The sequence below is a fragment of the Lepidochelys olivacea genome, assembly GCF_965140295.1.
Source record: "Lepidochelys olivacea isolate rLepOli2 genome assembly, chromosome: 13".
NCBI classification, from domain to species: domain Eukaryota; kingdom Metazoa; phylum Chordata; order Testudines; family Cheloniidae; genus Lepidochelys; species Lepidochelys olivacea.
In genome coordinates, this window is record NC_140423.1 from 31,693,385 (window position 1) to 31,924,189 (window position 230,805).

General features: G+C 45.9%; 3 protein-coding genes across 10 annotated transcripts; 1 reads left to right on the top strand and 2 right to left on the bottom strand.

Moving 5' to 3' along the window:
• Window positions 1-974: 974 nt before the first annotated feature.
• MMP24 (matrix metallopeptidase 24) lies at window positions 975-163,597 on the top strand. 8 transcript variants are annotated; one of them, XM_084645636.1, is made up of 11 exons: window positions 975-1,287; window positions 5,734-5,882; window positions 60,046-60,162; window positions 65,284-65,588; window positions 110,006-110,167; window positions 138,651-138,865; window positions 142,571-142,709; window positions 159,677-159,943; window positions 160,908-160,984; window positions 162,314-162,344; window positions 162,438-163,593. In XM_084645636.1, exons 1-11 carry the CDS (start codon window positions 1,198-1,200, stop codon window positions 162,773-162,775), a joined length of 1,890 nt encoding a protein of 629 aa, XP_084501762.1. In that variant the 5' UTR covers window positions 975-1,197; the 3' UTR covers window positions 162,776-163,593. The 8 variants fall into 8 exon arrangements, with proteins under 8 accessions (XP_084501762.1, XP_084501765.1, XP_084501768.1 ...); XM_084645638.1 differs by lacking the exon at window positions 975-1,287 and adding an exon at window positions 1,691-2,055 and having other exon boundaries at window positions 162,438-163,595; XM_084645639.1 differs by lacking the exon at window positions 110,006-110,167 and having other exon boundaries at window positions 162,438-163,594.
• Window positions 163,598-172,208: 8,611 nt separating this feature from the next.
• EIF6 (eukaryotic translation initiation factor 6) lies at window positions 172,209-185,678 on the bottom strand. The gene is made up of 6 exons (XM_084645175.1): window positions 185,519-185,678; window positions 182,853-182,938; window positions 180,665-180,840; window positions 176,734-176,910; window positions 174,874-175,055; window positions 172,209-172,564 (listed from the first exon to the last, which is right to left on the bottom strand). Exons 1-6 carry the CDS (start codon window positions 185,623-185,625, stop codon window positions 172,555-172,557), a joined length of 738 nt encoding a protein of 245 aa, XP_084501301.1. The 5' UTR covers window positions 185,626-185,678; the 3' UTR covers window positions 172,209-172,554.
• A 675-nt stretch (window positions 185,679-186,353) lies between these two features.
• Window positions 186,354-221,647, bottom strand: FAM83C (family with sequence similarity 83 member C; the record flags this gene model as incomplete). Its single annotated transcript, XM_084645405.1, has 4 exons — window positions 186,354-189,620; window positions 198,292-198,416; window positions 204,578-204,745; window positions 221,096-221,647. The coding sequence occupies 4 exons, from the start codon at window positions 221,645-221,647 to the stop codon at window positions 188,651-188,653; spliced, it is 1,815 nt and encodes a 604-aa protein (XP_084501531.1). The 3' UTR covers window positions 186,354-188,650.
• Window positions 221,648-230,805: the final 9,158 nt, after the last annotated feature.

Here is a 230,805-nt window from a genome sequence, read left to right on the forward strand (position 1 = left end):
AGAAGGGACCGATGCCTGACGGTGCAGGGGGAACTAAAGCTGTCCGTGTCCTGGGAAGTGCTTGGCACCGTACAAAGGCCAGGCCCCAGGGATGGCTGGGGCTGGGGAGAGGGGTGCTCCCAACCCCTAGCTCGTGCTTGGAGGGAGCAGGACTGGGGAGTGCTGTGTGCAGTTCGCCTGGGGGTTGTTTGGGGAAACTGTTTGCTTGTTCTCTGCATACTGGGGGCGTAGCTGGGCCATGGCCCCTGAGTAAGCACGGTGCCTTGCTAAGGCCGCTGGGCGCTCAGCCTTGGAGCTCTGATCAGCCCGTCTGTCTGACATCTCCCTGAGGCGACGTCTCCACGGCGCACCGCGTGTAGTGTACATGGAGCCCCACTGCAGTGAAAAGCACACCACAGCCCCCCAAGGGGGAGCTTACACACAGAGTTGCCAACTTCGTACTCCCACAAAATGGAACACCCGTGCCCCGCCCCCTCGGCCAGGCCCCGCCCACTGGCGCCCTTCCCCCCTCTCCGTCGCTCCCTCTCCCCACCCTCGCTCGTTCTCAGGGGGTTGGGGGGGGAAGGGCTCCAGGCTGAGGCAGCGAGTTGGGATACGGGAGGGAGGGGTCTGGGATGGGGCCAGGGATGAGGGGTTTAGGATAGGGGAGGGGGCTCCGGTCTGGGGAGTGGAGCTGATGGGTTTGGGGTATGCGAGGGGGCTCCGGGCTGAGGCAGGGGGCTGGGGTGGGGGAGGGGGTATGAGCGCTGGGCTGGGGCCAGAAATGAGGGGTTGGGTGGGGTGGTGGGGGCGGGGCAGGTGTTACGGGCGGTGGGGTGGGAGGGGGCGAGGCGGAGAGCGTGTTACGGGCAGTGGGGAGGGGTGGTGGGGGCGGGGCGGGTGTTAGGGGTGGTGGGGTCGGTAGTGGGGAGGGGACGGGGCGAGGCTAACTGGCAGTGGGAAGGGGGCGGGGCGAGGGTAACGGCTGTCGGGGGAATGGGCGGGGTGAGCGGCACGCTTTGTCCGTGTCCCCGCCCGGCGCCGGGCCCCGCGCGCACGCCACCCGTCCGTCATCCTCGCGCTGGTCGCGGAGGGGGCGAGGCGGCCCGGTCCCGCCCCGCCCGGAGCTAGCGCGCAGGCGCAGAGCAGCGCGGCCGGCGGGCCCGGCAGGTGCGGTGGCCCGTCGGCGCGGCCCGAGCCGTGACGGCCCCTGCTGCCATGGAGGGCCGCTGGGGCCTCGCCAGGGCCTGCTGCTCCCTGCTGGCCGCGCTCTGCGCCCTGCGCTGGGCCGACGCCAGCAGCGGCCGGGTAGGTGCTGACCGAGCGGGCCTGAGGCCATCGAGCGGGGTGAGGGAGAGGGGTCCGGGGCTCCCCCTCGCCGGTCAGGGGAGAGTGAGCCCGGGGGGAGCCGGGGCCCGCCGTCCCTCGGCGGGGAGGGGAGTTAGCTCTGGCGGGGCGTGGGGGCGCCGGCGCCGTCTGGGGCGCAGGCTGAGGGTGTTGCGATGATGCCGGTAGGCGCTAGGTGGTGGGGGCCGATCCCAGGGGGACTGGCTGGGTGGTTCTGTTCCCGGGGGTCCGGGAACTGGGGTGGCCAATGGGCTCTCTCAGCATTTTTGAATCTGCCCTGGAAAAGTTGGTGTTTCCTTCATGGGAAGAAATTGAGAGAGAATTAATGGAAAAGGATGATTCCCCCCCCCCCCCCCCCGTGTGATTTACTTTGTGCGGGTAGTTGCTTGAAGGTATTTTAGGACAGGATGTGAGGAATTGGGGTTAATTTCTCAGCTGGTTAAGTACTTTAGGTTAGTACTGCTTTGATCGTAAAAAAATATTTCTATTTCTATGTTTTTGTACGTATGGGAGTATAGGAGAATGTATTTTACAGCAGTGGTTCTCAACCAGGGAGGGGTACGTGTATTGCTGGGGGTACACAGAAGTCTTCCAGGAGGTACATCAAGTCCTCTAGATAGCTGCCTAGTTTTATAATAGGTATATGAAAAGCACTAGCAAACTCAGTACAAAGTAGAATGTCGGACAGACCATGACTTGTTTATACTGCTCTATGCTATATACTGAAATGTAAGTACATTATTTATATTCCAGTTGACTTATTTTATGATTATATGGTAAAAAGGAGAAAGTAATCAATTTTTCAGTAACAGTGTGCTGTGACACTTTTATATTTTTGTCTGATTTTATAAGCAAGTAGTTTCTTAGTGAGGTGAAACTTGAGGGTATGCAAGACAAATCCAACTTGTGAAAGGGGTACAGTGGTCTGGAAAGCTTGAGAGTCACTGTTTCAGAGAATAGCTAGAGAGGCAAGGTAGGTGAAGTAATCTCTTTTGTTGCAGCAACATTGCATAGAACAGAGGATATGTTTTTTTCAAAATGTTTTGCTAATGAGAGGCCTAGCACTCATAGTTGAAGTTCGTAGCTCCTGACACTTACTTTGCGCTCTTTTGAATGTCCGATTGCTTATTTAGGGGACTAAGTGGAAGAATAGCTTTTTTGCACTTTTTCCCATTCTGGTGTGAGGAAGAACTTCTTCATAAAATATCCACAAGGTCACATATTATCCTCCTTTAATTCTGTCCTTAAAGCTTTTCTTTGCTTGGAAAACTACAGAAAAGTCAAGAAAAAACTGCTGTGCTCAAACAGCTGCTTATAATGTTGATTGTACTTGTCTTATTTTCTTGTATATGCCTCCTTTGTTTGTATCGACCTATGATCATTCATCTTATATTCATTTTATGTAGCTCTCTGGGGTAGGGACTCTCTCTTCAGTTAGCTGTTTGTGCAGTGCCCAGTATAATAAATACAGGATCGCTAGTGTTGCCACAACATAAGTAGTAAATAATAATAATAAAACCACCCTAATTTCTCACTACTCCATTGATTTACAGGCATGTCCCTTTCTGTCAATTATTGGATGTTTCTCCTCTCTGTTTTCATTGAAGCCATTAGGTTTTTCCCTCAGTTACAGACTAGGAGCTTTTTCTTCCCTGCCACCCTTATGGTCTGTGACTGCATTCTCCCTGATTGTCTCCTACATCATCTTTATCCACCAGTGTTTGCTGTAGTCGGTGGGCACTCTTTATGGTTTGGGGGAGACTTGGAAATGATGCATCACAGCAGCTCTCTTTGGCTTTTAATGGGACCATACAAGTTTGGTGTACTTGTAATAGCATTGCAGGTCAGTGTACAGAGACGGGTGCTGAAGTAGAAATCTGTGTCCTGTGTGCTTTTTGAAATCATGCTGTAAACCTGTATAGAACTGAACATAATATGATGGGAATTGGGCAAGAACCTTTCCTGTGTTTCGGGGCTTGGTCATTCTGTGATGTGGAAAAGATGGATATCCCCACACTGTACTTTGTTGGGTGGAGGGGGAATGCATATATGGGGCTGGAGCCTGCAGCAGCAGGGAGTAGAGCAGGGTCTCCTGCGTTGAGATGGAGACTGATGTTGGGGTAGGTTGTAGGGTTATAAAATAACACCCGTTGAGGGATGTGGAATGGTGCGTATGCCTCCGTATTTGTATGGGGAGAATGAGGCAGTATAGGATGGGAGAACTGCATGCTGCTACACTGTTGAAAGGGGTTGGTGTGGAATGCGAGAGGTCTGCTGGGTATTGAGCACAGGATATGGGAAACAAGGGTTCCTGGTTGGCACAGGCTGGAGGAGACAAGGGATGCCACGACAGGGGGTGTGTGGTTGGTGTGGTTTTTTTTTAAGGCTGGGAGAGCGTGAGACCATAGACCATGTCATAGATGGTACAGCAAGGTGTGATTCCCTTCATTGTGAAAAGTTGAAGGGGGTTCTTGGGACATGGTTGCCAGTAGTTCAAGGCTTTAGGGAAGCTTGGGGAGTGTTATATCAGGGTGGGTAGAGAGTTCAGGATGAAGTTGCTTGTCCGACTTGGGTTGCGGGAATATAATATTATGTAGGTTGGCACAATGTAAGCTGGTGGCATTTGGGAGCTGTATAGTCTGGGGAATATTTAGGGACTCCTTACTGGGGTGGTTCAGGAAGGACTGGATCTCTGCAGAGGAGATTGGGGCAAGGGCGTTCTTGCATCATCAGGGTAAGGTCACTGTGGGGTAGGGTAAGCTGGGGGCCTTTAAGTAATGGGGTTGGGTTGGTGAGCTTTATTTCAGAGAGAGACAGGATGAAGAGATGGGGGACCACAGGCGATGACTTATTGTTTCCCATGGGTGCTCCACCCAAAGTCCTGTCCCCACTCCACCCCTTCCTGTGAGGCCCACTGCTTGTTGCTCTGCTGTCCCCTGAGCACCTCCCACCAGTTGCTGAACAGCTGTTCGGCGGTACCGCTAAACAGTTGTGGCTGGTGGGTGCTGAGAACTCCCTATTTTTTTTTTCCATGGGTGCTTGATTCCTGGAGTACCTATGGAGTTGGCACCTATGCTGGTGACTTTCAGAAATTCAGTCTGTGCGGTAAAGATAGTTGGGAAGTACCTTTCTTACAGGAGACAGGTGAGGTGTCTACTCGCTGATAGGTTGGACAAATTTGCCCTCTGCTTTTTATGGCCTCTAGGAAGCAGTGAATAGCCATACTGTAGTGCACTGTAGCCATGCCCCAACACTGGGGCTAGGAGCAGTGCAGGGCGTAGAGCCCTTATCCCTTCTCTGCACCAACTGGAAAGTCCTCTGTACATAGAACATTCTCAGTACAGAGAATGTTTCTGTTGCATGACAGATCCTTAGTATAAGTGAGAGTTGGGGGCCTTTAAAAGCTTAAAATCCTCCTTTAGTTTTAGTTGGAATAGAAAATATTTTGTCATTAGGAGATATATCAACTTTATTCCAAAGACAGAACAGAAATATTTATTTAACACTTGTCTTTTCTGCGTCATTGTCCGCTTTGCCATCTGTACCATTGTCAGGACTCCTTTTGTTCCTGATGTGTTTAAAACAAAATTCTCCTTTATCCTGTTGGCCATGGACATGTCATTTAAATCTTTAGCAGGTCTTATCAATTTCCTACATTTCTTAACTTGTATTTTATATTCATATTTGCCTCCCCTTTTTTTCCATTTGTTATCTGTCTGCAGCTTTCATATTCTGTCTTAGCCCAAGATGGTTTTTAACTGAAGTAAAAAAAAAAAAAAAAAATCATGATGGAGAAACTGTGACTCTAAGAACATCTAAAGTGTTCTTAAACAACTCCCCATTTTTGTTCACACTTTTCTATTTAATTTTTTTCTCTGTCAATTTTGTTAATTACTTTTAGCTTTGAGAAACTGGTCCATGTAAAGTACAGTGTCACTTAAATGCTCTAGAAAATTTTATCTTAAATCTAGTCATTGAAGTGTCAAGTGGGATGTTACTCCTGCTTAAAGTGCAAATCACAAAGCATCTTTAGTTAAGGAGTTGCTACCAATGTCTCCATAGTAAGCAAGACATGCTAACAAGTCATTTGTGTGCTAACTGGCTAAATTTGCAACAAATATTATTCATAATGAATAATTCACCATCACTAATGGAAAGTTTGCATAGTGCCTACCCTCAAAATAGTTGATTTTAACCGGTGCAATTAACCCATTACTCTCGGACACAAATTCACTACGTCAGTCAAGACAAAAAAAATGAAGAGGAAAAGAGGCAATACATTTCTACAATTCAGTGGTCACATAAAAATGTTTCCAGTTTAAAATGTTTAAAGGAACAATTTTTTATATATAAACTTCAAAACTGACTACATTATAATTAATGCTTTCTACTTCTCATGTTTTTCAGAGTTGGCTAAAAGCATACGGCTATTTGCTTCCCTCTGAAAGCCGAATGTCTGCCCTGCACTCAGGAAAAGCTATGCAGTCTGCAGTTGCCACTATGCAACAATTTTATGGGATCCCAGTAACAGGAGTGTTGGATCAGACAACTATTGAGTAAGATTTACAAAGGTTATTTTGTGTTTATATTCTAGACACATCTTAATATAACATTCTCTGTGCCAAAATCCTCTGTGATTAAATAGTTATACGTGACAGATGTTTGCTTGAAATGGGATTCCCAGGGGAATCTAGAATTTTTCTGTTGCAAACAGTTCTGTTTGTAAGTAGAGAAAATATCTATCCCCTGTACTAAAATCCTTTAAGTCCCAAGGAGGAATGGGAAGGTAGAAACCAACTGCAGGGTGTGTTTTGCAGGGTTGTGCTTTTTCTCTTGTTAGAGGCCTTTGTCCTGAATTAGTAGGTTTTTACTTTAGGGAAATGTATTGTTGGAGTTCTCTTGGAGCTCAGAGAAGTCAGTGTTAGCTGCTTTGAGACTCCAGTTTTGAGTCAGGTGGAGTGTTCTGATTCACTTATGGTCTATACTGAGATTTGCCGCAGTTTGGGAGTTGAATCTATACAGAAGCCTGCTCCAGCCTCATGGGCTTACACTCACTCCAAGTTCTAATTTAGCTCAAGTTAAAGGAGCTTATTCCAGTTTGCAGAGTTGGGAGACTGAGGGCCAGAATCAGGTGCTTTTCTGTCCTTGTAGGAGAGTTTACACAGGGGTATTTCCTATGAATCTGTTATGGGAAGTCATGTAATTTACTTAACTTTCTGTGGGATCTTAATGTAAAAAATACACTTTTCTAGACTTGTAACAGAATCCTGAGTGTCTTATGCTTTTTCTGCCTCCTCCCCCCCCCCCCCCCCTTTCACTGCACTTAATCTATGCCATAGCTCACATGTAATGAACGCTGTCTGACAAAAATAAGCCTGTCCCTTTCCAGCAGGCTTTGGAAACCACTCTCTATCTCTGTGGGAGGCAGCCATCTTACAATTACCTCCTCTCTTATTATTGTTCACTGCCAAGCTCCAGTCTAGCTGAGAGTCCTTCCTCCATGACTGGTATATAGGCCTATGCAAACTACTTTAGAAGGGCTCACAGCATGAGTGGGAGAAAACAGAATCTCCTAAACAGGAGAAAACAAACCCTTGCAAACTAAGGTGTAGATGTGGAGGGTGGGTTTTGAGATAACAACCTGAGGATAGGTTTCAGAATAGCGGCCCTGTTAGTTTGTATTCGCAAAAAGAAAAGGAGTACTTGTGGCACCTTAGAGACTAACAAATTTATTTGAGCATAAGCTTTTGTGAGCTACAGCTCACTTCGTTGGATGCATTCAGTGGAAAATACAGTGAGATTTTATATACACAGAGAACATGAAACAATGAGTGTTACCATACACACTGTAACCAGAGTGATCAGTTAAGGTGAGCTATTACCAGGAGGAGAGTGTGGGGGGGGGTGGGGGGAGAGGGACCTTTTGTAGTGATAATCAAGGTGGGCCATTTCCAGCAGTTGACAAGAACATTAGGGGGGGAAATAAACAAGGGGAAATAGTTTATACTGCTCAAAATTGTGCATCAAAGTACTGTGTGTAGATCTGTACTGCTTTGTTGAGATGTTGTTCGGCAAACAAGAATCAGGACTATTTTTTTTTGGGAGGGGGGGGTCCCCTGCTCCTCTCCTTGTAGGTCTGTCAACTCAACAGTGACTGACTGTGTTAACGCACAGAATTTTTACCAGTCTAGGGACTAAAATAAAGAGTTTCTATGCTATCAAAAGGCTTATAACATTAAACAAGGAAAATTGTATAATTCATAACTTTGTGCAGATACAATTTTAAATTTTGAGCTGTCGAGTGTGTAACAATATATAGGAAGCCTTAAGAGACAGAACTTGTTCTCTTTACATAGGCGTTTCAGGAAGGGGTATAAGAGTAACACAGGAAGCAAGAATGGGATTGGGGTGCCACAGAGCTGAAGCATGACTATGATGTCTAGAGATCCCAGTAAAAGTTCAAGGCCCTGTTGTGCTGCATGCTGTACAGACAACTATGCAAATTACATCTTCTGTCACCTTCACATCAGACTTCACCAGGAGGCATTCCCTGTCTCCATAGCAACTGGAGTCAGACCAGATCTTTGCTCTATGCGGGAGTTTAGGGCCGCCCTCCAGGAAGAACTCGCCAGAATTGTCTGCCTCTAGACTCTCTCAGACTGCAGACTCTAAGGGCTCCCTTTGGAGCAGAACTTTTCACAAGATTTGAAAAATATTTTAAACTAAATATCTCCCCGGACCTGCCTGCATTGCCGACTATAAGGATGTGAATTGCAGGGCCCACTAAAATCTTGTGTTGTAACTGCCCAATGTAGTCCCTGCTAGCATGAATTGAAAGTACTTAATTTGTGTTAATGTAGTCAGTCCCCCTGAATCATGGAGGAAGGCAAGGATCACACACACCTTCCTCCCCAAAAGCAGCTAGGAGAAAGAAATCCCTGCTCCTAGCCAGCAAGTAGGCAAGGGTCATGCAGAGACATGTTATTAGCCAGGATGAGCAGGAATGGTGTCCCTAGTGTCTGTTTGCCAGAAGCTGGGAATGGGCAACAGGGGATGGATCACTTGATTATCACCTCTTCTGTTCATTCCCTCCGAAGCACCTGGCATTGGGCACTGTTGGCAGACAGGATACTGGGCTAGATGAATCTTCGGTCTGATCCAATATGGCCATTATGTTCTTATGTTGTTCCCGTCAGTGCCAGGTCATCCTGCAGGTCTTCGGAAAGTAGTGTGTCATTTGTTTCCAATAGCAACAGCCCTGGGCCCCTCCTCATTCTGTGCAGTCAGTCTCCACGCAGCAGGGAGAAGATTCAGAGTGATTCACATTCCCTTCCTCAAGGAAGGCTTCGTTTTCCTTTTCTGGCTTCCAAGAGGCCCACAGAAGGTTATAAAATGGCTGCTCTTTTCTTTATATGCAGGGTACAAGTCTGTCCTTTCGGTCTCTCTGGTAATGCTCCCATGGTGTTGCCAGTTCTCATGATTTTATTGAGAATCTTGCAACTTTTGGCGTATTTCTTGAAGTTCAAGCTGCTAGAATCAAGATATTGCCTGAGAATCTCAGCTTTAATTTAAAATAATTATCTAGTCTTTATAATTGTGGAGAAAAGCTTGGGAACATAAAGCAAGTGCCACCTTAAGGCTCAGAAACCAGAAAGCAAAGAAGAACCTCAAACTTCTTGTTAAGCCAACCTCATGATTTTTGGGGCATCACTCATTTTTAAACACTTGAGGTTAGCAAAACTGTTCCAGCCCTCATAAGGTCTCTCCCCATCCCACAATCCTCCACCTCAGTGATAGGTAAAGGAGAATTATTGTTGACAGAGATAGTACAAATCTTAGTTCTCTTGTAAAATCAAACTCTTCTATTGCCTTCAAAGCTCCCCTTGAAGTCTTAAAATCTACTGCAATACTCCTCTCTTGAAGAGCACCTTAAAGTTGAGGCTTTGAACAAGATACTTCAGATTATCAACTAAGGCTATGTCTACACTACAGACCTTACAGCGGCACAGCTGTATCGCTGCAGCTGTGCCGCTGTATGGTCTCCAGTGTAACCGCTAACCACCCTGTGCTGGCAGGAGTGAGCTCTCCTGCTGGCATAATTAAACCACCCCCAACAAGAGGCTGTAGCTATATTGGTGAGAGAATGTCTCCTGTTGACACAAGTGCTTTTGTTGGTGAAATTTTTGTTGGTCAAGAGTGTGTTTTTCACACCCATGACTGACAAAAGTGCTAGTGTAGACATAGCCTAAGTGTTTTTTTTTTGTTTTTTTTTTTCTCTCCAAGAGTTAAGTGTAAATGGGGATCTAACTTTGCAGGCTAGATCACTTTGGGAGAGAGGCATATTGGTTCGGTGACATTGCAGTTAGTCTCAAACTAACCAAGCTGTCATGGCCAAATATGATTTCATTAATTGTGGGGAAACTCCTTGCATTTGTGGAACACTTACCAGAAACACAAAAGGAGCAGTTTCAGGCCATTGCCAGAGAGGGTCAGTTAGTAGCCAGAATGGCACTATAGACTGCATTGGATGCAGCCGATACAACGGCCTGCTCAGTCTCCACAGCTGTGGTCATGAGGTGGGCTTCTTGCTTACACCTTTCCGGGTTGCCCAAAGAGCTGTAGATGACGGTGGAAGATCTACTGTTCGAAGAGCCCAAGCTCTTTGTGGGGAAGACAAACTCTTCTCTCCACACCTTAAAGGCCACATTATGCTTCCTGGGAATCTACATTGCAGGACAAAAGAGAAGATACAGCTCATAGCCACAGCACAGGTCACAACCTCCTCAATACCCACCGTCTCAGTGCTTTTATGAGCCGCAGCGTAAGAGGCCCAGGGTTCAAAAGTGGAAGCAGTCAGTGTCTCAATCCGTGACCTCTCAGACCACCTCTTTTAAGAACTTTTGACAAATTGGTCGAGGGCCCAAACTACTATATCTTGCAACATCGGCTGCTATCTATACACCTCTCGTGCCCCTTCGGAAGTCATCTGGCCCTCTTTCACAGCAGTTGGGAGAATATCACCTCTGACAGATGGGTCTTGGAGATTATTTCAAAGGGTTATAGCATTCAGTTCACGTCCCTCCCCCATTCCCACCCTTCTTCCCCTTTTCTATTTAGGGACCCTTCTCACGAGAACCTACTTCACCAGGAAGTAGATAATCTATTATGTCTAGGGGCCATAGAACCAGTCCCGGACCAACTCAGAGGCAAAGGGTTTTACTTCTATTATTTCCTGATCCCCATGGCGAAGAGAGGTTGGATGCCCATTCTTGATCTAAGGGCATTAAACAAATACATGGAGGCGCAGAAGGTCAAGATGATCATGCTAGCAGCCATTATTCAAGCTCTAGAGCAAGGAGATTGGTTTTCAGCCTTTGACCTAGAAGTTGCCTACTTCCACATATTGATATGACTGTTGCACAGGAAATTCTTTCAAGCAGGACATTTATCAGTCCAGGGTACTCCCATTTGGCCTCTCATCTGCACCCAGCATATTCTTCAAGGTTCTCTCCATTGTAGCGGTGCACCTGTGAACATCAGGAATTATCTACCCATACTGAGACAATTGCCTCCTCAGGGCTCCCTCGTTCAAGGAGACTGTATGAGCCATCCAGACTGCCATGCGCACGTTTGCACAGCTGGGCCTATATCTCAACTTACAGAAATCAACACTGATGTCAATACAGCAACTAGCGTTTATCGGCGCTGACTTTGACATAGTACAAACCAGATCTTTCCTCCCACTGCACAGACTCGCCACCTTTCCGAGTCTCAGAGAGACATTTCAGGCCAGCCCTCAAACGTTGGCCAGCAACTGCCTGCAGCTGCTAGGTTATATGGCAGCATGCATCTTCATCACCCCAAATGCCCAGATATTCATAAGGTGTCTTCAGATGTGGCTCAGTTCTGTCTGTTACCCAAACAGGGGCACACTAACCAAACTATCACTGCCTTCCATGGTATAGCACTCCCTGGACTGGTGAAGAGTCCCATTCAACATTCAAGAAGGCATTCCATTTGTGCAACTGTTACCGATAATGATTCTAACGACATATGCCTCCCTAATAGGCTGGGGAGCTCACCTACACGACTGCCAGGTTCAAGGCAAGTGGTCTTCCACAGAAGCAACCCTCCATATCAGTCTTTTGGAGCTAAGGGCAGTCAGGAATGCCTGTCCACACTTTCTGCCATTCATCAAAAACACCCACACAAAGGTCATGATGGACAATAAGACCTGTATGTTTTACATAAATCTCTGGGGACAGGGCCAGATCTCCCTCCCTCTGCAGGAAGCACTCAAACTTTGGAATTGTGGTGTATCCATCACAACATGCTCATCTCAGCCGTCTGTTTACCAGGGATACAGAACATGACAGCCCACAGTCTGTTGGAATTTTTCTCATGACCAGGAATGGGAACTGAACTTCAAGGTTCTTCGAGACGTATTCGCCCTTTGGGGAACCCCGACTACTCTTCGCTACTTACTGGAACAAGAATGTCCTCGTTAGTGCTCCAAGGCTGACCTGCGGAAACAGTCGCTGGGAGACACCCTCATCCTCCCATGGGATTGGGACCTCTTGTATGCCTTTCCCCTGTTTCCTCTTCTATCCAAGGTCCTGTTGAAAATTTGGAGAGGCAAGAGTTATTCTGATTTCCCCCTCTTGGCCGAGACAAGTCTGGTTCCCTTACCTGACACAGATGGCAATATGTCCTCTGGTTCCTCTTCGGCCCATTCCTCAGCTGCTCTCTCAAATGACAGGTTGATCCTTTACCCCAGCCTGCAGGTCCTCCGCCCCCACGCTTGGGTCCTCTTTGGTTCCAAGACTTTCACCTCACAAGAGCATTCTACCTTTAAGACATGTTGCTCCACAGCTGAAAGTCTGCCGCTTGACATACTTACCCACAAAAATGGAAAATATTCCAAGTTTGGTGTCATTCTAAGCACGTAGACCTAGCCTCATCCTCCTTCCCACTCTCTGTTTTTACACTACATTTCAGACCTCAAGAGGTCAAAATTCTAAGCTCCCTTAAGGTAGATCTCACAGCCATAATGACTTTCCACCATCAAGTAGACGGATACTTTGTTTGCTCACCAGCTGATGTGTAGATTCCTTAAGGAGATGAGAATCTCTTCCCACACGTGAGACTACCTGCTCCACCCTGGGATCTTAACCCAGTTCTCAGAGCCTTGACTAGGTCTTCCTGTGAGCCAGTGGCAATTTACTCTGTCATACACCTGTCCATGAAGACAGCATTGCTAATTGCCATCACCTCAGCTAGGCGCATAGGAGAAATAGTGGCCCTAATGGCACACCTACCATACACAGTCTTTTCTAAAGACAAAGTAACTCTGAGGCCGTATCCCATGTTTTTCCCTAAAGTTGCCACCACTTTCTATATGAAATCAACAGAGCCATCTTCCTGTTTTTTGTGTGTTTTTTCTGCTCTCTCCCCCTACAGGGACATGCATCTCGAAGAACCAATGTTACTGCACAAGGTCCGTAACTTCCTCTTCTGTTTGACAAGGCCTGTTTTCTATAAAACCATGTTGACTGCCATGAATTAAATGATAGGAATATAATTTAAAATTGAATCTCATATCAGCTTTTCCATTAGTTTTCCTGGTGTTGATGTCGGGCTAACTAGTCTGTAGTTACCTAAGTCATCCTATTTGTCCTTTTTGAACATTGGCACGATATTAGCACTTTTCTGGTCTTCTGGAATTCCACTGGGTATTCCAAGATTTATTATAAATTAATACCAGTGGGCCAGTGATCTCCTCAGACAACATTTAGGATTCGTAGGTGCAAATTATTTGGGCCTGCTGATTTTAATTTTTTTTATAACTACTAGGTGTGGCCTAACATCCTTTGTTACTAGGGGCCTGGAAAGTATCATAGAATCATAGTATATCAGGGTTGGAAGGGACCTCAGGAGGACATCTAGTCCAACCCCCTGCTCAAAGCAGGACCGATCCACAATTAAATCATCCCAGCCAGGGCTTTGTCAAGCCTGACCTTGACAGAAGAAGGAGTAATGGTCTCAAGTTGCAGTGGGGGAGGTTTAGGTTGAATATTAGGAAAAACTTTTTCACTAGGAGGGTGGTGAAACACTGGAATGCGTTACCTAGGGAGGTGGTGGAATCTCCTTCCTTTGAGGTTTTTAAGGACAGGCTTGATAAAACCCTGGCTGGGATGATTTAGTTGGGGATTGGTCCTACTTTGAGCAGGGGGTTGGACTAGATGACCTCCTGAGATCCCTTCCAACCCTGATGTTCTGTGAAAGCTGACAAAGGAACCCTATGGCTCTGAAAGTCTCTTTATTACAATGACCACATAGGTTTCTGCTTGGAGCAGGATTTTCTATTTCCTGGAGGACTGGGTTGCTTCAACCACAGACCAGTGCACCAGGGACATAGTGAGTCCCATGAGTTACGGGCTCCACCTTATCTGTTTTTCATCCACTGTCTCTTGTTGAATGACTGCATAAAGCACATTCTAATCTAGAACAAGATTTCTCACCTCCTGGTTATGGGAGTAATATGGAGCATTCCCTGAGATTTTTAGAGTTATACTTAATCTTTATTTCTCAAAAGTGTACAAAGGGAATCCATACCATTCTAGATCTCAAAAGGCTCAACAAGTGGATGAAGAACATGAAATTCCATATGGAGACCATAACTTCTATAGTGTCATCCCTGTCCCAGGGGGATTTTCTGACTTTAATGGATCTGGCAGATGCACACCTCCATGTTCCAGTCAGACTGTCATCACAGGTTCTTAAGATTTGTCTAGGCAGGAAGCAGCATCAATATTGGCTCTTCCATTTGCCTTGTTCTCAGTCCCATGGGTTTTCACAAAGATGGTGGTGGTAATCATAGCCAGACTCGGGTAACTGGATCCACCTGTGCACCTTCGTGGATGACACCTTAATCAGAGCTCTATCCCTTGCAACAGCACACAGAACTGGTCTCTGATTTTGGACTCTTACGGGTATATGGCTTTATTGTCAATATCAAGAAAAGCTCTTTGATTTCTTCCACCAAAATAATCCACTTGGGGATGGACAGAGACACCTCATTAGCAAGGATTTATCAATCTCTAGGAAGGTTCCAGAAGATTCAGTATCTCCTCTTTCTGTTTCGGAGCTGCAAGAGGACATCATAGCACTGAGCCTTCAGCTATTAAGCCTCCTAGTAACATGCAGACAGATCGCTCCATGGATGCAATTACACATCGGGTGCTTTCTAAGCTACGTCCTAGAAGCATGGGACAGCTCCCCAGAATGCAGGAAAGATCAAGTAAAGATTCTGTCACAGGTGACTAACTCCTGAAATGGCAAATGTGTGGTCATATGCTTTCCAGATCCCTTGGTCCTCACAACCGATGCCAGCCCTGGAGGGCTGCGGAGCACACCTGGGGCAGAATCTGGAAGAAAGGACACATAGCATAAACCTCTCAGAAATAAAAGCTGTCAAGCTGGCGCTATGGTGATTTCAGTCCAGCCTAGAGGAAAGCCACATCCTGATTCAGTCAGACAACACGACCATGATCGCATAAGTGAACAACCAAGGGGGGAACAAGAAGCCAAGAACTTCATCTTGAAGCAATAGAAATTATGCAGTGGGCAGAGCATTCTCCCCTTTCCCTCAAGGCAGTTCAAATAAAGGGAGACCTGAACCAGAAGATGGCCCAGCTCAGCAGGATCAAGGTGAACAACTGAGTGTGCCTGAATCAAGAAGGCTTTGAGATAATTGTCTGTCTGATTGTTTGTCCTGCTCTCAACCGACCTATTTGCAAACAGCATGAGCGCATCCCCAGGTCTATGAGAACAGATGCCCTATTGCACCGATGGCTGCAGGGCCTCTGTGCTTTTCCTCCCTACCCATTATTAGGGAAGGCGTTCCAGATGATAAAACGAGAGCAGGCGACAGTTATACTGGTAACCCCACGTTGGCCATGGAGACCCTGGTTTTCAGATCTAACACAGCTGAGATTGCGGTCACCACTACAGCTCCCAAAGAGACAAGACTTCCTCTCCCAGGGTCCTCTCTTTCATCTGGACCTGATCAAGTTACACCTAGTCGCCTGGTTATTGAAAGGGAAGCACTAGTATTGTTGGGCTTTTCCTCGAGAGTCGTCAGGAGATTCTTTCTTCTAGAAAAGCATCAACTTAGAAAGCATACTTTTTCTTGACCAAATTGTGGGGATAGTGCCAGGACCACAAGACAAATCCAAGATAACCTGAATTCCTGTATATCTTGGATTTTCTCCAAGAAGGTTTTGGCGAAGGTCTCTAACCCAGCACCACGGCATGTCAGGTGTCTGCTCTTAGTAGTATGATGGTCTCTGGCAGAGAACGCCCAGGTAGACAGATTTCTTAGACAGAAAGGAAGGATGGTGTCATAGTTAGAGCAGTTGCATGCCACCCTGGAGAATTGGAGTCTGCCCCTGCCCCTACCACAAAGTTTGAGATATGCTGGGTAAGGCACTTCAGCCAAACTTCTGATAGGTGGCACTAATCACATGTTTCACTTCTTTTGCAAGTCCAACTTGAGACACCTGGCATCTTTTTTGCAGAAATGCTGAGCACTCACAACTGTAACTGAAGTCAAAGAACAGTGTGCTGAATATTGAAAGTGCTATGAAATGCTAAGATCTCTAGAAAAATAATCAGGCCATGGGCATCTCAAATTGGGCACCTAGATTTAGCAGACACTTGACATGTCTGTGCCTCAGTTTCTCATCTGTAAAATGGGGATAATACTATCTGAGCTCACAAGATCATTTTGAAGATAAATTCCTTAATGTTTGAAACACTTAGAGGCTACAGTGATTAGTGCTGTAGAAAAGACCTTGAGACTATTAAAAATTCTATTTCAGATCTGTAAAGCGTGGATAATGGTACTGAGCTTTGTAGAGTTGTTTGAAATCCACTGGTGAAAAGTGTTAGGTGGTATTATTCAAATCAGGGTTTGAATGGCATGTGGTAAACAAGGATTTGAATGATGAAGCTAAATATTGACTAGAATCATAGGGTTAGAAGGGACCACAAGGGTCATCTAGTCTAGCCCCTTGCCAAGACACAGGATTTATTGTCAGGTTTCAGAGTAGTAGCCGTGTTCGTCTGTATCCGCAAAAAGAAAAGGAGTACTTGTGGCACCTTGAAGACTAACAAATTTATTTGAGCATAAGCTTTCGTGAGCTACAGCTCATACAGACTAACATGGCTGTCACTCTGAATCTTGTTACAGTGTGTATGGTAACACCCATTGTTTCATGTTCTCTGCGTATATAAATCTCCCCACTGTATTTTCCACTGAATGCATCCGATGAGGTGAGCTGTAGCTCACAAAAGCTTATGCTCAAATAAATTTGTTAGTCTCTAAGGTGCCACAGGTACTCCTTTTCTTTTTGAGGATTTATTATGTCTGTATCTAAGACAGATGGTTATCCAGCCTCTTTGAAAAACCTCCAGTGAAGGAGCTTCCTCACTTCCCTGGGCAGTTTGTTCCATTGTCCTACTGTTCTTACAGTTAAGAAGATTTTCCTGAGATGCTTCCCATTCAGTGAGTGCTGTCTGTCCTGTGCACTGAATGAGAAAAGGGTTCTAGGGGGAAAAAAGAAGTAGGGGATCATGTATTTAGGCTATCAAAATATATATAAAGATGTCAGTTTATGGTCTGTGCGTTCTTAATTCTGACACTTCATAATCAGAGGGATTGACTCTGCAGCATTAATGTTCTTTTAGTGTAGCTTGTGTATGTAATAGTTTGCAGATAAGGTACCATTAAATGGAACTCAACAATATGTAACCATAATTCCTGGGTTTTTAAGGATCAATAAAACTTTGTGGTGTGCAGTACAAATGCCTACCTTTGTGTAGCTCTCCATCAGCTCTTAACACACAGCCTTCATAAGCCTTTCCTGGAAACAGCATCCAGTCCCCAGGGTACTGCCTGGAGCTAGAGCTCCCCCGATTCTGAACATGCTATTAGAGGTTTTATAAAGGTGGAAAAGCAGTTCAATAGAGGGTTTTTTTTAGTAAATAAAGGTTGCCATGTCCCCTGTGTCCTCACCCTCCCTCCCTGTTTAAGTAGACTTATTTATTGACAATGACACTTTTGTAGTGCACTAACTCCTGAAATATGTCTGAAGTTGACCTTGGTCTGATCTAACAGCTGATGGGGGGCAGTCAATGCTATAAATTTAACAGTCCATCAAAGCACCAAAAAAGTCATGAGTCTGAAAATAGTGTGAACTGCTTATTTTAGGCAGGATTGTGTATCAGAAACCCCTTGAACAAATGACCCACAAAGTTGCATTTATTTGATCGCTCTTTCGTTTTTCAGGAAAGGGGCAAGGAGAATGAATCATGATTACATAATGTAACTGCTTGTACTAGTCTTTCATCTTCTGTTATTTAATTAGTGCTGTGTTCCTTGACAATACTTGTAAAGTAAAATTGGAGTCTGCATGTGAATCTTAGAAAGCTTGGAATATCAACTCTTCAGCTACAAATTGTGATCTCCGGGCATAATTTCCGAAAGGAATCCTTGCTGATTGCCAGTAGCGAGTCAGTAACAGACACAACACACATTCTCTGACTCCTACCCTTGTTAGCTCTCAAATTCACAGTACCTGTATTGCTCAGATTCAGCCACTTTGTTACTCTGACTGCAGTCTGTCTGAAAAGTCCCTGACTTTGTAAGGGAGTTCCTATCTTGCTGTATGTGCACATTTCACTCTTTTATAGATTAATAGATTCCAAGGCCAGAAGGGACCATTGTGATCATCTAGTCTGACCTCCCCTATAACACAGGCCAGAAAACTTCCCCAAAATAATTCCTGTTCGAAATAGAGAAAGATCCAGTGTTGATTTAAAAATGACCAGTGATGGAGACTCCACCACTTTGGTAAATTGTTCCAATGGCTAATTACCCTCATTGTTTAAAAAAAGTGTGCCATATTTTCAGTCTGAATTCTGAACACTTTGCTATCTATAGGGGTAGCTGTCCTTATCCCTTGTGAAATATAAGATAAAGTGCTTGTATAACATCACCTTAAACATAGATAAGAATAGAAGATGGCTTCTAACAGAACCAAATTGCACCAAAAAATTGCCCCAGACTGAAAATATGGCACACTTTTTTTTACAATTGCCATACAAAAAGAAAAGGAGTTCTTGCGGCACCTGAGAGACTAACAAATTTATTTGAGCATAAGCTTTCTTGAGCTACAGCTCACTTCATTGGATGCATACAGTGGGGAAATTTTATATACACAGAGAACATGAAACTAGGGGTGTTACCATACACACTGTAACGAGTGATCAGGAAAGGTGAGCTATTACCAGCAGGAGAGCGGGGAGGGGGGACCTTTTATAGTGATAATCAAGGTGGGCCATTTCCAGCAGTTGACAAGAACAGTAGGGGGGGAAATAGTTTTACTTTGTGTAATGACCCATCCACTCCCAGTCTTTATTCAAGCCTAAGTTAATTGTATCCAGTTTGCAAATTAATTCCAATTCAGCAGTCTCTAGTTGGAGTCTGTTTTTGAAGTTTTTTTGTTGAAGAATTGCCACTTTTAGGTCTGTAATGGAGTGACCAGAGAGATTGAAGTGTTCTCCGACTGGTTTTTGACTGTTATAATTCTTGACGTCTGATTTGTATCCATTTATTCTTTTACGTAGAGACTGTACAGTTTGGCCAATGTACATGGCAGGGGGGCATTGCTGGCACTTGATGGCATATGTCACATTGGTAGGTGTGCAGGTGAACGAGCCCCTGATAGTGTGGCTGATGTGATTAGGCTCTAGGATGGTGTCCCCTGAATAGATATGTGGACACAGTTGGCAACGGGCTTTGTTGCAAGGATAGGTTCCTGGGTTAATGTTTTTGTTGTGTGATGTGTGGTTGCTGGTGAGTATTTGCTTCAGGTTGGGGGGCTGTCTATAAGTAAGGATTGGCCTGTCTCTCAAGGTCTGTGAGAGTGATGGGTTGTCCTTTAGGATAGGTTGTAGATTCTTGATGATGCATTGGAGCGGTTTCAATTGAGGGCTGAAGGTGACGGTGGTGTTGTTTTTCTTTGTTGGGCCTGTCCTGTAGTAGATGACTTCTGGGTACTCTTCTGGCTCTGTCAATCTGTTTCTTCACTTCAGCAAGTGGGTATTGTAGTTGTAAGAATGCTTGACAGAGACCTTGTAGGTGTTTGTCTCTGTCTGAGGGGTTGGAGCAAATGCGTTTGGATTTCTAGGACTCCTGCTGTTGACTCATTTAGTGGTTAACAGTCCATATGTAAAGTTAGTATAAAGACTCTGGAGTAACTGCTGAAATTATTTTATATTACAAGACTTATTTAGAAGTTAATTTGGATGTGTTAAGTTGGATGTGTTGGTTTTACTGTTCCATTTTTAGTATTTGTATTTTGATTGAAGCTGCCTGCTTTAAGATAGGGTGGGGCACCTTATTGTAAAGTGTGTTTGAGGCTTAGAGGAATTTACGGGAGACTGCTTGCGTGTGCAGAGGAGAGACCCAGCCTGTGAGTGCTCCAAATTGGCCAGAACTTGATTTTAAAGACAGACTTTTCCAGAAAGCAGTCTCACTTTCCAAGGTGTAATTAACATTACACAGCAAGGGAGATTTAGATTAGATATTAGGAAAACTTTCTAACTATAAGGGTAGTTAAGCTCTGGAATAGACTTCCAAGGGAGGTTGTGGAGTCCCCATCATTGGAAGTTTTTAAAAACAAGTTGGACAACACCTGTCAGGGATGGTCTAGTTTTACTTGTTCCTGCCACAGCACAGTGGGTTGGACTTGATGACTTCTCAAGGTCCCTTCCAGTCTTAAATTTCTGTGACTTCTTTTCTGCTGCAAGTTCCTTCCTCCTTGCCCTTTCTTCTGTCTCCTCCATTGTCTGTCATTGACTATTTTAACCCTCTCCTGCATTGCAAGGTCTGTCCAATCAACCCCAAGTCTGACTCATCCACTAGTTATTTGAATAAACATGATGGTTTCTCTGTTACCTTGTCCTTGCTCTCCCTATTTGTTTGCTGCAGGTTTGTGTTGTCTTTTATTCTGTGCTAAGAAGATGTAAACACTTTAGGGCAGGAACATGTATACCACTTAGCACAATCGGAGCCTGTTGTAGGGTCACATCCTGGAGCTTTGCAGTGTAGATGCAGTGCCCCCCCACCCTCCCTTCGGGAGCAGAGAGTCTGCTATAAATTTCTCTCAATCCCATGGGCCAATTTCCTTTGTCTTTTTAATCCCAAGAATCTCAATTGACTTCACTGAAAACAGAAGCAAGCCCCCTGAGTGTACTGCAGCAGCACGGTGAGTCAGCATTTAGCCTTCCATTGTCTTCTAACCACTGAGCTGCGGAGAGCCTTCTGTGTTTGCAATGGAGACTGAGCAGAACAAGCCTTTTGCAAAGTGTGCTGCTTGCTGTTCACAGGAGCAAAGCCAGATTTTGGTAAATCTCTGGTGTGAGGCCAGAAGAACAATGGACTTCAATAAGAGTACCAGGAACGATCTCACACACCAGCGAATAGTGAAGAAGCTGGCAAATTTATCAGACTAGTGCAGGGCGTGCATTAACCATCTTAAGAGTGAACACAGGAAAACCAGGGACCAGAACTGCACCTTGGGCAAGTTGCCGATGTTGTGCCCATTTTGAGGCATTTGACCAAGTGCTGGGCTCTGCACCGCGCATGCAGCCAGTGGTGGTATATAAGACCTAATCAGCTGAGATGGCACCTTGCTGGCCCCAGAATCCGGCATGGGGAGTGATAGGAGCCAGCAGCAGGTGCGGAGTGAGGCCGGCAAAGTGACTCTGTTACTGAAACCAGTTTACAGGAGGCTCTTCTGCAGGACATTGTGGGGCCATACTTAGTGGAGCTGTTTGATGTCCCCCTTCCTTCCACCAAGGATCAGCCCACCGCAGAGCCTGTAGCAGATACAGATGGACAGAAGCCGGCCTGGAGTCTGGTAAGTTTCTGACTCCATTATAGTGTTTATTAATATAGGAAGGAGGGATTTCTGTTACATGAACCAATTGGCTAGCAACGTGTATCCTCTAATGGCGAATTCTCTGAGTGGCATGGCTCTCTCCACCTCCCATCCCCCTGCGCGCAAAACCACATGGAGTTCAAAATGATGACTGGGAAATGCAAACAGTAAAAATGAGTTGAAAGTGAATTTTTACTGGAAAGGTACAGATTTTTGCTATGGCGTTCCTGTGTCTTTAAAATAACCTTACACTGTAAGTAGGTTGCTCTGTAAACACTCAGTTGTGTAATGAGCTGCCTGGAAACAGTGAACGGTGGGAGAGGGCAGGGCAGAAATGTGTTCCATTCACAAATCTAGTCCATTTCAGGTAAAGGTAGTACATGCGGTCCATAGATGACAAAAGCATTTGTCCCAAATTCCAGTGAGGTATGAAAATGTATCTAGGAATGTGCCGGAGTGGGGGAGGAAGTGTAAGGGGGATACCCACTGAGTTCTGTGTGTTTGCATGCAATCTTAACTGGCTAAGCCAGGTGCAAGATAACACAGCATCCTGTTTCCCTCATGAATTCTGACCCACTCCCAGGTACTGATAGATGCACACTTTTCCTGAAGCAGGAACTCTAGGTAGTCACCTTTTGTGGAAGGACATAGTTTTCCAGGACCAACTTGGTAGTTGACCAGGCCAGTCCACTCAGAGCTATGCTGTTTAGTCACTATACATTCAAATACTTTGGCTGCATACAATGCATGTTTCCCACTTGCAGCTTGAAATAACATCTCCCTTAACCATTCTTGTGGTGCCTGATTGGCAATGTTCTCCAAAATGTGGAAGGCCGGAAATGATAAAAAAAAAGTTTTTTCTTAGCAAGGCCACTCTCAGCCTCCCTGCCCCTTGTCCTCCTCCTCCTCCTCCCCCACCCAAGTAGTTCTTGTGTTTTTAGAAAGCAAAAAAAGCTTGAATTTTTAATTTGTCTCTGCACTTCTTTCACTGAGATTGACCAGGCTGTGTCCAGGGAGTGTCTGTGCTCTGAAGCATCCCTTTCACAATGTATTGAAGTTCAGTTTGGAAAAGCAACATTTTATGTCCTTGAAATTCCATAAGGATTTTTTCTGTGCTCCTGCACTGAACTATTTGAGACAATAACCCTCTCTTTCTTATCCTGTTCCAGACTCTTCAACCTCTACTGCGTGTAGTACCTCCACAGCTTGTCCACAGTTCAGTAGAAGCCTGGCCTAATGTACCTTCCCAGACTGTTCCAAGATACGTTTCCGTGATGAACTTACGGTTGGATTTCTGGACAGGGCTGACAAACAGGTCCATTGTCAAAAACAGAGACTTATGGCTAGAGAAGAGGCATGCTGAGAGGAAAGGCTGAGGCTGGCTGCACAGATTGAGGCAAGGGTTTCAGCGTAGGAATAGGCACTAGGTTTGCAATTCCTGGAACAGGAACGGGGGCTAAGGAAGGAAGACAAGTCAGCAGAGAGAATTGTTTGAGCTGCTGATATTGGTGATGGCTGCAGGAGTACCGGCTCCTGCTGTATCACCCACACCACAACCTAAGTCCCCAGAAACAGCCTGGAAAACTCCATGGCTGGTTGGCCCATGCAGTCGGGCTGCATGAGTGGCTGGGCCAGTCATCTTAGCCTCATGCAGTCCTCTGTCTTGACCACCTACCCTGTGGATGTCTCCACCCTCTCCCTTGGTATCAAGTATGTGGCATATGAGGAAAGGAGAATGGGAGGCCAGGAGACATGCAACAGTGGGGGGATTCTGTATTGTACATGGTTTCACTGTTGTTCATATACTTTTTTTTTTAAACGATTCTGTGTCTGGTGTTGGTGTGGTAATGGCAGCTGGCCTGCCTGGTAAGGGGTGAATGTTGTACTTTTATAATACATATGTATAAATAAAGCATTTTATGTAATCAAGAAAGGTTATTGCTATAACTGCATCACATCATAAAATGTATATTTAAAATAAAGGTAAACACATGACCTGGGACAATTAGGAATTAGTAAGCACTATTCCTCTGTACAGTTAGGTACATCAGAAGCCTCCTCCACCACTTTACCCAAGTCAACGTCCCAACATCAAATTGGTTGGCAAGTGACCTGTAACAGTCTGGGGTAGCCAGCTGCCAGATGGTTATAGCAACCTGCTTCTGGTCTGGCAAGAGTACTCTCATGCATGTCTTTACACTGGAGGGTAGGGGCAAGCTGCGCACAAAACTGCAGAAATGTTTTTTCCATGTGAAAGTTCTGGACCCGCTGCTGGTTGTCCTAAGTCTGCATGATGATGTGATCCCCACCAGTCTGTGCTTGTGGTCCTATGCCAAAAGTGCCAGTCTATGTAGGGGGCTCCAGTGGCTATACTGAGTGTCGTGAGTAGTGTCAGCTTGTTCAAGTCTGCCATGCCTGGGTACTCCTACTTCATAAGCTCTGTCAGGTGACTTTGGTGGGTCAGCAAATGCCATCGAAATGTCCACCAGCACCTCTGGAAGCTATGTCCATTTCCTGATACAATAGTGAAAGCTCAAGCAAGAGACATTCTTCGAAAGGCACCTCCTCCATGTTGCTGGCTCTGGTAGCTGGGAGTGCACAGACCAAAATGACCACTCAGCAGGCTGCGTTGGCAGGCTGTTAAAACTTCCTCTTAACATGCATAGTGGGCAAGTTTTTCCACAGTGCACCATAGTTAAAGGGCCAGAGTGGCCATGTTTTGGGAGGACACTAGGGAGTCTGGGATATGGCTGGTTTGACTCAGGTCTGTGTGCTACAGTGTGGATGCCAGAGCCCCAGGTTCAAGCATGGTTTAGAAAATTCTGATGTAGGGTTGACAGTCAGTAGATGCTCAAGCCCTGGGTTCTGTAACCCAGGGTCAGCTAACTTGAGTCCCACTAATTCTGGGCTTATATAGCAATGTAGACATACCTGTAGTGACCTCATATGGAGAATAAAAGACTATTTTGTCTTTCAGCCAGATATTACTGAAATGTGATGGGCTGAGTCACATGATGAAAATCAATGGTTATATCTTATTTAGGGAGCATTGAGTGGGCAAAAAGGTGACACTCTGTGTGAAAGATGGCAATACCTATTTCTGAGTCGCAGTCAGCTCAGAAGAAAATGATCCTGAATGCTCATGGATCAGTGTCATAACAGATAAAGCACTAGATGGGGATATTAGTTGGTGTCTGCTACAGACCACCAAATCACATTAGGGATTAGGATAACCAGCTCCTTATGCATCTGTCTATAATGTGGCACCTTAGAGACTAACCAATTTATTTGAGCATAAGCTTTCGTGAGCTACAGCTCACTTCATCGGATGCATACTGTGGAAAGTACAGAAGATCTTTTTATACACACAGACCATGAAAAAATGGGTGTTTATCACTTCAAAAGGTTTTCTCTCCCCCCACCCCACTCTCCTGCTGGTAATAAAGTGGGGTGGGGGGAGAGAGAACCTTTTGTAGTGGTAAATGCCATTTTTTTCATGGTTTGTGTGTATAAAAAGATCTTCTGTACTTTCCACAGTATGCATCCGATGAAGTGAGCTGTAGCTCACGAAAGCTTATGCTCAAATAAATTGGTTAGTCTCTAAGGTGCCACAAGTACTCCTTTTTTTTTTGCCAATACAGACTAACACGGCTGTTACTCTGAAACCTGTCAATAATGTGTATGAAAAAAAATCTGTGATCATGTGGGTCTTTAAGGTGGGGGGACATGTGTTGAAGGTCTCATGCTGCCAGTACTAAAACATCCTTAGAGTTTTTAAATATTATAGATGAACATTTCCCAATTCAAAAAGTGTTTTATACAACATGAGGAAATTCAGTATTGGAGTTGGCCTTGTCAGACAGAGAGGAATTGATTACAGAACTGTAAATTGATGGTGGTTTGGGTACAGGTGGTCAAGACTTGATCACATTTATAATGTGCAAACAGAATAAATCCCTAATCAGTAATGCATGTACTTGGTGCTTTAAGAGGGCCAGTTTCACAAAGCTCAAAAGAATTCTGGGCAAAATCAGCTGGGAGGAAGAATTTAATCAGAAAAATGTGAGTGGTAATTGAGAACTGTTTAAGAGACCTAAAAAGCCATAATCAAGGAAGAGGGCTATACTGGTTTAAAAAAAAACACTAACTTGGTTTACAGGGGAAGTGAAGTCAGCAATGAAAAAATACAATGGAAGAAAGGGAAAGTTGTTGATAATGAATGTAAACCAGAAGCTTGGAATTGTAGAAAATAGATATGGGAACCCAAGGGACACAGAAATCTGTGGCTAGCAGAGTTGAGGACAATAGTACATTTTTGAAGTCTGTTAGGAACAAAAGGAATCCTAATGATGGGGTTGGTCCATTATGGAAATAGTAGAATTATCAGAAATAATAATGTAGGAAAGATAGACTTATTCAAAGGGTATTGGTTTTGTATCTGGGGAAAAAAACAAATGATGTGGTTATATAATATGATGGTGACACTCTTTCTGTTCTAGTAGTACCTTGAGAGGATGTTAAACAGCCGCTACTGAAGTCAGACATCTTAAAATCAGCAGGTCTGGATAACTTGTGTCAAAGAGTTTTAAAAGACCTGACTGAGGCACTCACTGGATTGTTAATGCTAGTCTTCAATAAGTCTTGGGACACTGGGGAAGTTCCAGAAGATTGGAAGAAAGCTAATGTTAGGCCAGTAATTAAAAAAGGGTAAATAGGATGACCCTGGTAATTGTAGACCTGCCAGTCTGGCATTGGTGCCAGGAAAGATAATGGAGAGGTTGATATGGGACTTGATTAATAATTAAAGGAGGATGATATTAATGCAGATCAACAAATGGAAAATAGATCCTGTTGAACTAGATTTTATTTTTTTGGTGAGATTACAAGTTTGGTTGATAAGAGTAAGTGTTGTCATATACTTAGACTTCTGTAAGGCATTTGATTTGGTACCGCATGACATTTTGATTAAAAAACCAGAATGATACAATATTAATACAGCACACATTAAATGGATTAAAATCTGTCCGGTCTCAAAATGTAATTGTAAACTGGAAGTCATCATTGAACAGGTGTGTTTCTAGGGGGGTCCCGCAGGGTTTGGCTCTTGACCCTACCCTATTTAACATTTTTATCGGTGACCTGGAAGAAAACAAAATAATCACTGACAGTTTGTAGATGACCAAAAAAAAAAAAAAGTGCTGACATGGCAAATAATGAAGGGGACAATTCACTAATACAGAGTGATCTGAATCATTTGATAAGCTGAGTGCAAGCAAACAATATGCATTTGAATACAGCCTAATGTAAAGGTATACATCTAGAAACAAAGAACGTAGGACACACTTACAGGATGAGATCTATATCCTGAGAAGCAGGGACTCAAAGATTTGGGGGTTGGGGTGGCCAAAAAGGCTATTGTGATCCTGTGATGCATAAACAAGGGACTCTCAAGTAGGAGTAGAGAGGTTATTTTACCTCTGTATTTGGCACTGGTGTGACTGCTGCTAGAATACGGTGTCCTGTTATGGGATCTACAATTGAAGAAGGATGTTGATAAATTGAAGAGAGTTTAAGGAAGAGCAGTGAGGATGAATAAAGGATTAGAAAGCATGCCTTATAGTGATAGACTCAAGGAGCTCAATTTATTTAAAAAGAGAGAAGGTTAAGGTGTGATGCAATCCCAATCTATGAGTAACTGCATGCGGAACAAATATTTAATAATGACAGTGGGCTCTTCAAGCTAGCAGGTGAAGGTATAACACACTCCAGTGGAAGTTGAAGCTAGATACATTCAGAAAGCAAATAAAGCATATTTTTTTTAACAGTGAGGGTAATTAACCATTGGAACAATTTATCAAGGGTTGTGGTCAATGTTCCCTCTAATTTTTTTTTAATCCATGTTCAGAATGAGTTTTGTTATGTGCACTGTATCGAGGTAATGTGCAGCTGTGTGCCACCAGTAGAAGCCAAAAACTTAGGTATATATTTTTAAGAAGTTACCATAGGGATAATTACTCCAGCCAGGACAGGTTACACATTTTAGAACTCACTACTCTAATTAAATTTAAGCATAAGAAATAAACATTATAAAATGCATAGACCAGTCAAAAAACTAAAAACAACACACTTTGAAAGAAGTAACAACACTAATACAAATATATGTTGGGAGGTGAGTGTGAAAGACTGTGTGTGTGTGTGTGTGTGTGTGTGTGTGTGAGAGAGAGACAGACACACAGTGTGTGTGTGTGAAAGACAGTGTGTGTGTGTGTGAGAGAGAGAGAGATATGTTAAGTAGATCAGCACTCAGTCTGTAGCCTGCTTGTTCAGACACAGCTGCAGCCACCAGCAAGCTCCCTCCGTCCCACTCCTGAACCCTATCATGTCATAAGTTAGAGTCTCCTTAGGGACATTGTCCCAGGGACAGGGCATGCCCTGGGTTTCAAACCATGTTTCACTTGCTGTAAGCTGATGCTGGTCAGCAACCCCCACCACAAGCTGCCTCAAGTGTTGGAGAAGCACACATAAAGGACAAGCGTAGAATTTGTAAAAACTTTAAACCAAGAACTCAAAAGGACAAGGATATCTGTCTAAACGCCCTGCTAATGGAGGTGGCTCTTAGACTGTCTTCAGAGCCTTCCTGCTCAGATTGTGTACCAACATAGATGTGCTCGGTGCCCAGTGCTCCACCGGCACTGAGCTTACCACTGCACCACTCACTCTCATTGGTTCTGAGGAAGTGCCATAAGAAACAATAGGAGCACTCCCCAGCTCCAAGCAAGGACAAGATGGGGATGGTAGGCAAAGGATCCATGCTGGGCAACCTGCCCATTCTGGAGTGACAAAGGGCAGCTGCTGCCTCAAGAGCTTCTAGTCCAACCAGGGATCCCCCTCCAACTCTGGGGAGCAGTAGGGGGCCTATGCACCTAGTGGTACCTTCAACACCAGAGCTGTTTCAGGTGGCTAGGGACTTTATGGCTCTGCTGGTACCGCCTACAGTCAGCAGAGACAGCAAAGGCTTCTCTTTCCAAAGGGAAGCCTGCTATGGGCCCACCACAGTGAGTGCTCAGGTGCCACCGATCCGTGGAGGCATAGCACCAGTCTGTCACTTTGTGGCCCCATTCCCCGCTACGCTTCCATGATCTCAGACCCTGCGGCCCAGATTGCCAGATCCATGCTTGCATTCCCCGGCTTTGCGGTGTGAGTTGCTGACTGTGAGGCTCTGGTCCCCTTGGCACTGACCACTGTCATCTAGACATCGGTTGTTCATGCCTCTGCACAGGTCACTGTCTCGAAGGTCGCTGATGCCCCGGTCTCTAGCAAGTGAGAATCCATCCCCCAGCCCTGGTAGCACCACTCAGCGGGAGTGCCAGATGTTGCACTGGGGGGCCTCAGTGGGTGCCTGGCCACAAGGTCAGTGCCCAGTCCACTGGCCGTATTAGAACCCCTGGGCTCTCCCCATGATTCTGGGGCCATACTCTCAAAGCTCTTCTGTGGGCCCCTCCAAGAAGCAGTCCGTGGTACTGTCAGGCACCAGGATGGAACCCAGATTCGGACTCTGATGCTGGTACTGAGCAGCAGAAGTCAGTTACAAGGGAGGCTTCTCCAGAGGCAGAGTGTCCCAGCCCCATCCCCCAGTTGTGCCATTCTCCTCCTTGCCCCCTGATCAGACAGATGCGGGCCCCTCTCACCTGCTCCCTCCTGATGACTTTCAGCCCCACCAGGAACTTCTTAAAAGGGTGACCTCAAATTTGGGCTTGGAGGCTGAGGAGCTCGCAGAGCAGGCGGACAGCCTTTTTGACATCCGAGCAGCCGCAGCACCCGCTAGCATGGCAGTACCGGTACATGAAGGGGGCGTGTAAGGTGGTCAAAGCCCTGTGGCAGATCCTGTCCTCTTTGCCACCAACTTCAAAGGAGGGTGGAAAAGAAGTATTATGTACTTGCCAAGGGTTGTGAATACTTACATTTCCACCACCCCCGAGCTCTCTCATAGTCTCTGCCATGAACGAGCGGGACAGGCAGGGACAGGTGAGCACCATACCTAAAAACAAGGATGCTAAGAAACTGGACCTCTCTGGGAGGAAAATTTATTTGACTGCCAACCTCCAGCGTAGAATATCTAACCGGTAGGCACTGCTGGGTAAATATAATTACATCTGGGACTCGTTGGGGAAATTTAGGGACTGCCTGCCACAAGACCTCAGACAGGAGTTCAGGTCTATTCTGAACAGTAGTCAGGCCCTCTCTCCAGACAGCATTGGATGCAGGCGGACTCGGTGGCCAGGTCCATGGCTTCCGCTGTCTCGATGAGATTGAGCTTGTGGCTGCAGTCCTCTGGATGTCCCTGGAAGTACAGCAGTCAATCCAGGACCTATCATTTGAGGGTAATGCTCTAATTTCCGAGCAAATGGATGCCAGGCTGCATAGTCTAAAAGATTCCCAGGCCATGCTCTGTTCCTTGGGGCGGTACACACTGACAGCCTCCAGAAAGCCTTTCTGGCCTCCTATACCACCGAAGTTCTCAGGTCCCCTGAGGCAGATCTCCTACAGGAGAAGGGACAGAGACAAACGTCATCCCCCCACACCATTCTCCTCGATCACCCAGTCGGGGCCTGTGTGACACTCAGGCACTCTGTGGCAGACATTTTGAGGGTGCACCTGAGGGCGATGCACTGGACTCACACCTGGATCCAGCCCCCCCCCCCCTTTATTTTTAAACTGATTGTCCCTGTGCCTTGCTGCATGGGCCCAAATCATCTCAGACCATTGGATGCTCAACCCCATAACATCTGGGTACACTCTGCAGTTTTCCTAATCCCAAAGGCCAAAGGGGGCCTTAGACCCATTCTAGACCTGCATCACCTCAACAAATATCTCAAGAAGTTGAAGTTCCACATGGTCTTCCTGGCCGCCATCATTCCCTCTCTGGATCCAGGAGACTGGTATGCCACCCTCAATTTAAAGGATGCTTATTTCCAGATTTACATTTTCCATGGGCACAGAAGATTTCTCCGATTTGTAGAAGGCCAAGGCCAATGCCACTACCAGTTCATAGCTCTACCGTTCGGCCTCTCAGCTGCTCCGAGGGTCTTCACAAAGTTCATGGCTGTATTGGCTGCTTACCTGAGACGTTGAGGGGTGCGGATTTAACCGTACCTCAATGACTGGCTGGTCAGAGGCAGGTCACAAGCCTAGGTGCAGTGCAGCCTCAACTTGGTGAGGTCCACCTGTCAGGATTTGGGCATGCTTATAAATGAGCAGAAGTAAACTCTGATCGCAGTTTACTGGATAGAGTTTATAGGAGCTGTGCTTGATTCTACTCAAGCCAGGGCCTTCGTGCCAGAGTCCTGGTTCCGAGCCATGTCGGACTGCATTATCCACGTGAGAGCCTATCTGCTCACAACTGCCCGGGTGTGCCTCAAGCTGCTTGGCCATATGGCAGCATGTACTTACGTGGTCCCACATATGCGACCTGTATCTCAGACTCTTGTAGTCGTGGCTGGCTTCGATCTATGCCCCAGACAGACACGATTTGGACCTGGTGGTCACGGTTCCATCACACATCTTGTCATCCCTAATGTGGTGAATGGAGCTCCGATTGGTGTTGGAGTGAATTCCCTTTGCGGCCCCATGTCCTTCAGTGACATTGGTCTTCGACGCATTGGATCTGGGGTAGGGAGCCCACCTCAGTGACATCAGCAGGCAAGGTCTGGTTGCAGGAAGATCACTCCATGCATATAAACATCAGGGAGTTCAAGGCGATACATCTGGCCTGCCAAACTTTTCTTCTGTTTCTGGAAGGCAAGGTTATCCAAATCCTGATGGACAGTACCACGGCAATGTTGTATTAGGTTGGATATTAGGAAAACTTTTTCACTAGGAGGGCGGTGAAGCACTGGAATGGGTTACCTAGAGAGGTGGTGGAATCTCCTTCTTTTGAAGTTTTTAATATCAGGCTTGACAAAGCCCTGGCTGGGATGTTTTAGTTGGGGATTGGTCCTACTTTGAGCAGGGGGTTGGATTGGATGACCTCCTGAGGTCCCTTCCAATCCTGATATTCTATGATTCTATGCTTCTATGAATGTTCTGTAATCAACAAGTAGGGCGGAGCCTGCTCGTCAGACCTGTGCCAAAAGGCTCTCCGATTGTGGGACTCTACGTCCAGCATGCTATTCATCTACTGGCCTCACATCTGTTGGGGACCAAAAACGTGTTAGCAGATCTCAGCTGGTCTCTCTCATCTCTCCACCCAGAGGTGCTTAGCTGCATCTTCCAGAGATGGGGGGCTCCCTGTCCGATGCCTTCTTGTTTCCATGGTCAGGAACACTGATGTACGCCTTCCCTCCGATACCACGGCTGCACAGGACCCTCTTGAAGATCAAGCGGGACAGGGCGAAGGTTATCCTGATAGCGCTGGCGTGGCCATGCCATGACTGATTCGTCACACTGTTAGAGCTTTCGATAACAGCGCCGCTAGAGCGCCCGCTCCAACTGGATTTGCTGTCCTGAACCATGGCCGTCTGCTACACCTGAATCTAGCATCTCTGCACCTGACAGCATGGCTGCTACATGGCTGAATGCAGAGAAGTAAGCATGCTCAGATCAAGTCCAGCAGGTCCTGATGGGTAGCAGAAAGCCCTCCACCAGGGTGACCTACCTGGCCAAATGGAAACTTTTTTCATGTTGAGCCTGGACCAGAATCTGTCTCCTGGCCAGACCTCACCACAATCCATCCTAGACTAACTGTTGCATCTCAAACACCAAGGTCTGGCACTCTTGTCAGTCAAGGTCCACTTGGCGGTCATCTCGGCCTTCCATCCTCTGGTTCAGGGCAGATATGTCTTTTCCCATGATATGACAATCAGATTTCTGAAAGGTTTTATTCTTAAATTTGTGATCCTATCCCACCTTGGGACTTGAATTTGGTACTTTTAAAGCTCACAGGCCCCCCTTTGAGCAGTTAGCTTCATATTCTCTGCTGCTCCTCTCATGGAAGGTCTCCTTCCTGGTTGCAATCACTTCGGCCAGCAGTCTCCGAGATTAGAGTGCTCATATCAGAACCACCCTATATGGTATTCTACAAGGATAAGGTCCAGCTGCAGACCCACCCAGCCTTCTTGCTGAAGGTGGTGTCACAGTTCCACAATAATCAGGATATATTCCTGCCGGTGTTCTTTTCAAAGCCTCCCAAATCCAGCGAGGAATGCATATTGCATACGCTGCATGTTAGAAGGGTCATCTACCTCGAGAGAACCAAGTCCTTCTGTAAGTCTGCGCAGCTCTTCGTTACCGTAGCAGACAGGATGAAAGGCCTGCCGGTTTCCTCCCAGAGAATCTCCTCTTGGATAACCACATGCATTAAGTTTTCTTATGAGCAAGCAGGGGTGTCACCACCAGCTATCATGACCACCCATTCCACCAGAACACAAGCTTCATCAGCAGCTTTCCTCACTCAGGTACCGATACAGGACATCTGCAGAGCCGTGACTTGGTCTTCAGTCTACACCTTTGAGTCCCAGTACGTCATTACCCAGCAGGCCTGGGATGATGCCAGCTTTGGTAGAGCAGTGTTGCAACCCACATGACCGTGAACTCGGAGCCCATCTCCAGGGTCACCTAGCATGGAATCAACATGAGCAAGCACTTGAAGAAAAAACGGTCACCTACCTTTCGTAAATGTTGTTCTTTGAGATGTGTTGCTCATGTCCATTCCATGACCCACTCTCCGGGTGTTGGAGTTGACGGTGAGAAGGAACTGAGAGGGTGCAGGGCCGGTGGCATCTCATATACCAGCACGAGTGCGGAACTCCAGAGGATGCCAGAGCCGGCTCTATGGATACCACTAAAGTAAAAAGAAAAGGAGTACTTGTGGCACCTTAGAGACTAACCAATTTATTTGAGCATAAGCTTTCGTGAGCTACCGAAAGCTTATGCTCAAATAAATTGGTTAGTCTCTAAGGTGCCACAAGTACTCCTTTTCTTTTTGCAAATACAGAGTAACATGGCTGCTACACTAAAGGAAAAAGTTTCCGGTAGCCGTGCATGTGGGTGCACACACACTTAGCGTGGAATGGACATGAGCAACACATCTCAAAGAACAATAGTTACGAAAGGTAGGTAACCATTTTTTTCCTAAATGATATGCTGTTGGAATTATTTTGGGGAAGTTGCATGTCCTAGATTATGCAGGAGGCCAGTCTAGATTATCATAATGGCCCCTTCTGTCCTTGGAATCCATGAACCTATGAATCCCATCTTTGTAGGGAATGTTCCACCTCAGCTGTCCCCAAAAGTCCCAGCTGCCCTAGGCATTAGGCACTCCTTCCACTTTAGCTGTCAGCAGCTGCAACCAGCAGGCAGAGAAGAGAGCCTGCTTGCCCAAGTCTACACAGAGAGAAAGAGTGCCAGATTCCACTATCCAGAGGGAGAGGCTTGACTGCCAGCCTCACCTGCTATGCCTGTCTTGCACTGGAAATCAGGGGTAGCCAGGTTCCTGCTTCATCCAGAGTATGATTTATCTGCTTGCCTTACAGTAGGAGGGCACAGCTGTAAGTTCTGTCTATACTGCAAATAGATAGCTAGGAAAGGGCTGAGGAGTGAATTGAGACCTATCCTGCATCCACAGACAGGAGAAAGCTCTCACTTGAAGGCATATGTTAATACTACCAGGCACCCAAATGGGGTCAGACCTGCATCAGTTATTGGATTACTAATTGAGAATTTTCCTCTCTCCAGTCAGCCCTATGGAGCTCCCATGCCAGGGAATATGCATGCACCAAGCACCCAGACAACTAGGAAACAATTGCTTTCTCTGAAACTATAAATCAGCATTTGTCTGACTAGGGTAGAGTGACTGAAGGCGTCTACGGCAGACCCCACTGAAAATGCCAAGGTCAGGGCAGGCTGCAAAGAGGAGAGCAGATTCTCCCAAAATTGGTGGTTAACACTACAGTTAGATTCACCAACCAGTCACAAAACTGTGCTCCTGATCCCCCCCACTGGTTATCAAGAAGCTAGAAAAAGGAATTCACACAGCCCCCTTTATTGCATTCCAGTCTCTGGCTTCCAGTCAGTGAATAGAACCAGTAAACTGAGAAGTTACTTAAAACTCTATTCACTATACAGAATGTTCTTCTGATCCTTAAAGGACCTGCCACATTACCAGATCAAATTTTTTTTATTAAAGCTGATGTTAAAATTATCTAATACACAGGTTAAGGAAAGAGTGTTTATACATCTGGGTATAATGTTTAAATTATCCAAAAGTATAAAGTTTGGTTTAAAAGTCAAAATACACATAATACATAATCTGCAATATCCCAAATTAAGGTTAATAAATTTAATGATACAATTCAGATATTAGCATCCAAATATTTGGGTACATCACTCAAAAGGTTATATTACGAATAGCTTGTGGAAAGCAAATGTAGTAATGAGTGTAGATTGTCCCTGACTAATTGGGAATTTAGGATAGGTTGTCTCTCAGTAAATACAATCCATCAGAGAATTATTTAAATTACTTTCACGACTTTGCTTCTCAGTGGCACTCCAGCTCATCGCTCCCGATATCACTGGTGTCCAGTGATGTGTTCTAAATAGATGTCCCTTGATACCTGATGGTGTCCGATGCCGAGCATAGCACTGACCTATTCCGCATTCCCGCAAAATACCATACTGCCAGCCAATCCTTTAGTATCTAAAACTAAAGGTTTTATTATAAAAGAAAAGAAAGTGCAGAGAGTTGTTAAATGGTCAAAGCAATTAGATATGTACATATGACTTTAGAGTCCATATATCAGGTTCTTAGCAGCAATGGTGAGCTTGCTAGCTTGTAAAGTCCCTCTTGAACACATCCAAACCTTGGATGGGTCCATCAGTCCTTTGTTCAAAGCTTCAGTTTGTAGAAAAGTTACTCCAAAGGTGAGAAGCAGGATTGAAGATGAAATGGAGGTGATGCAGCTGCCTTTAATATCCTTTGCCATGTGGCTTGTGCATCCTTTGTCCCAAAACACAAGCTCATAGCACATGGACATGGAAAAGTATTTGGAGTCCCCTGTCCACAGGCATGTCCCTACATGTCCTGCTGACTCACAGGCATAGCCCCTGGCTTCTCTCAATTGGTTTATTATACAGCTGATTGCCCTTGATGGGCCGTCAAGCAGGCTGGATAGCGCTTATGCTAATCTGTCTGGGGATGCCACCCAGATATACAAGACAAATTTGAGATCCAGATCATAGAATATCAGGGTTGGAAGGGACCTCAGGAGGTCAGCTAGTCCAACCCCCTGCTGAAAGCAGGGCCAATCCCCAATTTTTGCCCCAGATCCCTAAATGGCCCCCTCAAGGATTGAACTCTCAATCCTGGGTTTAGCAGGCCAATGCTCAAACCACTGAGCTATCTCCCTTCCTCCTCTTCCCCCTGTCTGTTATATAATGATTTATTGTTCTTTAGTATACCTTTCACGTCTGCTTAAGCAGATTTATTTTATACATTGAAATAGCTTTTTTTTTTCTGGCTAAGGAATTGTGGCTTTTTGGGCCTCTTCACGTTGTATGTAACTTCATTAATTCTCTCCACTACCTCATAGGGTCCATTCCAAATATTTTGCATAAGCACCATATCTCCAATTTCAAATGCTCTTTCCTCAGTATGCTTGTCATACCAAACCTTCTGAGCTTCCTGACTTCTCTTAAGATTCTGCCATCATGCCTTGCAAGCTTTCTTTAAACTGACAGTCTATCACTGACTGTTTTGTCACCTCAATATTTCCCTCCCAAGAATCATGAATGATATCTAGGTGTCCCTTGATCTGCCTCCCATAAAGGAGCTCAAAGGGAACAAACCCTGTAGATTCTTGGGGTATACTTCTGTACGCACACAACAAATATGGCAATAAGATGTCCCAGTCATTCTGGTATCTGTCCACATACATTTTTAGCATAGCCGTCAACATTCCATTAAACCTTTCTACCAAACCATTGGTCTCTGGATGGTAAAGGGCAGTTTTTAGGTGCTTTACTCCACACAGCTCCCATAGCTGCTTAAAGACAATCAACATAAAATTGGCACCACTGTCTAACAACATTTCCGTGGGAAAACCTACTTTGCTAAAAATAGTAAACAGACTTGTGGCCACTGTCTATGTCTCAACATTAGACAAAAGCTACAGCCTCAGGGTATCTGGGGGAAAAATCCACTAACACCAGAATATATTTCTTCCCATTCCTGGAAGGTTCAGGGAATGGTCCCACAATATCCACAGACACTGACAAATGCCTCCCCAATAATGGGTAATGGCTGGACGGGTACCTTTTTAGGACCCTTAAAACTCTTGAGTTTCTGACACAAATCACAATGGGCAATACTTCTGCGATACTCCCTCACTGTTTCGAACATGGAAGGCCAATAGAAATTTTGCTTCAGCCTGTCACACGATTTTTCTATGCCCAGATGTCCTGCAAAGGGACCATCATGAGCCAACTTTAATAAATCACTTCTATATCCCTCAGGTATCTCAAGCTGTTTGCAGATCATACAATGAAGCCGTTTTTCCCTGTAGGAGGTTCTGTGTATAGCAAGTCATCTTGCATGAAAAATCTGCCCATTCCTTCTCCTGCTGGGGCTTGGTTCTGAGCATCAGTTCTGGCCCTCTCTTATGAAGCATCATCTTGTTGGACCCAAATAAACTTCTTAGGAGTTTCACCTAAATTCAGAGCCACATCAGACACAGCTGAAAGAGATCCTCTTTCTGTTCACAAATTTCTTGACTATTGTTAGTTAGGTTATCCATATCAGAGCCATATTTTCTTTGTGGCCTGGTTAGGACATTAACATTACTAGTCACAACTACAATGTAATTTCCGATCAAAACATCTGCAGGGAGAAGTTCCTTTACTTCCACTATCATGTTACCCCTAAAATCTTTCCAGTCTAAGTGGATGTTTGTTGAGGGCACCTTTGCCCGTCCTCAGGAATGGAGGTTGTCTGTAACTCTGAAATGTTCGTAACTCTGAACAAAGCACAGTTTGGGCTCCAGCAGCTGACTCTCCAGGCCAGGCTCCAGCAGCATCTCTCTCCTCAGCACTGGCAGCTTCTTTGCAGGCAGCTTCTTTTCCAGGTTTGTCCCCATCCCAGGCAGGGTGGTGATGGTGAAAACTGTGCGTCCCCCTCCTGGCTAGGGTATGTGTGAAAACAGCGTGTCCCCCTCCCGCCTGGGGGGCAGCGGGGAAGGGTGAAAATGGTGCAGACCCCAGCGCTGCCCTGGCTGCCTTGGACTGGCAGCGCCAGCATCTTCACCTCCTAGCTGTAAGTGGCTGCCCCGCTGGTGGGGTGGGGACAGGCAGCCTAGATATGCCTACCTTTAACATGTTATACATGCAGAGTACAGAATTTGTTTTTTTGTGGGGGGAAGGATCTCTGCTGCTCGTGATTGGTTACTTCCGGTTCCACATGTAACCGGTCAGTCCGCAACGCTGGTGTTCGTATCTTTGAGGTCCAACGGTACTCAGAAAGTGCCACCTGGCCCTTGCTTCGATCTGGCAAATAATCCTCTTCCCGGACTAATTCCTTTTTAACTAAGGTAATGTCCAAGGTGGAATCTCTCCATCTAGTACACACAATCCTGTTGACCCTTGCACTCTTTATGAATTCCTCATTACCCCTCCATGTCTCAGCCCTAATATAATTAGTGAAGGTATAGTCATCCCTCCCATCATGGATTACTAAAGTGGTAGCATTAACACCTGCAGTGTTCATATTTGGACTCAAAGTGGCAGTCAGCGGTACGGCTATGGGTACCCGCATGGCCCCACAGTATGCCAACATTTTTATGGCTGACTTAGAACAACGCTTCCTCAGCCACCGTCCCCTAATGCCCCTACTCTACTTGCGCAATATTGATGACATCTTCATCATCTGGACCCATGGAAAAGAAGCCCTTGAGGAATTCCACCATGATTTCAACAATTTCCATCCCACCATCAACTTCAGCCTGGACCAGTCCACACAAGAGATCCACTTCCTGGACACTATGGTGCTAACAAGCGATGGTCACATAAACACCACCCTATACTGGAAACCTACTGACTGCTATTCCTACCTACATGCCTCCAGCTTTCATCCAGACCACACCACACGATCCATTGTCTACAGCCAAGCTCTACGATACAACTGCATTTGCTCCAACCCCTCAGACAGAGACAAACACCTACAAGATCTCTATCAAGCATTCTTACAACTACAATAACCACCTCCTGAAGTGAAGAAACAGATTGACAGAGCCAGAAGAGTACCCAGAAGTCACTACTACAGGACAGGTCCAACAAAGAAAACAACAGAACGCCACTAGCCGTCACCTTCAGCCCCCAACTAAAACCTCTCCAACGCATCATCAAGGATCTACAACCTATCTTGAAGGACAACCCATCACTCTCACAGATCTTGGGAGACAGGCTAGTCCTTGCTTACAGACAGCCCCCCAACCTGAAGCGAATACTTACCAGCAACCACATACCACACAACAGAACCACTAACCCAAGAACCTATCCTTGCAACAAAGCCCATTGCCAACTGTGTCCACATATCTATTCAGGGGACACCATCCTAGGGCCTAATCACATCAGCCACACTATCAGAGGCTCGTTCACCTGCACACCTACCAATGTGATCTATGCCATCATGTGCCAGCAATGCCCCTCTGCCATGTACATTGGGGAAACTGGACAGTCTCTACGTAAAAGAATAAATGGACACAAATCAGATGTCAAGAATTATAACATTCAAAAACCAGTCGGAGAACACTTCAATCTCTCTGGTCACTCAATTAGAGACTTAAAAGTGGCAATTCTTCAACAAAAAAACTTCAAAAACAGACTCCAACGAGAGACTGCTGAATTGGAATTAATTTGCAAACTGGATACAATTAACTTAGGCTTGAATAAAGACTGGGAGTGGATTGGTCATTACACAAAATAAAACTATTTCCCCTTGTTTATCCCCCCCTCCCTCCACCGTTCCTCACACATTCTTTTCAACTGCTGGAAATGGCCCACCTTGATTATCACTACAAAAGGCCCCTCCCCCCACTCTCCTGCTGGTAATAGCTCGCCTTAAGTGATCACTCTGGTTACAGTGTGTATGGTAACACCCATGTTTCATATTCTCTATGTATATAAATCTCCCTGCTGTATTTTCCACTGAATGCATCCGATGTAGTGAGCTGTAGCTCACGAAAGCTTATGCTCAAATAAATTGGTTAGTCTCTAAGGTGCCACAAGTACTCCTTTTCTTTTAGCATTTATATGGTTACTCTCTATACTTAAAGTAACTGCATTCAAATTGACTGTGGGTTGGGGCATTGCTGGTTTTGGGGTGTTTTTGTCCCTACGGTTTGGACAATGGCTTTATATGGCCAACAGTTCCACACAGGTGGCATTTAACTGGTTTTCCTCTAGGGTGAGAGATTTTAGATTCTGGGTTTGTATAAGATTTCCCAGCAAAGTTGGGGCTAGTCTTATTCTTGACCCCATCCTCCCTCTTAAACTGTGATGAATAGGAATTGTTTTTTCCTTGAGGCTTATGCCTTTCACGGTTTCTATTCTCTACAAAAGCATCAGCAATTTCTGCAGCTTTCAAAATGGTATCGGGTTTTTATCACACGCTGCTCTGATATGATCAGGAGCTATTTCAGCTAGCTGTTCCATAGCAAATAAATCAATCATTTTATCAAAACTATCATAAGGTTTTGCCCCCTTAATCCCCTTTTTCATATATCCAAGCAATCTCAACATAGGTAACATCAGATAGCTTAGCATTTCTAAATATCAGCCTATAAGACCCAGGAGTAACTTTTCAATACAGTTTCTTTAAACTTTACGTAATTCAAAGCACGATATAACTCCATTTAATTAAATACCTCTCTTGCTTTTCCAGTCAATCTGGTGAGGATACAGTGCTTACTTTATATTTATTTTTGATTACAAATATTTGCACTGTAAAAAACAAAATAGTATTTTTCAATTCACCTAATACAAGTAGAGTCGTGCAATCTCTTTATCATGAAAGTTGAACTTACAAATGTAGAATTATGTACAAAAAATAACTGCATTCAAAAATAAAACAATGTAAAACTTTAGAGCCTACAAGTCCACTCAGTTGTACTTCAGCGAATCGCTCAGACACACAAGTTTGGTTACAATTTGCAGGAGATAATGCTGCCTGCTTTTTTGTTTTTTTTACAGTGTCACCTGAAAGTGAGAACAGGCGTTTGCATGGCACTGTTGTAGCCGGCGTCGCAAGATATTTACATGCCAGATGCGCTAAAGATTCTTATGTCCCTTCATGCTTCAACCACCATTCCAGGGGCCATGTGTCCATGCTGTTGACGGGTTCTGCTCGATAACGATCCAAAGCAGAGTGGACTGACACATGTTCATGTTCATCATCTGAGTCAGATGCCACCAGTAGAAGATTAATTTTCTTTTTTTGGTGGTTTGGGTTCTGTCGTTTCTGCATCTGAGTGTTGCTCTTTTAAGACTTCTGAAAGTATGCTCCACACTTCGTCCTTCTCAAATTTTGGACAGCACTTCAGTTTCTTAAACCTTGGGTCGAGTGCTATAGCTATTTTACAAATCTCACATTGGTACCTTCTTTGTGTTTTGTCAAATCTGCTGTAAAAAAGTGTTCTTAAAATGAACATGTGCTGTAACATGAAATATATGGCAGAATGTGGGTAAAACAGAATAGGAGACATACAATTCTCCCCCAAGGAGTTTCAGTCACAAATTTAATTAACGCATTATTTTTTTAACGAGCATCATCAGCATGGAAGCATGTCCTCTGGAATAGTAGCCAAAGCATGAAGGGGCATATGAATGTTTAGCACATCTGGCATGTAAATTCCGTGCAACACCAGTTACAAAAGTGCTATGCCAATGCCTGTTCTCACTTTCAGGTCACATTGTAAATAAGAATGCTTCTTGCTTATCTCCCATAAATGTAAACAAACTTGGCTGAACAAAAAGTAGGATTGAGTGGATATGTAGGCTTTAAGTTTTACATTGTTTTGTTTTTGAGTGCAGTTATGTAACAAAAAAAATCTGCATTTGTAAGTTACACTTTCACGATAAAGAGATTGCACTACAGTACTTGTATGAGGTGAATTAAAAATACTGTTTCTTTTATCATTTTTACAGTGCAAATATTTATAATAAAAATATAAAGAGAGCACTGTACACTTTGTATTCTGTGTTGTAATTGAAATCAATATATTTGAAAATGTAGAAAACATCCAAAAATATTTAAATAAATTTCAGTTGATATTCTGTTGTTTAACAGTGTGTTTAATCGCGATTAATTTTCTTAATTGCAGTTAATTTTTTTTTAGTTAATTGCATGAGTTAACTGCGATTAATCGACAGCCCTACTTTTTTGCAGTGTTTCCTCTTTTTTCTTATATATAGTTCATCCTAATACTATAACAGTCTTCCAAAAAAACTAGAAAACCGGTCAGAATTTTTTCATTGAAATCAAATTGTGAGGGGAAAATGGTTCAATTAATGCGAAATGTTTCACAGAAACACTTTAATATCTTGAAAATTTCTTCTCTTTTCAAGGGGAAAAAATAAAACTATTTTAATGGTTTTACTCTGTCTCCTCCAACAGCTCTTTTTCAGTGGGGGGATAAAAGTTTAAAAATTGAGAGTTTTTCCCCCACCAAAATGACAGGTATTGAATTGTATTGTTTAAAATGTATTATTTCATGGACATTTTCTAACTATGGGTATTTTGTTCTATTTTGGAAGGAAAGGATTTGCCGTAAAACAGGTACACTTTTTGTAGCATTTGTTAAAGGTATAACTACTACTTCAGGGTTGCCTCTTCAAAATCCCATTTGTAAGATAGGTCTCCTGAACTTTCTGCAGACTTGCTATGTGCTACACAGCTTATGTAAACAGTGTAGTTGTAGCTGTATCAGTCCCAGGATTTAGAGAGACAAGGTGGGTGAGGTAACATCTTCTATCGGACCAACTTCTGTTGGTGAGAGAGAGAGAGCTCTGGGTGGCTCAAAAGCTTGGGTCTCTCTCACCAAAAGAAGTTGAGCCAATAAAAGATACTAGCTCACCCACCTTGTCTACACATCTTATGTGATACTCGCACATTTTGTAGGTCTGTCAGATATTCTCAGTAAAGTGATAAACAGTTTTTTGAGGAGCACTCAATATGCTGTAGCCAAGGTAAGGTGCACTGGGCTACTAACGGAGCCCATGACTTCTAATCTCAATTCTTCATGTTTCTGCACACTTCACAGTCCTTATTAGCTTAAGGCAGCAGTTCTCAACCTGGGGATTGGAAGGATACTCCAGGGGTTCCGGAAGTCATGTCCAGGGTTGCCGGCCCTGCTGATCAACTCCTCCCCGTCCCTCTCAGTGCCTCCTGCACACTGCGGAACAGCTCTTCAACACTGTGAAGTAGGTGCTGGGAGGGGAAGGAGCGGGGATGGGGTGCACTTGGAGGAGGGAGTGGAAAGAGGTAGGGAAAAGGAGGGGCAAGGGTGGAGTGAGGGTAAGAAGAGGTGGGGCCTTGGGGGAAGGGGTGGAGTGGGCGCGGGGCCTGGAGAAAATTAGAAGCTGGCTTCGGGGTTTGCAAAAATTTTAAAATCAAAATGGGGGTCCTCAGGTTGCTTAAGTTTGATAACCACTGGCCTAAGGCACATATCCCTACCTTACCAATTTTACCGGTAGACTAACTGAGGTCAACTGTGTAAACCTCACATCAGGTAGTGCTGGGAATAGAACTCAGGTTTCTAACATAACAGACCCAAGTCTCATTGACTCTGCTGCACTGCTTTTAAAAGGAAGTGGGCCATATAATCTATCTTAGAATCATAGAATATCAGGGTTGGAAGGGACCTCAGGAGGTCATCTAGTCCAACCCCCTGCTCAAAGCAGGACTAATCCCCAATTTTTGCCCCAGATCGATAAATGGCCCCCTCAAAGATTGAACTCAGAACCCTGGGTTTAGCAGGCCAATGCTCAAACCACTGAGCTATCCTTCCCCACTTTAAAACAGTGTGGCTCTCTGTCAGTTTCTAGTGTTTAGACCACAGCTTGATGTTTATGATTCTCTTGCTGTCTCTATGCTGATGGGAATGGACTTTTAGCTCAAGAAGTACAGGCTTGTGCTTTGAGATTCCAGGTTCATTCCCTGTAGATGAACCAAGCTCAGTGGTTTGAGCATTGGCCTGCTAAACCCAGGGTTGTGCGTTCAATTCTTGAGGGGGCCATTTAGGGATTTGGGGCAAAAATTGGGGACTGGTCCTGCTTTGAGCAGGGGGTTGGACTAGATGACCTCCAGAGGTCCCTTCCAACCCTGATATTCTATGACCTACAAGCAGGGTGTGTGCGTTACTTGACTATGCTGTGTCTAGCCATGTTATGCTTCTAAAATCAGAAATAGAAGTCAGGCCACCAAAAAGCACCATGACTGTGATGAATGAAGGTTGTGTGAGCTCTGAAACAGGCCACAAGGAATACCCAGACATCAACCCCTAAAACCCACTGTCCAACCATGAGAAATATTGTATGTGAAATAACTGAATTCCCCGAGATGCCTTTTAGCTCTGCATCTTCATCTTTGAATCTGAAAGCACCAAATAAACAGAGGAGTTCTGCCTCCCCTCTTCTACAAACAAAATGGTGCCTGAGCCTGATGGAACCCAACTGATGACTGTGGTACAACAGGTAGCTGCAGTCTGTGGATGAGGGGAAAGCGGTGGACGTGTTGTTGTTGTTCCTTGACTTTAGCAAAGCTTTTGACACGGTCTCCCACAGTATTCTTGCCAGCAAGTTAAAATAGTATGGGCTGGATGAATGCACTATAAAGGTGGCTAGAAAGTTGGCTAGATTGTCAGGCTCAACGGGTAGTGATAAATGGCTCCATGTCTAGTTGGCAGCTGGTATCAAGCGGAGTGCCCCAAGGGTCGGTCCTGGGGCTGGTTTTGTTCAATATCTTCATAAATGATCTGGAGGATGGTGTGGATTGCACCCTCAGCAAGTCTGCAGATGACACTAAACTGGGAGGAGAGGTAGATACGCTGGAGGGTAGGGATAGGATACAGAGGGCCCTAGACAAATTAGAGGATTGGGCCAAAATAAATCTGATGAGGTTCAACAAGGACAAGTGCAGAGTCCTGCACTTAGGATGGAAGAATCCAATGCACTGCTACAGACTAGGGACCGAATGGCTCAGCAGCAGTTCTGCAGAAAAGGACCTAGGGGTTACAATGGATGAGAAGCTGGATATGAGTCAACAGTGTGCCCTTGTTGTCAAGAAGGCCAATGGCATTTTGGGCTGTATAAGTAGGGGCATAGCGAGCAGATCGAGGGACGTGATCGTTCCCCTCTATTCAACATTGGTGAGGCCTCATCTGGAGTACTGTGTCCAGTTTTGGGCCCCACACTACAAGAAGGATGTGGAAAAATTGGAAGGAGTCCAGCGGAGGGCAACAAAAATGATTAGTGGACTGGAACACATGAGTTATGAGGAGAGGCTGAGGGAACTGGGATTGTTTAGTCTACGGAAGAGAAGAATGAGGGGGGATTTGATAGCTGCTTTCAACTACCTGAGAGGGGGTTCCAAAGAGGATGGCTCTAGACTGTTCTCAGTGGTAGCAGGTGACAGAACAAGGAGTAATGGTCTCAAGTTGCAGTGGGGGAGGTTTAGGTTGGATATTAGGAAAACTTTTTCACTAGGAGGGTGGTGAAACACTGGAATGCGTTAGGGATTGGTCCTGCTTTTGAGCAGGGGGTTGGACTAGATGACCTCCTGAGGTCCCTTCCAACCCTGATATTCTATGATTCTATGATACAGTTTCCACCCTCAGACCACCATGACTGAGATTCAGAGTGCACTGCAAGACAGATGCGTGAATTAGACACAGAACTTCTGAAGTGGAAGAGAACAAAGAGAACACAACCTGTGATTTGAAGAACTGCAATGATATCAAGAGTATTAAGACTAAGCTAATTGATCTAGAAAGCCTCTCACAACAGTTTAAGATCAGGCTGAGGGTGTCCCTGAAGAAACAGAGAAACGCAAATTTACTGAATTTGTCCCTAAACTGCTAAGTTGTTGGATCTGCTGGTAGATTTTTGTTTTGATATAGAAGGGCACACTGGGCCCTTGCCCCTAAGCCATCTGCAGGAGGTTGGGCTAGAGCATTGATTGTGATGTTCCTGAAGTTTACCACTCAGTAGCTTATATTGCAGAAATCCAGAGGAAAAATAGGAAGGGGGAGAACCAAGCAATTAAAATACTGTTCTTTCAAGATCATGCTCATGATGTGGTTGCAATGAGGGCAGCTTTTAACAAAGCAAAACAATTGGCAAGGAAGTTGGACTTGAGGTAAATATGCAGCAATGCTCCATATTAAGAATGGCAAGAAAAATATGGCAAGAATCTGCAAACTCCTCCCTCACAAGAGGAGACATCTGTGGAATGATCTGAGTATGTGGAATTTATGTATTGGTCTCTGAGATCTGATATGGCTCCTCTAAATGACTTGATGGGCAAAAATAGACATTGATATGTTAATTTTATCCCCCCCCCTTATATTGGGCTTGAAGGGTTAAACGGTTATCATCAATTAACTTCCTATTGCCTTAAAAAATGGGAAATTAGCATTGATGTAAAATTAGTCATTTGATTAGTAATTATTTTTTTATCATTACTTTATCAGATGGTGTTTTCTTATGGATTAATGTGTCAAGGTTCTAGGTGATAGGTGGTTACTTTAGTTGTAATGTTTGGGGCCTCAGAGAACCTCAAAGTTTCATCCAATTTGGCCATTCCTGCCCTCCCCACCCTCTGGTGTCAAGTGTATATTTTTGAACTGTTTTAAACAGATTTATCATCATTTTGATTGTATGGTACGAATGTGTATTTCTCCAAAATCCTTTTCCATTTTGTTTTATCACTTATTTAATTCCTCTTTCAGCTCCTCTCCCATTACTCTCCTGTCCTGGAAACTTCCAGGACGTGATACCCTACAGCTAGACTATATAACTTTTGTTACTTAGATACACAAGGATTGTATGCTGCTCAGGAAAACTTCCAATTTCTAATTTATTCACAAAGTGACTTTATATTTTATCTGTTATATTTTGACACTGTTGGCTCTGATAATTGAATGCGACTCCTGGAATATAAAGGGTTTTAATAACCTTATTGTAAGAAAAAATATATACTTGATGCTTAGAAAAGAGAATATTGGCCCTGCTATGATCCAGGAAACACATTTCTTAGAATCATAGACAATTAGGGTTGGAAGAGATCTCAGAAGGTCATCTAATCCAGCTCTGTGCTCAAAGCAGGACCAACCCCAACTATGTCGTCCCAGGCAGGGCTTTGTCAAGTCGGACCTTAAAAACCTCTAAGGATGGAGATTCCACCACTTCCTTAGGTAACTCATTCCAGTGCTTCACTACCCTCCTAGTGAAATAGTTTTTCCTACTATCCAACCTAGACCTCCCCCACTGCAACTTGAGACTGTTGCTCCTTGTTCTGTCATCACTGAGAACAGCCTAGCTCCATCTTCTTTGGAACCCCCGTTCAGGTAGTTGAAGGCTGCTATCAAATCCCCCCTCACTCTTCTCTTCTGCAGACTAAATAAGCCCAATTCCCTCAGCTGCTCCTTGTAAGTCATGTGCCCCAGCCCCCTAATAATTTTTGCTGCCCTCCGCTGGGCTCTCTAATTTGTCCACATCCTTTCTGTAGTGGGAAGCCCAAAACTGGATGCAATACTCAAGGTGTGGCCTCACCAGTTCCGAATAGAGGGGAATAATCACTTCCCTTGATCTGCTGGCAATGCTCCTACTAATGCAGCCCAATATGCCGTTAGCCTTCTTGGCAACAAGGGCACGCGGTTGACTCAGCCAGCTTCTCATCTACAGTAATCCCCAGGTCCTTTTCTGCAGAACTGCCGCTTAGCCAGTTGGTCCCCAATCTGTAGCACTGCATGGGATTCTTCCGTCCTAAAGTGCAGGACTCTGCACTTGTCCTTCTTGAACCTCATCAGATTTCTTTTAGCCCAATCCTCCAATTTGTCTAGGTCACTCTGGACCCTATCCCTACCCTCCAGCATATCTACCTCTCCCTCCAGCTTAGGGTCATCTGTGACCTTGCTGAGGGTGCAATCCATCCCATCATTCAGATCATTAATGAAGGTGTTGAACAAAACCGGCCCCAGGACCGACCCCTGAGGCACTCTGCTTGGTACCGGCTGCCAGCTAGACATGGAGCCATTGATCATTACCCGGTGAGCCCGACGATCTAGCTAGCTTTCTGTCCACCTTATAGTCCATTCATCTAATCCATACTTTTTTAACTTGCTGGCAAGAATACTGTGGGAGACCATATCAAAAGCTTTGCTAAAGTCAAGATATATCAAATCCACTGCTTTCTCCATATCCACAGAGCCAGTTATCTCATCATAGAAGGCAATCAGTTTGGTCAGGCATGGCTTGCCCTTGGTGAATCCATGTTGACTGTTTCTGATCACCTTCCTCTCCTCCAGGTGCTAAGACTAAGCTAATTTGACAGAACTTGAAGCTTGTAAACTGAATAGAGATTGGGTAGGCCTCCCAGTTTCTAGTTGCTTTAATTCTGAAGTCAGGGGATGTTGTTATACTAATTCATAAAAAGTTGAAAGCTAATATTTGGAACAATGTCAATGTTAGAGGCAAAAAGGCATCCTGTAAATATTAAGAACATAAGAATGGCCATACTGAGTCAAACCAGTGGTCCATCTAGCCCAGAATCCTGTCTTCTGACAGTGGCCAATGCCAGATGCTTCAGAGGGAATGAACAAAACAGGACATTTATCAAGTAGTCCATCCCCTGTCATCCAGTCCCACCCTCTGATAATCTGAGGTTTACGGACACCCAGAGCATGGGTTTGTATCACTGACCATCTTGGCTAATAGCCATTAATAGACCTATCCTCTATTAACTAATCTAATTAGTTTTTGTACCCAGTTACACTTTTGGCTGTTACAACATCCCCATGCACATTGAGTTACACAGGTTGAGTGTTTGTTGTGTGAAGAAGTACTTCCTTTTGTGTGTTTTAAACCTGCTGCCTATTAATTTTATTGGGTGACGTGTGGTTCTTGAAAGTCAAATCCTACTGAGAAAAATAGGAAGGAGCATAAACTCTGGCAAGTCAAGTGTAAAAGTATAATTAAGCAGTCCAAAAAAGAATTTGAACAGCAAATAGCAAAAGACACAAAAATTAACAACAATTTTTTAAAGTACATCAGAATCAGGAAGCCTGCCAAAAAATCAGTGAGGCCGCTGGACAATGAAGGTGCTAAAGGAGCACTCAGTGAAGACAAGGCTGTTGAAGAGTAGCTGCATAAATTTTTTGCATCAGCCTTCACTGGGGAGAATGTGATGGAGATTCCCACACCTGAACCATTCCTTTTTGGTGACAAATCTAAGACACTTTCCCAGATTGAGGTGTTAATAGAGGAGCTTTTGGAACAAATGGTAAGTCACCAGGACCAAATGGTATTCTCCTAAGAGTTCTGAAGGAGCTCAGATATGCAATTGCAGAACTACTAACTGTGGTATGTAACCTATTAATTAAATCAACCTCTGTACCAGATGACTGGAGGATAGCTAGTTGTAGCAAGGCGATGACTCACCAATGTGGTGCCTCCTGCTGGTAGTCTTGGGAATTAGCTCTTTCCAGCCTTCAGAGCGCCCTCTGCAGGCCAGTGTCTCGCCTGCCGCTGGCCCGGTGTCCCTCCTGGTCCCTGGTGCCCTTTACCCCAGGGTTCTGCCCCAGCAGTAACCCACAATCTCTGTCTCCGCACCCAGGGGGAACCCCCAATCCTCTATCCCCCCCTTGCCTCAGTGGCTACTGCCAGTCACCATCTAGCCCCCACTCACTGGGGCAGATTGCAGTCTGTAAACCACTCATCATTGGCAAGGGGGGTTGGACCAGCTACCTCTGCCTATTCCCAGGCTACCCCTCTGTAGCCCCAGTACCTTTCCTGACCTTTAACAAGGCCTGCAGCCTGAGGGTTTTCCAGGCTGGAGCTCCCCAGCTCCTCTAGCTACCCTGCTGAGATCCCAGGCAGCCAGGTCCTTCTCTCTCTACAGCGAGAGAGAGACTCCTCCCAGCTCCTGGCTCACTGGCCTTTTTCAGGGCCAGCTGTGGCTGCCTTCCCAATCAGCCTAGCCTTTTCTCACAGCTCCAGCCCTCTCCCAGAGCAGGCTTTAACCCTTTCAGTGCCAGAGCGGGGTGGCTACCCTGCTACACTAGCATAATGCCAAGTTTTTAAAAAAAGGCTCCACAAGTGATGCTGGCAGTTACAGGCTGGGAAGCCTAACTTCAGTACCAGGCAAATTGGTTGAAACTCTAGTAAAGAACAGAATTATCGGACGTGTAGATGAACACAATATGTTGGGGAAGAGTCAACACAGCTTTTGTAAGGGGCATTCATGCTTAATCAGTCCATTAGTATTCTTTGAAGGTGTGATCCAGTTGATATAGTGTACTTGGACTTTCAGAAAGCCCTTGACAAGGTCCCACACCAAAGGCTCTTAAGCAAAGTAAGCTGTCATGGGATAAGAGAGAAGGTCCTCTCATGGATCAATAACTGGTTAAGAGACAGGAAACAAAGGGTAGGAGTAAATGGTCAGTTTTCACAATAGAAATAGGTAAATAGTGAGAACCTCCAAGGATCTGTACTGGGACATGTACTGTTCAACATATACGTAATGATTTGGAAAAAGGGGTGAACAGTGAGATGGCAAAGGTGCAAATGATACAAAATTACTCAAGATAGTTAAGTCCAAAGCTGACTGCAAAGAGTTACTGTGGGAACTCACAAAACTAAATTAATTGGCAACAAAATGGCAGATGAAAGTCACTGTTGATAAGTGCTAAGTAACTCACATTGGAAAAAATAATCCCAACTACACATATATAATTATGGATTCTAAATTAGCTGTTTCCACTCAAGAAGGAGATCTTAGAGTCATCATGGATAGTTCTCTGAAAACATCTGCTCAATGTGCAGCTCAGACAAAAAAGCTAACAGAATGTTAGGAAACATTAGGAAAGGGATAGATAAGAAGACAGCAAGGATCATAATGCTACTATATAAATCTGTGGTACACCCAAACCTTGAATATTGTGTGCACTTCTGGTCACCCCATCTGAAAAAAGATATATTGGAATTGGAAAAGGTACAGAGAAGGGCAACAAAAATGATTGGGGTATGGAACAGCTTCTATGTGAGAAGAGATTAAAAAGACTGGGACTATTCATCTTATAAAAGAGACAGCTAAGGGGCAATGTGATAGAGGTCTAAAATCATGACTTGTGTGGAGAAAGTGAATAGGAAAGTGTTATTTACCCCTTCACATGACACAAGAACCAGGGGTTCCCAATGAGTTTAATAGGCAGCTGATTTAAAACAAAGATTAGAGTACTTCTTCACAGAACACACAGTCAACCTGTGGAACTTGTTGCAAGGGGATTGTCAAGGTTCCTTCCCCACTCTGAACTCTAGGATACAGATCTGGGAACCTGCATGAAAGACCCCCTACATTATTCTTACCAGCTTAGGTTAAAAACTTCCCCAAGGTACAAACTTTGCCTTGTCCTTGAACTGTATGCTGCCACCACCAAGCGTTTTAAACAAAGAACAGGGAAAGAGCCCACTTGGAGACGTCTTCCCGCAAAATATCCCCCCAAGCCCTACACCCCCTTTCCTGGGGAAGGCTTGATAAGAATCCTCACCAATTTTTACACGTGAACACAGACCCAAACCCTTGGATTTTAAGAAGAATGAAAAATCAATCATGTTCTTAAAAGAAGAATTTTAATTAAAGAAAAGGTAAAAGAATCACCTCTGTAAAATCAGGATGGTAAATACCTTACAGGGTAATCAGATTCAAAACATAGAGAATCCCTCTATGCAAAACCTTAAGTTACAAAAAGACACAAAAACAGGAATATAAATTCCATCCAGCACAGCTTATTTTACCAGCCATTAAACAAAAGGAAACCTAACACATGTTCTAGCTAGATTACTTACTAACTTAACAGGAGTTGTAAGGCTGCATTCCTGATCTGTTCCCGGCAAAAGCATCACACAGACAGATGAACCCTTTGTTCCCTCCCACTCCAGATTTGAAAGTATCTTGTTCCTCCATTGATCATTTTGGGTCAGGTGCCAGTGAGATTATCTTAGCTTTTACAGGTGAGAGGGTTTTGCCTCTGGCCAGGAGGGATTTTATAGCACTGTATACAGAAAGGTGGTTACCCTTCCCTTTATTTTTATGACAGGGATGTTGTCAGTGTCAAACCTATAACTGACTTTTAAAAAGAGTTAGGTAAGTTCATGGAGGAGAGGCCCATCTTGGCTGTTAGCCAAGATGGTCAGGGACACAGCCCCATGCTCTGGGTGACCCTAAACATCTGACTACCAGAAGCTTGGACTGGATAACAGAGATGGTTCACTGAATAATTTCCTTGTTGGCCTTTGTTCCCTCTGAAATATATGGTACTGGCCACTGCCAGAAGAGAGAGATAGACAGACCCTTGGTCTGACCCAGTGTGGCCATTCGTGTGTTCTTATGTGTCTGCTGTTAAAAGACATTCATCCCCCACTGGGTTGATGGTCTTAGAATTATTGACTTCTCTGCCCAGTATCATACAGGCTACAGGTTCCTCAGGTACTCGTGGAGCCAGGAAACCCCATAGCTCTTCTAAGAGCAAGGGAACTTTGCTACTGTCTGGGTATGTCAAAGAGAGCAAGGAGAGATATTCCTTGGGACCCATAGCATTGGACACAACCCTAGCTCCGGTACCCCTTGACAGGTTCCTCAGTACCACATAAATTGAAGTGTCCACCTCCCTGGAGGAGTGATCCAAACCTTCAGTACCGTCTGCTTCAAGAGTGACCATCACATCAATACCCATACTCCTTCAGTACCTCAAGAATGTAGGTACTTGAGGACTTAATTGCAGGTACTTGATGGACTTAACTGGAGTCCCCACTGATCATGGGCTCCATCCTCACCATCTCTGCTGGATAATTGTAGGCAAATTTGTTCAACAAGATTAAAAAATGAATCCCTACACTGTTGAAAGACTCAAAGTCAAATCTACACTCCCTGGAAATTTACACCCCGACCCTGAGGAGAAAGCACCAGAGGCAGGTGTGTAAGCCAAGGCCACCCCCCTTTACAGACATTCTACCATCTTTATCCAGCTGAGCCCCCATGTAAATGACCGAGGATTCAGAGGCCTCGATTTTCAGGACCTTCTGCTTCCATGACCTCTACCCATTCCCAGCCACCCATGAAGGGACTTTTGACGCTTTGGTCGAGATCAGCCCACAAGTATTGATGCCATCCACCTGTAACCTCCCATATCTTTGGGGGCTGCCTCTCACTTTTTGCCTACAATTTGGACTCTATCATGACAGACAGTTAGAAATTATCCATCAAGGATAATCTATAGCGTTTTGCTCCCTCCCTCGCCACAAATCCTCTTCCCGGTCCCCCTTCAGGGACCACTCTCAGGAGGTGATTCTTCAACAGGAAGCAGACCCCCTCCTCCTACAAGAGGCAATAGAATGAGTGACAATTCAGTAGCAAGGGAGAGAGAGTTCTATTTCCCTTATTTCTTAGCCCCCCAAAAAGAGGGAGGGTGGAGATCCATTCTGGATCTTTGATAACTAAAAATCTGTATTCGAAAGTCAAAATTCAGGATGGTTGCACTAACATTAGTAATTCCCTCCCTATAGGAGGGGATCTGGTTTGTGTCTCTTGATATGAAGGATTCTTATTTCCATATAGATATTCATCCGTACCACAGAAAGTTCCTTTGGTTTCCAGTGGATCAGGGACATTTCCAGTTCAGAGTCCTTCCCTTTGGACTAGCAACATCACCCAGAGTATTCACAAAGGTCGTCTCGGTGGTGGCAGCCCAAATGAGATGTCAGGGGTTACACAATTTTCCCATATGTTGATGATTGGTTCCTAGTAGGTTGCTCCAGCCAAGAGGTCAGGTCAGCAACTTTGTTTCTGCTCCATCTTCTAGCAGAGCTGGGTATCTGCATAAAAAAAGAAAAGTCTTTTTTAACATCCACCCACACAGACAGTAAACTTTACCAGAGTGACACTGGACTCCAGTGCAGCAAGTGTTCTTCCCCCTGGAAAGATTTCAGCTAATGAGCAATCTGATAGCACAGATTACTCACAGAAGAAGGACTATGGTCAGGATATGCCTTTACCCTTCTAGGTCACATGGCCTTATGCACTTATGTGACCCCATTCACAGTCTTCATCTGCGCTGCCTACAGGCCTGGCTGTAGTCGGTCTACTCCTCAGACAAGGATCACATTAACACCAGTGATACTATTCCCACCAGGGTCATCACCTCTCTTATCTGGTGGTTGAACCCACATCACGTCCCCTTCGTCACTTCTTCCCCCAGTGCCACCATTGTAACAGGTGAATCCCTTGTGGGTTGGGGTACTGACCTGAACCATCACACTGTACCTGGACGCCATGTGAGGCCAGACTGCACATCAATCTACTGGGTCTGCCTGGCATGCAGGGCTTCTCTCCTGCACATCAGACGCACCTTAGGGTTCTACTTGCAGAAAACCAAATCTGCCTGTTGTTAGATGTTCGGCTGCGTGTGTGTGTTCTCCCTGTGTGCTACCCCTGCTCTGCGCAGACAGCCAGCACAGCAGATCTCTGTTAAGGTCTGTTAAGGTATGAAAGCACCAGGCCAGGTTTATTGTGAACAAATCACGGTAACAGCACCTGGCAGACTTTATGAGGATATTAAGACATGTATGCCCGTGACAATGGATGCAGCTCAGTGAATGGCAGGACTTTTCATCCCCCTCCTTTGCTGGACCAAGACACTCTTTCAGAGATACCTCTTTATACCCTGATACAAACAAGTTGCTGCCCCTCTGACATAGTTAGGTACTGCCCCTTGACGTGGCTAGTTATTACCCATCTCCTTGTACATGTTGATTTGACTAGAAAAAGATTATTTATTACTGTCATCCTGACCTTATCTTTTAGGAGGGGTGTCGTGGGTCATGTACTCCCTGTCCCCCTGACCCCTTTTGGGGTGGGACATGGGTTATTAGAGGCCCGTGGGCAAGTCTGCGCGACCCCTCTGGGTATTGGAGTAACGTGGCCTAACAGCCAAAGTCAGTCCACCTGTTCTCTCCATCAGGGCTGTGTGGCCTAGCAGCCAGAGTGAGTAGAGCGGCTCTCGCAATCAGGGCTATGCGACCTAGTGGTCGGAGTCAGTAGAGTGGTGAGGCAGGCTGTCACCCCAGGGTGGGCGGTGGCCAGGATAGGGGAACCCGGACCCTCCCTCTCCACTGAGTCCCAACCCAGGGCTCTGTCAGTGGCGGGGTTGCCTGCCACCAGCTCTTCGGGGATCTGGCTCCAACACGCAGAGCTAGTCTCCAGGTCTCCAACCACCTCCCTGCAAACCTCCCTGGGTTACTTCCTACCCGTTTCTCTGCAGCTTGTGGTCTCATGGTTCCCCGGTGTCTCCTCCCTCTTTGGCGTCTGGAGCCTTGGGGTCGTAGGTCACTGCCATCTGTCTGCCCTCCATGTCGTGAAGTTTTGGCAGTCCTTTAACAGGAGTCCGCAACACACCTTCTTCCCCTCCGGCAGTCAGCCACAAATGAACTGAGCTGCTCCCTTTTATACCTGGCCTCCAGCCGGAACATGCCCAGCAAGGTCGAGGGAGCGTGGCCTCCTTGGCCCAAAGAGAGGAATTAACCCCTGCAGTCCCAGTGCGGAGCATGCACGCCCTGTCACAAGGGGTCAGTGTGTTCCTGTTTTTCTTGGGGAATGTTTTTGTACCATCCCTGATATCAGGATGTTCTGGTACCACTCTTCTGGAATGTGTTTGCGTGAATACTTTCTGCCTAGCTCTTCTTAGGAATGTGTGTTTCTGCCATATTCTGTGAACTTACAAACAGGCAAAGCCTGAATTCTGCTCACCGCCTGACTTTTGCTAACTTTGCTTTATATCAGCGAAGCTTGCCCACTACTTTAACTCAGGCCTTATTCCAGGCCTCTAACACAAGGGCTCATATTTCAGGCTCTCTTCCTACTACATCCCCCAACTTTTTGTCTTTTTATGGGGAGGATGTTTACCCATTGTTTCAGAAAAGCATAATGCATGGACTAAATATGACCCAGTGGGTTTAAATATTGTTATTTGGCCACCTTACTTTTTTAATTACACATTTATGCCCCATTTGTTTTTTAGCTTACACATTTTTTGTACGACTGATGGACAGATTTTATTTTTTAATTGTTATTCGTTTTTTATAGTGGACCTGGGAATGTTAGGCCCGGGACCATGACTGAGGCGTGGGGTGTAGAGTTGTGCTGTGATAACTTTTGTGTGGCATAAGGAGGCCTTTTTATTTAGTTGGCGATTGATGAGATGGGCTTTGGTTAGGATTATAAATGTATCGCGTTTATACCTTATAGAATAGTATAGGTATATATACTAATATGTATGAGGGATTATATAATTATTTCCTTAAATAGTTAAATACCAAATATATGCCCTATATAATTTGTGATAAATAATGATATATGAATAATGTTGATAGTTGGTATGCATTCATAGATGTAAATGCATATATAATAATATGCATATGTGTATATGTTTGTACCTTAAATATTTTATAGGATGCATTTGGTTTAACATACTTCAGAGTATTTAGGTATACAAGTATTTAATAGCCCTTACAAGCTATATTAGTACAAACAATTACATTTAAAACGTTGATAAGCACTTGATTATTTTTATAATGATTATTTATTACTATGGCAGTGTTGATAGCTAGTTTGTTTTTTTGAGTTGGTGTAATTTAGCTTTTTTGGTTTGATGTTACATGTAGCAACACATTTTTATTAGTGCAATTACTGTTATGGCTTGTATTTTTATTACTATTACACTAAGTGTTTGGACTATTGGGTGTGGAGTAACATTTTTTGGGATTGCTTACCAAGGTGTTTTCACCGTTTTTTGCACACTTTCTACTTCTTTTATTTGTTGTTGGATAAGATGAGCTATTTTTGTTTTTTGCCATTAAATTATGTATGTTTAATTGTAGTTGCTTTACTGGGGGAAACAATTTAATTAATAAATATTGTAGGTTGCCAGGAGGAATAATAATTTTAATGGCAGAGCTGACCAGTTGGCCAAAAGGCATGGGTTCTGATTTGGATTGTGCTAGTGACTTGCACGCAAAATTCTGTATTGATTTCAGGACAAATGTTTTCATATATAGAAAAATTTCAGAGCACATACCACATTTTGTATTTTTACTACCTTATTGACGAACTCATTTTGTACCAATCAGGCGCAGCCTCTTATTGTGTTGTTGCTATTAATTGTAGCATAGGATTTACACAGCTATCCATTACGTTTTGTACAACAAGCCTGATTAATTTTTAAGCCAGTTTTAGTTACTAGGCGCACAGTGGGATAGTGCTGTACATAAGTATCATTTACCTAAGTTTCCACACTGTTGGTATAGTACACTCTGACTGGATTTTGCATTCACCTTGGGATGGCCATTAATGATGTGAAGGCTTTTACTGTTGTTATGATCCAAACTTGAAACCTTATCAAATTTAGCAAATTGTAAAAACACTGGCGCAATATTATTTACTCCTTGCTCCTGTATTTGTTTTAAAATGGCTGTGTGGTCCCGTATTCATGGCCCATCTTGTAATTTTAATTGTAATAAGCTTTGCTTGATGATTTCAATTACTTTATTCCCATAGGCCACATAGGCAACTGTCAGTGAAACATAATTCTTTTCCATGCTGTTAATAATTGACAGGATAGTAGAATTTAGGTGGCTGAACCCTTGAGGAATTGAACATATGTTGTCAATGGTAATTGCATGTTGATTCAGCAATAGGCTGCTTATGCAATGCAGTTTATTCAGTTAATTCATTTCTTCTCTGAAAGTGTTTTTTATAAACTAAGCAATCTGTATAAGTAAACGTGCAATCTTTTCTTTTTAAAATATATCAACTTTGGGTCAACATAAGTAAGGCGGTGTCAGCACTCACACTGCATTGTCTTAAGTACATCAGATGTGGCTCTATGCTGCTGGTGGAGGTGATGTTACTATGTCTACATAAGAGGGGGGCTTACAAGTGGTGGGAGACCAATTTAATTGTAGACACATGCACAACTAGGTTGATGTAACCTGCCTTGCACCATAGCACTAACTATGTAGTATAGACCAGGCCTTAGTGTTTGTCCAGGTGTGGCCCCAGGTACAAGACGAGGCAGCTGGCTGGAAATGTAGGACAGAATACCTCACTACCTATATCTGGCTTGCATCAGCTATTTTCCTATGGACTGATCTCAGGGACAAGGTATACAGCTTTTCCCATGGGACTTCATTTATAAAGCATTAAAGGACGCTAATATAATTAATGACAATTCAAAAGCGTTTATGGAAATGGATCCTGTCAAACAAACTTGCTATCTTTTTTTGATGAGATTACAAGTGTGTTTGATAAAGGTAACAATGTTGACGTAAAATACTTAGACTTCTGTAAGTCTAAGTTTGACTTCGTACCACGCAATGTTTTGATTAAAAAACTAGAATGATATAAAATTAACATGGCACATATTAAACTGATTCAAATCTGGCTAACTGATGATCTCAAAATGTAACTGTAAATTGTAAATCATCGAACGGATGTGTTCCCAATGAGGTCCTTCAGGGATCTAATCTTGTCCCTTCATATTTAACATTTTGACAATGACCTGGAAGAAAGCATAAAATCATCACGGATAAACTTCACAGTTGTCACAAAAACTGGGGGAGTGGTAAATAATGCAGTGGACAGATCATTAATAGAGAGCAATCTGGGTCACTTAGTAAATTGGGAGCAAGCAAACAGTATATATTTTAATACAGCTAAATATTAATGTATACATGTAGGAATAAAAAATGTAGGCCATATTTATAGGATGGGGGACTCTGAAAAAGATTTGGGTGTTGTGGTGGATAGTCAGCTGAACATGAGTTCCCAGTTCCATGCTGTGCCAAACGGACTAATGCATTCTTTGGATGCATAAATGGGAATTTCAAGGATGTGGAGAGAAGTTATTTTAACTCTGTATTTGGCACTGGTGCGACTGCTGCTGGAATACTGTGTCCAGTTCTGGGATCCACCATTCAAGAAGGATGTTGAAAAGTTGGAGAGGGTTCAGAGAAGAACCACAAGAATGATTGAAGAATTAGAAAACATGCTTTTATAGGATAGACTCAATCTATTTAGCTTAACAAAGAGAAGGTTAAGGAGTGACTTGATTACAGTCTATACATACCTACATGGGAAACAAATATTTAATAATCTGCTCTTCAATCTAACACAGGTATAACACTATTGCATACCTGGAAACTGTAGCTAGACAAATTCAGACTGGAAATAAGGCATACATTTTTAACAATGAGAATAGTTAACCAATTTACTAAGGGTCATGTGAATTCTCTGTCACTGACCATTTTTAAATCAAGACTGGACGTTCTTCTAAAAGCGCTGCTCTATGAATTATTTTGTGGACGTTCTATGGCCTGTGTTATTCGGGAGGTCAGACTAGATGATCACAATGTTCTCTTTTGGTCCTTGAATCTATGAATCTGTGATTCAGTCTGTGGACTTTGCAAGAATTGGTGGATACCCTCAGCTCTTCTAAACAACTATTTGAGGGTATGTCTATGCTTCTTCTGGGAGCAAGCCTTCTAGACTGTGTGGACAGACTCATGTATAGGGATCATGCTACTGTGCGAAAAATAGCTGTGTAGATGTTGCGGAAGCTTGAGACACCAAGCTCCAACTCAAGTCGCAGCCTCAAAGCAATGTCTACATTGATATTTTTAGCATGCTAGTGAAAGTCCCACTAAGGAAGTCTGTGGACCGAGGCTGAGAGGCTTGGCCACAGATGCAGTGCAGACATACCCTCAGGGATATAGGTATGCCTTTCTGTCACTGGGGAGGGGGAAAGAAAGAGAGAGAGAGTGTGTGTCTGTGTTGTGTGTGTGTGACTAAAATACTGAACTATCAGTCCTCAGCTTCTGTTGAACGAGGTCCAATGGGAATAACTTCCAGCGTAGGCTTTTCACCCTGAACATTCTTGACTACTCCCATTGGTGGACTTACATCAGTAACTTTCAGCCTCACCCTCTCACTCACATCCTATTTCCCTTCTTTTTTCCCCCTTCTGTCTCCTTCTGCTTCTAGGAATCTTTTCCTGTCTCTTTTCAAAATCCATTTGCCATCTGACTTCCCAGAACTAACTCTTATCTCTTTTCCATTTTCCTGCAATACACTGATTTACTTAGCGTGGATAAGAGTTTTTAACGAGACTTTTTTTGTCTTTTGGGGAAAGGTGCAAATGGCCTTGATTTATCTTAAAACATTCTGTTTAGTACACTCCTTATATTTTGCAGGACAAGGTCATTCTCCTTTTTCTTGTAAACCTTGGTTCAGACTAAACCGAGAGCCAAACCAATTTTAACGAACAGTAAAAATCACATCTAACTTGTTTCCCAGATTTAACACCTTTTCACCTGTGGGTTATTTTGGACTTTTTTTTAGATGGATGAAGAAGCCTCGATGTGGGGTTCCTGATCATCCCCATATAAGCCATAGCCGAAGGAATAAGCGATATGCGTTAACTGGACAAAAATGGAGGCAGAAGCATATAACATACAGGTATATTCTAATTTTTCTAAGGTGAAGATTAGTTTGATGTAGATTTTATATTGAACTGTGAAAATACATATGGCCTGCTGAACTTTAGAAAAACATGGAAAGTATTTTTTTTCAAAAGTGCCTAAGTGACTTAGGAGTCTAAATCCCATTTTCAAAATTGTAGGCGTTTAGGACCAGATTTTCAAAGGTATTTAGGTCCCATTAGTTAGGTGCCAAACCTGCTTAAATTCTTTTGGACATCTCAGTAAGTGCCTATCAGAATCTTTAGGTGCCTTTGTAAATCTGGCCCTTGTCTTAAATGACATAATCAAAAGTACTACCTAACAATTATTTGTTCCCTACCTGCTTTTTGATTATGTCATTTAAACCCTGAATGCGTTTTAGTGACAGTTTTCCAGAGGTCATACTGAATATTACAAATGGATGTCTTTTCTTTTTGTTCTGTAAAGCACTCAAAAATGTTTTGCCACTATAAAATAATAAACAAATTTCTTATTTTTATATATCTAATATTCCAAGTATGTATCAAGTCCAGAGTCACAATGGACTCTGCCAGGAATTTTCTGCAAACATTTTATGACATTTGTATTAAAACTAAGTGAAGTATTGAAATAATTGGATTTAGCTGAAAGGAGTTTCAGTCTAACTTTTACTTTTTACAGGCTACACAAACTTAGTGAAAACATTTCTAAAATTATCTATATTGGGTAACTTCATGATAATGGAACTATAGAAAAATATCTAGTAATTGTTAATGGTGAATTATCATCCAAAGGAGATGCTTCTAATCAAGTCCTGCAGGCATCTGTTCTTGGCATGAAACTTGTTGCTGGTAAAGTTTGCAGATGGCAGAAAAATTGGTGGAATGGTAAATAATGATAAAGACAGATCAGACAGAGTATTTTAATACAGTCAGATGCAAGGTCCTCTATCTAGGAACAAAGAATATAAGTCACACTTACAGGATGCAGAGTGGTAGCTGTGTTAGTCTGTATCAGCAAAAAGAATGAGGAGTACTTGTGGCACTTTGGAGACTAACCAATTTATTTGAGCATAAGCTTTCATGGACTAAAGCCCACTTCATCAGATGCATGCAGTGGAAAATACAGTAGGAAGATATATATATACACACACAGAGAACATGAAAAAATGGGGGTTCCCATACCAACTCTTAAGGATGGGGAACTATATCCTGGAAAGCAGTGACTTGGAAAAGGACTTAGGAATCATGGTAGAAACCAATTGAACATGAGGTCCCAGTGAAATGCTGTAGCTAAGGCCTGGTCTACACTGGGGAGGATCGATCTAAGTTACGCAACTTCAGCTATGTGTATCTACTTCAGTGTCTTCACTGTGGTAGGTCGATTGCTAATGCTCCCCTGTCGACTCCGCCTGCTAATGGGATTCTTGGATGTGTAAGCAGGGGAGTGTCAAGTAGTAGTAGGGAGGGCATATTGCTATTGTATGCAGCATTAGTGAGAGCGTTCCTGGAATACAGTGTCCATTGGATCCAGGATTTGGAGTGAAGATTAAGAGCTAGTCATGTTGAGTTTGAGCTGATGGCTAGACATCCACGAGGAGATGTTGGAGAGACAGGCTGAGATTTTAATTTTTGGACCGAAGGAGGAATGAAGATGTAGATTTTTAATCCCTGAGCACAGACATGCTTGTTGAATTTGTATTTACTGATGAGATTACCCAGAGATAAGGTGTAGTAGGAGAAGAGAAGAGGACCAAGGAAAGAGCCATGAAGAGCCTTCACAGAAAGCTGGAGGGAGGATGAGGAGGATCCCCTGAATGATGCACTGAAGGAGTGATTAGAGTGGTAAGAGGAGAACAGCAGAGGGTGGAGTCATAGAAACCAAGGGAGGACAAGATTTCCAGAAGAAAAGCATGGGCAACTGTATGAAAGGCAGCTGACAGGTCAAGTAGAATGAGGATGTAGCACTGATTTTGAGTTTTGGCCAGGAAGAGGTCATTAGAGACTTTGGCAAGAGTGGTTCTTCTTCGAGTGCTTGCTCGTGTCCATTCCATTGTAGGTGTGTGTGCTTGCCACATGCACCAGTGCCGGAAATTTTTCCCTCAGTGGTATCCACAGGAGACTGGCTCTGGTGCCCTCTGGAGTGGCGCCCATATGGTGCGGTATAAGGGGCGCCGCTGGCTCCCACCACCCTCGGTTCCTTCCTACCACCAGTGATGGTGCTGGAACATCTCTTGCTTTGGCAAGCCTTCTCGTTCTGAATCCGTTGAGACGAACTTTTCTCTGTAAATAGTTAAAAGTTGTTAGTAGTTTCCCTTAGTGTAGTTAGTTAGTTAGTTAGTTAGTCCTGGACAGGACTCAGCGTAGGGATGGGGCATGCCCTGATCCCGAGGCTTCAAACCCTGTGATTGCTGCAAAAAACCGATGCCCATCGGCAATCCTCATAGTAGCTGTCTGAGGTGCCTGGGCGAGACCCATATCAGTGACAAGTGTCAGATCTGCAAGGGGTTGAAACCTCGGACAAAGAAGGAGCGAGACATACATCTCCGGGTGCTCCTTATGGAATCTGCACTAGCACCAACACCGGAGCCATCCGGATCGGACTCTACTCCTAGTATCGCGGCATTGGTCTGGAGCACTCTGCCGGTGCCGTCTTCGGACCGACGCTGATTCCCGCTCCCCAGCACCAGCCAGGAAGCAAAGAATGGCCGGGAGGGGACAATCTCTGACATCCTGTAAAGGGAAGGAGGGGGCCAGAGGGGAGCAAGGACCCATGAAGGGCAGCTCCTCACCTCCGTATGGGAGTCGAGCTCCAGCTCAGGTCGAGTGGGTTAGCCCATCCTGAGACGTGCCTGCCACCCCGGAGAGCGACGCGGTCCTCCAGCACCTGGACATGCCATCGACGTCCGAGGCCCTGCAGGCGACACAGGATATCTTAGTGTGCCATGGGACCTTTCCAGCAGTCGCCATCTGTGTGGCATCGCTCTCCTCCTCAGTGAGTGTCCTGCCAGTGCTTGCCCGCGCAGAACTGCCAGGCCTCAGACATAGGGAGGCTGGGCTGAAGGAGCCTTCACTGGTCTTTGGACTTGGGGCACCGCTCGCAGGGCTTGAGACGCAGATCGCCGGTGACTTGGCGCAGGCCCTTGGAGGTGTGCCCATCCCTGTAGCCCCGATACCAGGACTGACCTAGCCACTCCTCGAGTGTGTGGCACTGCTCCAGGGACACAAGCCAGTGGTCCCAAGAGCCTTGTTATTGGTCGCTCCCCACCTTGATGGCCAACTCGCTCCTGCTCCTGCTCAATGGACTGGCATCGCTTAAGGCACAGGGACTCATCACACTCGGACAGATCCCTGTTGCAGCACCGGGATCAGCACCGTCACAACCAGGACGAACGATTGGTACCATCCTGGTCTCCCAGACACGATCCCTCTTCTCTGGACTCCAGTACCGAACAGGAGTCCACATCAGCAGGCATGGCCCTGCACTGGGGATACCCACTCTAAAGGCGGCACCGCCCACTGCATCATGCTCTAGGGCCAGTGGCTGGCCCCCGGTACCCTTGGGGGTTCCCACAGCCCTCACAAGGGCTCACGTCGGCCTCGGGGGCCTCAGCTAAACCATCAGCCACGGTCTCCCACCCACCCCAGACTTTATAACCCTACCTTAGGGGAGTCAATCAGTATGCATTTATTTCATAGATAAGCTAACTCAAAAGCTGCACAGCTCAAGCTAAGTTGGGCCCAGAGTACGAGTCTCTAAAATTACCTTATCAGATTTGTTCTGCTGCCTTGCAGAATGAGAGTGAAAAATCATGTGGTAAGCTGTAATGTCTGGATCCATTGTTCTAACCACTGGAGCACAGCCTGCTCCCAGAGTCAGGAATAGAACTCATTGGGAAACGGTATATTATGCCCCCTTTAGGGACTTGCTCATATAAAGGATAACAGTGTGCTTCTGCTTCTCGTTATTCCTATAGCTTGAGTGGCTGAGGCCTTTTCTATAGCTCTGAAAGTCTTGGGTTCAGACTTTGCTGCTGTCCCATGGGGGAAGAAAACATAGTGTATGATCGTGTCAGTAAAGACTGCAACTTAATCCACATGCCAAGGGGCTGAACAGGTTATACAAGTGTACATAATACTGGCATTTTCAGAGTAATCAAAGCTTTATTTGACAGCCTTGATAGTATCTTGAGAATTTTTTGTATATTATACATATATATGACCCCCATCTTAAATTAGCATTTATTTAAGGGGTAGATGCCTCGAGACATTGAGCTACAGAGCCTTGCATAGGTAGGTCACCATTTTGAATGCAGCCTCTCCCAGGGGAGTTGTTCACCACTGCACTTGGTGCTAGTTGGCAGACTCAGCAGAGAAGCCATGGAGACTTAACTGCCCCTGTGCCTCTGAGAAGCAGGCCTGGCGGTACAGTATCTGGAAAGCTTGCACTGTTGTTGCCCTGCACGCAAACTGAGGACTACATTTTCCAGGGTTCACAAGCTGGCACCTTTTGCCAGCACTAAATCCGGAGCATTTTTAAAAATGAAGTTTGGGATTATATACAAGTTATTTGTAAATAAACAAATTAGTTCATGAAATATTTTTCATAAAATGTCACACATGGAATTGCACAAAATTTGGCAGCTGTGTCACACTGGTGAGTTTTTACTCACTCAAGGAGTCTCATGGGTTTCATTTGAACTACTATGAGTAAAGGAGATCAGTCAGGCTCAGTAATATAGTCATGGGTATGCTGCTTAGAAAGAATTTAAGGGCCAGTTTCTTATACACTTGCCTACATTTTTGCAGGTTAATAGCAGACACATAAATTTACCTGCAATAATTTGCACTTTCAAATTATACATCTAAGTCCCTAATTTGTGAATGTAATCAGGCATTCAGGGCCTGACGCAACATCCACTGAAGTCAAGGAGGGATTCCCGTTAGCTTCAGTGGGCTTTGGATGCGGGCTAAAACTGACCTAAACTGCAGGTGCAGATAGTTGCAGGCACAGTTATTTGCCTGCAGAAATGGAGACCCTATTCAGTTTTACCTATGTGCAAGAATTGCTAGCTGTTGTAATAGGAAGACTTGAATAGGATGTGTGCCTTTAATCAATCCTTCTCTTCTCATTTACACAGTGTTCACAACCACACCCCCAAGGTTGGAGAGCTTGATACAAGGAGAGCCATTCGTCAGGCATTTGATGTTTGGCAGAGAGTGACGCCACTAACCTTTGAAGAGGTCCCTTATCATGAAGTTAAAAGTGACAGGAAGGAAGCAGATATTATGATATTTTTTGCTTCTGGTTTCCATGGAGACAGTTCTCCATTTGATGGAGAAGGTGGATTCCTAGCCCATGCTTACTTTCCTGGACCAGGAATAGGAGGAGATACTCACTTCGATTCAGATGAGCCGTGGACTTTGGGAAATTCTAATCATGATGGTAAGATTGCAGGTCAAATGTATAAAACAAGAACAAGCTGAATGTAAACTCAACAATAGGCTTTTAGTGGGGGAAATGGCAGGTTAGTGGAGCCCTCTTTTTCCAGAGATTGGCCCCAGTTAAAAAGAAATGCACTCCCTCTTAAATGCACAAGTCCCTGATGTGTGTGCACATATTAGAGGTTTATGCACCTTCTCACCTATATGCACATGAATGAATGTATTTAGGAGTGAGCAAAAATGTGTGTATACTTAGCTGTGCAGGTCTTTGAAGATTTGGGCCACTATCTCTGCAGAGATGATTGTCCCTTAGGGGAGGAAGGTGGTATGAGTGCTGAAGAAAGAGAGGCAAAGTTGGCATCCCTATCCCAAGCCGACTGAGATGCTGAGTGTGCTCAGCAAAGACAGTGATGCAGTTGCTCAGCAGGGAGTTCAGAGGTAAGAAAGCAGAAAAAGGTTTCAGTTGTAAGTTTCATAATTTTTTACTTAATTTCTAATTTCCCAAATATTATTTTGGCCTGAAATTTCCCATGTTGAGTTTCAGGCCAGAAGAGAGGGTTTGTTGGCTAGTTTAAAGATGCTTGTTGGGAATAAGGAAAACTGTCTTTTGAGTATTAAACAGTGAAGACATTTTGTGTGCTTTTGGGTTTTATCTTCCCTTCCAATAACCCCAAACACTTGCTTTTTTTATTTTCAGACCTTTTCTTCAGTGGGAGCATGGGTCTTTCACAAGTTGAAAAAGAGTGTTAAGCTATTTTAACTGAACGCTAAATGATACATAAGACTCCAATTACAGATCCATGTGCATGGAGAAGATCATGGATTCAGAACAATTCCTAGAAAAAAATGCATTGTCAAGATAAAGTTATGCTTGTAAATAAAGATTAGTTAATTTTAAACACTATTAGAACATTGTAGCTTAAAGGAAACATGTTTAATACTAGGAATTTGGAGTTCTGTGAAGGGTCATCACCATAGTATCAAAGTGCCTGAGTTAAGGTGTAATGCCCCCTCAGTGCAGGCTCTGTTCACCTTTGAAGGGTAGTCTGTTCCTCCCTTATTGTGTCACTCAGTTGGTATTCCCCCTCACTGTAGGCTCTCTCTTTCAGTATGTTTTCTTCATAAGTGCTGTTGCCAGAGTTTGAAGCAGTTTCACTTTGGTAGGGGCTTTCTCCCCATGTGGCTGAATGTTATCCCTTTCATTGAAAGAACAGGAGTACTTGTGGCACCTTAGAGACTAACAAATTTATTAGAGCATAAGCTTTCCTGGGCTACAGCCCACTTCATCAGATGCATAGAATGGAACATTCATTGTAGATGATGTCCTTCAGCTGGGGTATTACTACCCTTTGCTTCTAGATTTGTTTCCTAAAGCGTGTTCTTTGTAATTAGTGTTGTCTCCATCCTGATGGCAGGGTTGGCTGTTCATTTTGGAACTGAAATAGACTCACCAAAAAAACAACAACCCCACCAGCAGTAGGTCAGTAACAAAGCTCTCTTTCTATATTGTGCTTTTCTACATAAAAAAGGAAAGATTTTAGAATAGCTGCTGCCAATTTTATAATTTTTGAAACTCTTAAGACAGACAGATAAAGTGGGCTACTCAATAAAAAGCAGAGCTACATAGACTATTAATATCTAAGACATTCTACCCCTGATGGGAATGTTTTTTAACACAACTCTATAGAAAACTCAGGCAAACTATCTGAAACTTACCGTGAAGCATTGGTGTTTGCAAAACTGTTATTCACTGAATGACATCAGCAGTGCAGGGCACTGAAATTGGCATTGTAGGTCCTGCTTAAATGCTCACCAAAATATTTCTGGCATGTGAGACTATTCTCTGTATATGATATTAGCAAAAAGAACGAGGAGTACTTGTGGCACCTTAGAGACTAATACATTTATTTGAGCATAAGCTTTTGTGGGCTAAAACCCACTTCGTCGGATGCATTCAGTGGAAAATACAGTAGGAAGATATAGATATACACAGAGAACATGAAAAAATGGGTGTTGCCACACACGCTATAATGAGAGTGATCAATTAAGGTGAGCTATTATCGGCAGGAGAAAAAAACCTTATCCTGCTGATAATAACTCACCTTAATTGATCACTCTCGTTATAGTGTATATGGCAACACCCATTTTTTCACGTTCTCTGTCTATTGTGACAGGGTCGGGCCAGATGGCTATAGGAGAGTAATAGAAGGCAGATATATTAGCCCCAGGCTAAGTAGGTCCCCTTTCCCTGGGTAAGGTAGCAGGGAAGGTTCCAGAACAATCAGGAACCTTCTGGAGACAATTAAGACAGACAGGCTGATTAGAACACCTGCAGCCAATCAAGAAGCTGCTAGAATCAATTAAGAAAGGCTAATCAGGGCACCTGGGTTTTAAAAAGGAGCTCACTTCAGTTTGTGGTGTGCGTGTGAGGAGCTGGGAGCAAGAGGCACTAGGAGCTGAGAGTGAGAACGCGGACTGTTGGAGTACTGAGGTGTACAAGCATTATCAGACACCAGGAGGAAGGTCCTATGGTGAGGATAAAGAAGGTGTTGGGAGGAGGCCATGAGGGAGTAGCCCAGGGAGTTGTAGCTGTCACACAGCTGTTCCAGGAGGCACTCTAGACAGCTGCATTCCACAGGGCCCTGGGCTGGAACCCGGAGTAGAGGGCAGGCCCGGGTTCCCCCCAAATCCTCCCAACTCCTGGTCAGACACAGGAGGAGTCGACCTGGACTGTGGGTTCAGAAAAACGGCCAAACTGAGAGCTGCCGTGAAGCTCCAAGGCAAGCAAATCCGCCAATAAGCACAAGACCCAGCAAGGTAGAGCAGGAACTTTGTCACAGTATATATATATCTTCCTACTGTATTTTCCACTGCATGCATCCGATGAAGTGGGTTTTAGCCCATGAAAGCTTATGCTCAAATAAATTTGTTAGTCTCTAAGGTGCCACAAGTACTCCTCTTTATTTTTGCTGATACAAACTAACACGGCTGCCACTCTGAAACCTGTGTATGATATTGATTCTTTCTTAACACTGACTACAGGAGGAACCCATTTAGTCCATGCAGTATTGTTAAGCTAGTGCCCATGAGCCTGGTTTAACAACTGTCTTTGGCTGGCGTACCTGTAGTTTTTTTGCTTTTCACCTGTCTCACCCTCAACAGTTTTAACAAGTTGACAGTAACATGCAATTGTTGTCCAACCAGAAGAAATGTGGGGGACTCTTCAGTAAGAGTAGGAGTACTTGTGGCACCTTAGAGACTTACCAATTTATTTGAGCATAAGCTTTCGTGAGCTACAGCTCACTTCATCGGATGCATAAAGTGGAAAGTACAGTGAGGAGATTTTATATATACACAGTCCATGAAAAAATACACATTGTAAGGAGAGTGATCACTTAAGATGAGCTATTACCAGCAGGAGAGTGGGGTGGGGGGAGAGAAAACCTTTTGAAGTGATAATCAAGGTGGGCCATTTCCAGCACATTTCCAGGAGTTAACAAGAACGTCTGAGGAACAGTGGGGTTCTTGGGGGGCTGGGGGAGGAATAAACAAGGGGAAATAGTTTTACTTAATATAATGACTCAACCACTCCCAGTCTCTATTCAAGCCTAAGTTAATTGTATCCAATTTGCAAATTAATTCCAATTCAGCAGTCTCTCACTGCAGTCTGTTTTCAAAGTCTTTTTGGTGAAGGATAGTCACTTTGAGATCAGAAATTGAGTGACCAGAGAGATTGAAGTGTTCTCCGACTGGTTTATGAATGTTATAATTCTTGATATCTGATTTGTGTCCATTTATTCTTCTACGTAGAGACTGTCCAGTTTCCCCAATGTACATGGCAGAGGGGCATTGCTGGCACATGATAGCATATATCACATTGGTAGATGTGCAGGTGAACGAGCCTCTGATAGTGTGGCTGATGTGATTAGGCCCTATGATGGTGTCTCCTGAATAGATATGTGGACACAGTTGGCAACGGGCTTTGTTGCAAGGATAGGTTCCTGGGTTAGTGTTTTTGTTGTGTGGTGTGTGGTTGCCGGTGAGTATTTGCTTCAGGTTGGGGGCTGTCTGTAGGGAAGGACTGGCCTGTCTCCCAAGATTTGTGAGAGTGTTGGGTCGTCCTTCAGGATAGGTTGTAGATCCTTGATAATGCGTTGGAGAGGTTTTAGTTGAGGGCTGAAGGTGATGGCTAGTGGCGTTCTGTTATTTTCTTTGTTGGGCCTGTCCTGTAGTAGGTGACTTCTGGGTACTCTTCTGGCTCTGTCAATCTGTTTCTTCACTTCAGCAGGTGGGTATTGTAGCTGTAAGAATGCTTGATAGAGATCTTGTAAGTGTTTGTACATCTCATCTTAAGTGATCACTCTCCTTACAATGTGTATTTTTTCATGGTCTGTGTGTATATAAAATCTCCTCACTGTACTTTCCACTTTATGCATCCGATGAAGTGAGCTGTAGCTCACGAAAGCTTATGCTCAAATAAATTTGTTAGTCTCTAAGGTGCCACAAGTACTCCTTTTCTTTTTGCGGATACAGACTAACACGGCTGCTACTCTGAAACCTTTCAGTAAGAGTGCAAACTGTGTTTCAAATTCAGTAAAGAAAGAATTAGTCATTTCTGAATAGATGACATTCCATGTGAAGAACACAAGACTTCTTTGGTTTTTCTCACAGGACACAAAAACTGTGGTCCATTTGAATTAATTAGCTAGCTAAACGTTTAATACAGTTTCTGGATAGTTCACATGTTAGGTGTAGGGGCTGTCAGACAGATTCCAGTTTCTGGCCACTATGGCTAAGCATTTATGTCCATTCAGAACATGAGTCCCTCAAAAGAGCCAGTAAAAATCCACATAGAAATGCTTCCATGTTTTCTCAGACCATGACTGTGAATATTGGGGTGCCCTATATATTCTTTACCCTCTGACATGACAATCAAGCCTTCTTCTCAGTAGTATGAGCCAACCTAGGCCATCAAAAGTGACTGATTATTTTCCTTCATAGTCACCATTCCATATTGTGTAACATGAGGCTTTAGAGTTATAAAACCGGAGGGAAATATACATTGTTCATATTGTTATTTTATCATGTGTTTAACTTGGTGTCAGCCCTTCCCATTCACACTGAAAAGTGACAATATAATTAAGAATTGTATTTGGCAAGTTAAAAAGACTGAAGTGAAGAGGCACACAGTAGAAAATCCCTAACACCAGGGTGGGTTAGCATTTTCCAGTGTTAAGCTGTTTTATGGGCTGCTGTTTTTCCTTATTTTGATGGCAACATACTACAACCAGAGTGCATTGCGCTCAAACCAAAATATAGTTGTTTAATCATATTTAGCTTACATTTTTATTATTGATTGTTTCCGTATTATTAGTGTTAGTGTTGCAGTTATAGGACTACTGCCCTCTGTCCCCTTTCTGATTACTCTTGAGTTAATCCAGTTCAAGCCTTGAGGTGGAATCTCACGATTTTCTTTGAGTAGTGTCCCTGTGGGTGCACCACTGTAGGTGTGCTTGCGTCCTTACGCTGCTGATCAGAGAACTTCGCTAGCAGTGTCCATGAGGCCCGGCTAGCTAGTGTGTGCTGGCTAACCCCGTTCAGTTACTTCTCAACTGCCCCTGGCTAGAGACAGAACTAGTCACGGTCCTTTAAGACCGTCGTTTTCGCTTTTTGCATTTCTATAGTTAGTCTCCTTGTACTTAGTTGTAGTTTCGGCTCCTTTCTTATCAACTGGCACAGCTGTGAGACCACATGCCAGGCTTCACATGTGAAACCTTGAGATGTGCTTCAGCTCAGTTTACAGACCAGAGACAGATTGGACAAATCCCTGTCACTATCCACCAGGGTCAAAAACTCCTTAGACTGGTGGAAGGACCCAGTCAATGTTTGCAAAGGGATCCCCTTCTCGCACCCTCCCGCCATCATTGCTTCTCACCACTGACTCATCACTCATAGGGTGGGGCGCACATCTTAACAGTCTCATGGCACAAGGCAGGTGGTCATCCATGGAGATATCCCTTTACATCAACCTCCTCAAGCAAAGGGTGGTCAGGAAAGCCTGCGCCCATTTCCTCCTGCTGATCAAAGGCTAAGAGATAACATAGCCTGTATGTACTACATCAATCGACAAGGGGGAGCCAGGTTGCCTTCCCTCTGTGCAGAGGTGATGAGATTGTGGAACTGGTGTATCTCCCATGATGTCACACTGTCTGTGGGTTAACTTCCAGGCACACAAAGTTTGATAACGGACAGCCTCAGTCACAAATTCACACACAATCATGAGTGAAAGATAGACCCGGCAGTACTTCACGACCTATTCAGGCAATGGGGGACACCGACCACAGACCTGTTAGCCAGTCACCTGAACAAGAAATGTCAATGCTACTGCTCCAGAGCAGGGATAGGACAACACTCCCTGGGCAGCGCTCTCCTGGGACAGGGACCGTCTCTATGCCTTTCCTCCCTTTCTCCTACTTTGATGGTCCTATTGAAAATAAAAAGAGAAGGAGCACACATCATACTGATTGCTGCCATTTGGCCGAGACAGACCTAGTACCCTTCCCTGTCACAGCTTGTGACATGCCCCCCAATCTCTCTCCAATCCAATCCTCTTCTTGCAGAACATTAATGATCTGGATGATGGGATGGATTGCACCTTCAGCAAATCCGCGGATGACACGAAGCTGGGGGGAGAGTTAGATACACTGGAGGGTAGGGATAAGGTCCAGAGTGACCGAGACAAATTGGAGGATTGGGCTAAAAGAAATCTGATGAGGTTCAACAAGGACAAGTGCAGAGTCCTGCACGTAGGATGGAAGAATCCAGTGCACTGCTACAGACTGAGGACCGACTGGCTAAGCAGCAGTTCCGCAGAAAAGGACCTGGGGATTACAGTGGACGAGAAGCTGGATATGAGTCAACAGTGTGTCCTTGTTGCCAAGAAGGCTAATGGCATATTGGGCTGCATTAGTAAGAGCATTGCCAGCAGATCGAGGGAAGTGATTATTCCCTCTATTCGGCATTGGTGAGGCCACATCTGGAGTATTGTGTCCTGTTTTGGGCCCCCCACTACAGAAAAGATGTGGACAAATTGGAGAGAGTCCAGCGGAGGGCAACGAAAATGATTAGGGGGCTGGGGCACATGACTTATGAGGAGAGACTGAGGGAACTGGGCTTATTTAGTCTGCAGAAGAGAAGAGTGAGGGGGGATTTGATAGCAGCCTTCAACTACCTGAAGGGGGTTTCCAAAGAGGATGGAGCTTGGCTGTTCTCAGTGATGGCAGAAGACAGAACAAGGAGCAATGGTCTCAAGTTGCAGTGGTGGAGGTCTAGGTTGGATATTAGGAAAAACTGTTTCATTAGGAGGGTGGTGAAGCACTGGAATGGGTTACTTATGGAAGTGGTGGAATCTCCATCCTTAAAGGTTTTTAAGGCCTGGCTTGACAAAGCCCTGGCTAGGATGATTTAGTTGGGTTTGGTATATTTGAGCAGGGGGTTGGTTGAGCAGGTTAGATGACCTCCTGAGGTCTCTTCCAACCCTAATCTTCTATGATTCTATGGCAGGTTTTCATACCAGTGCAGGTTTCACATGCTTCTCCCAAAAGCATGCTATTTGCTGTATTCACACTAGAGGTTAACCAGAACCCTGGTGGGCTCCTCTGGTCAGCTAGCAGCATGGTGGGACAGCATCTTCTAAGACTGTTTGGCTGATCTGAGCTATGCAGAACTGATCTGAGCAATCCAATCTTCTTCTGCACCCTAACTGCAAAGTGAACTGGTCAGAGCCTGCCTTATAGCAAAACCTGTGCTTTAACCCATACCCCCAGCTGTGCAAATAAGCAAAGGTTCTAAACACAGGCATAAGGGTTTTGTATGAGGGTGGTTGGGCTGTTGGGGCTAAAACACAGGTTAGAGCCACCTTAAGTCTGCAGTGTAGACACACTCTTAGCACTATGGGCGTTTCTAAGTTACAGGAGCCACCCTAGGCCATCTTATGGGCCACTGTGCTTCCCAGAAAATCCATAGTGCATTCCTACCCTGACATGCCTGCGTAGCCCCCAGACCAGCTCCAGTGCTGGGACTTGTGAGGGGGTCCTTGGGAGGCAGCCACACAGCCTTCTTGCACTGTACCTTTGCCAAAAGAATCCTCCCTTGTTTTGGAGAGCCCCTTTTCGTCGCTCTAGCCCCTTAAACTGAAGTAATGGAGATGGAGTGCAGGAGAGGAGTTTCTCTATTATGCTGTAGCTCTTTGTTGAAGGCAAATTGTGATCCAAAGGAAATCATTGGGAGTTTTAAGGACTGCATTGTTAAATTTTCAGTACCTTTAGTTAAGATTTTTTGCTGATAAATATTTGAATAAATCATAATTGATCTGATTTTAAGGAAACAAAAAATCTATATTCAGATGTGGTCACATAGAGGGAATACTTTCTGGACTCGCTAAACCAAGAAAAATATTACATATCCCCAAAAGGGGGGGGATGGGATAGCTCAGTGGTTTGAGCATTGGCCTGCTAAACCCAGGGTTGTGAGCTCAATCCTTGAGGGGGCCATTTAGGGATCGGGGGCAAAAATTGGGGATTGGTCCTGCTTTGAGCAGGGGGTTGGACTAGATGACCTCCTGAGGTCCCTTCCAACCCTGATATTCTATGATTCTAAAAGGGTGGGTTTTTTGTTTGTTTGTTTTAAATCACACTATTCTTCTTTGAATATGTGTCAGTGTGGATCATCAGTTGGATGAGCAGTACCAACAGACAATGTGTCAGTGTGGTGAATCTTCGATTAAACAGGTAACGGCGTTTTAGCACCTAGCTGGCTGAGAAATTGGTTTATGGATGTAACCCAGAATAATAGCATATTTCGGTAACAGTCATACAGTAAAATCCCATAGTTTTACGCACAGTGTTGTTACACACATTTCAACAGGATAATAATATTCAGTTGATTGAGTTTTCAAATGATACCTCACAAGGCATATTTCATACAAAATATATCATAGCCATATAAAAATGGTGAACATGGGGTACAGGGAGTCACAGGTACTTTTTAAATTTGCCTTCCTTTTCTGTTCAGGATTTCCCAAACAGTCATATCCTCCCTCGTGAAATAGTCCAGGACACTGTTTCTTGAAATATAATGGAGCAAATACTTAAGCAAATAATTTGCAAACATCTAGAAGCTGATAAGGTGATAAGTAACAGCATGGATTTGTCAAGAACAAATCATGTCAAACCAATCTGATAGCTTTCTTTGAGAGGGTAACAAGCTTTGTGGATGGGGGAAGTGGTAGACGTTGTATATCTTGACTTTAGTAAAACTTTTGATAGTGTCTCACATGACCTTCTCATAAACAAACTAGAGAAATGCAACCTAGATGGAGCTAGTATCACATGGGTGCATAACTTCTTGGAAAACCATTCCCAGAGAGTAGTTAACAGTGGTTCACAGTCATGCTGGAAGGGATAACAAGTGGGTTCCCGCATGGATCAGTTCTGTTCAATATCTTCATCAGTGATTTAGATAATGGCATGGAGCGTACGCTTATAAAGTTTGCAGACGATACCAAGCTGGGAGAGGTTGCAAGTGCTTTGGAGGATATGATTAAAATTCAAAATGATCTGGACAAACTGGAGAAATGGTCTGAAGTAAATAGGATGAAATTCTATAAGGACAAATGCAAAGTACTCCACTTAGGAAGGAACAATCAATTGCACACATACAAAATGGGAAATGACTGCCTAGCAAGGAGTACTGCGAAAAGGGATCTGAGGGTCATAGTGAACCACAGGCTACATATGAGTCAACAGTGTTACACTGTTGCAAAAAAGTGAATATCATTCTGGGATGTATTAGCAGGAGTGTTGTAAGCAAAACACGAGAAGTAATTCTTCTGCTCTACTCCATCCTGATTAGGCCTCAGCTGGAGTATTGTGTCCAGTTCTGGTTGCCACATTTCAGGAAAGATGTGGACAAATTGGAGAAAGTCCAGAGAGGAGCAACAAGAATGATTAAAGTTCTCAAAAACATGACCTGTGAGGGAAGATTGAAAAAACTGGGTTTGTTTAGTCTGGAAAAGAGAAGTCTGAGAGGGGACATGATCGGTGTTCCGTCTAATTTTTTTGCATCCATGTGCGGAATGAATTTTGTTATGTGCACCAATATGGAGGTGATGTTTGACGGGGGTGGGGCCGAGGGGTTCTGAGTGTGGGACCGGGCTCAGGGCTGGGGCAGAGGATTGGGGTGTCAGGGGGGTGAAGGCTCTGGCTGGGGGTGCTTGCTTAGGTGGGGCTGGGGATGAGGGGATTGGGGTGCGGGAGGGGGCTCAGGGCTAGGGAAGAGGATTTGGATGTGGGCGGATGAGGGCTTTTGCTGGAGGTGTGGGCTCAGGTGGGGCTGGGGATGAGAGGTTTGGGGTGTGTAAGGGGGCTCAGGGCTGGGGCAGTGGGTTGGGTGCGGGGGGTGAGGGCTCCAGCTTGGGGTGCGGGCTCTGGGGTGGGACCAGGGATGAGGGGTTTTGGGTGCAGGCTGCCTCAGGGGATGTATTAGCAGGCGTGTTGTAAGCAACACATGAGAAGTGTCCCTTCCATGGCAGCTCTGGCTGGGCTGGACTGGGTCCGGCCAGGCCACGGGAGAGGCTCCTCTCCCGAGCTGCGGAAGTTCTGGCGGGGCTGGGCAAGGGGAGGGGCTCCTCTCCTTGGCAGCTCCGGCAGGGCTGGGCTGGGCCGGGGAAGGAGTGCCTCTGCCCACCTATGCAGCCCTTGATAGCCTGCTGCATGGCCGCACAGCTTAGAGGGAACTTAGGACACGATAACAGTTTTCAAGTACATAAAAGGTTGTTACAAGTAGAATAGAGAAAAAAAATATTCTTAACCACTGAGGACAGGACAAAAAGCAATGGGCTTAAATTGCAGCAATGGAGATTTAGGTTGGACATTAGGAAAAACTTCCTAACTGTCAGGGTGGTTAAGTACTGGAATAAATTGTCTAGGTAGGTTGTGGAATCTCCATCATTGGAGATTTTTAAGAGCAGGTTAGACAAACACCTGTCAGGGATGGTCTAGATAATACTTAGTCCTGCCATGAGTGCAGGGGACTGGACTAGATGACCTCTCAAGATCCCTTCCAGTCCTACGATTCTGTGATTCTTCTCACGAAGGCCCTGCCTTGACTAGAGTTTGTTGTCATGTTGTAACTCAGTTGTGCCCTCTAGTACATAAAAAACTCCAAAAGGACTAGAGAATGTGCTTCAAATCTTGCTGTGTAGCCTATGGCCCCCACTAGACTTCAGCTCAGTTGTCACTGTAGGCATAGACTATACTAAACAAGCGAGATCAGTCCTCTGCTGACTGTTCCATGCTGCCCTCTCTGGCTAGGTAATTAAACTCTACTGCCGTGGGGTCAACCCGGTCAGAAGTCACCTAACAATTTAAAATTCCCAGTGCAAATGAATGCTCCTGTTTGTGACCAACTTCTAATGGTGAACATCTTTCTTTAGGGAACCCATTCATGCTTCCTGATATTTATACCTAGAGACCCCAGGTGAGGCGCTGCCAGCACATTTCCTCCTGCCCAGCCCAAGATGTCAGTGCTCTGGTTAGCTTGAAACCGAGGCATATGCAATATGGGAGCCCCATGACTCACGACAGGAATTATCAGGTCTACAATAGGATTTTGGGGCAACTCACACAGCTGGTAATTCAGCGGATAGGGGACCAGTGCCATGAAAAATTATGGCTATGAAGGTGGCCTCCCGGAAGGTCAAGGACAGTAGCAAAAGGTCTAGGTGGGCACATAGACACATTCCTTTTCTGAGAAATTGGAGAGAATTATGACAAACCCAGACTGTGTGGTGGATACAGGTAGAGGCACCTGGCAGGGCTCTGAGAAGGGAGGAGATGGCTTATCTGCAGATCCAGCCCTCTGATTCCAGGGAGATTCAAACCCAGCCCTCTGAGCTCCAAGAGACCTACGATTCGTAGATTCCAAGGTCAGAAGGGGCCATTTTGAACATCTAGTCTGACGTTCTGGCATCTGAATAACTCCTTCCTGAGTCTCATGACCTGTCTGGAAAAACAAAGGCCAACCCACATGAGATTACAGAGATCAAGGAGGCGACACTGGAAGAGATGCCATTGCAGCCGGGTAAGGGATTGGTTTTTTTATTTACTTGGTCTGTGGGTAAAAACCTTTGTGGTGTTACGGAGGCTGCCATTGCTGTTGTTTACAGGCCTGTACATGTGGGAAGTACCCAGCTCTTCCAAACGTCCCTTTTTCCTCTGTCTTGGAAAGCTGGGGGCAAGGGTAATTCAGAAGTTAACTGCATACGTGCAAGTTACCAAGGTTTAACCAGGAGAAGACTTTATTCCTGTAATATGAGCAGCTAACAACTCCAGCTGTATGGGTACTGTCACACGAGCAGCAGACAGCCTAGCATTTTTCAAACTTGTAAAAGCAGCAAATCAAAGCATGCAATTTCATGAAAGTAGTCAGTAAAAGTCATTTTCACCTTACACGCTGCTAAACTGATAATGCATGGCAGTGCACTTGTATCATATGCATCTTGGGTAAGAAGTAAAGGAAAACTTGTGGTTTCAAAAGTGTTTAAAAGTGGCCTGTAGCTAAACCAATTCATTTGCACATAACAGAGCACGCAGTTATGTGAGCAGCCCTTCATTCAGGCCAAGGTGGACACACTGATATTGGCCGTGGAAAGTATCAAAAATATTCGACTATCATAAGCTGTTGATTTTAGAGCTAATTTTTTACTCATTCTTATGGGTCAATATCTGAGGGTGTTTAATGCAGCCAATATTCTAATCAGTTTTTAATAATTTTCAGCCTTCCTTACCTGATAGCAGAAATGCCCTCTCCACCTATCAGTCAACTTGCCTGTACCCCAGTTCTGCTGCATAGTCAGTGGGCTTTTGGTTCTAGTATCTGTAGCAAGTCAATATTACCCAGAGTTGTGACTTCCTGAAATTTATAGGAATTAGGGCTGTCAAGCGATTTAAAATATTCATCGCGATTAATCACTCTGTTAATAATAGAATACCATTTAAATATTTTTGGATGTTTTCTACATTTTCAAATGTATTGATTTCAATTACAACACAGAATACAAAGTGTACAGTGCTCACTTCATATTTATTTTTGATTACAAATATTTGTACTCTAAAAACCAAAATAAATAGTATTTTTCAATTCATGTCATACAAGTACTGTAATGCAATCTACCTTATCATTAAGGTTGAACTTACAAATGTAGAATTGTGTACAAAAAAATAACTGCACTCAAAAACAAAACAATGTAAAACATTAGAGCCTGCAAGTCCACTCAGTCCTACTTCTTGTTCAGCCAACTGCTCAGACAAAAAAGTTTGTTTACAATTGCAGGCGATAATGCTGCCCACTTCTTGTTTACAATATCACCTGAAAGAGAGAACAGGCATTTGCATGGCACTGTTGTAGCCAGCGTCGCAAGAATTTTATATGCCAGATGCGCTAAAGATTCATATGTCCCTTCATCTTCAACCACCATTCCAGAGAACATGCGTCCACGCTGATGACGGGTTCTGCCTGATAATGATCCAAAGCAGAGCAGACCAATGCATGTTCATTTTCATCATCTGAGTCAGATGCCATCAGCAGAAGGTTGATTTTCTTTTTTGATGTTTTGGGTTCTGTAGTTTCCAAATCGGATTGTTGCTCTTTTAAGACTTCTGAAAGCATGCTCCACAACCTCATCCCTCTCGGATTTTGGAAGGCACTTCAGATTCTTAAACCCTGAGTCGAGTGCTGTAGCTATCTTTAGAAATCTCACATTGGTACCTTTTTTGTGTTTTGTCAAATCTGCAGTGAAAGTGTTCTTAAAACAAACAACATTGTGCTGGGTCATCATTTAAGACTGCTATAATATAAAATATGTGGCAGAATGCCAGTAAAACAGAGCAGGAGACATACCATTCTCCCCCAAGGAGTTAATTCAAAATTTACTTAATGAATTATTTTTTTTAACGAGCGTCATCAGCCTGGAAGCATGTCCTCTGGAATGGTGGCCAAAGCATGAAGGGACATATGAATGTTTAGCATAACTGGCACGAAAATACCTTGTAATGCAGGCTACAAAATTGCCTGTTCTCACTTTCAGGTGACATTGTAAATAAAAATCTGGCATCATTATCTCCTGTAAATGTAAACAAACTTGTTTGTCTTAGCGACTGGCTGAACAAGAAGTAGGACTGAGTGGACTTGTAGGCTCTAAAGTTTTATATTGTTTTGTTTCTGAGTGTAGTTTGGTAACAAAAAAATCTACATTTGTAAGTTGCACTTTCACGATAAAAAGATTGCACTACACTACTTGTATGAGGTGAATTGAAAAATACTATTTATTTTGTTTATCATTTTTACAGTGGAAATATTTGTAGTAAAAATAGTAATATAAAGTGAGCACTGTACACTTTGTATTCTGTGTTGTAATTGAAATCAATATATTTGAAAATGTAGAAAAAAATCTAAAAATATTTAATACAGTTCAATTGGTATTCTATTATTTAACAGCGATTAAAACTGTAATTAATCGCGATTATTTTTGTTGAGTTAATCGTGTGAGGTAACTGCAATTAATTGACAGCCCTAATAGGAATTATCAGTACCTTAGATCCTGTCTGTGCAGGTGACAACATTGTTCTCTTGGCCCTCTTTGATGATTAATAATATCTGAATGTGAAGTATCACTTTCAAAAAGTTCAGCTTTCAAGTATTATTAGTCATTTATGAGAGAAAGTGTTACCATGGTGTATGATGCTTTTCTTGCTGCACATAGGAGAAAGTTGGACTGTGGATCTGTGTGCAAAGGTTCCCATAATTTATAGCCATGGATACTAACAGAACACTTAATTTTTTATCCTCCTACAGGCCCTTCCACTTTCACCGCTGCTGGGCTGGAAGACCCATGACAGCAATGGAGAGGCCACACAACTCTGACGCAAGGAAGGGAGGACGTGCATCAGGACCTACAGATTGACACTAGCCAGAGATCTGACCACTCGTTCAGATATCAGTCTACACAGGAAGAGGAAGACCAACACTATGACTGTCAGACTAGTGCTGAGTTATCTGCAACATGACAAAGAGATGGAAAAGGAAGGCAGGGAATTCCAGAGATAAATGTTTGAGAGATTTTTTGAGGTGACTGGAGAGAGATTCTCAAGCAAGTCTGCTGTCCCAGTCTATGTCCTGTGCAAGCTATGCCTGCTCCGTCATGTCTACACTACCACATAGTCCAGAATTTGGAGAACTCTACTGCTTGGGGAGAGAAAGAAGCAACTGTTACCCTATATACTACACTTCTGTGCAGAGGAAAGGGGGAAAAAACACCATGCAACTGAGATGGATTTCCATTACCTTTAAAGAATCTGGTGTTCCTTCTGGGTGAAAAAGAATGCATTTATAATTGAGGGGATATGCAGTGTTTATTCTAAGTTGTTCTATAAGCTAATGCATTTGGAGTACACTGGTAGTACTGCACTGTTTGGTTATGTGAGTTTAAAAGAGTTTAAGTGGATGACTTCGAAAAGTTCTGTACAGTTCCATGGTTTCATAACCTTCTCTGTGTTGTGCTGTTTTGCTCTAAAGTTTTTGTAATAAAGTTTATGTTCAAACCAGAACTCAGTGTGATACTTACCCTTGTAATACATTGATAGTAAGGCAAATAATTCAATTAAAAATCCCCTGTTGATTCCTCATGTAAGTTAAGCATGGCAGCATAGAGGACATCTCTTACATGGTGGGCAGAAGTGTTCTCAGCTTGAATTTGTAGAGATCTAGCTTCTGACTTCTGAAAGACAGAGATTAGTGGTTCCACTTCAGCAATCAAGTCTGAAAATTTTACTTTTGTTTATATTATTATTATTACAAAAATTTAAAAGCCGGAAGGGACCATTATGATCATCTAGCCTGATCTCCTGCATGACACAGGCTAGGGAATTTCACCCATAGATTCCTGCATCAAGTCCAGTAACTTGTAATTGAGATAGATCAGATTTTTTAGAAAGGTATCCTGAGTTAGACTCCAAGTAACAGAGAATCCACTACAATTCTAGGCAAGTTGTTTCAATGGTTAGTTACTCTCCCTGTTAAAATGCGTGCCTTATTTCTAGGTGGGGTTTATGTAGCTTCATCTTCCAATCATAGCAATCACATTCTCCACAGAACAGACACTCTGAGTAAGCAGTCATCTCCAATGGCCTTTCGGCCTTCCAAAGGCACTCTCCAGTACCATCCTACGTCTGCTGAGGGTAAAGCTAAACCTTCTTCTCCCAGGCAGCCTTACATCTGAGTTGGGCCCTCAAAAGCCAGTGATCATGCTGGGTCCCCCAGAATGGCCATATGCCCATAAGCTCCATTAATGTCCATATTACTTTGTGAGAACAGGGTCCTGGATTGTTCAAACTGGAAGTGTGGACCTCCTGAGCACCCTCACATCATGCGCTTTGCCAGTGCATTCTGTGCGTAAGTACATCAGTCTCCCACAGTAGTCAACCAAAGCCTGTGTCACAGAGTAGTAGCCCGCAAAGCTGATGTACTCCCCTGTGCCCAGGGGAGAGCATAATATGGGGATGTGAGTGAGTTCCGGGACCCCTGATAATGACATCCCTTGTGAATTTCAGGGATTTTGCTCAGAACTCCAGGCTGAAATGCAGCACAGATGGCCTCACAAACCTCCACCATCAGGGAGCCCACGGGTGAATCTTCTGAGCCTGAGTGGGTTCCCAACAACCTGTAAAATAAGTGATAGCTTCCAAAGTGCAATTGCCACACACTTATCAATAGGTATTGGTGTTCTGGTGCTCCTGACAGATTTCATGAAGCATGGTTTTCCTCATCCACCGCTGATTATCCCACATCTGAGGAAAATCGTAGTCCCACCCCACTGTACCTATGGGTCTTCACCAATGAGTGCTTCATCTGTTAAGAACTCACCCATCCATTCTCAGAACTGTACCCTGTGCATCATGTCCTCCTACTGAGTGCCCCACAGGCAGAGTCTCTCCTGGTAATGGCAGTACCATTGCCAATGTTTCCTCTTAGCTCCTTCTATAGCTCCTAATATCCAATATCAGTGCGCTAAAAAGCCACTCTTTGGGGTGTGAGAAATCCATGCTAGAACAGAGGATCAAGAAGTATTTCACAAAAGAAGCTGATAAGTGTAGAAACATTTGGCAGTTTATATACTTTCTGCATGGAAAAGCAACTTCTGGAACATGGAGTAAATCTGAGGGGCTGATCTGTACTTCCATAATTCCCTGTGCACATGAGTTCTCCCAGAATGCTGTTTGCAGTGACCCCCAAAACATTGCTGCTAACATGACTGAGTGCATCCGTAGTATGGATGCAAGGGGTTTCAGCATGTCCACTGAACACAAGTGGGGACTGATCCTCATCTCCACGGAGGCCCAGTCCACACATAAAAGCTGCACTGATTAAGAATGTCTCCTTATTTCAATGAGAGCTGGTGTATGTCCACACACACTTGTCTGTTTCACATCAATAGATCTGTGTAGTTAAATCAATATATTTACTCAATTTTTTAAGTGGCAAACTCTATTTTGGTTGGTATTAAATTGAAATAGTGGCAATATATATAAATATAACAAAACCAGTTTGAGGCGTCTTCCCACTGCTATCCAACTCTGCACCGGTCATTGCAGAATTCACCTGTCTGTTTATTTTCTGCACTCCACTGCTGGTGGGTCAGGATGCCCAGAAGTCATGTCTCACTCTAATATTGTTTTTGCATTGGACCATCATTAAACCAACATGTATCCATCTGACACTATGAATCATTTTAAATAAAAATATTTTCTATGACAGATAGCCAGGACTCTCTCAATAATTTACAAAGGGAAGGGAAAATTAATGAGAAATTTCTGAAGAGGCACAACAGCATGTATATATATTCTATATATATATATAAGAACAATGAACATGCAAATCAAAAGTCAATGACCTTGACTGGAGAGGCGTGTCTAGGGAGGTGGAGCTCCAGATGGTCTTTGAAATGCTGGATATGGAGACAGGAAGGTGGGGGAACCTCCCAGAGGTGATTAAGGGACAGTAGTCCTTGTATGTGGGACAAAAAAGGCTTTTGCATTGCTTCCAGGCAGTGCTGCTCATAAAATGGTCCTTATAGAAATATTAAAATAATGTCAAATTCAGGGTCAGGTGGAGAATTTGATACATAGGCCAGGTGAAGTAAGGGAAGATCTTTGGACACAGCAGAGGGGAGACTGTGGCTGGCTGACCAGGGAAAAATGAGAGAAGGCATTTTTGAAGCTGTTCTATGCTGTATAAATGCTTAGAGTCATTGGGCCAGAGAGAGAGAGAATGACTCTGTGGCTTGGCGGTTAGGGAACCCACCTGGGAGGTCCAGTTCTGTAGCTCCAATCATCCTTTAATTTCTTTATCCAAAGTGGAACAGCTTGAACAGGGGAGACAGGGCCATTCATCTCAGTATTTTCCAGTGGTTAGAGCACTTTCTCTACAGATGGGAAACTGTTCAAATCCTTTCGTCCCATCAGGCAGCGGGGGGAATTGAACCACATCCCAGGTGAGTGCTCTAACTGCAGGGCTAAAAGTTATAATATGGCTGGTACCACCAGAACTTCCTTCTCCAGCTGTTTGTATGGAGCTAGCTGTTCACCTAACTCAGTCTTACAAGAAGTGACTTAAGCTGCCTGACTCCAGGAGACCAGCTCCCATTTGTAAATCGCTATCAAATGTAGCTGCCTCCCTGCAGCCCATACTTAGGCCTAGGAGCCACTCGCCGCAAGAGTGGTGGGGTTTAGCACACACCCCTCTTGTCAGTATTTCCCACTGGCTAGTTTAAGTGGTTCCCTGCCAACCACGCTGGCTGTTGTGAATTGCATTCTCAGGCACCTATCTCTCCACATTCATTGTATAGGGACCCTAGGCACCTGACTCAGGCTTTGTGAATAACAGAGGTGTTCTAAGCACCAAAAAGCTAGGCACTGCAATGCTCTGCGTCACAACGCCTAAGCACCGCTATGAATCCAGGACCCGGTTTCTGTGTTTAAAATTCCATTCACTAAGCCCTCATTCATTTTTTTAAAAAGTCTCTTACCAAAATGTATTGCACATTGCAATTGTCTCTAATAGTTTAAATCAGTGAAGAGTTGTTAGTTATGCTGACAGTTTCTTCCCACCCCCACTGCACACCTGTATACAGGTCAAGCAGAATCTCACCCTAGAAGTCCAGGTTCATTTTTTCAAAAGAACTGAGACTTGAAGGTGGCTGCTGGATCACAAGCTGCTGCTGAAAAGGCAGCCAGACTCACAGGCCACAGGAGGAGAAGGATGGAGGGCCGGATGCTTGGCTCTGCTGAGTCTGCATTGTGCCATTCTGGGGTAAAAAAACAAATTTAAATCAAGCTCAGATGTCCAGCTGAGGATTTCCCTAGTGTGGAGGAGTCCCTAGGTGGCACAGAGCTGATGTAGCAGCTCCTGTGTTACACTCCTCCTAATCCCTAGTCCAGATGGTGACCAGATGCTACTATATTTGGCCAATTCCTGGATGCCAGAATGACCCCTGTGGGCCAGTGGATGTTGGCAGAAGGTGGAACAACCTTTAGGCTGCTCTTCCTCTTGATGGAACCAGGGTTGTTGTAAACAAACTACAAGAGCTGCAAAGGTGGCTTACTGCTACCTTCTTTCCACCAAACCCTAGATTCATGCTGAACACTGCTCAGCTAGTCTGGAGGATCTACTCTAGAGTCTGTAAACTCAGGAAACCTTAAAAAGAAGAGGTTTTAAAATCAATAGTAACAGTAAATATAGCCACATTTTTAAAGAAAAAGTGCCAAATTCTCTGCTGGTGTAAATGGATGCAATTCCATTGAAGTCCATGGGAATGCATGGGGGAGTGAGTGAAGGCACAAAGGCTTTATTCATGAATTAATCCTGATTTCTATGAATATATTGTTATTCATAAGTATGCATGAATAGTTTAAATGAACATATTTTAATCTGTTGGTTATTTGTGAGCTGTTGACAGACTATTTAGTGTTCATGCTGTGAGTTTGGCCGCTTAAATTACGTAGTATTGTTCCTGCTCCTTGACTTGAAGTTTTTAGAAACAGTAATGAATGAAGAATAATGAAGTGACATGTTATCCTGAAATGTTCAGAATTTGCCGTTATTTTTACAGATATCTGGCAGTCATCCAAATACTTGTGAAAAATGAATAACAACCTCACAAATCATAATGAACCAAATTCAGAGCTTTTCTTCATAACAACATTTGCAAATCATAGACTAATAGGCCTTAAGGCCAGAAGGCACCATCATGATCTAGTCTGACCTCCTGCATATTGCAGGCCACAGAGCCTCACCACCCACTCCCGTAATAGACCCATAACCTCTGGCTCAAGTACTGAAGTCCTCAAATCTTGATTTAAAGACTTCAAGTAACAGAAAATCCTCTATTTACTCTTCATAGATAGATATTTAGGTCAGAAGGGACCATTATGATCATCTAGTCTGACCTCCTGCACAATGCAGGCCACAGAATTTCACCCACCACTCCTAAAAAAGACCTCACACCTATATCTGTGCTATTGAAGTCCTCAAATTGTAGTTTGAAGACCTCAAGGAGCAGAGAATCCTCCAGCAAGTGACCCGTGCCCCATGCTACAGAGGAAGGCGAAAAACCTCCAGGGCCTTCCAATCTGCCCTGGAGGAAAATTCCTTCCCGACCCCAAATATGGCGATCAGCTAAACCCTGAGCATATGGGCAAGATTCATCAGCCAGATACTACAGAAAATTCTTTCCCGGGTAACTTGGATCTTACCCCATCTAAAAACCCATCACAGGCCATTGGGCCTATTTACCATGAATATTTAATTACCAAAACCATGTTATCCCATCATACCATCTCCTCCATAAACTTATCGAGTTTAATCTTAAAGCAAGATAGATCTTTTGCCCCCACTACTTCCCTCGGAAGGCTATTCCAAAACTTCACTCCTCTGATGGTTAGAAACCTTCGTCTAATTTCTAATCTAAATTTCCTAGTGGCCAGTTTATATCCGTTTGTTCTTGTGTCCACATTGGTACTGAGTTTAAATAATTCCTCTCCCTCTCTGGTATTTATCCCTCTGATATATTTATAGAGAGCAATCATATCTCCCCTCAACCTTCTTTTAGTTAGGCTAAACAAGCCAAGCTCCCTGAGTCTCCTTTCATAAGACAAGTTTTCCATTCCTCGGATCATCCTAGTAGCCCTTCTCTGTACCTGTTCCAGTTTGAATTCATCCTTCTTAAACATGGGAGACCAGAACTGCACAGTATTCCAGGTGAGGTCTCACCAGTGCCTTATATAACGGTACTAAAACCTCCTTATCCCTACTGGAAATACCTCTCCTGATGCATCCCAAGACGACATTAGCTTTTTTCACAGCCATATCACATTGGCAGCTCATAGTCATCCTATGATCAACCAATACTCCAAGGTCCTTTCCCTCCTCCGTTACTTCTAGTTGATGCGTCCCTAGCTTATAACTAAAATTCTTGTTATTAATCCCTAAATGCATGACCTTACACTTCTCACTATTAAATTTCATCCTATTCCTATTACTCCAGTTTACAAGGTCATCCAGATCCTCCTGTAGGGTATCCCTGTCCTTCTCTAAATTAGCAATACCTCCCAGCTTTGTATCATCTGCAAACTTTATTAGCACACTCCCACTTTTTGTGCCCAGGTCAGTAATAAAAAGATTAAATAAGATTGGTCCCAAAACTGATCCTTGAGGAACTCCACTGGTAACCTCCCTCCAACTTGACAGTTCACCTTTCAGTAGGACCCGTTGTAGTCTCCCCTTTAACCAATTCCCTATCCACCTTTCAATTTTCCTATTGATGCCCATCTTATCCAATTTAACTAATAATTCCCCATGTGGCACAGTATCAAACGCCTTACTAAAATCTAAGTAAATTAGATCCACTGCGTTTCCTTTATATAAATCTGTTACTCTCTCAAAGAAGGAGATCAGGTTGGTTTGGCACGATCTACCTTTTGTAAAACCATGTTGTATTTTGTCCCATTTACCATTGACTTCAATGTCCTTAACTACCTTCTCCTTCAAAATTTTTTCCAAGACCTTGCATACTACAGATGTCAAACTAACAGGCCTATAATTACTTGGATCACTTTTTTTCCCTTTCTTAAAAATAGGAACTATGTTAGCAATTCTCCAATCATACGGTACAACCCCTGAGTTTACAGATTCATTAAAAATTCTTGCTAATGGGCTTGCAATTTCTTGTGCCAATTCTTTTAATATTCTTGGATGAAGATTATCTGGGCCCCCCGATTTAGTCCCATTAAGCTGTTTGAGTTTCGCTTCTACCTCAGATATGGTGATGTCTACCTCCATATCCTCATTCCCATTTATCATGTTACCATTATCCCTAAGATCCTCTTTAGTCTTATTAAAGACTGAGGCAAAGTATTTGTTTAGATATTGGGCCATGCCTAGATTATCCTTGACCTCCACTCCATCCTCAGTTTTTAGCGGTCCCACTTCTTCTTTCTTTGTTTTCTTCCTATTTATATGACTATAGAACCTTTTACTATTGGTTTTAATTCCCTTTGCAAGGTCCAACTCTACTTGACTTTTAGCCTGTCTCACTTTATCCCTACATATTCTGACCTCAATAAGGTAGCTTTCCTTACTGATCCCTCCCTTCTTCCACTCCCTATATGCTTTCTGCTTTTTCTTAATTACCTCTCTAAGATGCTTGCTCATCCAGCTTGGTCTACAACTCCTGCCTATGAATTTTTTCCCCTTTCTTGGGATGCAGGCTTCCGATAGCTTCTGCAGCTTTAATTTAAAATAATCCCAGGCCTCCTCTACCTTTAAACCCATAAATTCTTCAGTCCAATCCACTTCCCTAACTAATTTCCTTAATTTTTGAAAGTCAGCCCTTTTGAAATCAAAAACCCTAGTTGCAGATTTATTTTTGTTAATCCTTCCATTCAATTTGAACTGAATTAGCTCATGATCACTTGAGCCAAGATTATCCCCTACAACCATTTCCTCTATGAGGTCCTCATTACTCACCAAGACCAAATCTAAAATGGCATCCCCTCTAGTCGGTTCAGCAACTACTTGCTGAAGGAATCCATCAGCTATCGCATCTAGGAAAATCTGAGCCCTATTATTACTAGCACTCGTCCTCCAGTCTATATCTGGGAAGTTAAAGTCTCCCATGATCACACAGTTTCCATTAGTATTTACTTTATTAAAAACATTAAAAAGGGCTCTATCCATATCCAAATTAGATCCCGGCGGTCTATAGCACACCCCAAGCACTATCCCAGGGGAGGCTCTAATAGTTTTCTTCCCCAATTTAATTGTTGCCCAGACAGACTCAGTCATATCCATTTCATCGCTTCTTATTTCTTTACATTCTATCTCATCATTGATATACAGTGCTACTCCACCACCTTTACCTTTTTTTTCGGTCTTTCCTTCTCTTATTCAAACCAGCAAATGACCCGTGCCCTGTGCTGTAGATGAAGACAAATAAACTCCAGAGTCTCTGCTAGTCTGACCTGAAGGACAATTCCTTCACGATCGCAAATATGACAGTCACTTAGACCATGAACATGAGACAGCTGTTTTGTCTCCCATCTGCAGCTCTTGGAGATATTTGCTTCTAGCCATCGCGTATGGGCCACATGCCATTTTAGGCAACTTCACCATCCTCTCCCCTCCATAAACTTATCAAGCTCAGTCTTGAAACAAGTTACATTTTTTGCCCCCATTACTCCCCTTGCAAAGCTGTTCCAGAACTTCACTCCTCTGATGGTTAGAAACCTTCATCTAATTTCACACCTAAACTTATTGATGGCAAGTTTAGATCCATTTGTTCTTGTGCCTTTAATGTAAATAACTCCTCCTTCCCTGGTGTTTATCCCTCTGATATATTTATAGAGGACAATCATATCTTCCCTCAGCCTTTGTTATGTTAGGCTAAACAAGCCAAGCTCTTTAGGTCTCCTCTCATAAGGTAGGTTCCCCGTTCCTCTAATCATCCTAATAGTCCTTCTCTGCACCCGTTCCAGTTTGAATTCATCTTCCTTAAACATGGGAGACCAGAATTGCACACAGTATTGCAGATGAGGTCTCACCAGTGCCCTGTATAATGGTAATAACATTCACCTATTGTTACTGTGCCTCAATGGGTCACAACTGAGAATACCAAATTCAGGACAAGCTGCTGAGAAATAGAACAGACACATCCCAAAACTGATGGTTATTCTTCCATAAAATACACCAATCCAGCAACAAAAGTAAAGTTCTGTCTCACCACATTGGCTAACAAGAAGTTAGAAATGCAGCCTCCTTGGGTATTCCAGCCCTGGATTCAACACCCAGACACAAATTACTCTGGGGGTGCTATTACAGGAGCAAACACTTTTGAAATACAGGTACATAGTCAATATTAATAATACAAAAATTATACATGCATGCAAATAGGCTAATCATATTCAGCAAACCATAACTTTTACGTTAACACCTTACTTGACACACTTTGTACAAGATTTGTTGTGATTATATAACAGTGGTAGCAACAATTATCTACATGGTCATATTTTAATCATATAACACCACACCCTTTTCATGGCCATATCACATTAGCAGCTCATAGTCATTCTGTGATCAACCAATACATTCAGGTTCTTCTCCTCCTCTGTCACTTCCAGCTGGTAAATTGCCAGTTTATTATATAAAAATTATTGTTGTTAGTCCCTAAGTGCATAATGTTGCACTTTACACTATTAAATCTCATCACATTTCTATTACTCCAGTTTTCAAGGTCGTCTAGATCTTGTATGATATTCTGGTCCTCTGTACTGGCAATGTCTCCCAGCTTTGTGCCATCTTCAAATTTTATTAGCCCTCTCCCACTTTTTGTACCAGGGTCATTAATAAAAATTATAAATAAGATTGGTCCCAAGATCGATCCCTGAGGAACTCCACGAGTAGCCTCCCTCCAGCCTGACAGTTCACCTTTCAGTGTGTAGACTCTCCTTTAACCAATTCCTTACCCAACTTTTGATTCCTCTCCCATATAACTAATAATTTCCATGTGTAACTATATCAAATGCCTTACTGAAATCCAGAGTTCAACCCCCCAAGTTTATGGATTTGTCAGAAATCCTTGCTATGGGGCTTGCAATTTTATGTGCCATTTCCTTTAATATTCTTGGATGGAGAGTATCCAGGCCCCTCAGTTTGGACCCATTAAGCTATCTGAGTTTGGCTTGTGGTAATTTCTGTTTCCATATCTTTGTTCCCATTAGCCACCTTGCCATTGTCCCCAGGCTCCTCATTACTCTTATTAAAAATTGAGGCAAAGTATTCATTTAGGTGTTGGGCCATGCCTAGATTATCTTTAATTTCCTCTCCATCCTCAGTGCTTAGAGATCCCACTTCTTCTTGCCTTGTTTTATTTTTATTTATATGGCTAGAGAACCTTTTATTGTTGGTTTTAATTTCCTTTGCAAGGTTTAACTGTGCTTGGCTTTTTAGCAGTTCTCACTTTTTCTCTATACTTTCTGACCTCCAACAGGTAGCTTTCCTTGCTGATCCATCTCTTCTTCCATTCCTTGTAGGCTTTCTGCTTTCTCTTAATCACCTGCCTGAGATGCTTACTCATCCAGTTTGGTCTGCATGCCTTCCCTGTGAATTTTTTCCCCTTGCTTGTAAAGCAGGCTTCAGATAGATTCTGCAACTTTGTCTTAAATTAATTCCAAGCCTCCTCCACATTCAGATCCTTGAGTTCTTCAGTCCAGTCCACTTCCGTAATGATTTCCCTTAATTTTTAAAGTTAGCTTTTTTGAAATCAAGAACCCTCGTTGCAGATCTATTTTTGTTGATTCTTCCATTTAGTTTAAATTGAATTAACTCATGATCACTTAAAGCAAGGTTGTCTCCTGCAACCAGTTTTTCTATGTGGGCCTCGCTACTTACCAGTACTAAATCTAAAATGGCATCCCCGGTCATAGGCACTGACTTTTGTTTTTTTCCGGTGGGTGCTTTTGAAGAGGTGTGTGTGGTGGTGGTGGGGGGACTCTCTGCTAGTTTTGGGGGAGGCTATTTACAGCATATTTATACACTTCTTTCATATTCTAGTTATTGAATGTGTCTATCATTGGTATCTTTACTATTTTAATAATGATTAAATTGTTATGAACTACATAATTACTTTATCATGAATTACAGTATATTTAAATCATTGCAATCACCTACAAGCTCTCTTTACTAATGTCCCAGTTTAAAGACATTATGTCTCACTGTAGCTTTCTGGATGAAACTGTCAGCAACCTTATTGACATCTAGTTCCTAGTATGGTCTTGATGCACGTTAAGGACAGCTACATTATTCAGTTGCGTCTGTCCCATTGATGACTGGAGATAATTTTTAAGTCTTCTGAAGCAGGAGAATGAGTTCAGGATGATACAGGCACAGTGAGAAGGATTTATAAATTTGCAGTACTCTGGAAACATAGTGCTTCCAGAGTTCTGCAAATGACTCCAAGATCTCTTTCTTGATGAGTAACACTAATTTAGGCACCATCATTTTGCATGTATTGTTGGGATTATATTTTGGCATGTGCATTACTTTGTATTTAACATTGAATTTCATTTGCCACTTTGTTGCCAAGTCACCCAGTTTTGTGCGATCCCTTTGTAACCCTTTGCAATCTGTTTTGCACTTAACTATCTTGAGTAATTTTGTATCATCTGCAAACTTTGCCATCTCACTGTTTACCCCTTTTTGCAGATCATTTATGAATATGTTGAACAGCCCTGGCCCCAGTACAAGCCCCTGGGAGACACCACTATTTACTTCTCTCCATTCTGAAAATGGACCATTTATTCCTACCTTTGTTTCCTATCTTTTAACTGGAGTGCCTGGGAATGCTTTCAGGATCATCTAACAATCCTTAATTTAATTTAATGACAAAGACTTTTGTTATCTTAATTAACGTGCCTCTGTTTATAAGTAAACTCTCTGCCCCATGGGCAGAAGTTGTTAGCAGCACAGAACTCATCACATTCCACACTGAAACTCTGGCTCCTGGGTACTGAGCACCCGCTATTTTTTTTCCGTGGGTGCCTGAGCCCCGGAGCACCCATAGAGTTGGCGCCTATGTCCCCACTTGTTGGTTCAATAATTGGTGAAGAAATCTGTCGGCTATCACATCCAGGACTATCCAGGCCCTGTGATTATTAGTCCTCCAGTCTGTATTTGGGAAATTAAAGTATCCCACAATCACATAATTCCCTGGAATATTTATTTCATTAAAAATATTCAAAAGGTCTCTGTCCGTATCCAAATTGTATCCTGGGGTCTGTAGTAGACCCCAAACACTGTCCCAGTGGAGCATTTGTTACCTTTCTTCCCCAAAGTGATTTTGACCTGAATGGATTCTGTTTTATCCATTCAATCACTTCTAATTTCTTCACAGTCTACCTGGTCATTAATATACAATGCAACTTCACTGCTTTACCTTTATTTCTGTCTTTCCTGAAGAGCACATACCCTTCAATACCTGTACTCCAGTCATGACGACTATTCCACCAGGTCTCTGTTATCCCTAGAATATCTGGTTTCACTTCCTGCACCAGTAGTTCTAGTCCCTCTATTTTATTACCCATGCTCCTTGCATTGATGTACAGACTTCGTAGTTGTTTCTGCTTGTCTTCGCTTAGATTCCTTGCCTGATTAGGTACAGTTATCTACTGACAGTACTGCCTACCTGACTGTTACTGTCATTGGTATTGGCACTATCTTTCCTCTTCTTGTTCGCTTTCCTACCCTCTTTGTACTTTGAAGCTCATAACATTTCCCAGAATTTACATTAGCCAATTCTTCTCCCTAGAGATATTACATACAAGATAAGTTCATGGAGGATAGGTCCATCAATGCCTATTAGCCAGGATGGGAAGGGGTGGTGTCCCTAGCCTCTGTTTGCCAGAAGCTGGGAATGGGCGACAGGAGATGGATCACTTGATGATGACCTGTTCTGTTCATTCCCTCTGGGGCAACTGGCATTGGCCACTATCAGAAGACAGAATATTGGGCTAGACGGACCTTTGGTCTGACCCAGTATGGCCACTTTTATGTTCTTATGTTCTCTTAATACATACACATTTGCATTTCTAATACAATGAACTCCTAAAAAATTGACACTTAATTCAATAAGGTTTGACTTAATAAGATTTGAAAGACAGAGACCACTAGTGGAATGACCATTACAGGATACTGTGTCCAGGTTTTTTATACACACTTTTAAAACGATGTTGAAAAGTTGGAGACAGTTAAAAGAAGAGTCACAAGAATGACCTGAGGTCTGGAAAACCTGCCTTGCAGCTAGAGACTCCCTCATGCTCCTTGGAAAGTCCCAGCCTGAAGCTATTTAGTTTACCAAAGAGAAGGTTGAGGCAGCTTTTCTCACTGGCAGTCTCTCAGACACTTTCTCCCTGCAGAAAAACTATTACCCCTTTTCATCCAAGCAGCTAGTCAAAGTTCAGGCCCTGCAGGTTGTTTCCACTAGGAAAAGAAATTGACGAGATAGGTATTTCTTTGACGACATCTTGTTTGTTTACAAAGGATGTAAAAAGTCCTATTTCCCTGAACACAGAAGGAATCAACAGCAAGGGACCATATTCTTGCTCACAGGTCCAAGCCTCTATCAGACAGCACCCCTGACTCAGAACCTTTGTAGGCTTCTCCCAGGGCTGGTTCCAGGCTGTGTCTTGCCTGTGTGTGTGTGTGTGTGTCTCTCTCTCTGCCTCTGTCCTGCTTCACACTCTGTCTCTCTCACACTCTGTCTCTCCCTTAGCCAAAACAATACCAAGCTAACTCATAGATTCATACATTCCTAGGCCAGAATGGACCACTGTGATCATCTAGTCTAACCTCCAGTATAACACAGGCCAGAGAGTGTCCCAAAAATAACTCGAAGCACATATCTTTTAGAAAAACATTCAATCTTGATATCAAAATTTCCAGTAATGGAGAATCCACCACAACCCTTGGTAAATTGTTACAGTGGTGAATTACTCTCACTGTTAAACATTTACACCTTATTTCCAGGCTGAACTTGTCTAGCTTCAACTTCCAGCCGTTGGCTTATGTCATACCTTTGTCTGTCCAGCACTTTGTATAATCAAGCCACTTAGGGTATGTTTACACTACAAAATTAGGTCGATTTTATAGAAGTCTATTTTTAGAAGTCGATTTTATACAGTTGATTATGTATGTCCCCACTAAGCACATTAAGTCGGCGGAGTGTGACCTCAATACCATGGCTAGCATTGACTTACGGAGTGGTGCACTGTGGGTAGCTATCCCACAGTTTCTGCAGTCTTCACTGCCCATTGGAATTCTGGGTTAAGCACCCAATGCCTGATGGGGTAAAAACATTGTCGAGGGTGGTTTTGGGTACGTCGTCAGTCGCCCCTCCCTTCCTCCCTCCCTCCATGAAAGCATCGGCAGACAATCGTTTCACGCCTTTTTTCCTGGGTTACCTGTGCAGACACCATAGCACGGCAAGCATGGAGCCCGCTCAGCTCAGCCCTGCTGTTGTGAGCATTGTAAACACCTCGCACATTATCCTGGAGTATGTGCAGAACCGGGCTAAGAGATGCCAGCACAAGGACGATTGTGATGAGGACATGGACACAGACATTCCTGAAAGCATGGGCTGTGGCAATTGGGACATCATGGTGGCAGTGGGGCTGGCTGATACAGTGGAACACTGATTCTGGGCCTGGCAAACAAGCACAGACTGGTGGGACAGCATAGTGTTGCAGGTATGGGATGATACACAGTGGCTGCGAAACTTTCACATGTGTAAGACCACTTTTCTTGAACTTTGTGTGTTGCTTTCCCCCACCCTGAAGCGCAGGAATACCAAGATGAGAGCTGCCCTGACAGTTGAGAAGCGAGTGGCGATAGCCCTGTGGAAGCTTGCAACGCCTGACTGCTACCAGTCAGTCGGGAATCAATTTGGAGTGGGCAAGTCTACTATGGGGACTGCTGTGATCCAAGTAGCTAATGCAATCACTGACGTTCTGTTATCAACGGTAGTGACTCTGGGAAATGTGCAGGTCATAGTGGATGGCTTTGCTGCAATGGGGTTCCCTAACTGTAGTGGGGCGATAGACGGAACGCATATCCCTGTGTTGGCACCGGACCACCTTGCCAATCAGTATGTAAACTGCAAGGGGTACTGCTCAATGGTGCTGCAAGCACTGATGGATCACAAGGGACGTTTCACCGACATTAACGTGGGATGCCTGGGAAAGGTGCATGACACTCGCATCTTTAGGAACTCAGGGCTGTTTGAGCAGTTGCAAGAAGGGACTTACTTCCCAGACCAGAAAATTACCGTTGGGAATGTTGAAATGCCAATAGTTATCCTTGGGGACCCAGCCTACCCTTTAATGCCCTGGCTCATGAAGCCATACACAGGCACCCTGGACAGTAGTAAGGAGCAGTTCAACTATAGGCTGAGCAAGTGCAGAATGGTGGTAGAATGTGCCTTCGGACGTTTAAAAGCTTGCTGGCGCTGTTTGCTGACTAGGTTAGACCTCAGCACAACCAACATTCCCGTTGTTATTGCTGCTTGCTGTGTGCTCTATAATATCTGTGAGAGTAAGGGGGAGACGTTTATGGCAGGGTGGGAGGTTGAGGCAAATCACCTGGCAGCCAATTTTGAGCAGCCAGACACCAGGGCAATTAGAAGAGCACAGCTAGGTGCGCTGCGCATCAGAGAGGCTTTGAAAACCAGTTTCATGACTGGCCAGGCTACAGTGTGACAGCTGTGTATGTTTCTCCTTGCTGCAAACCCGCCCCCTTTGTTGATTTTAATTCCCTGTTAGCCAACTACCCTCCCCCCTTCGATCACAGCTGGCAAAGGAAATAAAGTAACTATTGTTTTGAAACCATGCATTCTTTCTATATTAATTTTTAAAAAAGTGAGATAACTGACAAGGTAGCCCGGATGGGTTGGGGTGTGGGAGGCGGGAAGAACAAGGCCACATTGCTTATTGTAGCCACACTACAAATCAAAACTGTTTGAATGACAGCCTTCAGTTGCTTGGGCCATCCTCTGGAGTGGAGTGGCTGGGTGCCTGGAGCCTCCTCCCCCGCGTTCTTGGGCGTCTGGGTGAGGAGAATATGAAACTTGGGGAGGAGTGCAGGCGATTTTACAATGAATGCAGCAGGGGTCTGTGCTCCTGTTGGCTTTCCTGCAGCTCCAGCAGACGCTTCATCATGTCCGTTTGCTCCCGCAGTAGCCTCAGCATCACCTCCTGCCTTTGCTGTTCACGCACTCACTTAATGCTTTCCTGGCCTCTGCCACTGAATGCCTCCATGCATTAAGCTGTGCCCTATCAGTGTGGGAGGCCTGCATGAGCTCGGAAAACATGTCATCGCGAGTGCATTTTTTTCGCCTTCTAATCTGCGATAACCTCAGGGACGGAGATGATGGGGGAGCATAGAAACATTTGCATCTGGGGGGAGATAAAAAGGGAGAGTAAAACTTAAGATGATACATTTCTGAGAACAAAAGGGAGACTTTTTCACAGTAAATCAAGTAATTCACAGCAGACAGCACATGTGCTTTAGGTACAAAGTCACATTTTGCCTTTTTTATTGTACACCTGCCAGTATGGTGACATATCACACACAGCTGGGCAACAGAACTCGGTTTCCAGGCAGCCATGGTAAGCCTTTTGGTACGCGGGGTTGGCGTCTTCTGCCTTCATAACATGTGGGAATGGTTTCAAACTGGAGCGCCATCCTTTCCCATAGCAAGCAATGCCAGATAGGTTTCACATTTAAAAGGAGGGGCTGTCGTTTTTGGCTGGATGTGCAGCACACACCTCCCCCTACCCCACCGCGTGGCTATTCTCCGGGATGATCCCTTTTAGCCAAGTGCAAACAACCAGCATGAGCGGGGTCCTTTTACTGTTCCCTTATTCCCCTATTTCAACCAGGTGACCATGACTGATATCACTCTCCAGAGGCTAACACAGAAAGATAAAGACTGAATGTTGTTTGAATGCGACCAAAACCCAGGACCATTCACTGCCATGCTTTGTGCTGCAGTGATTCCAGACTACTTGCTACTGGCTTGGCGTGGTAAAGTGTCCTACCGTGGAGGACGAAATAAGGCAGCCCTTCCCAGAAACCATCTGCAAAAGCTTTCAGAGTACCTCCAGGAGAGCTTCATGGAGATGACCTGGAGGATTCCTGCTCCATCCCCAGACATGCTAACAGACTTTTCCAGTAGCTGTACTGGCTGCGAATGCATCCCAATTCTTCAGGGCAAATCAAACATTAAACACTATTGCTTTTAAACCCTGTACTGTAGTTACAAATGTGCATTCACCAGAGGTGCCTTCTCCGCCTTCAGGGTCGGGGAATCCCACCTTGGGAGGGTATTAGCTCCAGAGTGATGAAAAGACCCTGGCTGTTGGGGAGAACAGATTCAATTGTAATAGGGCTGCGCATTCTCCTCCTCCTCCCCTTCTTCCTCATCCACAAAATCCTCCTCCCTGTTGAGTGAGACTCCCACCTTGCAGCTGTCCATGGACAGTGGTGGGGTAGTGGTAGGGTCCCCCCCCCAGAATGTCATTTAGCTGATCATAGAAGCGGCATGCATGGGGCTCTGACCTGGACCGATCATTTGCCTGCTTTGTCTTTTGGTAGGCTTGCGTGAGCTCCTTAACTTTCACGTGGCACTGCTGTGTGTCCCTGTTGTAGCCTTTCTCCACAATGCCCTGTTCAATTTTGGCATATATATTAGCATTTCTTCTTTTTGATCAGAGTTCGGCCTACACAGATTCTTCTCCCCATACAGCAATCAGATCCAGTGTCTCCCGTTTGGTCCATGCTGGAGCTCGTTTGCGATTCTGGGGGAAACTGCATGGTCACCTGTGCTGCTGAGCTCGCCACGCTGACTAAACAGGAAATGAAACTCAAAATTTCCTAGGATTTTTCCTGTGTACCTGGCTAGTGCATCGGAGTTCAAAGTGCTGACCAGAGCGGTCACATTGGAGCACTCTGGGATAGCTCCCGAGGCCAATACCATCTAATTGCATCTGCACTACCCCAAATTCGACCTAGCAAGGTCAATTTTAGCGCTATTCCCCTTGCCGGGGAGGAGTACAGAAGTCGATTTTAAGAGCCCTTTAGGTTGACGGAACAGGGTTGGTTGTATAGACGCATTCATTTTAAAATCGACCTAATGCGGCTACATTTGACCTAACCCCATAGTGTAGACCAGGGCTTAGACAAGTACCTGAATATGGATATAGGCTACTGTATTTAAAGATCCTGGCCTTGTTCGCAGAGCACAGATACAGCCTCTCCCAGCAGGAGTAAATCCACTTTAGTATTTAGACAATACATTCCTGAGCTGTCTCACTTATCCCTTTGTTTTGGGTGGTAACCTGTGCTTAACTTAGGGTTGCCAGGTGTTCGGTTTTTGACCTGGAGGCTCCGGTTGGCACTGCCGACTGGGACATTAAAAGTCTGGTCAATGGTGCAGTGGGGGCCCAGAGCTAAGGTAGGCTCCCTGTCTGCCCTAGTTCCGCATGGCTCCCAGAAGTGGCCACCAAGTCCCTGCAGCCCCTAGACACATGGGTGGCTCTGCAAGCTGCCCCTGCCCTGAGGGTCAGCTTCACAGCTCCCATTGGCTGGGAACTGCAACCAATGGGAGCTGTGGGGCAGCACCTGTGGGCACATGGGCAGCGCGCAGAGCCTTCCTGGCCACCCTTGCATGTAGGGGCTGCAGGGACCTGGTGGCCACTTCCTGGGAGCTGCGGTAAGCACCGCCATGAACCTGCACCCTGAGCCCTCTCCCGCACCCCAACCCCCTGCCCCAGCCCATTCTTTCCTTTTCCTCAAATAAAATTATGTTTCTAAAGCTTATACTTGTGGAGATAAATTGAAAATGTGAAATGAACACAAACTGATGCAGTAATGCTTGCCTGAATCCTCAGAGAACTTTTGAGAGGTGTGAATGGCAGCATCCATCGCAGTCAAAATCTGTGGACTCTGCCAGTTGGAATTTAACATTTACATTACACCACAGAATTCAAGATTATTGCCATGGAATTTACTGTTTTGCTGCAGCTAGGCACCCCGCATTTTCTTTTGTCACCCTGACTTCCAATTACCTTTTGCTCTCCAGCTTACACACTTACACACACACACATTAACTGGATTCCAGTGCATGCTCCCCAAAGTGTTCTATGGCACCAGGCAGCAGAGGAGGGTCACATTCATTCTCCTTTTGTGACCTTTTCATAACTCTTCTATCATCTGCCACTTGAAGCCTGATTTTCCTCTTTGGGAGACTCAAAACAAGACACATCTGTGATGGGGCAGAGATGCCCTGCACCAGCAATGAGGGAGTTTAGGAGGCAGTCAGGTTCTCCACTGGCTATGAAGGGATTGGGGAAAGTCCAAAGATCCAGTTGGCCTGCCCTGCTACACCTCAAGCCAGTATCAGGCATAGAAAGGGAGATAAAAGAAGAGAGTCTAGCCTAGTTCAGCACTGAACAGGAAGGACAAAAATCTGCTTCTCTTGGTGGGATTGAAGCCTGGTTGCAGCCCGGGGATGGAGCGCACGTGCTGGCTGGATCAACTCTCCTGGAAGGGATGAGTAGATCCTGGGAAGGGAATTGGCTGACGAACAGATTGGGAGACCAGCCCTGAACAGAAGGGTGGGGCTCCACCAAAGGTTTGTGGAATGACCCTGATTTTGTTCCTCATTACCTTAGAATCTTAAACACCCCCAAAAGGGTGTTTAAATCCACTAATGCCAGACTGGAGGTTTCTTTCGCTGGTGGACCAAAGCACCACTCTCCTGTACCTTATTGGGACAGAGACATACCAGTGGAGATCCACAGCTGAGTGAGTTGTGCACAGAAGGGCCACAAGGGGGCAGTACCCCAGAAGCCCTATTACAATATCCTAGCATGACCCTCAGTTACCATAATACTGTAAAGGGGTTTTCACAGTAGTGGTCAAGAGATTCTGAGGTGTTCACATAGCCTTTAAAGGGGGGGCATGCTGATTCATTTGAAGAGCAACTTTATAAAAATAACCACTGAATTCTTCAAGGGAAAATGTACAGGCTTACAGAATCAGAAGACTATTTTGTCGATGTCAGTGCTGTAAACATCAGAGTTAGTGTCACGGTAAATTGCGAAAGCTGCCAAGACTCAGAGAACTGAGAGAATACTCATTGTGTCCTGTGCCTCAGATGTCATCGGTGTTATGTTGGGACTTGCTTCTAGCAATAAACATGACAGCCATTCCCCTCTCCAAAGATGCAGTCAGACAACAAGTTTGTGATGTGGCAGATGTTCAGAAACAGCTGTGCAGAAGAGTTCAGGAAAGCCAGTACTTCTCAGTACAATAGGAGGACACTACAGATATGTCTTCCTGTGCACAGCTTTTATCTGTTGTCCAATCTGAGTGGGAAGGAGCGATGCAAGAGGACTACCTGTTTCACTTTCCACTGACAGTATGTGCTAGAGGGACACAACATGTTTGACACTATCCAACAATCAGTTCTTCCACGTGAGTTGGATAGGCACGGCTGGGTTGATGTTTGCTTTGATGGTGCCTGAACTATGACAGAAAAACACAGAAGCTTTGGACTAGAATCCAAAAGGCAAGAAGAGACAAAATTCTTGAATTTCCTATACAACAATGTTAGGAGCCTGGGTAACAAGGAAGAGGATTTGGAATTGCTCATTTATGAGCATAAATTTTATCTAGTTGATATTACTGATGGGATAACTCATATGAGTTAAATGTTAAAATAAATGGTTATAACCTAATTTAGGAAGGATTAAGCGGGGTAAGGCATAGCAGTGTATGTCAAAAATAGAATTTCCTATTTCCAAGTCACTGACAAGCCATAGGGAAGAATAGGAGAGAGGTTCCGGAGGCCAAATTTAGGCTGCTAGGTAAGAGATTGAAGTCCAGGACCTCCATGGTAGCATTCTCTGAAATGCTTCCAGTTTGACACACAGGGCCAGTTAGACAGGCAGAACTGCAGGGCTCAATGCATGGATGAGATGATGGTGTAGGGAGGAGGGATTTCTATTTATTAGGAACTAGGGGAAAGCGGGAGCCAATACAGGAAGGATGGGCTCCACCTAAACCAAATGGAACCAGATTGCTGGTACTTAAAATTAAAAAGGTCTAGAGCAGTTTTTAAACTAACGGCTGGGGGAAAGCTGACAGGTGAAGAGGAGCACGTGGTTCGGATAGAGACATCTCTTAGGGGAGGATCTATTCATGGAGATTCTCTATGTCCTGGTAAGGAGGAGAGGATGGAAGATGATAAAATACGGGTAGGATCTGGTGAGAAACAGTCAAATGAAAAAGAGTCCCATTCAATTGGCAGACAGCTAAAAAGTGACAGCTTTTTAAGCGCTTATATACCAATGCTAGAAGTCTAAATAATAAGATGGGTGAACTTGGGTGCCTTGTATTAAATGAGGATATTGATATAATAGGCATCACAGAAACTTGGTGGAATGAGGATAATCAATGGGACACACTAATACCAGGGTACAAAATATATCGGAAGGACAGAACAGGTTGTGCTGGTAGGGGAGTGGCTATATGAGGAAGAAAGAATAGAGTCAAATGAAGTAAAAATCTTAAATGAACCAAACTATACCATAGAATCTCTATGAATAGTAATTCCATGCTCGAATAATAAGACTATAGCAGTCGGGATATACTACTGACTGCCTGACCAGGATGGTGATAGTGACTGTGAAATGCTCAGGGAGATTAGAAAGGCTATAAAAATAAAAACTCAGTAATAATGGGGGATTTCAACCATCCCTATATTGACTGGGTACATGTCACCTCAGGACGGGATGCAGAGATAAAGTTTCTTGACACCTTAAATGACTGCTAGTCGTGGAACCCACAAGAGGAGAGGCAATTCTTGATTTAGTCCTAAGTGGAGCACAGGATCTGGTCCAAGAGGTGAATATAGCTGGAGCGCTTGGTAATAGTTACCATAATATAATTAAATTTAACATCCCTGTGGCAGAGAAAACACCACACCAGCCCAACACTGTAGGATTTAATTTCAGAAAGGGGGACTATACAAAAATGAGGAAGTTTGTTAAACAGAAATTAAAAGGTACAGTGCAAAAAGTGAAATCTCTGCAAGCTTCATGGAAACTTTTTAAAGACACCATAGTAGAGACTCAACTGAAATGTATACTCCAAATTAAGAAACTTAGTAAGAGAACCAGAAAAATGCCACCGTGGCTAAACAACAAAGTAAAAGAAGCAGTGGGAGGCAAAAAGGCATCCTTTAAAAAGTGGAAGTTAAATCCTAGTGAGGAAAATAAAAAGGAGTATAAACTCCTGCAAGTGAAGTGTAAAAAATATAGTTAGGAAGGTCAAAAAAGGATTTGAAGAACAGCTAGTCAAAGATTCAAAAAGTAACAGCAAAAAAACATTTTTAAGTACATCAGAAGCAGGAAGCCTGCTAAACAGCCAATGGGGCCACTGGATGATCGAGATGCTAAAGGAGCACTTAAGGACAATAAGGCCATTGCAGAGAAACTAAATTAATTCTTTGCATTGGTATTCACAGCTGAGGATGTGCGGGAGATTCCCAAACCTGAGCCATTCTTTTTACATGACAAATCTGAGGAACTGTCCCAGACTGAGGTGTCATTAGAGGAGGTTTTAGAACAAATTGATAAATTAAACAGTAATAAGTCACCAGGGCCAGATGGGATTCACCAAAGAGTTCTGAAGGAACTCAAATCTGAAATTGCAGAACTACTAACTGTTGTTTGTAACCTATCTTTTAAATCAGCTTCTGTACCAAATGACTGGAGAATAGCTAATGTGATTCCAATTTTTAAAAAGGGCTCCAGAGGTGATCCTGGCAATTACAGGCCAGTAAGCATGACTTCAGTACCAGGCAAGCTGGTTGTAACTATAATATAGAACACAATTGTCAGGCACATAGAAGAACATCATTTGTTGGGGAAGAGTCAACATGGTTTTTGTAATGGGAAATCATGCCTCACCAATCTACTAGAATTTTTGAGGGGGGGGTCAATAAGTATGTGGATGGGGGGATGCAGTGAATATAATGTATTCACCAAAGGCTCTTAAGTAAAGTAAGCTGTCATGGGATAAGAAGGAAGGTCCTCTTGTGGATCGGTAACTGGTTAAAAGATAGGAAACAAAGAGTAGGAATAAATGGTCAGTTTTCAGAATGGAGAGAGATAAATAGTGGTGTCCCCCAGGGGTCTACACTGGGACCAGTCCTATTCAACATATTTATAAATGATCTGGAAAAGGGGGTAAACAGTGAGGTGGCAAAATTTGCAGATGATACAAAACTACTCAAGATAGCTAAGTCCAAAGCAACTTGCAAAGAGCTACATAGGGATCTCACAAAACTGGGTAACTGGGCAACAAAATGGCAGATGAAATTCAATGTTGACAAATGCAAAGTAATGCACATTGGAAAACATAATCCCAACTATACATCTAAAATGATGGGATCTAAATTACCTGTTACCGCTTAAGAAAGAGATCTTGGAGTCATGGTGGATAGTTCTCTGAAAACATCCACTCAATGTGCAGCGGCAGTCAAAAAAGCTAACAGAATGTTGGGAATCATTAAGAAAGTGATAGATAATAAGACAGAAAATATCACATTGACTCTATATAAATCCATAGTAAAGACACATCTTGAATGCTTTCTGCGGAAAAGGACCTAGGGGTGACAGTGGATGAGAAGCTGGATATGAGTCAGCAGTGTGCCCTTGTTGCCAAGAAGGCCAATGGCATTTTGGGATGTATAAGTAGGGGCATAGCGAGCAGATCGAGGGATGTGATCGTTCCCCTCTATTCGACATTGGTGAGGCCTCATCTGGAGTACTGTGTCCAGTTTTGGGCCCCACACTTCAAGAAGGATATGGATAAATTGGAGAGAGTCCAGCGAAGGGCAACAAAAATGATTAGGGGACTGGAACACATGAGTTATGAGGAGAGGCTGAGGGAGCTGGGCTTGTTTAGCCTGCAGAAGAGAAGAATGAGGGGGGATTTGATAGCTGCTTTCAACTACCTGAAAGGGGGTTCCAAAGAGGATGGCTCTAGACTGTTCTCAATGGTAGCAGATGACAGAACGAGGAGTAATGGTCTCAAGTTGCAGTGGGGGAGGTTTAGATTGGATATTAGGAAAAACTTTTTCACTAAGAGGGTGGTGAAACACTGGAATGCGTTACCTAGGGAGGTGGTAGAATCTCCTTCCTTAGAGGTTTTTAAGGTCAGGCTTGACAAAGCCCTGGCTGGGATGATTTAACTGGGAATTGGTCCTGCTTTGAGCAGGGGGTTGGACTAGATGACCTTCTGGGGTCCCTTCCAACCCTGATATTCTATGATTCTATGATTCTATGATTCTATGAATGCTGCATGCAGATGTGGTTGTCCCATCTCAAAAAAAGATATATTGGAATTGGAAAAGTTTCAGAAAAGGGCAACAACAATTATTAGCGGAACGGAAAAGCTTCCATTTGAGGAGAGATTAATAAGATTGGGACTTTTCAACTTGGAAAAGAAATGACTCAGGGAGGATCTATAACATCATGACTGGTGTGGAGAAAGTAAATAAGGAAATGTTATTTACTCCTCATAACACAAGAACTAGGGGTCACCAAATGCAATGAACAGGGAGCAGGTTTAAAACAAAGAATAGGAAGTATTTCTTTACACAATGCAATCAACCTGTGGAACTGTTTGTCAGAGGATGTTGTGAAGGTCAAGACTATAACAGGGTTCAAACAAGAACTACATAAATAAATGGAGGATAGGTCCACCAATGGCTATTAGTCAGGATGGGCAGGGATGGTGTCCCTAGTCTCCGTTTGCCAGAAGCTGGGAATGGGTGACAGGGGATGAATCACTTGATGATGACTTGTTCTGTTCATTCCCTCTGGGGCACCTGGCATTGTCCTCTATCAGAAGACAGGATACTGGGCTAGATAGACCTTTGGTCTAACCTAGTATGGTCGTTCTTATGTTCTTATGTATGCTCTTAATGTCCTAATAGATGAAGCGCAAGATGGGATACTAGTTGGTGTCTGATACAGACCACAAAATTACACGAGGGAATGGGATGACCAACTCCTTAAACACCTATCTATAATATGTAGGTAAAAGACATTCATGCTCATGGGGGATTCAATTTGAAAGACAGATGCTGGAGGTCTCATGCTGCCAGTACTAAAGCATCCTTGGAAATTCTAAATATTATCAATGACAATTTCCTAACTCAAATGTGTTGCACTATGTTAGACCTCATCTTGACAGATAAAGAGGAATTTATCACAGATCTAAAAATTAATGATAACTCAGGTACATGTTCATGACTTGATCACATCTATAATGTGCAAAGAGAATAAAGTCCATACCAGTGATATATATAATTAGTGCTTTAAAAGGGCCAATTTCAAAAAGCTGAAAACAATTATGGGCCAAATCAGCTGGGGGAAGAATTTAATCAGAAAAATGTGCATGATAATTGGGAATTGTTCAAGAACACCATACTAGATGCCCCAAAAGCCACAATCCCATAAACAAGAAAGAAGGTTGTATTAGTTAAAAAACTGACCTGGTTTAGTGGGGAAGTGAAGGCAGAGATAATAATAAATAACAAATGGGAAAAAGGGGACGTTAATAGTAATGAATATAAATTGGAAGTTAGGAATTGTAGAAAATAGATAAGGTAAACAAAGGGACAGAAGATGAACTGTGGGTTTTAATTATGGATCTGAAAAGATACATCAAGACTTTTTGTTTGGATATGACTCCCAGATGCGCCTTATCATGTCTTTATTGTTTGAAATGCACATGCTATATGGTGTGATGCAGTGATGGTGATAAACTTTCTTAATGAATTCAAAGCCTTTATTTGTTAACATCACTGTATTAAAAAAGGACAGTATTAGAGAACTCACAGGCAGGTCTGGTGCCACAAAAAGACCAAAACAGTAGTAAAATAAAGTGCATAAGTGAAAAGCAGTGAAACCATTCCAAAAAAATTGAAGCTCCCCTCCTTCTTCGTGTCCCCTGCCCCCCGTTCTTCTTTCCCTTCTAGTGCTTTTTGCATGCATTTGGTGTTGCTGCATGGGCGGAGGAGGCCCGCATGGGATACATTTGCCCAGTTCAACTAGATTAAGTCCTGGTTGCCTAAGCCATCCAACCACAGAACTTGCCAATGGGTTCCTGGTCTACAGGACATGGCACCATGCAAGGGACTCAGGAGGTGGTGTTGGCACAGGACATGCAGGCGGAGCAGGAGCCTGCTCTCTCAGAGCCATTGGCACAAGCAGCCTCTCCACCACGTCTTTCTGCTGCACTGTCTCTTCCTCCCTCAAGCGACATTCCTGCTCAAGAAACTGAGCTGCAAATCACTCCATGTGCCCTGCAGCTTCTCTTTGCCTTTCAACTTGCTGTGAATCCTTCTCCCTTCAGTACTGAAGTTGCTGATTGGCCCTGTCCAGACTGTTCACCATACAGTTGTGGCAGACACACTTCCTCTTTGACTGCATGGGGTATGTCTAGGCTGCAAATAAAAATCCGCAGCTGGCCGATGCCATCTGACTTGGGCTCACAGGGCTCGGGCTGCGGGGCTGTTTAATTGCAGTGTAGACATTCAGGCTCAGGCTATAGCCTGAGCTCTGGGTCCCTCCCACCTTGCTGTGTCCTAGAGCCTGGGCCACAGCCCAAGCCCTGAAATTTACACTGCAATTAAACAGCCCTGCAGCCCAAGCCCTGCAGGCCTGAGTCAGATGGCATGGGCCAGCCACTGGTGTCTAATTGCAGTGTAGACAGACCCATTGTGACAGTGCAACGCCTGCTGAACTGTGGCTGGCCTGCAGAGGTGGAAGGGCCTGAAACCAGGAATGAAACAGTACATTATTGTCTCAGTATTTCAGAAAAGGTTTAGTATATCATCAGCCTTTGGAATCTCAAGGGCCTTTGGAATCTCAAGGCCAAAACATGTAAAATTCTGCTTCAGTATATTCTGAGAACAACAGTTCAGTTCCCAGATGTTCCGTGGGCACAACTGAGAGTTAGGCAGAGTGAGAAGCCTTCACACATAATGGTAAGTTGGAATTTAGAAATGAGATACCTTTAAAAATTGCAGAGCATTTCAGCCTTGTGTGGGGGAGAGAAGAGGACGGTACACTTGCCATGGTTTACTACTTATGGTTCACAACCCTTTCAGGCATTCAACATTTTGAAGGACATAATTCTGGAGATTCCTGAGTTGCAAAGAAATACTGTATTCTAAGCTACCAGGGGCAAGCCAGCCATGTATGCTAAAGAGGTTTTCAAGTTTATGATGACGAAGCAACACATCTATGAGTGAAGCGAGGTGATGACCTACAGAGGCAGGCCCGGAAAGTATGCCCCCCACCCCCCAGCCCTGCCTGAAATGTGACAACCCATCCTAGTTCCTACTATGGGAGAAGTTTGCAACTATCAGCACCCAGAATTGGATCAAAATTAATGGGGGAATCAACAGGATGCTGCGCTAGCTTCCATGTGGATTACTGTCTTCCTGTAAGCTACTGAAAGTTTTCTGCATTCTTGCAGTTACCCCAGTACAGCTACAGCCTACAATACAGCCTGCTTGCACTACATCTATCTATGGACTACAAGCAATTACCCCAGACAAAACAGACTCTTGATACTGCACACATGGACTAGACACATACCACAGGGACTGCTGGGGCTCATAATAAGGACTGCATCACCAAAATTACTCCCCCCCACCTCCAAAGCATACTTCGGTAATAAAGAACTGAATAGCATCCCCCCTCTTCCTGGCACATTTCTGGACTGCACACAACCCCTGGTGTATTTCAGACAGTTAATTTGTTACCCGGGCATTCCATTCCCCTTCAGCCCGAGTACAGTTTACGGGTGGCTCGTTATGGTGTGGCCTGGCCAATTTGTACAGTGTGGCACACTAAAAGGGAAGACAATGAAAGGCTCCTACTTTTAACACCCCAGCATATTTTTGTAACTATGTGCAAGTATCAAGTAAAAATGTTTTTATAACTGCTTGTTTAGCTGTTATTTGCCCTTCCTGAAATCCATTTTGAATTCCACATTGTGGGGGAGATGCCAAAACGCTGGCTTGCATTCCACTGCAAGCAGATACACGTTGCTACCCAAGCTTGTAATTGCATTGGGTCATAAACCGGAAATCCCCCCCCCCCCCCGTTCGTATATTAATAACAACAAACATGGAGCCAGAAACTTGCCAGCCTCCAGGGCTACTTCTGTCTCATCTGTTTCTGCCTCCAGTTCCATGGCGGAGTACTCCTTCAGCACATCGTCAAACAGCTCCTCTTGAGTATGGACACAGGATGTGCTGTAGCTGCTTTAGCAGTGAAACCTCCTGGGGACTGGCGAGAGCACAAAAGTCTCTTCACTAGCTTGATCTGGCAGCTGTTGGCTCCCTGCAGTGCTATTTTAGACATGGGTCAGAAGGTCACCATTCTGGCTGATCAGGCTATCATGAACCACTGGGGGCTCGGTGCTCAGTGTGGTTCACAGCACCTGGCCAAAGTCCATGTAAAAGAGGGAGGATGACAGACAGCTCCCAAAGGCTACTCTTGTGCTAGAAAGGCCAAGAAACACTGGTCCATGGGATTAAGGGATAGCGTATCCCAGCAAACATGTCATCGAAATTGGTATATCTCCCGCCAAAAGTTTCAGTTTTGACAAATCGGCGTTTTCCAATGGAAAAAAGCATTTAGTTGAAAAATTCCTGAGCTGCTCTTAACTTTGTGACCTCTAATGCTTCTGCCCAGATTCACCAGCCAAACTCCCTTCTCTTCTTTCCTCCACCAGCCACATTTGAAACATAATTTACTATGAGAACATCAAAACTTAAGGCCTAAAATAAATGTGCACAGAAAGGAGAAATGTGCATGTGGTACTTCAAACAAACTTTTTTAATATGGTGAACCAATAAATTTTAGGAACCACTGGTGTAGATATCCCTGGAATTACTATACATAATTGTAAATTGATTTTTATATTGCCACACATTGTACGTGCTATGCAGTAGAATCCCTTTTCAGTAGCTGGTGGTGTTGCTACTGGCTGCACAATATCCAAGGTTGATTCTTGTATTGAGAATGTCTAGAGTTTCAGCTATGGGTTACAGAGTTATTAACCTAACGGCTAGGAAGTTAATTGGCACATGTGTTTTCTCTGTAGGGAATGATCTCTTTCTGGTTGCCGTCCATGAGCTGGGTCATGCCCTGGGCCTGGAACATTCCAATGACCCCAGTGCTATCATGGCTCCTTTCTACCAGTACATGGAAACACACAACTTTAAACTCCCACAGGATGATCTCCAAGGAATTCAGAAAATCTATGGTGAGCATTATCCATATGTTTATTTATACTGGGCCCAAGTGTGCTGCTGGGTATATTACTGTTCCTCCCCCACAGAGTTTGCAGTCTACGACCCAGATTCTCTCCTGTGGCAGGGAGGGTAAGGGGCCATCAGGAAGCTGGTTACAGCTCCCTGGTTCTTATCCTGGCTCCAGCCCCAGGGAACTGCTCTAATATTCACCAGCTGACAGCTGTCACGAAGGAGCTGCTCACCAGCTGGGATAGCCAAAGCATTGTGATCTGGCCACTCCTTCCTACCTCTATATTCCCCCTACACCAAGGGCTGGGCAAGTGAAATGTAGGAGCCAACTACACCAGCTGTATGCCTGCTGGGAACACCCACCGTACTGGGGTTATGCTCCCTTCTTGTCACTCAAGTGGTTCAAAAGAGTGGAGCAGGCCAGAGAACCTGGCCATAAGATTAGACACAAGGACAAAAAGCTGTATGAGGGGTGCAGGTGGGAGTAGGGAAAGGGTTAGCTTGCAAGAATTTGTGGTTTCTGGATCTGCTTGTGGAATTTGGGCTCATTTCTTTAACATTTTAAAGAACTAAAGTTCTTCGAGTGATTGCTCCAGTGAATTCCAATTAGGTGTGCGCGCATAGCGTGCATGGTAGCTGGAAGATTTTTCCCCTTGCAGTATCCACAGGGTCAGCCTGGGCACCCCCTGGGGTCGCGCCTTCGTGATGCTCGATATAGGGCCCTGCTGACCCGCCATCCTCTCAGTTCCTTCTATCTGCCAGTGACGGCTGGCTGGCCTAGGCAAGCACTTTCTTGGCAGTGTCCACCTTTCGGTGTATATAGTTCTACTTAGTTGGGAGTATTTTAGTAGTTGTAGTACTAGTAGTTAGTTCATAAGTTTCCTTTGGGGAAAGGTTCTCCCCCCCGCCCCCCACTGCTGCCCCCCGGCACCGGGCATGCCTTGGTCCCCGGGGTTTGAACTCTGTGAGGACTGTGGCAAATCTATGCCCAGGAGCGATCCGTACGCTTCCTGTTTGAAGTGTCTTGGGGAGAGCTACCAAAAGGAGAAGTGCAGGATCTGTGATGGGTTTCTCCCTAGGACCTTAAAATACCAGGAGCAAAGGCTCAAGATCCTCCTCATGGAGGCTGCACTCCGGCCTCAATCCGCCCTGGGGTTGGCAGAGCCCATGCCCAACACCTCCTCATCCGTGCGGAGTGGGCTGACACTGATGCTGCATGAGCCAGTGTGGAGGAAGGACTCCAAGGAGACTCAGCACCGCCATGGCTCCACCCACAGGCAGCCTTCTGTGAGTCTCAGCTCCGCCACGGCTCCACCCACAGGCAGCCTTCTGTGAGTCTCAGCTCCGCCACGGCTCCACCCACAGGCAGCCTTCTGTGAGTCTCAGCACCGCCACGGCTCCACCCATAGGCAGTCTTAGTCCCTGGTGCCCCAAAAGAAGAGGAGGCCAGAAAGGGGTCACTCTCCCCCATCGAAGCCCAAGGAGCATGCAGGAGGGAGACCCAAACCGGGCCACATTACCTCGGCCCCACCGCCTCCCAGGGTCTCATAGACTCCTGCCCCCCAGGGGTCCAGTCAAGTCCGGGTCCTCACCGCTCTCCGGACCAGCATGGCAGAGAGCTACAGCTCCCCTCTACGCCGGAGGTGTTTGAGGCGGCTCAGAACCTTATGCACCTCACGGCGCAGTCCTCCCCACAGAGAAGGGACAAGTCTCCGTCGACTGCCTGACCCCCAATTCTGTCAAGGGGCAAGCTGGCGAGGATGGTGCGCCAATCTCCATATCCGGCACTCCTCTCCCCATCACGGGCCACCTACATGAGGGAGCCACACCGGTCCCCTGTCCCCAGCACCGCTCTCGGGCACCGCGGAACACTGCTCCTCCGTGGTCCCCCTTCTCGGAGTCCTCGGAAGCGGAATCCTACCACTCTGATAGGAGCAGGAGCAGAAGGTCCAGGTCCTGGCGTGACTGCCAGCCCTATCCAGCACTATGGACTGCCCAGCGGCAACCCCTGGCACAGAGGCCCTTCTGGATGCCCTGGGCTTACCATCAGAGCCAGGGACAGAGCCAGGGATCGAGATTCACATCGGTGTTGGTGGCGTCGGCATCCTTTGTCCCTCCACGGGGGGCGTTGGCACCAGCACCATCAGCGGCACCGATGCTCCTGCCTTTGCCTCGAGCTCCAGCACCGGCATCGGCACCGGCACCGTTGACAGCTGCAGCGGCAGCAACCTTGGCACTGGCGACCTCAGCACCAGCAACTGCGGAGGCAGCGACATGGCAACACTGGGTGCCACATGACCCCCTCGGCGCCGAGGGGAGTGAGCAAGACCCGTTACCAGGGCTTTCGTCCTCGTCCTCCCCCGATAAGGCCGTGGTGGGGACATCGACGGCCCGGGCCTTGGAGGACAGCAGGGTCTTACAGGAGCTGCGGTGGTGGGTGGCCCAGAACCTGGGGATCCAGGCAGTGGAGGTGGTAGAGAACGCCGACCCCATGGTGGACATCCTCACCCCCTCTGGGCCAGCCTGCATTGCCCTGCCACTGATTAAGACCATCATTGAGACCACAAAGATCTTCTGGCAGACCCCAGCCTCTTTGCCCCCTATGGCCAAGAGGAATGAAAGGTGGTACTTCCAGTGGGTATGAACATCTATATACCCACCCACTCACCAGTTCCCTGGTTGTTGACGCAGCCAATCAGCATGAGCGCCAGGGCTACCAGGGACCCTCCCCTAAAAATCAGGAGGCTAAAAAACTAGACCTATTTGGGAGGAAGGTCTGTTCGATGGGGAGGTTGCAACTCTGCATATCTAACCAGCAGGCCATCGTGAGCAGATACTTGTATAACACCTGCGGCGCGATGGCCAAATTTGCGGAGTTGCTGCCGCAGGACTCCTCTGCAGAATTCTTTGCGCTGGTGGAGGAAGGGAAGCTGATAGCATGGGCCTCCCTACATGCAGCGTTGGACGGGGCAGATGCGGCCATCCATGCAATGGCTACAGGGGTGGCAATGAGGAGGAGTTCCTGGTTGCAGGTCTCTGGTCTCCCCTATGAGGTCCAGCAGAGTATTCAGGACCTCCCTTTCGAGGGTTTGGCTCTCTTTTCAGAGAAAACTGATAAAAGACTCCAGAGTTTAAAGGACTCAAGGGCCTTCATACCTCCGTGACTCAGCAAAAGCATTTCCAGCCACAGCCTCCCCTGTGGTTCTACCAACTGCAAAACCAGCAGGACGGTCCTCGGAGGAGGAACAGGAGTGGCAGGAAAAGACCACACCTGTCCTCATGCCAGGGCTCTGGCCAATCCAAGCTGTCTTTGGCCCAGAAGCAGGCCTTTTGAAGGTGCGCTCGAGTACGATGCACCAGTGCCACGACTGGATCCATCCCTCCTTACCTTTTTGTCCAGAGTATCCCCTTTCTACCCTGCGTGGGCCCGTATCACATCGGACCGTTGGGTGCTCCGCATGACATAGAAGGGATATTCTCTCCTATTTTCTGCCCTCCCGCACTTCCATCCTCCTTCCCCGTCCCTCTTCAAGGACTGTTCTCATGAGCAACTCCTCATACAGGAAGTGCATTCACTCCGATTGCTGGGGGTAGTGGAAGAGGTTCCTCAGGAGCTGAAGGGCAAGGGCTTCTATTCCCAATATTTCCTAATACCAAAAGCCAAAGGCAGTCTCAGGCCCATCCTAGATCTGCGAAATCTCAACAGGTTCATGAAGAAACTGAAGTTTTGCATGGTCTCTTTGGCCTCCATCATCCCTTTCTTGGATCCAGGGGACTGGTACACCACCCTCGACTTGAAGGACATGTACTTTCACATAGCAATAACTCCGTCCCACAGAAAATACCTCAGGTTTGTGGTGAGCAACAACCACTACCAGTTCACAGTTCTCCCGTTAGGCCTGTCAGTGGCGCCTCGAGTGTTTACCAAGTGCGTTCTGCGCAGGCGACAGGTACAGGTGTTCCTGTACCTCAACGAATGGCTGACCAAGGGCTGCTCCAGGGCTGAAGTGGAGGCACAAGTTGACTTCATAAGAACGATGTTCGACAAACTGGGCCTTCTCCTGAACACAGGGAAATCTACACTGTCCCCAGTTCAGTGGATAGAGTTTATAGGTGCAATATTGGACTCTACACAGGCCAGGGCTTACCTCCAGAATCGAGGTTCCGGACCCTGGGCAATATCATTCGAAGTCTCAGGCAGTTCCCCACCACCACAGCAAGGAATTGGCTGAAACTCCTGGGACACATGACCACTTGTACCCATGTGGTGCAACACACCAGGCTCAGACTCTGGCTGCTCCAATCGTGGCGAGCCTCGGTGTATCGGCCGGTTCGGGACAGTTTGGACAGGGTCATGACTCTGCCCTGCCCAGTCCTCAACTCCCTCCTGTGGTGGCTCGACACACAGGTGGTGTGTGCAGGGGTCCCCGTCATCAGTCCTCAGCCATCCCTCTCTCTGGTGACAGACACAACAGCCTTGGATTGGGGTATACATCTGGGAGACCTCAGGACTCAAGGCCTCTGGTCTCAGGCGAAGCTCAGTCTCCAGAGAGCTGAGAGTGGTGCACCAAGCATGCCAGACTTTCTGAGCCCACTTGGCAGGGAGAAGTGTAACAGTTACGACAGACAATACCATGGCAATATTTTATATCAACAAACAGGGGGGTGCACGCCCCTCTACCCTGTGCCAGGAAGCCCTCATGCTGTGGAACTTTTGTCTAACTCATTACATAGCCATGCAAGCATTGTACCTCCCTGGAGTACAGAACGAGTTGGCGGACTACCTCAGCAGGTCGTTCCACAGCCACAAGTGCTCCCTGCGCCTGGACATCGCAAACTCCACCTTCCAATGGTGGGGTTTTCCCCAGATAGACCTGTTGGCCATGTGACACAACAGGAAGTGCCAGCAGTTTTGCTCCTTTCTGAATCACAGCCCAGGCTCCATGTCGGTCACATTCCACCTCCCGTGGGGGGACCACCTCCTATACGTGTTCCCTCCCATCCCTCTCGTTCGCAAGGTGCTTCTCAAAGTACAGAGGGAAGAAGCTTCAGTGATATTAGTAGCTCCAGTCTGGTCCTGCCAGCACTGGTACACATCTCTCCTCGAAATGTCCGTGGAAGCCCTGGTCAAATTGCCACTCTTCCTGGACTTGTTAATTCAGGATCACTGCCATCTCCAGCACCTGAACCTTGAGTCATGGCACCTCACGGAATGGAAGCTCCATGGTTGAACCCGATGGAGCTCTCCTGTTCGGACCCGGTCAAACAAGTCCTTAGGAAAGGCTACCTACCTGGCCAAATAGAAGAGGTTTTCGATCTGGTCAGCGCAACACCATCCATCTCCGACGCTTGTGTCCATACCCCTTATACTGGACTACCTTCTCGATCTTAAGCAGCAGGGGCTGTCCATGTCATCAGTAAAGGTTCACTTGGCTGCCATCTCTGTCTTCCATCCAGGTGCAGGGGGACGGTCGGTCTTTGCCAACCCTATGGTCAGCCATTTCCTGAAAGGTCTCAACAGGCTATATCTGCATGTCTGACAGCCAGTCCCGGCTTGGGACCAGAATCTGATCCTTTCCAGACTGATGGGGTCACCCTTTGAACCACTGGTGACATGCTTTCTGCTCTACCTCTCGTACAAGGTGGTGTTTGTGGTAGCTATAACCTCAACCAGGAGGGTGTCTGAGCTCAAGGCCCTAACATCAGAGCCTCCCTACACTGTGTTCTACAAGGACAAGGTTCAGCTCAGGCTGCAGCCAGCTTTCCTCCCTAAGGAACCAGGACATCTTTCTCCCAGTTTTCTACCCTAAGCCGCACACAAGCAGCAGGGAACAAAGGCTTCACTCACTGGATCTTAGCTGGGCATTAGCCTTTACATCGAACAAACCAAACCATTCTGGAAGTCCATTCAGCCATTCATCGTGGTAGCGGACAGAATGAAAGGGGTCTCAGTCTCCTCCCAAAGGATTTCATAATGGATCATGTCCTGCATCCGGGAATGCTACAACCTGGCGGAGGTGCATGTCCCTCTGCTCACAGCACACACCAGCAGGACACAAGCTTCGTCAGTGGCATTCCTGACTTCATGCCAACCCAGGAAATACGCAGAGCGGTGACATGGTCCTCCATTCATACATTCACGTCGCATTATGCCATTATCCAGCAGGCCAGAGACGATGCAGCCTTTGGTAGAGCGGTACTTCAGTCAGCGCACATTTACGCTCCGACCTCGCCTCCAAAATTTAGGCTTGGGAATCTCCTAATTGGAACTGACATGAGCAATCACTCGAAGAAGAAAAAATGGTTACTCACCTTCTCGTAACTGTTGTTCTTTGAGCTGTGTTGGTCACATCCATTCCATTACCCACCCTCCTTCCCCTCTGTCGAAGTAGCCAGCAAGAAGGAACTGAAGGGGTGGCGGGTCGGCAGGGCTCTATATCAAGTGCCATGAAGGCGCGACCTCAAGGGGCGCCTAGGCCAACCCTACCGATACTGCAAGGGGAAAAATCTTCCAGCTGCTGTGCACATGGTGCATGCACACCTAATTGGAGTGGACGTGAACAACACATCTTGAAGAACAACAGTTACGAGAAGGTGAGTAACCTTTTTTTATAGGAAATGATTCTGTATCTTCAGTGGGGAAAGGAGACTTGAGCCCACTTGGCAGGTGAGGGCTGGCACAAAAGAGGGGTCTATGACCCCAGGGCCAGGGAGGGTGGGGAAGTGTGGTCAGAGGATGGGGACTGAGCAGGGAAATAAACAGAGGTGAGTGTCTGATGGACAAGTGAGAAGTGAAACAGTGAACACTTGGGCAGAGGTTCAAAGAGTGGCTGCATGAGGTGGGATAATACCAGGGTAAGGTCCCAACGGGTGTGGGAGATTTAACTGGGGAATAGACATTCGCTCATCCTTTAAGGAATTTCTTTACTAGTTTGTGATTGGACCAAGATTTACCGTTAATCCACTGATGAAATGCTGGCATTGGTGATAAATGAACCCTTACAAACAGTAATAATGGACCATAACATTCAAGGAATAATTGATACTTTAGAACTTCTGGAACCTGAGCATTCAAGGGAACCACATTGGTACTTTCTGATCATAATTAAAACGCTTTTGCATTGTCTAAAGTAGCATTTCCAGGTGAAATCTTTTCCAGGATTCAGTATAATGTTTTGCACATCAGCAGAACACAAATGTTCAACAGATCTCAAGATGCAATCACCCACATTGTCGAATTTAGTGAGCTCATGTCGGAACGAAGTACTCATCCCTCTTGCTGAGTCAATAGGTCTGGGTCCAAGGGCAGATGTTGAAATATTCCCTCCCAGACAGATGCAGCAAATCCAGGAATCAAAGATGCCTGTCCCCAACTGGAGCTATTGGAGCCACAAAACTAGGTGACTGGGCAACAAAATGGCAGATGAAATTCAATGTTGACAAATGCAAAATAATGCAGATTGGAAAACATAATCCCAGCTATATGTACAAAGTGACAGGGTCTAAATTAGCTGTTACCACGCCGTCATTGTGGATAGTTCTGTGAAAACGTTGGCTCAGTGTCAAAAAAGCTAACAGAATGTTAGGAATCAGTAGGAAATTGATAGGTAATAAATATTTATCAACCTGTGGAACTCACTGCCAGGAGATGTTGTGAAGGCCAAAACTATAACTGGGTTCAAACAAGAATTAGATAAATTCACGGGGGATAGATCCATCAATGGCTAAGATGATCAATGATCATCTAGTGATCAATGGCTCCATGTCTAGTTGGCAGCCGGTATCAAGTGGAGTGCCCCAGGGGTCGGTCCTGGGGCCGGTTTTATTCAATATCTTCATAAATGATCTGGAGGATGGTGTGGATTGCACTCTCAGCAAATTTGCGGATGATACTAAACTGGGAGGAGTGGTAGATACGCTGGAGGGGAGGGATAGGATACAGAAGGACCTAGACAAATTGGAGGATTGGGCCAAAAGGAATCTGATGAGGTTCAATAAGGATAAGTGCAGGGTCCTGCACTTAGGACGGAAGAACCCAATGCACAGCTACAGACTAGGGACCGAATGGCTAGGCAGCAGTTCTGCAGAAAAGGACCTAGGGGTGACAGTGGACGAGAAGCTGGATATGAGTCAGCAGTGTGCCCTTGTTGCCAAGAAGGCCAATGGCATTTTGGGATGTATAAGTAGGGGCATAGCGAGCAGATCGAGGGACGTGATCGTTCCCCTCTATTCGACATTGGTGAGGCCTCATCTGGAGTACTGTGTCCAGTTTTGGGCCCCACACTTCAAGAAGGATGTGGATAAATTGGAGAGAGTCCAGCGAAGGGCAACAAAAATGATTAGGGGACTGGAACACATGAGTTATGAGGAGAGGCTGAGGGAGCTGGGATTGTTTAGCCTGCAGAAGAGAAGAATGAGGGGGGATTTGATAGCTGCTTTCAACTACCTGAAAGGGGGTTCCAAAGAGGATGGCTCTAGACTGTTCTCAATGGTAGCAGATGACAGAACGAGGAGTAATGGTCTCAAGTTGCAGTGGGGGAGGTTTAGATTGGATATTAGGAAAAACTTTTTCACTAAGAGGGTGGTGAAACACTGGAATGCGTTACCTAGGGAGGTGGTAGAATCTCCTTCCTTAGAGGTTTTTAAGGTCAGGCTTGACAAAGCCCTGGCTGGGATGATTTAACTGGGAATTGGTCCTGCTTTGAGCAGGGGGTTGGACTAGATGACCTTCTGGGGTCCCTTCCAACCCTGATATTCTATGATTCTATGATTCTATGATCAGGGAGGCTCTGGGTGTCCTGAGCCTCTAACTGCCAGAAGCTGGGAGTAGATGACAGGGGATGGATCACTCGATATTACCCTGTTCTATTCATTTCCTCTGAAGCATCTGGCATTGACCACAGTCAGAAGACAGGATACTGTGCTAGATGGATCATTGGTCTGACCCAGTATGGCTGTCCTTATGTTCTTATATTCACTCTGACTCAATCCTGGTTGATCTTGTTGATTACTCTTTGGACTGGTGGAATGGAGGGAAAAGTGTCACACAGAATCTGGCAGTGTGCCAGGATCCATCTAGTGCTGATGATGAAGCCAGTGGAGACTTTTGAGTTTGAGAACAGCAGTTAGACTTGGCAAGTTTGTTTTCTCAATTACCTTGGTGTCAGGAACATTGGTTTCTCATTTGGTATTTAGATTACAATGAAGATGGGGGTGCAGCAGGCGTGTAGCCTTCTCTCATACCTGCTGTAGGTGGTCCAGGTCTCACCACCATGGAGGAGTGTCTGGTAGACCCTTGTCTTGGTGTTCAGTGTTAGTTTCCTGATATCCCACATGCTCTTGGTCAGTTGGCTGAATGTGGTAGTTGCAAGCTGGTCATTGAGAGGTAAGTTGATCCTAATAGCAGAGATTGCGTGTAACTTCTAGCACAGCGTTAACTATTGAACCCTCTGCTGCGATCAACACACCTGGTGCCACAATCATTGTCTTCTTTACACTTGTGGTTAGTTCAAATTCATCGCATGCTGGAGCAGAGCTATTGCAAAGTTGCTGAAGCCCCTCATCACTGTGTGCGACACGCACTGTCATTAGTGAAAAGAAGTTCCCTTAGCAGCAGACTTGGCTTTTTGCTTAGTTTAGGCGAGTTATCACAGCCAAAAAAAAAAGCATTATCAAAAAAGGTATCAGTGGCTCACCTTTTTTTCAGATCCCCTTTAAAACAAAAAAGCAGCATGAGATATGAAATTGACATCCGTGTTTTCCAGTCTGTTGTTCAGATCAATGTTCATTAAAAGTTTCTGCTGGTTCTGTTTGACTCCTTCCTAAACCAAAGTAAGTTACTGCCTTGAACAACAACAATAGTGAAGATGATACAATGTTATAGTCATAAGAGTTAAGACAATACAAAATCAGAGGGTTTTCTCCATAGGAGATAAGACGAGGCAGTGTTTGAGGTAGAGGCCTTCACATAGCACAGTGTAATGAGAGTTCTAGGACAATATTGGGGTACAAAACTGGGTTAGTGCTGTGTTCCCAAGCTCACTGTATGTCGCTATAACAGCGAACTCTGCAATGTTCATTCCCAGTGGGCAGTAGTGACACCAGAGTTCAGGCTGCACCACAGATTTGCTTAAGGAATGATGTTAAGTGTTCCCTACACTGTCTGTTTGGAACCTTAAGGTTAATTTAAAATACTCCTTGTACTTTTTAATGTGCTTGAATATTTAAGTCCAGTTTGAAAAAAGAACAATCTGAGCTAATTTCTAACTGTTTCCAAAATCGCAGCACAAATGTGTGTGAATGGAAGCAGCAGTGGGGCGGGAGGGGAAAGGACACCCTCTAGCCTCACCACCACCGACAGTCCTCCTCCTCCTCCTCCCAGCAACCCCACCACAGCCTGCCACTCCCCACACCACACTGCTGGTGTGCAATGCACTACCTTCAAGACGTGGGGAACTGGAATGCCTCTTTACCCCGACGTTAGCCCTGCAAGCCAAGGAGACTGTTGAGCCTCCTGCACACACGGGGCAAGGAAATCCCGTCAGGAGCAGGGACCACACGGTGCACCAAGCTACCTTTGGACCCGCAGGTCAGTGGTCGTCATTTTGGGGGAAACAAAATAGCAACCCCCCCCCCCCCCCCGGCAATCCAGCTTACACTCAGTGAGGTAACTGACCCTGTATAAAAATAAGAAGGAAACTAACAACAGCAAACCCTGCATTTAGTGACAGTTGATGTGCCCCACCCAAAATTTCGAAAGCAGGACAATATCAAGCTAAAGGGAAAGAACCCAGCATTCCTTGTCACCTTCACATGCTTATAATACTGTCCGCAACAGAATGCAGCATTTATTAGTATCTCCAACAGGTACTGGAAAGGTATGCACAAAACAACTTCATCCAACTCATGCTCTCACACACAACCTAAGCAGTGACCTCTGCCGGGTTCAGGGAGGATAATGCTACGTGTGTGGACCAAGTGTCAGTAAGATGGGCTGGTCTGGTGATACAAGAGAGCAGGAGGTCACTGTTAAGGTTTTGTGTGAGAGCAGGATGTTGGAGTGCGTATACTTGTTGGGATCCACTGGAGATGGCAGTGAATGTCTTAGGGAGTAGTGGGCTTGGATACTGACCAGGTTGTTAGACCATTTGACTCTGTTATACCAAGGGACACTGAGTATTTCCCCTTAATTACTTTGGAGATGTTCTCTGGCCTGTGCTATACAAGAGGCCAAACTAGACAATCCCAGTGGTCCCTTCTGGCCTTGAAATCTGTGAACCTATGAACTTTTATTGTCATGCTTTTAACAGCACTCCAATTTAAACATGACAGGGCTGGTGGCAGGGTATGGTCTGTGTGGAGCCCTTGCCTCTGGAACTCCCCCTTTGGTCTGACGCAGCCTGAGCATGGCTTAGCTGTTCTCCCAGACCTTCAAAAGCAGACTAGGTTGAGCAAGGTGGAAATGGATTAAAGGTGATGATGAAAATCGTTAGTCCTGACTGAAGAGTGGATGAAGAGGGGTTTGTTACTGAGGGGGCCCTGGGGTCAGCCCTTAACGCAGAATTCTGATACAGATACAACATTTTAATTTAAAATAACATATCTAGCTCTTATGGTTGCAAAGAAAACTTTCCAGACCAAGTATAACTGAAGCAATGTAGTCTTCCTGAGTCTGCAGAATACCTGAGCTGACTAAGTTCTTGGTCTGTTGGAATCAGTGAGGCTTATTTTCGTAGGAGACATCAGTGCCCACTCAGATGATGAATTTTCTAGGTTAACTGACTAGAGACATCATGACCAGATATCAGTGGGATTATTCTAAGTGGTCTATTGTTCAGCACATTCTAGATCTCATTGTTATTCTGGGATTGAATATGGAGGCGGTAATGGTTGGACATGAGTGAGTTCTGATGGGGTTGGGATTGGAGGACAGAGCTGGCTTGGAGATCTCAAGGCTGCTGTGTTCCCTGGCCAGCAAAGAGTGACTAGGATGCACAGTTTGATTCTCACAATTAACTGGGTGAATAAAGCTTTAGGCAGTGACTCGCCTGCCTTGGGCAGGGGAGTTCGCTTCCTTGGAGTGATCCTCTTGCCTTGCTTTAACAGATTGAGGGAGGAGACATTTTGTTATAATCTGTTGTGTTTAATTTGTGAGTGAATTCAGTGCCCCTTAAACTAGGAGGGATGATCAAAACTATGCCGCCTCATATTCTGTACAAGCTGCATCCCAGAAGGCTTGTCAGGGTTAAATCCAAGACCATGGATGACACATGGTCTATGAGAAACAAGTTTTTGGGCTCTCATTCCTCAGGGTCATTTGCAGCTCCATCACTAACTGCCACCACCGCTGGCACTAACTGCCTCCGCTTTGTCAATTGGATTATTTAGCTGCACGTCCTAAACTCTTCATACGAAACCTAAAACAGTGTCACATGCTTTGAGGTCACATATATGGCAGGGCTAAATCTGCATAGTTCTTGATAGACAAAAGACCATGTCCTTTCTCCAAAGAGCATGTGGCCTCAGCTGGGACCAAACTTGTTGAGAGATGGGGATAAGCACTAGGGGGGCTGGAGGGAGGGGCTACAGCAATTGGACCGTACCACTGTTCAGATCAGAGATGCACGTCTCCAGGATTTTGGTAATTTCTGATCATACTGATGCTAAGTGGCAAGAGTAGGCCTTGAACAGGTCAAGGATGGGGTTTCCAGGGGAGTGTGGGCAGTAGACTCTGCTAGGAAGCCAGGGAATTAATGGATCCTGGAGACTGAACTCTCCTGTCCTCCCTATGTGAGGTCCCTTCAGGCCAGCACTGAGGCATGTTGCTGGGCTGGAGTATAGTGGAAGCTTCCCCAGCCTGTGCGCTGTGTGTTGTGTGGCTGAAGAGAGCACTTCAGTCTGTCAGGGTAATTGCAGTGTGGTGTATATTAAATGTATGCCCCAAATTAAAAAACATAGTCAGAGAACTAAAAAAGTGGCTAAAAACAAAATTAAAGAAGTGGTTAGAGCAAAAAAGGTATCATTTAAAAATTTGGAAGGCAAATCCTACTATGGAAAATAGAAAGGAGCATAAACTCTGGCCAGTCAAGTGTAAAAGTATAATGAGGCCGGCCAAAAAGGAATTTGAAGAGCTACTAGCCAAAGACCCAAAAACTAACAGCAAAATTTTTTTTTAAGTACATCAGAAGCGTGCTAAACAATCAATGGGAGAGGAGAGGTGCTAACGGTGCACTCAAAGAAGACAAGGCCATTGCAGAGAAACTAAATGAATTATTTGCATCAGTCTTCACTGCAGAGGATGTGAGGGAGATTCCCACACCTGAGCCATTCTTTTGAGGTAACAAATCTGAGGAACTGTCCATAGAGGAAGTTTTGGAACAAATAATAATAAGTCACCAAGACCAGACGGTATTCATCAAAGAGTTCTGAAGGAACTCAAATATGAAATTGCAGAACTACTAACTGTGATATGTACCCCAACATTTAAATCAGTTTTTGTACCAGATCACTGGAGGATAGTGATGTCAATTTTTTTAAAAGGCTCCAGAGATGATCCCAGCAATTACAGTCTAACTTCAGTACCAGGGAAATTGGTTGAAACTATAGTAAAGAACAGAATGATCAGGCATATAGATGAACATGATTTGTTGGGGAAGAGTCAACACAGCTTTTGTAAAGTTAAGTCATACCTCACCAATCTATTAGAATTCTTTGTGGGGGTCAACAAACATATGGACAAGAGTGATCCAATGGATGTACAGTTTCAGAGCAGCAGCCATGTTAGTCTGTATCTGTAAAAAGAAAAGGAGTACTTGAGGCACCTTAAAGACTAACAAATTTATTAGAGCATAAGCTTTCGTGAGCTACAGCTCACTTCAGCGGATGCATACAGTGGAAAATATAGCAGGGAGATTTTATATACACAGAGAACATGAAACAATGGGTGCTACCATACACACTGTAACAAGAGTGATCAGGAAAGGTGAGCTATTACTAGCATAGCTCACCTTTCCTGATCACTCTTGTTACAGTCTGTATGGTAGCACCCATTGTTTCATGTTCTCTGTGTATATAAAATCTTCCCACTATATTTTCCACTGTATGCGTCTGATGAAGTGAGCTGTAGCTCACGAAAGCTTATGCGCTAATAAATTTCTTAGTCTCTAAGGTGCCACAAGTCTCCTTTTCTTTTTCCAATGGATGTAGTGTACTTAGATTTTCAGAAAGCCTTTGACAAGCTCTTAAGCAAAGTAAGCAGTCATGGATCAGTAGCTGGTAAAAGATAGGAAACAAAGGGTAGGAATAAATGGTCAGTTTTCAGAATGGAGAGAGATAAATAGTGGTGTCCCCCAGGGGTCTGCACTGGGACCAGTCCTATTCAACATATTCATAAATGATCTGGAAAATGGGGGTAAACAGTAAGGTGGCAAAATTTTCAGATGATACAAAATTACTCAAGATAGTTAAGTTCAAAACAGACTGTGAAGGGTTACAAGGGGATCTCACAAAACTGGGTGACTGGGTAACAAAATGGCAGATGAAATACAGTGTTGATAAATGCAAAGTAATGCACATTGAAAAACATAATCCCAACTATACATATACACAATGATGGGATCTAAATTAGTTTTTACCACTGAACAAAGGGATCTTGGAGTCGTTGTGGATAGTTCTCTGACAACATCCACTCAATGTGCAGCGGCAGTCAAAAAAGTGAATAGAATGTTAGGAAACAGGAAAGGATAGATAATAAGAGAGAAAATGCCATAATGCCTCTATATAAATCCATGGTACGCCCACATCTTGAATACTGCGAGCAGATCTAATTATCAAAAAGTATTAATCTCAAAAAAGATATATTGGGATTGGGAAAAGTACAGAGAAGGGAAAAAAATTTTAAGACATATGGAACAGTTTCCATATGAGGAGAGACTAAAAAGACTGGGACTGTTCAGCTTGGAAACAAGACAACCAGGAGGGGCTATGACAGAGGCCTATAAAATCTTGATTGATGCGGAGAAAGTGAATAAGGACATGTTATTTATTCCTTCTCGTAACACAAGAACCAAGGGTCACCCAATAAAATTAATAGCCGGTTTAAAGCAAACAAAAGGAAGTACTTCTTCACACAACGCAGAGCCAACCTGTGGAACTCATTGCCAGGGGATGTTGTGAAGGTCAAAAGTATAAATGGGTTCAAAAAAGGATTAAATAAGTTCATGGAGGAAAGGTCTATCAATGGCTATTAGCTAAGATGGGCAGGGATGGAACAACATACTCTGAGTGTCCCTAGCCTCTGTTGGCCAGAAGCTGGGAGTGGATGAAGAGATGGATCACTCGATTGCCTGTTCTGTTCATTCCCTCTGAATGAAGCACCTGACATTGGCCACTGTTGGAAGACAGGATACCGGGCTAGATGGACCATTGGTCTGACTCAGTCTGGACATTCTTATGTTCTTACCTTCTCTGATATGAGGCCGAGGATCACCTTTGCCCCTGATTGGGTAGGAGACCTACAGTATTGGTCCACTGCTAGAGATTAATGGAGCCAGAGATTTTTCTGAGCTCTTTGAGGGAAAATATTGTACAGATAGTGGACCACTCTGTCGATAACCTGGTAGGACAGTATGATTAATTTTGTCCCCAACTATCGACACAGTGGCTCCTAAATGCCTCCTCTCTCTGTGTTATCTTCACAGGTCACCTTGATATTCAGATGGTCAGCAACACATGAAGCATGAAGGGAGGAGGCTAAAGTGCCAGTGATGGAAGTCACTCTCAAGGTGATCAGTCATGACACACAGACTTTTTGAAGTTTTATGCCATGGTTGTGATGGAGATGAAGAAAGTTTTCTTCTTCACCACACAGGAAGGCTCAATCCAGGCTGCCTAATCGCATACACAGGGTTTAGCGTGTCTTGCTGTGAGGAATTTTTTGTCTACTTCACTGATTAGGTTCTGACCAGATAAGCTACTTCTGTGGTAGCAGGTCCATGTCATGCAAACAAATGCAATGTTTTTCTCTCATTCAGATTCAGCCAGTTTTGCTCATTGACATTCTGAAAGTGCTTGGCGAACTTAGAGCTACAACCTGTGGTTTGGCTTTGATACCTCCTGGTTGGCTCTGTCGGGCACTGGTTCACAATTGGTGGATATAGTCAGTGCCTGTAATAGAGGTTAGGGTGGCAGAATCTCTTAGATAAGCATTTTGGTCACAAAGCCATTATCTCTAATGCTGTTGCTGATAAGTGGTCCGTCTACTCTTCGGAGCTGAGGGGCTCAGTCTCCACTTGAAGAAACATGCTGTCATTTCAATAGTGTACTGAAAATAGAGGACAACCCTGGCACCACAAGTGGCAGTAGGAGCCAGCTGTCCCGAATACATATCTAGTTTCTCAGATGGGCACGAACTCAGGACAGCTCCCCCCTCCCACTGCTTGCACTGCCATGGCCACATTCTATTTTTAGCATTAGCTCAATGAGACCCACCACAAGCATACCTCCTTGAGCTGGGAATCATACCCAAAGCTCAGTGTGCCAAACCCAAACTGGTCAATCTTCAGCCTGCCTCCAGCCTTCCTTCTTGGGGACAGTTACAGGGAAGCAATTCTGGCAGTACTGAGGATCCCAAGATTGCATGGGCCCCTTTCACTCTGGATTTAGACCAGGCTATGGTACAAAGACAGTCCTGGTCTGATGGTCTGTTGCTAAGAGGTGGTAGGGGTTTTTTCGGCCAAAATCTAAGAAGCTTCTTTAGATCTTTCAGCTGCTTTTGATACCCCTGACCATAGAGCAAGAGAGAGCTGCATGTGAGTAGTAATGTTATCTAAGAAAGGACCCAGGGGTTGTGTGTTGTATGAGTGCTCTTCTGCCCTAAGGATTATCTCATGTGGAATGTAGCACGGTTTTCTTCACCTTCCTGACCAGAACAAGGACAACTTTGGCTAAAAGCCCATCCTGATTTGATGACAAAATGAAGGCAGCAATGAGAAATAAAAAAGCGACATGACATAAATGGAACAAGGGGAAATAGACACCAACTGATACGAATTCGAAGTTATGAAGTTCAGAAAATGTATAGGGAACCAAGGACATCAGGGAAAAATCCATGGCTGGCATAGCTAAGGACAGTAAGAAGGAGTTTTCAAAGTTTATTGGGAACAAAAATCCTAGGAATGGTATAGGCCCAGTACTAGGTGGAGATGGTAAAATTGTTAATAATGATGCACAAAAGCCAGTAGTGATCAATAACAATTTCTGTTCTGTATTTGGAAAGGACGATTATGTACTTGTATCGCATGAGATGATGTACTTACCAGTCCATTAATAACTGAGGAGGATACTAAACAGCATCTAGTAGGGATATGCATTTTTAAATTAGAAGGCCCAGATAACTTCCCCCAAGAGTCTTAAAAGAATTTGCTGAGGAGGTCGCTGCCTACCAAAGCTAATTTTTAATATGATATCTTCTGTCTTCTTATCTATCTCTTTCTTAATGATTCCCAACATTCTGTTCGTTTTTTTGACTGCCGCTGCAGATTGAGTGGATGTTTTCAGACAACTATCCATAAGGGCTCCAAGATTTCTTTCTTAAGTAACAGCTAATTTAGACCCCATCATTTTATATGTTTTCCAATGTGCATTACTTTGCATTTATCAACATTGAATTTCATCTGCCATTTTTTTGCCCAATCACCCAGTTTTGTGAGATCCCTTTGTAGCTCTTCGCAGCCTTCTTTGGACTTAACTATATTGAGAAATTTTTTATCATCTGCCACCTCACTGTTTACCCCCTTTTCCAGATCATTTATGAATATGTTGAATAGGACTGGTCCCAGTGCAGACCCCTGGGGGACACCACTATTTATCTCTCTCCATTCTGAAAACTGACCATTCATTCCTGCTCTTTGTTTCCTATCTTTTAACCAGTTACCTATCCGCGAGAGGACCTTCCCTCTTATCCCATGACAGTGTACTTTACTTAAGAGCTTTTGGTGAGGGACATTGTCAGAGGCTTTCTGAAAATCTAAGTACACTATATCCACTGGATTCCCCTTGTACACATCCTTGTTGACCCCCTCAAAAATTCTAATAGATTGGTGAGGCATGATTTCCCTTTACAAAAGCCATGTTGACTCTTTCCCAACAAATTATGTTCATCTATGTGCCTGACAATTTTGTTCTTTACTATAGTTTCAACCAGTTTGCCTGGTACTGAAGTCAGGCTAACCAGCCTATAATTGCCTGGATCAACTCTGGAGCCCTTTTTAAAAATTGGCATCACATTAGCTATCCTCCAGTCATTTGGTACAGAAGCTGATTTAAACCACAGTTCGTAGCTCTACAGTTTCACATTTGAGTTCCTTCAGAACTCTTGGGTGAATACCATCTGGTCCTGGTGACTTCTTCCTGTTTAATTTATCAGTTTGTTCCAAAACCTCCTCTAACGACACCTCAATCTGGGACAGTTCCTCAGATTTGTCACCTAAAAATAATGGCTCAGGTTTGGGAATCTCCCTCATGTCCTCAGCCAAGAAGACCGATACAAGGAATTTATTTAGTTTCTCCACAATGGCCTTGTTGTCCTTGAGTGCTCCTTTAGCATCTCAATCATCCAGTGGCCCCACTGGCTGTTTAGCAGGCTTCCTGCTTCTGATGTACTTAAAAATGTTTTTCACAGTTACTTTTTGAGTCTTTGGCTAGCTGTTCTTCAAATTCTTTCTTGGCCTTCTTAATTATATTTTTACACTTCACTTGCAGGAGTTTATGCTCCTTTCTGTTCTCCTCACTAGGATTTAACATCCACTTTTTAAAGGATGCCTTTTTGCGTCTCACTGCTTCTTTTACTTTGTTGTTTAGCCACGATGGCACTTTTTGGGTTCTCTTACTATGTTTTTTTAATTTGGGTTATACATTTAAGTTGAGCCTTTATTATGGTATCTTTAAAAAGTTTCCATGCAGCTTGCAGGGATTTCACTTTTTGCATTGTACCTTTTAATTTCTGTTTAACTAACTTCCTCATTTTTGTGTAATCCCCCTTTCTGAAATTAAATCCTACAGTGTTGGGCTGCTGTGGTGTTTTCCTCACCACAGAAATGTTAAATGTAATTATATTATGATCACTATTACCAAGTGCTCCAGCTGTATTCACCTCTTGGACCAGATCCTGTGCTCCACTTAGGACTAAATCAAGAATTGCCTCTCCTCTTGTGGGTTCCAGAACTAGTTGCTCCAAGAAGCAGTCATATATGGTGTCAAGAAACTTGATCTCTGCATCCCGTCCTGAGGTGACATGTACCCAGTCAATATGGGGATAGTTGAAATCCCCCATTATTATTGAGTTTTTTATTTTAATAGCCTCTCTAATCTCCCTGAGCATTTCACAGTCACTATCTCCATCCTGGTCAGGTGGTCAGTAATATATCCCTACTGCTATATTCTTATTATTTGAGCATGGAATTACTGTCCACAGTGATTCTGTGGTACAGTTTGGTTCATTTAAGATTTTTACTTCATTTGATTCTATGCTTTCTTTCACATATAGTGTTCAGTTAGTTAGGGTCACAGCAAGGACTTTGCCCCAGGTGGGGCATGCCCCATTCTCCGGTGTTAAGCCCTGCTCCATGTGTAACAGGCCTATGCCTGTTAGTGTCCTTCACAATAGTTTTCTGCAGTGCCTCAGGGAGTCCCACGTGAAGGAGTGTTGTCGCATCTGTAAGAACTTTCATCCTTGGACACAGAGGGAATGCAATACGACGTACGACTCAGGGCCCTCCTGATGCAGGCAGCCCTGCACTCAGCCTTGGAGCCAGCTCGGCCTGAAATGGAACCCAGTGCTTTGGCAACGGTGTATAGCACACCCCAGTCATCGGGCTCCTCCCAGCACCGTTCCCTGTCCCCAGTGCCGAAAAAGAAGCCAAAGAAGATGGAACCAGGCAAGCCCAATAAAGGCGCTCTGGGCAAAGGACCCTGTTTGGGCCTTATGCCGACTCTGGACCTGCACAAGGGCTCCACCCTGGGGAGTTCCTTCCCTCAAAGAGACCCACCACCAACTCTGGGGAGCAGTACAGGGTCCAAGCTGATGGTGCCGTTGACGCCCGCTCAGCTCTTCTTGCCTGCACAGCAAAGAGAGCTCCCACCACAGCCAGCACCACATTCAGCAATGGAACCGGCTAAGGCTCCCCGCAAGAGCAAGCCCGCCAATAAGGCCTCACACAAGACGAGTGAATGCCACTGGTCTCTGGAGCCAAGACAGAGCCCTAGCTTGCCACGCTCTTGATCTCCGCGGCCCAGGTCTCTGGCCCATCGTTACCAGGCATTGGTACTGCGTTCCTGGTCCCCTTCTTTGCACCGAAGATCTCCCAGGTGTAGAGGATCTCCCCGGCACCAATCTTCATCATGTCATTGGTCACCGAAGCTGAGACCTCGAGGCTGCTCCCTGACACAACAACGCTCTCCCTACTCCCAGCACCAGTCGAAACACTCTGGGCATCGGTCATCAGCGTCGATGGTTAGCCGCCAGACCCAGGCCTTGACGGCCCTGCCGTGGTCACCGGAGGATGACGACTTCTCTGGATTGGAGGCGCAGTTCAGCCCCTCGCCCAGGCAGCAACAGGACTGGACTCTGGAGGGTGGTCTGCCAATGGCTGACCCTATGGCCTTCTTGCAATGCCTGGAGGGTTCCTGTCATGCCATTTCCCCACTCCCGACAGCCCTCGGTTGCCACATCAGACAGGCCGTAGTCAGCACCCATAGCACCGTCGGCACCGGGTTCAGTGCAGGACACTCCGGTGACTGTGGCGGGTGAGGAGCCGGTGCCCATACCAAAGCCACCCTCCCCAATGTGGGAAGACACTGGTGGGCCTCCCTCAGTGGTCCAATCATCCTCCTCCTCCCCGGACGAGGTGGTGGCAGGCCCCTCCAGAGCTAGCCCACCAGACGATTTCAAGGCGCTGTTCCATAGGGTGGCTTTAAACATGGCCTCAAAGCAGAAGAGATGAAGGAGCAGATGGACACGTTGTTCACTGTGCTCTTGGCAGCCACCCTGGTGCACGAGGGGGCCCTGAACATTGCCAAGTCCTTCTGGCAAACCCCGTCCTCTGTTCCGCCCACGTCCAAGAGAGTGGAGAAAAAGTACTTCGTCCCTGCGAAAGGGTTTGAGTACTTCTACATACACCCGCTGCCATGCTCATTGGTCATGTCTGCGGCCAACGAGAGGGATAAGCAGGGTCCTGCCAGTTCCGCTCCTAAAAATAAAGATGCTAAGAGGTTGGACTTGTTTGGTCGCAAGATTTATTCTACAGCCAGCCTCCAGTTTTGGGTGGTGAACCACCAGGCCCTCTTGGGCGGCTATAATTTTAACTTGTGGGATTCCTTCCTCAAGTTCAAAGAGTACATGCCCCAGGAGGTGGCCCAGGAGTTTGCAGCTCTGGTGGAGGAAGGCACCACAGCGATTCGGTGCTCCGTCCAAATGGCCCAGGATGCGGTTGATTCGGCTGCCTTGGTGGTTGCCTCAGCAGTGGTTATGAGGTGCAGTTCCTGACTCCAGACCGCAGGCCTGTCCCAGGAGAGGCAGGCCTCTATCCAGTACCTCCCATTTTATGGTGTCGGCCTTTTATCCGACCAGACAGACATGCGGCTGCATGGACTTAAGGACACACGGGCGACTCTCCGCTCTCTGGGGACACACACTCCTCAGACGTTGATGCAGCCATTCTGGCCTCCTCTGCCACCGCGACAGTGGCAGCCGCGTCAAGGGCCTACAAAGAAACAGGACACCGTGTTTAGTCATCACTGCCCGTCGTCTTCCCGCTCCCCTGCACAGCCTGGCCCGGCAAAGCACCAAGGGGGCTAGAAGCACTCATTTTGAGAGTGCGCCTGGGAGCGACACACCAGCCATCTGCCCGGATCCTTTCCGCCCTTTCCTCAACTGCCTCTCCCTTTATTGTTCAGCCTGGTCCAGGGTTACATCGGACTGCTGGGTCCTGCACATAGTTGCTCCGGGCTATACCCTGCAATTCTTGGTCACCCCTTCCACCCACCCACCCCTTCCCCATCCCTGTTCAGGGACCCTTCTCACGACCATCTTCTAATTCAGGAGATTGAGAAACTCCTAGATTTGGGAACTGAAGAGGAGGTTCCTCAGGCTATGGAAGGAAGAGGATTCTACTCCTGCTACTTCCTAATCCTGAAGGCGAAAGGGGGCCTCAGACCCATTCTGGACCTGCATGGCCTCAACATCTCTCAAGGAGTTGAAATTCCACATGGTCTCCCTGGCCTCCATCATCCCTTCTCTGGATCCAGGGGACTGGTACGCCGCTCTCGATTTAAAGGACGCTTACTTCCATGTCTTTGTATTCCCAGGACATAGATGGTTCCTGTGCTTCATAGTAGTCGGGCAACACTTTCAGTTCACGGCGCTACTTTCTGGCCTGTCCTTGGCCCACAGGGTGTTCATGAAATGCATGGCAGCTTACCTCAGATGTCAAGGGGTCCAGATCTTTCTGTATCTCAACAACTGGCTCATCAAGGGCAGGTCTCCGGAACAGGTACAAAGGAGCCTTGATCTGGTGCATTCCACCTGCAGCGACATGGGCCTGTTGATAAACACAGAAAAGTCCATATTAACACCAGCCCAATGCATAGAGTTTATCGGAGTGGTCCTCGACTCCATGCAGGCCAGGGCCTTCCTTCCCGAAGCGCATTTTTAGGCCATGGCGGGCTTAGTCTCCCACATACAAGCCCATCCGCTCACCACGGCCCACACTTGTCTGTGACTGTTGGGCTGCATGGCCGTGTGCACATATGTTGTCAGTCATGCCCATCTTCATATGAGGCTTCTGCAAATGTGGCTGGCCTCAGTTTACATTCCCAGCAGGCACCCCTAGACCAAGTAGTCACAGTGCCGAGCCATGTCCCACTGTCGTTGGACTGGTGGCAGGATCCCAAGTGTGTGCTCCAAGGAGTTCCCTTTGTGTTCCCAACCCCATCGCTCTCCCTGGTCTCGAATGCTTCTGATCTGGGCTGGGGAGCCCACCGCGGTGAGCTCAACACCCAGGGTTGTTGGCTACAACCCGACCTGGCCTTCCACATCAATGTAAGGGAGCTCAGGGCAGTTCGACTGTCCTGTCAGGCTTTCTTGCCCCACCTGAGGGGCAAAGTGGTGCAGGTCCTGATGGACAATACCGCTACAATGTATTACATCAACAGATGGGGGGTGCCAGGTCTTCGGCCCTTTGTCGAGAAGCACTCAGCCTCTGGGACTTTTGCGTGAGGAACTCCATTCACCTGGTGGCTGCCCACCTGCCGGGGACCAAGAACATTTTGGCGGATCACCTCAGCAGGACCTTCTCGTTTTGCCACGAATGGTCACTCCATCCAGAGGTAGTCAGACTGATCTTCCGCAAGAGGGGGAATCCCCAGGTAGACCTGTTCGCGTCCAGGCAGAACAGGAAGTTCCATGCGTTCTGCTCTCTGCAGGGCAGGGACAAGGGCTCCCTGTTGGATGCCTTCCTGAATTCATGGTCGGGAACGCTGATGTACACCTTCCTGCCGGTGCCCTTGATCCATAAGGATCCTCCTGAAGGTGAAGCAAAACAAGGCCATGGTCATCGTGGCCTCGTCAACACTGGTTCAGCGTGCTGCTGAGTCTGTAGGCAGCCACCCCCCTGCAGCTGCCTCTTCAGCTGGATCTGCTGTCCCAGAACCATGGCAATCTGCTGCACCCGAACCTGGCGGCGCTGTACTTTGTAGCCTGGCAACTGCGTGGCTAAGTGGAGAGGAACAACAATGTTCCCCTGGTGTCCTGCAAGTCCTGCTGGACAGCAGGAAGCCTTCCACCTGAACTACCTATGTGGCAAAGTGGAAGCAAATTGCGTGTTGGGCCTTGGATCGTCGCAGCTGTATGGAGAGGCCACACTGCAGGACATCCTGGACTATTTGGTACACCTTAAGCTCCAGAGCTTGTCATTCTTCAGTCAAGTTGCACCTGACGGCCATTTTGGAGTTCCATCCTCCATTTCAAGGCAAGTCGGTCTTCACCCACCCTATTATGGCATGGTTTCTGAAGGGCATGGAGCGCTTTTACCTGAATGTCTGGGATCCGGTACCCCCTTGGGACCTGAATCTTGTGCTGTCACGGCTCATGGGTCCCCCCCTAGCTTCCTGCTCCCTCCTGCTTCTCTCCTGGATGGTGTCCTTCCTTGTCGCCATAACTTCGGCCCTGTTGAGTGTCCAAAATCAGAGCTCTAATGTCTGAACCACCTTACACGGTCTTCTATAAGGACAAGGTTCAGCTGCGTCCGCACCTGGCCTTTCTAACCAAGGTCATCTCCCAGTTCCATACTGGTCAAGACATATACTTGCTGGTCCTTTGTCCCAAGCCCCACTCAACAGTTGCATTTTGCATACCCTGGATGTCCGATGGGCTCTGGCCTTTTACATAGACAGAATGAAGCCGTTCTGTAAGTCAACACAGTTGTTCATGGTGATCGCAGAGAGGATGAAAGGTTGCCCTATCTCTGTCCAAAGAATATCTTCATGGATCACGGCCTGTATCCGCTACTGCTGTGAGCTAGCGAAGGTGTTCCCACTGCCAGTAGTGGCAGCTCACTTGACTAGGGCACAGGCGATTTTGGCAGCCTTCCTCTCACAGGTGTTAACATGGCTTTATGGAAAATAGGTCTTGTTAAACATATGATTTCATTCTTTGAGAAGATTACAATAACTGCATAGATATAATATATTTAGACTTTTATAAAGCATTTGACTTTGTATCACACAACATTCTGATTAAAAATTAGCTCTATACAATATCAATAAAGTGCATGCTAAATGGATTATGAACTGGCTAACTGACAAATCTCAGAAAAGTAACAGTCAATGAGGAATCATCATTGAATGGAGTGTTTCCAGTGGGCTTCCCCAGGGATCAGTTCTAGGAACAATGAAATTCAATATTTTCATCAATGTTTTGAAGTAAATATAAAATCACTGCTAATAAAATTTACAGATGAAACAAAGATTGGCAGAGAGATAAATAATAATGAGGACAGGGCAGTCATTCAGAATAATTGGGTTCTCTTTGTAAACTGGACCACTTCAAACAAAATGTTTTAATACAGCCAAGTGCAAAGTTACACATCTAGGAACAATGAATGCAGGCCATATCTTCCAGATGGGGGGACTGTGTCCTGGAAAGCAGTGACTCTGAAAAGGGTTTAGGGGCCACAGTGGACAAACAACTCAACATGAGCTTCTTGTGGAGAAAAGAGTCACAAAAATGATTCAAGGGCTGGAGAAAATGCTTCACAGTGAGAGAGTTTTAAAGAGCTCAATTTGTTTAGCTTATCAAAAAGAAAAATAAGTTTATTTGATTATAGAGTCTAAGTATTTTCATGGGGAGATAATACTCGGTACTAAAGTTCTCTTTAATCTAGAGGATAACAGTATAACAAGAACCTGTGGCTGGAAGATGAAGCCACACAAAATGAACTTAGAAACAAGGCACACATTTTTAACAGTGAAGGTGACTGACCATTGGAAAAAACTGCCAAAGGAAGTGGTGGATTCTCCATTTCTTGATGTTTTCAAATCCAGACCAGATGCCTTTCTGGAAGACATGCTTCAGCATATCCGTATAGTGCTTCTCTTCCCCACAACGATGGGTATGTCTACACTGCAATTAGACACCCGCAGCTGGCCTATACCAGCTGACTTGGACTCTCAGGGCTCAGGCTAAGGGGCTGTTTAATTGCTGTGTAGACATTGGGGCTTGGGCTGAAGCCCAGACTCTAGGTCCCTGCGAGGTGGGAGGCTTGCAGAGCTTGTACTGCAGACTGAGCCCGAATCGCAATTAAACAGCCCCTTAGCCTAGGTCAGCTGGCACAGGCCAGCTGTGGGTGTCTAATTGCAGTGTAGACAGACCCTATGTGGCCTTGGAGCAACACTGCAAAGAGGAGCTAGCCAGAGACTCCAGACAGTAGGAACAGAAGCAGCCAAAGCAGGGACCTTTTTCACCTTTGGACATTCCAGTCAAAACGGTAGAAAGTTCTGACTCTGCCCTGTGCTGATAAGTTGTTTACTCTAATCCTCCGCATCTCTCCTCAGTCTCTTCACCTCAGATTCACTCCACACCTGCCTTTCTTACGACTCTTCTGCCCCATCCCCCTCACCTCCCTTCTCTTTCCATTTATCTGATCCCTCTGAAGTAACTCTCCCCACGGATAAAAATGTGGAAGTACTGTATTGTTGGTTGGCCACAGAAACGGCAGAATTGAAGGAGAAAACAGACCTCTAGTGGAGAAGGCCTGCAAGGTCATGGGACTCCACTCAGAGCTGTCAGCAGCAAGGGAGTATGGGTGCTGGGAGTGAGTTAGGGCTGTGGGTTTGCGGAGAGGATTTATTGGTGGGGCACTAAGAATCCCTCAATGCCAACTGGCAAAGAATTCCCTGTTTTGTGACAGCAACTCCTGTCAGGCCTGAATGTGACACTTTATACCTCGGGGGAGCGCCCTGTAACCCCCATATTCATCATTTGTTCGTGAATCTAGTTCTTTTCTTTAAAACAAAACAAGACAAAAATCACACAAAATGGGACAGAAAAATACAGCAAAGATGAATGCAACTTCTGCCTCTGGTGCTGTCCTTCACTTCCAGCCTTTCTGCTGAGAAATTGCAGGCCTAGCACATGGTTTTATGAGCCACTCCAAGATCTGACAAACATTCACCAGCATCAGGGTGTTTAAAGCATTGCTTTTAGCTGCCTTTCTGGTCCTATGCTTACAGGAGTATTGCAAAAGGTGGGGTCAGCTTGGTGCCTAAGCCTATTGCTTATTAGACAGCTGTCCAAAAGATAACATCAGTACCCAGGAGAAATAAGTTGGGGGAGGAAATGATACACAAGGGAGGGGATGAGAGCAGGAACCTCAGGCACATGCCCCAGGTGTTGTTCAGGAGTTAATCTGTGGAGGAGGTGATGCCATCTGATTCCCTCTCTATGGCCTGGTCAGGACATCTTTCCAGATCAGGGCAACACAGACCCATTGGCATCACGGTGGATGCCGGGGTCCCTCCCAGAAGACAGTCTGCTAGGGGCAGCAGCAGCCATGATGATGAAGTTCACTCCCAGTCTGCCTGCCCCACTGGCTCTTTAAGTGACCCCTGCATAAGCACTGTCTAGCTGGGGGGTGGCAGCCTCAGCCAATTAAAATTAACCAGGCAAAACACATTTGGGGGTTTCCAACTATAAGCATTTATAGAATCCATCACACCCCAAAGTCTAGGAGCTTTCAGCTTGTTGTCATGCCAACTGGAGACCTTGCCAGGAGCATGGCAGATCCTTTATCACAGTCCTTTTCCCTTCATCCAGCTGGTACCAGTTTTTCCTCTCGCTTTTAACAACATTTCTATATAATAGGCTCAGAAGGATGTTTATTACCTTGTACAGTTGAGGGTATAGGTCTCCACACAGCAATGAGCTTATTGTGTATCTTTACAGCATGTAATGTTTCTGCATGTTTGTGCCGTCATTCAGTCAGCTCACAGAAGTGCTCAGACTGGAAACCTTCTGTGAAAGGCAGTGGTGTCACTTTTCTAACCAGTTCCCCAGACTGGTCGTTAAGGCCGTAGTGGTGCGGGAGCTGTCATCATTTGAATTAGTCCTGATCATGTACGTCCATTAGCGATCCCAGGGTATTTTTCTACAAGCAGGGATGTTAAACCCAATAGCCTGGCTAAACTGAACTGGGGTAATTGCATTCTGCATCCCTTGCCGTTTCCATTGGTTACTGTATTATTCTTCACTTCCTGACTTCAGCTGTTCTGCAGTGCCATTGAACAGCTATTGCCTCTCTCCCCAGCAGGAGTTGCAGTTAGTGTTGTTACTTCAGACTCCTTCTTGCTTATCTCCCATACTCCTTGCATCTGTGAACAGACACTTCAATACATTAACTCATATTAAATTCTTATTGTTTAGAATAGCTGACTTTTCTCCTGTTACTCATCCTGGAAGCACCAGTCCTACATTTCAAGTTAGGTGAATGCTCCCCTCCCCCAGCTCTCCTGTGTCTGGCAACTGCTGCTTATGTCTGTGCAATGTGTAAGGGCTTAAGTTGAAAAAGACACGCCCCCCCCCACACCCCCTCAAGTGACACAAGTTACAGCAACCTAAGCACTGTCCGCACCAGCGCTGTGTCAGCAGGATACGCTCTCCCACTGACATAGCTTCCACCTCTTGCGGAGGTGGAGTAATTCTGCCTCCGGGACAGCGCTCTCCTGCTGGCATAGAGCGTCTTCACCAGACACACTACAGCGGCGCAGCTGTGCCAATGCAGCGCTTCTAGCATAGACCTGTCCTAAGGAATGAGGGAGAGATTGCTGGTGAATCCCTGGGCAGGAATATTTGATCAATGTGCTGGCTTTCAAATGTCCTAGGACTAAAAACAGATATTCCAACTGTTCACCTTTCAGTTTTCTTTTCTTTTTTAGGTCCACCTGCTGAGCCACTGGAGCCCACCAGACCTTTACCGACTCTTCCTGTGCGCAGGATTCATTCCCCTTCGGAAAGGAAACATGAACGACAGCCAAGACCCCCCAGGCCGCCTTTAGGTGATAGGCCATCAACTCCAGGCATGAAACCCAACATCTGTGATGGCAACTTTAACACTGTGGCTCTGTTTAGAGGAGAAATGTTTGTTTTCAAGGTACTAAATCTGTTTTACCAATGATGTTTTCTTTAAGCTTTATATCCTGGAAAAGAATAATATGTGTAAATAATTACACATTATCAGCCATTTTATAGTACCACTTTGCTTTACTAAAAACAGTTCTATTATGTTTAACTGACATAATCAATGAGCATGAGAATTTTGAAAGGAAAGTTTTAGCAGATCCAAAAATATTTTACTAACACTTGGCATGGTGCCTAAGGAGAGCGCATAAATGAAAAAGTGTTCTTTGTGATGTTCATAATCTTGTTTTTCCTTCAGAATTACCTGCATTTTTGACAAAAAATAAACCAGGTTCTGTTTAATGTTTTTAAAGCAAAAAATATCAGATAGGAGACTCTTCTAAACAACCATGCAACCTACAGTTGAGAAGCACTCTTCTTGCACTAACTCATTGTTCAATGGGATTCTTCCTACGTAGCAGATGTAATCATAAAGCTATATTAACAAATCTGTATCTAGAATACATCAGCATTTTGATGACATCTTACTTTACTACTACTTAGCTCTTTTCATCAGTAGAACTGAAAGTACTTTACAAAGGAGGTCAGTTTCATTATACCCGTTTTATACATGGGGAAACTGAGGCATAGAGAAGCTCCATGACTTACCCAAGGTCACCCAGCAGACCAGTGGCAGAGGGACCAATAAAGCAGGGAAGGGGCCTCTCTACAAAAACTGCAATTTTCTGTCAAGAGTGGGTATATAACCTTCTTGTCTCTGTGGGCATAAACATATTCTGAGAAGAGTGACCAGATCAGACCCGGCAGGGGAGACAGGGGGGAGAATGCCTAGTTTGAGGATCCTGATGAGGCCGAGATGTGAGTCAGGCACCAAGAAGCTCAACAGTGTCAGTCCTGAAGTGGGGAAATGCATGCCCACTGCTGCAAATGTAGGCTCCATGGGGACTTTACCAGCAGGAATTCAGGGTTACGCAGTGGTTTTGGGAATCTAAATTTTGTATATAGGTGCTTAAAGTGGCAACTAGTAACATAATCTCCTTTGTGGATCTGGCTTTTAGAGTTGGGTTAGATCCTAAAGCTCAAATATTTGTTAGGGAGGTGCCAGTCTCAATGCCATTGTTTAAGTTGAGTTCCTTTTTACACTTAAAGAAGGGATTCAGCCTTTTTGTTTTATATGAAAAATATGGCAAGTCATCTGGGAGAGCAGAATGAATTTTCTGAGAATCTACAAGTATTATACATCCATTAATTATTAGTTATTATTAGTTAAATTGGAGAAGAAGGGATTAATATGAGAGTTGAAAGGTGGATAAGGAACTGGTTGAAGGGGAGACTACAACGGATCATGCTGAAAGGTGAACTGTCAGGCTCGAGGGAGGTCACTAATGGAGTTCCTCAGGGATCAGTCTTGGAACCAATCTTATTTAACATTTTTAGTACTAACCGTGGGAGTGCGCTAATAAAATTTGCGGATGACATAAAGTTGGGGGGTATTGCCATTATAGAGGAGGATCAGAATATCATACAAGAAGATCTGGAGGACCTTGAAAACTGGAGTAACAGAAATGGGATGAAATTTAATAGTGCAAAGTGCAAGGTAAGGCATTTAGGGACTAACAAGAAGAATTTTTGCTATAAACTGGGGACGTATCAGTGGGACGTGACAGAGGAGAAGAAAGGGCTGGATGTATTGGTTGATCAGAGGATGACTGTGAGCCGCCAATGTGAAACAGCTGTGAAAAAAAAGGGTAATGTAGTCCTAGGATGCGTCAGGCAAGGTATTTCCGGTAGAGACAGGGAAGTGTTAGTACCGTTATACAAGGCACTGGTGAGCTCTCATCTGGAATAGTGTGTGCAGTTCTGGTCTCCCTTGTTTAAGAAAGATGAATTCAAACTGGAACAGGTGCAGAGAAGGGCTACTAGGATGATCCGAGGAATGGAAAACCGACCTAATGAGACGAGACTCAGCTCGGCTAGTTCAGCCTGACCAAAAGAAGGCTGAGGGAGATATATAAATACATCAAAGGAATAAATACCGGGGGGGGGAGGAGTTATTTAAGTTAAGCACCAATGTGGGCGCAAGAACAAATGGATATAAATTGGCCATCAACAAGTTTAGGCTTGAAATTAGACCATGGTTTCTAACCATCAGAAGAGTGAAGTTCTGGAACAGCCTTGCAAGGGGAGCAATGGGGGCAAAAAACCTAACTGGCTTCAAGACTGAGCTTGATAAGTTTATGGGGCGGGGGGGGGGTGATGGGACTGCCTACAATGGCATGTCGCTGATCTGCAACTGCGAGCAGCAGATATCTCCAATGACCGGTGATGGGACACTAGCTGGGGAGCACTGTGAGTTACTACAGAGAATTCTTTCCCAGGTGGTCTCTATCGCCATTAAGTAGCAGGGTATATTGGCCTCTGGGACGTGGACACTGCAGTTGGAGGTATGACTCCAGATCCTGTAGACAAACCCAACCTAGCTTTGAGCTAGCTAGCTGGAACAACAAGAGCAGTGAAGCCTCCGCAGCATGGCCTAGCCACCTGAGAACATAACTCAGGGTCCCTGGCAGGCGTGTAGAGCTCATGTTGCTGCAGCTTCTCTGCTATTGTTATTCAAACTTGCTCACTCAAATCCAGCTGGGGTATGTCTCCACATTCTGCCCTCACACCTCTGACTGTAGTGCAGACATACCTTGGAAGTCTCAGGGGCCAAGATAATCCATGCTAGGCTTGTTCCAGTAGTTAGAGAAAAGGAAGTGGCTCTGGAGTAGCAGTTGGTGGTTTAAGAAGAATACAGGCTGCCAATTCTGTGTAGGGCTCAGGTGCTGAGCCCAGGGTCTCTCAGCCAGAATGAATCCTAGAGCCAAACTGCCTCATTCCCACAGAGCAAGGAACTTAGAAGAGTGGGAGTGGTGACCTCATAGAGGCAAGGTGAACTCTACCTATCTGTTGATGGGCTTGTCTGAGGAGAGTCAGGAGCCCAGCATGGACAGCTGGGAAGGAAGTACCTGGGGAGAGGACACGTTGTTCATTGGAACTTTACTACAAGACTTGTTGTTAGTTTGCTGCCAGACCCCTGGGAAGAGGCTGGACTCTTCGAAGGAGAAGACCCACTCCAGCGTGATGCTGTGTTGTTTGTTTTAAAAGGGGCTCAGTAGGCATGTGTGGCTGGTAGGAGTTGCAGCCTGCCACAGGTCACTTGTCCCACCTTCTGATTGCTTGTGCCAGTAGTACCACGTGTTGGCAGCTTTGAGAGGTACGATGGGTTCAGTGAAAAGGCAGCCATCTTCCCTGAGTTCCAGCCATGGTGCAGGACAGTGGACTAAATGACCCTCTTCAGCACTGTATGATTGTTCATTGTAAATTCTGGAAAAATATGCAAAAGGGGCCCTGCATGTACTGGTATCTTGTCTTCTGCCAAGTAGGTGGGATGGACCCACTCACCCACGCACACACACACATGCACGAACACAAGAACACTCATTAAAGGATAGTAATGATTAGTACCAGTTCCTAACCTGTTATAGTGCTAAGAGAAAGCATCCTCCTATAAACTTCGCCAAAACTGGTTGGAATGCAGTCATTGCTCAAGATCAGTGCAACTACACAGAGCTTATGGTCGTCATTATGGCATCTGGGGGCATTTCATGCTCTAATTAGTGGTTGAATGTAGGGTATAAAAGTTCAGACACTCCAAGAGCCCTTTTTCTCTTCCTAGGATCGCTGGTTTTGGCGTCTGCGCAACAACCGAGTGCAGGAGGGGTATCCCATGCAGATTGAACAGTTCTGGAAAGGCCTCCCTGCAAAGATTGATGCTGCCTATGAGAGATCTGATGGGAAATTCGTTTTCTTTAAAGGTAGAGTATGTATACAATACAATTTTGCATCACTGTTCTAACTACTCTTCCTGCGGCAAGCTTTGACAAATGGGATTTTTGCTTGTCTGTTCTAGCGTTGTATTGGTTGGAACTGTATCTCATGTTGGAACCATTTGTGCAAATCCACAAAGAAAGGTAACTGAACTCCTCACAAACCCTCACTTCTAATTGCTCAGAGCCAGATGTTTAAAGGTATTTGGACGCTTAAAGATGCAGCTAGGTATCTAGTAGGATTTTCACAAGCACTGTGGGCTAGATCCATAAAGGCACTTGGGTGCCTAACTGCTGCTGTAGGCACCAGATCCTCAAAACCCTGCTCAGCTGCTGCCTAACCATGTCAGTGTCTAAATCCTCAGAGGTGCCTAAGTCTCTGCTAGCGGGAATATGCAAAATTGCCTACGTCCTGATGCTCCTGAGTTGCTTGGTGCGCTAACTCACGCCTAAGCCCTGGTGGGATTCTCAAAATAGGCATTCCCCTAGCTGCCTTTTGTACAGAACCTGATCTAGTAGGCAGATGTTTGAGCTAGTGGAGAGGGGAGGTGTTCAGTGTCCCCAAAAGCTCAGTGGCGACAGCATTCCCATGGGAAGTGGGAGACCTGGGTTTGTATCCCCACTTTCCCTGAGTTGGAACAGGGATTTGAACCCACAGCTCTTACATGAATGTCCTAAGCACCAGGCTGTTGGGTCCATTGCGGGGCTTCTCTCAATCTCTTGTTGAAGCCGTTGCACTTTGTATAAAGACTTATTGGCATAGGGACTTGAACCCACTGTCATGTGACCCTCCCACATGTAGGTGAGTGCTCTGTGCGCGAGGCTATGGATTCAGTCTCTCACTTGCCCAGTGAATATTTCATTAGTTATACAAAGTGGAGCAGCTTCAACAGGACTGCTTGAGAGAGCCCCATGCAAGACACTCTACACGAGGGTTATAGCACCTTGCCTTAAATGTGGGAGTCCGAGGTTCAAATCAGGCAGAGCAGCAGTTTGGACTTGGGACTCCCTCATTCTGGGAGTGTGCCCTAGTTATTGGCTATAAGGGGGTGGTGTTGTCTCTCTCTCACAGCTGCTAGGACACAGGCTACCTAAATGGCTGACCTGGCTTAAGTGCCTGATGGCTGAGAATCCTGACCAGAGATAGGTGCCTAACTACCTTTGAGGGTATCATGGCTTCACAGGGTCTGGTCTATGCCCCAGCCTGTAGCCAGTCCCTTGGGAGTGACTCCTTTAATGTGCTGGTCCACACAGTTCCACAGGCCAGGCCCGTGGCCTCCAAAACTGGGCCTTCAGGTGCCAGAAATCTCTGTGGCCTCCTGCAGTGAGTCCAGCCAAGCCAGACACTGTGGGAGGCTGGTTCTTACCCTTTTCAATGCCAGGCAGCCTTTTCAAACAAGGTAACAATTTGTTAGTGTCCTGGCCTACAGAATCTGAAAGTAGTTAGGTTACCACAGAGAACCAAAGGTTAAGACAGAGTTCAGACTGGCCAACACCAGGGCCCTTGGGCCGTGCAACCATAGAAACCAATTTTCCTTCCTCTCTCTGGGCTTTTCTACACTTAAAACACCACAGCAGCATAGCTGCACCGCTGCAGCACTTCAGTGTTGACACTACTTACATCAAAGGGAGGGTGGTCTCCTGTCAGTGCAGGCAATCCACCTCCCCAAGAGCCAATAGTTAGGAATTCTGCCATTGACCTTAGCACTGTCTACACAGGGACTTAGGCGGGCTTAACTGTGCTGCTCAGGGGTGTGGATTTTTCACACCCCTGACCGACATGTTCCAGTGTAGACTCTGTCCCTCCCTTTGTCTGTCAGTCCCAGGAGCGAGCCCCTGTGTCTGCGTGAGCTCACAGTTCCTGACACCTTTCCCCTTTGTTCTCCAGCTAGGGGGCCTTTGCTCTGCTTCCTGGCAGAGAGGTGGGGGGAAATCTCCTCCTCTTGGCTGTTGGTCACTAGGTATGAATGCCCCGGCCATTAGGGTGTCCACTGTCTTGGCGGGATCCTCCATTCACATGCGTAGATTCTATTCAGTTTGTTAATGACTGAGGTGGCTACGAGTCAAACACACCATTCCTTTCCTTTACATACAGTACACTGAAGTGCAAAGCCTAGAGGAAAACTGAGGTACACCAGGAATCATAAAAATACCATCAAAATTCCCACATTGGTCACAGATGGGCAGAGCTTAGGCCTTGCCCTTCTCCACAGCATATCCCACCGCTCAACGTGCTGGCTTCTCCAAATCCCTTTCTTAGGCCCCTAACTTCCCCATACAATGCCTGTGGTCCGGGGTGCCTAGGACTTAGTCCTCTTTGTGGATCTAACCCCTTGGCGCTGACTCCCACGGAAGTCATGAAATCAATGGAATTGGGCAATTAAGCGCTTTTTAAAATCCAACTAGGCACCTTTCTGTATGTTTAGGTAACTACCTCCCTTTAAAAATCTGGCCTCACCCACTTCACTCATGATCTCAGGGAAATGAGGGGAGGATTTGGCCCAGAGGTGACCATGTCTTGATGAAGAGTGATTGCTGAATGGAATTCATTGTAAAACCAAATATACAGCAGTGTCACTAGTACAGTAGACATGCTTCACCATGCTTTATGCTTGTGTAGTCTGGAGTGGATCTTGTCATAAATGGCGAAGAAAGTTATTCTGGACGGTATGCAGTGACAGGTGCAACCACATACTTGATGATTGTACAGAGTCCAAGGAACATGAGATTGACAAGTCCATTCAATCACATCTTGTTCACTGCAGTATTCCATTATAAATGTAATTTTTGACACGTCCTTACAAGCTCTTTTTAGCCTGAAGATAGGGGAGAATGTCTTTGAATTCTTGAGGCAAACCTGGTGATGCATTTATAAATTATTGGATTTAGAAAAAGACTAGTGTTTCTCACTTGACAAAAATTGGTCCCACAATCCCTTTTTCATTCAAAAGTCAAAAACATATTTTTTCTATAAAACTCAAGTTTTACCAACTGGGCCTTACTGGGAATTTTAACACAGAGACCCCTCTTGTGAATAATGGCTTAAAGCTTTTAAAGTTACTCAGAGTCATATTCTTTACTGTTGGGAGGGCCAGCAGGTGCCCAGCAGAGATTACAATGACTCTAAGAAACCTTAAATCTACTTCAGATTCTACCTAATTGAAGTCTTCATGTAAAAGAAAAAAAAATCTCCAGCGGTTTTTGTCATGAAGAGTCTCCACAATGTAAACCAATGACTAGGATTATTTGTCAATACAGTTGGTCAGACTGTTCATAGTGAATTATTTATCCAACCCATTTATTCCCACAAATGTTCTGTGAACAAAACAGAACTTTTAGGACTCTCTATTTGTAAATGTGTGTCAAATCATGTGTGTGTATTAATCACAGTTTATGGACTGTCCATAAATTGAGCCACTACACTTATTTGTTATCCCTATATATGACATATGATTGGTCACCCAAGTCACATGGTATTGTTTCTGTTTCCTAACTGGATGACTGAGGCTTTATAAACAAGAGTTGGCAACAAAAATGATTAGGGGTCTGGAACACATGACTTATGAGGAGAGGCTGAGGGAACTGGGATTGTTTAGTCTGCAGAAGAGAAGAATGAGGGAGGATTTGATAACTGCTTTCACCTACCTGAGAGGTGGTTCCAGAGAGGATGGTTCTAGACTATTCTCAGTGGTAGAAGAGGACAGGACAAGGAGTAATGGTCTCAAGTTGCAGTGGGGGAGGTTTAGGTTGGATATTAGGAAAAACTTTTTCACTAGGAGGGTGGTGAAACACTGGAATGCATTACCTAGGGAGGTGGTAGAATCTCTTTCCTTAGAAGTTTTTAAGGTCAGGCTTGACAAAGCCCTGGCTGGGATGATTTAATTGGGGATTGGTCCTGCTTTGAGCAGGGGGTTGGACTAGATGACCTCCTGAGGTCCCTTCCAACCCTGATATTCTATGATTCTATGAATCTTTGGTTCTCAACAGGACGGGAAGGAGAGGGAGCAGGAGATAAACAGACCTAAGGAATTCTAGGACATTTAGTTTTTTCCTGTCCCATTCTGCACAACCAAGAGGCATTATATTTGGCTCCTTATGTGGACCCCAGATGTAAAAATAATTGGCTTCCTTCCTAACTGGGGGAACAAGAAAGAAATCTTGCGGCCTTTTCTATAGCACTCATTGCTGTCATATCTGAGCCTGACAAATATTAATGAGTTATCTTTGCAGCAACCCTATTATATAGGGTGGGCTTCACAGACAAGGAACTGAGGCACTGGGAGATTATGGCCAAAATATTCAAGTCTCCAGTAATTTTAGATGCTCAAGTTATATAATGAGTGAGCAAGCAAGAGAATGATTCTACAGCCTGATGGTTAGAGCACTCCCCAAGAAGTGGGAGACTCAGGTCTAGCCCCCCTGCTCTAAGGTATCTTTATTTAATCCAAAGTGGAACAGCTTCAAGAAGAAAGACTGAGGATACTGCAGATCAGAATATCTCACAGCTCAGTGGTTAAAGCCTGCATCTCAGAGGTAACAGCTCCCTGTTCAAATCCCTTCTACCCCTCAAACAGAGGGGAAACTTGAGCCTGCAGAGTGGATTGGCCCCACAGGTGAGTTAGGTGGAGGAACACCTATCTTCCCCCACTCTGTGCATCACACTGGAGCTGAGGCATCAGGGTGCCTAGAGGGAGCCAGCGGTGTGCATATCCAGAGCCAGGAACACAGCGGCCTAGGAGACCTTTACAATAGAAATATGGGTGCTGAGTGATTGTAGGTGCCTGCTGAGTTCGGCAGCAGCAGCTGAGTGTGGATTTTGTGACTACCACTGGAACCTAAATTTGGGATTGTAGGGGTCTAACGTGGCAGTTAGGTGCCAAAGTCCCTTTGTGAACCTAGCCCGAGCTAACTGACCCCACTGCACATGCTGGGAGGTAGGGCAGAGCATTTTTATGCCATTGTCCCACCCTACCTCACACGGGTGTTTCAAATATAAATTCATTCATGTTTGTTAGCACTAACACAGAAACCAAGTGACATTCCCAAGGCCATGGAATCTGGCAACACTACAGTTCAAATTCAGGGCCTCCGGACTTCCAGGCCTGAGCTCATCCCTTGCTGCCAGAGGGGCTGAGCCTTCACAGCTCCCATTAACTGCAGCTGCTGTGAGCGCTCAGCACCTCTGCAGTCAGGCCCCCTGTGGACGATGCACCTTCTTTGACAACATTGTTGAAGCATGCCAGCAGCCTACCATGGAGAACTGCCTCTACCCACCCTCTCAGACCATCTGCATTAGGGGACCCTACTGCACAAGGAAACCACCTTATTCCTCCTGCTGCATGGGATTCCTTGGCATGTGTTAGCTTCCTCCTCCTCCTTCCCTCTCACTTGGAGAGTTGGGCTCTGGTGAATATTCCTCCCCAGAAGTGCCACCTGTGCAGCCAGTGAGGGCCTGTCTACACTGCAAACCTCAGCTGACCTATATTGGGTTGACTTACAGCCACCGCAGTAATTACTGCCGTGGTGCATGTCCACACTACCCTCCTTGGGTCAGTGGTGCGTGTCACCACCAGGAGCGCTTCCACCGACCTAAGAGGGGCAGTGTGGGGAGCTGAGATCCTAGTCTCTTAACTCCACTGGCAGCTCCCTGCTGGAAGCCTGGCTGCCCCACAGGCTCCCAGGTTCTCAGTGGGCTGCCCTCGCCGTCTGCTCCCCGTTCCCCACCAGGAGTGGGGGGAAGCCGCCCAGAGCTTCTCGCTCCCCCGGCCTGTTCCCTGCAGGGAGTCAAGCAGCTGTCGGTGTACTAGGGCACTTACATCAGTGGCACAGGGCTGTAGTTTAGACACTGACATAATTAGGTCGATATAAGCTGCATTATGTAGTGTAGACCAGCCCTGAGTAACATGAGTTTAAATCCTGCTCACTTACCTCGTCTGCCTGGACAAGCCTGTATGACATGGTCTGTACTGAAATGTTGCCCCAAGTCCTGCCTCCTCTCACTCCCAGTCACTCTGTCCAAATCAGCGGTTCTCAACCTATTTACCATCACAGCGTGATATGTGGGCCGAATCTAATACTACTGGTATGGCCCAGAGGATGTCACATGGGCTCCAGCTGTGTACTGATTGGGCCGCAAGTGGCCCGTGGGTCGCAGATTGAGATTGAGTTAGGCAAAGTGAGTGTGGCTGGATCTTTGCAGCAGGGATTTTTTTTTAAATTATTTATTGATTATATTATTCATTGGTCATTTACAATAAGACATGCCACTTACATTGCCTTGACATGTGTAGGCACATATCTTTTTACAGAATTAACAATATTAAGCAACATAGTGTCTATTGACCATATTTTTTTCTAACAAATTTTTCTTAATTTAAAAAAACTATATATATAACTTCACAAACTATACATAAACCTCTGATAATACATAAATTCATAATATACTAACCACTTGCTATGTAACCTTAGCTATACTTGAAACATTTAATTATATGTAATATGAATGGTTAACATATGAATCAATTATTTGTATTGCGCAATTTACAAACAATCAAATTGTGCTCATAAAACTACAACGAGTTAAAGAAAAATTATTAAAATACGATAAAGACTAGAAGCCAAATTCAGAGGAGGGGGCTAGGGACTGAAAGGGAAGGACGCATGTGGAGAAGGCAGGGGGAGGGAAGGGGCGCCATGCATTTAATAGGATCACTCAAATACTTTCAGGAGAGCATCCCGTATCGCTGTGACTTTTTCTCAGGTATTTCTGTTATGGGATATAAATGTTTCCACAATGTCCAAGCTGATGATGTCTATGGGCCAGTCTTCAATTGCTGCTCACTTTTAGGATTTCCATTTCCGTAGGAGTAGTCTTTTAACAATTATTCATGCTCTACTGAGCCAAAGTTTTTCAGATTTACTCTGCATCCAACTAATATTCACTAGGTTTAAAACCGCATAGTTAGCTTGTAACAATTTTATATGATAGGAAAAGTTAACACTGCAGTTCAGTTCTGTCCAAATCCTTCAGGCACAGGAGCATTCCCAGAGCATAGGGGTTACGTTAGCACCCGCTGAGTCACAGAGCCAACAATTGTCTGACTCAGCAGCAGCTGTTTTGAACAGTCAGAGCGGGGTCTAATACACCCTCCATGTCATTTTCCACTGGTGTAATCTTAAATGGAAGTGTAAGGAACAAACCTGGCTAAAATTTGTTTCCATTGGTTAGCAGAGAATAACTGGCCTAGTTCCTCCTCCCATTCGCTTTTTAGGGGATCGGCGTTTAGTTCAGATTTGCTGGCCAGGTGTGCACATAGTATTACCATCAGTCTTGGCGATCTGGGTCATATTTGGAGAGATGGAAGCCGTGCCGGTGGGCTGGGGTAGCGCGGGTATCAGGGCCAAGCAGACAGGAGATGGCATGTTTAAATTGGATGTATTGCCACTCCTCCTGAGTCTCCACCTTGAATCTTTCACTCAGTATTGTAAAAGGCGGGAAGTCAATAAACTGACTGATGGTCAGAATCCCTTTCCTAATCCAATCTGGCCAGCTGATGAGGTTGCCTGCTAGTCAGAGTTTCAAGTTACCCCAGCTAGAGACCTTGGTACATAGAAGGCGGCGATTTCTAAATTTAATAGACATCATACGCCAAGGATTCCTGGCTGCTCCCACAGTTGGTAATAGTGCTGTAGGGAATTGGGAGTAATCCGTGTGCAGTGCATTCAAAAGGAGCAAAGGAGCAACCAATTCTGCTTCCAGCTGGAACCAATCCGGGGCTGTACAGCACGAGGGATGAGCCACTGAGTTGCTAACCCCCCTGTTTTGATGGGGAACTGTAATCTGCGTAAGCAGGTTCTGGGCTCGTTACCAGGATCCCACAAGGACTTGAACGTGTTGTTGATTTGGTAAAAATAAAAGGGAGGAATATGGCTAGGGAGGGCTGGCCTTAGGGAAAATGGTACCCTGGGCGAACTTGTATTTTAATGCCCCCCATCACCCCTGGCCCCCATGGGCTCCCTGGGCTTCCCCCCATCTCCTCTGGGCCCTGCTGCCTCCCCCAGTGTTTAATTTGAATTGAAAGAGATTCCAGAGCTCAGCCCTGGCACAAATTAAGCATTGACAGGGTGGCCTGATACCGGCTGGTGCTGACCGGACTCCCTAAAGGCTCTGAAGGCAACGCCACCGCCAGCAGCTGCGTAGAAGTAGGGGTGGCATGGTATCTGGTGTATTGCCACCCTCACTTCTGCGCTGCAGCTGTGGCTTGTAGTGCCTGGTGCTCGGCATGTGGCTCAAGATGGGCTTCATGCTGTCACATGAGGGCTGCATCTTGCCAGAGCCCACGGCCCTCCTGCAGCCCTCTGGCCACTCCTGGCTTATTGGGGCACAATTTCAGATTTTGGGGGGTGGGAGGAAACTTTAACCATGATTCCAGGGACTACTCAGGCACTGAAAACGCTAGGGTTTTTGCAGATAATAACTTAGGAATTAGCCGACAGAGCACTGTATCTAACTGTTATATAAAGAAAGAAAAAATATATACAAACTCCACTTAAAGCCACATGTAAAGTTTATATGTAAATTTAGAACAATCAGGAGAAAATACAGAAAGATATTCCCAATCTTAAACCTTGAGGTATCAGTTCTGGAGCTTTAACACCAGAGGTGAAAATAAGCCAGTAAGGTCTGGTACGGCATACCGGCAAGAGCCGATACACAGCTGACCGTACCAGCAGGGGCAGCTTCTCCAGGTGGGCAATTTAAAAAGGCCCTGGGTTCCTGGCAGCGGTCGGAGCCCTGGGCCCTTTAAATTGCCACCAAAGCCCCACTGCTGGAGCCCCAGGGTAGCTGAAGCGATTTAAAGGGCTTGGGGATTTAAAGTCCCCCGCCCCTTCGGCCTGAGGCCCCACCCCTTCCGCCCGAGGGGGACCCCCTCCGCCTGCTCAGGACCCTTAAGTTACTTTCACTCCTGTTTAACACAGATATGAGACACACACGTCTGATACTTTGTACACTATCTTTAATAGAAATAAATGAAAATAAAATCTGCTGACTTTCTCTCGCAGACACACTCTGTGTTACTACCATTATCTACTCTATTTTAGTCAATTGTTTTTCACTCCACTAAAAACATACTTAATTTTAACATATGTGATTAAGGGTTTTTTCTTCTTTATTTTTCTAATTATTTTGGCATTTATGTTTACCGATCACAATCATGTACGTGACTCACTAACATTTGACTGCATCGTTTCTATTGGCATCATAGTTGGAACTGCATTTATTTTCATGCACATTTTAAGATATTTTACAGATATAACTAAAAATACAATTTGAAAATAAGCGACCTTCATCTGCCCAGTGTCTAAAATTATATGTGTGGTTAATGTTTTTTAAACTGGCACTGCTAAGGTTAGTACAAGCTAAAGTTACATTCTAGAAGGATACAATTTTTTGATTGTATCAGTTTAAATAATTAATGACAAAGCACAATATGGTAATAAAAGTAATAATGCTAATTACTCCAGCCAGGACAGGGTTAGGCATTTTAGAACTCACTAGTCAAAGAATTAAATTTAAGCATAAGAGAGAAATAAAATTATGAAATGCACAAACCAGTCAAAAAACTAAAATAACAGCACTTTGAAAGAATAAAATTATAGAGAATATATGTGCATTACAGGATGTACCAAGAAGTAACAACAACAATAATACAAGTATGTGTTGGGAGGTGAGCGTGAAAGAGACAGAGTGTGTGTGAGAGAGAGAGAGACAGTGTGTGTGTGTGTGTGTGAGAGACAGCGTGTGTGAGAGACAGAGTGTGTGTGTGTGTGAGAGAGAGAGACAGACAGACAGACAGAGTGTGTGTGCTGGAGGAGCGGCACTCAGCAGTCTGAAGGCTCGTTGACAACAGCAGCCGCCAGCAGCTCCTCAGTCTCTGTCCTGACCCCTGGCCCCCCATCCCAGCTCAGCGGAGATATAGGGTACATGGGTGGAGGCGAGACAGGGGGAGGGGGACACCCTGACGTGAGCGCCCCCTTCCTCTCCTCCTGCTCCCCGGTTCTGCACAGAAAACAGGAGGCTCCCGGGAGCCGCTAGCCAGGTGCGGCTCCAAAGCAGGGGGCAGGTGCAACGCAGCTGCAGATGGCAGCAGAGTAGCGGGGGGAGCAGCACGCCTGCTCCGTAGGCACCCCGTTTATACCGACGCCCCAGGCTTTTGCCCCGTTTGTCCTTGGCCTAAGGCCGGCCCTGGAATTCAGGATGAAAAGGACCCTGGGAAGGGCATTCATTGTAATTGTGTTTGTTTTTCCCCAAAGGCTGAGAGGCAGTGCCTGCCATCTATTGAAATTGCTACTAACTGCATGAGTAATGGGGCAGGTTACCCTTGACTATGTTTTATATCTGAGGTTTGTCTGTTGCCATCTAAATGTACCTATAGGAGAGTCAGTTCCAGCTAAATCCAATGAGATCTTCATTGCTTCTGACTTTTCCCAATTTATCTTATTGCCAGAGAATTTACCCAAATTATCTATTGCTTGTAGGATATTTGGAATCGATTGATCTGGATTTTTAATAAATAGGAGGATGTGGTCTGCATATAGAAGGATTTTTGTCTTCTGAGTGCCTGATTTGATCCCTTGAATGGTATTCCCTAATTAGTATTGCAAGCAGTTCTAATGTTAGATTGAACAGGATGAGGAGAGGGAGCATGCCTCTCTAGTTCCCTGAAGCAGATCAAAGTGGGGGGACGTTGTGCTATTTGTTAGGATTGGGAGTTGGGATTAGAATATAACAACTTCATCCATGAAATAAAGGATTTCCCCAACCCAAATTTACCCAGAATACGAAACAAATATCACCAGTTCACTCTGTCAAAGGCAGAGTGTCCATTCTCTGAATGGAGTGAAATGATTGTATGGGAATTTCTAGAAGGTGGAATGCCACAACTTTGATCAATTGACATATGTCATCTAAACCACGCCTTTTCTAAATAAATCCCACCTGCTTGGAGTGAACCACCCCACTCTACTTTTTCAAGCCTCTTCGCCAATATTTTTGAAAGTATTTTTATGTCAGCATTGATTAAAGAGATGGGTTGATGGCTGTTACTCCTTGGCATATCGTTACCCAGTTTAGGCAGTACAGTAACTAGGGCTTCTCTTCACTTTACGTTGTTTGGTTAATTTCAGGAGCTGAGCTTGGCTAACCCCTCTTTCCTGAGCAGAAAAGGATCCAGCCCCTAACAGAAGCTGTTAGTGCCTCCCATAGGGTCGAATGGGGTATCTCTGGTGTATCATTCGTTTCAAAGAAAAACAAATTTCTGCTGTGATCTAGTTCTGAAAACTGTTATCTTTCAGAAGAGAGGCGTTCAGTCTCCATCTCTTACAAATCCAGTTTGTCTCAGGAGGGGAAATTGAAGTGTCGCTGGTGCATGATCAGAGATCCTGATAGTCTTGATTTCGTTATCAGTGTGGAGTCCATAGAAATCAGGAAGAAATCTATTGGAGAATATGTGGAAAGTGTGGAGGAAAAAAACCTAAAACCCTTCATTGTAGGGCTCTGCAACCGCCACACATCTTTTAACCCCAAGTCTTCCATATAGCCTTTCTAATGGTTCTAGCATGTTACTGTGCACACTGGGGCCGGCCTGACTTGTCTAAAAAAGGATCCAACACCCATTAAAATCTCCTACTGTGATGACTGATTCTAGTGGGATAGTAATTAATTTGGAAAAAAAACTTAAAAAAAAAAACTTGGCTCATCTTTATTAGGTCCACATATATCAATTAGGGAATATAGAGAGTCAGAGATCTTAGGCTTCACCAGCAAAAATCTACCTTCCTCATCTTTATTTGTATCTAGAACTTGTAAATTCAGTCTTTTGCAAAACAATATCCCTACATCTTTGTCTGCTAAACACCTCTTCCCCCATCCAGCCCCTTCTAAATTTCTCTGCCTCCAAGTCATGAAGGTGATTTTCCTGTAGGAAGATAATATCTGCTTGCAACGGTTCTAGATGAGTGATTATTCTTTTTCTTTTTATCTGGTGATTCACCCCTTTGATGTTCCTGGAAATACAATTTATAATATTAAGCATGAGGAGTACTTACGTCAACTATTTCTTTATTAGGTGCCTGAGTAGCGTCATAGCTTGAGCCACAGTTAGTTTCAGATCTAGGAAAGGTATTTCTGGGCTCCCCCTCACCACCCCGGAGATGTGAACGGGGGGGGGGGGAATGGAGAGAGTTAGGCAGATCAGGAAAGGTAAAAGATAATGTGGGTGTGACAGGGCGCTAGGCAGGAACTCCTGAGCCAACCCTCTGTCATGCCAGCTCCAATTAAGGGAGGTAAATTGGAGCTGGTTAGAGAAACCTGCACCAGATTGGCAAATGGGAAACAGCTGCCAGACTAATCAGCCAGGAGCTACATACAGGCCTAGAGGAAGGAAGCTAGGGGAGAGCCAGAGAGCAGAAGGAGAGTGGTAGCTCTTCTCTCCTGGGTGCAGAACCTGAGAAGTCCTGAAGGCTGAAACCCCAATCTGTATATGGTGAGACGGTGGTGGGCACGCATGCTGAACCCCAGCGGCTCTGAGTGGTTTGTGAACACATCAGAGGCAGGAGCAAAGGGGACCCTGCTATACCCTGTTACAGTGAGAAACAGGAAAAAAAAAAAGAAATGAAGTGATCAAAATTGACCAAAGATCACTTGAAGAATATATAATTCTTATCCAAACAGAAATAGGACCTAAATCCATGAGATTTACAAGGGGGTGACCTCATCCCCCCACCACCCTCAAAACACCCAGTTTGAGTATAACTGGATTCCCTTTAGCTTTATAAAGAAGAAATAGTCTGATATCAAAAGAAGATGTTGTTTCTGCACTGTTCACAACAACAAAAGGGGGAACAAGTCTATAGTGGATATTTAAGAAAGTTATGCAAATTGTTTAAGTAACCTTATGCTAACGTAACTGGATCATTTGCAGATAAGAGTTCATTAGCAGACCTGTTCTGCCGACACTTCGCCCCCTAGAGCCTTGTCCATGCTGGATTACAATGCGAATGCCATTGCTCAAAAGTTCTATCAGCAATAGAAACCAACACAGCATTTCTTACAACTCATTTAACAAAAAGAAAAACGAAAGATAAGCCCTTGCACTAATGTTATTGCCAGTCTCACAATAACATGTTCTCAGCAATCTGCTGAATCAGAACCAGCAAGTATCATTATTCCTGGATAGGATTTTAGGAGTTCAGATTTCTTTACAGTTGGGAATGGAAACGATTTGTCATGAAACCAAAAGCTTCATTAGAATCATAGAATATCAGGGTTGAAAGGGACCTCAGGAGTTCATCTAGTCCAACCCTCTGCTCAAAGCAGGACCAATCCCCAACTAAATCATCCCAGCCAGGGCTTTGCCAAGCCTGACCGTAAAAACCTCTAAGGAAGGAGATTCCACCACCTCCCTAGGTAACGCATTCCAGTGCTTCACAACCCTCCTAGTGAAAAAGTTTTTCCTAATATCCAACCTCCCCCACTGCAACAAGGAGCAATGGTCTCAAGTTCTGTCATCCGCTACCACTGAGAACAGTCTAGAGCCATCCTCTTTGGAACCCCCTTTTGGGAAGTTGCAAGCAGCTATCAAATCCCCCCTCATTCTATTATTCTTTTCCTCTGCAGACTAAATAATCCCAGTTCCCTCAGCCTCTCCTTGTAAATCACATGCTCCAGCCCCCTAATCATTTTTGTTGCCCTCCGCTGGACTCTTTCCAATTTTTCCACATCCTTCTTGTAGTGTGGGGCCCAAAACTGGACACAGTACTCCAGATGAGGCCTCACCAATGTCAAATAGAGGGGAACGATCACGTCCCTCGATCTGCTGCAGTGCTCCTACTTATGCAGCTCAAACGTTGCTTGGCTCTGGTAGCTCTCACACACGTACATATAAGGCAAATGGGTTGAATAGTTTCAGATTTACTATAAACCCAGAATCTAGGAGATTAGCTGGGGATGAAGGAAAGTAAAATCACTGGGGGGAAGAGGAGGGAGTTGGAAAAGGTACCAGGAGAGAGCGGCCTCAGACAGAAAACGAACTCACACTGCTCTGTTGAGCCCTGCTGCTGATCCACAGGTGTAAGGCATCCCCAGGCCCAGTACCGCACTTTGCTTGGAGTCAGGATCTCGAAGGGGGATGTGCTCCCTGTGCACTGGAATTGTGAGAGGGGCAGATGCTTTCAGTGCACTGGAGTCATGGGGGTGGGGGGGGGGTTTGCTCCCAGTACACTGGAATTGGGGGGTGGGGCTGTTGCTCCTGGTGGACTGGAATCAGGGGAGGGGGGTGTCGCTCCCAGTGCACTGGAATCATGGGGGGCAGGTAGATGCAGACCAAGCAAGGGTCTCCGCATTGTAACACTCCTGCCTGCAGCAGCTTGAGCACAGAACTGCCTCTGGAGTCTGGGGGGAAGGGAAGGCAGAAGGGTCAAAGTTCAATCAGAGATGAGAGTCTTCTCCCGACCCCCCACTCAGCTCCCTGGGCTGGTGAAACCAGGGGAGGACAAAGAAATCAAGCAGAGGGAAGGGGAAGGGAGAAACTGGTGGTGCATTTGCCCTGCACAGTTTGGCTGGGAGCTGAAGTTCAACACAGCAGTGACTGAGCTGGCAAAGTTGTTTTAACGCATCCTGGCTGTATCTGCCGCCGTGGTGTCTTGTGCTGTAGTGAGATCAGATCCTTTCAGCCTCTTCTGCTGCTGTAAAACTAAGCACCTGGCCTTCCTTTTAACGCAGAGGAGCAGGGAGGGAAATGAAGTTCTCCAGCCCTTGGACTAGAGCTTTGGATCTTGAATTTTGCCCTCTTTTCCCCACGTCCTTGGTGTAATCCTGGAAAATCACCAGCCTGTGTACTTGCCATGTTAGATTTTTAAGGTCCCAGGCTGTTTTTGAGAGTGCATTCCTTCCTGTTGTATTTTAGAACCCTTACAATTATGGCCCAGGGCTTTGCATTTGGAGGGGGTTTTGGTGCAAGGGGGTGGTGGGCTCTCTTAATATCTTGGGTTCTGATCAGGGGAGAGACAAAGGCCCTGGCAGCATGGTGGATAAAAATACCCCAGACCTCCCTTTTTCCAGTCCCTCTGAGATCCCCACAATTCTCAGACTGTTTCTCCTGGCGCTTCCCTCTCGCGATCAATGCCCGTCTCCCGCAGTGCTTTAACAGGTCTTTCTGAGGCTGTGCAGTCATGTCCATAGTACTCACTGTGTCATCTAGTGAGGAGAGTCTGGTCTCAGCTTTCTCTGGTCTCGCTGCCAAGCCTTGCAAGTCAGCTGGAAGTGTACTAGTGAGATTTACGTTCTCGGGTTATAGCTTCAGATAATCTGTCCACTTGAGACTTGTTTTAGCCAGTCCGTAATTTCACCTAGTCTCAGAGGGGCAGCATCTCCCCGGTCAGCTGTCCTGGCAACAAGAGGGCTGTGCAACGGCTTCTGCTTTTTAGGATAGTGTGGAAAGGCTGGTGAGGGCGCAGCATCCCTACCGGCATTACATTAAAAGCGAGGTGGGGTAGACTAGTATCTCATCCAAATTGGATGGAAAGCAAATCAGTTGCTACTCGTTGTGAGCGTCAGGGGGTGGGGAAGGGAGCTGTAGAGCTCTGCAGCCCTGGCCCTGGTGGCTCCTGGAAGCCTGACCATATCGCGTTATATCGTTCATTTAGCCCTCTTTTCTCAAAACCATGGGAGGGGGAAGAGTCCCAGGCGACTAGAAAGCAAGGAGAGCTAAAGCCGGAGGGGGAATGGATTATTCTCATCACAGCAGTTTGCCCCTTGCCACAGTACTTTCTTGTGAGGCGGATGACGCTAGTCTTGGGGGTTCACTTTAGGAATGGCCCCTGACTTCTGCATGTGACCCAACATGTCTTTTAGGGTGCAGCCACCTTCTTCCTTATGCTGGCTCTATGATTATCTGTCTTCCATGGTGTGTGCACCAATGTGCCACCAGTAGGGAGAGTTGGAAACTACAGGACACTCTCGCTATAATGCCCTTCATAATAACGATAATATAATGAACCTGGTGCCTGGATCCCACCTCCAGCCCTGGGGCTGCAGCAAGGGCTGACAGCTCCTCCGGCCCTGGGTCTGTGGTGGGGGCTCAGAGCTCCTCCAGCCCCTGGCTTGGATCCCGAGGGGTTTGTTAGGGGAAGGGTGTACTGTACTTAGGGTAACAGCAGGGGCCAGCTAGCTGTCTGGGAGTGAATGTAGTCATGACTAAGACAAACATGGATACACACAAAACCCCTTCACAGGAAACAGGCAGGGTTGAATACTATTCAACACCTGCAACTTTAGTTGAGTGTTACGAGTTTTCAGAAAGTAATTGATTAAATGAATCATTTGTCATGGTACTGAGCATGGTATTTAGTATGTATTTGCTGACTACTGCTGAGACTATGTTGCATGTAGTGATCCCAAATAGTGGCTCACATCTTAGTGGAGAAGTGAGCCCATAGACACCTTCTCTTTCAGTCACGCCCGTCCAACACCCTGCTGGTGACTCTTGGTACGTAAAGCATCTCAGGAATATGGTGCTGTGTTTGTAGGCTCTCTAGTGAGGTCAGTCATTCAGCGTCCTCCCGGTTGTTTATTCAGCGTGAATCACTTTTGTCTCCTTTTGCTCTTCATCCATCCCTCTCTCCCTCCCCTCGTTTCTCTCAGCTGGAAACAAGGAGGAGAGCTAGCACCAGGTGACCAGCCAGCTCTCTCCAGCCTACCAACAAATGTTCTTGGGCCACCACAGACCACAGTTTGGGGACGCTGCTGTAATCAGCCTGGCAAGTGATGTTTCATAAGCACTCCCCTGCCGTGCGCCTAACCTGAAGTTCAGTTACAGGCCGTGAGAACATTTCAGATTCAAGTGGTCGGCTGGATCTCAGTAAATTTATTGTCTGTTTCCCCCCCCCATCCCTAGGAGATAAATACTGGGTCTTTAAGGAAGTGACAGCAGAGCCAGGGTACCCACACGGCCTGGTGGAGCTGGGAAGCTGTCTCCCCCGGGAAGGCATCGACACAGCGTTGCGATGGGAGCCAGTGGGCAAAACCTATTTCTTCCGAGGAGACAAGTACTGGCGCTATAATGAGGACAAGAGAGCGACTGACCCAGGATACCCAAAGCCCATCGCTGTGTGGAGGGGAATCCCACAGGCCCCACAAGGAGCTTTTATCAGCAAAGAAGGCTGTACGTAGATCCCATTATTGCAAGTGCTGGTCAGACTAATACCAGGTTCCCTAGCTTGGGGCTGGTTTGTTTCAGATGGTTTTACTGAGCTGGAGTCAGGCCCCAGCGCTCACAACGCTGCTCTGACATCAGTGGCCCCAGAGGGCGCGAAGGGCTGGGGTCACAAAGCAGCGGAGGCTGGGCCATGCTGAGCATCCCCAGCCCTAACGTCTAGGCGCCTAGGAAACCGCTGGGTCCAACAAGGCTGCGTTAGGCGCCTGAGCCCCTGTGCACTGACTCGGGGGAGACGGGCACCTCAGAATGGGATTCATAACGGCCAGCCTGCGAGGCAGCTACTCGCCTACAGTAGCCACCGGGAGGTGCCAAGTCCAGGCGGGTGCTAAGCTCCACCCCCTCAGAGACAGGTGTCCAAGTCCAGGCTCCAGGGAGGGGCCTCCCTCTGCTTGGGGGTCTCAGCTGTAAACCCTCTTTTGGGGCGCGGTGCCCATGCTGTTTTAGCAGACAGGGCAGAGGGAGGCGGCGCTCCACAAGTTAGGGTCCTCACGGAGGGTGCGGGAGACCCATGGGGCAAGTGCCCCCTCTGCCTGAGGGGGAGAGGGGATTGGAACAGAAATCTGCCACCCCACGGTGGGGGCTGGACTCTGGGATATTCCGATGTGGGGACGCCCTCAGTCTCTCTTGTTGAAGCTCTTCCACTAATGAAAGAATGATTGGGCCAGAGAGAGAGCCCAGCCATGAGAAGGACTGTAGTCAGGTGGGGAGAGCGCTCACGGGGGAGGGGGAATAGCCAGGATCCCGCACCCTGCTCTAATGACGTTTTTAAATTATGTATTCACAGTGGAACAGCTTCAACAGGCGAGATGGAGGGAGCCCCCCTCAGACTAGCCCAAAGCCCAGCGGCTAGGCCACTGGCCTGAGGGGGTGGGGGGGGCAAATCTCTGCTCAAATCCCTTCTTCCCTGCAGGGTGGAATGGAGATCGTCACATCCCAGCTGAGCACCCCAATCAGTTACAAGGGACCCCTCTCCTATGGGGGTCTTGTGTAAGTTTGCCTGGAGGGACCAGATTTGGTAGGTGAGCTTTGAACCTGCATATTAGATTGGGCCCCACAGACAAGTTAGGCGGAGGAACGCCTTTCTTCCCCCACTTGGCGGAGCGCTCTGGCAGGTAGGTGACCTGAAAGCTGCAGTGTTTATACTCAGAGGCAGAAACATAAGGGGCCTCAGGAACTTTTACTGCAAAAATGTAGGTGCTGAGTGAGTTTAGGCACCTCCAGGTCTGGCTACAGCTGAGCAAGGGTTTTGTGACTCTGAATGGGGCCTGATTCTGGGATTTAGGCACCTCACATGGCAGATAGGCACCTAAGTCCTCTTGTGAATCTAGCCCCAGTAACCTGTGACCCACTTCCCTGCCCCATTCAAACAAACACACACCTTCTTTTCCACGACTAAGTCACATTATTGTATTGCAAGCTCCTTGGAGCAGGGACTCTATCTCCCGCTGTGTTTGCCCAGTGCCCAGCCCCATGGGCCCCTGCCTAGGGACTATGAGCAATATTTACTTCGCCATCCCTGTCTGCATCTATCAGACTGTTTCTCTCTCCCCATTCATTTTCTCCTTTATCCTCCAACTCTTCTCCAGCCAACTGGGAAAGAGAAGCAGCTGGCTGGAGTGGAGTCTGTCCTCTGCAGAGGATACAGGCACCCTTGTTGCAGTGGATTTCTCTTGAGTTGTCAGGAAAGATCCCCGAGCTCCTACAGAGAAGTGGAGTGGGAGCCACTTAGGCAGGAGCCCAGAAGACGGGGAGCTGGAATTTTCCCTGCCCTTTCCCAACAGGGTGGAGAGAGAGAGACTAAGAAAAGGGCGTGTGGGAAGCATCTGGAGAGTGAAGGTTACGTCAGTCAAGGAGCAGCTGAAGGCATCAGCCTTTCAGCAACAGAAGGGGAGCTTTTAAAGCCACTGTCCAACTGGTTAATAATCAAGGCCAAATCTTCAAACAGGTGTGCTCCAAAGAGCTGCTCCTATCCAGGGTCTTCTCCCTCACTTCCCTCTCAGAGCCAAAATATGAAACAAAAATATTCTAAAAATATCAACAAACCAATATCCAAATCAGTGCAGACGTTGGTCCCCACAAAATATTGGAATGTTTTTGTAACGTAGAGGAAGTCCCCGAGTGCATCATGGCATGCTTGTTGGTGCTTTAGTTGACCCTAATTTGCCCCTGAACGCTTAGATTAGAATTTCAAATAAACAGCAAATCAGCGGCTTGGTTTTTCCTGTAAACATTTGCTCTACATGCCTCTAAAATCAAGAAGTTGCCTTCAAATTTGCCATGGGAGGTTCCTTATGTATGTTTTTCTTGCCCCCACAGCCTCCTACCATTAGGCAGAGAAATAATGACTGTAAGCGAAACTCCTTTCAATACCTCTTTGTGCCCATTCGGTTTCAAGTCTTTGAATGTTATGCTATGAAGTGATCTCTCTTTTGTCCCCTAGTTTATACCTACTTCTATAAAGGGAAGGAGTACTGGAAGTTCGATAACCAGAGGCTGAGTGTGGAGCCAGGCTACCCCAGGTCAATCCTCAAAGACTGGATGGGCTGCAACCAAAAGGAAGTTGAACAAAGCAAAGAGAGACGCTTCCCCCACGATGATGTGGATATTATGGTGACAATCAATGATGTGCCTAGCACTGTAAATGCAATTGCAGTCGTGATCCCTTGCATCTTATCTCTGTGTATCCTTGTCTTGGTATATACCATCTTCCAGTTTAAAAACAAAGAAGTGCAGCAAAACGTTACCTATTACAAACGACCTGTCCAGGAATGGGTATGACACGTTCACCTGCACATTTCAGCTCAGAGCTGCTCAAATGAGTTCCGAAGTCCACCAAACAAAACAGTTCAAGTGACTTATTATGAATCATGGGAGTTCTGGGACTGAAAGAAGCAGGAATTACAGAGGTGGCCTTGCAGCGTGGAGCCTCTTTCCTTCTTACTGCCTCCGTCATGTGTCTGTCTTGCTGTGCCATTCTCCACAGGCCCCCTTGTGCGTGTCAGAGACTGCAAGAGGAATTTTCTTGAAATGTTTTTCAGCTGACTTGGGAAATCTTCTTCAGTTCCCTGCCCCAGTGGTCTCTGTTAAACCCAGCATTCTCCAGTGTAGCTAACCACCTCTAAATGGACCAGGTTTTTTACAGTTGTCTCATAAATGAATTAAGATCATTAAATCTATGAAACGGGAACAATTCAGTATCTTAAGGAGAAGACATGCTGATACTGAATCATTCTAAAAGATCTTCTTAGTTTATTACAAGAACCAGGGAATTACCTGGATGCAGTTTTCCAATACCTGCTGGTCAGATGTTTTGTACATACATAATACTTGATGCTGTCACTCAGCACAGTGCACAAGGAGGAGGTAACTCTGTGCAGGCCAGGAGTTCAAGGAACTCTTAACCAGATATAGTAAAAGCAACTCCTCAGTTGAGTTAGTCCACAAGACAAAGACCAAAACACTCCCTACTGTTAACACAGGCCTAAATGCTTTTGTTTTAGGAACCTCTCATGTAATGAATATTTAAATGTCATATTACCACGATTTGAAATTCCCATCAGTCACAAACAATAAATTGTTACCAAAACAATGAACAATTTATATAAGAACTCTGCTGTATTTTATCTGAAAATTCTGGGAAAAGATGAAAAGTTGTTATAGTGGCATGTATAATCAGATTCTGAAATTTGCGTCTCAGGTTTCAAGAGAATGAAAATGCTTGTTTGGAGGGAGATCTTCATTATAGTGAGGCGAAATGGTCTGGATAAAGTAAGAACTATGCCTGTGCCTAAAACTTGAAAACATTATATAACTTTGAAAATTATTTTTCATTTTCACTCACCTCTTCACACTCAAGTATTTGGCCAAAAGGTGGAATGCCAAAGTGCGGCGAGAAAGCTTGTTTTCACAGGATGACTAGCATAGTTCTGAAGATGTGAGACTCGGATAAGAGCTGGATAAATATCTGAATTTTGGGTACTGATCTTTGACAAATCACCTTCTCAGACAGTCTGTTCTTCCTTCTTGTAAATGTGAATGCTTGGGGGTGTCAGGTCCTAGCTCAAGACTTCCTTAATATGGTTTTCCATGCTGGTATCCAAACAATGTTAAATGACTATGAAAGAAAATGAACACAGCACTTCTGTTAACATTCCAGGTGACATTCAGCCCTGTGCAGAGAAGCCCATACCAGCCCTAGGCAATGTGTACACATCACTTGTGTCCTGTTTTGAGAGCTTAACTGGGATGTGAGTGGGGCCCTGGTCCTAGAGTGGGCCTTTTGCCTTGGGCTGAATTTCGCCACAGAGTAGCTGATGAAGCAAGAAGCATTGAACAGCTGATTAACATCCAACAATGTACAACATGAGTCAAAAATCAATGAGGATCTCAAAGTTTGTTTCACTTGTTTCTTTTAACACATGATTCAGCTTATAAATATAGATGATGACAAGAGCAGGGCAGAAAGAAAGAGAGATTGTTAGTATTTGTCTACTTTTATATGCCTGGCTCGGACTCGGATCCTACCGTGAAGGGGACGGTATAACTTTCAGTGACTGATTTGAGTTGCACATTGTGTAGTCTCAGACTATTTTGAATTTTATGCTTTATAATGCGCTTCAGTAGCAAAGAAACGTTGAGTGCATCTTCAACAGAATTATACAATCAGTGGAAGAAGAGAATGCGGTAGATGTAACACATTTGAATTTTAGTGAAAGACATAATGGAGTCTCTAGATGGCTGAAGGACTGCAAACAAAGGACCAAATAAGGCCAGACTTAAACACTAACCACCTCTCCCCAACTCAGTAGGTACATATGTGGTGGTGACATGCACATTGTAAGTTCCAGCACCATGTGCCACATTGCATTTACCATGCACTTTACTCTTCCTCTGAGCAGCTCCAAACAGACACCAGTGGAAAATATTTCTCTCATTTTCCTTCTGCCCAAAACTGGAATTCTCCTGGCAAACTACACTGGCCTCTGGGGACTATTGCAGCTGTCTTGGACCAGTGACAGGTTTAAGGCTGGCTATCTCCTGAGCCAGCAGGGCTGGAAATGGTTGCTTTATCCCATTATAAAGCCAGAAATCCCCCTTGCCAATGAAGTAAGGCTTCTGGGACATATTTTTAGACTGGCCTTCATTTATGCTGGAATATTAGTATAGAAGGGTACAGCTGGCTCAGGAAGGACAGGCCGGGGAAAAAAGAGAGGTGATGTTGCCTTATATATTAAAAATGGACACACTTGGACTTAGATTGAGATGGAAATAAAAAGACAGACGTCGAAAATCACTGGGTAAGGATAAAAGGGGTAAAAAATAAGGGTGATGTCAGGGTAGGGGTCTACTACAGACCACCAAACCAGGAAGAAGAGGTGGATGAGCTTTCTAAACAACTAACAAAATCATACAAAGCACAGGACTTGGTGGTGATGGGGGACTTCAACTACTCAGACATCTGTTGGGAAAATAACACAGCAGGGGACAGATTATCTAACACGTTCTTGGAATGTATTGGAGACCATTTTTCATTTCAGAAGGTGGAGAAAGCTACTAGGGCAGAGGCTGTTCTAGATTTGATTTTGAAAAATAGGGAGGAACTGGTTGAGAATCTGAAAGTGGAAGGCAGCTGGGGTGAAAGTGATCATGAAATGGTAGCGTTCATGGTTCTAAGGAATGGTAGGAGGAGAACAGCAAAATAAAGACAATGGATTTCAAGAAGGCAGACTTCAGCAAACTCAGGGAGTAGGTAGGTAAGAGCCCATGGGAAGCAAGGCTAAGGGGAAAAACAGTTGGAGACAGTTGGCAGTTTTTCAAAGAGACATTATTAAGGGCACAAGAGCAAACTATCCCACTGCATAGGAAAGATAGAAGTATGGCAAGAGACCACCCTGGCTTAACCAGGAGATCTTCAGTGATCTAAAAATAAAAAAAGAGTCCTACAAAAAGTGGACACTAGGTCACATTACAAAGGATGAATATAAACAAATAACATATGTATGTAGGAACAAAATTAGAAAAGCCAAGATGCAAAACAAGATCAAACTAGCTAGAGACAGAAAGGTTAACAAGAAAACATTCTACAAATACATTAGAAGCAAGAGGAAGACCAAGGACAGGGTAGGCCCGTTACTCAGTGGGGGAGGGGAGAAATAATAACAGAAAATGTCGAAATGGCACGGGTGCTCAATGACTTCTTTGTTTTGGTTTTCACCAAGAAGGTGGTGGTGATTGGACATCTAACATAGTGAATGCCAGTGAAAATGAGGTAGGATCCGAGGCTAAAATAGGAGAAGAACAAATTAAAAATTACTTCGACAAATTAGATGTCTTCAAGTCACCAGGGCCTGATGAAATGCATCCTAGAATACTCAAGGAGCTGACTGAGGAGATACCTGAGCCATTAGCAACTATCTTGGAAGACGGGAGAGATTCCAGAAGACTGGAAAAGGGCAAATATAGTGCCCATCTGTGAAAAGGGAAATAAGAACAACCTGGGGAATTACAGACCAGTCAGCTTAACTTCTGTACCTGGAAAGATAATTAAGCAATTTGCAAACATCTAGAAGATAATAAGGTGATAAGCAACTGTCAGCATGGATTTGTCAAGAACAAATCATGTCAAACCAACCTGATACCCTGTCAAAGAAAGCTAACAAGCCTTGTGGATGGGGTTGGGGGGAAGTGGTAGACATGGCATATTTTGACTTTAGTAAAGCTTTTGATACTGTCTCTCATGACCTTCTCACAAACTAGGGGCATGCAACCTAGACGGAGCTACTATAAGGTGGGTGCATAACTGGTTGGAAAACCGTTACCTGATTGTAGTTATCAGTGGTTCACAGTCATGCGGGCAGGGCATAACGAGTGGGGTCCCGCAGGGATCAGTTCTGGGTCTGGTTCTGTTAAATATCTTCATCAATGATTTAGATAATGGCATAGAGCATACACTTATAAAGTTTGCAGACAATATCAAGCTGGGAGGGGTTGCAAGTGCTTTGGAGGATAGGATTAAAATTCAAAATGGTCTGGACAAACTGAAGAAATGGTGTGAAGTAAATAGGATGAATTTCAATAAGGACAAATGCAAAGAACTCCATTTAGGAAGGAAAAATCAGTTGCCCACATACAAAATGGGGAATGACTGCCTAGGAAGGAGTACTGCGGAAAGGGATCTGGGGGTCACAGTGGATCACAAGCTAAATATGAGTCAACAGTGTAGCACTGTGGCAAAAAAAAGCAAACCTCATTCTGGGATGTATTAGAAGGAGTGTTGTAAGCAAGACACAAGAAGTAATTCATCCTCTCTGCTGCACATTGATTAGGCCTAAACTGGAGTATTGAGTCCAGTTCTGGTTGCCACATTTCAGGAAGGATGGGGACAAATTGGAGAAAGTCCAGAGAAGAGCAACAAAAATAATTTAAGGTCTAGAAAACATGACCTGTGAGGGAAGATTGAAAAAATCCCCAATTTTTTCAAAAAGAAAAGGAGGACTCGTGGCACCTTAGAAACTAACAAATTTATTTCAGCATAAGCTTTCGTGAGCTACAGCTCACTTCATCGGATGCATTCAGTCCACGGACTGTATTTACCAGTGGGTCACAGTCATTCTGGAAGGGCATAACGAGTGGACTGAATGCATCCGATGAAGTGAGCTGTAGCTCACGAAAGCTCATGCTCAAATGAATTTGTTAGTCTCTAAGGTGCCACAAGTCCTCCTTTTCTTTTTGAAACAATTGGGTTTGTTTAGTTTGGAGAAGACTGAGAAGGGACATGATAACAGTTTTCAAGTCCATAAAATGTTGTTACAAGGAAGAGGGAGAAAAATTGTTCTCGTTAACCTCTGAGGCCAGGACAAGAAGCAATGGGCTTAAATTGCAGCAAGGGCGGTTTGGGTTGGACATTAGGAAAAACTTCCTAACTGTCAGGGTGGTTAAGCACTGGAATAAATTGCCTAGGGAGGTTGTGGAATCTCCATCATTGGAGATGTTTACGAGAAGGTGAGACAAACACCTGTCAGGAATGGTCTAAATCAGGGATCTCAAACTCAAATCACCACGAGGGGCACATGAGGACTAGTACATTGGCCCGAGGGCTGCATCACTGAAACCTTTTCATACAAAAATATGGTCAAAAACGAAGAGTAATAAATATAGTATGCTATTAAAAGTCAATGTATTAACTTTTTAAAAACTGTAATGTGAAGACGGGTTTTAATAAAATATAACCACTCAGTAATGCACCTCACTCAAATGACAAAACACACCTTTACTTTTAGAATTATTTTGGTTAAAGCGCCACCCCCACTCCACCCCCATCCATGAGGCCCTGCCCCATGCCCCACCTCTTCCCACCCCTTCCCCGCCCCCATTCCTTCCCCAAAGTCCCCACCCCAACTCTGCCCCCTCCCTGCCCCTATTCCAACCCCTTCCCCAAATCCCAGCTCCGCCTTCTCCCATGAGGAGGCCGCTTCCCTGCTCCTCCCCCATCCCTCCTGGAAAGTCCTAAGTGCTGCCAAACAGCTGTTTGGCAGTGGGAAGCGCTGGGAGGTAGGTGGAGAAGCAAGGACGTGGTGCACTCGAGGGAGGGGAGCTTGGCTGCCCGTGGAGTTGGCGCCTATAGCGGGGCTGCAGGAAATAACTCTGTGGGCCGCATGCAGCCTCTGGGCTGCATGTTTGAGACCCCTGGTCTACATAATACTTAGTCCTGCTATGAGTGCAGGGGACTGGACTTGATGACCTCTGGAGGGCCTTTCCAGTCCTATGATTTTATACTGGTATAAAGAATAATAGCCACAATTTTGTGCTTTTAAGTTTTTTTCAGGCACAGTTTAGGTCACTTCTGCCACTGTCCCTGATTTGTGGGTACACTTTGGGACTCACATAGTTGACACCTATATTTTGGGACTGTAAGTGCTCGCAACACTGTGTACAACGTTTTACATTTGCAAATCTGCATTTGCTAAAATGGGAGCTTGGTAACAGTCAGGCTGAAATGCAACACTTTGTTCTAGCCCTGGTAGCTCACAAGATCTCTGACCTTAATATGAATGGAAAAGCTATTGTCATTTATTGTTAGATGTTTTTAAAATACATCAGCTGTTTCCCTCTCCCCTCTGATCCATACAATTGCATTCATGTTGCTATGACCAGCTGGCTATGGATATGAAATATAGTGCCAGTAAGTGTTTCCCAAAGTTTTTAAGGCATATGTAAACTAGAGTTTCTGTAAACTATCTAATGTCTAAAAACACATGACTGTGTGGTGTAGTACCTGGATGGAGGGTTTAATGGCATTTGCTTGGGATGATCTGTGAAAGCGACCATCCCAATCTCATGCATGTAGACGCTTGCATCGCTCTGCAGTCTCTATTAGTCTTGCATCTGTGCTCCCTCACTCACGAGAGCACAAGCTGAAAGAGACAGGGTAGGAGTCGAGCCCTGCAATGCTGCAGATACCTGCTTTCTATCCGTGGATATCTGCAGCCACACATGCGGTTGCCTCATTTACCATCTTTGCAGATTGGCTATGGTTCCACATTTTTGTATCCATACAGGACTCTAGAATTGGTGTCAGTGGAAACCCAAATGTAAGCACATGCTCATGGTGCTGATGAGACATGTGGTTACACTCCTCTGCATGGCCCCATCTTAGCTTGTGGCAGCAGTTCCCGGGTGGCTGCAATGCAGGATCAGGGGCTTGTTTCCCAGCCTGCAGCCCCCCTTGCTGGCTTTCGGCAAACATTCTCACAAGTAGAGCTGGTCAAAACTCAGGCTTTCCAGCCCCTGGGCAATTCTGACATTTCACCATGTGCTTTGCTGCAAACTGAGACAAAGCCAGAATAGCACCATTTTTCACAGAACAGGGTCAGTTCAACCTTGACTTGCCTCTGTCTGAGCTGGCCCAGAGCCTCATGGGACCCCCCCAGTCCTCTCTGTGGGCTGTGCACTGCTGCAAGATCACCTCTCCCATGATGCACCACAGCAGCTCAGTCAGGCCCCAGTGCATAGTGGGAGATGTGGTCCAACCAGGGAATCCTGCCCGTAGAGACAGGGGCACAAGGCACCCAGCACTTTGGATTAATTTTGAACTGACCCAAACTGAAATAGGTCTAGTCATGTCAACCTGACTCCAGATGAAACGTTTGGGTTCAGTGGAAAAGTCTCAGCAAATTCCCTTGTGGAAAAGGCATTTTCTGTTGAGAAATCACATTGGCCTCTCTGGCCTTCCCCTTCCCCCCACAGCCATTGCTCTTCAACCCCACTCCTCCCCAGAGTCCCCTCTGTGCTGTGCCCCTCCCCACCAGGGTCCTGGACCCTCCCCCACAGAGCCACCTTCTCCCCACCACCCCTCAATAGGGTACCTCTCCAAACTTCCTGGGCTTTCCTGCAGTAGTGCCCCAATGCTGAAAACAACAGTGGCCCCCGCTGGGAGGGACACCATTGCAATCTCCCACCCCCCCATGGATGTTGCACTCGTACCTCCCCCCCAGGAAATCCTGCCCCCAATAGGTCTGTTCTGAAACTCCCACCAACAAACACAAGCCTCCACTCTACTCCCTGCCTCCCGATTCACAGCCCTGCCCCCCTTCCCACTCCCAGCACTAGGTCACAGCCCCCTCCTCCCCTGCTTTCCCTTTCACTCTTCCACCTGGGTCACAGCTCCATCTACCCATTGCAGAGGCATCTGTACACTGCCCTTATCACCTTCCCATCCCCATGTCACAGCCTCCCCCCCATACCCCTTCATCTCTGTGGAAGGGGGCTGTTGGCCCCATACTGAAACTTAGCAGGGGGAAGAGGGATTAGTTGTCCCTCTCCCACTACCAGGAGAAGAGGAAGGGCCAAAGAGGTATCAGGATCGTGACACTGACAGTCCCCAGGGCCAGTGGGGAGAAGCCAGTGTTCCAAGTCAGCTGGATTGACAGGGCAGGCAGGCCCATGAGGCAGTCATGAGCCTGGTGGCCTGTGAACTGGGGCTGCCGGGGCAGGGAACAGCTGGGCTGGTGCCAGAGCAGCACAGAGCCAGGACCACGTTGCAGTGAGAACAGATGCTGGCTGTCCCCCACACACAGTGCCCCATCCACCCGGTTACCTCCTTTCGTGCCAATCGCCTTGTGGGTTTTGAGGGACAGGCCTGGGTTCTTCTCAAGCCTGCTCCTGCTCAGCAGGGTGCAACTTCCTGATTTCCTTCCCCACTGAACTTATTCGGCAGTGTTGCCAGCCAGCCTCCGTGCCTTCCTGGCAGGCGCACCAGGACAGCTTGGAAAGGAAATTCTAACTACAGGGCAACCCCCCACTTACATGCCAGATAGTTGGAGATTCCCAAGAAATCACACAAACACGGTGTGAGGAGACCATGGACCAACCTTCTCCTCCCACCAAAGCAGCATGTTGAAGGTGCAAGGAGACCAGGGAGAGAGCCCTCTAAGCACCTTGGGGGAAGGGCAGAGCCCAGTGCCACAGGCAAAGGCTCTCAGCCATTTGCTCTAACTGCAGTTCCTTTCGCAGGAGCTGCCCCGCTGGGGTTCACAGACGTTATGTCTAGCAATGTGAAACAGGAGACAATCAGAAGCAGTCAGGGAGGGTTTGGGAAGCATGTATATCTGACAGCTAAGAGGGAGCAGCTCTCCCAAGGCTTCACTGCACTGTCTCTGGGGCAGGGTCCAATTGCTCCCATGTTAGAAGGATACATGAACTGAACAGCTGAGGGGGCACTTGGTCTTTTCTCTCCAACATGAATCCCAGAGGCACCCCTTGCTTTCAGAGCTATGGCTGCCCACCTGGTTCCTTATTACTCCTGGATTGTCCCTTATGAGTCAGGTTTGAGTTTGTAAGCAGAACGGATACCTACTTGCCCTTTGATACGCTTGTTTCCCCACACCAAAGGGACAGCTTCAGGATACCGGCTGGGGACAGAGAACAGCTGAGTTCAGAAAGGCACCAGACAGCCACAATCTTTGGTGCCTGCAACCTCAGACCTTTTCTGTAAAGCTACAGCCAGGGCAAAGTAGCCTACAGCCATCGGGCCTGGGAAGAACTGTCTAGCAACAGGAGAGAGGAAGCATTATGCTCTTTCATTAAGCCATTTTATGTGGGTTTTAAAATATATAGTTGTGTGATAGAAAACCATTCCCGTTTATATGAGAAAAATCCCTCGGGGCTGGGGTGGTCAGTAAACAGCCCAATGCAAAGAGAAGCAGACCAGAACTGAAGTGTGAACAAAAGCATCTTTAGCTGCTGTAAGAGCCCAAGTCAGCTTCACGCATAGAGAAGCTCTAATGTTACAGATTCCTGCAGTGCTGAGACCACTGAAAGGACTGGAAATTGGCAGCCAGGGATACAGAACACTTCATATTTATAACTCATGCATGATGTTTGCCAGGTTTTTGTAGTAGGACGTAGTAAACAGAACATTAAAAACGTTGATTATGTGGCATCCTCTCAGCAGGGCCCACAGAAATGACAGTAGACGGATCTGTAATCCAGAAAGCAGATGAAATAGGAGCCTGGCACTCTGCTCCTTAGTCGGAGCCGGAAGGTCAGAGCAGCACTTCTCATGTCAAACTAGAAAGAAGACAGAAATCAGGTTTAACAAACGGAGAGCAGGTAAGGGCAGTCAGCATCTCCAGCTGCAGGCACATCAATCTCTTCACTTACCAGCTTTCTGCCCTATAGTTCCTGAGGGTTAGCAGTCTTAGAACGTGAAGTTACATAAATCAAGAGTAATACTGAGCCAGTGCACTGGACCAAACGATAGCTCGCAGCCAGATTCACCAGGCCAATAAGAACATGGTACGTCTCCAGCATTCGCAGCCGTGCCTGGGGACCTGCATCGCTCCCAGAGAAAGTTCAAGCGGCCTCAGGATTGCTCTAACTTATGCTCAGTTACAGCCACACATTAAATCAGGGGCTGTGGGGAGGCAGCATAAAACTGTTTCACTGGATATCCCCAAGGACCATTCCTGTGGGCTGGCATAAAAGGGGACCTTTCAACTGGAGTGACAGAGGAGCCACAATGGAAGTGAGGACCCAGCCACTAAACTGTGAGCACTCAGGCAGGGACGTGTCTATGTTGCTTTTCCACACACCGCTGGCACCATATTAGTCATGTTATAAAGGGGGTACAATCATAATTATAAGGGCAGGTAAAGAGACTTGGTTCCTAGACTTTGTAAATTTCCAGCTCGTTTAGAAAATTTATTTTCATAGGGTCTTTCATTTCAAAGGGTTCCAAAACCCCTTGTAAACTTCATATACAAGGACCCCTATACAGCCACCGCTGGGGAGGGACATGATGCACCACACCACTCAGGCCAGGCCAGGGGACAGCACACTTACACCTAGGAAGCACATTGTTTAAGGCAGCAGAAATACATCTGACCCACTGCTGCGCCCAAAAGTGTTTTTTAAATTGGGAACTTTTGAGAAATCCCAGATCTTCAGCAGTCTCTACTACCACGTCGGTGAAATCCCTGCCAGTCCTCAAACAGTGACAGGCCCAGTTGGTGAAAGTCGGACCCAAGCTATACAGCTGCATCTGCATTGCAAAAACCTCCCACCAACGTCCCACAGTGGGTGCTCATCCACCAACAGTAGCAAGTGGTGACAACGGCGGTCATCATCACTAGAACTAGTGGGAGAGTCACAGCTGTGTAAATGGTTAAGGTCTTAGATTAGTTTAACTTGGATAAAAGCCTTGAAGAACACACAAACTGTGGAAATAAAGGGGCTGGAGGGTACCAGCCAGGATGGCCTTGGGAAAGATGAACGTGCTAAATTTAAACATGAAGAATTTTTAAACTATCAAATTTTACTCATAAGAATGCAAGAAGTATATAAGAACGGCCATACTAGGTCAGACCAAAGGTTCATCTAGCCCAATATCCTGTCTTCCACCCGTGGCCCATAACAGGTGCCCCAGAGGGAATGAACAGAACAGGTGATCCATCCCGTTGCCCATTGACAGCTTTTGGCAAACAGAGGCTACGGACACCATCCCTGCCCATCCTGGCTAATAGCCATTGATGGATCTATCCTCCATGAATTTATCTAGTTCTTTTTTGAACCCTGTTATAGTCTTGGCTTGGTCAAACTTTGACAGTTTTGCAGATCTCACAGCTCCAGAATTCCAGCCCAGTTTGAAGGAAACCGATTCAGTCATTTAAAAGCTATGAATGTTGTATGTCACACAGCACTGAGAAGTGCACTATTTAGCTACGCATCCACGTGCAAACATACAGGCTTAATGGAAAAAAAAAATCTAGCACACATCTTCAGCACATTGTTTTCAAATGCTTAGAACTTCTGGTTAATCATAACCAATTTTTTCCCTTGCAAACCAAGCAAAGGTGCTAGTCCTTAAAGACTATATCCAGGCCAAAGTTCAAGCTTCAGTCATTTTTGTTTTAGTATGTCTAAAACAGTATGGTCAAAATGCTTGTAATGACTGTACTTTTCACTCACTGTACTCAAACACAGCTGAAGGGCTTTTGCTCAAAAATAAAATTAATCTTCAGGGGGAAACAAGCATAGAAAATTTCAGCCCATACACTACATTTTCTAGAAGATGAGCATGTGAAAATTGAGGACAGGGCTTAGAAACTAATTACAGTGAGACTTAGTAGGTTCCCATTATAATATCATAGAGGTAACAAGAGCCCTAAGCATGCTCATGAAAGTGACTAACAGAAAAAGGTACAAGGAAGAATTAAAGAAAATACGGCTTGTATCTTTAATTTTTGGCAAAACGTAGAATCTAAAGAAAAGCCGACGGCAAGAAATGAATCCTGGCAAACAAATCCTGGCTAGCTTGTCTTTGCTAACATTTTTGCAGGTTTTGAAGATGCACGTGCACAGTATGCGATCCCACCTACCTGTCAATCAAGGAATCTCTCATGCTGGTAGCAAGGGTACTTGGCTGAGCTTCATTCAGTTTGAAGATGCTCTCGATAACCGATAGCTCTGTGCTGGTTGTGTCCAGCCCACAGAAGGCAGACCAATCGTTCACAACCATCCCTGCAGCAATAACCTCACTGCCACGATTTACTGTTCCAGCCTGGCAAAAACAAACAGGGAGAGAAAGGGGTCAGCACAAGACCACAGTGACAGCAACAGAAACAGTTAATCAATTATACTTTATCGCGTTGCTAGTCACCAGGGAAGGGCACCAGCCAAACTATCCCGCAGACTCCTGTCACCACAATGGCTACCATCTTGTTTGAAAATGTTACCTCCTCTGACGGGACACATTTTTGGGCTGAAGAACGGTAGTTTTTTCATGTGGGTTCCATCCATAAGCAGACCTATATGGGTAATGCTGGTTCAACTATCTGCATCTATATAATTGGACAATGTAATATTTGGTTATTTAAAATTCTGTTTAGGAGACAGTGGTGACTGGGAGCAGCTTTTCTTCTAGGATAGAGACTTCCGCTGAAAGGTGGATGAAGGTCCTGAGGAACAGGAGACAACGTACAGCCATTATTCCCCACATCCAACCTCTTGTTCCCTCTGCTCAGTTGCTAAACTTTAGATCAGCTCCTAATTCAGGTTTCTAACCTTTGGCTTAAACACTGCCCAGTGCTCCTAGGGCACAATGACTGGGCTGGGAAGCAGTGGGTTCCCTATGTAGTCCCAGAGCAAGAGCGGTCACTTCCCCTCTCAGCCCAACTGCTACACACCAGGTTTATGCTACAGAGACCTCTGATTCCAAAGCAATTAAAGCAACCACTGAACTAGAGAACTAACAATACTAAGCTACAAATAAAACCAGACAGCTTCTGAAGGCAGCGCTGCGACAAACTTATTCTCTCTTGCTGGAGGAAAATACACTTTAGAAAAACTAAATTGAAGGTGTTAATAGGACAGCTGACCTCTTTAAAGAAAGAAAAGCAGAACAAGAACAAAAGCAAAGAGGCATTTAAACTCAGAGGAGAAATTAACTGCGCACAAATCAAGCAGAAAACAACAGATGGGAAACTAAACTCTACAGCTATGCTGAAAGTCACAAATCAGACTGGGGACTAGCTTGCCACCGCGTGGTTCAAAGGGAACACAATTCTATCACTGGAATTTTTAAAAGGCCAGTAAAGGCCAAATCACATCACTCCTTCCTCACGCTCCAAGAGGATGACAAGATGCTATAGGGCAGATCTCTCGTTTGCCATCAGAGTGCAACACCTTGTGAACAGGCAATGTGTCCTATGCAGCCCATTCAGCTTCACTCAGGCAGCAAACCCAGAACTTTGTGGTACTGCCTTCCAGGCCATCTCCTCCCCTCAGTGCCCAGTGCAATCAGCACAGGGTCACAGCAGTGTTCACATTGATAATAATTACATTTATTTTACTACCCCAACTTTGCTTGCCAGAGACTTTGGCACTGAAACACACAGCTGCATTTTAGAAGTTGGAATGGGAGATTTTGGCAGTTGGGGCATTTGGTACCCAGAAGACTTGAGAAGCTATTTGTGGGAGGAGGAAAGACACACTACTGAGAGCCTTTTAGCAGCAGGGAGAGGGCACAGCTTCTTTTCATGTGGGCAGCGGTGAAACTAACAAGTCCACACGCTACAGCTGCTTGATAAAAGCTAGACAAAGCAGGCAATGCACCTGGGGGCAGGACACAACATGGAGGCTGGAAAGGGGTACAGCTGTGAAGATCCAAACCTCTCCAACAGTCAGAAGACTCTGGGGTGGGAAGGGCGAGAGAAGGCACAAGTCTACAAATGCCTTACCACAAGTGGGACTTGCAGCAGTGAGGAGAGCTCATCCTGGTCTTCAGTTGAAGTCTTTGGGTGCACAAGTCCTCCCTGGTTACTAAAAGCACAGTAACTTCCAACCAGAACCTGGTCTGCAACCGTCTGTCTGAAAACTTCTACTTTGAGCACATCTGCCAAGATCTCTTCAGTCTCCTGTAAATACATAAAATGAGAAGCGTGTGTCCTTGGCACAAATGTTATCTCAAAACATTATGTAGAAACCCCATGCGAGTTGAGCGGGGAGCAGAGCTATGCTTGGGAGAAAACTTGCTCAGGGTGTTTTGGAAGAACCTATTCTGATTTCAAGAGCTCAGATTTTCATTTTGTAGGTATATTAACTACACCTGCTGTTAGGTCCAACAACAACAAAAAAAACAATTAGCACTCCATCATTCTCCTCCTTGACCTGCCAGTCGACTTCAACACATTCAACCATGCTCCTCCTCTTCAATCTTACCCGCCCGTCCATGACTTGGTCATTTTGGAAGTTGAAATTAGACTGGAAATATGGTGTAAATTTTTAACTATGAAAGTAATTAATCCTTGGAACAATTTACCCAAGGTGTGGTGATTCTTCATCACTGACAATGTTTAAATCAAGACTGGATGTTTTTCCTAAAAGACCTGCTCTAGGAATTATTTTGGGAAAGGTCTATACGTCAGTCTAGATGATCACAGTGGCTCCTTCTGCCCTTGGAATCTAAGAATCTTCAACTATCATCTTTATGTTACGATTCCTCACAGACCCACTTCTCCACTCCAGACTTGTCATCTTCTATTCCATCTAAAACCTCAGCCAGTGTCTCAGGTTCCCTGGTGAGTGTCCAGCTGTCAGCTCAAGCTCAATATGACCAAAACAGAGCTCTTAACCTCTCATCAAAAATGCTCCCTCTCCTTGTGGGTAACCCCACCATCTTCCCTGTCACCTGGGTATCATCTTCAACATGGCCCTCTAGACTGACACACCCATGTGTCTGCATGTTGCCTCTTTTTCCTGCAAAAGACTTAAGAGCGCCCTTCTTCTCCAGCCACACTGCTAAAGCCCTTGTCTAGCCTCTCACCATCTCAATTACTACAACCTGCTCTGCTCCAGCCTTGACAAATCCCTCCTCACCTCACTTACATCCATTCAAAACATGGCTGCAAAGGTAAGCTTTCCTGGCACCTCCTTTTGAAAGTCACCCCTCTTTGCATCCCTTCACTTGCTCCCCCTGCTCCATCACAGCAAACACAAATTATTTGCATTCACTTTCAAGGCCCATCACAGCTTATCCCCACCCAAGCTAGCATCTCTGACATGCTATCGAGATGTTGACTCAACTCCATTCTGCCAATAATGCCAGCCTCTACCACCCACTTGTTAAACTTTCAAACAAGCATCTCCTACTATCACCCATGCTGCCCTACACACAGGAGAAACTTTAAACTACCACAAAGTCATCTCCCTCCCTGTCCTCTTTCATGCTTCCTTCTGCTGTGATGTCTCCAAAACCTGAAGTTAGGCAGCAGGTGGCCTAAGACCACTACCTATCATGCTGCCAATACTGGCTCATTGTTTCCTTCTACCCCCAACCTGTTTGTTATATACGACTGTCTTTTGCCTTATACTCAGATTGGAAGCTCTTTGGGCCAAGGACTGTGTCTGTTCTATGTTTGTACAGCACCTAGCGTAATGGGGTCGCTGAGATGCTACTGTAAAACAAGCAATAACAACAGTTCTAGAGGTGAGATCACCAGCACGGACATAGAACCTTTCCCCCTAGTTCAGGTGCTGAATGGAACATATACTTGCTCAATGGGAACAGGTGGAAGAATTACATTGTCTCTTCTTTCAAGCATGGATACCAAATCCAATAGTGAGCACTAGTCTTTGACAGCCCTCACTGACCAATCTGATTCGTAGTTGTCCAATTCATACCCTTGTGTATTCGGAGGGAGGAGAACATCGGTTATGCAACAGCCTAGCAAGGAAAGACACTCAGACACCAGAACACAGCAACAAATATTGCCTCCATCAATACTCTGCACTTGTACATCATCTGTTATCCAAGGATCTCAAAGCATTTTTCAAGTTAGAGCATTAGATTCTTCATCTACTGTAAGTTCTTTGGGGCAGGGAGCCACGTCCTCATATGCGTTTGTACAGCCCCAAGCACAAAGTAGTCCTGATCCTGACTGTTCTGTTGAACGATTAAGACACCTGTGGGGTATTATCTCCTGAAGAAGAAACTGGAATACAGAAAGCTCAATGACTAGCCCAACATCACACAGGGAGTCTTAGGCGCAGTTAAGAACAGAATCAAGTCTCCTGACTTGAAGAACTGGGCTTCAGCCACAAGATCATCCCAGACCGAGTATTACAGAGAACACGCTTTTCTGGGCAATTTGTTAACCAGCTTTTTGTGGACAGAGTGGAAGATGCCCAGCAGCACATGGAACAAGGAGCAATTCCTTCAAGGGGCTCCTATGGCCCTGCACTTCACTTCTCCTAGACACCTTCACCAAGGGACACAGGTCCCACTGGAGACCCTGGTGGACCCCTACATGACCCTGGGGAGAAAAAATATGAAACTTACCTAAGGAGAGAAACGGGCTAAGTGAGGCAGTGAAGGAGACAAATGGCCCCAGGAGAGGAATTTGATAGACCAAGAACCAAATCAATTTGCAGTAATGAACTTGTTTAATGAGAACAGAAGTGTTGGAGAGGCTAAACCTGCAGACGGTGGGCGCCCAGGCAGGGTGGAAATTCACTTGGCAGGAACCAACCAACATAACACTGGCTGCACTCTGCTAGCAAGGAAACACAGAATTCAGGTTTTAACAGCTTTTCCTCAAGCCCAACCACTAAAACTCTCTAATCATCTCCCATTTCAATTTCACAACCTTCCTCTGTCTGAACTCCCTGGCACCCACACTGTGCCCCCAATTCAATCAAAACACTGCCTCCAACGATCTGCCCTGCAGAATCTCACCTTATTACCCACTCCTTGCATCTCTCTTTTGACTGCCTGTTCTCAACTGCATCACATTCTCCTATTCATTTCAAAGCCGTGTACAGCTCTGTTCCTGCCTATGCCTGTAACTTAATCTCTTACTCTGCCCCCTCAACCACACCATGACAGCCTTTGTGCTTCTTGGTCCCTGACTTCCATTTCTCTGCTTTCTTCCATGCTCTCTACACCAGGATACAAGCTCATCACCCCTTCCCTCACTCAAAGCCCCCTAAAATCCAACTCATCCACATTTTTTCACTGGATGCGCTGTGGGCAATCAGTTGCAGTTTAGCCATCCAGATGCACATGTGCCTCCAGTGAGTAACCACCTGATACGGTCATCACTGCTCTCCTTCATTATATTACCTCTCCCTTAGTCCCAGTACAGGCAGTCCTTGACTTTACGACGTTCGACTTACGACACTTTGAACTGACACCCTGATTCGATTTATGACAATTGGTTTTGACTTCACGATGCTCAGTCCCGCAATGGGGTGGATTGTGGTTCCAAGTTATGACTTATGACAAAATTTTCAGGAACCAATTGTGTCATAAGTCCGAGGACTGTCTGTATGTTGAACACTAGATTGTAAAACTTTTCAGGGCAGAGCTTGTGTTTTTATCTGCCCTACAAATAAGGATTAGTGAAAGGGAGAATGAAGGGCAGTCAAAGCTGAATCTTGAGGCAGCCTTTTAGAGCAGAAGCCAACTCTGCCATTCCTCTGCTGAGAAGAATGAAAAGCTAAGTAAAGCAGACTCCCATGCTGTCAAGCGCTATTAGCATGCAGTCTTGTGTTACTTGGCATGAACTGGAAATGTTCCTAGCGAACCCCAATAACTATGAAGTCTAGCTCTAGGGCGGGGTTTGCTTTAAAGGTCTCCACTGAACTTGTAAAAGAATAAAAGCCATTTACCCTGTCAAGGTCTGGATGGACAAGTGCAACGTAGTCATTGCATGTGGTGACATTGCCCAAAGCTGAGAGCCGCTCCTCCACCCTTTGGATTCGGACTGAGTCTGGCAGGCTGTTGCGGATGTGCTGAAGCTCCTGGTCTGTTGTACTGCTTGGGACCAACAGACCATGCCGGTTCCCTAAAAGAAAAAAAGGAGTTCTGCTTCAGGCCAAGTTAAAGGTGTTCACCTGCCTGGCTTGCCCACTTCTTAGCCTTCAAACAAGCTGGCCTCGGGGCTCCTCAGGCTCACTCAGCACCTCCCCCAACATAGTCTTCAGCATGACTGAGGCAAAGGACACCTTTGTTAAAGGTTCTATCTACACGCTCTGCATAATTCACGAGGCCTCAGGTGCAACTTCAAAAGTTCGGTTTTGAGGCCTGAGGAGGACAGAGATGGGTGCCTTCTGTTACTCCTGCCCTGTTTCCTATTATAGTCCTGGGAGGAGCAGAGTAGAAGCATGGGGTGGGCCGAACTTTGAACAGCTTCCTTTGGGGGGCCAGCATGTGAATCCCCAGGGATTCAAGGGTTGCCCGTGAGTCCTTTAGACTATGGAACCTAAAGTCTGTCTGCTCTGAAGAGAGTCCAGAACAGTCAAAGGGTAGGTCCCAGATAGTATTCTGGACCTCAAGCGGGAGCCCCGAGACCTGAAGCCAGGAGCTGCGTCTCATGGCTATGGCGGTAGCCATCGTGCGAGTGGCCAAATCTGCCGAGTCCAAGGCGGCCTTTAGGAAGGTCCTTGCGACCACCAGACCCTGAATCCAAGTGAGCTGACCCAGGCCAGCTGTGGGTTTATCATCATTGTGCAGATGTACCCTTGGTGGTTGTTGCTTCTTTATGAGGGAGAAAGTCCCTGAGAGGAATGATTTGAGGTGTTGGTTTGTTTTCTTAAGATAGTCTTTTGCCTTTAAAAAAAATTTTTAAAACAGCCTTAGGCATCAGGAATGTCTAGATGGTCTATCCTGGTTTTACTTGAGGGGCTTCTGGGTCTCAGGCCTCGTTAATTATGCAGAGTGTGTAGACAGAACCTTTAACAAAGGTGTCCTTTCCTCAAAAGGTTAACTAGGTGTTATTAAAAACAGTTTTAAAACAGTCTGATTAAAATTCACTTTCCCTTCTTGGCCTGTTAATTCAGGATTTCACAAGTCCCCCAGTGACTACAGTCTCAGGGAGCAAACGGGACACCCAAATTTCTAACATAAAACACAAGCGGGGGAGGGGAGGAGATTCCTTACAAAAACCCTACCAAGCAAACTGAAAAGGGCAGAAACCTCAATTTTTTCCCCTTTAATCAGAAATTAAATCCCTTATTAGCAGTCTAGCATCTGCAGAATCTAACTGGTGTTCCCAACTATGCTCATTTCATTACTCTAATGTGGCACGCAGTAATAATCAAGATCTGTCAAACGCTTCTCCAGACAAACTGATAAAGGACAAACATTCTCTTTCCTCTCACCGGAATGGATTGTAAAAACAAGAGCTGCGTCCTGCTGTGTCCCTGGCTACATGCAAGTGAAAGGAGGAATACTGCTTTTGCGATGTGTATTTGTAATGGCTAGATGCTGAACCATTAATGCCCATCAAAACAGGGTATTCCCTACAGATTTATCAGTAAGAGAAACTTACGCGTGACAAGCAACTCCCCATCCCCCACAAGTAGAAGCACGTGAAACACCGACCCCAGTGCTGCAGAGGAGTGGTTGTGATTCCCCCCACGACAGAAGCCAAACCCTATGTGGCATAGGCTCTACCCCCCGTCCCTCCCTCCACACACAGGCTTTTCTTTACTCTCAAATTGATACATTTTTGATTTTGGAAAGAAGTCTTCCCAGTTCCACCCCTTTGTCCCACCCTCAGGCCTGGCTCCGCTCAACAACCTCTGCTGGCCAGAGGTCAGAAAAGAAGTCCCTTCAGGTCCATGGGGCTATATCTGCAACCCTCCTACTATCCCCTATTTGTCACAGCTGGAACCTCAAACTCTAATCCCTGTTCAATATGGGAACGGGTGGCTCCTAGGCAGATCCAGAACGTCTTGACCCAGAGTCTTCCTTATACTGCAGAATGAGAGTCTAGAATCTTGTTAAATGACATGTTCCGGCCCAATCCCCATTAAGAGCACACCACAAGGTATCAGCTTGAAGGACGTGACTTACCAACACACATTCTCCCAATGATCCGGCATCCAGCTATGGAAGCGTGAACAACAGGGATGGTCTCAGAAAGCTCCCCCTCAAAGATACTGCAATAAGAAAGACAGTGAAATGATGCTGCAAAGCAAAGAGTGACATATACAGAGAATCCCATTCAATCCAGAGGGACTCAGACCCCAAGGGAAATCAAATCAGTACACCTGAGAAGGAGATCTGATGTTCCTGACCTGTTTTATAAAAATGAGTATCTCCACTTTACAAATGGGGAGACTGAGGGGCAGAGAAGTTCACTGGCTTGCCCAAATCTTCACAGCAGGTTAATGGCAGAGTCAGGAATAAAACTCAGGCTTCCTGAGCCCCAGTGCAGTGTGCCCTGTCCACTAGACCCACACAGTCTTCCCAACTAAAATGAATTAATTTCCTGTTAAAATGATGACTAGAATTCTTTGAATATGCCAGCAACACAGTGAATAAAGAACAGGCTGATTGAAGTCCACATAAATTCGAAACAGCCTTTGACAAAGACCCTCACAGGAAGCTAATAAGGAAACTAAAGTACTTGTGGAGTGAGAGGTGAAGTACAGTCAAGGCTTAGAAAACAAAGAATGACACCTCTAGGGCCTGTACTAGGACACCTGCTGTTTAATTTATTTATCAATGATCTGGATAAAGGGAAGAACAGTGAGGTAGCTAAAACTCCATATGACACCATTATTTGAGGTTATGGCCTTGTCTACACTACACAGTTTTGTCAGCAACATAAGTTACACTGCCATAAGCACATGTGTGCACAGCACTATGTATGTAGGAGAGGTTCTGCCGCTCATGGAAGTGGTTTTATTATGCTGACAGGAGAGCTCTCTCCCATCCGCACAGAGTATCTTCACCAGATGCGCTGCAGGGGCACAGCTGTACTGCTGCCGTGCTGTACATGCAGACATGCCCTAAATCAATCAAGACCGACGAGGACAGTGAGGACTTTCAGAGGGACATAATCAAGCTGGGTGAATGGGCAACATGATGGCAACTGAAATTCAGTATTGACAAATGCAAGATAACACAGGCTGGAGGGACCAGTCTCAACTACTCATACATCTTACTGGTAAGTTAAATGCAACAAGCCAAGAAAAAGCCCTGGGTATCCAGGTGGGCAGCTCAACTGAAACCTCTGCTCAACACCACCAGTGGTCAAAAAGCAAACAAGAAGCTGGGAAACATAAGGAATGGAGAATACTGGAAATACGATGCTGTTACATAAGCCAGTGGTTCTCAACCAGGGGTACACATACCCCTAGGGGTACACAGGGGTCTTCCAGGGGTACATCAACTCCTCTAGATATTTGCCTAGTTTTACAACTGGCTACATAAAAAGCACGAGCAAAGTCAGTACAAACTAAAATTTCATACAGGCAATGACTTGTTTATACTGCTCTATATGCAGAAATGTAAGTACAATATTTATATTCCAATTGATTTTACAATTATATGGTAAAAACGAGAAAGTGAGCAATTTTTCAGTAACAGTGCGCTGCGACACTTTCGTATTCCTACGTCAGATTTTGTAAGTAGGTCGTTTTTAAGTGAGGTGAAACTTGGGGTGTGCAAGACAAATCCGCCCCCTGAAAGGGGCACAGTAGCCTGGAAAGGTTGAGAGCCACGGCTATGAGTTAATGGTGCACCCTGTCCTGGCCTAACACAGTCATTTCTAGTCCCCTTTCTAAGGGGATGCAACCGGACTATGGGAGGCCAGAACTGTGTAAGGAGACTGTCTGTATCCCGGCTCTTTACACCCCTCCCCGGATTAGAAACCACCAGCCTCTTCTTCCAGGAGGATCGAGACTGCGAGGGGGGCGGGGGTATCGGGCCCTAGGAAGGTGGAAGGGCCAAGCCCCAGGGCTGGGGAGTCCGAGCCCCAGGGCCGAGGAGAAGGGTGGGGAGCAGGGAGACCGAGCCCCCAGAGTGGAGGCGAGGCGGCGGCGGCCCTGGGCGGAGGCAGGGGGAAAAGGGGGGCCGGGGCCGAGGCGGGGGGGAGGGAGGCCGGGCCCCGAGGCGGAGGAAGGGGCAGGGGGGAAGGGAGGCTGGGCGCCGGGCCCCGGGCCGAGGCGGGGAGGGAGGCTAGGCCCGGAGGCGGAAGGGGGGCCGGGCCCCGGGGCCGAGGCGGGGGGAGAAAAGGGGGGCCGGGCCCCGAGGCCGAGGCTGGGGAAGGGAAGCCGGGCCCCGAGGCCAGGCCCCGAGGCGGAGGAGGGGACGGGGGGGAGAAGAGAGAGGCCGAGGCGGGGGGGGGGAGGGAAGCCAGGCCCGGAGGCGGGGGAAGGGAGGCCGGATCCCGGGGCCGAGACGGAGGCCGGGACAGGGGGGGAGGGAGGCCGGGCCCCGGGGCGGAGGCCGAGGCGGGGGGGGAGGGAAGCCAGGCCCGGAGGCGGGGGAAGGGAGGCCGGGCCCCGGGGCCGAGGCGGGGGCAGGGGGGGAAGCCAGAGGGAGGCCGGGCCCCGGGGCGGAGGCCGAGGCGGGGGCAGGGGGGGAAGGGGGGCCGGGTCCCGGGGCGGAGGCAGGCCGGGTCCCGGTGCCGAGGCGGGGGGGGGGGAGGGAGGCCGGGCCCCGGGGCCGAGGCGGGGGGGGAAGCCAGAGGGAGGCCGGGTCCCGGGGCCGCGGCCGGCCGGGGCTCTGACCTGTAGAAGTTCTCCGAGCCGCCGACGGCCACCAGGCAGTAGCGGTTGGTGAGCTTGGCGAAGCAGCCGATCTCGTGGTTGTTCTCGAAGCTGGCGCGGACCGCCATGGCCGGAGCGCGGAGACTCGCGCGAGTGGATCGGCCCCGCCCTCGGCTCTGCCGTCCCGGGGCGGGGCGGGGCGGGGCGGGGGCGGGCCCCGGGAGGCGCCGCCCCGCGCTGGGGAGGGAGGCCGCGGCTGCAGGCGAGGCCGCCGGAGCTGGGCCCCTGTCGCCCCGGCCCGGCGCGGCCCCGCGCAGCGCTTAGCCCGGGTCTGTTCCTGGCCGGCGACCGCCCTTCACTTCGGGCTCCCGGGCCCCCGTTCCGCGCCGTTCCCTGGGGCTGCCCCGGCCCGGCCCGGCCCCCCTGTGGGCGCGTGGCCGTCGCCGGGCCGGGCCGGGCCGCAGCTGTCCCTGTCCTCGCGCCTGCCTGGGTGCAGCGATGTGTTTATAGCAGAGAAGCAAAGTCAAAGAAATGCACTTTGCAAATGGGGTGGAAGGTAGCGAGGTTTGTGATGGCCCTTAGTTCCTGCAGGAGCCCAGCCCAGCCCAGCGGCGGGGACCAGCCCCAGAGGGAGTTCTGGCTGCCTCCCAGCCAAGCTTTCTGCTTAGTGCGGAGAGCTCCAGCGTGCCGCAGGACGGAGTTCTCGCCGCCAGTCTTTGTTCCAGGCATGGCAATGCCTTGCTCAGCAACATGCGTGCTCGCACATTTATTCTTCTACATCCTCACCCCCGACACATACATGCATGCACACTCCCATGACTGGACACGGATATCTTTAGTTGTAAGTTTTCTTTACTTTTTTAATGTAGTTTGCACCATCTCTCTTAACATTGTTGTCAGCAAGCCGTACCCTGAACAGTTATCACACTTATAAGATTATGCATTGGGGTGCAACATGCTCTTGTCATAGATAACAGGTACTTTTCCTAGGCGGCTACTTAAAGTTAATTAAGAAGATGGAATTTGGTGAAACACACAAACTTTAGTTAATACAGACAACTATAATTGAAATTATAGGAAAGGATCAATATGCACTAAGATTAGAATAAGGGAAGTACAGTAAAGTGGTTTCCTGCATCACTCCTACATACAGTCTTACATTGTGTATATTTACAACGTACGGAGACCATTGGAAACAAAGATGGAAGGGGATATAAGTGGAGCCCATCAGAAAGGGGATCCTGATTCCGTTTACACAGTCTTGGGGACCTGACGCACCCCAAGAAATGGGAACTGGGTGTGATATTTTATACCCTTCCTTATGGTGATAGTACAGATATATACCATTTCATGCTTTATCCTGATTATAATAAGGTGAATAGCTGTCCCTAACCATACGTGGCCTTTGGGGTGTCCTTAATTAAGCATCAAGCATTGATATTCCTCTCTTATATCATTTATTTCTTAATAATTCCTATATGTACAAGCAGTCTAACTGCTTAGATACTGCATAGCAACCTCATTGCTAAAGTCCCCCAAACTCCCTTCCTGTGGAGTACTGGACCTGTTTGGGGTTATTTGATTTTGTTTCAGAATGAAAGTAAAAAATATTTGATCTGGGATTATCTTCTTAGGTCTCTCTCATTTCAGCTGCAGTTCAGTCTTTAAAATAATTACTTTCACAAAGCCTTAACCTAATATGATAGACCTAATATGATAGACTTAAATTTTAACAAGCTTAATAAGCCATATACTTACGTTCACCTATTTGCCCCCATGCATGTTCCATGCTAACAAGCCATAGACCCACATACATACAATTTTATACTCCTATTACATCATTTTACCTCTAGCAAGCATAAAATCACCCAGGAGACATGAGATAGGATCGTAGGTCATAAGTAAGGCTAAGATTTTGGCACAGGTATTTTTAGTAAAAGGCACAGACAGGTCATGGGCAATAAAGAAAAATTCACAGAAGCCGTGACCTGTGCATGACTTTTACTAAATATATCTGTGACAAAATGGGGAGCTCAGCTGTGGGGGGTCCCCGTACCGCCTGCAGGGCTGAAGTCACAGGGGTCTCTGGAAATCATGGAGTCCGTGACTTCCGTGATAAAATCGTAGCCTTAAGTCATAACATCAGGTCAGCGGTCAACAAAATTGATATAGGAAAAGAAAATCTTTAAATACTACTCTTAATTTAAACAGAACCCTAGTTAAATCACCAAGAACCAATCAAAGAACTATAGAGGATGATGTAAGTGGGGAGGGATAGCTCAGTGATTTGAGCATTGGCCTGCTAAACTCAGGGTTGTGAGCTCAATCCTTGAGGGGGCCACTTAGGGATCTGGAGCAAAAATTGGGGATTGGTCCTGCTTTGAGCAGGGGGTTGGACTAGATGACCTCCTGAGGTCCCTTCCAACTTTGAGATTCTATGTCAAATGATTATTTTTAAAATAAAGCTTGTAGTAAAATGGTCTTTTTTAATACAGGCTAAAGGAATGTAGAAGCCTGGACTATTTCATCATGTTACTCTGTGTTTTGTGTTTGTTTTCAAACTGAGAGTTTTATGTTGTATCAGAAAAACTATTTCCCCATGTTTATTCCCCCCACTCTCCTGCTGGTAATAGCTCACCTTAAGTGATCACTCTTGTTACAGTGTATATGGTAACACCCATTGTTTCACGTTCTCTATGTATATAAATCTCCCCACTGTATTTTCCACTGAATGCATTCAGTGAAGTGAGCTGTAGCTCACAAAAGCTTATGCTCAAATAAATTTGTTAGTCTCTAAGGTGCCACAAGTCCTCCTTTTCTTTTTGCAAAAAAAATTATGGTAACTCTGGGAATGAGATTGGAGAATGTAACTAGGCCCTCGTCTACACTACAAACTTACATCAGTGTAACTAAGTCGCTCAGGGGTATGGAAAATCCACACCCCTGAGTGATGTAGTTACACTGACCCAACCCCCAGTGTAGACAACACTATGTCAATGGGAGGGCTTCTCCTGTTGACACACTGTCACCTCTCGTAGAGGTGGCATACCTGTGCCGCCACGAGACACTCTCCCATCTGAGTAGGTAGCGTCTTCACTATCTACTTCACTAGGCAGCTGGGTCAGTGTAGACACACCCTAGGACAAGAGAGGGTTAGGGCCCAAATTGACTAGATATTTGCTTAGATTTTGATTTGTTATAACTTGTGATCAGATCCAGTTTACTGTGTCCAAGAGTCAGTGTTTTCTCATCCCTGTGTATATTGCAGCTATTTTCCTTTGGCACTTCATCACTGAGTCTAGCAGAGCTTGGGACTGCAGCTGTCCACTCACTTTTTAACTGGTTGTATTGGATAATCAGGTCCAGTTTACTATGCCCAAGAGTCAGCGTTTTCTCATTCTTGCATATTTTGCTGCCGCTTTCTATTGATTTTCCACTTGAAACATCACTGGGTGCTTTCTGCTTGGTATTTGCCCCATTTGTACTAGTGTTCTCAGAGGGGGATCGTAAGTTTGGTCCCTGTCTCATGGCAGAGTGATGGAGCAACTGGCCATTTTTAGTTTTAGCCAATGCCTTATTTTCTAGATGATTAGGTTCACTGCAGCTTAGTATGGGGAAAGACATTGGCTGCAAGGATGCCTGGTGTGACTTATGATTAGGCTGGTCATATAAGGCAGACTTGAATTTAGCTGAAGTGTTTTGGTTAGAGTTTGACATTTCCCAGTGCTGCTTGGAGTCACTTGGCTTCATGGAGCTGATGGCTTCCTTTCTCTTTTCACTGATGAAACCAGGACCCAAGTCTTGCTTTTCATGGAGTACATTGTAGGTGGAGTTCTTCCGAAAAGGAGACATCTTTATGCTCTCAATGCTTGAATTTGAGAGGCTACTAGCCTGGCTTGCGGTTCCAGCTTCGTTCGGTTTGGCAGATTTTAAGAGAGACTTTAAGGTCCATGCTGAGCTGTGAGCTGAAGCAGGGTTTGTTCCAGCCTCAGGGATGCAGAAAGCAGGCACAGGTTTGGATTCTGTGTACAAGCTTCGGAATTCTCTGTCAAAGTCCTCAACGATTTTGCCTCGGAAGTGTGTCACCAAGCAGGCATGAACTTGACTGCACAGCCAAGTAAAACTGGAAAGAGATAATTAGCGGGTATTTCTAACCTTTGAATGATTTACCATAGATATTACATCATTTATATCCTCACACTGACGTGTGCATTGTAATAGATTGGTGCCTGACCCCACGGTCTCAGGGGAAGGTGTCTGTTTCACCAGAGGGAGAAGGATGTCACGCCCTGGGCTCTGGCTGTACATGGGGAGGGGAGGGGTGCAGACATACTTGGCTTCTTGTAGGCAGTTTAAACGGCAACAGGGAGGAGGGCCAGGCCAGTGGGGGGCTCTGGGTATGTCCCCAAGGGGTTGGAAGGGATCCTGGATTGGGGACTGGATGTGTCCAGGAGATCCCGGTCTGTAGAGGATGTATTCTCTGGGGAAGTGGGATCCCAGGCTGTAGAGAGGGGATCCCCCTGGAGTGGGGGGATCCCAGGCTATGGGGGGTGGGTGTTCTGGGGGATACCGGGCACAGAGGGAGGCAAGGCAGAGGCTACCAGAGCCTCAGGGATCCGCTCACTGTATTTTCTGTATCTTTAGTACAAGGTAAAAATGGATTTTTAATGGTGTGTTTGCCAGGTACTGAGCCCGCTGAAGTCTCAGGATACCAACCCCCGAACCTGGGTTAAACTGTTTAATTTTGGACAGTGACCAGGTCACATTAGCACCTGTGACTCTTTGGGTCCACACATTTCATCTACATTATACAACAGGTAAGATTAATTGCATGAAGGTGCAGGGTGCGTTACACTGCCAGGGGTGGGAGAGCATTAGTGGGTGTAACGGTATGTGGTGCTGGGAGAAGGGTGCTGTGGGGGGCAGAGCATGCAGCACCAAGCAGGAGTGCTTTACAAACACTACATTGATCTGTGCCAGCAGCTCCCTGCTCAGCACTTCAGCAATGCAGGAGGCAAGGGAGGGCAGGGGGAACATGGGCAGCAGAGGGTTGGGGCACAGGTGGGAAGGACAGGGGGAGTGTGGGCAGTGGAGGGTGGGGGCACAGGTGGGCGCATGGGGCAGTCGTGCAGGAAGCTTGGTGGGGTAGCACTGATGAACGCAGGGAGCTGCGGGGAAGGAGGAGTCCCTTGGCTGTTGCTCTGAGAAGCAGGGGAGACACACTGAGCTCTGCAGGGAGCCTGTGGAGGTGTCCAGGAGCTGGACAGGACTTTCCCTGCAGGACAGTGGTGGCAATGCGGAGGGAGGGGAAAGGACTGAGCCTAGCTGTCCCTGGCACCTGCCAATGCTGCAGCGCACGGGCTGGTTCGTCCACATTGCCTCTTTGTGGCACCAGCTGGCTAGAAGCTGCTGCCGTTTCCCAGGTGTTCTTTGACCTGTGGTTATTGTCACTGGATGTCTCTGATTGGTCCAGCTTCTCGCCCTCACTGCCCATAGTGTAGATGCTTGTCATCTCAGCCTCTGTAATGTGCGGCCTCCCTGGATATGCCAGTGAAAGCGCTTGTTAATCCTCACAACCTTCTGGGCAAGATTAATGCATTGAGCTCTCGTGTGGCCCCTTGATGTAATGCTGGGCACACACCGGTTTTGTTCTGGTGCCAACCCAGTGACTGGTCGAGTTGCTCCTGGTTTGCATTGCTTGGCAAGATGAGATTTAGGCTTCCTGCCTTTGCCTTTCAAGCCTAACTGACTGGATATTCAGTTGTTTCCCTTCTACCCTTACTGGGTTCATTCTAAACTATGGCCAGAGAACACAGAACCTGCTGGGAATCCAGAGGAAAGAATAATTCAAAACAATAAGGTCAGTTTGATTATGTCCATTGTGTCATTATGGGCACTAGGGAAATAGCGTGCCTTCTTGGAGAGCTCCCAGTCTGACCATGGGAGGAGGACGTGGCTGGGTTTGTTGGCAGAGTGGGGAGCATGGCAAGAGGGGAGATCTAAGATGTAGGCCAGGGCAAGGCCTTGGAGGAGGGAACTAGAAATGTAAACTTGTTGCCAGTAGACAGCTTGAGGTGACATGATCAGACTGGCAGGGGAGTGAGGACAGGGCACAGACAGCTGCAGTGGCCCAGGAGCCAGCAAACAGAGCTGTAAAGAGGGAAGTCTGAGTGGGAGTTCTGTTGGAGGAGAAGGTATTTGAATTTGGTTTTGTATTTGTAGGTGTAGAGGCTTGTAGGGGCTTTGTGCTGGGAGAGAAGCTGAGCCCTGATTTTGGGGCGGGGGCGGGGCGCTTCTCTGACTAGGGGTCCTAAAAGGCAGCCAGCCAGTCAGGCAGCGGCACAGGAGCCAGCAAACAGAGCTGTGAACAGGAGAGTTTGTCTTGTGGTGCTTGTTTGGGGTTTGTTTTTGCTGTGCGTGCTGGTGTTTGGGTGTGGTTTGTGCTTCCCAGATTAACAGGGTTTAGGTGGGAAGGCTATGACAGATACAGAGGCAGCAGTGGGAGTGACTCATGTAGTGGAAGACACAATGAGGATGACTGGATGTGGAAGCTGCAGTATGTCCATGATCCTGGAGGGGGCACCTGGTAAGAGTTTTGTCTGCATGAAATGCCATCTGATAGAGCTGATGGAGGAAAAGATCCGAGGTTTGGAGATGCAGATGGAAAGTCTGGTAGAGTTTAGGAAGGGGTTCGAGCAGATTATGGAGCAAAGATATGAGGCATCTGAAGGGAAAAGCTCAGACTTGCAGGTGGAATCAGGGCTGGGGAATTCTGAGGGGAGACTGGGTGAGGAAAGTGGTCAGTGGAAGCATGTGACTAAAAGAACCAAGCAGAGGAAAAATAGAGCTCAAGAACAGGTTTGCAGAGTTGGAAAATGAAGAAGGGGCTCAGCAGGTAGTCACTGAAGGTGGAAGGGCAAGGAAGAAGAGAAGAGCAGCTAGTCCTGTAGGAAAAGGGGAAGAGTCAATGGAGATTACACCAAATATGAGCTCCAGGAGGATACGGGATGGGTTAAAGAGGATTACAAGGGAGAATAGGAATGGAAAGAACTTGCAGCCAGAAGGAACAGGGGATAGACTGGATAATAGCACCGTCACTAGGAAAAGGCAGGTCTATGTGATTTGGGACTCTTTAATGAGAAGTATAGATAGGCCTGTAACCAGAGCTGATCCAGAGAATAGGAGGGTGTGCTGTCTTCCAGGTGCTAAGATACGGGATGTAGACCTGAGGTTGAAAAGAATTCTAAAGGGAACAGGAAAGAATCCCCTAATTATCCTTCATGTGGGAACAAATGATACAGCTAGATTCTCGCTGGAAAGTATTAAGGGAGACTATGCTAGGCTGGGGAAGACGCTTAAGGAAATCGAGGCTCAGGTGATCTTTAGTGGGATTCTGCCTGTTCCTAGAGAAGGGCAACAAAGGTGTGACAAGATTATGACTGGTTTCAGAGTAACAGCCGTGTTAGTCTGTCTTTGCAAAAAGAAAAGGAGTACTTGTGGCACCTTAGAGACTAACCAATTTATTTGAGCATAAGCTTTCGTGGGCTAAAACCCACTTCATCAGATGCATGCAGTGGAAAATACAGTAGGAAAATATATATACACACAGAGAACATGAAAAAATGGGTGTTGCCATACCAACTGTAATGAGACTAATCAATTAAGGTGGGCTATTATCAGCAGGAGGAAAAAAACTTTTTATTATGACTATCAGCAGATGGCTTAGGCAGTGGTGCTGTAAGGAGGGCTTTGGGATGTATGGCTACTGGGAGGTATTCATGGACAGAGGACAGTTCTCTCGGGATGGACTTCATCTGAGTAGGGAAGGAAATAGACTTCTAGGATGGAGGCTGGCACAACTGATGAAGAGAGCTTTAAACTAGGAATTTGGGGGAGATGGTTGGGAGATGTCCAGGTAATCTCCATGCCGGATTTTAGCATTGAGAGGAAAGAAAATGAAGTAAGAAAGGATACAGCCGTGGGTAGGAGGAAGGGCAGTGTAGATACCAGTCTAATAGGTTATACTGGCTGTAGAATGGCCGTGCCTAATCGGGTACAGAATGTGAGCGAGTCCAAACAGCAATAATTAAGATGTTTGTACACTAATGCGAGGAGCCTAGGTAACAAAATGGAGGAACTAGAGCTACTGGTGCAGGAAGTGAAACCAGATATTCTAGGTATAACAGAGACCTGGTGGAATAGTCGTCATGACTGGGCTACAGGTGTTGAAGGGTCTGTGCTGTTTAGGAAAGACCGAAATAAAGGTAAAGGTGGTGGAGTAGCACTGTGTATCAATGATGAGATAGAATGTAAAGAAATAAGAAGCGATGGAATGGATATGACTGAGTCCGTCTGGGCAAAAATTAAATTGGGGAAGAAAACTATTCGAGCCTCCCCTGGGATAGTGCTTGGGGTGTGCTATAGACCGCCGGGGTCTAATTTGGATATGGATAGAGCCCTTTTTAATGTTTTTAATAAAGTAAATACTAATGGAAACTGTGTGATCATGGGAGACTTTAACTTCCCAGATATAGACTGGAGGATGAGTGCTAGTAATAATAATAGGGCTCAGATTTTCCTAGATGCGATAGCTGATGGATTCCTTCAGCAAGTAGTTGCTGAACCGACTAGAGGGGATGCCATTTTAGATTTGGTTTTGGTGAGTAGTGAGGACCTCATAGAAGAAATGGTTGTAGGGGATAGTCTTGGCTCAAGTGATCATGAGCTAATTCAGTTCAAACTGAACGGAAGGATTAACAAAAATAAATCTGCAACTAGGGTTTTTGATTTCAAAAGGGCTGACTTTCAAAAATTAAGGATATTAGTTAAGGAAGTGGATTGGACTGAAGAATTTATAGATCTAAAGGTAGAGGAGGCCTGGGATTATTTTAAATCAAAGCTGCAGAAGCTATTGGAAGCCTGCATCCCAAGAAAGGGGAAAAAAATCATAGGCAGGAGTTGTAGACCAAGCTGGATGAGCAAGCATCTCAGAGAGGTGATTAAGAAAAAGCAGAAAGCATACAGGGAGTGGAAGAAGGGAGGGATCAGCAAGGAAAGCTACCTTATTGAGGTCAGAACGTGTAGGGATAAAGTGAGACAGGCTAAAAGTCGAGTTGGACCTTGCAAAGGGAATTAAAACCAATAGTAAAAGGTTCTATAGTCATATAAATAAGAAGAAAACAAAGAAAGAAGAAGTGGGACCGCTAAACACTGAGGATGGAGTGGAGGTCAAGGATAATCTAGGCATGGCCCAATATCTTAACAAATACTTTGCCTCAGTCTTTAATAAGACTAAAGAGGATCTTAGGGATAATGGTAGCATGACAAATGGGAATGAGGATATGGAGGTAGACATTACCATATTTGAGGTAGAAGCGAAACTCAAACAGCTTAATGGGACTAAATCGGGGGGCCCAGATAATCTTCATCCAAGAATATTAAAGGAATTGACACATGAAATTGCAAGCCCATTAGCAAGAATTTTTAATGAATCTGTAAACTCAGGGGTTGTACCGTATGATTGGAGAATTGCTAACATAGTTCCTATTTTTAAGAAAGGGAAAAAAAGTTATCCGGGTAACTATAGGCCTGTTAGTTTGACATCTGTAGTATGCAAGGTCTTGGAAAAAATTTTGAAGGAGAAAGTAGTTAAGGACATTGAAGTCAATGGTAAATGGGACAAAATACAACATGGTTTTACAAAAGGTAGATCGTGCCAAACCAACCTGATCTCCTTTGAGAAAGGAACAGATTTTTTAGACAAAGGAAACACAGTGGATCTAATTTACCTAGATTTTAGTAAGGCATTTGATACGGTGCCACATGGGGAATTATTAGTTAAATTGGAAAAGGTGGGGATCAATAGGAAAATTGAAAGGTGGATAAGGAACTGGTTAAAGGGGAGACTACAACGGGTCCTACTGAAAGGTGAACTGTTAGGCTGGAGGGAGGTTACTAGTGGAGTTCCTCAAGGATCGGTTTTGGGACCAATCTTTTTATTACTGACCTTGGCACAAAAAGTGGGAGTGTGCTAACAAAGTTTGCGGATGATACAAAGCTGGGAGGTATTGCCAATTTAGAGAAGGACAGGGATATCTTACAAAAAGATCTGAATGACCTTATAAACTGAAATAATAGTAATAGGATGAAATTTAATAGTGAGAAGTGTAAGGTCATGTATTTAGGGATTAATAACAAGAAGTTTAGTTATAAGCTAGGGACGCATCAATTAGAAGTAACGGAGGAGGAAAAGGACCTTGGAGTATTGGTTGATCATAGGATGACTATGAGCTGCCAATGTGATATGGCTGTGAAAAAAGCTAATGCGGTCTTGGGATGCATCAGGAGAGGTATTTGCAGTAGGGATAAGGAGGTCTTAGTACCGTTATACAAGGCACTGGTGAGACCTCATCTGGAATAGTGTGTGCAGTTCTGGTCTCCCATGTTTAAGAAGGATGAATTCAAACTGGAACAGGTACAGAGAAGGGCTACTAGGATGATCCGAGGAATGGAAAACTTGTCTTATGAAAAGAGACTCAAGGAGCTTGGCTTGTTTAGCCTAATGAAAAGAAGGTTGAGGGGAGATATGATTGCTCTCTATAAATATATCAGAGGGATAAATACCGGAGAGGGAGAGGAATTATTTAAGCTCAGTACCAATGTGGACACAAGAACAAATGGATATAAACTGGCCACCAGGAAATTTAGACTAGAAATTAGACGAAGGTTTCTAACCATCAGAGAAGTGAAGTTTTGGACTAGCCTTCCAAGGGAAGCAGTGGGGGCAAAAGATCTATCTGGCTTTAAGATTAAACCAGATAAGTTTATGGAGGAGATGGTATAATGGGATAACATGGTTTTGGTAATTAAATATTCATGGTAAATAGGCCCAATGGCCTGTGATGGGATATTAGATGGGGTTGGATCTGAGTTACCCAGGAAAGAATTTTCTGTAGTATCTGGCTGATGAATCTTGCCCATATGCTCAGGGTTTAGCTGATCGCCATATTTGGGGTCGAGAAGGAATTTTCCTCCAGGGCAGATTGGAAGAGGCCCTGGAGGTTTTTCGCCTTCCTCTGTAGCATGGGGCACGGGTCACTTGCTGGAGGATTCTCTGCTCCTTGAAGTCTTTAAACCACAATTTGAGGACTTCAATAGCTCAGACATAGGTGAGAGGTTTTTCGCAGGGGTAGGTGGGTGAAATTCTGTGGCCTGCGTTGTGCAGGAGGTCAGACTAGATGATCATAGTGGTCCCTTCTGACCTAAATATCTATGAATCTATGAATCCAGGTGGGATGTGTCCAGGTTGGGGACAAGCAGTTAGCCATTGGCACAGAAAAAAAGGGTCTCATATTTTGGTATGTTGTAAAGAAACTCGGAAGATTTGGCAATGCCTTAGCTGTGAGGGGGAGGAGTCAGACATGAACTCTGAACTGGGGTGTCAGCAATGACACTAGTCTGGAAGGAGAGGTGTTAGGAGAGGAAGAGTTGGCTTTAAGCCGTATTAAGCTGGAGCTGTTGGTAACCATTCAGGAGAGCGAGCCTGGGGCGCAGGGCTGCACACAGGGAAGCAGGTCTGTGACCTGTCAGCTTGGAGAAGACAGTTAAGTTAACATGAGCAAGTGCGGCCATGTAGGCTAAACTGCTAAAGGGCAGAAAGGGCCAAGGACAGAGTCTGAAGGATCCGGACAGAGCAGGGAAAGGGGCAGCAGCAGGAGACACGGAAGGAGCATTCTTGGAGGCGGGAGGACAGCATTCCAAGGAGGAGGGAACAATAGTCACAGAAGCAGCAGAAAGTCTGAAATTCAGCCAAGTCAGCAAGATCCTGGGCAGAAGCACGAGGGTTCAGCAAGTGGAGAGGGCTTCAGGAGGGAGTTGATAGTGGTTATGAGGCAATGGGGGTGTAGCCTGGGACTCAATAAGGGGGAAGTAGGGCTGCTTTGTGAGGAAGTCAGCAGAATCATAGAATATCAGGGTTGGAAGGGACCTCAGGAGGTCATCTAGTCCAACCCCCTGCTCAAAGCAGGACCAATCCCCAATTTTTGCCCCAGATCCCTAAATGGCCCCCTCAAGGATTGAGCTCACAACCCTGGGTTTAGCAGGCCAATGCTCATACCATGGAGCTATCCCTTAAGGAGGAGAAGATGAGTTTGTGGTGAAGGAAGCCCCGGTGGCCCATGGAGACTCTTCGGGGCTGCTCAGCTGTTCAGGAATAAGAGTGGGGGAAGCAAATGCTGGATGTAAACCAAGGCAGAGGGTCAGTGGGGAGGAAGAGCAAAAGAGTGGCTTGGAGGAGAGTGTGGAACAGAGGGTGTCAAGTCCAGTCAGAGATGAGGAAGCAGGGAGCCATGGGCAAGGGTGCAGTTACGAGCAGCAACAAAATTAGATATTGCTCGATTGAAGGTTATGGAAGGGCCAGCTGGGAGGTAGAGAGCAGGGTGGGAGTGGGCAGTATTCAAGGAAATAAAGTGGTGATCAAAAGTGGAAAAGATCACTGCCATGTGAAGACAACCAAGTCCAGGGAGTGGCACTGGTGGAGTGTGTGTGCAGTGGGAGAGTTAATGCAGTCTGCAGGTCAAACAGTAAGGTAAGGGCAGAGGCTAGAGGTTGGGTGAGCGATCAGCATGAAAATTGAAGTAATTGACAATATGATGAAGAGAGAGAGCCATGTGTCGAAATCAGGCAGGAAGAGGGTGTGAGGGATGTGGGTGAGATTATGAAGTTGGTTTCTCTGTGACAATGAATGTTTGGCCCAATGTCTCTGGGTTTTAGAGGTGCAAACTGTGATGTCTCACCTGTATGTACCAGCAAGAACGTGGTCACAATCTATCAGTACAAACTTCTCCAGAACTTGACCTGCAAATTTCTTGCCTGCTTTACTGTAATATGTGTCTCCACTCACACACCGCACTCGCATGTTCTGAAATCAGAGGATGAAATATGGATTGAGCCAGATTAAATAGAGAAAGCTAAATCTTTTCTTTCTTAACAGATTTCTTTACGTATGATAACCTGAGCAACAAGCTATCTGACAGTGACCCCCGGTCCTGAAAGGAGGGAAGCAGCAAGGCATCGAGTGTTTTCTGGCTACTGCGTTCCCTACAGTAACAGAGTTTTCTATCAAACTGCCTGCTGCTTGAGGATCATTTAATGAAATAAAAATACAAAAAATCAATGTGGTGTTGTTAGCACCTTATACCACAGGTTATACAAGATCTTGGCATGAAGAATTTGTCCTTCTAGATCATTTATAGAAGTTATAAATCGATATAGTTTCTACCACATCATTTATACAATTATCGAATAGCACTGGCCTAAGAACCCACCCCTGCAGAACCCACCAGAAAGACACCATTAGTTGATGATTCCTCATTCACAGCTACATTTTGAGATCTCTCCGTTAGTCAGCTTTTTAATCCATTTAATATATACCATACAGATTCCGGGTAGTGTTAGGGTTTTGTTAGTCATGCAGTACAAACGCCTTTGTCATAAATATAAAGGGAAGGGTAAACCCCTTTAAAATCCCTCCTGGCCAGAGGAAAAATCCTCCCACCTGTAAAGGGTTAAGAAGCTAAAGGTAACCTCACTGGCACCTGACCAAAATGACCAATGAGGAGACAAGATACTTTCAAAAGCTGGGAGGAGGGAGAGAAACAAAGGGTCTGTGTGTCTGTCGGTATGCTGCTTTTGCCGGGGATAGAACAGGAATGGAGTCTTAGAACTTTTAGTAAGTAATCTAGCTAGGTATGCGTTAGATTATGATTTCTTTAAATGGCTGAGAAAAGAATTGTGCTGAATAGAATGACTATTTCTGTCTGTGTGTCTTTTTTGTGACTTAAGGTTTTGCCTAGAGGGATTCTCTATGTTTTGAATCTAATTACCCTGTAAGGTATCTACCATCCTGATTTTACAGAGGTGATTCCTTTACTTCTATTTCTATTAAAAGTCTTCTTGTAAGAAAACTGAATGCTTTTTCATTGTTCTCAGATCCAAGGGTTTGGGTCTGTGGTCACCTGTGCAAATTGGTGAGGATTTTTACCAAACCTTTCCCAGGAAGTGGGGTGCAAGGGTTGGGAGGATTTTGGGGGGAAAGACGTGTCCAAACTACGTTTCCCAGTAAACCCAGTTAGAGTTTGGTGGTGGCAGTGGATATTCCAAGGACAAAGGATAAAATTAATTTGTACCTTGGGGAAGTTTTAACCTAAGCTGGTAAAAGTAAGCTTAGGAGGTTTTCATGCAGGTCCCCACATCTGTACCCTAGAGTTCAGAGTGGGGGAGGAACCTTGACAGCCTTACATAATTCTAACTGTATTATTTCACAGTTACCTTTATCAGCATGACTTGTAATCTTGTCAGACAACATTATTAGGGTTATTAGCTGCCTCACCAGAGTGAAACTGTCCTGAGCCTAACCACATTTCTAGCTTGCACAGGGTACTTTGGTGATCCTTCATAAAATCAAAGACGTGTAGGACTGGAGGTCAAATAGTCAAATAGTTCAGTCCCCTGCATTCAAGGCAGGACTAAGTAATAACTGGACCATCCCTGACAGGTGTTTGTCTAACCTGCTCTTAAAAACCTTCAATGACAGAGATTCCACAACCTCCCTGGGCAATTTATTCCAGTGCTTAACCACCCTGACAGGAAGTTTTTCCAAATGTCCAACCTAAACCACCCTTGCTGCAATTTAAGCCAATTGCTTCTTGTCCTGTCCTCAGAGGTTAAGCACAACAATTTTTCACCCTCCTCCTTGTAAACAAACTTTTATGTACCTGAAAACTTATGTCCCCTCTCAGGTTTCTCTTCTCCAGACTAAACAAACCCAAGTTTTTCAATCTTCCCTCATAGGTCATGTTTTCTAGAATTTTAATAATTTTTGTTGCTCTTCTCTGGACTTTCTCCAATTTGTCACATCTTTCCTGAAATGTGGCACCCAGAACTGGACACAATACTCTAGTTGAGGCCTTATCAGTGAGGAGTGGAGCAGAAGAATTACTTGTTGGGTCTTGCTTATAAGACTCCTGCTAATACATCCCAGAATGATGTTCTCTTGTTTTGCTCCAGTGTTACACTGGAGACTCATATTTAGCTTGTGATCCACTATGACCCCCAGATCCCTTTCTGCAGGACTCCTTCCTAGGCAGTCGTTTCCCATTCTGTATGCGTGCAATTGATTGTTCCTTCCTATGTGGAGTACTTTGCATTTGTCCTTATTGAATTTCATCCTATTTACTTCAGACCATTTCTCCAGGTCATTTTGAATTTTAATCCTATTCTCCAAAGCACTTGCAACCCCTCCCAGCTTGGTATCATCTGCAAACTTTATAAGTGTACTCTCTATGCCATTATCTAAAACACTGATGAAGATATTGAACAGAACTGGACCCAGAACTGATCCCTGCGGGAACCCACTTGTTATGCCCTTCCAGCATGACTGTGAACCACTGACAACTACTCTCTAGGAACGGTTTTCCAACCAGTTATGTACCCACCTTATAGTAGCTTAATCTAGGTTGCATTTCCCTAGTTTGTTTATGAGACGGTCATGTTAGACAGTAGCAAAAGCGTTACTAAAGTCAAGATATACCATATCTACCGCTTCCCCCCACCCACAAGTCTTGTTACCCTCTTACAGCCTTGGTTATGCTATAGAGTGACCCCAGCACACACCCAGGTCTTCCCCCAGAAATGTATGTCCTGTACGACCCAGCCCTCTCCTGGACAGTACAAATATATTGTGAGCTAGTAGTAATGGAGGATTTTAACTTCCCTGATATCTGTTGGAAGATTATTACAGCAAAACATAATATGTCCTGCACATTCTTAGCAGGTTTAAGAGGATAACTTTCTGAATCATAAAGTTGGGGAAACAGCTAGGGGGTCATTCATTTTGGATCTGGTTTTGACCAACAGGGATGAATTAGTTGTGAACGTGAAGGTGGTCGGGAACTTGGAAGGAACTGATCATCATGTGATAGAATTCAAGATCCTGTGGAAAGGAGGGCATGAGAACAGCAAAACAAGGACACTGGACTTCAGAAAGGCAGATTTCAACCAACTAAGAAATGGTAGGCAAGGCCCTATGGAAAGATCAGTTGGGAAGAAAAGGAGTCGAAGGAGGCTGGTAGTTCTTAAAAGATGTAATACTGGCGGCTGAACATCATGCAGTTCCAATGCAGAGGAAAGATAAGAAGATCTGCAGGAGGCCAATGTGGCTGCACAAGGAGCTTTCCAGCTATCTAAAACCCAAAGCCAGTTTTACTAAGAACAAACCATGCCAGATCAGCTTGATTTCCCTTTTTGACAGGGTAACTGGCCTGGTGGACAGGGGGAATGTGGTGGTCATAATATACGTGGACTTCAGCAAGGCTTTTGACACAGTCCCATATGACAGTCTCATAAGTAAGCTGGAGAAATGCAGGCTCAGCGGAACTACATACATAATGCATGGATATATACATCATGGATACATAATTGGTTTAAATAACCTCAAACAAAGTAACTATTAATGGAATTATGTCAGACTGGAGGAAGGCTTCAAGCGGGGTTCTAGAGGGATCTGTTCTGGGTCCAGTGTTATTTAACGTCTAAAATTCAGAGGGTTCTTGATAAATTGGAGAACTAGGCTATAGACAACAAAATGAAATTAAAAAAGGATAAATGGAAGGTGCTACACTTACAGAAGAAAAACCGAATGCACAAATACAGAATGGGGGGAAACGGGCTTGGCAGCAGCACTGCTGAGAAGGATTGGGGAGTTGTGGTGGCTCACAACCTCAGCGTGAGTCCGCAAATGCAATTTTGGGCTCCATTATTAAGAGGCATAGCATGCAAATCACGGGAGGTGATAGTACCGCTTTACTCAGTGCTGATTAGGCCTCAGCTGGAGCATCGTGTCCAGTTTTGGTCACTAATATATAAAAAGGATGAAGAGAAACTGGAAAGAATCCAGAAGCAAGCGACAGAGATGATCAAAGGGATGGAATACAGCCATATGAGCAAAGGCTGAAGGAACTGGGCATGTTTAATTTGGAAACGAGGAGATTAAGGGGGGACATGCTAGTGGTCTTCAGATACTTGAAAGGCTGCCATAAAACGGATGGAGAAAAGTTGTTCTCTCTTGCCACAGAGGGCAGGCCAAGAGGCAACGGGCTCAAACCACAGCAGAGCAGATTTAGATTAAATCTCAGGTAAAAACCTCCTAACTGTAAGAACAGGAGGACAATGGAAGAGACGCCTTGGGCGGTCCTGGAATCTCCTTTGCAGGAGATTTTCCAAAGGAGGCTGGAGAGCATCTGTCTTGGATGGTTTAGATTCAACAAATCCTGCATCTTGGCAGGGGTTAGACTAGTTGACCCCTTCGGTCCCTTCTAGCCCTGTGGTTCTATGATTAAGTCAGTTATTCCTAGGGGAATAATATGCCAGTTTGTTATTTTAAATAGTTGTCCAGACACTTCAGCTGAAACATACTGGATTAGATAAAACAATAAAACAAATTTATTAACTACAAAGAGATTGATTTTAAGTGAATACAGGTAATGAGGCATAAGTCAGAAATTGTTCTAAGAAAATAAAGATAAAACACTTACTAGTGCCTAATTTAACAAACTATATTAGATTCAAAGCAAAGTTTTCTCACCACATGTTTTCAAGCAGTCCTACCAACCAAACTTTTTAGGTGAAGGCCCCTCCCCCAGAGATAAAGGGCTGCTTTCTTTGTCTCCTCAGGTGCCGTTAACATGATGTGCAGGGAGAGAGAGCGTGGTGCCTTGGGATCTCTGCCACTTCTTTTTATAGTCCTGTCCCTGCTTTGAGAAGCATTTCCATCTGGGAGCAAGGCAACAGGCAGTCTGTGTGGAAAGAAACTCCATGCTGTTTCTTTGCTAAGATGTAGATTTTTGCCCCTGCCAAAAAAATGGCCACTGAGGCCAGGTCTACACCACAGATATATAGAACTACGTCGCTCCGTGGTGTGAAAAATCCACCCCCCTCAACCTCACCCCTCGTGTAGACTGCGCTGTGGGGAGGGCTTCTCCCGTTGACATAGCTCCTGCCTTTGTGGAGGTGGATTAACTACACCGACGGGAGAAGCTCTCCAGTCATCAGAACATAAGAACGGCCAGACTGGGTCAGACCAAAGGTCCATCTAGCCCAGTAGCCTGTCTACCGACAGTGGCCAATGCCAGGTGCCCCAGAGGGAGTGAACCTAACAGGCAATGATCAAGTGATCTCTCTCCTGCCATCCATCACCAGCCTCTAACAAACAGAGGCTAGGGACACCCTTCCTTGCCCATCCTGCCTAATAACCATTAATGGACTTAAACTCCATGAATTTATCCAGTTCTCTTTTAAACCCGGTTATAGTCCTAGCCTTCACAACCTCCTCAGGCAAGGAGTTCCACAGGTTGCCTGTGCACTGAGTGAAGAAGAACTTCCTTTTATTTGTTTTAAACCTGCTGCCCATTAATTTCATTTGATGGCCCCTAGTTCTTATATTATGGGAACAAGTAAATAACTTTTCCTTATTCACTTTCTCCACACCACTCATGATTTTATAGACCTCTCTCATATCCCTCCTTCGCCTCCTCTTTTCCAAGCTGAAAAGTCCTGGCCTCTTTAATCTCTCCTCATATGGGACCTGCTCCAAACCCCTACTCATTTTAGTTGCCCTTCTCCGAACCTTTTTGGCATAGCAGTATCTTTACTAAAGTGGTTTTGCTGCGGCACTGTATGTGAAGACAAGCTCTTAGCAGATAATGGTCCATCAGTCTTGTTTACGCCTGCCTGAGGTATCAGCTTGCCCTCTGTCTCTGAGGAACTGGGTTAGCCACTCCCCAGACTTATCTGGAAAACATATTTTTAGTCAGCTTATGATTATAACTCCACATATAATGCTGCTATGTGCATTTTGCCTTGATATTATTGATCAACATATTATGAGTTTTTAAATGACACCTCACAAGGCATACCTTGTACAAACATTATTACAATAGGGTGTGTGAACACAGGGGTATATTCTGTCATACATACCAATTGCATTAACTTTGTACACCACCTAAAGGAATGCTGCAAACTTACTGGGAAATGGTCCTTGTTAAGAGCCATTTTACTGCACATCTCTATAAAATACTTTAAGTACTTCTCATCAAGGATCAGGTAAACAGGGACACGTCGCCTGCTTGAAGCTTCCATCAGGTCACAGAGTATCTCCATGTCTGTGAAGAGATCCATGACGACCGCGATCACCTAGCCAGAAAACAAACAAGAAGGCCCAACTGAAGGAGCATTCCAAGATGGACACGGCTGTGGTAGGTAGCTTCCCAGCCGAAAAGGGGAGGAAGCAACACCTCAGAGACCTGAATGCCATAAAATATAAGGACTCAGGGCTGATGTACACTGGAAAGTTAAGTTGACCTAGCTACATCACTCAGGTAATTAAACCATGTAAGTCCTAGTGTAAACAGCGCTAGGTTGACAGAAGAATTCTTCCATAGATCTAGCTACCACCTCTTGGAGAGGTGGATTATTACAATGATGGAAAAACTCCTTCCATTGCTGTAGTAAGCATCTACACTACAGCACTGCAGCTGTGCCATGCTAATGTTTCTAGGATAGAGGTACCCTTGGAGTACTAAAGTACTAAATAGTGGAGTGCCAGGGGACAGGTCCTAGCACTTCTCTCTATCCACCTGGAGGCAGGATGTTGAGGGCCTCACACAGGGCTGCAGGCTGTTGCCAAGCCTTGACTGTCTTTCAATTCATAATAAAGAACCTGGACTTGGTATCAGCAAGAGGGAGCAGCAAGGTGGCAGCATTACCATGCTCATCCCCACAGTATACTTAGGACTGCAGCATAGTTTGGCTAGAAAAACTGTGAGAAAATTCAGAGGGACCTAACCAAGGTAGGGGAATGGATAGCATGGCAGCAGATGAAAATACTGTGGATAAGTATACAGTAATAACAGTAAAAAGAACCATTTGAATTGCTCCGACATATTGTAGGGTTCTAAATTAACTGTAACCCACCAGAAAAAGACCTCATTCCATGAAGAGCTCAGCTCAGTATGCCTTGGCAGCCAAAAAAGAAATAAAACATTAGGGTGCATAAGGAATTGGATAAAAAATAATATGGGAAATATCATGCCATTCTATAAATGAATGGCACACCCATCCCTGTGTTAGTATGTGCATTCTGGTCACCCCATCTCAGAAAGTACGTAGCAGACAGAACGGTTCAGAGGTGAGCAAAGAATGATGGAAGAAGGTTTGGGAAAGAGAGAAAGATTGAAAAGACTGGGAATGTTTAGATTAGGAAGCAGACAGATAAGAGGGAATGTTAGACGACTTGGAGAAGGTGAATTGAGAACTGCTATTTAACACAGAGAAAGGGGATAACTCAATGAAATTGAAAAGCACAATATTTAAGAATGATAAAAGGAAATACTTTTTACGCAATGCAGAACTAGCCTGTGAAACTCATTGCCACAAGATATCATGAGGCCAAGAGCTTAGCAAGATTCAGAAAAGGACGGGACATTCATCCAGTCAGTGTTTCTCAAACTGACCTAGATGAACTGGGGGTCCCCGAGGGTACTCCAGGGGGGTCCATGGACACCACTGATCAACTCCTTCCCCCTCCCTTCCTCCCTCCCAGTGCCTCCTTCACACTCGGGAACAGCTGTTCCCCGGCACGAAGGAGGTGCTGGGAGGGAGGGGGAGGAGCGGGGATCCTGGCTCCTCACCGCTCCCAGATGTGGCCAGCATGTCGCTGCAGCCCGGGGAGCAGGGGGTCTCTGTGTGTTGCTCCCGGCCCAAGTGCCGACTCTGCAGCTTCCATTGGCTGGGAACTGCAGCCAATGGGAGCTCTGGGGGCAGGAGCAGCGTGTGGAGACCCTCTGGCCCCCCACTCCTAGGAGCCACTGTCAGAAGTATTTGCTGGTCGATTTTGGGAGCTGCCCAAGGTAAGGGCCCCCCCCCCGTCCTCTCCCGCACCCCAACCCCCTACCCCAGCCCTGAGTTCCATCCAGCACCCAAAGTCCCTCCCAGAGCCCACATTACCTCCCACACCCAAACTCCTAGCCCAGAGCCCAACCCGCTCACCCCCTCATGCACCGCAAACCCCTGCCCCAGCCTAGTGAAAGTGAGTGAGGGTGGGGGAGAGCGAGCGACAGGAGGAGGGGAGATTGAGTGAGCGGGGGCATGGCCTCGGGGAAGAGGGTGGGACAGGGGCTGAGCGGGGGGCCTTGGGGGGTTCCTGAAAATTTTTAAATCAAAATGGGCGTCCTCGGGTTGTTAAAGTTTGAGAACTGCTGATCTAGGTAATAAAGATATCTGCAGGTACATTATATAGGATAAAAGTATATAAACCCTCCAGCTTCAGAGCAAAAAAAACCCAACCACTGACTGACAGGGTCAACTTCCCCCATGGACATGTTGGTGCATAACTGTCTGACAAAGCACAGAATAGTCAGGTAACACTCGTGTGGGAGTGCAAACCCCTGCTCTGCCTGATTTGGAGCAGGGCTTGAACCTGCATCTCTCACATATTACATGAGTGCCCTGACTGCCAGGCTATTGTCTACTCTGGGCTCATAGGCTGATTTTTCATGAACATTTCTAAAGGCCTTGGTTTCATTACACATTGTGGCGGACATCTTCACACTTTTCACAGACCAGATATTCTTGCTTTCTGGCCAGCCCCAGTGATGAGCTGCCAAAATCTTAACAACCGGTTCCCTCCTCACCCCGTGAGGGGGTTGTGGCCCACCCCTGCCCCATGCAACCCCCCACGTTCCTTGACGCCCCTCCCCCTGGGACCCCTGCCCCATCCATCCCCCTCCCCTCTCCCCTGACTGCCCCCAGAACCGGGCAGGAGAGTCTCGTGGGCCACCATAGTGGGTGCCCACCCTGACCCTAAGAGCCAGAGGGACCTGCCGGGGGGTGAGGTGGGGAGTCCTGGCATTGCTTACCTGGTGCAGCTCCCAGGAAGCATCCGGTAGGTCCCTCTGGCTCCTAGGGGTGGGGTAGCTGTAGCTGGCGGGGAGTGGTCACTCCCCCCCGATCACATCAAAAGTGGCACCTTAGGCACCGACTCCGTGGGTGCTCCAGCCCCGGAGCACCCACGGGGAAAATTTGGTGGGTACAGAGCACCCACCAGCAGCTCCCTGCCCCTCACCCAGCCCACCTCACCTCCGCTCCGCCTCCTCCCCTGAACGTGCTGCCCCGCTCTGCTTCTCCGCCCCGGCTTCCCACGAATCAGCTGTTCACGTGGGAAGCCTGGGAGGGGCTGAAAAGCAAGTGGCACCTTTGCCCTCAGGCCCAGGGAGGCAGAGGCAGAGGCGAGCTGGGGCGGGGAGCAGTTCCCCTGCACCCCCCGGGTTACCTGCTGCTGCGTGGGTGGCCCTCCTCACGCCCCTCCCCGCCCCGCCCTAGCTTACCTCCGCTCCGCCTCCCTGGGCCTGAGCACGAAACTGCCGCTTGCTTCTCAGCCCTCCCAGGATTCCCACGTGAACAGCTGATTCACGGGAAACTCGGGGGGCAGAGAAGCAGAGCGGGGCAGCGCGTTCAGGGAAGGAGGCGGAGGCAGAGCGTAGGTGAGCTGGGGCCGGGCATGGGGCGGAGAGCTGCCAGTGGGTGCTCTGCACCCACCAAATTTTCCCCATGGGTGCTCCAGCCCTGGAGCACCCACGGAGTTGATGCCTAAGGCGCCCCTTTTGGCCAGTTGAATTTAGAAGCCCTTTTAACGACCAGTTCTAGCGAACCAGTGCGAACCGGCTCCAGCTCACCACTGGCCAGCCCTAATGGGAAGCCACATCAAGGGGTGCACGTCCTGCTGTCATAGCTTGTGGGGGGTGATGGTCCAGTCTCTAGACAATCTCTGTTATTCACCAGGCCCTGGGCTTAGTTTTTTCAAGACTAAACCAAACAACCCCATGATTCTCAGAGTAGGCCTTTGGGCTCCAGCACCGTTTCTCTCTATGGCTCTACTGACTTCAGACTCTTGTTAGGGACTTCAGGGAGCAATGCAGCTAGTATCTACAGCAACACAGGGTAGCATGTGTTAGTCAGCTGGAATACAGTATTGGCAAGTCCTTCAGTCAGCATGGAAAAGCCAAGCTTAAGTCCGCGTCCATATTGGCTGAAGCAACTGCCTCGTTATTCCATGGTCTCCCAGAATCCATCTCCGCTGATGTCTCTCTGACTCTGTGTGCAAAGAGTAAAATGATACCCAGTCACTGTTCCATCCTCCATAGCCAAAACACTACAGTCCTCTGGGCCTTCACATCTCTCACCTCCGCTGGGCAAGACAAGAACTAACCCTGCACCCCCTGTAATAGTCTGGACAGGTCCTAATCCCACTCCCACACCTGTTAATTCACAAAGAGTGAAGCTGAATGCAGGTTAAGTAGAACTTTATGAAACCCCATGTATTGCTCTGCCCATGTGGCTGAGTTGCTTCCAGCCCAACTCCTCACCTTCCCTGTTCCCTTGTCTCGTCAATAATAGTCCCTTCCAGGGAACACTGGCCCTCTGACTCCAGTTTCACTGATCATGATACATCTTCCCTATTTCACAAACATTTTAATATAAACATTAAAAACAAAGAATTGATACCCAGACCCCAACCCTGTGTCTCTTTGGCCCAATGCTGCTAGCACATAGCCGAGTTGCATTCTCATCTTTACCACAGACTCAGCTGGTCCAGTCTTTGAGATGGTTTGTTCTCCACAACAAGCGACCATAGTGGGTGCAACCTCTCTGTCTCCCTGTCACCTGTCTCAGAGACGAGCAACCTGTCTCTGTGAAGTCTCTTCCCTCCCTGTGGGGCTGGCCTCTGGATGGTTCTGTCCCTTCTTTCTGTGATGATCTTGGTACACTCTCTCTGGGTGCTGAGTCTGCTGGCTTGTAAATGCCTCCTGTTCCTTTGGCTCACTTGTCCCTTGCGTAGTCACCCCGTATGCCCTGGGTGCCACTGTACCCCTCATGACTCCTTTGGTCCACTCCTCTGGTGTCTCTCTAAGGCTGGATCCAGGGCTGGTAGGTCCTTGGCTGACCTGTTTGTACTCTAGGGCCTGCTTTCTTCAATTGTTGGCCATCTGTTCTCGGTGATATCTCCAGCCTTTTGGCTTCAGTGGGTCTCCCCTCACTGGAAGCAGGGTTTTGGTCCTTTGCCCCACCAGAGCCCACATTGCACTGTTTTGGCAGCCCTGTGTTGGGGTATTTCACTGTTCCAAAAATGCTAACAAGGGATCTAATTAGGAGAAACATTCTTATGTAGCAGTCTTTTAGCTGTTTTCACAGGTGACTCCACCTTATCCTTACTCTGTGGGTATGCTGGGGAAGAGGTGGTGGTCAAACTCCCATTTTCATTCAAATTCCTGTCATAGACTGGGCCATAGGCAGTCAGACCTCATGGTCAGAACAGAGGTAGCCACGCTTAGTGATCAGAGCAGGGGTGGGGAACTGGAGGTCAGCAATGGAGACAGAGATGGGAGTCAAGCCCAAGGTCATCACCAGAGTCAGTAGCCAAGGGCGGGGAATAGAAGCAGGGATCTGAAACAAAGCAGGAGGGCAGGAACCAGGAACGGGATAAGAAGGTAGGAATCAGGAACAAGACAGGGCTGAAGATTCACGTGAAAAGGCAGCGTCAGCTGTAGCAGCCAGCCAGGAATACATCTAGTTGCTTGGACAACTTCCTGTGTCTCCTGGCTTGAATAGCGAGTCTGGGCCATTTGGAGGGGCTGGATATCTCCTCCAACTGGGGGCTTTGTGGGCAGTGTCTACAGTGAGCTAGGGCCCACCAGCCCACAGTCCTGCTGGCACTTGTGAGCTGCTGTGTGGTGCTCTGGTCTGAGGACTGCCTGGAGATCAGCAATCCCTTGAATTCTTCTGAGGCAAAGCGATATCCATTGTCTGTGAATACAGGGTCCAGTAAGCCGTATCTCACAAAGCCGACCTTCAGTTTTCCAGTCACTGACTGGCTTCTTGATTCAGCCTCCCAAAAATGTGAACAGTAGTCCATTATAATCAAGTATTGTTTGTCACTGAAGGTAAGTCCCCACTTACCTTTTCCCATGGTTGGATGGGCAGCTCATGTGGTAATAGTCTCTTTCTGCTGGTGGTTATAACATGACTGGCAGGTGTCACACCCTTCTATCAAGGATGTGAGTTGTATATTCATTCCCAGCCAGTAAACACATTCTCGAACTGTCAATGCCCATGTCTAAGGCATGTATTTTTTGCACAACATCACGTGTAATGAGGCAGGAACAACAGCTCTCTGTCCTCAAAATATGATTCCACCCTGCACACTCAGCTTGTCTTTAATTTGAAAATATGGTTCTGCTCCTACCAATACTTGGCTTTTGTCTTCTGGCCACTTTGCTAGTACTGCTCTCTTGACTGCCTGTAGCTGGATGGCCTTTTCGGTAGCCTCTTAGATTTCCATCAGCTTCACTGTTGAAACTGGAAGACTAAATCCATTAACATGCTGCACAAAGTCCTGATCCCCTTTCCCCACCTCACTGATACTGGGTATATTTGCCCTGCTCAGGAGTCAGCTGACTCCAGTAATTGACCTGGACAGTATCTGATCTCCGCCTGGTAGCACTGGAGTGCATCGACATGTGTTGTAATCGTCTGGAGCACTCAGAAGGGGGGTTGCCATAGACTCACAGAATCATAGAACTGGAAGGGATCTCAAAAGGTCTTTTAGTCCAATCCCCAGCACTCATGGCAGGACTAAGTATTATCTGGACCATCCCTGAGAGGAGTTTGTTTAATCTGTTCTTAAACATCTACAATGATGGAGATTCCACAACCTCCCTAGGCAATTTATTCCAGTGCTTAACCACCCTGACAGGAAGTTTTTACTAATGTCCAATCTAAACCGCCCTTGCTGCAATTTAAGTCCATTGCTTCTTGTCCTGGCCTCAGAGGTTAAATTCTCAGACTTTAAGGTCAGAAGGGACCATGATGATAATGTAGTCTAACCTCCTGCAAATCGCAGGCCACAGAACCTCACTCACCTACTCCTGTAATAGACCCCCTAACCTCTGGCTGAGTTACTGAAGTCCTCAAATCATGGTTTAAAGACTTCAAGTTACAGAGAATCCACCATTTACACTAGTTTAAACCTGCAAGTGACCCATGCCCCAGGCTGCAGCGGAAGGTGAAAACCCCCAGGGTCTCTGCCAATCTGATCTGGGGAAAATTCCTTCCCAACCCCAAATATGGTGATCAGTTGGACTCTGAGCATGTGGGCAAGACCCACCAGCCAGACCCCTGGGAAAGAATTCTCTGTAGTAACTCAGAGCCCTTCCTATCTAGTGTCCCATCATTGGCCACTAGCGATGTTTGAGGCTAGCAGTTTCAGATCAGCAACATGCCATGCTAGGCAGTCCCATCATCCCACCCCCTCCCATAAATTTATCAAGCTCAGTCTTAAAACCAGTTAGGTTTTTTGACCCCACTGCTCCCCTGGAAGACTTCACTCTTCTGATGGTTAGAAAACTTCATCTAATTTCAAGCCTAAACTTGTTGATGGCCAGTTTATCTCCATTTGTTCTTGTGTCCACATTGGCTCTTAAATAACTCCTCTCCTTTCCTGGTATTTATCCCTCTGATATATTTATAGAGAGCAATCATATCTCCCTCAGCCTTCTTTTGGTCAGGCTAAACAAGCCAAGCTCTTTGAGTCTTGTCTCATTAGGTAGGTTTTCCATTCCTCGGATCATCCTAGTAGCTCTTCTCTGCACCTGTTCCAGTTTGAATTCATCTTCCTTAAAACATGGGAGACCAGAATTGCACACGCTGTTCCAGAGGAGTTCTCACCAGTGCCTTGTACTACACTTCCCTGTCTCTACTGGAAATACCTTGCCTGATGCATCCTGGGACTGCATTAGCCTTCTTCACAGCTTCATCAGATTGGCAGCTCACAGTCATCCTGTGATCAACCAATATACCCAGCTCTTTCTCTTCCTCTTCCCTTCCAACTGATAAGTCCCCAGTTTATAGCAAAAATTTCATCCCATTTCTATTACTAGTTTTCAAGGTCATCCAGATCTTGTATGATATTCCGGTCCTCCTCCATATTGGCAATACCTGCCAACTTTGTGTCATCCGCAAACTTTATTAGCCCTCTCCCACTGTTTGTGCCAAAGTCAGTAATAAAAATGTGAAATAAGATTGGTCCCAAGACTGATTCCGAAGAAACTCCACTAGTAACCTCCCTCCAGCCTGACAGTTCACCTTTCAGTATGACCCATTGTACTCTCCCGTTTAACCAGTTCCTATCCACCTTCCAAACCTCATATTAATCCCATCTTCTCCAATTTAACTAATAATTTACCATGTGGAACTGTATCAAATGCCTTACTGAAATCCAGGTAGATTAGATATGCTGCATTTCCTTTGTCTAAAATATCAGTTATCTTCTCAAAGAAGGAGATCCGGTTGGTCTGGCATGATCTACCTTTTGTAAAACAATGTTGTGTTTTATCCCAATTACCGTTTACCTCTATGTCCTTAACGACTTTCTCTTTCAAAGTTTCTTCCAAGACTTTGCATACAATTGAGGCCAAATTAACAGACCTGTAGTTTCCTGGGTCACTTTTTTCCCTTTCTTAAAAATAGGTACTATATTAGCAATTCCCCAGCCATAGGGCATGACCCCTGAGTTTACAGATTCATTAAAATTCCTTGCTATTGGACTGGCAATTTCATGTGCCAGTTCCTTTAATATTCTGGGATGGAGATCCTCTGGGCCCCCTGATTTAGTCCCATTAAGCGGTTTGAATCATAGAATCATAGAATATCAGGGTTGGAAGGGACCCCAGAAGGTCATCTAGTCCAACCCCCTGCTCAAAGCAGGACCAATTCCCAGTTAAATCATCCCAGCCAGGGCTTTGTCAAGCCTGACCTTAAAAACCTCTAAGGAAGGAGATTCTACCACCTCCCTAGGTAACGCATTCCAGTGTTTCACCACCCTCTTAGTGAAAAAGTTTTTCCTAATATCCAATCTAAACCTCCCCCACTGCAACTTGAGACCATTACTCCTCGTTCTGTCATCTGCTACCATTGAGAACAGTCTAGAGCCATCCTCTTTGGAACCCCCTTTCAGGTAGTTGAAAGCAGCTATCAAATCCCCCCTCATTCTTCTCTTCTGCAGGCTAAACAATCCCAGCTCCCTCAGCCTCTCCTCATAACTCATGTGTTCCAGTCCCCTAATCATTTTTGTTGCCCTTCGCTGGACTCTCTCCAATTTATCCACATCCTTCTTGAAGTGTGGGGCCCAAAACTGGACACAGTACTCCAGATGAGGCCTCACCAATGTCGAATAGAGGGGAACGATCACGTCCCTCGATCTGCTCGCTATGCCCCTACTTATACATCCCAAAATGCCATTGGCCTTCTTGGCAACAAGGGCACACTGCTGACTCATATCCAGCTTCTCGTCCACTGTCACCCCTAGGTCCTTTTCCGCAGAACTGCTGCCTAGCCATTCGGTCCCTAGTCTGTAACTGTGCATTGGGTTCTTCCGTCCCAAGTGCAGGACCCTGCACTTATCCTTATTGAACCTCATCAGATTTCTTTTGGCCCAATCCTCCAATTTGTCTAGGTCTTTCTGTATCCTATCCCTCCCCTCCAGCGTATCTACCACTCCTCCCAGTTTAGTATCATCCGCAAATTTGCTGAGAGTGCAATCCACACCATCCTCCAGATCATTTATGAAGATATTGAACAAAACTGGCCCCAGGACCGACCCTTGGGGTACTCCACTTGATACCGGCTGCCAACTAGATATGGAGCCATTGATCACTACCCGTTGAGCCCGACAATCTAGCCAGCTTTCTACCCACCTTGTAGTGCATTCATCCAGCCCATACTTCCTTAACTTGCTGACAAGAATACTGTGGGAGACCGTGTCAAAAGCTTTGCTAAAGTCAAGAAACAATACATCCACTGCTTTCCCTTCATCCACAGAACCAGTAATCTCATCATAAAAGGCGATTAGATTAGTCAGGCATGACCTTCCCTTGGTGAATCCATGCTGGCTGTTCCTGATCACTTTCCTCTCATGCATGTGCTTCAGGATTGATTCTTTGAGGACCTGCTCCATGATTTTTCCAGGGACTGAAGTGAGGCTGACTGGCCTGTAGTTCCCAGGATGCTCCTTCTTCCCTTTTTTAAAGATTGGCACTACATTAGCCTTTTTCCAGTCATCCGGGACTTCCCCGGTTCGCCACGAGTTTTCAAAGATAATGGCCAATGGCTCTGCAATCACAGCCGCCAATTCCTTCAGCACTCTCGGATGCAACTCGTCCAGCTCCATGGACTTGTGCACGTCCAGCTTTTCTAAATAGTCCCTAACCACCTCTATCTCCACAGAGGGCTGGCCATCTCTTCCCCATTTTGTGATGCCCAGCGCAGCAGTCTGGGAGCTGACCTTGTTAGTGAAAACAGAGGCAAAAAAAGCATTGAGTACATTAGCTTTTTCCACATCCTCTGTCACTAGGTTGCCTCCCTCATTCAGTAAGGGGCCCACACATTCCTTGGCTTTCTTCTTGTTGCCAACATACCTGAAGAAACCCTTCTTGTTACTCTTAACATCTCTGGCTAGCTGCAGCTCCAGGTGCGATTTGGCCCTCCTGATAACATTCCTACATGCCCGAGCAATATTTTTATACTCTTCCCTGGTCATATGTCCAACCTTCCAGTTTGACTTCCAGTTTGACTTTTGAGTTTGACTTCTGCCTTGGGTGTTGTAATTTCTACTTCCATATCCTCGTTCCCATTAGCCACCCTGCCACTGCTCCAAAGCTCTTCATTACCCTCACTAAAAACTGAGGCACAGTATTTGTCTAGGTGTTGGGCCATCTTTAATCTTCACCCCATCCTCAGTGCTTAGCAGTCCCACTTCTTCTTTCCTTGTTTTCTTTTTATTTATATGGCTATAGAACCTTTTACTATTGGTTTTAATTCCCTTTGCAAGGTTCAACTGTGCTTGGCTTTTGGCAGTTCTCCACTTTATCCCTATGCTTTCCAAACTCCAAGAGGTAGCTTTCCTTGCGGATCCTTCCCATCTTCCATTCTTTTTAGGCTTTCTGCTTTCTCTTAATCACCTGTTTGAGATGCTTGTTTATCCAGCTTGGTCTGCAACCCTTCCCTTTCACTTCCTGCACCAGTAGTTCTAGTTCCTCCATTTTGTTACCCAGGCTCCTGGCATTGTTGCACACACATAACAGTTGTTTCTGCTCGGCAAGGGTACCGGAACAATTTGTATAGTGGTGGTGCTGAGAGCCACTGAACCAAACTATAAACTCAGAATATAATGGAAACCACTTCAAGGTAGGGGGGTGTGGCAGCACCCCCAGTTCCAGCACCTATGCTGCTTGGCATCGCCCAGATTCCTCACACGATTGGGTACGGTCATTCTACTGCCAGTATTGCCTACCTGATTGTTAGCTTCATTGGCATTGGCACTATCTTTCCTCTTAATGTCCATTCTCCTACCCACTCCTGTATTCTTTCTTACTTGATTTTCCTCCCATTCAGTGTTAGAATCAGGCATAGAGATTACATGAGCATTGCCCACCCGTCTCCCCCAAGTTCCTAGTTTAAAGCTCTTTTGATCAGTTGTGCCAGCCTCCATCCCAGAAGGCTATTTCCCTCCCTATTCTGATGGATTCCATCTCACGAGAACATCCTCTGTCCATGAATTGCCTCCCAGTGGTTGAACATCCCAAAGCCCTCCTTATAGCACCATTGACTGAGCCATCTGTTGCTCATCATAATCTTGTCTTGCCATCAGAGTGGATGCTTCCATTAGGACCCTCTTCAGCCTCAGGTTCACATGCTGTATTTCAAGGAATCCCTGTTGAGGTTACAGGGCCAAACTATCCCGATGAGTCGAAAGAATATAAATATGGCAGGCGACCAGCTTGGCTTAACGGTGAAATCCTAGTGGATCTTAAACATAAAAAAAGAAGCTTACAAGAAGTGGAAGGTTGGACATATGACCAGGGAAGAGTATAAAAATATTGCTCGGGCATGTAGGAATGAAATCAGGAGGGCCAAATCGCACCTGGAGCTGCAGCTAGCCAGAGATGTTAAGAGTAACAAGAAGGGTTTCTTCAGGTATGTTGGCAACAAGAAGAAAGCCAAGGAATGTGTGGGCCCCTTACTGAATGAGGGAGGCAACCTAGTGACAGAGGATGTGGAAAAAGCTAATGTACTCAATGCTTTTTTTGCCTCTGTTTTCACTAACAAGGTCAGCTCCCAGACTGCTGCGCTGGGCATCACAAAATGGGGAAGAGATGGCCAGCCCTCTGTGGAGATAGAGGTGGTTAGGGACTATTTAGAAAAGCTGGACGTGCACAAGTCCATGGGGCCGGACGAGTTGCATCCGAGAGTGCTGAAGGAATTGGCGGCTGTGATTGCAGAGCCATTGGCCATTATCTTTGAAAACTCGTGGCGAACGGGGGAAGTCCCGGATGACTGGAAAAAGGCTAATGTAGTGCCAATCTTTAAAAAAGGGAAGAAGGAGCATCCTGGGAACTACAGGCCAGTCAGCATCACCTCAGTCCCTGGAAAAATCATGGAGCAGATCCTCAAAGAATCAATCCTGAAGCACTTACATGAGAGGAAAGTGATCAGGAACAGTCAGCATGGATTCACCAAGGGAAGGTCATGCCTGACTAATCTAATCGCCTTCTATGATGAGATTACTGGTTCTGTGGATGAAGGGAAAGCAGTGGATGTATTGTTTCTTGACTTTAGCAAAGCTTTTGACACGGTCTCCCACAGTATTCTTGCCAGCAAGTTAAAGAAGTATGGGCTGGATGAATGCACTATAAGGTGGGTAGAAAGTTGGCTAGATTGTCGCGCTTAATGGCTAGTTAATGGCTAGTTAATGTCTAGTTAATGTCTAGCTTAATGGCTCCATGTCTAGTTGGCAGCCGGTGTCAAGTGGAGTGCCCCAGGGGTCGGTCCTGGGGCCGGTTTTGTTCAATATCTTCATAAATGATCTGGAGGATGGTGTGGATTGCACTCTCAGCAAATTTGCAGATGATACTAAACTAGGAGGAGTGGTAGATACGCTGGAGGGGAGGGATAGGATACAGAGGGACTTAGACAAATTGGAGGATTGGGCCAAAAGAAATCTGATGAGGTTCAATAAGGATAAGTGCAGGGTCCTGCACTTAGGACGAAAGAACCCAATGCACCGCTACAGACTAGGGACCGAATGGCTAGGCAGCAGTTCTGCGGAAAAGGACCTAGGGGTGACAGTGGACGAGAAGCTGGATATGAGTCAGCAGTGTGCCCTTCTTGCCAAGAAAGCCAATGACATTTTGGGATGTATAAGTAGGGGCATAGCGAGCAGATCGAGGGACGTGATCGTTGCCCTCTATTCGACATTAGTGAGGCCTCATCTGGAGTACTGTGTCCAGTTTTGGGCCCCACACTGCAAGAAGGATGTGGATAAATTGGAGAGAGTCCAGCGGAGGGCAACAAAAATGATTAGGGGTCTGGAACACATGACTTATAAGGAGAGGCTGAGGGAACTGGGATTGTTTAGTCTGCAAAAGAGAAGAATGAGGGGGGATTTGATAGCTGCTTTCAACTACCTGAGAGGTGGTTCCAGAGAGGATGGTTCTAGACTATTCTCAGTGGTAGAAGAGGACAGGACAAGGAGTAATGGTCTCAAGTTGCAGTGGGGGAGGTTTAGGTTGGATATTAGGAAAAACTTTTTCACTAGGAGGGTGGTGAAACCCTAGAATGCGTTACCTAGGGAGGTGGTGGAATCTCCTTCCTTAGAAGTTTTTAAGGTCAGGCTTGACAAAGCCCTGGCTGGGATGATTTAATTGGGGATTGGTCCTGCTTTGAGCAGGGGGTTGGACTAGATGACCTCCTGAGGTCCCTTCCAACCCTAATATTCTATGATTCTATGATCCTGTACCTTAGCTCCCAGCAGACAGCACCCCCTTCTGTTCTCCAGATCAGCTCAGGCCTATCTTTTCTTCTTAGTAGGGAGTTACTAATCACATAGACCAGCCTCTTCCTGGTGTTGGTGCAATTCTCTGGCCTTCTTCCTGTTCTCTCTGGCTGCAAGTCTTATTGTCTCTTGTTCTGCCTTGCAATCTTCTGAGAGTCATCCTGTATCCTCCTCTGAACTTTTGGTATCTCCATTGACTCTTCCCCTCTTCTTATAGGACTAGCTGCTCTTCTCTTCTTCCTGGCCCTCCCATCTTCATTCACTGACTGCTGAGCCCCTTCTTCATTTTCCAACTTATCAAACCTGTTCCTGAGCTCTATTTCTCCTTCACTGGCTGGTCTTTTCCTCTGCCTGATTCTCATAGTCACATGCTTCCCCTGGCCACTTTCCTCACCCAGCAGTTTCCCCTCAGAGTTCTTCAGTCCAGCTTTCATCTGTGAGTCCTGACTTTTCCCTTCAGCCTCCTCTTGCCTTCCCTCCATCATCTGCTCAAATCCCCTTCAAAACTCAACCACAGTTTCCGCCTGCATCTCAGAACCTCAGATCTTCTCTTCCATCAGCTTTATCAGGCAGCACTTCATACAAACCAAGTTCTTTTCAGGTACCTTCTCCAGAATAATTTACAACCTGCAACCTCCACATCCGGTCATCTTCTCTGTCTCTTCCATGCCACTGCTGCCTCTGTCTCTGTCATAGCCTTCCCGCCTAAACTCCTACTGAGGAAAAAACAACAAAAACAAAAAAAAACAAAAAACCCCATACAAACACCAAACCAAAAGCAGAACTCTCCTTATTTTCAGCTGTTTGCTGGCTCCTATGCTGATGCTCCAAGATGGTCTCAAGGGATCTGTGGTCTGATTGCACTGTGACCGGGTGGCCAGAAGTGTATTGATGGAATTGTCAAGCAGCCACTGGCCAAGTGCTACTCCCAGGCTTAAGAGTAGTCTCGGCAACGCCTCTCAGGCAATCTGCTCAATTAGGGGTTTCAGCTGCAGCAAGCTAGTTGATTCCAAGCCCAGTTGCGGGCTGTCATTCCTGACTTTACCACACCCTTCAAGGGCACCTCCCTGTGGTCTGTTTTCTCAGGAGGAGACCCGGGGCATGGATGTTTTCATAACAAGCTTGATCAGGGCATCCAGATCAGCCGGTGGCTCTAGTCACGCCAGTTTACGTTTGATCTCATCTTTGAGGCTGAGCCGGAAACGGTAGCTGCGCACAGCCTCTTTCCGTACAGCGTCGGCTATCGGACACCATAGCTCCAGGGCGTAAGTAGCAACTGGCTGGTGTCCCTGCCACAGGGTTTGGAGTGTGGCCGCATGCCTATGGCTCAGGTCAGCAAAAATTACTGCCGGGGCTTGAACAAAGTCCTCAGATTGGTTCAGGAAAGGGCTAGATTTTTCCAGGAGCGGGGAGGCCCAAGCCAACACCTCTGCAGTAAGCAGGCTAGTGATACGTCTCACCCGAGAGCGGTCAGTGGAGAAGGTGGGGCAGGATGGCAGGTGCAGCAGGAATAGGAGCCGGCACTGGTCCATAAAACTATGGAACTGGCTGAGGTCACCATCAAACTTGTCTATCAGGGGAATTTTAGGTTCGTAAGGAGGAAGTTACAGATGATGCTACATGCCTGCAGTGTAGCATTCTGCGCCTGCAAGGTGTCTACCTGCCACTGTAGGTTTTGTATGACACCCACTTTCTCTGACAGAGAGATGCTGGCTTTAGTGGGATCCACTCCAGTAACTGACCCACTCCCACTTCCCTTCTTTATCTTCTTTTTGGTTGGGCTACTCAGTGTCACAGACTGGGACAAGGGACAGTCAGGCCTAGTGGCTGGAGCCAGAGTCAAGCTACAGGAGCCAGAGCTGAGGGTCAAGGCCAGGGTAAGGAACCAGGAGTCAGAAACTGAGCAGGAGAGCAGAGCTGGAGTGGGCTGGAGCTGGGCAGAAACAGGGCTCGAGCAAGGCTGGGAACAAAGAGACACAGGAACAATCACAGCTGTGGGTATAAGCGTTGAGCAGCCACTGGCCAAGTGCTACTGCTGGGCTTACTAGTAGTCCTGGAAATGCCTCTCAGCCAACTGGGCAATCTGGCTGATTAGGGGTTTCAGCCATGGTTACCTAGCTGATCCTAGCCCAGGTATAGGCCCTCATTCTTATGCCCTCCTGCCTGCGGGATGGACAAGCCCTGGCCCAACCCCCCACTCTCCCCGCCCCTGGGATGGACAAACCCTAACCCAACCCCCATCCCCACCCCCAGCGGATGGACAAGCCCTGACCCTGCACCCATGGATCAGACCCCATGGTGCTAGGCACTCTGCACACACACAATACATAGACAGTTTCTACCCTAAAAGACTCAGAGCCTAAGAATATGGCTGGAGAAAGCAGGAAGGAATCTAAACTGGGCTAGGTGAGGGGCACAGGTGGCTATGGAGTTGGGCGGCATATGCAGCAGTCACAGCACTCCAGCTGCCCAGACATTGCCAGGCTCATGAGGACAGCAGACAGGACTGAGAGTCCCCTACAGCTGTGCCCCATCCTGGGTGCCTGCATTCATCCCATGGTGCAAGACGCTCTATGTAATGGGGTGAGTTCTGTACGTACCGTTTTTGCCCTGCTGATCAGGCACCGGAGTAAATCCTTGATGCTGTTGGCCTTGTTTCTCTGGAAATACACAGTGGCTTGAGTTTGGCCATACCATGTGACAAGTGGCCCCACTGGCCAGCCCAGTTCCAGCTTTGGAGGCTGCATGTCAGACATGAGTGGGAAGTAGGTACCAGAGCTTAGTTCAGAGAAAAGGGAGGCCCTGTCCTCAGTGTCTCCCTCTTTGGGCTCGGTCTCATGCCCCTTCCTTGCATTAGGCTCCAGGATACTCTGGCTTCTGTGCTGGCTCATGTAGTCCATGTCTAGGGGGGAGAGAAATGGCAGCTCCTGTTCCTCGGCAATGGCTTGCAGATAGCCAGGCTCCCCCTGCTCCAGAAAGGCATCCATAGCCAGCCTGGCTGTCTCACTGTGCTGCAGCACCAGGGGGATGGGCTTCCTCCACCACAGCTTCTTCAGCTTCTCCAACCGACTCCGCAGCGGTCCAGACACCCCAGGACTGTCCCCAGAGCCCCTCTGGAGCTGGGACCTGGCCTGAACATGGTGGCTGAACATGATGAGAGCTGCTGCTGCTAACCCTCCGGAGGTTCTGCCTGTTGTGTTCTTCAGCAGCTGTCTCTGGCCCACCCTTCCAACACTCTGTCTCTCTCTGATTTTCTTCAGCTCTTTCACAACGGGTTCCCCTGGGGCTGTGGGACTTGAGAGCTCAGTGCACCTTGTTGCTTCCTCTCTAGGGCTGCCAACAGGTCCTTAGGAGAAGGGACGTCCCTTATTTCTTCATCTCTGCACAACAAGTTCGGGAGTTGCTGAGTGCTGAAAAAAGCAGCAAGAAATACCCCAGGCGAATGTAGGTGAGTCCTGTTTATTAATTATTAATAATAATATCGGGAGGGGTGCTAAGAGAACAGCCCCTTATTTTTGAAATACAGTGTTGGCAACCCTGAGTCTGCATTAGTTGTCAGTTACTGCTGAATATCCCTCCACTCCGGGGGAAGAGGTAGTTTTCAGCAATTCTTGCTCTCAGTTTTGTTGGCTGCCGTTGTGATTCTCAGTGTCTGGCTTGTCGCTTCCAGATAGATTCAAGAATTAATAGGCCTCACGTACTGACACCCAGGCAGATTTCTGCTCTCACCTCAGCTTGTCTGCCAGCCAGGGTGCAACCTGCCGGGTCAGGTCCTGTGCTCAGAGTGGAATGCAGATGTTGAATCTTGTTCCAAACCAAACATGTTTCTCAGTGGTAATTATAAAACAAATGCAAATATCACAAGCAATTAATGATAGCCAGCCAGGCAGCAAACACAGAGGAGACAGCCACTTGCTCACGATCACGTTGTCTGCCTGAAGCACCAGTCTCAGACCAGCCTTTTCTGCCATCAGCCCCGTAGGAGCTGACATGCATTTTCTTGGTTTTTCCCCCGAATACACATCTTAGGGGCACAGAAGCCAAGATGTCTGAGAATGTCCGTTTCTCATACAGTGCTAGAACAGCATCACTATGCACGTTATGGGTATTTTCAGTGCTGTGTTGAGCCCAGTCTGCCCGTGCTATTAGGGAGCCTTTAATACAGGGTGACACATCTGGAGCTGTCACTTTGTACTTTGCACCCCTTCTCTGGTGCTGAATGGTATGTGTTACTGGTCTGTACGATTTCAGGAAGAAAAGCTCTACACAGGGGAGCTGATTTTCAGCAAGTAGGTGCATGCTCGATTGCACAACTGCTTGCATGTGCTCTGCCAGAACTGAATGCAAACAGCTGAGATTTGAGCTGTGCATGGCTAGTGTGTAGCCAACCCCCCAATTTGCACATGCACATTGGGTCATCATCATCATCATCATAGCAGCCGGTAGCACAGACCGTGTGTAACATTTTTCGTCCATAGATGTCAAGGGTGACAGCAGTATTATTATCCCATTTCCCAGAAAAGGAACCTGAGACCCAGGGTGGCAAAGGCCAACATTTCCAAACTCAATGGCCATCACGGTCACTAGGGACTGACGGGGTCAGCACTCCTGAGAATCAGGCCATGTCATTTCAGGCAAGTTTTAATATAACTACACTTTTAAGATGAGTCATGAGGCTGCATTATACTCACTGATGGGCGGCAGGTGCACAGGTTCTGAAGTGCTGAGAACTATGATTCTCCTCCCAGTCATTATCAGAGAAAATTACTTTACTTCCAATGGATTTGCTTTCAGGGTGGGGGTGTGCATGGTTTCTGTTAATGAAGATTGTCAAGGTTCCTTCCCCACTCTGAACTCTAGGGTACAGATGTGGGGACCTGCATGAAAACCCCCTAAGCTTATTTTTACCAGCTTAGGTTAAAAATTCCCCAAGGTACAAACTATTTTCCTTTTTCCCTTGGATTTTATTCCTGCCACCACCAAGCGTCTAACAGATATATAACCCGGAAAGAGCCCTCTTGGGAACGTCTTTCCCCCCAAAATCCTCCCCAAACCCTACAACCCCTTTCCTGGGGTAGGCTTGATAAAAATCCTCACCAATTTGCATAGGTGACCACAGACCCAAACCCTTGGATCTTAAGAACTATGAAAAAGCAATCAGGTTCTTAAAAGAAGAATTTTAATTGAAGAAAAAAGTAAAAGAATCACCTCTGTAAATCAAGATGGTAAATACCTTACAGGGTAATCAGATTCAAAACATAGAGAATCCCTCTAGGCAAAACCTTAAGTTACAAAAAGACACAAAAACAGGAATATCCATTCCATTCAGCACAGCTTATTTTCTCAGCCATTTAAACGAAACAGAATCTAACGCATATCCGGCTAGATTATTTAGTAAGTTCTAAGACTCCGTTCCTGTTCTGTCCCTGGCAAAAGCCTCACACAGACAAGAGAACTTTTGTTTCTCTCTCCCCGCCCCCCCAGCTTTGAAAGTATCTTGTCTCCTCATTGGTCATTTTGGTCAGGTGCCAGCGAGGTTATCCTAGCTTCTTAACCCTTTACAGGTGAAAGGGTTTTTCCTCTGGCCAGGAGGGATTTTAAAGGTGTTTACCCTTCCCTTTATATTTATGACACACCTTCTTGGCCCTTTCTGGCAAGATGTTGCATGGCCATTGCTCAGAAAGCTCTGGCTTGATGCCAGCAGTGTTCAGCCTGCATCTAGCCTTCCAGTGCAGGCTCAGATCATGGAAAAGGCTGTGGTGACACAAGTCTCCCAGTATCTGGCTCTCATGAGGTTCCCTCACTACAGGTGACACCTCCTGCTGGCCGTCACAGGGAGTAGCTCTGCCAGCCGGTGTGCCTGTTCCCGGTGGTGACTCTCCCATCATCGCTGCCTTTGTGACTGGTTGGGAAGTTTAACTTAAGTGTTACCCACCAGTCCTGGGAGTATCTGCTCTCCTTTTGGCAGCCTGCCCTGACCATGGCATTTTCAGGGAGGGTTGCCCCAGGCACGCCGGATGACACCTACCTCCAACTATTAGGCCATATGGCCTACATACCACACAAACACAGCCTAAACAGACACTTTGCAATGCCACACAGTCAAAGACTCTCTACACCAATGGATACAACCCAACAATGTGTGTGTGTGTGGGAGTCCCTTTCACACAGACTCCACCTTCAATGATTCTTACAACTGATGCCTCCTTGATAGGCTGCGGAGTCCATGTACAGCACCACACAATTCAGGGCAGGTGGTCTCCCTCCAAGACACTGTTACACATAAATCTCCTGGAACTGTGCGCGGTTCACAACCAGTGCTTGCTCTTCCTGCCCTTGATCAGGAACAAGACTCTACGGGTAAGGACGGACAACATTGCCTGCATGTTTTATATGAACCGGCAGGGAAGGGTCAGGTCACACTCCCTATGCACCAAACCCATGAAACTATGGAACTGGTGTATCTGGCACAGTGTCAGCATATCAGCCTCGTACCTCCCAGGTTGTCAAAACACTACAATACGCTGAGCAGAGAATTTTCTCAGAATCACGAGTGGGAACTAAACTGTACAGTCCTACAGAACATATTCAAACACTGGGGTCACCCATCCATTGACCTCTTCACGACATCCCAGAACAGCAAATGCTGGCAATTCTGTTCGAGAGCAGGGCTGAGGTCCCAATCCCTGGGAGATGCCTTCCTTCTCAAATGGGATGCACCTCTGCTAAAAGTGTTTCCTCTGATCCCCCTGTTCTCAAGGTTTATACATAAAATATGAACCGACAAGGGCAAAGTCATCTTGGTAGCCCCCAGCTGGCCCAGACATACTTGGTACTCGTACCTGTTGCGGATGACAGTATGCACACCGCACACTCTTCCACTTCGGGCAACCCTTCTATCACAGGATGCTGGGAAGAAAGGGGCAGTTGATAGTAATTAATATAAATGAGAAGTTAATAATTATAGAAAATTGATAAGAGAATCAAAGGGAAACAAGAAGAAATCTGTGGCCAGCAGAGTTAGGGACAGTAAGGAGGAATTTTTTTAATACATTAGGAACAAAAAAATCCTGACAGTGGTATTGGTCCACTACTAGATGGAAATGGTATAATTATCAATAATAAAGCAGAAAAGGCAGAAGTGTTCAATAAATATTTCTGAACTATATTTGAGGAAGGCTGCTGAGGACACCTGCGCCCTAGTTGAGTGAGCCCTCACTATCGGCGGCGGGGGCACCTTTGCTAGCTCATAATAGTAGCGGATACAGGCTGTGATCCACAATAATATTCTTTGGGCAGAGACAGGGCAACCTATCATCCTGTCTGCGACCCGCAGCGAACAACTGTGTCAACGTACAGAACGGCTTTGTTCTGTCTATGTAGAAGGCCAGGGCCCGTCTGATGTCCAGGACATGCAACCTGTGTTCCTCATCTGTCACGCGGGGCTTAGGACGAAGGACCGGCAAGTATATATCTTGACCATTATGGAACTGGGAGATGACCTTGGGCTGAAAGGCCGGGTGCGGATGCAGCTGAACCTTGTCCTTATAGAAGGCCATGTAAGGTGGTTCAGATGCTTCCACTCTGATTTCGGACATTCCACAGGCCAAAGTTATGGCGACTAGGAGGGAGACCTTCCAGGAGAGAAGCAGGAGGGAGCAGGAAGCTAGGGGTTTGAAGGGGGGACCCATGAGCTGTGACAACACAAAATTCAGGTCCCAAGGGGATACCAGATCCTGGACATATGGGTAAAGGTGCTCCAGGCCTTTCAGAAATCATTCCGTAATAGGGTGGAAGAAGACCGACCTGCCTTGAAATGGAGGATGGAACACCGAAATGGCTGCCAGATGCACCTTGACTGAAGACAGCGACAGGCCCTGGAGCTTAAGGTGCAGCAAATAGTCCAGGATGTCTTGCAGTGGGGCCTCTTCTGCCTGGATGTGAGGATCCGAGGCCCAACATGTAAATCGCTTCCACTTTGCCACATAGGTAGCTTGGGTGGAAGGCTTCCAGCTGCCCAGCAGGACTTGCTGGACACTGTTGGAACCCCGTCGTTCCTCTCCACGCAGCACCCAGGCTGTCAAGTACAGTGGCGCCAGGTTCGGGTGCAGCAGATTGCCGTGGTTCTGGGACACCAGATCCAGCTGAAGAGGCAGCTGCAGGGAGGAGGCTGCCAACTGACTCAGCAGGATGCTGAACCAGTGCTGACAAGGCCACATTGGGGCCACAAGGATGACCATGGCCTTGTCTTGCTTCACCTCAGGAGAACCCTGTGGATCAAGGGCACCAGGGGGAAGGCGTACATCAGCACTCCCGACCACGAAATCAGGAAGGCATCCAACAGGGAGCCCTGGTTCCTGCCCTGCAGAGAGCAGAATCATAGAATATCAGGGTTGGAAGGGACCCCAGAAGGTCATCTAGTCCAACCCCCTGCTCAAAGCAGGACCAATTCCCAGTTAAATCATCCCAGCCAGGGCTTTGTCAAGCCTGACCTTAAAAACCTCTAAGGAAGGAGATTCTACCACCTCCCTAGGTAACGCATTCCAGTGTTTCACCACCCTCTTAGTGAAAAAGTTTTTCCTAATATCCAATCTAAACCTCCCCCACTGCAACTTGAGACCATTACTCCTCGTTCTGTCATCTGCTACCATTGAGAACAGTCTAGAGCCATCCTCTTTGGAACCCCCTTTCAGGTAGTTGAAAGCAGCTATCAAATCCCCCCTCATTCTTCTCTTCTGCAGGCTAAACAATCCCAGCTCCCTCAGCCTCTCCTCATAACTCATGTGTTCCAGACCCCTAATCATTTTTGTTGCCCTTCGCTGGACTCTCTCCAATTTATCCACATCCTTCTTGTAGTGTGGGGCCCAAAACTGGACACAGTACTCCAGATGAGGCCTCACCAATGTCGAATAGAGGGGAACGATCACGTCCCTCGATCTGCTCGCTATGCCCCTACTTATATATCCCAAAATGCCATTGGCCTTCTTGGCAACAAGGGCACACTGCTGACTCATATCCAGCTTCTCGTCCACTGTCACCCCTAGGTCCTTTTCCGCAGAACTGCTGCCTAGCCATTCGGTCCCTAGTCTGTAGCTGTGCATTGGGTTCTTCCGTCCTAAGTGCAGGACCCTGCACTTATCCTTATTGAACCTCATCAGATTTCTTTTGGCCCAATCCTCCAATTTGTCTAGGTCCTTCTGTATCCTATCCCTCCCCTCCAGCGTATCTACCACTCCTCCCAGTTTAGTATCATCCGCAACACATGGCATTTCTTATTCTGCCTCGACATGAACAGGTCCACCTGGGGATTCCCCAACTTGCAGAAGATCAGGCTGACTACCTCTGGATGGAGTGACCATTTGTGGCGAGACGAGAAGGTTCTGCTGAGGTGATCCGCCAAGATGTTCTTGGTCCCCGGCAGGTGGGCAGCCACCAGGTGAATGGCGTTCCTCAAGCAAAAGTCCCAGAGGCTGAGTGCTTCTCGACAAAGGGGACAAAGACCTGGCGTCCACTCCGTCTGTTGATGTAATACATTGCGGCGGTATTATCCATCAGGACCTGCACCACCTTGCCCTGCAAGTGGGTCAAAAAAGCCTGGCAGGCCAGAGGAACCGCCCTGATCTCCCTGACATTGATGGGGAGGGCTGAGTCGAGGTGTAGCCAGCGTGGGCTACACCTGCCAGATCTGAAGCGCCTGAGACCAGGGTGAGCGATGGAGACAGGGACACGAAAGGAACTCCCCAGAGCACCAACTTGGGATCCTGACACCAGTCCAGCGACAGTACGACATGGCTCGGCATTGTGACCGCTCAGTCTAGGGGGTACCTGCTGGAAACGTAAACAGAGGCCAGCCACGTTTGCAGAGGCCTCAGATAAAGTTGGGCATGGCTGACCTCGTACATGCACGCGGCCATGTGGCTCAACAGTCACAGACACACGTGGGCTGTAGTGAGCGGGCCTGTTACACGTGGAGCAGGGCTTAAAACCTGGAGAACTGGGCATGCCCTGCCCGGGCAAAGTCCCCTCTGGGATCCTAACTAACTGAACACTTTACAGCTACTTAACTACTAACAAACGACAGAACTATTTACAACTGGAAGCACAAGGCTGAGACAGAAAAAGGAACTGCTGGCCGCTTGCGAAGCAAGGGACAGGTGCTCTGACTGACCACCACGGGCGGTAAGAAGGCACCGAGAGGGCGTAGGGCTGGCAGCGCCTGATTTTCCGCGTCTTGAGTGCAGCACTCCAGTGGGCACCACAGCCAGCCCTACAGATACCATGAAGGCAAAAATCTCCGACAACCGCGCACGTGGGCACGCACACACCTACAATGGAATCAACATGAGCATGCATTTGAAAAAGAAGCCGAGTTAGTTACTCAAAACTTAATACACAACAATAGGCACCCATTCAGTGCTCTGGGTGCCTGTCTCAAATTTAAAACGAGACCATAAAGGAAGGATTGCCCATAAATATAGACATCCTAGCCCGCCCCTCCCCAACAGCCTTGGAGAACAGGGGGAAAGATGCGCTTTGCAGTGCTAACATACCTGGACTCTGGAGGAGCTGGAGCAATCTCAGTGGCAGGACAGTTCACTGGCTGCTGCTCATCACGGCCACAATGCTCACCAGATGCAGAGCCAACCCATGCAAACACGAGGACTCTCAAGGGCTCCTCACAACAAGGGAGTATGTCTGCAGGAAGGACAAGTAGCCTCTGGCTGGTTCAGAATTACGGTCTCAAGTGGATTAGGTCCCGGGAAAGAACAAGAGCATTTACTCTTCCACTTGGAATGAAACCATGCACTTTGAGGACAGTTACAGCTTAAGTGAACGAGAATGAGGGGCCTTGATGTGCAGGTCTTCAGACTCCTTCCTTCCTGAAGGTTGTGATCACTCTGAGCATGAGCTCAGAGAAAACTCTGGGTGCTGATGAGAAGCCAAAAGGGAAAACTACACCTGGCCCAGGCTGAAGCAGCAGAACCTTTGGGGAATTGGGTGGAAGGTCACAGCAAGCTCATGAGTGCATGGAGCTTTTTGCTCTGCATGCTTGTCAGATCTATGAGAGCTGAGTCCTTTAATAGAAGAGACAGAGGTTTTATTTTTTTTGAGAAACTGTTCCATGCACTTGTCCATCTATGTTCATAATGGAGGTGGCATCTTCCATCATAACAACGCTCTTTCTGGTGAGCCTGGATGCAAAGATATATTGCAAATATGGTGTGTGTGTGTGTCCTATTGGAGCTTATACATCTGAGAATAAGGGAGGTTAAGGGATCTCCTATGCTCAAAGAAAAAGCCACTCCACATCCTTTATCCGCAGAGAATCCAGGGCTGGAAAGACAAGTTCCTCCCCTGCCCAGTTCCAGCCCTTGTGCGTTCTCTTTAGTTCCGATAGTGCTCGTAATTTATATGATTATGTATCTGTCCTATCTGCCTAATCTTATCTGCTCCATCCACTCCTTTCCTCACCTATACATCCTCACTGTTGGCTCACTCTGCAGTGACAGAACATACGGGGGCATTTCTTGAACCAGGGAAGCTGTCATGGCCGCCAATCTTCCAGTTCCCATATCCTTGGAAGGTACACACATGTATGCTCCCAAATGAATCTGTGGCACTCCCATACCTGTGGCCTGGAAGGCACCATGGTCTCTGTAGACTCTCCATTCCTATGGTGGGAAGGGCTAAGGTAAGGGTCCTGTGGACTCCACATATTCACAGTATCAGACGGAATGTGATCCCACACCTGCAGTCCCACTGCATAAAAGGCATGATGGACTCTGGTCTATAGGTCTTGCATATCTGTGGTATGGCAAGGTCTGTGGCCCCATTCCTGTGTCCACTAGGTTCCTATGGCATGAGTAGTGCCATGCTTTTAGTCCTGTGTTTTCGTGGCCTGGGAGACACAACAGGTACTAAAGCATGAGTCAAGGTTTAAATGACATAGCAGGAAAGGGGTTAAAGTTTAAATGACTATTTTGTTTATGAATTAATGTAGGTAGTTTTGAGCCAAAATATCTACCATTAATTTTTCCATCTATTCCAGGAGCAGTAAGATACACACAGTAAAGTTTATTTTGGTACTTGGTATACTTCACTCCCATTAAAAATAAATTAATCAGCAAATTCCTACACGGCTAAGCCTTCTTTTACGTAAATACAACACAGCTGTAATGAATTACAAGGTGTTATTATCTCACACATACTGCATAATACTTCACACATAAGAGGTTTCTCTCCTTAGCTCAGCTTGCAACAAAAGCATCTTAAATAAACTGAGAGAAAGTTGTTTGGTTTGTAATGTTTT

Excerpts from the sequence above, each read along its gene's own strand:
- MMP24 (XM_084645636.1), top strand. The coding sequence starts at position 1,198 with ATGGAGGGCCGCTGGGGCCTCGCCAGGGCCTGCTGCTCCCTGCTGGCC. Across the intron at positions 1,288-5,733 it reads CCGACGCCAGCAGCGGCCGG|AGTTGGCTAAAAGCATACGG; the intron begins GTAGGTGCTGAC and ends CATGTTTTTCAG. Across the intron at positions 5,883-60,045 it reads TTGGATCAGACAACTATTGA|ATGGATGAAGAAGCCTCGAT; the intron begins GTAAGATTTACA and ends ACTTTTTTTTAG.
- EIF6 (XM_084645175.1), bottom strand. The coding sequence starts at position 185,625 with ATGGCGGTCCGCGCCAGCTTCGAGAACAACCACGAGATCGGCTGCTTC. Across the intron at positions 176,911-180,664 it reads TCCATCCAGACCTTGACAGG|GAGACTGAAGAGATCTTGGC; the intron begins GTAAATGGCTTT and ends ATGTATTTACAG. Across the intron at positions 175,056-176,733 it reads TGCTGCAAGTCCCACTTGTG|GCTGGAACAGTAAATCGTGG; the intron begins GTAAGGCATTTG and ends TGTTTTTGCCAG.